The sequence below is a fragment of the Hirundo rustica genome, chromosome 24 (genome assembly GCF_015227805.2).
Source record: "Hirundo rustica isolate bHirRus1 chromosome 24, bHirRus1.pri.v3, whole genome shotgun sequence".
In the NCBI taxonomy this organism is placed as follows: Eukaryota; Metazoa; Chordata; class Aves; order Passeriformes; family Hirundinidae; genus Hirundo; species Hirundo rustica.
This window is the reverse complement of record NC_053473.1, coordinates 1,636,064-1,842,256: the sequence shown is the minus strand read 5'-3', so window position 1 is coordinate 1,842,256 and position 206,193 is coordinate 1,636,064. Positions and strand designations below refer to the sequence as shown.

The following is a 206,193-nucleotide window of genomic DNA, read 5'->3' as shown; positions in this document are numbered from 1 at the left end:
GGACCACCGACCCATTTCAAAGAACAAACTGTGCACGCTTAATAGCTTTTTAGCTAATTACCATACGAAGCAGGGAATGGGATGTACCGGGGTTATGAATACGCATTTGTGTTTTGGGTATTCAATGCTTTTGCAAATAAAAGGGCTCTGTGATCACCTGTAAACTGCAGCGTGTATTCGGGAGCTGGGGCGTTGTAATAAACATACATTTTCTAACTTTAAACTGTCAGAGAGTTTTTGTCCCTCGCTTGTAATAAACATACACTTTCTAACTTTAAACTGTCAGAGAGTTTTTGTCCCTCGCGGTTGGGTATCGATACCAGATCAGTACCCGTATTTTCTTGAGCTAGTCACTACTGAGAGCAAGGCAAAGTCAGGTTCCTCAGAGCGCCTTTCCTTGGGAAGCACCGGGCACAGTGCCAGGGCTGGTGCAGCTCTGTTGAGGTACCAGGGGCAGGTGAACCCCAGTGTGATAAACGCCAATCACTTGTTTTAAAATTTTTAAAAGTTTAATAGTAAATAAGATGGTTATAAAAATAGAATTAGAGTAAAAAAATTGAACAGTTTTAGAGTTAGGACAATACAAGACAATAAAAACAAAGTTACAGACGTCTGGGTGCCTCTCCCGAGCCACAAGCTCTGAAGAAGGACCCCTGTTAACAAAAAATTATCTCTTAAAAGCAATAGCCTGTTGAATATTCATACGATTTATACATAATGCATAAATTCCATTCTAACTAAGAATTGTCTCTGGTTAGTATCACTTTTTTCCTTTAATCTCTATGGCATCCACCAGGCTGAGAAAAGCAGGAGGAGCTGGTCTCTTCTGATAAGAAAGTAGTAAATTCTTTCTTCTTTGAAAGATTTATATTTTCCTGTGGTTGGTACATAAAAACTACATTTTAACTACAAAACTACATTTACCATACTCTCAAAATATTAATACCACATTAACAATTAGCACAACATAACACATATAGTAAATATCTTGCGTAGAGCCATATAATATGCACTTTTCACACCCAGCAAGGTTTTTCTGATGGGGCACCTTCTGCCTAGGAGCAATCGCTGCGTGTCCTCGGTACTCGGTGGTATTTCAGTTGGTAAGCTCCTGAGTGACAACGGCAATACTTTTCCATGGAAAGGAAATCCTCAGGTAATCCTGAGGATTTCAGGTGCAGATAAGAAGCTGCCTGGTGGAGGCCAAGGGCAGCTTTCTGTCCTGGCACGTTTGGTGTGGAAGCACTCCCTCCATTTGTACAGTTACGGAGTTGGTGTCCGTCTTTGGAAGGTGGTCTCCTGAAAGGGTCAATTTGGCACGTGGTTTCCACTTCTCAGAGGTGGTCTCCTGAAATTCTGGCTGTGTCATTTTTCTGGATAAGGTAAGCAGCTATACTCAGTCTCGGTGTGCAGCTGATGTAGTACCCAGGGCAGGGAATGCCCAGGAGCAGAGTTCTGGCACCTTTGAATGGGGTCAGTTCCTGGATTTTCTATTTGGTAGGAGTGAAGCCTCTTTCTTTTGAGATGGGCTCACAGTTCCTCTCTTTGTGTGGTGCAATTCAACGGCTGCAGTTGAAGTTGTTAGCAGCAACATCTTTCTCAACCGGCACTTTTGTGAGCTGTGTTTTTGCCCAGTGTTTTCAAATTTGAAACCGGTTTCTATGAGAGTTGAAAACATTTACTAGCACAAAGGAACCTTTGTTGCCGTTTGAGTGTGGTGCAAATAAGAGTTTATACCTGGAAGGGGAAGAACAGCAAAATAATTCTGTCCTGACAGAGTTGATTCGGGAGCAGGGACATTTTCAGCCTGGCTCTGCCCTCGGGGGTTTCGAGCCGGGCTGGGCGCGTTTCGCTCTTTCGCGAGTCGGCAGCGGCATCGTGTGGTTTTGCTGAGAGCTGACGGTGCCCAGGGAAAAGCCGAGCGCTTTCCTGGCCCCGTGGGTGTGGGAGCAGTTTGGGAAGAGCTCCGCTGTGGATCCTGGCTCTCGGAGCGAGAATGTGATGGTGCATATAGGTGGGAAGGAAGACAAATGGTTTAATTGTCGGCTGTGCAGTTTATAGGCTGCAAAAGAAAAGTCCCACACGGCCTCTTTCTTTCAGAACCTTTTCTGTGGGACATGCTCAACATGTAGTTCACATCCTTTGAATCACAATCCTGGATACATGCAACTTTCCCCCAAGCTCTGTGTACCATCTGCTCTGTCACTCTTGTAGATCCCAAACCCCTTCAAAACCTCCAGCACCTGCTCTCATACAGAACAGTCCTAGAACAAACCCCAGTGTTTATGTTCATCTTCCCCCTGCAGTCTGCAAACCAGACTGGACACACTAGTGATTCACACCCCCTCAATCATATAGAGCATCACATTCTCTCGAGGTGGCTGAGTCCATCACTAAAGAGAAGCATCTCCAGCTGCAGTTTGGACTGAGAGGTGTGCCAAGACAGCATTCAGTGGCCTTCCCTCTTCCCTGTGATATTCTCAACACAATCACATTCACACACCTTCAGTGCTGCAGCTATATCTTACAGAAAAGTGAGATACAGGACAGAAACTGTTCCTAAATTACCCCCTTCTAGCAGCATTTAAACTGCTCGCAGCGTGCTGGGGCTGTGCAGCTTCCTTCTCACATGTATGTGCCACGGCATTTTTCCACTCTCACAGCTCCCTTTCAAACACCCAGCAGCTGCTGCCATAAAAAAGGCTCTAGAAGAAAAAGGCAGTGCTGGGCTGCACCTTCCCCTTTCTGCATGAAAGCCACATCAAACTCACCGGTGCACTCTGCAGCTTTCCCTGTCCACTACATCTGACCATAATGTTCTCTAGGTCCTGGAGTCCAAAGCTAAATGGAATTGTTTCCACATAGGGCACGGACAGGAAAATGTTCTAGCCCAGGTAGCTTTTGCTGGCTTTTCCCCATTACCACTGATACCTTGGGTTTGGAAGAGAGGCAGTCACGCTCCCCTTGCAGCCTGCACGCTCATCCACAGTGATCTGCAGGTTCATTCTCAGCCCTGTGTAAGGTTTCCCTTTCCCTGAGTGTGATATCAACAGAACACTGTGCCAGCACTAAGGTCTGCAGCTCACAGCTTCTGTCAACACAGCACTTCCCTCCTCAGCTCTAAGCACCACCACATTCTATCAGTCTTGAGTCTGAATCTAACAGCAAAATTTTCCGACTACATCTCACACGGATAACTGTGCCAGGACAAGGAGCTTGCTCGGAGCTTGCCCCTTGTGTGTGGAAACTTGTATTTGCACCACAGTCAAGTGAAGTTCTCCTTCCTTTACAACCCACAGGGCGCCATCAGACCGCTGTGCTCTGCACATTCCTTCTCAGCTGTGAGTGTCATCATGGATTTTACTGCTCACAATGACCAAACATCCGGATATACCTCTCACACAGAAAAATGTGCCAGAACAAAAACATTTTCTTCCCATTGCCCAGATTGTAGTGGCTTCTTGAAGGGCTTCGAGGTTAAAGAACTAATTCAGGAACTGCTTCTCTCCTGGCACATGTGGTTGAAACGCTGCCGAAACAAAGGCACACCTAGCAAGTGCTTCTGTTCTGGCACGTATCTTTGTACAAAAGCACACTGACAAATTTAGAACTGCGTGATCTTAGCTGAAATCGAGCAGAAAATTGCAGAGCAGCAGAGTGAGAACGCAGTTCACACGATGCAGTAGGGAAAGGGATCTCCCCTTGTGCTATGAATGCAACTGTAAGAGGCATGGTCTGAGCAAGCTTCTTGTCTTGGTGCATTTATCCGTGTGAGATGTGCTATAAATGCATGTTACATTATTGGCTTTTTGCAAATATTAAGATGAATACTATATGTATAATGTTAGAATAACTTTGCTGTATAAATATAGCTTTTATTTCTGCTATTAACAAAGTTTAGAAATAGAAGTGAGGTAGCTAACATATAGTTATGCTTGTAATTAAACTATGTGCTTAGTTAAAATAACACCCAATGAACATATGATGAAGACTTTGCTACTACCATATTAATTATTAGCACCTGCTGTCTGTAAAAAATACAGATTAAAACCCAAACTAAAAGTAATAATAATAAAAGACCAAAACCACAGCTAAGAAACACTCATGCTTTAAAAAAGCGGACTCAAAAAAGAGCCATACAAAATAGTTCCTAAAATATATAAATTAGCTTATAAAAAAGTATAAATATGCATAAGTCTATAAATATACAAGCTAATGTAATAAAAAAGTATTTTAAAAGTATCTCCAAAAATAATAAGTGTGCTCTTAGCTACTCTTAGCTAAATGCCAAACACCCAACCGTTTAACCCTTTACTTTATCTCTGTCTCCTGTTATCTTTTTATTAAACCTTTTAAATTTTACCAAGAAAATTAACCTCGTTTTTCACAGATGTAACTGAAAACTTTTCAGTTTAGAGTCGGGCTAACAAGAGAGGCGGAAGGTGATGGTAGAACCGATAAGGAATGTGCACAGCACAGGTGTGCTCCACCCAAGTGTTGCGTTGTGCTCTGTGTTATTTATTTTCATACTGTACTTTATGCTATTTATTTTCATTGTAATAGTTTGTTCTGCACTCCCCTGTTCTCCTAAGGAATGTTATGTTCTAAGGTTTGTCCCTGCCCCTCTTCCCTGTCAATCCTCCCATATTTCTCCCAGTCCCCTCCTACGGGCCCTGCCTGTCATTGCATTGTTCCTCCAGCTTCTAGAGAGTTCGGGTGAGGACATGGAGTGACAGGGCAGGAGCCAAGGAAGTTCCTCCCTTTATGTTCTCACTGGTTTCTTTAAATATCCCTCCAACCTTGTCCCTCACTGGATGTTGGTTTGTCTCCTCCCTTAGTTCCCTCCCCTATATTTAATCCTGGAGCTCGTCACCCCTGCGGCTCAGCTGGAGCAGCTTCTCTGAGGTTTGGATGTCCCCGGGTGGGACTGAATAAACACCTTGGACTTTGCCCTCCAACTGAGCCCAACTCCTTCCTCCACCATCGGTGTGGTCCCTCCCGTGATAAGGGGAAAACCCCCTTAGCTGCTCCTCTGGTTCCCAAACTCCAGAGGCGTGTTCCCCGACTGATCACAGTGTTGAGCTAGCTTGGGTGGAAGGAGCAGCTGCTCTGAGAAGGACACTGTGACACCCAAGCAGTGAGCTGGACACTGTGACACCCAAGCAGTGAGCTGGACACTGTGACACCCAGGCATTGAGCTGGACACTGTGACACCCAAGCAGTGAGCTGGACACTGACACCCAGTGAGCTGGACACTGACACCCAAGCAGTGAGCTGGGCACTGACACCCAAGCAGTGAGCTGGGCACTGACGCCCAGTGAGCTGGGCACTGACACCCAGTGAGCTGGGCACTGACACCCAGTGAGCTGGGCACTGACACCCAATGAGCTGGGCACTGACATCCAAACAGTGAGCTGGGCACTGACACCCAGTGAGCTGGACACTGACACCCAGGCATTGAGCTGGGCACTGTGACACCCAAGCAGTGAGCTGGGCACTGCAACACCCAGGCAGTGAGCTGGACACTGACACCCAGTGAGCTGGGCACTGACACCCAATGAGCTGGGCACTGACACCCAAACAGTGAGCTGGGCACTGACACCCAGTGAGCTGGACACTGACACCCAAGCAGTGAGCTGAACACTGTGTCACCCAAACAGTGAGCTGGGCACTGACACCCAAGCAGTGAGCTGGACACTGACACCCAAACAGTGAGCTGGACACTGTGACACCCAAGCAGTGAGCTGGGCACTGACACCCAGGCATTGAGCTGGACACTGTGACACCCAAGCAGTGAGCTGGACACTGACACCCAGTGAGCTGGACACTGACACCCAAACAGTGAGCTGGGCACTGACACCCAGTGAGCTGGACACTGACACCCAGTGAGCTGGGCACTGACACCCAAGCACTGAGCTGGACACTGATACCCAAGCACTGAGCTGGACACTGACACCCAGGCAGTGAGCTGGACACTGTGACACCCAAGCAGTGAGCTGGACACTGACACCCAAGCAGTGAGCTGGATTGCTGCTGTGCCAGCACATTGTGCTGTGTGGGCACGTGGACACTGGGGACTCTAGGGTGAGAAAAAGGTGATGCTTTGTCAGGCTGAGAAAAGACCTGTGGTGCACCGTGGTTGTGTGCACAGGCTGCAAGAGGAGCGTTGCTGCTGTCTGAGGCTCCCACTCGATCCGTGATCCAAGGAATGAGAGGTTTGTGTGTACAAACAAACTGTGGGTCTGCTGGTGGATGAAGGTAGATAGTGAGCTAGATAAATTCCATAGGAGCTCCAATGACTGACACAAGGAAAAGAAAAAAAAAAGGGGGGGGGGCAGGATACACATTAGAAGGGGGTCTGGATTAGGTGATTTGGGAAGTCTGTACCTCTCAAATATCCAATGGGAAAAGAGATGAATACGCTGCCAGGAAATCAGGATAAAAAGGAGGCTTCGTCCTCTAACAATTTGAGAGACCCCGTGGGAAATGCCCATGAGCTCTCCTTTTTTCTGAATAGAGTAACAGAACTCCTCTGTCCCCTCTTTGGACATAAACCTCTGGTGTTTGTGGATTCATTTTCCTGACAATAACAGGTTCAAACCACAGCAGCAGAGGCAAAGAAGAGAGATGCACTAAAAGCCCACCCTGTATGAGAAATTAGCTCTCCTGTGTGTCTGTCCCTTTTGAATTCTTAGTTGTACGAGGATAAGCAGCTCTCTTATGAATTTTCACTGAAGAAAGCATCGTACTTCCTTCCCCTGAGCAAGGAAGGCTTTGTCCCAAACGTGACACTCCTGAATATGCTGGGAAAGCTTGCTGGCTCTGTGGGGATTGGGAATCTGAAATGTCACAGAGCCTTAAAATTCACAAAATAAACAGAAATGGACAATTCAGATAGCTACAAATCAACAAGTTCCTATAACCACTAATATGATGGAAGTGCTTCTCTAGAAGTTACAAGCAAGAACGCAGATGGACCTGATGCTATGACAAGAATTATGCTCTAAGACCAAAACTGCAATTAGTTTCAGAGACAACAGTAAAAACATCCCAAATGTGTTGTGTAAATAACCCAAATGTAAAGAAAGCTGCAGCTAAGTGATGTGAAAAGAGTAATACTTCCCAGGCAACACTGACTGACATATTTCTCTGAGTTGCCAAAGTGTAAACAATAGAAATATCTACTTGTTTTAGTGGAATTCTTTTCAAGATGATGGGAGCCTTCCCTTGCCACACCAGTGATGTCAGGGAAGTTATGAAAGGAAATAGTCCCCAGACTTGGAATTCCTGAATGATGGTCCTCAGTCAATGGGCCCCGTTTTATTTCAGAAGGAAAGTTTTTACTGTCCAAGGAGCATCAAAATTCCTCCTGTTGAAATGGGATTTATATGCTCCCTGGAAACTGCAGGTTAGTAAAAAGGTAGAAAGAATGAATCAAGATTCTTTTAAAAAAAAAAAAAAAAAATTGCCAGGAAACTCAGCTCAAATAGGTAGATATCCACTGCATTGATGAGGTAAGGATCAGTCCATGAGTCACAGGAGGGAGTCCTTTTGAAATATTATATGGGAAATCATATCTAATTAATGGGATGGACAATTGAAGTGATCAGGTGATGCTAAAGGGAAAGCATGGCAAAAGATTATTTGCATTCTCTTCCTTTCGTTTTATCCTCTTTTCATATGCAGTCAGTGAGCACATTTGTCCCTGGACATGTCCTGGACACAACGTTCCACCTGGAAACTTGTTTTATATTCCCAAGTGGAAAGCTGGACTGCTGAAAGGAAAGTGGAAAGGATCTTGCATTGTAATAATTTTCATAGCTCCATTGATGCCAGTTTCCTGATAAGCTGCTGTAGGATTCAGTGCTTACATGTGCGTTCATTTAAGTGATGGAATCGACTGTTTTTCCAAAACAGAGATCTGTCAGAGAATGATTGTTGGCTGCTGTGGTCCAGGGGCAGAGCTGAGCGTGTGGTTCCATGGGTGCAGCCCCCCTGCCCCGGCTGTGCCACAGCTCTGGCAGCCACCCTGGGGCAGGACAATGCTCCGAGTTCCCATCTGGAGCCGGACAAGCTCCCAGGAACATTTTCACATCAGGGTGTGGACCCTAAGGTGAAATGTGAATTGGTGCCCTTCAGGAGTGAAAAAGGGAGTGGAGAATTTCCTAGGGATTTTCCTTGTTAGATCTCAGGGATTCCCATGACCTTTAACAGCCCATTGGCAGGATTTAAGCACACATTTAAAGTCAAGCACTTGCCAGCTGCCCTCCTGAGGTGTGGCTGGAATCCACCTGTGAGCTCCTGTTCCCTCCACAATGGAGAACACTTTTTTAATTTAGTGATGAAAGCAACTCCTGAGTTACACTGATGCTCAGCACCTGTTTTAACTTCGGGTCCCACCACATCCTTTCCCAGCTGTCACATAACGGCAGGGATACATCAAACCAGCCCCATAAACATATCCTGCACCTTTTTTTCTTTGACCTGGAAGGGCAGTACGTGATCCTGCTGGGCCATCTCTGCTGCTCTGTGTGGGAGCCAAGGTGGTGTCTTCACATTCCAGAATAAGGATTTTGCTATTTTTTTAAGTGACTTTGGAGCCTCCGTAAGGTTGGCTGGAGGAAAACAGCAACCTCTTCTATTTCCTGTGGTGTTTGCTCATTCCTGTGCATCCCATTAAAGTTATATTCTCACAAGTTGGCAAGCAGAATCTATCACTTTAATTTAGGCTTTGGTCTAATAGTCATGAATATCAATACTGAAAGTCTTTCTGAGGTTTGGCTCAGGCCCCTATAGGCATTTTATAAAACTGCCTCTGGCCACTGTTTAAATTTACCTTTTTTCTCCCCTCTGTTTATCTTGAGTGTTGAAACTCTGAAAGAGGCCAACGGATTGTTCTCCCTCAGTTTGCTCCGTCCTTTGTGGGGTGTGGTTAATGTTTGCTCCTTGGCTTTGCGGAGGAGAAATTCCATTAACACACCACCAGATTTGCCCTGCTCATGTTGGACACAAATGAAAAGCTTCCTCCTGCCTGACCTTTGCAGGTGACCAACTGGTTCTCGTAGCGTGGCTTTGTCAAATCACTCTCCAGGACCCAAAGTTACCCAAAGCAGTGAGGTTGGCATGAAGAGCATCCTTCTGTAATATATGTCCTAAAGTTAATTCGTGTTGAACAATATATAATGTAATTGAATATATCTTGTGTCTTAGGGTAACTTTATGATGCTTGTATCTTTAATTGTCTGTTCTGTTTGTGCTGTATATTGAGTCTTGTGCTTTTAAGACTGGTTTTAAGAGTAAGGAGAAGCACGGAGTTTGTTTTGAGAAAACTGCCTGACTCCTCCACATTTTGCTGTGGACAGCGTGTTCGGCGGAGGCTTGGAGAGACTGCAGGACAAAGATCTTGTTTTGCTTTTAGTTAGTTTTAGCTAGCTAGGGCAGAGAAGTTCTTTGGACTGTTTTTTTTCTTTTTTCTTGGAACTGTTTAAACCTGCTCTGGACTGAAAACCCAGGGCAGCACTGAGGGCTGCACCTGTGGCCCACTGGGGCCTGGACCTCGGCATTTTCCAGCAGTGCCGGAGAGACTGGGACTGAGGAGAGACTGAGAGAGAGAGCCGAGCTACACCCACGGCAAGGACTTTCTCAATTTGCCATCTCACTTCAGAAGGAGAGGTTTTATTGTTTCATACTATTCATTCTTTATACTTGTATGCACTTCATTTGTTTAGTAAAATAGTTTTTTCCACTTTTCTCCAAAGAGGGTTTTTTTTTTTTTACCGGACCGGTTGGAGGGAGGGGCCACTTGGGTTTTCTTCCTTAGAAGGATCCTATACAGGAGTTTTCTCCCAAATTTGTCCCAAACCAGGACATCTTGTAACAAGATTTTAGTTGAAATGGAGTTTAAAATCTATAAACCAAAAAGTGTATACCGGGTTAACCGGGACGACAGCTGCACAGGGGAGACACGAGTAAATCGAGTAAATCGCTGCCGGGAACCTTGCAAAGGCCACACAAAAGGACGGAAACGGGAGATGGGTGCTCTGATGATCCCCTGATTGTATCAGATCACTGTCTTATCTGTTCCGGCCAGATGCTCCAAAAACTTCTCCGGACACGGCCATCAGGACATTGTTCTGCCTTCGAGAAACTATTCATCGGACCCCGGACACGGACATGAATGTTTAATGAAGCTACCTCAAGGCATGAGTCTCACGGTCTCAGCCGGTCCCCAGCGAGAGACTGTATAAAAATCCGCGGCTTGGAGACCCAAATTGTGAATTTAGGGGGTGACAGACTGACAGAGTGTGTTACCGTGTTCACCCAGCGCCGAAGCCCCGGGGTTCGACGCTGTCCTTTTAATTGTGGTATCGGAGACTGTTATTTTGTCTCAAGATAAAATTCTAAATTTTGATTTACTGAATTTGGTCTATCGTATTTATTACACTTCCCACCTGGGCTTCTCTGTCCAGCTCTGGGGCCCCCAACACACGGAAAGTTGGAATGATCAAAGGGCTGGAACGTCTCTGCTCTGGAGACAGACTGGGAGAGATGGAGCTGTTCAGCCTGGAGAAGAAAGAGCTCTGGAGACACCTTAGAGGCCCTCCCAGTGTCTAAAGGGGCTTACAAGAAAAAGGACAAAGGCTTGGAGCGACAGGACAAGGGGAGAATGGCTTCACACAGAGAGGGCAGCGTTAGATCAGATATTGGGGAGAAATTTTCCCCATGAGAGTGGTGAGGCCCTGGCACAGATTGCTGTCCCATCCCTGGAAGTGTCACAGGGTGGGTTGGACAGGGCTTGGAGCACCCTGGAACAGTGGATTGTGGTGTTTGTGGCGCCTTCCAACCCACCCCAGCCTGTGACTCTGTGATTTATTGCTGGTGATTCTCTGCTTTTCACTCTGAAGGCTGGAAATGTGGGTTTCAAGTGGGTTGCAGGTTTCACGGTTGAAGGCAAAGCTGCTGCTCTGTGTGTTTGCTTTTCACCTCTTCCCTTATCCTCTCCTGTGCCTTTTCCTGCGTGAGGCTACTTTCGTGGTTCACCTTTTCTGGTGGAATGAGCTGTGACACCAAACTGAGGGAAAGGGAACGGGGCCAAGAGAGGTGTTGCAGTGTTTAGTTTGCAGATTTTATCCATAAGCCCCGTGCAGAAAACACAGCATGTCTGTAGGGCAGCAAGCTCTGCAGATTTTTATCATCTACAGCTGTTTCTATGAATACAGGACTTCACAGAGAAGATTCACGCAGTGCTGTGCTTCTTGTAAATGGAATTGTTTTTTTTTTTTATTCTTGCTAGGTAGCAAGTGCCAGCTGATAGCTTGAGAAGGAAATCAAAAAATCATAGAATCTCCTGAGCTGGAAGTGGCCCACAAGGATGATCGAGTGCAACTCCTGCCCTGCACAGACACCCCAACAATCCCACCTGAGAACAACCTCCAAATGCTCCTTGAGCCCTGGCAGCCTTGGGGCTGGGACCATTCCCTGGGACAATACTGGGGTCCAGATTGGATTGATTATCAGGTTTACGAGACATAAACCTTCTGGTAAAAAAGGAAAACGTTGATTGATTGCATAGGGTGTTGTACTATGTTTAGTAATTTGATGTTGACAAAATATTTTGTGGATGTCTATGAAGTTGCAGGTGCTATCATTCTTGTGGAGGAATGTACCAGCAGAGCTAACCTTTTTCTCTTTAAATAGAGAGAAGAATGATTTAATTTCACTTAAAGTGTGCTCTTTTGCCTATTATAGCTTGGAGGGGTGGATTCTTACCTGTTAAAAAAAAACCCAAACCAAATCTTTGACTGTGATTAAGTGTAGGTGGAGCACCTGAGCTGGTGAAAGTCAGATAATCTCTCACTGATATCCACAATTAGCAGAGCTGTTGCAATCAAGACCTAGAAATACAGAGACATTAATATTAAATACAGACAGCTCGAACCTAGCAGTCAAGATAGAGAACAATTTTCTTCACTAACACTTTTTTTTTTTCCATTTTAAAGTGTGTAATTTAATAAATACAGATGTATTTGAAACTCGAGTCATATCCTTCCTAGTTTATGACAAGCATGTGGCAGATACGACTTTTCTGCTTAAAGAAATGTTGAGCTGGAGTGGAAAAAAAGTTTCATGGAACAAGTGTGATGTCACCGAGACGCACAAAGCAGTCACACGCAGACAAGAGATTTTCGCAGAGGTTCTTCTGATCCAGCTCCCAGCTGAAAGAGCGGAGAGAAGAGAGACCCCTTTGTTTATTTTTTTACTTTTTCTACATTTTGGGGTCTAGCAGAAGATTGGCTTTTTGGGGTTTCCACCCCTCAGCCTCAGTGGCCAGACCAATTGTCAGTTACAATTGTTTTCAGGTTAGAAATATGCAAACAAAGGACAGAGAATGAAAAACAAAGGATTTGTTTATCTTACTTCTGTGGGAAAGGTAGAAAACTGCTCTAATATTCTACAGTAACTAAAAGATCTGACTCCGTTTATGAAAATCAAAAGGCTAATAAAGAAACTCAGAAAAACCAGGGTAACAGTGTGAAAGAATAAAAAGGGATGAAAGGGCTTATATTCTCTTTTGCCTATTTAGTGGTACGAAAATTCTGATGATGACATCCCTCCTGGCTCTGAGGGAGCAGTGAAATATGATCCTTTATTTAGTTTATTTAGGTATTCACGCTCTATAGTAACGACATAGAGAAGAAGCCTTTCTGGAAAGTTCTTCCTCTTGACATGGCTCACCTGTGATGTGTTGGGGTGAGGCAGGGACAGCTGCAGGTGAAGGTGAACATTGGTGGCATTGCAGCATCTCCCCTCACAGCTGCAGAGCTGCAACAGCTTTCCTAAGCAACAGTGCAAGATTCCCAGTTCTTTCCTATTTCTGCATCAGCAGAAAACCATCTGGGCCAAAGAGCTTTTTGGTGAAGCAAAGTGTGGAAGAAAGACGTTTCCTAGAATAGGCAGAATAGGCTGTGTGTATATATATATATATATATATACTTTTTTTTTTTAGGTTTTTTTTGGGGGGGGGGAGTATGTTTGGTTTTTTTGGGGGTAGAAGCTTAATTCTCCACAGAGGTGAAAGTTAGCTGGAACTTGCACCTGCTGGCCTGCTTCTTCTTAGTTATTCCTCTTCTTTGACTGAAGAACTGGAAGGCTGACCAAGCCAGACAACTGGGTGTCTGGCCAGCCCAGTACTAAAACAGCGTGTTGTTCCCAAATAGGTGTAAACTTCAATCAGAGTAAAAGCTGTTGAGAGAGCCGTGAATTGTATCCCATCCTGCAATCAAATTCTTGACTGTTCACTCACTACTGTTGACTGAACTGTAAATTACTTTAAAATAGCACTTATAAAGTATAATTTTCCATACCAGCAAATTCTTGGTACCATAAGAGAAACTTTGTGCTGAGAAGGTGCTATAAACACATGGCGATGTTTGCACATATAGATTTTGTCTTCCTTCAGATGAAATTATCTCTTCATTTCAAAGCTTAGCAGAAGGATTTTTGGGTTTATCGTGATCCTGTATACAACTGTCAGCCCTCTGCTGCAGGTGCAGCATAAGGACTCAAGTTGTTTAAGCATTAAATTAAAGTTTTATTTTCCATTTAGCTGTCATTTTCCCCCTCCATCTTAATTCTTATCTTTAAAATGACAGTTTAAATATTTGCTTGCCTGCGGTAAAACAGTGCCATGCTTATCCCGTTAAGATGAACTACTTATCTGAAAAGCAGAAAGCCGAGATGACCAAGAAAGCTGTTAGGAGAAGGAGGCCTACAGGAGAGCTGGAGAGGGACTCTGGACAAGGACCTGGGCTGACTGGACAAGGGGGAATAGCTTGAAGCTGAAAGATGGTAGATTTAGATTGGATATTAGTAAGAAATTCCTCCCTGTGAGGGTGGGCAGACCCTGGCACAGGGTGCCCAGAGCAGCTGTGGCTGCCCCTGGAAGTGTCCAAGGCCAGGTTGGACCGGGCTTGGAGCAGCCTGGGACAGTGGAAGGTGTCCATGCCCACGACACAAGATGGTCTCCCTGGTCTCTTCCAACACAAACCATTCTGGGGTTTTAGTTTATGTCCTTCAGCTGGCCAAAGCTGAGGGTGGAGAAGAAGAAAGGGAAGCACAAGAGAGCAGGTCCCTAAGGAAGGTTTGTGAGGGTGAGGAAGAGCCTTGCAATGAGGCTCAGAGTGAACCCCCTTGTTTCTAACCTCCTCACAAAGCCTAGATTCAGCTAGGTCTAATCTTAGCCTCAGATTTTGACAATGGTTTATGTTTAACGGAATTATCCAAACAAAGTTTATAATAGTTAATACTGAATGCTACGTGGAATTTTTTTATTAATTCAGCATGCCATCAGTCACTTACTGAGGATCTGTTTCAGTTAAGAAATCTCTCTTCCTTGGGTGTGGAAGGACCTCTTAATTTCAGGTAAGGAATCTGAAACCTAGAGTGGTGCCCCAGTTCGAGGGGAGAGTCACTGGTATGCAGTCCAGCTGCCACCCAGGGACAGCTGAAATTTGGCTTATCCTGATGGTAATATTTGTAGAGTGAAGCAGTTGGCTGCCAGTCAGTAGTTTAGAGAAGATAGATGTCTTTGTTTTGGCTCTGTTATCTTCTTCTGTACTTTAGTTATTTTCCACTTTTGGGCTTTGAAACCACCTTTAAAAATATTTTTCCACGGCACCTTCACTTCCTTGTACACAAGCCAGGAGCTTTCCAGCTCACAGGCCCACCACATGGTGTGAGCATAATCACTTCCCTGTACCTGAGCCAGGAACTTCGCAGCTCGCAGATCCACCACAGGGCGTGGGGTTTGTTGCTCCACAGTTGGCCTGACCCAAAGTACAGCTGAGGGTCAAGTGTATCCATAAGAGGCACCACAGCAATATTTATAAAACTGCCTTGGGGCCGCAGTTGCCATCTCTCTCTCTTTCACTGCTTATGTTCCTATACTTGCAACTTTTTTTCCAATAGACGGGAGAGTTTTCTTCTAATTACAAAATTCAGTGTCAGCACGTGACTGGTTGTTATGAATGGAGATGACAGCTTAGGCAAGTCCTGCCTTTGACTCGCTTTTCTGGCTCTATTTGAGGTGGCCTGCCCCCCAAAAGCCTCTCACTTGCAAGTTCTTAAGCATGGCCAATTAGGTTTATTACGAAATGAATTATTTATTGAGTAGACACAAGATTAACAGCTTTAGGACTTTAAACAGACTGCTTATGCAGGATGAAACAAAACCTACTAGTAGATAAAAAGGTACCTATATTAGCTAGTGAAGAAATAGTATAGACTAGGAGTCAATGTAAGTTGTCAGCAAATTGATGATGGAGTACACACAAAGTCTTTTCACTCAATTCCCAGGAAAATATCTGTGGAATTGGTCCAAGCTCTGGGGAGAAGTCCTACACGTCTCCAAGGCATGTGTAGGAGACTTCTGCATCCATAAAAGTTTGTGCAGCTTTTATAGTTTTTAAAGCAAAGCGTCTGTCAGTCAGAAATGCCAGCTTATATCTCCACATCCTGTTCTCAAGGCCAGTTGTTTATTGCCAGCTGGGAGTTCCACCCCTGGTGCCAGAGAGAGAGATGATAACCCACTAACCAGAGACAACTCACTAGGCAGACAGGCCAGCCTGGGTTATCCCCTCAATTCATGTGATGGGGACAATGCCCACAGCCATGGCACCAGCTGATGGACAGGTCAGATCAGATCTTCTGTGCTGGGGGACGTCCTGCCACACCGGTTTCCAAGCAGTGGCTGGGGTAAATAAGCAGACAGGCAGAAGTGACAGCTCTTAATGGCTTTAGGCAAAGGATTTGGGTTCCCACCTGGCTTTTTGCTCCTTTCTTCAGTTACGTAAGACTCTGGTGCACACATGAGCATATTTTGTTGGATGCCCCATCGGAAATGCCGGATGGGTCTGTTCCAGCTGCTATGTTTGCGTTTGGCAAAGCCCAGTCCTCTCAACTTCTCACAGGTTTATCAGTAGGAGGCCTGAAGCTGGGTGCAGGGAGCTCCTTTTTTGCCCGCTTGCCTCCCTGCACATCTCCTTTTCTTGCCCATCTGGCTGTTTTGGCTTCCCTCTCAGCAGCACCGTGTGACCCATCAGTCGGTGCCGAGGGTACCGGGGCTGTCTTTGCCCTCCATCAACACAATCCCTTTCAGAGCAGGTTACAGTGACTTGCAAGGGGAAGGGGAGCAACAGAGGGCATATCTTCATGGTTCCCTTTCCTTGGAGAACAAATGGGATCTTGTGTCACTGAGACACACAAAGCAGTCACATGCAGACAAGAGATTTCGCAAGGCAGAGGTCCCTCCGAACCAGCTCCCAGCTGAGAGAGCGGAGAGAAGAGACCCCTTTGCCCCTTTGTTTATTTCTTACTTTTTATACATTTGTGGGTCTAGCAGAAGATTGGCTTTTTGGGGTTTCCACCCCTCAGCCTCAGTGGCCAGACCAATTGTCAGTTACAATTGTTTTCCGGTTAGAAATATGCAAACAAAGGACAGAGAATGAAAAACAAAGGATTTGTTTATGTTACATCTGTGGGAAAAGGTAGAAAACTGCTCTTAATATTGTACAATAACTAAAAAGATCTGACTCCATTTAAGAAAATCAAAAGGCTCAGAAAAACCAGGGTAACAATCTTGCATCAACGCAAGGTCTGAGCAAGGTGGTATTGCCCAGGCTGTAAGCCAGAAGGGAAAAAACACTCAGTGCAACTGAGGGTAAGCTGGGAGGAGGAAAAGGAGAAGAAATGAGACGTTAAGGATGTTTTATTGTGGCAGGGAACAAGGTGAATGCAAGGGCACTGTTTGTGCATCCACTCTCTCTGGTAATTATTTTGGCACTATGATCAGACCCAATTTGGTAGAAGTTCGAAGTTCTGGAGGTAAGAAATTTCCCACAATCTGGGATTATAGTGGGAACAACTGGGTAGAGGAAACAAGCTCAATTTAATACTTCTGTCCAGCAAAGACAACAGCAATAAACTTCTATAGATAACAGAGACTGATAGGAAAGGTATGGTTGCTCTAACCAGAAAATCACCTCAGAGTTAGTCACCAAGTCTGTCTTTCACATACAAAGCTGTGAGAAACTGGGCTTCACACATTCCAGGATGCGTGGTTCTATTAGTGTAAGGTGAACAGGCCCCAGCTCATGGTCTCGGGGCAGCCTCCCTTCCTGTGCCAGCCCAGGGAACAAGTGCCTGGCAGCACTGGTGCCACTGAGGCTGAGTCGTAATAACCCCCAGAGTTCAGACGTGTGTAACCCTGCAGCATCCTTCCACTCCAAACCATCCCGTGACTGCACGATGATTCTATGATTCCTGGCCCTCTGCAAGCTTCCTTTGCTTGTTTATATATAACTTACTAGTTAGGTGGTGGGATGAACCATCGAGCCTTAAGGCACTCCAGCACTGCCTTTGCAAACCAAAATGGGGACGCACAGAGACAGTTGCCACGTGGCTGTCACCCTGGGCACCCCAACTGTGAAAGCAGAGCCACCACCACTGTGAGGTCAGAGCAACTCCCTGCACAGCCCTGTGGCACGGGGACAGAACCCAGAGCGGCTGTGTGGCTGTCACACTGGGCAGACATCACCTCCTGCTGCAGCTGAGAAGGTAGAGCTGAGCACAGAGGGGTGGGGAGGAGAAAAGTTCAGCAGACAAACTGTTATGAGTCTTCCAAAGCACTGGCAGAGGGGACTGTGAAGCTCAGCAGCTACCCAGTGAGCTGGTATGGAGTGCGCTGCTCCTGCCCGGGGTGTCAGGTTGGAACAGCAGGATGGATGTGGCGTAACAAGGTCAGTGGGGTTGGAGCAGCACGGGGAAGCTGACAGGTTTCCTGAAGACCAGCCCTGTGATGGGTGAAGTCCCCATTCTGTGGGGATGGGTCCCAGCTGATGAAGAGAAGAGACTCAAGAGACAGGCATAACTTTTCTCTGGTTTCTTTTCCAAGGGATGTTCTTCAGGTGTATTTGGCAACTGGCGGGTGCCTTTGTCTCCCTGGGGAGAAATGTTCTGAGCCCATGCCATCCTCACAGAGTGCACACTACATGTTTCTGCTGTGGACAGAGGGCAGGATGGGAATGTCTGAGGGCCAGTGCAAGCAAAAGGGAGAACAGAGGGTGCTCCCTAACCAGCAGCACAGGACTCTCCCTTGGATGATGATGCTTGAGAACCGCTTGTGCTTTGGCCAATCTCAGGCAGAGCCAAAAGCAAGGCCTCTTGGCAGTGTCACTGGCACAGCAGAGCCAGAGCCTCCAGCTTTGGCTGCAGAAGGACAAACTGCTGCGTAGCCAAGCACTCAGGGGTGAGGCAAGCATCTGCAGGGGAAAGGTTTTCCCCAGCTCTCACAAGAGACTGTGTGGGTGTGGGAGAGCTCTGGAACCAGTGTCAGGCAAAGCTCCTGTGCTTCCTTGCTGTGAAGGGGTTTGCCTAAGGCTTGGGTAACCGACAGCCCCAGGACTCCCTCTCTTTCAGGAAAAAGATGGTCCCGCTGAAGAAGGGCTCTCATATCTTCATCTTTTTGCTCTCAGTGGCCCTTGGTGAGTTTTCATGAGCAGACTGAGAGTGGCAGCCTGGCTGTGCTGGATACCAGCTTTCCTTCAGGGCCATTATGTGTGGAAACTCCTGTGGCCCAAATGCTTCCCGAGGGTGCCTTTGACTGGGCTGGCTTTCGGACCCCCAGTAAGACCCCCAGGTTGTCTCACAGCCGTGCTACTGCTCTGGCCATGGGACTGAATGGCTTGCTGCAAGGTTGAGAGAGAAGGACACGGGTATTTCCAAGGCTGAACTGGGGATGCCCAGAGGGGAGCGGCTGTGCAAGGGATGGGGTGGGGCGGTACCTCTCCTAGCCCAGACAGCCTGCTCTTGGTGCTGACTGAAATGAGGGAAAACAGGGAGTAGAACTGGGGCAACACAACTGCAGACCATGCTGCGATGTCCTCTGAAGCCTGGGCTGATGGCCCTCAGTCAGAGGCACAGAGGGGTGATCCTGTTTCTGCACCCCACATTCACACCCCTCAGCTAACCTGCTGCCTGACCCCCAAGGGCCCCCAGGGTTTGCTGCCAGTCCTGTAACTCTCAGTGATGTGAATTGCAGCTGTTTTCTGCGGGACTGCCCTGTCAGGATGGTCACCCTGGACCAAGGGACTCGTGGAGGTTAGTGACTGTTGTGGGACAGGCACCTCCTGCAGGGGACTGCTGCTGACAGTGCTGGATAAATGTGAGGCTCTTCTGCTTCCACATAGCACGGCCCAAAGAAGAAGCAGATCGTGTGGTCTGTCCTGGGAAGCCATGGTGGCTCTGGCAGTAGATGTTCTAATCGAGAATTTTCTTTTTCAGGAGCTGCCAAGTGTATTTCCAGCAGGACTGAAAACCCTCTGGTAAGAGAGATTTCCTGAAGTGGAACTGTGTCTGTGCACAAGTGTCAGCTGACCTTGTGCTACCTGTGCTCAGTTTCCAAAGAGCAAAGGATCCTGTATTTCTGTCCTGCCTTTGCCTTTTGCTCAGCTTGGGCTGGAAAGAAGCCCTGGCAAAGCACGTGTGTCTCTTCCCTGAGCTCAGGTGCTTCACAGAAGGGATGGGCTGCTTTGACAAGATCTGCATTTCTGTCCCTACAGGAATTCACACACTTTGATTGAAACCCAAAGGTTGCAGAATCTGCTGGAAGAGGTCACTCAGCTGAGGGCAGAGATCAGTAGCTTGAAGGTGACCCTGCCATTTTGGGGAAAGAGGCTCCAGTGGGCAAAAGCCCCAAGAAAGCTCTCCTTGATACTGTTGGTGTCAGAACATTGCAGCCACAGCTGCTGTTCCTCAGTCCTTGTGGATCCCATCAGCAGCACAGAGCTTCTCAGCTCTGTGGGCATGGCTTGCCACGCGTGGCTGACACCGAGCTCTGCCCCTGGGGGTGACAGCAGCGTGCTGAACTGTCCACTGATGCGGTCCTCTCCTGTGTTTGCCCATGGCTTTCCCAGGAATTGGCCCAGATGGCTTTGGAATCCTGTGTCAAGACAGACTGGGCCCTTAAGAGCTCCGGTAAGGACACAAGCAGCCCAGCCTCCTTGCCTTGTGCTTGTCTGTGTCCTGTCCTCAGCCTCCACAACGATGCCTGGGGTTGCCCCCACACATGTTCCTATGTGGGTGGAAGGACTCTTTTTCTTTCCACTGCATCTGGAGAAGGAATGGCTGGCTTGTCCTTTCCTTCCTCCCAGCACTCTTAGCCGTGTGGGAGAGGCAGTCAGCAGGCATGCGGCTGCTGTCATTGCCCTTTGCTGCTGGGCACCCCCCAGGGCAGGGTGATGCAGACAGGACAGGTGGACATTGAGCTGGCCAGTGGCATCAGAAATGGTGTCTGAGCACCAAGCCCTGCCAGTCTGTAGCTGCTTGCAGCCATTTGCCCTCCCTTCCTCACAGGAGCCAGCATTGACACACAAAGAACTTCCCAGACCTACGACTGCAAAGAGGGCAGTCTCTGCAGGATTTTACGCCTCTTCTGGACTGCCAGCCCTCCTGATACTATTCTGCAGGTATTTTAGCAGAAATCATCAGTTTTCTTCCCTCCTGTGAATTTGGAAACTATTCTTGGGGGCTCTCCCCCTCAGCCCAGTGGTACTGATCAAGCCCATGGAGTAGATTGGATTCCTGAAACCAAAGGTGGAACACAGAGCTGGGCTTGCTGAGAAGCACCGGTTCCTCTCCAGAGGGGAGTGGAGCCAAACTGAGCTGTACTGCTGCATTCTGCCCACAGTCCTTGGCCACAGCTGGGTGAAAGGATTTCATTCTACCTGGTGACCCTGTGTCCACTGTCAACCCTAAGCTGAGTGTCTGGGCAGAAGCGCTTCTGCTTGGCCCGGACTAGAATGGTTTCTTAACCAGTATTCTCTCTTCTGCCATCCTGAGCCCACTTTGGCAGGCAGGGAAGTCCTTCTGCTCCTGTCCATTCCCTCACACGCCCCTTATTTTCAAACTGAAATAGAATCCACAGACATGCCAGCCCCACCGCCTCAAGCTCCACGGGCAGCTGTGTTGGCCCACAGGTCATTGCTCTTGTGTTGCAGCCACATGTTTACCCAGGAAACTGCTGGGCTTTCAAGGGGCATCAGGGACAGGTTGTCATCAGGTTGCCAGCACGAGTCTACCTGACTGCCATCACAGTGCAGCACATCACCAAAGAAGTCTCTCCAAGTGGGACCATCAACAGTGCCCCCAAAGACATTGCTGTGTTTGTAAGTCTGCTGGGCACTTCTGCTGAGGCTCTGGCCCCAGGGGGAGGTCAGGGAAAGGTCTTGCTTGCTTTTGTGCATCCTCTGAGCTTTGTGTCCTGCACTGTCCTGAGCACTGCTGTGCTCAGCGTGACACTTCAAGGGCCTGAGAGGTCCATCCTTCTTAAGACTCATTCTGGCCAAGCACCTGAGGGTTCTTGACCAAAACACAAGGCAGAGACTGAGCTCTACCCTAACCAATGCCAGACTACTGCCAGAGCCCTGGGAGAGACTGGGCATCCAAGAGGGCTGATCCAGTCTGTACATTCCCTCTTTGGTGGGATGAGCCCGACTCGCTCTCATTGTGCTTTGCTCCCGAGGGATTGGATGCAGACAGAGAAGAGGAAACTCTCCTGGGGATGTTCAGCTACAATGTGGAAAAAGATCCCATGCAGACTTTTGCTCTGAAGGTATGCTCCACACATGGGGGCCAGATGCCAGGGAGCAAAAGAGGTCTGTGGCAGGGAAGGTGCAAATGTTTCCTCCCTGGAGAGAGGATTGCTGCTGAAAGAGACCTGGTGGGGCCTGGAGGGCTGAGCAGCACGTGGCTGTGGTAGCCAAAGGACAGAGGCAGGCCTGTGGCAACACAGCTCCTGAGAGATCCCTGGCTGCAGCCACTGCCTTCAGAAAAGCCAGATGCACATGCCCAAACACGACCCAAGCAACAAACAGACCTTGTGCCATGGAGAAACAGGGACAAGTGGTGGCAAAAGGCATCAGGCATCACTCTTGTTCCACTCTGTGCCCTGCTGACATCGCCCCAGCACAGCATCCCCCTTCTCTCCTGCTGCTCTCAGTCTGCCAGGAGGAAGGCAGGCAGAGGGGATGGCGGGGGCTCAGTGGGGTGACACAGCAGTGGGGTGACACAGCAGTGGGGTGACACAGCAGCGGGGTGACACAGCAGCGGGGTGACACAGCAGCAGGTGACACAGCAGTGGGGTGACACAGCAGCGGGGTGACACAGCAGCGGCGTGACACAGCAGTGGGGTGACACGGCAGTGGGGTGACACAGCAGTGGGGTGACACAGCAGCGGGGTGACACAGCAGTGGGGTGACACAGCAGCGGGGTGACACAGCAGCGGGGTGACACGGCAGTGGGGTGACACACCAGCACGGGGTGACACAGCAGCGGGGTGACACGGCAGTGGGGTGACACACCAGCAGGGTGACACAGCAGCGGGGTGACACGGCAGTGGGGTGACACACCAGCACGGGGTGACACAGCAGCGGGGTGACACGGCAGTGGGGTGACACACCAGCAGGGTGACACAGCAGTGGGGTGACACGGCAGTGGGGTGACACAGCAGCACGGGGTGACACAGCAGCGGGGTGACACGGCAGTGGGGTGACACAGCAGCGGGGTGACACGGCAGTGGGGTGACACAGCAGCGGGGTGACACAGCAGTGGGGTGACACGGCAGTGGAGTGACACAGCAGTGGGGTGACACAGCAGCGGGGTGACACAGCAGCGGGGTGACACACCAGCCCCGTGCACAGGACCATGTCCCCAGCCCCTCTGTCAGCACAGAGCAGGGGGCAGAGGGACAGGAGGCACAGCCCCAGCTGGGGCAGCATGCAGAGGATGCCATGTGCCTTCCCTTGCCCCCAGCCTCCCCAGCAGCCCTAGTACCAGCAGTGAGCTTTGGATCTCTATTGCTTCTCCCAACTGCTTTTGGGAGCTTGTTCCTGAGCAGAAACAGGGCTGGCAGGGTAAGTCATGTTGATTTCACTGTTGTTTTTAACACCCCCATTTTCCCTCTTCACAGCACATGCTGCTCCCCAGAGCCTTTTCAGTAGTCAAACTTATTGTGAAGAGCAACTGGGGAAACCCACGGTATACCTGCATTTACCGAGTGAAGGTTCATGGAAAGATGGAAAAACCAGAAAGCTTTAATCAAGGGCTGAGATAAATAAAGAAGAAAATGCAAAAGAAGAAGAAAGGGCTGGGGGAAGAAGGGAAATGGGGGGAATGATGTGGCAGCCCAATGCTGATTTTTAGAGGATGCATATTGGACTGTGTCAGGTGAGTTTTAAGTAAGATATTAAGAATTATAATATCATTTAAACCCCTCTGTTGAAAGGGACCCATAAGGATCATCAAGTCCAACTCCTGGCCCTACATAGTTCAGCCCCAACAACCACACCATGTGTCTGACAGCTGGCTCAGTGCTGTGACCAGTTCTCTGGGAAGCCTGTTCTAGTGCCCAACTACCCTGTGAGGGAAGAACCATTTGGGTGAAGAACCTTCTGAGTGAAAACCTTCTGGGTGAATCACAGAATCTGCTGAGTTGGGATGGACCCACAAAGATCATCAAGTCAAAATGCTGCAGCTCCTGGCTCTGCACAGGACCACCCCAACAACCACACCCTGTGTCTGACAGCTGGCTGGGTGCTGCAGCCGATTCGCTGGGGAACCTGTTCCAGTACCTGAACCTGCTCTGGCTTCTGGTTCTTCAACCAGAAGGTTCTTCACTCAGAAGGAGAAGGTTCTTTACCCAAAGGTTCCTCACCTGTTTCTTCTGGACAGTTACAGGCTCTTCAGGAGGGCTAGGCAGGATAGAAGAGATGTAGGGGTCCCTTCTATGTCAGAGGTTCCATGGTTCTATGATTCTATGATTCTGTGATTCTATGACCAATTGTTTCCAACCCATCTCTTCTAAATCCCTGACAAAGTGCTATATTTGTCCTATCCCAGAAACAGAGTGGAAGCCACAAGTCCAGGGTTTAACACAATGGCAGAATGCATGGAAACCTCTACTCCTTGACCGTGGATGTGTAGTGAGAGACTAATTTGTGCCAGAGTCTAGCTCTACTGACTAAAATAAATAAAGCCATAGACCCTGGGAATTGTACTTCTACCCCTGTTTGATCGGTAGAACTGTAAGCAATAAATAAGGAAGTATGGGATGGGGACTCCACCACCTCCCTGGGCAGCCCCTGCCAAGGCCTGAGCACCCTTTCAGTGAAGAAATTCTTCCTGACACCCAACCTGAATGTGCCCTGGCCCAGCCTGAGGCTGTTCCCTCTCCTCCTGTCCCTGTTCCCTGGGAGCACAGCCCGACCCCCCCCGGCTGTCCCCTCCTGTCAGGAGTTGTGCAGAGCCACAAGGTTCCCCCTGAGCCTCCTTTTCTCCAGGCTCAGCCCTTTCCCAGCTCCCTCAGCTGCTCTTCATCAGACTTACGGCATGTGACTTTTAGCTAGGAATTCTCTGCAAACCCCTTTGTAGCAACCCCCTTCTGGTTTATTGCCACTTAAGACAATTTAGGACAGGCATTTAATTTTTTTGTTTGTTTGTTATCAAAAATTCAGTGAAATAAAAAAAACCTCCTGAACACAAATGTAGCATTAAGAAGAAGGCATTCTTTATTCAGCCAGATGCACTGGGGAGGGGGGATAGCTCCTCCCAAAGCTGTGCATGCTGAGTACAGCAAAGTTTCTGTTTCTAGACTGTATTTTTTATACATATTCATTAATTGTCCTGGACTAAAGATATAGATGATAATAATTTCCCTGAAATCATTAACATATTTTCCCTCACCTTTACCCACGTGTTGTTCTGTCCTGGGGTTCTCTCTGGTGGTCCCTGGTGGCCGTAGACCCCAGTGTTGCAGTCAGCCTGGCTGAGCTGGCAGGATGCTGAGGCTGGTGAATTCCCAGTTCTCCTTCTTACACAATGGGCATTGTGCAGTTTCCACAGCCAGTCATTCTGCAGAACGAGCGTAGTGTTAGCTCACCAGGTGTAGGCCGTTTATCATTTGGTAACAATTTTATTTGTGGCACTATCTTCATTCTTCCCCTCAGCCCAGTGTCTCAAATGAAAAAAGGCAGAACTTTTAAGTGAGGTCATAACATTTTTTGTACTCCCATTAAAAAAAAAAAAAAAAAAAAAAAAAATATATATATATATATATATATATATATATATATATATATATCTCTCAAGTCAGAGAAGGAATATTCTTCCACGTGACCAGTATATAGAAGTAGCTCACTTTGCTCAGCTGAGCTTCAAGCCCGAGATCCTGGGAAAATCCCTGGCAGTAAAAGATCTAACAAGCATCACTGTCACTTCCCTTATGAATCAGACAAATAAAGCAATCCCACATGGACCCACCAATGACTAGTGAGGAAGCCAACTTCAAACTATGGCACAGATTGAGCAGCTGAGCAGTGAACCCTGCTGCAACTAAAAGCTATTCAGGTATTAAGTTAACATTTCCTCAAAGAATTCTCACTGTTCCTTCAAATAATGTAGGAAAGCTATTGTTGGAAATGTGAGGCTCTTGTTTTTCATTTCTTAAAAGATTTCAAGTTTAAATCTTATCTGCCAGTTGAAGCTCAAGTCACAAAGTTGTGCAAAACTGTTTAAAAAGACCAACCTTCTATACAGAGTGGGTCTTGGAAACAAATTCTGGACTATGCAAGGGTATGTAAAATAAAAAATACATATTTCACAGCTACTTACAAATTTTGTAATATCTGTCACTCATTTCATAACAATTTACTCAATTCTAAAGCCAAGCACTGATGTTTTACACTAAACAAACTGTCTCCAGACAACACGTTCTAAAAGCGCCTTAGTAAAGGACAGCCCTTTCCCAGAAACTATAAAAACTTGCCTAGAATAAACCACAGTCCTCACTGAAACTGCGGGAAAACCAAAAAATCTCCAACAACATTTTTAGTGTTAGACAATCAGTGCATTACTTCATTCTGGCCAGGATGTGCAACAGAAATAATTTCATCCACAAAGCCCGGGTTGCGCAGAGAAAAATAATTCCATGATACATGAATATTACCAGATTTTTCAGGCCTGGAGTGCTGTAACAGTGCTTTGAAAAGAAACTTTCATTCCTTTCCATTTGGGCAAAGGACAAAACCCCTGACAAAAGTTAAAAATTTCACAAAAAAATTTAAACTTGGTATCATTTCCAACAAGAGGACCCCAATAAACACCTCACTGAGCCAGAGGGTTGTAGAAGCATGGACTCCATCCTTCTCTGCAATTCATGGCAAAGATGAAGCCTTTGCACAATTTCCTGCAACTCAGTTGTGATGTCAGTTGGCATAATAATAAGTAAAGAAGCCAATGAAATGACTTCTCCTGCCAATGTCCTCTATGACTACTAGAGAAGAAAAAAGAAGCTCTTCTATTCAACAGCTCATCCACAACCCCCTCCCAAACTACTCTGCTCACCCTCAATCCTTCCTTCTTCAAAGCTGTATGGAAGCATTGTTAGCATGAAAGGATTAAGAGCTTGCTTTGGAGCTAGAGGAGGAAATAAAGCATAGAGGACCCTTTCAAGGAAACCTGAAAACATGAAGAGGGAATATAATTCCTGCATCCTGAGTTTGTCAGCCAATGTTGTGGTTTAGCCCCAGCCAGCTGCCAAGCCCCACATAGCTGCTCCCTCACTCCGTTTCCAGAAGGATCAGGGAGAGAATCAGAAGGGTTAAAGCTGGAAAATTCGTGGTTTGGGATAATGATGGTTTAATATGGAAAGAAAAGCCACACATGCAAACAAAGCAAAACCAGGAGTTCACTCCCTGTCTCCCATGGGCAGGCAGGTGTTCAGCCATCCCATGGAGAGCAAAACCAGGAGTTCACTCCCTGTCTCCCATGGGCACGCAGGTGTTCAGCCATCCCATGGAGAGCAGGGTTCCATGACACGTAACAGTGACTTGGGAAGACAAACACCATCACTCCAAACATCCCTGCCCCTCCTTCCTTCTGCCCCCACTTTAGATACTGAGTGTGATGTCACATGGTGTGGAACATGACTTTGATCACTTTGGGACATCTGCCCCAGCTGTGTTTCCTCCCAGTTTCCCGTGCAGCCCCAGCCCCCTCGCCAGCCTGGCAGTATGAAAAGCAGAAAAGCCTTGGCTCTGTGTGACCACTGCGCAGCAATAACAAAAACATCTCCATTATCATCCCAACATTCAGCACAAATCCAAAATACAGCCCCGTGCCAGCCACTGGGAAGGAAATTACCTCCGCCACACCCAGCACATTCACCTTTTGCTATTTCTTCATCAGACATGCCAATATGAGGGACTCCTGCTACTCAGATGTGCCATATCTTCTTAGCTTTATGTCTTTGATAACCATTGCCTCTTTTTATCTTTTACCTTTCAAGATTTTTTCTTATCCTTATTTTCTTGAGCTTTTTGATGCATACTGTAGGAGAAAGAAAACTGATGTCAAAGGCAGCCATCTTGAGGTGGTGACCAATCAAGTTAATGTCCAGCGATCTGCCATGGCTTGTGATATACAGTCCAAGTAAACAAAAACATAATAAATTGGATTTTTTTCGATTGTATGTAGTTTATTGTTAAGAAATATTGTACAAGGGGTAGAAGGAAGATGAATTAACAACATAAAGTTGGCTACTCCTTCTTCACCTCCTTCACAGGAGGTTCTATTCAAGGACATTTTTCATGGTCGATTCCTAAGTCATTGTCCTTCCCAGTAAATTCTTTTTATCTCAACCTGGGATTGGAGAGGATGAGGGGAGCAGCTTGTAGTCTTTTTAATGGGAGTATTAAATTGGGGAACATTATTCCTGAACCATAATGGGGGATGCAGCCAAGACAGCTGACCCCCACTGACCACGGCATATCCCAGATCATATGTAATGTCCTGCTCGATGTATAAACCTGAAAGAAGAAGAAGAAAAGAGGGAGATGTTCGGAATGATGATGTTTGTCTTCCCAAACCACTGTTAATGTGGTGGAGCCTGGTTTCCTGGAGGTGGCTGAACACCTTCCCACTGATGGGAAGGAGTGTGTTAGCTCTTTATTTTGCTTTTTCTTGCATGTGTGGCTGTTTCCTTCCCCATTTCCTTCCCAGTCTGTATCTCAACCCACAAGTTTTCTAACTCTTACCTTTCCCATCCCACTAGGGTGGGAGAGATTGACTTATCAGACTGCTGGGGTTAAATCATGACACTGACAAGGGAATACAGCTTTTGATTCATGATATTTGGGATAATATCCAACTGAGGATTGCTGGATTGTCTGTGGAAAACACACACCCCAGCCTTGAAGGACTGGTGAAATAGGTACTGGCAGCTTCCAGGAATTTGTTTTGGAGTTTGGCCCACTTCCTTATTGGCTTGTTACTGTAAAGACCGCCCAGACTTCCCAGATATGCTTGCTTAACCAGCTGATCCTCCTCCTGGGAGCAGGAATAAAAGGCTGGCATTGCCAGGCAGTCCTGGCAGACAGACAGCTCCAGTTGCTTTGGCACATCTTGCTGTGGACTGCAAGATGAGAAAGTCAACGCTCTTCCTTGCTTTTCTTCTTGTTTTCCTTGGCCTGGCTCTGCCAGGCACCCAGGGAAAGAGAATTTCCAGATGTGAGATGGTGAAGATCCTACGTCGGAATGGCTTTGAGGGCTTTGAGGGCACAACTGTTGCTGACTGTGAGTATAATGAGCTGCCATAGCACCTCTCTGTACCACCCTTGTCCCTCTCAACTTCTTTTTGATCTTCAAGCAGTATTATTCTGTCCCTCCATTTCTTTGACTTCATCTTTTCTCTTAATCATCCCTTTCCTTGCTCCCTTCTATAGTTCACACAACAAATACCCATCTAGAGCTTTGTCCTTCTAAGAATTTACCTATCCAATTCTCAAGGTTATGATGTCACCAGCTTAATTACTTCTCCAGCATTTTATTCATCCTGGATACTTTCATATATTTCCTCTCATTTACCTCAGCGTACTTTAACATTCTCCTCTGGGATTTCTCTTCCTCCTGCAGGGATGTGCCTGGTGAAACATGAGAGTGATTACAACACAAAAGCGTATAATAACAACGGTCCAAGCAGGGACTATGGCATCTTTCAGATCAACAGCAAGTACTGGTGCAACGATGGCAGGACCCCTGGATCCAAGAACGCCTGCCGCATCAGCTGCTCAAGTAAGTGGTAGGACAGAACAAAGAACCTTTCTTTGTTCATTCCATGAAAGCACCTGCTGTGTCTATGACACCTGCTGAGCAGGTGCTCTGGGCATTTCTATCTGTCCTTCCATTCATCCATCTTCTCAGTGTCCCACCTACCCTTCCTTCCTGATGGACACCTTTCCTCCTGCCAATTGTCCCTGCTCCTCCTCTGCCCCGCTTTCCTCCACACTGATCTCTCCTCCCTTCTCTACAGAATTGCAAGATGATAATATTGACGACGATATTCGGTGTGCCAAGATGATTGCTCGGGAAGCTCATGGCCTCAGTCCCTGGTAAGGATATTTGTAGTGGACACTGGGAAGAGTGGGCAGGAGAGACAAAAGACAGTCCTGCTATTGACTGAGGAAGGCAGGGGGATCAATGGATGGGAATCTGGATTTGGTGGAGTTTAGCACAGTCCTTTTCTTAAAGCTGACAGTAGAAGATAAGAATCCTGTCTTGCAGCACCTGCTCTAATCCCCTAAATTTCCCTCCTCTCCCAGAGCTCCCTTTTTTGTTCTCTTCCCTTTCCCCCAGCTCGCTTAGATTGAGCTCATAATAATTTTCATTTATTCATGTCTTTCAGAGGTATCTTTAAGAGTCTTCACCCGAGGCTCTCAAAGATTAACCGAGTCTGTTTTCATGAGCAACTCAATCATAATCTTCACTCTTCAAATTACATACACTATTTGTTTCTTTCAGGTACGGCTGGAAGAACAATTGCCGGGGCAAAAACCTGAGTTCCTTTGTCAGGGGTTGCTAAATCGCTCCACAGGTGTTGGTAGTTTCCTCAGGATCACCAGAGATGAAGAATGACAGCGTTTGGAGAGGAGGCCAGGGAAATGGATGGGTGTGGGGAATTAAAAGCAGTATATTATTAAGGTAGAGTGGATACTGGCTAGTGCTAACTCTGGAGGCCTTCACACTGCTGCAATGCCAACAGAGAACTTACAGCTCATAGCTTAATAAAAACAAGGCTTAGCAACAGGCCACTACAGGTGGAGTTTCAGCCTTGATTTACTTGCATAATCCTGATTAAAGATTTTGTTGCCCTAACAGGGCTTAGCAACATTTAGGGTTTCTCTCTCTTTTTGCGTCTTTCTCTGTTCTCCTTCACCTCTCCCTTCCTCCTCTCCTCCATCCCCTTTATTTTTTTGCCCATTCTTATTGGAGTGTCTGTAGTGAGAAAATACAAAAATTAATAAACACTGTGTAAGACGTGCAGAATTACGTTGCCTTTTGACTAGGACAGTCACTGATGGAGGTGGGGAGTACAGACCGCTGACAGAGAGAGAAAACTATGCTGAAATGTGACCCTGCTCCTTAAATTTGTCTGAGTGTCTGCTCCTGGCTGGTATGAGGGACTGGGCACTGAAACATGGGCATCTGGCCTGAGTGGACACAGCATTTCTCATCATTCTTTGAGGAACCCAATCAAACAGCCTAGAATGCTGGCAGCATCTCTGCGAGGAAACTAAGGGTTGGAAAGGTTATTAGGAAAGGTAAATGTTTTGCTGTTTAGTTTACAAGTCCTTTTTTTCCAAATGAAAGCTGAATTCAGAAACAGTGCACGAATAATGCTGTGATAACAATGAAAAAAACATGTTTGCTTCTTCATGTGCTTTCTGCTGCTGATAGGGGGGCAATGACTTCTTTGGTGCTTATGCAATAAAGGGATGCTCAGACTTGGTCTTGTGTGAATGTATAAACCGACCATTAAAGGCATGATTTTTCAGATGGCTGCATCTTAAAAAGAAAAAAAAGCTCAAAGGAAGCCTTGCCAAAAGTCCCTTTTCCTGTCTTCTCCAGTGTTGGATGTTAGGATTTTTCCTTTTTATTTTCCCTCTTATGGAATTTTTCCCCCATTTGCTGCCCAAGAGATAGGAACGTGGATTTTCCTGGGGTAACTCAAACAGGGACATAGATGAGAGACAGAAGATGTGGACAAAGTGGCCAATGTGGACAAAGGGGAAGGGGTGCAATTTGTTACAGTCTCATATCTGGGGGATTTCTCTTGGGAAGGGCAGGGATCCTGTGAGATTTTGGCCAGGGGATCAGGGGTGAAGCTCAGCTCTCACACGCTCTCTCTCGGGATCAGAGTGGAGACAGGCGGGGTTTTGGTGCTGGACTGTTGCTGCCCAGAGGATTTGCTGCCACTGTGGAGTTTTTGTCCTGCACTGCTTCTCCTTATCGTGGGTGAGACTCCTCGCAAGGCCTGGCACATTTCCAACACCCAGCCCCACGTCCCTTCCCAGAGGGAGCATCTCCCGGCTTGGTGCGGCAGCTGCTTGCGGAAGCCTGTCTGTCTGCCGCTGCCCAGCCCCGCTGTCCTCTGCCGCTGCTACGGGATTTTCCGCTACACTTTAATCCAGCACCCGGTGTCCACCTGACCCCCGCAGCTTCTCGCACAGCCTCGGAGTTTCTGTTTCATTTTGTTTGCCACCCCGGGTGTGCCCGCCTCTGCCCTTCCATCCGCTGCTCCAAGGTTCCTGCCACAGCCCCTCTCTCCATCCGGAGGGGCACCGCTGCCCCAGGCTCTGTAAAGGAATCCCCTTCCGCCGCCATCCCCTTCTGCCGCCATCCATCCCCGCCGCCATCGCCGCCTGAGGGAGACGCGGCCACAGCGCCCCCTGCCGGCGCGGGAAACCATCGCACCCGCCCGGCCCGGCCGGGAGCCACCAGCGCCCCTGGCGGCCGTGACCGGAACTGCAGCGAGCGGGAAAGGGCGGCCGGGAGAGGCCGAAAGGAGACCGGGGGGGCCGGGACCGAGATGGATAATGGTACCGGGATAACGGGATCGGGATAACGGGACCGGGATAACGGGATCGGGATAACGGGACCGGGATAACGGGATCGGGATAACGGGATCGGGATAACGGTACCGGGATAACGGGATCGGGATAACGGGATCGGGATAACAGGATCAGGATAACGGTACCGGGATAACGGGACCGAGATAACGGGATCGGGATAACGGGATCGGGATAACGGGATCGGGATAGCGGGACCGGGATAACGGGACCGGGATAACGGTACCGGGATAACGGGATCGGGATAACGGGATCGGGATAGCGGGACCGGGATAACGGGACCGGGATAGCGGGATCGGGATAACGGTATCGGGATAACGGGATCGGGATAACGGTACCGGGATAGTGGTACCGGGATAGCGGGATCGGGATAACGGGATCGGGATAATGGTACCGGGATAACGGGATCGGGATAACGGGATCGGGATAATGGTACCGGGATAGCGGGACCGGGATAACGGGATCGGGATAACGGGATCGGGATAGCGGGACCGGGATAACGGGATCGGGATAACGGGATCGGGATAGCGGGACCGGGATAACGGGATCAGGATAACGGGACCGGGGTAACGGTATCGGGATAGCGGTACCGGGATAACGGGATCGGGATAACGGTACCGGGATAACGGTACCGGGATAACGGGATCGGGATAACGGTACCGGGATAACGGGATCAGGATAACGGGATCGGGATAACGGTACCGGGATAACGGGATCGGGATAACGGGATCGGGATAACGGTACCGGGATAACGGTACCGGGATAACGGGATCGGGATAACGGGATCGAGATAGCGGGACCGGGATAATGGTACCGGGATAATGGTACTGGGATAACGGGATCGGGATAATGGTAGTGGGATAACGGTACCGGGATAACGGTACTGGGATAATGGTACCGGGATAGCGGTACTGGGATAACGGGATCGGGATAACGGGATCGGGATAACGGGATCGGATAATGGTACTGGGATAACGGGACCGAGATAGCGGTACCGGGATAGTGGTACCGGGATAACACTACCGGGATAGCGGTACCGGGATAACGGGATCGGGATAACGGGATTGGGATAATGGTACCGGGATAATGGTACTGGGATAACGGGACCGAGATAACGGTACCGGGATAACAGGATCGGGATAACGGGATCGGGATAGCGGTACTGGGATAACGGGATCGGGATAATGGTACTGGGATAACGGGACCGAGATAGCGGTACCGGGGTAACGGTACCGGGATAACGGGATCGGGATAACGGGATCGGGATAATGGGATCGGGATAGCGGTACCAGGATAACGGTACCGGGATAGTGGTACCGGGATAATGGCACCAGGATAGAGGTACCGGGATAATGGTACTGGGATAACGGGACCGGGATAACGGTACCGGGATAATGGGACCGGGATAATGGGACTGGGACTGTGGTACCAGGATAATGGTACTGGGATAACGGTACCGGGATAACGGTACTGGGATAATGGTACCCGGATAGTGGTACCGGGGTAACGGTACCGGGATAGCGGTACTGGGACTTCAGTACCGGGATAGTGGTACCAGGGCTGTGGTACCGGATCACTGTATCTGTGGTACCGGGTCACCAGGGCTGTGATACTGGGCCTGTGGTACCGGGTCAGTGGTTGTGGGTCACTGGATCGGTGGTTCTGTGTCACTGGGTCTGTGGTTCTGGGTCACTGGATCGGTGGTTCTGTGTCACTGGGTCTGTGGTTCTGGGTCACTGGGTCTGTGGTTCTGGCTGTCGCTGGGTCTGTGGTTCTGTTTGTTGTTTCTGCTGGCATTTAGCCAGCATCAATCCATCACGGGGTTGAACCGGAAGGGGGAATTACCTCATCACCCGTGCTCCTAATTCTAGTCAATTATGCTAATTTTCTAAACCTGTAAAACTGTGTTCACTCCGTGGGGGCTGGGCTTTTGTGGAGGTTTTTTAGTATCTGCTCCTGAAGCCTCCAGTAAACACCAGCTTTTATATTGCCTCCCATACTAATATTATCTTGAAAATGTGTTTTGTTTCATTTATAGGTTCTTAAAGCATCACCTTTTCTGTACCAGTTGGGTGCTAAAGTGTCCCTGACTCTACCTGGAGCATGGTAAATTTGGGAATGATTCTGACTGTAGCAGGAGTTTTCTGTGACCAACCAAGGTGGAGAACAAAGGATAACAGTTATCACTGATAGTCTCGGTAAATCATTCACCTGAGTTCTAACTCGACCAGAATGGTACCATTGTTCCCAACCTGGATTATGGCCAGGATGGAAACTTGGGATTGATAGGAAAGATGTGATAGGAAAGAGAATTTAGGCATTACTTTATTCTGGCCAAGATGTGCAACAGAAATTATTTGATCCACACATGCCCAGGGTTGTGCAGTGAAATTCATTCCATCACACATGCCTCTTTACCAGATAATTTAATATGTTTATACATACAAAACCCCAGAGAAATTCTTGTTCATCAGTTTTAAATGACACCATTCTTAGTATTTCTATCTCCTATTGGTTATTGATCCCTTTGCCTTCAATGCTAATCTGATCCTCATTCTTGTGCAACCCCCACCTGTTGAGAATCGCTAAGGGATGTGACATATTTCACTGAACCTGGGGGGATTTTTGGCAGATTCCTCTGCACAGATCAGTACAGATGTACCTGTCTCTGAGTGTGTGTGAATTGATGATGCTATGAATGATTTTATCATGAGTCTGTTATTAAGTCACTGTTAAAATGTAGCAAATGCTGTTGAATGTTTAATTGTTTAATCGGTCCATGACTGAGTGCTGCTAAACCCTTTTGCACCATTATCTTTTTGCACCCTGACCCTTTTGCATCCTCGGATTCCAATCTGTTTTTCCTACATATATTCAGCCACGTAGTCAGTAACAGGGTGAACACTGTAATTGAACTCCCTTAAGTCGCACTTTCACAGATTTGTATTCAAATCTGCTTTTTGCCAGTACCTTTGAGTGCCCAAACCATTGACTGGTGACACCAGTGGGCACACAGGACTATGTACACGTGCGTGCACGTACAGACACATGGACAAACCCATATGTGTGTCTGGCCACAGGGATGAAGACGCAGCCCCCACAGGAACACCAGCAGCACCAAAGCCTCATCCTGCTCCCCTCTGGCGAATCAGCCCCTCAGTCCTTGAGTGGAAAAATACATACACACACATCTCCACGCGCACACGGGTCCATGTACACACACACACGTGCAGATCCATGCGCACACGCGGTGTGCAGAAGCCAGCTCCGCACCTCTCCCAGCATCTCTCCAGCTGCGGGCACCCCCAAGCGCCAGCACTCGCTGTCCCCCCGTCCCCTCCCACCCAAAGGCGGCCCGAGGTCCTGCTCCGCTCCCGGGAGCGAGTCGTGGCCGTGCGAGGACGGAACCGCCCGGCACCGCAGCAGCCCCGGCACCGGCGGCGGGGCGGAGGTGTGTGCCGGCAGCGGCGGCGTCGGGAGGCACAACGGGCCGGAGAGCGGCGTACGGCAGATTTTGGCTCGGTTCGGCACGCTTTGGGACGGCTCAGCACGGCTCGGCTCGGCTCGGCGGCAGGAGATGCACCCGCAGGAGTCAGACCGCCCATCACAGCCCATCTCCCTTTGGGACCCTCCCCGTGGTGCGGTGATGGAGCGGGAGAGGGACGTGCAGACTCAGGAAGAGTGCGAGGAAGAGGAGGATGGCTGTGAAGAGCTTTCGCGAGCAAGGAGTCTCTCGCTGCCGAGCAGGTAGGGAGCGGCTCCGTCGGGCAGAGCGCTGTTCGGGCGTGCTGCAGCCGGGCCGGGTCGGGTTTGGTGCCCTGTGCGAGCAGCTCCCGGCCGGGAGGGTGTGCGATCGCCTCCACAGCCCCGGCCGCCCTCCGGCTCGAGTTCCCGGGGCTCCCCGGGCAGGTGCTCGTCCCGGAGATCCCCGCTAGATGGGTCCCGCGGCCTTGCGGTCCCTGGGCAGGCTGTTCTGCCCCGGCAGCAGTGGGAATCTGGCTCCTGGCTCGCACTTAAGGTTTAGGGGGAAAATGACCGCTGAATGAGAGGAGGGATCTACCTCACATGGAAACGGGGCTGGACCCCGCAGCAGGAATGATTTGACTCTGATTTTCACAACGGAGTGGTGTAGAAGGGGGCAGATTGCTAATTTAACCCTGGTGGGAGGTGCCCTTGGCTACGGCAGGGGGGTTGGGATGAGATTATCTATAAAATCCTTTCCAGCCCAAACCATTCCGCGGTTCTATGAACCCCTTTACAGCCGAGGGATCCTCCTCCAAAGTGCATCAAAATTGGAGCAGCGGCAGGAGTTGCTCTCTCTTCCGTGGGCTCTCCGATCACGCCTTTCTGGCCCCCAGCACAGCTGGCTGCACAGCTGGCAAGCATTTCCCTCCCGGTAGAAAGACCCCACAAAGCCAAGGAGAGGAAGCTGTGAGCAAGGCACCAACAGCACCGTGGGTGGAGCAGCGCCCTGGGATGCCCGAGGTGGAGTGGGGCACAGCTGGGCAGTCACACCAGCTGTGACATCTGTAGAACAGGGATACCGTGTGCTGTGGGACATCATTGCAAGGAATTAGATTGCTGCAGTTATTTTGCGGTCTAGAAATCCCCAGGAAAACCCCCATGAATAATACTTCTGATGTTTCAGTCCCCTGTTGTGGCAGGTGCTGATAACCCGCCTCTCTCCTTACCTCAGCTCAGGGGTTACCATACCATTCATCCTGTCAGGCTTTCCCGAGCCCAGCGGGGCTTGGCAGGACACAATCCAGCCTAGGCTTGTTGGGTTCCTGCACCCCCAGACATCCTCCGTACCCTGCATGCAGGACTCACCTCCGCAAGCCTGAGCAAGCGCTTGTTCAAGTGACCGGTGCCAGCCAAGGGTTTCCTCTGCGCCTCCAGAAAGGCAAGCCTGAGCGCTTTCCGGGCTCACTGTGCTTCCCTGGAGCTCTGAGACCGGGGTCTCCAGCCAGTGAAATGGATGCAGCCTCGAAGACCCTATATCACATGGTGAGCAGTGTGCAGCAGCTGCAGGTGAAATCCTGCAGAGGATGGGACGAAGGGGGAAACTGTCCTTGGGAACTGGCCAGAGCTGGCTTCTCCATCTCACCCTGCATGATGTGATTCAGCCAATGCACGTTTCCCCGGGCAGCCCGGCTGCTTCCCAGTGCAGGTGGGGAAGGTGGGGACAGAGCTGACCTGGGACACAGACAGTGGGAGCCAGTGCCCAGCCCAGGCAGCCTGTCCCACCCCCAGCCCAGCCAGTGGCACGCCAAGCACTCGCCCAACTCCCCATGTGCTGGGTAAAGAGGGAACAGCTGCAGGGGCCCTTCTGCTGCCTCAGGAGCTGGGACAGCACCCAGAGTCAGGCCGGGATCTAAATTTAAACTCATGCTTTGTATGTTTGTACATGCGAGTGCAGGCTCCAGCCCCCACTCCCCCACCACCTCCCCTGCTGCACGGAGGAGACAGAGACCCAGAGGAGCTCCAGCTGGCTGGGACCTGGGGAAGGGGGGCTCCACAGCAGGGCAGGAGGGGAAGAGACAGCTAGGGGAGCAACACCATGGAGCCCGCTTCTCCCCAGGGTGACGTGAAGAAGAGGCAACAGAAGGAGAAGTCCAAGAAGCCGGTACCACCAATAGCTCCTCGTCCACCCAGGGCTCTGTTCTGCTTAACCCTGGAAAACCCTCTGCGGAAGGCGTGCATCAGCATCGTGGAGTGGAAGTATCCTCTGGCTGCAGGGGCTGGGGAGCAGCGTGTGTGTGCCTGTGAGCATGGAGGGGTGCTGGGGGCACGAGAGCTGTCAGCCTGTTCCAGGCTGCTGCTGTCTCATCAGGCCTGTGAAAGGCAGTGAGGCACCCAGGGCTCAGGATGCTTTGGCAAAGGCAGTGGCTGTGCTAGCTGAGGAGCGAATAGGCTGGTGGGGAAAGCTGGGGCTGAGGAGGCAATGGCTGTGGGTCTGGCCATGGGCCCGTTGGTGGGGTGGGGCAGGGACAGGCAGGGACAGCCTGGGGACTTGTGGAGTGAATGTGATGTGTGTGTTGTGTGCTGGGGAGAAATGGGGAGCAGACTGTTGAGAGGGGAGGGGGATTGGTGTGTCAGGAGGGGGCACAGTGCCATCCTGGGGAGGGGATGGGGTCAGCCTGGGGACAATGTGATGTTCTGGAGAGAGAGGTTTGGGGGTGGGTACAAGGCCATGGTGGGTTGCTTGGGATGGCTCTTTGTGTGTATCACCATGTGCCTGATCCCACCGCTGGGCTCTGCCCTGGCGGGGCCTCCCCCAAATCCTTGCTGACACCATTGTCCTCTCAGCTCCCTTTCCCATCCCTCCCTGGTAGTGCTGTCACAGGTGAAGGCTTTTTGTGGGTGATATGTTCAGAGGGATAGTCTTTCTTTGTGCCTTTGGCTTAGGGTTGTAGTTTGGGTGTTGCTTTTTGGACCTTCTCACTGGGACATTGTAGAAATATCAAAATGTCGTATTTCTGCCATGCATCCAGGAACTATGTTCCCTTATATTTTATGTAAAGGAAGAGAGTGAGAGATGAAATATTTCACTTTGATTTCAGCAAAACGTTTGGGCTGTAGCAAAAACAATAGACCAGGGAACAGAATCAAGCTCTTCCACAACTTTTCTCATTTCAGTTGCTGAACCTTATCTGTCTGTTCTTTGTCTTGGCAAGATGATCCCACCCCTGGCCAGGCTTTATGCTAGGGGGTGGCTTGGTCACCTTAGGCTGGCTGTGTTGCCGTGGGAATACCAGAACCATGCCCAGAGATGCTGCTTTGTCCAAAGCCCAGGGAGCCTGTTGGCAGGCACGAGGGCATGCTCACAGCTCTGCTGGTGCCGGAGTTTGAGACCTCATTCCTTCACTGCAAGGGGACTCTCTGTCCTCCAGGGAGTGGGAGGAGAGCCAAAATTGGGGAGTTCTCATTTTCTGTGTCTCTGGCAAGAGAAACAATGGTTTTGTGGGCACACAGAAGGGAACTGTGCCCATGTCTTAAATGGGCACCGGAGGAAGAAACTTGTGTGTATGCCCGAGTGGCAGGGGAAGGGCTGGAAATAGGATTTGCATCTTGCAGCATGCTCAAACACATTCTTCCAGCTGGGCCAGCACATGCCAGAGCAAGTGCATAGCACGGGGAGGGTCTTCCCTCCATCAGTGCTCTGGAGGGGGACAAGTGGGTGCCCCACCAGAAAGGTGCCATGTGCAGGTGGTTCTGACCTGTGCAGGACAAATGATCCAGGGAATCAGGTTTCTCCAGTGCCTGGCTGTATTTATACCCAGATGCACCTGGCTGCCCTCACTCAGGGATCAGGGTATGTGACAGGGTCGGGTCGTTCCAGTTCCTGTGGTTATTATGGTCTGCGGGGACATGCAGGCTGCCAAGGGGAGATTAGCTGTGACCCTCTTCTGTGGGGGTACCTGGGCTGGAGGGTATGTGTACATATTCCTGTTCCTTGGCCCATCACTGCTGTACAGCTGCTGCTGCAGAGCACAGAGCTGAGCCCCAGGAGCGGGCCAGGGTCTTTTTCAAGCAGTTGAAAGGTGGGGACCATCACTCCACACAACCCAGGGTGAGGCAGAGGGTGTTTTTTGCTGAAATTTGCTCACATCTCAAAAAGTATGTTCATTAGAACAAGAAAATCTGAATGTTCTGCACTTTACTGGGTGTGTAATTCAGTTAGTCCAACAGCCTGATAGCTGTTGGGACATGTCTCACTATCTGACACCACCCTGGTATTTCAGGTCATTTTGTTGCCAGGAGAACTTCAGGGCAGATGGGTGAGGATCCTGGGGACCCTGGAGGACCACAGAGCTGCAAGACACAGCGGCCTAATTCCTGCAAGGCAGGTGTGGGCACCCTTGGGTGCTGTGTGGTGGGAGCATGCTGGACAGAAAGAAGTTAGATTGTGAGGCAAGGAGATGGGGAGGATGCTGGGGCTGTGTCAGCAGCAGGAGGCAGAGACACTCTACCCAGTTACCTACATGTCTGGTTTTTGGTTCAAGCTCTCCCCCTGCATTTCTACCTCATAACTGTGCCAGACTCGCAGAATCACGGGCAGCAAGTGGATTCCAGCTCCAGTTCCAGGAGCTCCAGTCGAGGTCACCCTTCAAGGAGGGCTTGTCTTACCCTGTCCAGGCAGGCAGGGAGGCTCCAGCCCCTGGGCTCTGCCTCATTACCTGGACACAAAGGGGAGCAGCTTTTCCAGATGACTTCAGTTCTTCAAATGTCATCAGGTTGATGGATAGAAAGGTCCAGGAAAGGGAAAAAAGCCTGTGAGGAGCCCAGGACACACCTGCCAGCACTCAGGATGGTGTGGATAGCCTGCTCCCCAGGTGCCCCTTGCTCTCTAATACTGGACTGGACACTGGTGTGGCCACCAGAGCCCAAGGCAGCCCTCAAGGGGGAATGCTGCAGGAAACAGAGTGGGGATCTCTGGAGGGAGAACCTGGCTGCAAATGAGGCCCTGGAGACAGAGTTTGAGCTCTTTGGAGGTTTCAGGAAGGTGAGAGCTGAAGCTTGTCTGAGAGGTTTCAATGCCCAAGCAAAGCAGTGACACAGCAGGAGCCTGGGAGTGACCAAGTGCCTGTCCCAGCGTCTTGATGGGGAAATAGTAAAGTCACCCCTTTAATTCTGAGATGTCACAGGGCCCAAACAGCACAGTTTCTACCTTGAAGGGGGTGGAGGAGTCCTCGGGCCGAGCACTGCGTTCACTCCCAGCCCCTGGCAGTCCCGGGGACAGTCACAGGAGCACTGCCTGTACTGGGCCACCAAGGCTGTAAGGACACCTGGGATGTTCTGCCAGAGGAGCCCCTGGATGAGCTGCCTTGCCCCTAGATACCTTCACAGGGGCCATCCAGCCACGGGAGACCCGAGCAGCAGGAGTCTCCCTCGTGGGTGCTCAGTGCAGAGGGAGCCAGGGCCTGCCTGCTCTGGAGGGGGATGCTTAGGTTCAGTGCCTACGTCCTGCAAAAGGGTCCTGACCCTTCAGGGTGGTTCACTGAAGGATGAGGAGGGGGAAGCTGCCAGCTCTGCCATCCCTTTGTCCTGTGTCCAAGCTGACCCTCTGCAGTGGCCGTGTTCTGAGTGTCCTGGCCCTGCAGCACCCGGGCAGTGCCTGAGGATGTGCCAAGGTCTGGCTGCTCTCTCGTGGGGGGACGGTTCTCCACACCCACCCAGGCAGGACAGGACAGGGCAGGGCAGGGGTGGGCTTATTCCTGCTTTTTTTTTCCTGTCTGCACTCCTTAACACTCCCTCTTAGACCCTTCGAGATCATCATCCTCCTCACCATCTTTGCCAACTGCGTTGCTCTGGCCATCTACCTGCCCATGCCCGAGGATGACACCAACATCGCCAACTCCAGCCTGGTAAGGGGCAGCTGGAGCCCTTCCCGCAGCTCCATGGGCTCTGTGGAGCTGGTGGCTCGGTGTGACACGGCTGCAAGGTGAAAAGAGCTGTGCTGGGGCCATCTGCTGCCCCAGGGGTGGAGGCAGGTGGTGCTGGTCCAGCCAAAGCTGCTGCAGACAGTGGGAGGCAGGGCTGGGAAGGAGTGACTGCAAAATGGGTTTTCAGAGGGGCTGAAAGCACCTCTGGGTTGAGATCAAAGGCGGCAGATCGTGTGTGGAGTACACGTGGAGGAAGGATTGATGCCTATAAAAGAAAAAAACTTTTGTCTGTTTTTTTTTTTTTAAATCACACTTTCAAAAGGAAACATCCTGTTCCAGAAAGGCTCAAATGGTTTGTTCCAGCATTTTGGAATGAATTTTTTCTGACCTTTCCTTTCAAAACTGCATTTTAATTTTGTTACTTTTTTATTTAAGAGGGGAAAAAAACCCTGTTTCTGTTAGGCAGAAAGGTTACTCCTTTCCAATCATTATTCCATATTCTTCCACCGTTGCTCCAGTTTTCCTGGAATATGATGTTTTGATGTGACCCAGATCAAGAGTTTGCACTATTTTTAGTTTACCACTCCTTTCTACTCTTCAGATTCCCCACTGTGGTTCAATCCACATTGATTTCCATTGAGAGACTGAGTGTGATGACTGAATCAGAACATCTAAATCCCCCTTTTAATGAAATGTTCTCTCCTGCTGGTTTTGGGACTCCTCAGGGTAAATGCCCATGGAGGATTAGTTCCTGGGGTGTTCCTTCAGCCTCCTGGCTGATCTGACCAACCTCCCCATCCCCTCGGGCTGGTTTTGGTTTCTGCCCTGGCCACGGGGGCACAGCAGGCTTTGGTAGGTGCAGTTATCTCAGGGCTGAAGAGGCAAAGCAAAGCTGGGGCAGGCTGACCATGGGAAGCAGGGGGTGGGGACAGTGGGGATGGGGGCTTCCCTCTGGGAGGGGGCTTGGGATGAGACCTGTGAGGGCAGAGCTGGGGGAAGCCCAGGTGTGTGTGGGGATAAGGGGATGAAGAGGCACTGGCCCCACAGTGGGGCTGCTGCTGGCCCAGGGCCTTCTCCATGAGCACATGGGCAAGGACCAAGTGATGTAAATTCATTGCATAAATGAAATTCCGGTTATTTTTATTTATTGTATATTAGATTACTTATGCTATACCCTCCTGGGGCATATTCCAGCCTGTTGCCACAGCAGTAGGTATCAAGAGCCAGGCACTCCCAGGCTGCTGTTGAGCCATTCCTGCTTTCTGAACCTCTGTCACCATGTTCTGGTGGCTTTGCAGGAGCAAACCCCGCTGAGAATTTAGCCAGGCACTGTCGGGGGCTCCTTTTTAGGAGCTTAAATTCCCCGGCATTCAGGTGGTTTTAGAGTTCTGGCCCTCTGCAAAGCTCTGTGCCAAACGCAGGAAAAGACGGAGTCTTCAAGGTTACATGCTTCGTTTATTAGTTCTTATCTTACAATTTTCTCAGTGTCCAAAAGATGTTTGCCGCGGCTCGGACATCTGGTGACTCCTCCTGTCTCTGGGCTGTCCTTATCTTTTATACTAATTGCTACGTATTCTTTATTTACTATTTATTACTAATGTCTATCACTATTACTAAAAAGGTCATCTTTACTCTGACCCAATCCTCACTGACTGCTTTGTGCCAACGTCACTGCAGAAATGGAGTGAGGGAACAAGAAGGAAGAAGAAAGAGACAACGCCCCAAATTCTCCATTTTGCCCCATTCACTTCAATGCCAGGAGTCCCAAACCCACAGTTTTTTCACCTTGTGATATACTAAACTACTATTTTTACACTCTTGTGGCCTGCAATGCTTCCTGCAGTGCAAGAAGTCTCTCCCATGGACTGAAATCAAATCCAGTGTCTCTCTGAGCTCTGGGCTCTGGGCTGGGGTCCCAGACCCCCCTGCCCAGGTCCCTGACCCTCCAGGGCAGCCAAAGGAATGCCCTGGACTCCAACAAGGCACCCATCACCTGGGGCATCTGGCTGTGCTTAGGCCTGCAGGTAGTGAAGAAAGGCTCGTTGAGGCATTTTCCTGCAGCAGAGAGGTGCTGGGATGTGTTTAATCTCTCCCTGTCCCTTTCCTGGCCCTTCATTGCGGAATCTTCTCTGGAGAAGAATGAGTTTATAAAAGGCATTGAAATTATTGAGAAGGTGAAATGTAGGAGGTGAAACAGAGTCAGGGCAGGGAGGACATTGCCCCACGTTGTTTTGGAGGCAGGACTGAGGTTCCCTCTCATCAGAGCTCACTGCTGAGGGCTGTCTCAGCCCCAGGTCCCTTCAGGTCCCTCCTGCAGCCCAGGCTCTCAGAGCAGTGACAGTGACTCAGCTTTAAAGCTGAGAGGCTCCAGCAAGGGATGCCTTGATAAACTACCTAAAAACAGAGGCTAGAAAAATTAAGGGAATCAAAAGTGTATTTATTGAAGGGCCTTCAGGTGCATTTAGGGCAGATAAAGACCCCCAGGGGCTGCACCCAAAAATGGACAACGGGTCATGGGTTCTCACACTTTTATAAGTTTGCTCCATTTGCATATTGGGGGTTAATCTTCCAATTACAGCTTCAGGTAGTGAAGTAATTTACCCCAAGTTTGCTCTCCCCCAACTCACTTCTGTTGACATTTCTCAGGGCCTGGGGCAGTGAGGTGTCCTTGATTCCCAGGCCCGGAGAGGAATTGTTGTGTCTGAGCAAAATGGGGAAGCAGCAGCTCCCACTGTGTGGAGTTTAGAGTTATACACTCAAGAACTGCAGGACTAAAAATACATGAAAAATAGAAAAGCTGAAATCCTAATGCATCACGAGGAGAATCTCAGGAAGAGAGGATTCCTAGGAGACCTCTGCTGCCGCTGCCTTCCTGCAAGATTGGAAAACCTGCAGAGCAGCCACACTCTGTGTTTCCAGGACCAGCCAGGGAACGGTTGCAGCCAGAGTTTATGCTAGGTTTAGAATTAGTCTCATGAATTAGTCTCTCTTGGTTAATCAGAACTCATTTTGGGGGGGTTAAAAAATGAAATACCATAAAAATGAAAATAACGAAATGAAATAACCATAATCATAAATTTTCTAAGAATCCGTTTTGCTTCGTTCTGGAAGAAGCACGGTTGTTTAATTTCAACACATTTCATTATTATTCTTTCTATATTAGATTTCTTTTGATCCAGAAGGGTTTTTTTTTTAAAATCTTGTTTGTATCTGATTTTGTCTTTTTCTAATGGAATCAAAATATTTTCTTCAACCCTGATGAAATGATTTTGACTTTTCGACTTGTTCAATAATTCACAGCATTTATTTTCCCTTTTACTTGTGTTTCCCGCTGTTTTTCACTGGAAACCTTACTCCAGGAACAAGCAGCTTCAGAGTGTGTTTGGCAAGGCAGGTTATTCACAGGGATTCACCCAAGAAAATACAGGTGGCTGTATGTGACCTGGCTGCCTGACCTCTTTATGAGCAGTGAAGATATAAAGTCAAATTTAGAGTACAGTTCATCTCCCAGGGCAGCTGAGCAGCTCTAGTGGGTGGTGTTTGACACGCTGCACACACTGAAATACCTGCTTTTCATGGAGCCATAGAATTGTAGTATGGTTTGGGTCAGGAGGTTTGTTCTACCCCCTGCTATGTGCTGGGACACCTCCCACTGTCCCAGCTTGCTCCAAGCTCTGCCCAACCTGGCCTTGGGCACTGCCAGGGATGGGGCAGCCACAGCTGCTCTGGGCACCCCGTGCCAGGACCACCCACCCTCACAGGGAAGAGTTTTTTCCTAATATTTAAATGTATTATCTTTTTTTCCCTAATATTTAAATGTACTGTCTGTCAATTTAAAGCCAACTCTCTTCTCAGTTTAAAGTTTTTCCCCATCAGTGGGGCTCAAGGGTGACTGCTTGGAGGGAGGCCACCCTTTGAGACCACCAAAAAGCAGCTGAGTCCTGAGGGCTTTGTAGGAGTGTCAGGGAGTGGAGGGACAGAGCTGGAGCTCAAGCTGTCAAGGAGACAATTTAAATAGCGCAGCCTCTGTGCAGGCACGCTGCTGGGGTCACAGATAATGGCTTTAAGTATCTTAGGTAGCACGAATGTTTGATGTCAAGGGGTGTGCTTCTGAAAATCCCACAGTTTTGGGTTGTATCTATGGGTTCGGGAATTCCTGTGTTTCTAAAGCCTGAACAAAGCCTCAGGTACAAATCAGTGACAGGAATAGGGGTGTCTGATGCAGTTGCAGCAGTCCCAGCTTTTCACCTGCTCTGGGGAGCTGTAATTACTTGTGAGTCCTGCATAACATCTGTGAGCGCAGGGCTGTGTCATGAGCATCTCAGGAACGCTGGAACAGTTGCTTTTGGGCAGCTGACTCGTGTCCCCCAGTCCCTGAGCAGAGTTTGCTGTCCGTAGCTGGTTTTGAAGAGCTGTGGGGCCCTGTGCCTGGAGGTTGGGACGGGTTTCTTGCTGCAGGAGACTGGTGATTGCATGTGGCTTTCCTAGAGCTTGGGGTCACCCTGGATCTCCTGGAGCCTTCCAACAGCTGTGACAATTGGCAACACTCCTGCATGTCTGCATGCACAGACTCAGTAAAACTCTGCAGAAAGTGCTGCTGCTCTGGTGGTGGCCCCTGGAGGGGTGCACATGCAGCTGTGTGAGCTGCCCCTGCCTCTCTCCCTCCCCTCGCTCTGGCCTGGGGCCACTGGTGATGGCTGGCACCCTGCCCAGCTTGTGGCTCGGCCACCTCTGTGGTCACCCTGGGGTTTTGGGTAGGCAGATGAGCCAGACCCCTCTCTCCCCCTCCAGCTGGGCCAGCAGAGCTCATCCTGAGTGCCACCAATAGCCTCCTTACCCTGCTCCATCACACAGCGTGGTCCTCATGCCCTCTGCTCCCCAGCTCCATGGAAAGGCTTCCTTGGAAGGGGCCTTGCTGCCCCTCTGCCCCCAGCCCTGGAGAAGGCTGGGCTGGCTGCAGCTTCTTGGGATTTCTGTTCTCCCAGCTGGGCTCTCCATACCCCAGGTCTGACAGGCATCACCGAGCCCTTGTTCCTGCTGCTGTCAAATCCTTCTGGTTTTGGTGACTGAGCTGGTAGCACCCACAAGAGCCTTTTCAAACCAAGCAGACCTAAGACATCTAGTCCAGGGAGAAGCCTCAGGAATGCCACCAAGGTGTCTCACAGACGTTGGAACAGGTGTGGGACAGCTGGTGTGACCTGAAGCAGTGAGGAGCTCTGGATAGCCAGCGAGGGAGATGCCATGGAGAGCAGCCTGTAGGACCTGGCCACTCTGTGCTCTCATGGCTGCTCTAGGGGGGTTATGGCTTTTCTGGTTCCTGTATCTGCAGTCCTGTGGTGTCTCTTTGTGGGAAAGGAGGAGCTGTGGCTGGAGAATGTGGCAGGGAAATCACAGCATTGCAGAGCAGCTAGGGGTGGAGTGACCTCTGGAGATGATCTACTCCAACCATCTTTAAAAAATCCACAAAACAATTCAAAAACTCTCCTGAATTCTTTCCTGCATGTCTTCCCATCCCAAGTACTTGCTGTGCTATCACAGAAGCCATTGTGGAGAGCAGAAGGGTTTCTCTTGATGTCTCTTGCTGGCTGTGGTCTGCAGCCGTCCCAAACTCTGCCTGCTTCCCACTGTGCCCTTCCCAAGCCAGGTGCCAGCTTCCCACCACTCAGGGGAAACTTCCTTGGCTCCAGCCCTCATTTTCATCTTGTTTCCCAAAGGAAGGGGATCCTATGAGATTGCTGTAAATGTATTTCCATACATTATCTCTCATCCCCTTCTCTGCCTCAGCTGTAGGATTTAATTCACCTCCGTTCAGGGCAGTAGGAGAAGGGCACTGAGCTGCTCTGTTCTGCAGAGGATGATTGCTGCAAGCCCCTGGGGAACACCTTTATGGATGTTTTGTGTTTACGAAGGGCTTAGAAAGATTTCAGCAGCACAGGTCCCTGTCCTGGTGCTGGCAGTCTGTGTGTCCTGGTCAATCCATTGTGCACCTACAAGAAATGTTTTTATTAGCGTGGGCTGGAGCTGCAGGGGAAAAGGGGAGCAGAGCCCACCTGGGACTGGGAGGCTCAGGAGGAGGTGCAAGGCTGATGGTACAGGAGCAAAAGGCATGGAGAAGGGCAGAAGGGAGAGTTTGGAGGAGTCAGGGGCAGTGTGAGGGCTGTGAGGTCTGGTTGCAGGTGAATGCTGCAGGGGTAGCTCTCCATGTGTGTTGTGGCCATGCTGTGCCCTCACCACCTATCCCCCACTTTTCCTGACGGGCAGACTTCATTCAAACCCTGCTTGGCCTCCTCCCTGGGAGGGCACCAGGGACATAAAGGTGGGGCTCATTCCAGAGTCCCGTGTGGCTGCTGGGACTCGAGCTGAGGATGCTGAGCAGGCTGGGGCTGTGTCACGTTACATCACATCACCCTGCTGCCCCAGGGCTCATCCCGCACCGCGGGTGGGGTTCCTGTGCGCCCAGACATGGCTGGAGCATGTGTGGAGCCCCGTGTGTTACACAGACCTTTTCCTAGTGGCTTTTTGGCTCTTTGTGCCCCTCCATACCAGTGGTGCCAGACGGCCCTGTGCCCTTCCCTGAGCATCCCACAGTGGGGAGGCAGCTCAGAATTCTGGGGTGAGGAGGGGACAGTGGGTGGCTGTGGCACAGAGTGGGTCCCCTAGAAGCTGGCCAGGTCCTCAGTGAAGCTGGCAGAGCTGTGTGTGCCCATGGAGTGTGCCACGAGTGCAGGGTCTGCAGTGTGGCCCTCATGGCATGGGCACGGGGTGGTGACTGGGCTGTAAGTGCCATCCCTGTGCTGACCAGGGCTGGAGGAAGCACGTGGCTGATTCCTTCTCAAATCAGCTGGGCACAGGAAGTGGGGTCTGCAGGGTGGGACATGTGGTCCTTGAGCTGGTATAAAGTCTGCCAGCATGAGATACCCTTCAGCTGCTTCCTGCTGGTCTAAGGAGGCTGCAGCTTGCCCTGGCTCAGGCCAGTGCATTGTAGCCACAAAAGTTTAACTGCCAGTACTGTGCTCGATCCCAGCCCAAAAAGGCCCCCACGTCCTGGGCTCACCCCCACAGCAGGTACGGGCAGCTGGAAGTGCTGGGGATTCTGCCCCTCTGCTCAGGTGAGACCCCACCTGCAGAGCTGCCTCCCACCCTGGGGTCCCAGCACAGGACAGACACAAACGTGTTGGAGCAGGACCAGAGAAGCCACAACGATGTTCCAGGGGCTGGAGCCAGGCTGGGGGAGCTGGAGGTGTTCACCTGGAGAAGAGGAGGGTCCAAGATCTCATCACAGCCATCTAGTACTTGAAGAGAGCTTATAAGAAAAATTGAAACAAACTCCATACCAGGGTCTGTTGCAGTAGGACAGAGTTTTAAACTGAAGGAGGGTAGATTTAGTTCAGGTTAGTTATAAGAAACAATTTTTATACGTTGATGGTGTTGAGGCCCTGGCACAGGTTGCCCAGAGGTGGGAATTTGCTGTTATGTCCCTCCCAGGCTGGGGCAGGATGGCTGAGGGCTGCCTGCTGCCTCTTCCTTGGCCCAGGTGTGAACCTTGCTGCTCACTGGCTGGACCTGGTGGGCAAACGCCCTTGAAGCTGTCCAAAGCACCGTTCATCTGCTCAATGGGACCCCTGAGGAATAGCAAGTCACCTTTTGATTCTGGGCAAGGGGTTTTCAGAGGAAAATCCCTTCTAGTGAGAGACCCTGGAGCCTGAGCCTGTTCTGCTGGAAAATCTGGGCGTGGAATTGACTTTTGCAGTGCTGGATCCTGACATCAGCCTCAGCAGCTGCATCCCGCTCCAGGCTGGATCCTGACACTCACCAGCAGCTGCAGGGCTGCTGTAGCTTGCAGTGAGCTTTCCTGTTTTTCCTCTGCAGCTGGGGAGACACCCCACCACAGCAGTGGCTGCAGCTGTATTTGCATGGGATTGCAAGGACAGGCTCTGGGGGACAGTCCAGGGGGCCTTTGTCCCCTTAGGGTGGGAGGTGAGCAGTGTTGAGTCTCTGTAGCCAAAACCTTGAGGCCAGAGGCAATGCCAGGATCTCTGCTCTCAGCCTAGCTGCCCTCAGATCCAAGGAGAAATGGCATTGTGTGGGTGACAGTCACATGGGGACACAGCACAGTCACTGCTTTTGGACACGTTAATTGAGCCAGCAATGCTTCTCTCTTGAGCTCTGCCTTCCTAAAAGGAGAGGATTTCCCATTTGGCAGGGCACGGGGACCCCGGGAGGTGTGCTCACAGCACTGCAGCATTCCCCAGTGAAGATCCACTCCCACTTTGGTCTCAGAGAGAGGTTTCTGCCTTTCTGAGGGCAATTCCCTGGAGATCCTGACAGTGATGCTCCTTGTCCTTCAGGGAATTTAGGCTGAGGAGAGGGACCAGAGAACACCAGGAATATAAATAGCCCCATCCACCTGGCTGCGTCAGAAGGCTTTTAATGCCAGTCTGGAAGGGACACTGGCAGCAAGGGCAGTGATGGCAGTGACAGGCAGAGCCAGCTGGGCACAGGCAGCTCCTGGCTGCGCTCCAGGGACAGAGGAGCTACCCTGGCCCAGCAGCTGCAGGGCTTTGCCATGTCCTGCCTGGGAGGGGGTGCAGCACCTCTGCCCAGTGAGTCCCAGGCCCGTTTCTGGCTGGTCACTTTGCCAGGTGAATGTCTGGCATCAAGCAGGGGGTCTTGAGCCCAAGGCCTCCATTCCCTGGGAGCTTCCTTATCATTCCAGGCAAAAGGGAAGCCATGGTACAGCTGGCTTGTCCCACAACGACTGTGTGGGGGCTCCAGGACTGACCCAGCAGGCCGTCAGCTGGAGAGGATGAGAAGGTGTCAGTGCTGTCTGTAGGAGGAAGGCTGTGGGGGGAACGAGAGCGTGAGCAGCACGGAGGAGAGCCAGAGAGGAGCAGTGCCCTGGGCTAGGCACATTTAGGTGGCTTTGCTGGAGCAGTTTGTAGGAACCATAGCCTCAGGCTCCTGGCAGGGGCCAGTACAGGGCTGTGGGGTCATGCTGCAGGCCAGAGAGTGGCGTGTGGTGGCTCAGCCCTCGTCCCCAGGGTGCTGCTTGGGGTGTGCAGCAGGTACCGATGGGGTGGCAGCAGGGGCTGACCCAGAGTCCCCGGTGAGGATACCAGGGGAGGTGACAGTCTGTTCTAATGAAGCATTCTCTCCTGCTCGCCTCTGCAATCCCCAGGAGAAGATCGAATATGCCTTCCTCATCTTCTTTGCCATTGAGGCCATGCTCAAGATAATTGCCTACGGCTTTCTTTTCCACACGGACGCCTATCTCCGAAACGGCTGGAACGTTCTCGACTTTTCCATTGTGACTCTAGGGTAAGGAAAAGTGGGAAGGCTGCTGCTGTTAGCTTGTGCCAGGCCTCTTCCACAGCCAGTCAGGGATTAGTTTTTCTGGTGATTGCGGTGTCTTTGGGGACAACTCCTCAACTAAGATCATGGCCTTCTCCCGTGGGCCCCCTGTTCCTGCTCTGGCATCCACTGGATCCTCTCTGACTTATTTCTTCCTGTCTTGGCTCCTTCATGCCTCGTAGGCCTCCTTGCCCTGGAGAAAGGGGGTGGCTGGGGTCCTCCAGTGTTTGCACATGGGGTGGGAGGTCGCTGGCTGTCAGCAGTGGAGCTGTGCCTGGGAGCTGGACTTGCCAAGAGCTGTCCCCGGGTGAGGCTGAGCATGGCTGGCACTCCTGACCTGGCTTTTCTGCCTGCAGAGCTCTGAATCCTTAGCTCAGATTTCTTGGTTTCCATTCTCACGCCCTTTTCTTTTTCCTTGTCCTTCCTTCTGCTTCTCCTTCCTTCCTTCCTTCCTTCCCTGTGCCCTGGCTCTTTCAGGCTCATCACCATGACCCTGGAGCAGGTCAATGTGAAGCAGGCAGGGCCTTCGGGGGGAAAAGGCGGCTTTGACGTGAAGGCTCTGCGAGCGTTCCGTGTGCTGAGACCGCTGCGCCTGGTGTCCGGAGTGCCGAGTGCGTGCTGGGTGCCCTGCTGTCACCAAGGGCTGGTGGCTGCACGGAGCCTCTGGGCCTGGCCAGGGTGGGGAGCCATGGGACAGGTTTCTTGTTGTGGCTGGATCAAGCCCAGCCAGGGAGTAGGGGTAGAGGAGGCACGGGTTCGGGCTTGTTCCTCCAGCTGGTGGTTGTCAGCCCTGGGCACCTGCAGGTTGGCACACACCCGGCTGCCTGCGTGCCTCAGTGGCAGTGCCTTTGGGTGGCCAGTGTGAACGGGGGCCAGGATCTCGCTCTGGTTCCTCAGAGCAGGGGTCTTTTTCCATAACTCGTGTGAATACACCAGGGTGAGAGCACCAGAACAAAGGGAGGGGCATGAAGCAGCATTCAGCACTGCCTGGCTCTGTTGTGCTCTTCCACGTGCTTTCATGGTGGGTAGAAGAAAGGAGAAAGGATTTCCTGCTTCAGAGATTTCAGTCCCATCCCACCCGTGCCCCTCTTCTCTTGGCAAGGGGAATTTCAAAGGCTGCTTGTTGATGGGCTGGCAGGGATACAAGGTGCACCCAAAGCTGTCTAGGCAGTGGTTGACCTCCTCTCCCTCCATCTTTGTGCAGGCCTTCAGGTCGTCCTGAACTCCATCATCAAGGCCATGGTGCCCCTGCTGCACATCGCCCTGCTGGTCCTCTTCATGATCATCATCTACGCCATCGTCGGGCAGGAGCTCTTCAAGGGAAGGATGCACAAGACCTGCTACTACCTTGGGACAGGTGGAGCTGTGGTGGGAGGGATGTTTGAAACAGCAGGCAGCTGGGCGTGAGGGGTGGTGAAAGGGGCCCCATTTGGAGGGGGAGGAACCGTTTGGCCTGACCTGCTGCTCACACCACGGCTTTGCTCCTCAGATGTGATTGCCACAGTGGGCTCAGAGAAGCCAGCCCCGTGCACCAGCTCCGGCCACGGGCGGCACTGCAGCATCAACGGCACCGAGTGCCGCAGCGGCTGGCCAGGGCCCAACAACGGCATCACACACTTCGACAACTTCGGCTTCGCCATGCTCACTGTCTACCAGTGCATCACCATGGAGGGCTGGACTGAAGTCCTCTACTGGGTATGATGCCTTGTGGGGCTACCTAGAAACAGAGGGCAGGCAAAATTAAGGGGATAAAAAGCAGTTCTATTTATTGAAGGGCCTTCAGGCACATTTTGGGCAGATGAAGACCCCCAGGGGCTGCACCCAAAATGGATGACAGGTCACAGGTTTTCACACTTTTATAAGTTTGCTCCATTTGCATATTGGGGGTTAATCTTCCAATTACAGCTTCAGGTAGTGAAGTAATTTACCCCAAGTTTGCTCTCCCCCAACTCACTTCTGTTTACATTTCTCAGGGCCTGGGGCAGTGAGGTGTCCTTGATTCCCAGGCCCGGAGAGGAATTGTTGTGTCTGAGCAAAATGGGGAAGCAGCAGCTCCCACCGTGTGTGGAGTTTAGAGTTATACACTCAAGAACTGCATGACTAAAAATACATGAAAAATAGAAAAGCTGAAATCCTAAGGCATGGGGCAGGCTGCAGGACTTTGTGCCCAGCTTGGCACAGGTGATGCTCAGGGCAGGGAATGCCCTCCTAGAGAGAGGATTCCATGGTGGGGCTCAGTCTTTGCCAGTGAAAGAAATCCTGCTCCCACCGACCTCCTTACTGTGATGCACATCCCATAGCACACCCGTCGTGTAAGCACTGCTGAAGCTCTCCGGGTGGACAGGAGATTGCTCCAGCTCCCACCTGCATGGAGGGGTTTGGCCCAGGCACACAGTGAGTGATGGATGGATGCTCCTCCAGCAAAGCCCATGGTTTGCAGTCCTTGGGAGACAGTCGTGCTGAAGCCTAGGCTTGGGGCTGATGTTTAAACCTGCTTCCAAAATGTTTGGGTGCGGATGTAAACCAGGCACAGAGTCCCAGGCAGCCAGGGCTTGGAGCCAGGTTTGTGTGCCACCATCCCAAGCAGTCCTTTTGCAGGGGGCAAAGATCCCAGAGGCTGTTGAGGGGCTCTGAGGGGAAACAGATGGAGGACAGTGCCTTCAGCATATTTCACCTGCATCTCTCCCTGCCAGGTAAATGATGCCATGGGGAATGAATGGCCCTGGATCTACTTTGTCAGCCTTATCTTACTTGGCTCCTTCTTCGTGCTCAACCTGGTGCTGGGGGTGCTCAGTGGGTAAGTGCCACCCTGTCCTTTCTGCCAGCAGAGGAGTTTTAACTGGTTTGAACTATACCAAAAAAAAAAAAAAAAAAAAAAAAAAAAAAAAAAAAAAAAAAAAAGCCTGGAAAAGTTCTGTTCTTCTCCCTCTCATTCCCCACCCTTTATTTATTTTGCACGCTTAGAAATACTGATCTGTGGGTTACTTCTTGTGTTTAGTGTCCATGGCTTTCTGAGGTTTGAGCTCAACTCTCAACACAGAAATCTTTCCCCTGTGGCACAAGCAGTCCCAGCCCGGGAGCACGTGGGGTGTGGTGTGTTCTGCCAGCACTCGCAGCAGCTGGAGCCGAGCAGGGAGCAGTGGTTCCTGTGGGTCTGGACGCTCCTCCCTGGTACCCTAGGTGCCCTCCTGCTGCGAGCACACACAGTTTTCTCAGCCTAAGGAGAACATTTTTGATGAGGGCAAGGGATCAAAGGGAAGGATTGTCAGTCTAATTACTGCTTCAGCAGTCTCGCCCAAGTACACCAATGAGCTGTCATCAGTCTGTTACCACAATCCAGGCCAAATTCAATTAGTGTTAATTCTCCCAGCAGTGCAGTTAAGACCTGAGATGCTGCACTCAATCTACCATGCTCTGCTGTGGGACTGCTGCCGTCACGATTCTGTTACTGGGAAATATGTGTTGTCCTGGGACGTGAGGGGGACTTTTCTCCTCAGGTTTGTGTAGGGTGAGGGTCTTTTTTATGTGTTTCAATGACACTCATCACCTCTATTAGTTCACTCGGTTAGTTACACCCTAACAACTTGGTTTGGTTAGGCCTCTCTTATGACAAGAACCATGCCATTGCAACATTAAAACAAACTGGGTGTTACTATAACTAAAACACCTTTAAAAGCACAAGATAAACCACAGGAACTTGATGCTTGTGTAGAGTTGACTGTAACTGCAGGACAGGCTGGACTACAGTCATCTGATTCTGGAGTAAGTTACTGGCATGGTAAAGGTTCTGAAATATTTTTGCAAATACAGCCAAATTATGTTTGAGATCAGGAAAATTATTGTTAGAGTGTCTGAGACCTATTACTAACACATGGCAACACCAGCATGGCTGGGCAGCAGGTCTGCACCCCTGCCAGACGCCAGAGGAGAAAAGAAATGAATGAAAGAGAGCAGGCAGAGTGGGCAAGGACATCGGCAGACCTGTCCTTTCCAAGTTACCATGGAAAGCGTCCTGTTTACCTGCCAGGTGATGAGCTCACCTTCTCCATATGGAGAGCTTGGGGCAGCGTTTGCCCCCCAGGTGGGTGAGCCCCACTCTGAGGCTTAGCAGGACGGGGAGCTGCCCTGGCCAGGAGCCTATCCAGCTGTAGCACCCTGCAGAGAGAAGCTCCCGAAGAGCAGCAGCGGTGGGGAAGGAGCTCTGCCTGCCATCAGGCATCAGGGGAAGGGCCCCTGTGACCTTTCAGAGTGGGCCAAGAGAGAGGAAAGCCACTGGAGTGGTGTAGTGCCCGTGCTGGTGGCAGGGTGGCTCAGGACTGTCCTACAAAGCCTGGCCTGGCACAGAGCTGTGGTTCCTGAGCTCCACGCCATCCCCTGATGCCGGAACCCTGGAGGCTGAGAATTTCAGGCCTTCTCTTCTAAAAGGTACTGACTCTCAAGCCGGCACTACATTTGACTTGAGGCCGTGGAACAGGCTCCCAAAATTGGGTGATGGCGTTGGGGTTGTGGGTGTGTAGTTTGAGCAGTTTTGTGCGATCTCACAATGAAAAACTTAGAATTTAAGATTTTAGTGTATAGTAATATATATGGGGCAAAATGGAGGATTTAAGGCATTGTCTAAGTCCTTCTTCTTCACCTTCTTCTTCATGGTTTTGGGTGGTTTTTCCAAATTGGGTGAAAAAGGCCCACATTGCAGACCTTGGATGGTCAATTAGTGAGTCAAAAGCATAAATAATATAGGTGCCATCTTGCTATTGGGTGATTAGTGCTTAAATAACCTTGGAAAGAGTTAGAGACACCTCCATTTTCTACCTTGCTAGTTAGAGCTCACGGCTCGTGAGACTGCGCTATAGATAAAAAATAATAAACACTGAGTCCGAACGCGAAGCTGCGACTCCTGTGTGTTAATCCCAGCTCTAACACAAAGAAAAGAAAATAAGAACTCAACAGCCTGAGCCTCTGCTGCTTGCCTTGTCCCAGGGAGTTCACCAAGGAGCGCGAGAAGGCCAAGTCGCGGGGCACGTTCCAGAAGCTGCGGGAGAAGCAGCAGCTGGAGGAGGACCTGAAGGGCTACATGGACTGGATCACCCACGCAGAGGTCATGGACAGTGATCGGGCCAGGGGAGAAGGTACCAGCTCTGCTTGGCCACGGGCCCTTAGCTTGAGGGTTGGGTTCCTAACGCTGAGCACCTGGAGAGGCAAGGTGGGAATCTGAAGAAGTCACAAAGACTCATTTTGCCTGAAAACCCATGCAACAAAATGCTTTGACTTCTGCAGGACAGTTTCCTTCCTCTTTTTTTTTTTTGGCATTTCCTGAATGTAATTTGGTCGAATCTGACCCAAACTAGCAATAATCTATCCCTGATGCTAAATTTCCACTTCAACTGCAGTGTTTAATATTTGCAGACCACAAGCAAGGCCTGTGTGTCCTTTGGCAAGAGTCACTTAAAATGACCATGAGGAGCGTGTGTCCTTGGTGCGCAGGGGCACAGTGCAGGGCCACAGCCTCCCTCGCTAGCAGATGCATTAATTTCTTGCCATCACTTGACAATTTCAAGGGATTAGAAGTGGCTCAGGGAAGGAGGTGGATATACAGGCACCTAGCCAAAAGCTCAGCCAAGCCTGGGGAGCTCTACCCCAGAGCCACAGTGTTTGCTGTGCCACCCTGCCTGGTGAAGGCACTTTTGATGCCACAAGCTAAGTGATGCATGTGTGCAAAGAGCCTTGGGAAACAGTGGGACAGATAAAATGCCTCTTCCAGAGCTGTGGCTGATCTGTTCAGCCTCTGCTCAGATCTCAGCTGGCAACAGTTTTCTCCGTGCTGGGGTATCTGCTGCTCTCTCTCTCTGGGCTGCTGCTGCTCTTCCTGCTCATGCCTCATGCTTGGTTTACAACCCCCCCTCAAAGCCTCTGCCCAAAATTTGGTTGCTGACTCCCTGGGATGGCATTATTTGGTGGGGATGATTCCCTTCTGATGGGGAAGCTCTTCCTGGTGTACTTCTGGCAGAGGTTCCCTCCCACATGTTCTTCCCAAGGGCTCCAAGAAAAGCCAGTAATGTCATTCCCTCTAGGTATGATGCCATCGGATGAAGGAGGGTCAGAGACAGAGAGCTTGTATGAAATTGAGGGCATGAACAAGTGGATTCTCTTCTTGTAAGTATGCTCTGACTGAACCATGGGGGCTTCCACTGTCTCTCGCTTGCTGGCCCAGCTGGGACAGGCTTTCCTGGTCAGCGCCCAGTTTCTGGCAGAGGGACAGGGACTGGTGCTTGGGGGAAGATGCAGACATCGGGGCAGCAAACAGGGAATTTGGCTGGCAAAAAGCTCTTCAAGGTGAACAGTGTCCTTGCTCCAGCATCCTGGACCAGGCTCCAAGCATCCTCCCATGGCCTGTGCAGCAAGGAGTGTAATTTAGGAGCTGTGCCTGCAAATCCCCGATGAGAGGTGCTGAAGGCCAAACTTAGGCCAGGAGAGTGAATGAACTGCAGTGCCTGAATGGATGCTTGGAGTTCCAGGGGCAGGTTATGGTCCTCATCCATTTCAGGGAGGGAGCAGGGGTGGCTTTGCCCTGCAGGCACAGCCCAAGGACCTGGGTCTGGCGCACTGGCCAGCTCTGCTGATCCTCTGCCATCTCTCCAGCCGTCAGTGGAGGCGTTGGAACCGAATGTTTCGTAGGAAGTGCAGGGATGTGGTGAAGTCCAAGTTCTTCTACTGGCTTGTCATCCTGATGGTGGCACTGAACACCCTCTCCATCGCCTCTGAGCACCACTTCCAGCCAGAATGGCTGACACGGGTGCAAGGTGAGCAAAGAGCCCAAGAGAGCAGGGCCCAGGACCTCTGCTGCCCCAGAGAGATGTGTGAACTCCTCCTGAGAGTGCACAGCCACACTGCCACGGCACAGAGGCTCTTAGGCACACACAGAGCCTGCACTCAGTGTGTGTGCATGATCCTCGTCACACAGCTCACACTGACAGGCACAGCCTCTGTACCCTGAGGGACACAACCTTGCACGGGGAGCACGCACAGAGTGCGTCCATTGGCACCTCTGCACACGTGGAGCACACTCAAACTGTGCAGACACATGCATTTGTGCGTGCAGCCCCACTGAGTGCACTTACACACCACACACACACACACACACACATCCAGAGGCACAGGGAGCACAGATGCACACACGCACACCCCCAGAGGCACACGGAGCACAGGTGTGCACACACACACACACCCAGAGGCACAGGGAGCACAGATGTGCACACACACACACCCCCAGAGGCACAGGGAGCACAGGTTTGCACACAGAGCTCACACCCAGAGGCACAGGGAGCACAGGTGTGCACACACACACACACCCAGAGGCACAGGGAGCACAGGTTTGCACACAGAGCTCACACCCAGAGGCACAGGGAGCACAGGTTTGCACACACACACACCCCCAGAGGCACACGGAGCACAGGTGTGCACACACACACCCCCAGAGGCACAGGGAGCACAGATGTGCACACACACACACACCCAGAGGCAGAGGGAGCACAGGTGTGCACACAGAGCTCACACCCAGAGGCACAGGGAGCACAGGTGTGCACACACACACACACCCAGAGGCACAGGGAGCACAGGTTTGCACACAGAGCTCACACCCAGAGGCACAGGGAGCACAGGTTTGCACACACACACACCCCCAGAGGCAGAGGGAGCACAGGTGTGCACACAGAGCTCACACCCAGAGGCACAGGGAGCATAGATGTGCACACACACACACACACCCAGAGGCACAGGGAGCACAGGTGTGCACACACACACACCCCCAGAGGCACAGGGAGCACAGGTGTGCACACACACACACCCCCAGAGGCACAGGGAGCACAGGTTTGCACACAGAGCTCACACCCAGAGGCACAGGGAGCACAGGTGTGCACACACACACCCCCCCAGAGGCACAGGGAGCACAGATGTGCACACAGAACTCACACCCAGAGGCACAGGGAGCACAGGTGTGCACACAGAGCTCACACCCAGAGGCAGAGGGAGCACAGGTGTGCACACAGAGCTCACACCCAGAGGCACAGGGAGCACAGGTGTGCACACACACACACACCCAGAGGCACAGGGAGCACAGATGCACACACACACACCCCCAGAGGCACAGGGAGCACAGGTGTGCACACACACACACAGTGCTCAGCCCCACCTACCCATGCACAGCCCACGTGCCCACCCTGCAGGGACTCGTGTGCGCTGTACAGATGTGTGCCCACGCACACAAGCATGCACCTGCACATCACCCTCTCATCTTCCTCCCCTGTGTGGTCCCCAGAAAACAGCAGCTCAGGGCTTGGTGGGCCAGAGGAGGGTGAGCAGCACTGCCCTCCTTCCCTGCCTGCCCAGCCACGCCGGGATTGAGGTCCCTGCTCTGACAGGCTGCGTCTCCCACCCCAGACAACGCCAACCGGCTGCTGCTGGCCCTCTTTGTGGCCGAGATGCTGCTGAAGATGTACGCGCTGGGGCTGCGCCAGTACTTCATGTCGCTCTTCAATCGCTTCGACTGCTTCGTGGTGTGTTCGGGGATCCTGGAGACCATCCTCGTGGAGCTGGGCACCTTGTCCCCTCTGGGCATCTCCGTGCTGCGCTGCATCCGGCTCCTCCGCATCTTCAAGATCACCAGGTTGGGCAGGGAGCTGTGTGGGTGCTGGCAGCTCGTGGTGCCCGGGCGCCGCTCACAGCTCTGGGACAGCCCTGGCCCTGTCCCCTCTCTGCCTGCAGTGTGAACAGAGCTGGGAGCTGCTGGGCAGGGGAACAAGGCCAAGCTGGGGGTTTGTCTCCAGGACGTGGTTTGACTGGGAGTGGAGAGTGGGACAGAGCTGAGACAGGCCCCACTCTAGCTCTGGGTTCTAGGATGTTGTGAATGGGGTGCTGTGGGTCAGAGCTCTTAGCTCTTCTTTGTGGCCCCAGCCCAGTGTGTGTTCACCCCTCTTCCCCACCCTGCTGCTGCTCTGTGCAGACAGCAGTGTTATCTTGCTTGTCACCATGTCTGCAGCTTCTTTTCATCCTCCTGGAGCCTGCCTGGAGCAGTCCCAGAGCCCAGCCTGGGTCCAGAGTCCCCATTTTTGGGCTGCTGGCACATCACCTTGGTCTGTTTGGTTAGGTGCCCCATGGATCTGGTCCTGCCCAAAGCCTTCCCCACTCTTTCACCTCCCACATGCCTCTGTCTCTTTTTCCCAGGTACTGGACATCTTTGAGCAACCTGGTGGCCTCTCTGCTCAACTCAGTCCGCTCCATTGCCTCTCTGCTCCTCCTCCTCTTCCTCTTCATCATAGTTTTTGCCCTGCTGGGCATGCAGCTCTTTGGGGGCAAGTTTGATTTCGAGGACATGCAAGTGCGGCGCAGCACATTTGACAACTTCCCCCAGGCCCTCATCAGTGTCTTCCAGGTTTGGGGCTGTGGGAAGGGCAGTGGGGGGCTGGAGGGAGGGGGTCTCACCCGGGCTGTGGGTCTCCAGGCAGGAGTTGTGTCTCAAAGGGATGTGGGTTTGGCGGGGTGATGTGTCTTTGAGAGGGGAACAGGGAAATGCAACTGGAGTCATGAGCTCAGGTTCAGGGCTGAGCAGAAAGGAGGATTTAACCATGGGGCTGGAGCCAGAAGGGTAGGAGCAGTCTGTGGGGTTCTGTCATGCTCTGCTGTGGATGCTCTGAAGTCTTTATTACTGCTCTGCTCCCAGATCCTGACTGGAGAGGACTGGAATTCAATCATGTATGATGGGATCATGGCTTACGGGGGCCCGTCCTTTCCTGGCATGCTGGTCTGCATCTACTTCATCATCCTCTTTGTTTGTGGGAACTGTATCCTCTGCCTGCAAAGCCAGGCCCAGGCCCCCTGGGCATCAAGTGCCCAGGACTGGGGAGGGAGGAAACAGGGGCTTCCCTCAGTGTTTCAGTGCTTGCTTTAAGCTTTTCAGTTCTGAAGAGCAGTGGAATAAACCACAGGCTTCAGGGCTTGCACTGGTGGTGGCTGAAGGCCGGGGGCTGGAGGGAAGCACATCTGGAGCAGGTCTGGATGTCTGGCAGGCAGAGATTCAGCCAGAGAGGGCAGGCAGCTCGGAGCTCAGCGCTCCCGAGGGATGGATGCAGGTTCGGGATCAGCAGCCAGGGTTATCACAAGGGCTAAGCTCCAGGAAGGTTTCTAAGGGCACCCTGGAGACCACGGATGGCTCTGGGCACATCCTCCAGACAGGAACCAAGTCCATGTCCTTAGCACTGTTCTTCAGACATCCTCCTGAATGTTTTCCTGGCCATCGCGGTCGATAACCTGGCTGAGGCCGAGAGCCTGACCTTAGCCCAGAAGGCCAAAGCAGAGGAGCGCAAACGGCGGAAGATGTCCAGGTGAGCGCTGCCATCCTGCCCCTGGGAGCTCCCAAACGAGGTGTTTGGCTGTGAGGGGACAGAATGACCTTTCCCACGGCCCCTGCCCAGACTTCAGTTCCTGCTCTGCCCTCCTCTCTGCTTAGAGGTTACCCAGAGAAGTCTGAAGAAGACAAGCAGATTCTGGCAAAGAAACTGGAGCAGAAAGCAAAGGGAGAAGGGATTCCCACAACAGCCAAGGTCAGTTCTGGTGGAGGTGAGCCTTGGAGAGCTCCTGGGGGGACCCTGGCTCCTCCTCCCACCAGCCAGGATAGACAAAGGCTTGGAGCCAGCCTGGGTCTGGCCTCTTGACCAGAACCACTCCTGGCTGCAGCATCCACTGGTGATGGGTGCTCTCAGTGATGGGAGCCCTCTGGGGCCAGGCTGGACACGTTGCCTGGTGAAACAGCTCCACTGCTGGGGATCCTTTTTCTCCAGTTCATTTCCTTGGCCACAGCCAGTTGTCAGTGGCTGAGGTGTCTGGTGCACACCAGCGTGGAGCAGAGCAAAGCAAGTCAGCAGCATCCCAGATGTCCCTGTTGTCCACACCCCACGTGCAAACCGCTCTGTTCAGCTGTGCTGACTGTGCTGAGCTGCCCCTGGGAAGCATCTGGCCAGCAGCTGCTTTGCTATCTGCTCTCCAGAGATGCCCTTAGAAACTCACCCAGGACTTGCTCCCTATCTTATTCCCCCCTGGCATATTTGCATGGCTCGGGGCTCTCGCCCAGCACACATTCCTATTTCCCATCCTCTTTGCTGTGATTGCAGCATCCCCTCACCAGGTTCCAGCCTGGGCCAGCACTCCATGTGCTTGGTTCTGTGTGGGCCAAATGCAGAGATGCTTCTTGTCCCACGTGGCTTCCACGATGAGAGGGTCTGGCCAGCTGGCACGTGCAGCTGCACATCCTCCTCTCTGTCTCTCCCTTGTTTCAGTTGAAAGTGGACGAATTTGAATCCAATGTCAATGAGATCAAAGACCCCTACCCTTCTGCAGACTTCCCAGGTAGGGTTTGTCCCTGGCAGGGCAGCAGGAGGGCTGAGGAGGCCCTGCAGAGGGAGGGTGTGAGGAGCAAAGGTTGCAGTGAACTTTCACCACCCCTGGGGTACTGAGGTCCTTCTGGCTTGCATCCCAAGTCAGGATCATGGGATTGGAAGATTGTCCATACAGTCATATTCCCTCTTTGGATGATTCTTTTCCCTTCTCATGGTCTCCCTGCAGGTGATGATGAGGAGGATGAGCCTGAAATCCCCCTGAGTCCTCGGCCACGTCCCCTTGCAGAGCTACAGCTGAAGGAGAAGGCTGTGCCCATGCCTGAAGCCAGCTCATTCTTCATCTTCAGCCCAACCAACAAGTAGGCACTGCCCCTTCTCCGTGCCCCGTAGGGCCAGGCATGGCCCGGGTGCCTCTGGCACCAGCTGTTCACAGCAGGGTCCTGTTTGTGCATGACAGCCAGTTCTGAAGGGAGCCAGCTCGTGGGGAAAAGCCTTCTGTGTGGAAGGGCTGGCACAGACATCCTTCCATGCCTGGGCCCTTCCCTGGGGACATCAGGGTTCAGCCACAGCCCTCTGCCAGGCTGCCACGACCCTGTCTGCTGCCCCTCTGGCCCCTTGCAGCATCCCATGTAATTTCTGTCCCTGGCAGGTTTCGGGTCCTGTGCCACAGGACTGTTAATGCCACCTGGTTCACCAACTTCATCCTGCTCTTCATCCTGCTCAGCAGCATTTCCCTGGCAGCTGAGGATCCCATCCGAGCCGAGTCCTTCCGCAACAAGGTGCCTGCAGAGATGTGGAGCTTTGGGATGGGTGGGGGAGACCTCATGGAGACTCCCAGCTGCCCAGTAAGCAGGGATTTACCTGCCAGATGCTCTTCCTAGGCTGGGATCCCAACCCCGCCTCTGGGAGGGCAGCGCACTCTGGCACGAGAGGCTGGGTGTGCTTTCCATTCAGGGTGCAGCTGGGACAAGGTTTTACTGCTCCACGTCTCAGTTTACGTCTGGGTGAAAAGATCCACCTGGCAGGGTGTGCAAGATTATTTTGGTTTGAAATTGTGGTGGCTTGCTGGGGAAAGAGTCATCCTGTGAGGCAGCAAACTGGACCTCTGGTGTGTGCAGTGCCCTCGAATGCTGCTGGCATGCAGCCGTGGGAGCCACAGCTCCTGTCCTTCAAGGTACCAGTGGATCTGGCAGGGACTGGGGGAACCTCACATGAGACAGCTTCCCAGGGCACTTGGGGTTTTGGGGGATCAGATGCTTTCAGGTGGATCAGGTGGAACTCACCTGGAAAGGGAGAGCTTTGTCCCAGCTGCAGATGGGATCATTCACTGGAGAAAGTTCAGGAGTCCTCTTGATACTGGGTTTAGAGACTGTTGAGCTAGATGGGCTCCCCAGTGCACAGAGTGGACAGCTCCAGGATGTTTGAACACACTGAAGCATTTCCCGTGTCACCCAAGTCTCATCCAGCACTGGTGTCTCTGTCCCCAGATTCTTGGATACTTTGACATTGGTTTCACCTCTGTCTTCACAGTTGAAATCGTCCTAAAGGTGAGTCCATGGTCCTGCCATGAGCATGGCCTAGACTGTTGTGGCCATAGACACTCACACTCTTTAGGCATTCATGCTCCTGAAGGTCTCAGTGAGGAGAAACTTCCAGCTGATCCTCCTGGAGAGTCCATTCACGCAGTCTGGGTGCTGTGTGACCTGTCCTGGGGGCCATGTGTCCTCTCCAGTGAGGTCAGGCAGCTGAGTGAGCTGTGCTGTGACACGGGGACACATCAGCCATGGCACCAGCATTTTTATTCTGACATGCCATTAAGACAAAGGGAGAAAGCAGTGACAATCTGTGGACAGAAGTCACAAGCCAAGCTGCTGCCACATGTTGCTCCACTCCAAGAGTCTTTTCTATTCTCCTCTTTAATTTGCTGACTGACTGGGAGAGTTTTGTCTCCAGCCAGTGTTGCACAGAGGATTTCCACCTGAAATCAGCTTCCTGCCTGGCTGCAGAGGTCTGGGCAGGACAGGGTCCCCAGGCCATGGAGCCCCTGAGCCCTGCCCGGCCTCTTTCCTAACTCCTTCTGCTCCCCAGATGACAACCTACGGTGCTTTCCTGCACAAAGGCTCCTTCTGCAGGAACTCCTTCAATATCCTTGACTTACTGGTGGTCGCTGTCTCCCTCATCTCCATGGGAATTGAGTAAGCACCTCCACGTGCCACAGAGTGGGCACGAGGCTGTTCGGGCTGTGGGGCAGCTGGGAGGGTGGGTGGGGGAGGAGAAGCCCGTGGCTGCCCGTGTATCTGTTATGTTTAGGGGACACGGATAACTGGGAGGCAGGCCCTCAAACTGGTCAAGGGGGTCAAAGGACACTCCTTGAGTGTCAAACGTCTGCGGGGAGAAATTCAGTTTGGATCTGCTTTCTCCAGCTGCCAGTGTCACTTGGCCTTATGTGGGGTGATGGCTGGTGACATCTGGTGTCTCTGCCATCCCTTGTCCCTCGCTGCTGGCCCCAGCCTGCCCTCCTTGGCTGCTCGGTGGGGTTGTGCCAGCCTAGCCTGGGCAGGGAAGTGGCCCCACCTCAGCTATGCCTTCCTCCCCAGGTCCAGTGCCATCTCTGTGGTGAAGATCCTGCGGGTGCTGAGGGTGCTGAGGCCTCTGCGAGCCATTAACAGGGCGAAGGGGCTGAAGGTAAACAAGAGGCTGGCACGAGGGCACCTCCTCCCCTGGCAGTCCTGCCAGGAGGTTGTGTGGCAGGCATCGTTCCCAATTCCCACTCCCCATCTGTGGAAGGGGTCTGCCCAATCCCTCTGCTCTCAGCAGGCTCCCCCTCCTCCTGGAGTGGGAGGGTGTGGGACACAGAGCAGGGGTCACGTCTGCACTGTCCTTCACCCCTGCAGCACGTGGTCCAGTGCGTGTTCGTGGCCATCAAGACTATTGGTAACATCGTGGTGGTCACGACATTGCTGCAGTTCATGTTTGCCTGCATCGGAGTTCAGCTCTTCAAGGTGAGCGGGGCCTCAGGAGGGCAGGAGGGACCTTCTGCTCGAGCACATCCTGGCCAGGCTCTCCTGGACATCACCTTGGGGATGGTGCTGGGATGGGCACAGGCTGAGAGGACCTGTGCTCTGAGAGGACCCACGAAGAGCCTGCAGTGAGAGCAGGGCAGGAAGCACCAAAGCTGTCAGGTCCAGACAGCACCTGTAAAGGAGCCGACTGCCTCACCTCCCTTCATGCCTCAGTTTCCTCTTTCTGTGGCAGCAGGCACTTCTGACTGGTTCCCTCTGTGCTTTGATTGTGAAGGGTTTCCTTTCTCACAGTGCCGCTCTGCTCTCTGGGCCGTGGCTGCTCTAAGGCAGAGCTGGCCCTGGCTGAGCTCGCTTCTGTTCCAATAACTGAGCTTAAATTCAGAGCTGATGTGGGAAGAGCTTTCAGGACACGCAGCAGACTGAGCAGACCTGTCAGCATAACTTAGCTTTTGGTTAATTCTCTGGTTACTGCTTTCTTCCCTGTTTTCCAAATGGTTGACTCCCAGATAGGGTGAGCTCAGTAAGCCTCAGCTCAGCGCTGTGGAAGGTTTGTTCTCATCCCAACACCAGGCAGTGATCCTTGGTCTCAGCCTGGGACTGACCCAAGGTCTGCCATGACTCTGGAAGTGCTTTGTGGACTGGGTTGTGTTATCAGGCACAGTGGGGAGGCCAGTGGTGGTGGGAACCGGGGCCAGGGTCTGCATGGAGCTGGTGAGATGGGCTCTGAGGGCTGGGGAAAAGTCAAAACCCCCCCCAGAGCAACGCCATGGCCACTTCTGGTCTCTGTTGAATGCAGGGCAAGTTCTACAGGTGCACAGACCCATCCAAGCTGACAGAGAAGGAGTGCAGGTGAGAGCTCTCTGCAGCTCCCAGGAGGGCATGGCCAGGGATGGGAGCTGGTGGGGACGCGGTGGGGAATGCTCGTGTTCCTGCGTGGGAATGTTGCATCCAGAAAGTGGATCTGGGGTGCCGTCCTGTTCTCCCTCTCCCTGGGGTCAACCAGGAGCAAGCACAGGGCTGTCCTCCCCTCCCAGGGACCGAGGGGGCCAGGCCAGTGCTGCAGCCCCGCCAGTGAGCTCTGTGTCTGCAGGGGTCAGTTCATCAACTACGTGGACGCGGACCCCACGCAGATCGAGGTCCAGGAGCGGGTCTGGCTGCACAGCGACTTCCACTTCAACAACGTCTTCTCAGCCATGATGTCGCTTTTCACGGTCTCCACCTTTGAGGGCTGGCCAGAGTGAGTGTCTGCTGAGGGAAGGTCTGTGCTGGGAGCAGGGCGCTGCCGTGGGCCTTGGCCAGGGTAAAGAAAGAAGAGCTATCCGTGTTGAGAAGCAGGACCAGTCACCCTGGCAGTGGCTGTGGAGTTGGCAAGGTCACCCAAGCAGCCCTGTCCCACCGTTGTTGGATGTCCCCAAAGCTCTCTGTAACCTTCAAGAGGAGACATGGTCTTCCCCACCCATATTAGGATTTCTGTTGCCTCGATTTCCCTCCTGTAGGCTGCTGTACATGGCCATTGACACCAACGCTGAGGATGCAGGCCCTATCTACAACTACCGGGTGGAGATTGCGATGTTCTTCATCATCTACATCATCCTCATTGCCTTCTTCATGATGAACATCTTCGTGGGCTTTGTCATCGTCACCTTCCAGGAGCAGGGGGAGAACGAGTACAAGAACTGTGAGCTGGACAAGAATCAGGTAATGGCACTGCTGGAACAGGACAAGGAGCCCTGGAGCTGGCACTGCTGGGGCTGGCTGATTCGGATCAGCCCTTTGTGGTGACACCGCTGACACAGATGAGTTGAACCTGCCCTGGGTCTGTTTGCTGCTGGGGCAGGGCCAGCTGCACCCGTGCCTAGCACAAAACAAGCCTGAGGGCAGGGCAGAGGCGGCCAGAAACAGGGAGTGGGGCTCCCTGGGCATGTAGGGTGCCCAGAGTGAGCTGGAGCAGAGGGTTGTGCCCAGTTCTGGGCTCCCCAGTACGAAAGCAACATGGATGTACTGGAGCGAGTCCAGCAAAGGGCCGCTGAGATGATGGAGGGTCTGGAGCATCTAAGGAGGGTCTGGGAGTCAAGTCTGGTGCTGAGGAGGAAAGGCTCATGGGAATCTGACCTGTGGGTATAAACACTGGTGGGAAGACACAGAGGAGACTGAGCCAGGCTCTTTTCAGTTGCGCCCAGTGACAAGAAAAAAATTCAATGGACACAAACTGAAGAAAACAAGAAATTCCATTTAAACATTAAAAAGGCCCTTTTTTAATAATGGTGGTGGTCAAGCACTGGAACAGGCTGCCCAGAGAGGCTGTGAAGCCTCCATCTTTGGAGCTATTCAAAAGCCAGCTGTCCTGGGCAGCATGCTCCAGTTGGCCCTGCTTTGGGCAGGAAACTGTGGCTAGACCATCTCCAGAGGTACTTTCTGCTGCCAGCCCTCCTGTGATGCTGCCATGCTGTCGTTCTGGCTGGGGACAGCAAGGCTGGAAGAGGCAGAGGCATTGGCAGAGGATGTGGGACACCCTGGGGAAGACATTGGACAGGGGAAACTGCAGGGTCATGCTCCTGCACTGAGGCAGCACGGGCAGCCTGAGCTGGGGGTGCCAGGGTGATGTGAACCACAGAAACCCAGCAGAGATGGCCCTGGGCTGCTGGGGAGGGACAGGCCTGTGCAGCCATCTCAGTGCCCCCTTCACCCTGGCTCTGTGGTGTCTTCAGGGTGCTCTAAGCTGGTCCTGAGAGACCCTGGGGAAATGCTGGGAGAAGCAGGCAGGCTCTGGGCTGGAGGGCTCAGGCCAAGGGCAGCATGGCCATCTTTCCAAAGAAAGCAGCCATGTGGGTGCTCTGGGGTGTTTCTGCAGGAAGCACAGCGGTTTCCTGACCCACTGCTGCACCTGGCCTGTGTGCTTGGGCTGGGAGAGCAGGGCGCTCCAGGGTGGCTCCGTGGGGATGTGCAGGTGGTGCTGGGTGTGTGCCCTGCAGTGGGATCACAGCTCCCCTCGCTCCCTCCCTCCCTCCCTCCCCAGCGCCAGTGCGTGCAGTACGCGCTGAAGGCTCGCCCGCTGCGCCGCTACATCCCCAAGAACCCCTACCAGTACCAGATCTGGTACGTGGTCACCTCCTCCTACTTCGAGTACCTCATGTTCTTCCTGATCCTGCTCAACACCATCTGCCTGGGCATGCAGGTAAGGGCACGGGCGTGGTGGAGGGGTGTCTGTGGGAGGGCACAGGCGGGCTCAGCCCTGTGATCCCCAGGAGAGCCTCTGGAGAGGGGATATCTGCTTATGGGATCATGGGGCAAAGCAGGAGGGAAATTTCCTTTTTGCTGAGCTGTGGGAGGGGGCTCTGCATCCAGCACACATCTCTGAGCTCACAAGGGAGGCTGGATCTGCTGTCAGCTAATGGCTCCTTCCTGCCTTATCCTCAGCATTACAACCAGTCTGCAGAAATGAACCACATCTCAGACATCCTCAACGTGGCCTTCACCATCCTCTTCACCCTGGAGATGGTCCTCAAGCTCATGGCCTTTAAAGCCAAGGTGAGACAAGAGCATTTCTGCTGCATTTGGCATCTCTTGAGTACAAGCACCCCTCGCTCTGCAGCTCCAGAGAACTTCTCCTTGCAAGACCCTCAGGGAGCCCCACGTGCAGGACCTTGGAGTTTCTGGAGGGACTTGTCAGGGCTGCCCTTGCTAGCCAAATCCCACCCAGTCCAGTTGGCCATTATCCCCATCTTCAGTGTCGTATCCAGACTGGGGGCAGCTCCAGCCATCCTGACCCACCCTCCTCCTTTCACTGCACTGCAAGACAGGACCGAATAACCCAGCAGAGGGTGCAAGCTCTCACCACCATCCCTTCTTCTGAGGGTCAGAGTCACTGAAGAACCTTCTGGTACCCCTTCCTCTGGGCTCCATCCTCTGTCTCCTCCCTGACTTACACCCTTGCACGTTCACTCTTCTTTGGCTCCTCCCTGACAGGGCTACTTCGGAGACCCCTGGAATGTCTTTGACTTCCTCATAGTGATTGGCAGCATCATCGATGTCATCCTCAGCGAGATCGACGTAAGTGTCCGGGGGCTTGGCGCTGTCCCCACCCTGGGTGGACAACCCTGGGACCAGGCAGGAGTGCAGGGATGGTGTCCTCTCCTCTCTCCCTGCTCTGCTTGGCTCTGAGGAGGGACAAACCAGGATCAGCACATGGCATGAGGGTGTGGAGAACACAGCTGTGGCCCTTGGAGTATTAAATCACGATTTAAACAACCCCAAGTGCCCAGCGTGGCACATTGCCCCCTCCCCTCTGGCCTCCTGAATCTGTAGGCACCAGGGTCCTGTGGAGAACACTCAGGACTAGCCCCAAAGCAGCAGGCTGTGTGCCAGCCCCTGTCCCTCTCCCCCTGTGCGTTTCTGGACAGGCATCCGCACATCCAGCCTCAGACCAGTGCAGGTGGGACTAAAAGGGTTCCCACAGCTCCCTGTCCCCACAGGACTCTGCTGGCCCAGGGGAACGATCAGACACATCAGATTTCAAGACATTTGCACTGTGTGTGTCCCTTGACACAGCAGCCCGTGCACGTACACACCCTGGTGGTGTGTGAACTGCAGACATCGCTGCAGGAGCTCTGCACGGTGGAAGCTGTGGGGCTGGGACCCCAGGAACGAGCCTGGGCTGAGCAGGGGGCACAGGGGCTGGACCACCCCACCAAGGGTCGGGGGCTGACGTTGAGTCCCTGTGCCCCAGAGCGTCCCAGGCTCTCTGCAGACAGCAGGATTGTCTTTGGCTGGCTTTGAGGAGCCCCAGGGAGTTTCCCCCCTGCCCACCCCTGGGGCTGCCAGTCTTGGTGCTCGTTCCAAGCAAACCTGCCCCGGTTTTGCCTTGGTGTGCGATCTGCCGTGCTGGGAGCAGCCCAGCTTGCTGCAGAGCAGTCGTGTGTTGGCTGAGGAGCTCAGCTGGCTTCCAGATCCCTGGGCCTGGCCAAGGAGGGCAGCAGCTCACTGAGGTTAGATTCAGCTTTCCTGGGCACAGCCCTGCCCCTGTGAGGGTGCCACAGCAGGGCGCAGAGGTGGGCGAGTCCCTCATGGTCTGGGTGGTTCCTTGCTCACCCAGATGCTGCCTCTGCCTATGGACAGTCCCATCACCCTGTCCCTGAGCCCAAGGGATGGGGGGGCTCTGCCTGCCCTTCCCTGTGCCCCTCCTCTTCTCCCCAGTTTCCATCTTCCTCTTTCTTCTGTGTCTGTGTTATCTTCTTGTGTCACCACTCCTCCCTCCCTCCCTCCCTCCCTGTTGTTCCTGCCCCACTTCTGCTGATTCTCTTGCTCTCTTCACAGACCATTCTCGCCCCCAGTGGTGGATTGTACTGCCTGGGTGGAGGCTGTGATGGCACTGTAAATATCAGCTGCGTGTTCCTGCCGTGCCCCCCTCGCTGCCTGGCCAGGCTTTGCATGTGCCCTGCATGTCGCTGCGGCACTCCACACCCAGCCCATCTCTCTGCGTGGGATTTGGGGTGACACAGCACACACACAGACACCCCTTCCCACGCTGAGAGGTGCAAGGCTCTTCCCCAGCCCTCCTGGGCCCATCTGAAAGCTCAGCCCTGCCCTTCCCCATCCCATCCCCTGGACCTGCCCTGTCAGAGGGCCAGGAGAGCTGGCCTTGGTCCTTCTGCCCATCGCCCTGGCTGCCTAAGGCCTGAAGGGATGCAGCCTCTGCCAGCCAGAGAACTGGTGAGAGGGGTGATCCCTGCCCTGTGCCTTCCCCCAGAGCTGGCTCTGTCCCCTGGGTGCAGCACAATGTCCTGGGGGGCTGAGTGGGCCAAGCCCTGCCCTGGTGGCCAGTGCCCACCAAGGGGGTGCAGTGGCAGTGGGGTGTCCTGGGTTGGTCTGAGAGTGTGGAGGGAGCTGACAGCCCCTTCCCAGAGCCCTGGGGCTGGGAACTGCAGAGTGCAAGCTGCTCTCCACAGGACAGAGAGCTGCTCTCCACAGGACAGAGAGCTGCTCTCCACAGGACAGAGAGCTGCTCCCCACAGGACAGAGAGCTGCTCTCCACAGGACAGAGAGCTGCTCCCCACGGACACTGCCCAGACCCCCGTGCTGGGGTTGGGGTACATTGGGGCTGAAGGGATTTTCCTGACCGCTGCATTCACTGCATGTGCATGAGGGACCAGGAGAGCAAAGGGTGAAAGGAAGAGGTGGGAGAGGAGATGGAGTTTTTCAGTGCAGCCCTGGGAACTCAGAAGTGTGATACTGAGGAAAGTGGAGCTGCTGGCAGGGGTATTTACAGCTGGATTTTGTTGCCCTGGAATAGCTGGGAGTGAGTGGCCTGGGTGATGGGAGTGAGGGGGATGAGGGGCAGCAGTAAAGCTCTGGCAGGCTAAGGGGGCAGTGGGAAAAGCATCCCAAGCAGTGCTAGAGCCCAGGTAGGCAGTGCCAGGAGGGTCTGTTCATGGCTTCTGGTGGCAGAGAAGTGCCTGAGGCTGTGCCATGCTGGGGCTGTCAAGGGCACAGGTGACCAAACCTCCAGCATCTCCAACCACCACTGTTGGGTGCTTCCAGACAAAACCTGGTCCTTTCAGGCCAGGAGCTGTGCCTCTTGCCTCACCTCCTGCCTGCCCACTCTGCCCTGAACCCCTGGCTGTACCCCCCTTCAGGGGGGATACCCACAGAGAGCAGGCATCACTGCATGGCCAGGTGGCACTTGGCAGCACCCTGCAGAGACACCTCTCCTCAGTCCCTCCTTTGGTTAAAGTCCTGCTGTAACATTCTCAAAACAGCCCTTCTCTGCTTAAACAGCTGTCATTAGCCCTTCTTGTGCCTGGTGCCCACCCTACGCCTCACCCTACAGATACAGGATGTGCTGGCAGGACCCTGGTGGGACTAACGCTGTCTGTGCTGGCCCTGTGACCCTCAGAGCTCTCCTGGCCCATGTGGCAGCATGCCTTCCTTCCTGCATTATCCCAGTGCCAGAAGTGGGAGCATGGGGGCCTGGGGAGAGGAGATCCCTGGGAAGATGGGGGGAGAAGTGCCAGGGGGAGAAGTGCCAGGGGGAGAAGTGCCAGCCCATCTGTGCAGTCTGATCCTGCGGGATCTCGTTACCCTTCCTCACCCCAGGACCTGGACCCCCCTGCCTTGAAAGCCGAGAGGCTCCAGCACTCTGTGTCCTCCAGCTGTTGTGCTCTGCCTGCAGGACCCTGATGACAACTCCCGCGTCTCCATCACTTTTTTCCGGCTCTTCCGGGTGATGCGTCTGGTGAAGCTGCTGAGCAGGGGTGAAGGTGTCAGGACCCTCCTGTGGACCTTCATCAAGTCCTTTCAGGTCTGTCAGGAGCAGTGCTCCCCTCCCAAACACACACATGGCCAGGGCTGGCAGCATGAGCAGGAGCAGGAGAAGGCTCCAGTGCTGGCAGGCTGCTGAGCTCAGGTTGGGCCGGGAGTTTGTGGTGTGAAGGACACTGCCCACGTGGGTGGGAAGGTGTGTGGCACTCCCTGGCTGCCAGCCCTGAGGGTCAGAGCTGGGCCAGGTGCTGGCAGTACCTGCCTGGCCCCGTTTGTCCTGAGGTGGTGTGCCTCAGGGCGTGCTGCAGCATCAGCTCCCAGCCCTGACCTGGGCAGTTCCCTGAGCCCTGGGCTGTGCTGAGCCTCTGTCCCAGCCACAGAGAGCAGTGCTCCCGTGGGGGCTGGCACCAGCTTCCCACGAGTGAGAACCACAGGGAAGGGGCCAGCAGGAGGGTGGTGAGAGGAGAGGTGAGCTGTCCCGTCCCCACGCAGGGAGCACACACCAGGGTCCCCACGCAGCACCTCCAGAGCCGACAGCCTGTCCCTGGGTCGTGTCTCACACCAGCCGTGGTCCTTCTGTCGTAGGCTCTGCCGTACGTGGCCCTGCTGATTGTGATGCTTTTCTTCATCTATGCCGTGATTGGGATGCAGGTGAGGGGCACAGGGGCAGGGGGTGGGAGCTGGTCTTTGTCAGATGCCCTGAGCCTGATGGCACCTGGGGACGTGGGACAGGGAGGGACTGGATCCCCTGTTAGGCCCTCTCTGGGGCTTTGCACGTGATGGGACGTGGCCACTATGGTCTGCAAGGATGTTTGCCACCAATGCAGCCTCCCATCCCTGGGCTTCAGCCAGGGCAGCTGAGGCACGAGGCAAAGAGCATTTTGGGGGTCAGTGGCACAGCCTAGACACACAGGCACCAGTGCAGTTCAGGACACCTTTCTCCTTGGCCCAGATGAAGCGCAGTTGTAGTCAGGGGTGTTTTCAGCACTGGCAGGAATGTCCAAGTAGCTTCTAAGCCCCAGAGCACCCACACCCCAATCTTAATCTCTGTTGGGGATGCCCAAAGCCAAATAAACAAGAAGAAGTGGACCAGAGGTGCTCTGGAGGGTGGTTGGTGCCAAAGGGAGGATGGCACACTGGAGACCTCCCTCTGTGATTTACAGATGTTTGGGAAGATCGCCATGGTGGACGGGACCCAGATCAACCGAAACAACAACTTCCAGACCTTTCCACAGGCTGTGCTGCTGCTCTTCAGGTCAGTCTTGTCCTGTCATGTCAGCAGAATGGAGCTGGGCTCTGAGCCTGTGGGAGTGCCCAGCTTGGAGTGAGGGAGCACCAACATTTCAGTAGCTGATTTCTTTTTTGTCCCACAGAAGGATCTCCTGCAGCAGTGGGAGCATTTCAGGAGAGGCTGTGGGTTTGCTAGGTGTGGCTGGGCTGCCAGAGAGAGGGGCTTTTTGGGGTTGCTGTTCTGAATATTTCCTTCCCAGACTGGATTTCAATTTGTGAATTGTGAGGAAGCTCATGGGAAGCAGGAGCTCGGGCCAAGGCTTTCCTTGACTCCAGACAATTTCTGAAGCTTTCAGTGGCCCTAGGGCAGCAAGCCCAGGATCCTGACTGCTCCTTTCCCAGCAGCTTCCCATTCCCCTGTGGGCTGGGCTGGCCTCAGCCCCGCTGCATGCCCAGCTCCTGTCCCCTCTTGCCAGGTGTGCGACGGGCGAGGCGTGGCAGGAGATCCTGCTGGACTGCAGCTACGGCCGGCGCTGTGACCCCGAGTCCGACTATGGCGAGGGAGAGGAGTACACCTGTGGCACCGGCTTTGCCTACTTCTATTTCATCAGCTTCTACATGCTCTGTGCCTTTCTGGTATGCTGCCTCCCACGGAGCCCCTTTGGCCCCTCTGCCCTGCCTGGGCAGCCACGGTGGTGATAGCGGTGTGTCTCACGGGGTCTCCTCCTGGGGACAGCTCCCCCAGCCCACCTACCCAGCCACGCTCTAAACTGACCCTGCACTCCTGGGGGACCCAGGATCCCCTTTTAGGTTCTTCCCACAGTCCCTGTGTGCTGCCTTCCAGATGTGTTTGTGCTGGCCTTGGCAAGGGTGGAGAGATGCTGATGTGCTTGTCCTTTCACGTGACCTGCTCGAGCAGGAGGTTCCTCTCTGCGTGGGAAGACCTTCACTCGGCATCCTCTGATTCCAGGAGATCCCAAGCCTCTTCTGCTCCAGAACCCATGTTTTTGTGGTGCTGATGTCTCTCCCCTAACTGGGTCCTTCCCTTCCATTCCTCTGCCCTCAGATCATTAACCTCTTCGTGGCTGTCATCATGGACAACTTTGACTACCTGACACGGGACTGGTCCATCCTGGGGCCCCATCACCTGGACGAGTTCAAGCGGATCTGGGCTGAGTACGACCCCGAGGCCAAGTGAGTATGGGAGGGTGGGTGGCACAGAGAGGGAGACGGGCACGGCAGGGTGAGCTGTGGCACTGCCCACGAGTCAGGTGGTGACTCTCAGAGGTGGATGTGTGTAGGAACGGGGTAAAAAGCTGGCCTGCCATTTCTCCCAAGAGAACAAGCAATTTGCACATCCCCATATGAAGCTGTTTCGAGAATGAGAAGTTCCTTTAACACAACGATCTGTTCTGAGGGTGGAAAATAAGTGCACCTGTAATAACAAAGGATTTGTCCCATGAGAGTAAGTAAAGAAAACATGTAAATAATTCAAGAGTTCATAGATTTGATAGACAAGTAAGGTACCTTTTACTAACCAATAAAATAATTAACAAGAGAACTATTAATTAGAAGTTGCCAATTAGAAGTTGCCCTCAAAGTTTGATGTAATAATGCCAATTAGAAGTTGTCCTCAAAGTTTGAAGTATTTCAAGCATAGATAGATAGATAATAGATAATTACCAAGAGAACTATTAATTAGAAGTTGCCAATTAGAAGTTGCCCAAAAAGTCTGATGTAAATAATTCAAGAATAGATAGATTTGATAGACAAGTAAGATACCTTTTACTAACCAATAAAATAATTAACAAGAGAACTATTAACCGAATAGAAGTTGCCCTCAAAGTCTGATGTGAACAATTCAAGAATAGATAGATTTAATAGACAAGTAAGATACCTTTTACTAAGAAATAAAATAATTAACAAGAGAACTATTAACCGAATAGAAGTTGCCCTCAAAGTCTGATGTGAACAATTCAAGAATAGATAGATTTGGTAGACAAGTAAAATACCTTTTACTAACCAATAAAATAATTAGCAGGAAAACAATCAACCAATTAGAAGTTGCCCTCAAAGTTTGTAAAAACTGTATAAAAGCATGCAGCCATAATAAAGAGCCTTCTGAAGAGATTCTATCGTGTCACTCTGGATGTCATGCCCACCTTAACAACGACAGATGCGCACTTGCCAGAGTTGATCCAGGTCTGATAAAAGCCGTCAGGATATTTGGGAATTTAAGCCTTTCAGTTCCCTCCTCATCCCTTTACCTGCTCCCCAGTGCCACAGGGAGCAGCTGCTTTCCCCAGGAGGAGCGGAGGGAAGAGCGGGGATTTGCCCGGCACAGACCCCGGGGATCAGCGCCCCGAGCACCTCCCCAGCCCGCTGCCAGGCAGCTGTGCTGCCCCACTGCTGAGCTGTGTGCTTCCTCTGCAGGGGGAGAATCAAACACTTGGATGTGGTGACTCTGCTGAGGCGTATCAACCCTCCCCTGGGCTTTGGGAAGTTCTGCCCTCACCGTGTAGCTTGTAAGGTAAGAGCCGAGGGCGTGACGAGGTGTGTGAGCGCAGGGACACCTTCCCCAAGGTGTCACCGTGTCCTCCAGGCAGGCCGAGAGTGACAGTCCGGCCAGCTTCCAGTGCCCTGCCTTAGATGCTGGAAAAACTCTTTCTCTGACCCACAGACGGGGCTCCTGAGAGGTGTTTTAAAGATTTTTATTCTATTTTCAGTCTCATGAGAAGGGTGAGATGGTGCAGATGTTACAATTCACGCCAGCAAAATCAGAAGACGAACTATTTCCTAATCACAATACATTATAAGCGTTTTTTTGGCCTATCAGCTTATGCCACACAATGCTGCTAATGCTTCTATCATTTTTTAAAATGCAAGACCCATGTGGGTCTTGCTGCAATACATTTTTCATAGTTCTATTTCTCCAAAATATCTAGTCTATATGCAAGGTTATAATTTGAAACTTGGTTCTAGTTCAATTTCTCTCTCAACATTTTCCTATTTCATGGGACAGGCATTGCTGAGAGAGAAATTGGGGTTTTGAGAGTGGGTTTTGAGAACTCTCTACAAATCCATTTCCCACACTTTTACTCTGCTCTGACCTCTCTTTTTTAATGAAGTGGCGCATTCAGGGGGCAAGGAGAGGTTCTGCTGCCCTGCACTGAGCTGATGTGGTTCGGGCTCCTGGAGATCTGGACTTAGCTGTGCTCACCCCCTGCTTCAAAGGTGTGGCACTGATGGGCTGGCACTGCCCAGAGCCCTCATTGCAGGGGACTGCAGCTGGTGCAGGAGGGCAGGGCAGGGCCCGAGCTTGTGGCCACATCAGCTGGGCTGTACAAGTTGTTTCCAAGAGCTGGTAGTGCTTAGGGAGAAGGAAACCCCAACTTTCTTAGCAGAAATACACTTTCCCTGGCTTAGCTCACTCTGAACAAATGCAGGGCACGTGTGAGGCTCGTGTGTCACATGCATGGGCGGGAGCTCAGGCACTGGTGTAATCCCTCCTGGGTTTTGGGCAAACGCATCAGGAGATTTGACCCCCAGATTCCTCGCAGCAGCCCGGAACAGGTTTTGGAGTGGGGAGTGCAATGCAAAATGACTCCCATCTCTCTGAGAGCAGCTGGGGGGATTCAGCCTGGAGAAGAGGAGGCTCAGAGGGGACCCTCGTGCTCTCTACAGCTCCCTGACAGGAGGTTGAAGCCTGGTGGGAGTGGGTCTCGTCTCTCAAGTCACAAGTGACAGTACAAGAGGAAACAGTCTCAAGCTGCACCATGAGAGGTTTAGGATGGATATTAGGGAATTTTTTTTCACAGAAAGATTGGTTAGGCCCTGGGCCAGGCTGTCCAGGGCAGCTGTGGGTTACCACCCTGGAGGGATTTAAAAGGCACGTGGATGTGGTGCTTGTGTATGTGGTTTTCCTGGTGGCTTTGGCAGTGCTGGGGGAACAATTAGACCTGATGATCTTACAGATCTTTTCTGACCCAAACAATTCTGTGATCCCATGGTTTTCTCCCACGGCACCCATGCCCCTGTAGGTTATTTCCCCTAGCTCTGCCTGCGGTGTCTCTCTCTCTCTCTCTCTCTCTCGGAGCCCCCCAGCTCCGTTTTTACCTCAGCTAGCTTGAGAGACAAACCACAGTTGGAAGGATTTTTTCCTCAGGGGCCTAAAGATCCCAGAGCGGCCGTGAACCTTTTCCTTTAGGGAGAGCAGGCATCCACCAATGGCAAAAGGAAAGAGTTGCAACTTGATTCGGGGGGAACTAAGGCTTTATTCAGTCCTTATTCTGTGGTCCTGCCCCCACAGGGTCCGGAGCCCTCATCCCTGTCCCCGAGCCAAGAGACCAGCTCCCCGTGCTTGCCTGGCCTTTATCCAAGGAGAAGGGGCTAGAGGCAGGGACAAGCCACTCCCCAATCAGGGACAAGGTGGGAGTGGAACAGAGTTGGATTACATTCCAGTGCAGGAGAATGGGCAGGGAAAAGGAGCAGGGACAAAATTCTGGATGATACAGAAGAAACCATTACAGAACCCAATATAAAAATGAAATACAATATAAACCCAAATAACGCACAGCAACATCTGCCCATCGCTTGCTCTGGTTCAGCTGGCTGGGGCCAGCGGTGTCACTGCCCCTGGCAATTGTGGTGATGCAGAGCCCCTGGGCAGGGCAGGGCAGGGCAGGGCAGGGAGGGCTCCGTGCCCTGAGCACAGCCAGGACAGGCACTGAGCCTGGGGGCTGCCAGCCTGCTCGGGGGTCACAGGTGCTGCTTTGCTGTGCAGCGCCTGGTGTGCATGAACATGCCCCTGAACAGCGACGGCACCGTCACCTTCAACGCCACCCTCTTTGCGCTGGTGAGGACGGCCCTCAAGATCAAGACAGAAGGTAAGCAGGGATCTTGTCTGCCCCTACAGCCTGACAGGGGACCTTCCTTGTGGTGCTGGCTGTGGGTTACACACCATTCCCACACTGGCCGGGGATCTCAGGGCACTCGTCTGTGGGAGCAGAGCCTGTGGACAAACGCTCAGTTTGTTCTCTGTTCTTATTTCCCATCTCTGTGGAGCAGAGCCCCTGGGTGCTTGTGTGGCACCGCTCAGCCGGGGCCTGGAGGATGTCATTAGCTGATGGCCCATGTGTGGCAGCCCTGAGGAGTGAACCAGTGCCACCAGTGCCACCCTGAACAGCTCAGGAGTGGGGCTGGTCCAGCTCCCATCCTCTGAATTTAGCTGTGCTGGGGAGGAGCTGCTTTCACCCCTTCCTTGCCAGCAGCGTAGTTTGCTGAGCTCTGCGGTGGGAAGGTGTCCCACCAGCCTGTTTCTGTGCCTGTGCTGAGAGCAGCTCTGGGCTGGGAACCCAGCTGTGGCAGGAGCTGAGGCCAGGCACTGGTGGGCTGCTGGGATCAGTGTCTTCCAGCAGTGTGGCATGGTGCTTCCCTCTGGCTGGGGTGGGAACGTGGCAGCCTGGGAGAAGCGCATGAGATCCTGGAGACAGACCGGGATTTCAGGAAAGGTGAACCCTGTGGCAGCACCAAAGGAGAGAGTCAAAAATCTGTAAAGCATTCAGGCTAAAATCAAAGCCTCGTTGTTACTAAGCTCATTTTTGTTGGGTGAGGAGAAAGAGAGGAGCTGTCACACCCTCCAGGAGATTGGCCAGGTGCTCACATGCTTTGTCTTCACTCCTGTTCACATCCCTGCCATAAACTGCTCTGTCCTGCTCGCTTTCCTCACAGGTAATTTTGAACAGGCCAATGAGGAGCTGAGAGCTATTATCAAAAAAATCTGGAAGCGAACGAGTATGAAGCTTTTGGACCAGGTCATCCCACCAATTGGAGGTATGGCACCAGGTGGCACTGCCCTGAGGGACAGAACAACTCCTGGGCAGGGTCTCACTGCTCCAGCCCCCCGGGACCTTGTGACAGGCAGAATCACCCTGTTGGTTTCCTCCCTCCAGATGATGAGGTGACAGTGGGCAAATTCTATGCCACTTTCCTGATCCAAGAACATTTCAGGAAGTTCATGAAGCGGCAGGAGGAATATTACGGGTACCGGCCCAAGAAAAACCCTGTGGAGATCCAGGTTGGTGTGTGGGTGCTGCTGGAGGGGAGATCCTGGAGGCAGTGGGGAGCTCTGCAGGGAAGAGGCTTCTCCCAGCCTGGGGAAGTCCAGGGTGACTCAGAGAGCTGCAGGGACGCCTGTGGCCCAGGCCTCTGGAAGTGATGTGCCCCAGGTAAACCAGCACTGAACTGGCCATGAGTCCCCAGGCCTGAGTGTGACCTTGGTGTCCGGGGTGCAGGTGACTCCGAAAGCAAAGGGGGGGTTTGACTCTGCTCCACTGACTCCACTTGTAGAGAGGGCTTGGCAGGATCTGGTGCCTCTGGAAACTCCCATCACAGACCACTGTCTGTGCCAAATGCTGCTCATCCGAGCCCTTACCCACCTGCTCTGCTCCAGTCCCAGGGCTTTCTCCCTCTTCTCCCCTTGGCAGTGTCTGGATAGCTCCACGTGCCTGGTGTTCCCTGTGTTCTCTCAGCCTTATGGAGCATGACGTGGAGAGGGAATTGTCTTGGTTTGGAAAGACAGATGTCTGCCTGGGAGAGCTGGAGCCTCCCTTGGAATGGAGGATGTAAACCCCCTCCCTCTGAATTATCATCATTCTGAAATTAAGGGGCTTTCAGGCAAAGATATGGGAATAGGAATAACAGTTCTTTACTAGGAATATTAAAAATAAAAATGTTGTCATACCAAAAAAACCAAACAAACAAAAAAGCAAATCCTGACAGAGTCAGAACACAGCCTGACACCCTGCTGCTCAGGGTGTTGGGAGCAGTCCAGCCAAGTCCTCCTGCAGTGACAGATGTGGTTCTGAAAGCAATGATCCTGGAGAAGGGTGTAGATTTCCTCTGAAGGTCCAGTGGTGGTGAGATGGGTCTGATCTTCCTCTGGCAATCCCGTGCACACAGGCTGTGCTGGTGTTCTGAGTCCCAGGTTTTATCCAGGTGGGAATGCTGGGCTCCTCCCCTGGGTGGAGCATCTCCCAATGGATGATGGAATTGTCTCAGCCATGCAGCGAGCCTGGATGGCCCATGAACAGCAGATATCCCCTGGAGGGAGGATGGGTCCTGGAAGAGATAAAGAAAAACCCCTCCCCAAGCGTTTTTAACAGCTGGCAATAGAATACACACTGCTGGTTACATCCTGCATTGCAACACAGGACAGGGATCAGCGTGGCTGACTTTGAGTGGGGCCGCTGCAGTCAGAGGAGCCTGCACAGCGGGCACGAGGGGTGCTGGCAGAGGATTTCTGTGCCTGGCCACAAGGCTAGGCTGTCCCTAGCTTCCCCTGACTTTGTAGGGAGGAAATCACCTGTAGAGAGGAAAGACCAGGCCCCAAAGGTGCAAAGCAAGGAAAAGAGGCAGGTCCCGTACCAGGGACAGAGGCCCAGCCTGCCCTTGGCTGTCACCAGCCCAACCCTCCACCAGGCTGCCCCTGGCATTCCCTTTTGTGGGACAGCATGAGCCCAGAAGCTGTGGGACAGCTGTGGGACAGCAGGAGCTCAGGAGCAGTGTCACCAAGCACAGAGCCTGCAGGGTGTGACCCATGGGCTGTCCTTGGCAGGACGCCTGGCACGGTGAGCGTGCCTCGTCGCGTTTCCCTCTCCAAAGACCGGGGTGAGGGGTGTGGGACACGGCCACATCAGCCCTGCCTTCCTGTCCCCTGCAGGCTGGGCTGAGGAGCATTGAAGAAGAAGCTGCTCCCGAAATCCACCGGGCCATTTCTGGGGACTTGACTGCAGAGGAGGAGCTGGAAAGAGCCATGGTGGAGGCTGCCATGGAGGAAGGGATATACAGGGTGAGTTCAGCCCCCAGGGCACAGCACGCTTTGGTGCTCTCACCCAGCCCTGATTTCAGGTTGGTGCTGGTGGTAGGTCAGCTTGGCTGCTAGCCCTGGGGTCTGCCGGGTGTGGGCCACAAGGATATCAGCACTTCTTTCCTTTCTGTGAGCATCAGGACATCCTGGTTGTGTCATCTTGGGCGAGCTGCTCCCTGCCTCAGTTCTCCCTCTGTGAAAGGACCCAGCCTGTGTGCCTGGCAAGGTTGTGCTGGATATTTACCTGCTCTTTGGAGGTTCCCACTCACACCTTCTGCCAGACTAAGGCAGGACAGCTCTGGTGTCACAGGAACTGATTCACCTCCCACTCCCTGGGAGTCTCAGAGACAGCCTGGGCAGCTGTGGGGTTGCAGAGCTGCACCTCCTTCCACCGTCCCAGGGCTGTCCCGCAGAGGTGACAGCATTTGTCGTGGGCTGGCTTATCCCTGCTGCACGGCCATCAACCCTCAGTGCCTCAGTCTCCCCACCCAGGCAGTGAGGCTTTTGGGAGACACGTGGTCTGCAAGGCCTGGGCAGAGCAATCACTGTTTCGACATAGGGTGGCCCCAGAGCAGCCTGGAGCTCCAGGCCTCCCCTGATGCCCTCCCTGTTGGTTGCAGAGAACAGGTGGCTTGTTTGGCCAGGTGGACAGCTTCATGGAGCCCAGCAGCCCGCTGCAGCCCCAGGTGGCCAGCCAGAGGCCCCTGCAGTTCACTGAGGTGGGCAGCGAGGACCTCGACTCCCCCGTGTTCCTCGATGACTTCCCCCAGGAAGGCAACACCAACATCAACAACGCCAACAGCAGCAGCTGGCTGGAGGGGTAAGGGCTGCCAGCCTCGGTGTGCAGGCAAGGAGGGCAGGGCTGGCTGTGCCCTGGGCTGTTCTGGCAGCTGGCTGCACCCTGGCATAGCCAGGGCTCCCATCCCATCCCATCCCATCCCATCCCATCCCATCCCATCCCATCCCATCCCATCCCATCCCATCCCATCCCATCCCATCCCATCCCTCCATCTCAGTGCCGTGAGGATGGAGGGGGGCAGCAGGGCTCCAGGGCTTGCAGGAACCTTCCTTCCCCATCACCTGCCAGTCTCTGAGGGCCAAGGCCCAGGCTGGGGCCACCAGCACGTGCCTGGGCGCAGGTAGAAGTGACAAAAATTACCAGTGTAAGAGGATGTACTCAGTCCTGCTTCTTGGGATCTCCACCCTGTTCATCCATTCCAGTTGTCCCTGCAGGTGTCCCGCGGGCTGGGGAAGGTGGGGAGGGCTGCACCCCCGGGTGGGGCTGGGCTCAGGGTGTGGTCCCCAGTCAGGCTGACCCAGCTGCCTGCCCTTGCCAGGGTGCAGTATGAGGATGAGGTGCTGAGGAGGACGGTACCAGCAGCACGCAGGCGCCCAGCGTGGGGTGAGTCTGCGCTTTGTTGTTCTTCGGGGGGACTGGGACCAGCCCGGGGGCCAGGGCAGGGGGAAGGGTTTGGTGTTGGGGGGTGGAAGGCGGAGGTGCAGGCCCCAATAAGTTGAAGGTTTGCTGAGAGCACTGAGCACAGCAGGATCTCTCTGGAGACCTTTCTCCCTCCTTCTGCCCTTTGAGGTGGTGAAACATGGAGACAGTGCCTCAGGTGGGGGAGCACCGGCCATCCCAGGGCAGCAGGGCCACAGGACCGTGTTCATTTCCTGAAACAGGCACTTTGGGTGCAGCTGAACTCCTAAATCCTTTGTTTCTCCCAGTCTAGCGAGCCCATACCCGTTTGGCAGTGCTGTCCTCGCTTTTACACCCATCTGACGTCCCTACCCTTCCCTCCCACAGAGCACAACCGCCCCATACCCATGGAGAGGCTGAGCAGGAGGCCAGGGGCCACCTCTGGGGGTCCCTCATCACCGGGGCCACTCCTCCCCCAGCAGGTAAAAGGGGCAATGCATGTCCAGAGGGGACATGAAATGTGGGGGACACGGGTGAACCTCCCTCCCACCCTGGGAAAGGCTGGCACAGCTGTGCTGGGAAGGAGCCACTCTCCAGGGCTCTGTGTGATTCCAGCCTTGCTGGAGCTTTTCTCTTGGATCAGCCTGGAGATGGAGCTGGGCTCTCACCCTGCTGCTGCAGCAGTCATGGGGAGCTCCTGGAGGTTGGGACAGCTGGAAGCACATTCCTCTGGCTCCCCATCTGCCTCCAGGGCCAGGGCAGGCAGAAGAGGGGCATCAGATTTGCCCCCATGCTCCCTTTGCTGGGCACAGTGCCAGGGCAGGGGGCCAGGGCTGTTCCCAGCTCTCTGTTCACATGGCCCTGCTGGTCCCATCTTGGGGGTGCCCTGGGCCCAGGAGCCCCAGCAGGATGGCATTGCCTGCCCAGGCACTGGGGACAGAACCTGCAGCCCCACACTAACATGGGAGAGGTCTTCCCCGGGCACTGTCCCAGCACATGTTGCAGCTCTGCGCTACTCTCACCCAGCTGCCCACAGAGGATGGCACTGTGACAGGGACAGCATCCAGCTCAAGGTTCCAGCAGAGGGAAGCTGGTGAGCCAGGAACATCCTCCACCCCAGCCATCACCTTCCTCATCCAGGAGGTAAGGCAAGGGCACAGCCTGGCAGAGGGAACAGCAGGGATGGCAGGAAATTCCAGGGATACCATGCTTATGCCATGATGGGAGATTGAGGGGGCAAAGCTTAGCTGCAAGAGGGGGCAGCAGGTGTGTGCCAGCACAGAGGGCAGACGGGAGGAGAGGAGGGTGGGTGGGTGCCTGCAGCCAGGGCAGCTCCCCAGGCTGAGCACCCAGGCTGTGCTCTCATCTCCTGCACAGGCTCTGATCTCCGGGGGCCTCGGCGCTCTGGCCCGTGACTCTTCGTTCCTAGCAGTGACCAGGGACGAGATGGCAGCCAGCAGCCAGCTGGAGGTGGATGAAGTGGAGAAAGCAGCCGTGGAGTTGCTAAAGGGAAGAGAAACGCTGCAGGGCACAAAAAGTGGCTCTGCCCCACTGGACACCTCAGCTGTGCCACCGGGAAGATCGCCAGGGCTCGGTGCAGCTCCCTCCCAAAAGACCATCACTGCCACTCGCCTGTGAGCTGCCCGCTGCAGTAGCCCAGGGTCTTGTCACAGGGGTGCTGGAGCAGAGCAGAGCCACGCTGTTCCTGCCTCTGCCTGTGGTCCTGGGGTACTCTGGGGTACTCTGGGGTACTCTGGTGTTACTTTTGGGACAGGTCTCTGGGATGCTGGTGCAGAACAGGACGATGCTGTTCCAGCGGGGTCTTGCAAGAGCTGGATGGGTCATTAAAGTGTTCCTGCTGTGTGACTCTGGATGCCCCTCCCCTCCTTCCTCTGCTGCCCTGCCTGCACAGCCAGTGGAGGGGTTTCGAGTGTGAGACCACGTGTAGCCAGAGCTGGCAGTGATTCACCTGGCAGCCTCCAGTCCAGTCATTTTGAGGTTGCCAAGCTCTGGGGATCTCCTGATATCCCAGCAGCTGGACCCTGCATCCTCGTGTCTCTGCTGGAGCCTGCAGCCTCCTGCCTGCAGCCAGGTCTGGCCTGTGAGGAGGAGATGTGCCAGGGGCTGGGCAGAAAAATGGGGTCTGGGGCCTTCTTGGTTCCCCGTTCCCAGCTGTGTGAAAATGGGGACGGGGCAGAGGTGTGAAAGCATGTTCAGGCCGGGGCAGCAGCCATGGGGCTGGCCCAGAGGAGTTGGGCACTGTGATGCCATTTCTGCCCCTTCCACTATGTCCACACTATGCTCTTGGGGTCAGACATCCATGCCAGTGTCTGGGAAGGTCTCGTTCAGCCCATGGCATCCATCCCACAGCTCAGTGGGGCACGGGCCAGGAGAGTGTGGAGCTGTTCCTGCAGCGCTCCCAGCACTGCCTGCACTGGTGCTGAGCAGCAGCCGAGGTTGTTCCTCCCAGGGCTGCCCAGAGCCTCCCATGGGATCTGGGTGCTGAGCACTGGGGCAGCTCCCTCTCCCAGCCCAGCTCTTTGGTGGGATTTGGCTCCCAAGGTGCCCCAGCCCAGCCTAACTGGGAACTGGGGGGCTCTTGATCACCTAATATATATTAAAATATAGAGAGTGGATGGGTCCCAGGGGAGGAGCAGATCAATGAGCCAGCCTGCTCCCCAGTATGGCTTTTATTAACACAGTCAAGGGAACTGCCTGAATTCCAGCTGCAGCCTGAGCACCAGAGCCAGTCCCCCACAGCGTGCAGCCAGCAGAGATGGATGGTGTGGGAGAAACTGCTGCATCCCTTCCTCTTGCTTCTTTGCCCTGGGGCAGGACCTACACACTCACACCCTCCCTCACACCCTCACACTCCTGATGGAGGTGCACGGGGGCTGCAGTTCGGATCTGCCAGGGGATGTCCAGGACGTGTTATGGGGTGAGTGGTCGTGGTCTCCCGGTGGGTTTAGGGAGATGCAGGACTGCATGTATCACTCTGGAGACTCTGTATCACAGTGGAGACTCTAAACACGAAGGGTGACACTATGGTGGGGACAATGCCACTGTGGTGGGGGCTCTGCACCCTCTCCTGTGCTCTGGGGCTGCACAGGGGATGATTTGCTCCATCCGAGGTGTGTGTGGTGTGTCTTTCTCAAGCTGATTCTAGCTGAACTGGGGGACAGATGTGACTCGTGGTATAGCTGGCATGTGGGTGGGAGTAGGAAGAGAGCAACATCACGGCACAGTCACTGCCCCTCTGCCTGGAGCTTCAGTGGGGAAGAGTCCAGCCTCAGGAGAACCAGCAGCTCAGGGTGGGAACTGCACCGTGCACCAGGTGTCCTTGCCAACACAAAGAAAGAGGAGTACCAGCTCCTGACATCCTTGCAGGAAGACAGACAGGCCATGTCCTGCTCATCCCCGTGATTTTGTACCAGCATACGGTGTCCTGGGACTCACCCATCCCAGCAGAGCTGAGGAGCTCCCGCAGGATGCAGAGTCCTGTGCGTGCACGGCCCATGGTCCTGGCACCTTGGGAGGAGCAAACACGAGCAGATGGGGTGAGGGGACAGGTGAAGGTACCCAGACTGCAGAGCAGGGCAGGGGCTGGACTCTGTGCTGGGCACAGCACTGCCTCACTCGCTATCAGCCACCAGTGCTGGTGTGTCCTGGCTGTCCCTCTCCCAGGATACAGCCTGGACTCCTCAAAAGAAACCGCTGAGTGCCTCAGTTTCCCCTCATGCTCCATTGCTATTTGCCCTGATATTGACACTGAGCTGCAGAGCTGGGAGTCTCCTGTAGGTCCCACACCTGCTGGAAGATTCTTTCTTCTGCAGAGCCAGGGCCTGTCTGTGTCCCGCTGCCATCAGCCCCAACATCGTGAATACAACTCAGGAAAGCCACAGCTGGGATTCCTTCAGCTCCCCAGTGCTTGTCTGTCCCCAGTCCTGCTCTCTGATGGTCTCTGGATGTGTCCCTCACCAGCCTCCCAAGACCAGCTCCCAGGATGGAGCTCTGTGGGCACGGCTCTGTGGGCACTGCCCTCTGCTGCGCGGGTGCCCAGCGTGTTGTGCAGACCCCGGCCCTGCAGTACGGACTGTGCATGCTGCAGAGCTGTACCGGCACCTGGACACCTTCCTGCCATGCCATGGCCTCTTGGGATAGACTCACCACAGCCTTGGACAGCCCAAAGGCTTTCCAGACCCCAGACCCAGCGGCTCTGTCAGGAGCGCTGAGCTCACCCCGGCCCTGCTTTTATCCTGCTGCTCACCCCCAACACCACAGAGGGGACGGGATCCAGCGGAGCCAGGGAGGTGTCGGGGTGATGCCAACCCCACGAAACACGCCATGCGGTACAGTCTGGGACAGCCCTCGGGACAGCCCGGAGAAGCGCTGGCACGGCCCCGGTAAATCCCGGAGCAGCGCGGAGCAGCGCAGGCGGTACCGGGGCCGCGGACCCGGCAGAGGGCAGCAGGGGCTGGGAGTGTGAGTGTGAACGGGCGTGAGTGCGAGCTGTGCCTGTGTATCCGTGTCTGTGTGTCCCTGTCCGTGTGTCCGTGGCCGTGTATCTGTGCCCGTGTGTCCCTGTCCGTGTGTCCATGTCTGTATGTCCACGTGTCCGTGTGTCTGTGTGTCCGTGAACCCGTGTGTCCCTGTCCGTGTCTATATGTCCACGTGTCCGTGTGTCTGTGTGCCCGTCTGTCTCTGTCCCTGTGTGTCCGTGTGCCCATGTGTTTCTGTATCCGTGTGTCTGCCTGTCCGCGTCCGTGTGTCCATGTACCTCTGAGGTCTGTGTCTGCAGATCTGTATCCATATGTCCGTGTGCCCGTGTGTCCCTGTCCCGGTCTGTGTGTCCATGTACCCACGTGTCTATGTCCATGTGTCTGTATTCATGTCCGTGTCCGTACCCATGTCCGTGTACCCATGTGTCCGTGTGCCATGTGTCAGTGTGTCCATGTGTCAGTCCGTCCGTGTGCCATGTGTCCGTGTACCCGTGTGTCCGTGTACCCGTGTGTCCGTGTACCCATGTGTCCGTGTGCCGTGTCCGTGTACCCGTGTGTCCGTGTGCCTGTGTCCGTGTGCCTATGTGTCCGTGTACCCATGTCCATATACCCGTGTCCGTGTGCCATGTGTCAGTGTATCTGTCTGTCAGTCCGTACGTGTGCCATGTGTCCGTGTACCCATGTGTCCGTGTGTCCGTGTGCCGTGTGTCCGTGTACCCGTGTGTCCGTCTGTCGGTCCGTACGTGTGTCCATGTGTCCGTGTGCCCGTGTACCCATGTGTCCGTGTGTCCGTGTACCCATGTGCCCGTGTGCCGTGTGTCCGTGTACCCATATGCCCGTCTGTCGGTCCGTACGTGCGCGCGCCTCCCGGCTCCGAGCGCGTTCCCGCGCCCTCCGCCGCGTGCCGGCGGTCCGGCGCTGGGGGCGTGTCCCGCCCCGGCCCCGCCCCGCACCTGGCCCGGCCCCGCCCCGGCCGCGGCCCCGCCCCTCCGGCCCCGCGGATGCTCCGGGGCAGCGGCGGCCGCGGAGCCGCGCGGGGCCATGGCGGCCCCGGACAGCTGCGTGAAGGTGGCCGTGAGGTGAGCGCGGGGATCGCTGCTGCCCGCGGGGGAGGGCTGCGCCGTGCCGGGGGCCGCACGGAGCTCGCTGCGCCCGGGAGCGATGCCGAAAGGCGGGGCGGGCGCTGCAGCCGCGGGTGCGAGGCGGGGGTTGGTGGGTGCCCGCTCGGCTCTGATCCCCCCCGGCGCAGTGGGACCCCTGCTCTCTGCCTCGCTCCCCAAGCCCCCGCCGCTCTCCTCTCTACCCCCCGCTCCCCACGGTTTCGGGATGTCTCCCCCCGCTCCTCGCCGCCCCGCAGCCCGGCGTTGCCTTCCCTCCGCCCGCCCCCGCCGCCCGCCATCCCCCGTGGCCGGCGGAGGGCGAGGCCGGGACCCCCGGCTCCTCCACCTGCAGAGCGGGCGGACGCCCAGCCCGGGCAGCTCCCGGCTGCTGCGCGGGTGGGTTCGGCCGTCCGAAGTGTCACCGGGATGCCGGGGATTGTGAGAGCTCCCTGCCCGCCCCCCCCCGCGCTGGGTGGTGGGAAACGATGCGGTATCTCGGTGTCCTTTGTGCTGGGAACAATGCGCCTGCACACCCGCACCTCGCAGCGGAGCTGCCGGCGGCCTCGGAGCCCGCCGGGGCTCGGGGGGCTGCGGGAGCTCGGGGGGCGTGGGCCGGGCAAGGCCGAGCCCCGCGGGAGCGGGTGACACCCCCCTGTGTCACCGTCGTCTTTGTGAGCGCCGGGCTCTGCCGCTCCCTGCCCCTCGAGGGGAAGGGGTCCCCGCGGAAAGAGGGGATCCGAATCCCACGGAGCGGCACGGCGGGACCCTGCCCGGCCCGGGGCCGTGTCGCGGCCGGAGCCGCCGTCCCGCGGGGGAAGGACCGGCCGGAGCCGCTCGCCCCGTGCCTGTGCCGGGGCAGTCGCATCTGCCGGGCCCGTGGCGTGGGAGCGGATCGCAGCCCGCGGGAGCCCGGCCCCGGCCGGACACGCCGTGCCTCCCCCCGTGCCCCCTTGGCGGCTGCGGGAGGCTCGGGGGGCACTGCCCGCGCCCTGCCCGGTCGGAGCGGGAGCACAAAAGATGCTGCTGGTGCAGCGGCGGTGATGGAGGGAGAGCGGGTGGGTGTGGGGCTGTGTGTGCGTGTGCACGCGGATGTGCAGGGCTGTGTGTGCGTGTGCACGCGTGTGTGTGCACCGCGACACCTCCCCGCTCCCCCGGCCCCTCCATCCTGCTCGCCCCGGCAGCAGCCGGAGGGGATTTTTCTGCCATTCTCCTCTCGAGAGGCCGAGGGTCGAGGCCAGCCTTTGGCTGCGAAGGATGGCGGAGCTGCAGGAGTGACGGCAGCCCCTGCTGCGGTTGCTGCTGGGGTGGCTGCACAGGGGCAGGGAGGGCTGTGCCAAGACAGAGCGTCTGTGCCAGGACACTGACCCGGGAACCGAGTTAATGCCGGCCGTGGGGGTGGAGATTTCCTCCTGGCCAGACTCTTCCCGTCTCCATCCTGCATTTCTCATCTCTGCCCTTTAACATCATCCTGGAGATGGGGTGGGTGCCCCGTGGCGTGGCGGCCGTGGAGCCGTTTCTGCCGGGCTCTGCTGATCGCCCGGGTCCCTTCCAGCAGCGGGGTCCCGGGCTGGCCGGTGCTTGGCTAGGGAACTGCAGCGGGGAGTGACACAGCATTGCAGTGGGGCTGGAGCGGTCACGGTGAGGAACCAGGGATGGGGGGAGAGAGGTCCGACCCTCCCGCACCCCTTCCTTGAGGGAGTGAGCCCGCATCCCACTCAGTGCAGCTGGTGAGAGCCGGGCAGATGGGGGGATGTGGTGCTGGAGGTGAGTCGGGAGGACAAAGGAGCAGGGCTGGGAGCAAGGAGGCTGCGAAACAAAGCCTTCAGGTCGCGGCGCCGTGCAGGAAGGTGGCTCTGATGCTGAGCTGAGTGTGCAAGGGCTGAACTGCTCTCCCTGCAGACCACCCACCTTTTCTGCCACAGCAGCCCTGGGGGGCTGGGGCTGGGTCCCCTCCTGTCCTGGACTTGGAGCAGAGCGAGGTTTTCCTTTGTCAGTGCTGGTGACACCCTGCTGGCGGAGCAGCCGGGCTGCAGGATTCTCTAAGATCCTTGAAGTAAACCTGCCCCAGACCTCAGCCATCAGAGCACAGAGGGGATTGAATGTTTCTGGGGTGCAGCAGGACACGGATCAAAGCTCCCCTTTTGTCCCTTGATAATAACGTGAATGGGCCAGCTGTGCTCTCTCTTTGGGGTCTCTGTGTCTCTCTTTGGGGTCTCTGTGCCTGTGCTGCTGGTGGGAGGCAGGTGGCACCTGGGGAAGGGCCAAGGACACTGGGAAGTGATGGTGGTGTTGGTGGAACGCACTGCTGTCTGCTGGGGTCCGGCAGCTGGGGATGATCCTGCTGATGTCAAGAGGTGCCACAGCCGTCAGAACCCGTCTGTGTGGTCCCACAGAGCCCTTGGGGTGAGAGGAGTAGGGAGAGTTGAACAGAGATGCTGGATCTGTGCATCCCAGTCCCTGCTGATTGTCTTGGTCTGGCAGGAGAAGGCGAGAGAGATGCTGTGGTGTTTCACTGTCAGATTCTTCTCCTCGAGACCCTCATCTGCCCCATTTGCACTGGGCTCCAAAGAACCCGGGTGCTGAGCCACCAGTCATGGTGTGGGGATGTTCTTTAGGCTTTCCACGTGCTGGCAGGGAAATGGCTGGTACCTGCGGCAGCGCCGCTGTCAGCAGAAGGAAATGCAGGCCCAGCAGCTCCTCCTGCCCAGGGGCTGACTTGTTCCTGTACCTTGTACCTGCGGCTCAGACCTGCAGTGTCTGCAAGGGCAGGGCTGGATCCTGCCCCGGCCCTCGCCCTCCCTGCCAGCGGGGTCTGCCTTTGCTCTCCCGTTAGCCTCGAGTGTGACACTTGTGTCTCCTGGGGCAGGGAGGAACTGCAGGGCCGAGTCAGGCCGTGTCTGGGGAGCTGTCTCAGCAGGAAGCTGCCTCCTGCCACGATGGTGCTGAGGGGGCCAATCCTCCTCAGACAGCAGCCGCTGCTTCCTTCTTGTAGGTGACCTTCAGATGGGTGGCTGCAATGCAGCCAGTGCAGCAGCTCCCCACTCCTGCCCTCTGTTTAGGAGCACGGCTTTGATTTGAGGCTTGGGACAGAAATTTGAGGCTCAGCAGCCCCTCTCCCCACAGCCTCCTCCAAGGTCTCAGGTGCTGCCAGCTCCTGCAGCACAGGAGCCTGGGAGTGGGACTCGCTGTGCTGGGGGCAGGAAGCAGAGCTCAGCCCGGTGGTTCTGCAGTGTCAGGAAGGGCTGATGGCACGTATTGACCCCCGAAGCCATTAAACTCCTTGGCTGGAGGCCTGAGTGGCCTGGCTGGCTGCAGAGCTGCTCCCTGAGGGCACCTCCAAAGTGGCTGAGAGAGAGTGGCATCCCCTGTGCCAGAGCTGCCCATGGCACTGAGCATGCCTGGCCCGCTGAGGAGATGCAGGAAACGGAGCTTGTGAAATTGGGGAAGGAAGTTGAGTCGTATTTCAAGTTTATTTAAACTCTGCAACCTCCAGTGCTCTGCTGCTCCCGCGGACGCTCCTGCTGCGATGCTCTGTGCTCCACACCAGCAGCCCCTCGCTGGCTGGTGCCTCGGGGAGTGACCCCCACCTCCCCCTGCCCTCGGCACCCCTGGGGGCTCTGGCCAAGTGGCTGAGCTGGCAAAGGCCTGGTGCTGGGATCAGCTGGGCTGCAGCCCTGCCAGGCCCTGGCATCTCTGCTGCCACGTGGGGCTCTGTGCCTGCTGGGGTGGTGAATCCAAAGTGTCTGGAACCAGCTGGGGTCAGTAACCGGGGAGGTGAAGCTGTAGCCCTTCCACACCAGCTGGGAAGGTGGCATGGACCCAATTTGTGCCGGTGTCCGTGCTGCCCGAGGGCTCCAGTGGGGAGAGGGAGGGTACAGCCCTGGTACCATCCTGCCGTGGCTTGGAGACCCTTTGCTGTGCTCCTGGGGGGCACTGTCGCCTGCCAGCTTTGGCTGGTATTGGCCTGGCTTTGCTCCGCTGTTGCAGGGCCAGGCAGGGAGCGATAAGGCAATCAATTCCACCCCAAGGCAGGGGATGTGACTGTCTCCTGGAGGGGGAGGGGAGCGGGGGAGGGGAGCAGCCCCTCCTGGGGTGCTCTATCTCCCATCTGCAGGGCCAGGGGCCGGCCCTGATCCCCGCAAGGAAAGATCTCAGCAGGCTCTGTGTCCCCAGGGTGCTGGGCTGCCAAACCTCCGCTGTGGGCACCGCAGCCCTTTTCTCTCCACCCTTTGCACCTACTGAGGGCAGCTGAGCCGCGGCAGAGAGCCCCTGCCCATCCTGTGCCTGCTTTTCTGCTGGGCTGAACCCACGCACACACGCCGCTGCTCTGCTTTCGCTTTGGGGCTTCGCAGCCTGCGGTGGCTCGGGGCTGTGCGCTCCAGAGAGCGGCGAGACAGCCCGGAGGGAGGTGCTGGGCTCCGGGGTAGAGTCAGGCACTCGCTCCATCGGCTTTTACAGCGGAAATGTTGGCGGGGGATGCGGGCGGCGGAGGGGGAGCAGCTGCAGGAGGGGTTCGGTGCCTGCACACTGCACCCGTGGGCAGGGGGTTCCGCTGAACCCCAGGAGCCCCTGGAGCTGGGGAGGCCGGGGCCTGGCGAGGATCGGAGGACGGAGCCAGCTGCTGCCTCGGCGGTGAAATCGGAGGCTGGAGAAAATTGCAGATGAAGCCCCAAACAAAGGTGTCGGAAACACGGCTCCTGGTCCCAGGGGAGGGAAGGTGATACCCTCTGTGAGCCCCGTGTGAATCACAGAGCCAGGCCTGGCTGCTGTCCCTGCTGGCCCCGGGGGTCCCACAGGGCTCCTTCCTGCTGGAGCCTGTCAAAACACTCCATGCCACCGCTTAAACAGCCGGCACGTTCGGGATGTGGTGGATTGCGAGGGCAGCTGCCGCTGGGATCTGCTGCAGGAGATCGGTCTGCGGGCGCTGCCTCTGCGCCCTGCGCAGTTGCTGCTGGCTTTTACCTTGGCTGGCTGCAAGGGACAGTGACTGGCACCTCCCTGCCATCCCTTCCCTCTCCGGGCAGAGCAGGAGCCAGTCCAGAGCTGCCCTGGCATGTGCTTGTGTGCCCCTGGCCCTGCAGTGCTGTGGGGGCTCAGGCTGCCTCATCCTGCTCGCGGCGTGCCCCTCTGCCCTCTCCCTATGGATGCCACACATCATTTCCCCCATCGCCAGGGGAGTTCAGAGCCCGAGGATTTGGGGACTCCAGGGCAATTCCTTTCCCTGCTCTGCAGCTCCTTGGAGCCTGACATGGGTGGGAAAGATTTCTTGTCACAGCTCACTGTGGTGGAGCCTGGTGCCAAGCTCCAGTGTCCTGTGGGGTTGTGTATGAGGCTGTGTCTGTGGGGCTCTGTGGGGCTGTCTGTGGGGCTCTGTGGGGTTGTGGACACCTCCCTGCCCGCTGCCTGTGGCAGTGAGATGTTTCCATCCCTGCTGTGCTCTGGGATGCTGGCTGGTGCCGGCAGGGAGCTGAACTCCTGCTCCTCCTCTTCCCCTAAACCTTCCAGCACTGCTCTCCCTGGCCCGGCCCCTGCAGGTGGGGGAGATGGAGGGTCTCTCTGTCCATGGCCTCTGCTCATCCATTATTTTGGGCTGCACCTGCCTGAGGGAGACATTAGGTCAAAACCTTCCCTGTTCCTTGCCCAGGTGAGGGCCTGGCTTTGCTCCTGGCCATTTCACAGCATCCCCCGTCCTGCTGGCCAAGGGCTTGGCATTTATTTGTATTTTGAGGAGAGGCACCTCTTTTGTGCCACCTGCCCCCATGTCTCGTGGGCAGGTTTGCTCAGGTGGGCTCTGGGGCTGCAGGATCTCCTGCCAAGGTCAGGTTGTTGTTTCCCCAGCGGCAATTGGGGTGCACTGGGGGGCTGCCAGCACGCTGCCTCTAGGGAATCCTCATCTCCAGTGTGGGCACTCCGTAGTGGGGGTGGAAGTGGGACGTGGGGGCCTTGCAAGGGCACCTGGGGAAGGGAGAGATCCTGGGTGTCATTCACTGAGCTGGGGGGAAATGGGAGCCTCTGGGTGCAGAGTTGGGTGGGGAGGTGTGTGCATCTGTCTCCAGCAGACCTGTGGGAGTCCCGTGCTTCACAGGATCAGGCTGATGGCCTGTCGGACCCGGGGTCTATTGGTGAAGGATGGTTTCATTTAACTATTAACTGCCAATACCGCTGCTGAGCCGGGGTTTTGGGGCTGTTCCTGCGTGGCTGGAGGGGAGCTGGGGCCCTGCTGGCGGGAGCACACTGTGTGTGCTGTCACACGTGTGTTCCCTGCCTGGGGCTGTGACACTGCACCCCTGACAGGTGGCTGTCCTGGCTGTTGTTTGCAGACATCCTCGTGGTGTTCCCCTTGGGCTGATCCCAGGGCAAGGCCATCGCTTAGAGGGGTGAAGGTGGAGTCCAGGGAGATCCCGACCTGTGTTGGCTGCTGCTCCGCTCTCAGCTGGGGAGAGCAGGGTCCCCTGCATGCCCTGCGCCCTGCTGGTCTCCGCTGCTGCCATGGGCTGGGTGTCCCTGGTGCAGGCAGCATGTCCCTCATCCGTGGTCCCAGCACGGAGCAGATGGTGCAGCTCACAGCCTCGTGCTCCTGCCAGAGCTAATGAGCAGCACATGGTGCCTGCCACGGCCTGATTTAGAGGTTTCCCTAAGCCTGGGAAAGTCTGGAGTGCTGGGATTAGGAGGAGCCCAGGGGGCTGTGGGGTGCAAGGCAGCGGGGCTTGCCCTGCAGGGGAGCAGGCTGGGTGGTATTGGGGTGGGTTTCCTTGGGGCACGGATGTAGAGGCACATCCCTGCTTTGGGCTGTGCCCAGTGGGCCTCTGGGTGCAGCCCAGCTCTGTGGGGTGTCCCCAGGCTGCCCAGGAGCTCTGTGATGCCCCAGTGCTGATCCCGTGGTGCCGGCTGTGGCTGTGGCAGCTGCCTTGGCAGGGTTTGACGGTGGCACAGTGGCATGGGGGGCTCAGTGCTGTGCTTGCTTCTGCTGGGAGGTGCCTGGATATATCTCTTAATTGGACTGACCAGACCTGGCAGTCTCCGGGGAGCCTGATTCAATTGTCTCTGATTGCTGAGCCACTTCCCTGCCGTGGTAATTAAATGCTGAACTTTGTCTTGGTTTGTGTCCAATATAACCTGTGTGCAGAGAGGCAGCCCTTGGCAGGCAGCCCTCTCCCAGGTCCCCACGCTCGGGGAGAATGGGGCTGGGAGATCCTTTCCCAGGCAAAGGGGCAGATTCTCCTATGGGATCTGAGCCCTGGGGAGGGCAGGCAGCACCGTCCATGCTGGAAGTGTTGGCCTGGAGATGTGGGAAAACCTGGAGTGCTTTGTTCTGATCCTGCCCTTGGGAGCTGCTTGGCCAAGCTGAGCTCCCCACTCACACCTCACCTGCTGGGTCTGTGGTGCCCTGACCCGTGAGATGTCCTGGGAGAGCACTGGAGACGTGAGAGCTGCTCCTCCTGGCTGGCCTGGCTGCTCGGTGGGATTACAGGGTGGCAGCAAGGCATGGAGACAGCAGGCTTGAGGCAGAGGAGGGTGAAGCTGGTGGGAGCAGGGAGGACAGCGAGGCTGGCAGGGGGCTGGTGACACGGGGGACAGAGATGGGGCCGTGGGAGGAGTGGGGATGGGAGCAGGGCAAGCACAGGGGATACCCACAGGGGGTGGGTGCAGGGCCATGTGGGGAGGGGAAATTGGGTGAATGCAGATGATGTGGGGAGCGGGGTGAGCACAGGCGATGTGGGAACAGAGACAGGAGCAGAGCAGTGCGGGCAATGTGGGGAGAAGCGCCAGGCGCTGTCTGGGCTTGCCCAGCCCACCTGTCCTAACAGGCTCACCGAGCTGGGCTGTGCCCCTGGGGGGCTCTGCCAGCCCCAGCTCTGCCACCCTGCAGTGGCTGATGCCTGTGGGGGGCGAGGGGCAGTGCCTCAGCAGCATGGCAGCGGGCAGCCTTGCCCCTCTGCCCGTCTCTCCCCCCTCTGGGGCCTGGGACAGAGAGGGGAGATCCCACGGAGCTCTTCCACCCATCACTCTCCAGCTCTCTGGCTCTGCTCCCTGGACAAGCAGCCCTTCCTGGCTGGGCAGCCTCCTCGGGAGGGAAGAGGAGCTGCTCTTTGTAGGGTCTGCAGGCAGCTTGCAGAGAGGTCTTGGAGGGACAGGAGCTCTTCTGATCCTCCCCAATCTGCAAGCAGCTGCCCTACAGCCCCCTGACAGCGCTGGGAAATGTTGGAATGTTGGAGGGTGTGTGTGCTCAGGCTCCCGGGGAGGTGGAACAGCCCCTGCGTGACCTGGGTGATCCTGGGTGCTGGATGTGGGTGCCTCTGCCCCTGCAGCAGGGCAGCTGTGTGCAGCAGGGTGGTGTGTGCCCACAGGCAGTCTGTGGCTCTGGCTCCGTGCCCTCCAGCTGTGGGAGCGCGCTGCCATGGCTTTGGCGAAGTGCTGGGGGCCAAAGGATGCTCTGAGCCTTGGGTTTGCCGTGGTGCTGGGCTGGGAGACAGGAAGCTGAGACAGTTGGGTGAGGAGGATGTGAACCCAGCAGCGCACGTCAGCCAAGCTGTGCCTTCCTGTGCAGGGCAACAGCCTCCCTTCGGAGCACAGGGGCGGGTGGTGCCAGTGCTGTGTGCAGCCCTGACCGGCTGTGCCCAGCCCACCCCATCCCCTTGCCTGCTGTGGGGTCTGAGATGCTGGGATGGGGAGATCCCTGCCGGGATCGGGGACCCCTGGCCTGACCCTGCCTGTGGAGCTGCCTCACAACGCCCACCTGGCACTTGGCTCCCAGCCCCTCCTCCGCTCCCCCGAGCCTGGCATAGGGCAGCAGTGCAGAACAGCTCGCCCTTTGTGCCTGCCCAAGCTCCTGTGCCTCAGCTCCTGCCCCTCGGCTTGCAGGACCCGCTCCCCGCCCTCTTCCCAGATGCCCGGTGTCCCTGGCAGCTCAGCCATGGAGACAGTGCTTTCAGAGCCTGCCAGCCCGGCAGGGATGGGAAGGGGAGCCGTGGAGGCGCTCCAGCCGAGCTCCCCTTTGTGCGTGTCCCTGCGTGGCTGCGGCTCTCTGGCACGCCCGGCTCGTGCCCGGCTCGGGATGCTGATGCTGGATCGGGCTCCTGCTGTGACGCCCGTCACTGCCCCAGCGGGAGCTGCCGCCTGGGGAGGGATGTTCTGCACCCCTGCCCGCTCCTCTGTGTTCATCCTTCCACCTCCTGCCTGGTGTCCTGGCTGCCTGGGGAGGTTTTCTTGGCCGGAGCGTTTGGCTGGGACCGTGCAGCTCTGTCCTGGCTCTCCGTTCCGTGTCCCTTTGCAGGGAGCTGAGGGGTGATGGTCGGTGTGGTCCTGCTGCCTTTCTCCTTGCTGGGGTGCTGCCTGTGCTGGGGCTGGTGTATTCTGTGGAGGGAGGGAGATGGGCACTGAGCGAGCTGCTGGCCTCAGGACAGGCTGTGTCCTCCCCTGGCCAGCTCTGGGTCACCAGTGCCAGTGTGGGGCTGGCCGGGGCCTGGGTCGCTCCTGAGCTGGAGGGTGGAAGGCAGCACCCTGCTGGTGAGCTGCTGGGTCATTTTGGCTGCCACGTAGCAGTAGGTTGTTGGCTATTCCATAGCTGCAGGAGCCTGTGTCATGGGCTCTCTGTGTCATGTCCTGCAGGCCAGGGCACCCCAATGTGTTTGGCTCTGCTGTGGGTCCCATTGGGTGGCACAAGGTGTCCTCAGGAGTGGTGGCTCATGACCAGGCGTGGATCAGGTTGGCTGGTAGGTGAGAGAGCACCTCCATCATCCACAGGTTTGACCCTGGCAGCATCACACCCAGTTCTTCTGGATCTATGGCAGAGCTGGGGGAATGGTTGGACTTGATATTAGAGGGTGTTTTCAACCTAAACAATTCCGTGATTCTATGTTTGGAGGAGGTGTCATGGTGCCTGGACCTGGAACAACATGTGAACACCTCCCTAACCCATCTGGGGTCTCCTGTTGCCCAGTTCCCAGCCTGGTGGGATTCCTGAGGCTGGAAGAGAGAGCTGGGGCAGTTGCACACTGGGGAGCAGGAGGAGCAGCTGCACTGGCCTGGAGAAACCCTCTGAGACGTCTCCTGGTGGCTACATAAGACCCTAATGACGCTTTGTGATGTCTGTGTGCTTTCCCGTGTGAGTTTTGGCAGCTGGTGCCCCTCCTTGCCCTCCTGCTCCACTCATCCCACTCTCACAGTGGACTCTGTAATATCCGTTCCCCAGCTGGCAGCAGCTCCCAGGGACATCCCTGGGTGATGCTTGGCCAACTGCCTGAAGAGCAGGACCTTCCTGGGGGGTTCCTGTGTCTCTCTTGCACAGGGGAGATGGGACAGGATGGCATGGGGACCACGCTGGGGACTGGCACGTGGGTCCTCCCCAGCCCCACAGGTGCCCTGGCTGGGAGAGCCAGGGTGAGGGATGAGTCTCTTGGGTGCTTGGAGCTGGCTGGGCAGCGAGCTGTGGGGAGTGGGGCAGATGTTGGTGTTGGTGTATGGACACTGGAACATCCCAGAATGGCCAGGCTCAGAGTGGCTTCCTAAATGCCCTGTGGAAAATTCATGTGTGCACACCTCTCTAGTGCTGCTGCTCACGCTGTTGCAAACCCCCCTTGCAGGTGTTTAATCCCCTGGGAGGAGTGGAGAGACAAAGGAATATTTTGCTGAAAACCTGCTCTCGTTTTTCCTGAGTGGGAAAAAAAAAATATATTCCCAAATGTATTGTGGCTCCAGTTTATTCCTCTGCCCATTCCCTGGGGCTGCAGTTGCTCTTCATGTCTAGGGTGGGGACGGGGGAAGAACATCATCTTGCTCCAAAAGTAATTAAAGTCAGGGATAATTTTTCTGGAGGAGGGCGGAACCCTGGGAAGGCGACAGGAACGAGTCTGGGACTGAGCACATCAGAAGCTGCTTTTTATTGTGGCTGCTGAGCTAAATATATCCACAGCGGCACAGAGCGGTTCCCATGCGTCTGCTGAGGGGCTGAGGGGTGCAGGGGTGCCTGTGCCCTGCCTGCCCTGCCAGGGACACCCAACACAGCCCAGGGCTTTGGCCCTGCTGGGATTTGCTCCTGAGTGAGGAGCATGGAGCTGTGCCAGGGGAGGGTCAGCCTGGAGATCAGGAAAGGTTCTTCCCGCAGAGATGCTGGGCACTGCCCAGGCTCCCCAGGGAATGGGCACGGCCCCGAGGCTGCCAGAGCTCCAGGAGCCTTTGGACACCACTCTCAGGGATGCCCAGGGTGGGATTGTTGGGGTGTCTGTGCAGGGCAGGGGTTGCACTGGATGATCCTGGTGGATCCCTCCCAGCTCGGGAGGTTCCGTGATCCCGAGTCCCTCTCCACACAGCGGCTGCTCAGGTCTGGACGTGGCTTGCCAGGGATGCGGTTTGAAGGAATTAATAGCTGTGTTTATGGAGCACCCGGGGACGGGAGCTGTGCAGTCATTAGCACTAATGAGAGCTATTTGCATGGCGCTTGGCTCCAAACTCCTTTCTCCATGAGTCCCTTGGGAGCCCCCAGCTTCCTGCAGCCGGTGCATCCCCCGCAGCCGGAGCTGTGCAGCCCTGCAGAGGAGCAGTGCAGCTCCAGCAGCTCTGCTCCCACACTTCTCAGGCAGGGGTTGAGTGCAGTGGGTGGGGTGTGATGGGTGGGGTGTGATGGGTGGGTCACGCTCTCTGCCCAAGCCAGGAGCCAGCACAGCCTCGCCTGTCCCGGTGCCATCGTCGGGTCCCAGGCTGGGGACAGCTCTCGGGCTGGGCGGTGGTTTGGTTCAAGCGGTGAGGACTGTCTTGTGGTGGTTTTGCGTTTTGCATTTCCAGCCTTTGTAGCCGCGGTTTGATGTGTCTGCGTCGGGAGCGGGGCTGTGCTGTGGCCTGACCCTGCCCCAGTCCCCCCGGGGCTGCTCGGGTGCCGTGGCCCTGTCTGTGCCCAGCCCTGCCCGGGCATCGGGGTGAGGCAGCCAGCGCAGGCGGGAGGGCTGCCTGGCCTGGCCTGCTGCTCCAGGGCAGTTCTAGGGGCAGGCTCTGCCCAGCCCTGCCTGGCACCTCATTCCTGGAGGGGTCTGGTGGTATTTCTGGGCTGTGTCTGTTGGGATGTCTGTTCCCAGCTCCCAGCAGGTCAGGGTTATGGCTGGCTGCAGGAGCTGAAGCATCCCCTGCCCTGTATGCTCCGTGCCACAGGCAGAGGTGCTGCCCATTTCCAGCAGGGGTTGTAGGATGTCCTGAGCCGGATGGGACCCGCAATGTTCACTGACTCCATCTCCTGGTCCTGTGCAGGACACCCCAGCAATCCCACTGGGTGCCTGGGAGCGGTGTTCAAACACTCCCAGAGCTCTGGCAGCCTCGGGGCCGTGCCCATTCCCTGGGGAGCCTGGGCAGTGCCCAGCACCTCTGGGGGAAGAACCTTTCCTGATCTCCAGGCTGACCCTGCCCTGGCACAGCTCCAGCTGTTACACTGGGTCCTGTCACTGTCACAGAGAGCAGAGATCAGAGCTGCTCCTTGTGGGGAAGCTGCAGACCTCCATAAGCTCTGACCTCATGCTGCTTTTGTCCAGTCTGAACAAGCCAAGCGACCTCAAGGTCACTTCTCATACGGTTCCTCAAGGCCCTTCAGCATTCTTGTCTCCCTTTTTGGACACCCCCTGACACCTTTATGTCCTTCTTACACTGTGGTGCCCAAAACTGCACACAGCACTCCGGGTGAGGCTGCAGCAGTGCAGAGCAGTCAGGAGCAGGTTTTTCCCCTCTGGCTGTGCTGGACTGGACACACTCTAGGACATGGGTCACAGGGTGGGCTGTGCTCACATCCTCAGGACCAGACTGGTGTCCCCCAAGACTGGGCTGCGCTCAGCCTGCTTCTCTCCCCTTAGGATCCGCCCGCAGCTGCCCAAAGAGAAGATAGAGGGATGTCACATCTGTACCTCGGTGACGCCTGGCGAGCCCCAGGTGCTGCTGGGGAAGGACAAAGCCTTCACCTATGACTTTGTCTTTGACCTGGACACGTGGCAGGAGAGGATCTACACAACATGCATGGGGAAGCTCATCGAGGGCTGCTTCGAGGGCTACAATGCCACCGTGCTGGCCTACGGGCAGGTACGGGCTGTGCCTCCAGCAGCTCTGGGGACACTGGGAGGGCACCTGCAAGGTTCAGGAGTGTGGAGGGTGTGTGAGATCCTGGGTGTGGAGAGAGCGGGGACAGGGGTGGCCTTGGGTGGGAAGAGGGGCTGGGAGTGTGGGAGCTGATTGCGTTGCTGGGGGTCCCAGTGGCTCAGCAAGGGTGTTTGGGGATCCTGAAGTAGCAGGGGGGAAATGTGGGGCGCGCTGGGCGGAGCTGAGCCCGGGAGGGCCCAGCCAGCCCCCCAGCCCTGTCTCTGCGCAGACTGGAGCAGGGAAGACCTACACCATGGGCACCGGCTTCGACATGAGCATCTCGGAGGAGGAGCAGGGCATCATCCCGCGGGCCATCAGCCACCTCTTCAGCGGCATCGAGGAGCGCAAGCGCGCGGCCCGGAGCCAGGGAGTGGCAGCACCCGAGTTCAAAGTCAGCGCCCAGTTCCTGGAGGTGGGTGCTGGGAGCTCTGGGGGGCACCATGGCCCTGCCCTGTCCTTGCTCCCCTCCCGTGCCTTGGGCTCCTCGAGATCTCCGTGTCCTGACTGGTTCCTGACAGAGCTGGGCCCTGTGACAAGGATGGCACTGGGGATGTGTGCTGGTGCAGAGGGGACTCGAAGCACCTGCGTCTTGTTGACCTCAGGATGGCTACAAACTGGGTGGAGGGAGCTCCCACCGTGGGGAAGGGTCTTACGGCTGGGGATCTGGGGATCCAGGGGCTCTGGGCTGTCTTGCCCCTGTTTGAGGTCAGGGATAGCCTGCTGCCTTGGACCAGAGTTCCCAGTGAAACAGGAGGAGAAGAAAGGGGCACTCTTGGGGTGAGGTTGAGGAAAGACTGTGCTATTGTCCATGTCCTTTGTTCATCTCTGACCTGGAGAATGCATCCTCTCCTGCCTCTGTCCTGGCTTCTCCTATTCAAAAGCTTCTTCCATTAACTGCTTCATTCCCTGGAGGAGTTTGTTTTGGGAAGCCCATGGACCTCGTGTGTTGGCAGCATTTTTCCTGGGGTCTGCTCCTAGGCTGAAAGAGCAAAGAGGTGCAAGTGGGAACTGTTTTAATGCCCAGTGAGAAAGCACAGGGTGGTGTCGAGCAAAGCTGAGCTCCCAGGCAAGCTTCATCAGGTTGAGGTTGTGATCTGGAATGCACCCAGAGGAGATGGGCAGGGAGGGGCCCTGTGCTGTGATCTTGCCTCGGGGTAGCTTTGTTGGCCATCTCATCTGGGCATCTCCAGATGCTGATGGCTTGGAGAGGGCCCAAAGTCACCTCCTTGCTGGAGAAATCCTTCCCACTTTTGTCTCCATCTGCAGAGCCCCTGTGAGCTCCTGCAGTGCTGTTGTGTCCTCCCACTCCCATCGCTTGGCCTGCCCAAGCTCCTGGCTGCCTGCCCAGTTGTGCCCCGTTCGTGGGGATTCCCTTTAGGGATCCTTTGTGCTGGGGTGGAAGTGGGGACAATTTCCTGCCTGTCCTGAAGTCCTGCTTGGCTGAAGGAGCACATGGCCACATCAGGCACTGGACACCAACCCTGCAGTCCTGGCAGGGGCACAGCGCTTGTTCTGGCTGATCCCTGTCTTGTGACTTTGCTCCTGGGAGCAGGTTTAAACCTTTGAGGAGCCTGGTGGCACCGGGGGCAGCCAGGGATGGATTAACCTGATCCCTTCTGCTGGCCAGGAACCTGCAATCCTTGGGTGACCCAGCGCTCTGCACTGGATGTGGGTGCAAGAGGTGACACTGAATGGTGGTAGCAGGGGGACAGATGGGCAGGGGTGTCCCCCCACTCCAGGCTGAGAGGGGACACTGCAGAGTGAAGATGAAGTCAGCTCTGGGGCAGCAGGGTTCTCCTGCTTGTCCAGCACTCCCTGGTCCCCCTTATCCCCTTTCCACCTGACAGAGATGACCTTGAGCTGTGTTGAGAGTGGGGTTTCACTGGCTCGTGTGGCCAGGTGAGCCAAGGTCAGGGGGATGTGTGGCTCCTGGGTGTCTGCTCAGTGGAGCTGCTTGTGTGCACCAGGAACTGGACAGGTTTGGGCAGCAGAAACCAACCCAGACTGCAGCTCAGGGCTTTGCATGGCAGGTTCTGGAGCACCAGTCTGGGGAGGAGTGGCTGAGGGAATTGGGGGAGCTCAGCTTGGAGAAGAGGAGGCTCAGGGGGATCCTTCTTTCTCTACAACTTCCTGACAGGAGGGTGGGGCCAGGTGGGGGTCAAGCTCTGCTCCCAGGGAACAAGGAACAGGACAAGAGGAAACAGCCTCAAGTTGTGCCAGTTGAGGTTTAGATTGGATATCAGGAAAAAATTTCTTCCCTGAAGCTGTGGTCTGGCATTGGAGCAGGCTGCCCAGGCAGCAGTGGAGTCACCATCCCTGGAAGTGGTCAGAGGATGTGTGGGGGTGGCATTTGGGGACATGCCAGGTGAGCACGGCACTGCTGGGGTAAACAGTTGGACTTGATTACCTTAGAGGATTCCGTGGTTCTGTGCATCATCACCTCTGCACGCCCACGCCTGTGCGTCCTCTCCTGCACACGCACACGCCCCAGCTCCCCTGCTCAGCCTTGCAGGCGTGTGTGAGCACACGCAGCTACGGGGGAGAGGCAGCAGCGTGCCAGAGGGCAGCTCCTGCCAGTCCTGCAGTGCCAGGCTTGAGCAGCCTCGTGCTTCCTCTGCTCACCCCGCTCAGCTTTACAACGAGGAGATCCTGGACCTCTTCGACAGCACCCGCGATCCCGACGCGCGCCACCGCAAATCCAACATCAAAATCCACGAGGATGCCAGCGGGAGCATCTACACCACGGGGGTCACCTCACGCCTCATCAGCTCCCAGGATGAGGTGGGTGCAGGATGGGGCACACACAGAGCAGGGGCGGCAGCTGGGTGCTGCTGGCCAGGGATGGGGGGCAGCTCGGTGTGGGATCAGATCCTGATCACCCCCAGGATGGGAGCGCAGTCCTGGGGGTGCTCTGGAAAAGGTCAGTGTGTCCAGTGGGCTGCACGGGGCCTGTCCTGACTCCCTAGAAGGGTGCTTTAAGGTTTCCTTCCCTGCCTGGTGTCGTTGTAGCTGATCCAGTGCCTAAAACAAGGAGCTCTTTCCCGCACCACGGCCAGCACCCAGATGAACGTGCAGAGCTCCCGGTCCCATGCCATCTTCACCATTCACCTGTGCCAGACCAGAGTGTGTGCCCGCCCAGAGCTGGTGAGATGTGGTGCTGCCTCATGGCCAGGCTGTTGCTGGGTTCCATACCCAGGTGATGCATGAAGTTCCCTTGGGGAGGGCAGAGGGTTTGAAGTCTGGCAAAGAGGAGCAGGGATTTTTCTGTCTCTTTCCAGTCATAGCCAGCATTGGGATTTAATGGGAGCTGAGGGTGAGCTGATCCGAGGCAGGATGGCTCAGAGCAAGCTGCTCTTGGGACGCTGTCCCCATCTCTGAGGGGCTGGGCGTGGAGGATGAACGCTCAGGCTCTCACCGACGTCCGAGTGAAGGCAAGGGAGCCTCTGCCTGCTCCAGCCTGGGGTGGTGACCACTCCTGTGTCCTGCAGGTGAATGAGGAGGTGAGCAGCCTTCTGGATGGATCCCAACCCGCTGCTGAGTACGAGACCTTGACAGCCAAGTTTCACTTTGTGGACCTGGCTGGCTCGGAGCGGCTGAAGCGGACGGGTGCCACTGGCGAGAGAGCCAAGGAAGGGATCTCCATCAACTGTGGGCTGGTACAGCAATGGGCTGCCTGGGGGGCAGGGGGGGCAGCGAGGCCAGGCCTGCCAGGGGAAGCCTGTGACACTCCTGGGTCTTGCTTGGAGCTGCCCTGGGCTCTGTTTGGGTACTGCTGTCTTGGCTGGGGTTTGTGCTGCCCGTGCCTGGTGGCAAGAACAGGCACGGTGCCAGTGGTGAGGGCACGACTCCTCCAGAGGAGACTTGTGCCGTGGGGAGGGGTGCAGCTGGGCACGGTGGTGCAGGTCCCAGAAGGGTGAGATCTGCTAATGAGGGCTTAAAAAACCCCCTTTGGGGCTTGATGCTTCTGCTCAGTGCAGCATGGGAGAGAGGCACAGCCCAGGCTAAGGGAAGCCCCACGCCTGCCCCTTGTGCAACCCAAAGCTGTGCTCCAGTGCGTGCCCCAGGCCTGACGTGCTGGCTGCATGGCAGCTGCATCCTCAGCCAGGGCTGAATCTGGGGGGGCTTCCCTTTGTGTTGTAGCTGGCCTTGGGGAATGTCATCAGTGCCCTTGGGGACCAGAGCAAGAAGGTCGTGCACGTGCCCTACCGTGACTCCAAGCTCACCCGCCTGCTGCAGGATTCCCTCGGGGGCAACAGGTACGGGGGTGCCAGGTGGGGGCTGAGCTTGGGGTGAGGGCTGCCAGGGCTGTCCCCCTGCAGATGGGGCTGAGGGGGCTCTGGAGCTTTGTAGGAGCTATCTCAGCTGCTTGGTGAGGAAGAGATGCCTTCCTCCAGGCACGGCATGTCTTTGCAGTTGTAAAGACCGTGGCTCCTCATCAGCCTCAGGTGCAATTAGCAGCTTTGGCAGAGTCAGCTGGTGCAAAACTTTCCCGAGTCCTCACAGGTCTGGGACTTGGCAAGGGATGGTGCCCAGCTTGGGATTGAATTCCCTGCCTCTTCTCCAAAGAGGGAGGCATTGAGGAGGGGCTGCCTTTGCTCGGTGCTGTGTGATGTGCTTGAGGGGTCTTGTGGGTGCTCTGGCTGCTCTGGCTCTCAGTTCATACCTTGTTTTCAAACCCAGAAGGGCCCAGGATGGGCTTCCATCCAGGATGGGTGTCTGGGGGCACGTGGTCTGTGCTGAGTCCCGGGTTGCTGGCTTGCTGAGCTGTGCAGGGACTGTCTCTCACCCTGCCCCTTGCATCCCCAAGCCAAACCATCATGATTGCCTGTGTGAGCCCCTCTGACCGGGATTTCATGGAGACCCTGAACACGCTCAAGTACGCCAACCGGGCTCGCAACATCAAGAACAAGGTGGTGGTGAACCAGGACAAGACGAGCCAGCAGATCAGCGCCCTGCGGGCTGAGATCGCCCGTCTGCAGATGGAGCTGATGGAGTACAAGGCAGTGAGTGTCCCACGGCCTGCTGTGACCTGGCCAGCAAGGGAACCACGTGCAGCCAGCTGTTCACTGCTCCCCAGTGGGAGGGGGGAGAGGATTGGAAGAGTAACAGTTAGAAAACTCCTCGGTTTAGGTAGAGTTCAAGAAGTAAAGCCAGCCAAGGAAGTCACTCCCCGTGTCCCATCAAAGGGAGGCGTTCAGCCATCCCCAGCAGGGCTCCATCAAGTGTCACAGTCACTTGGGACAACACTCCAGGCATCCCATTTCTTCTTCCTTCCCCCAGCTTTATATGCTGAGTGTGACATCACATATTTTAGGGTATCCCTTTGGTCAGTGAGGGACACCTGTCCTGGATGTGTCCCCCCAGCTCCTTGTGCACCAACGCTGGTGGGTCAGGGTGTGGGGCAGAACAGCTCCTGACTCAGCAGGAGCTAAATCATCCCTATGGATGTGTCCCACACACAGCACTACACAAGGCTGCTGCGAGGAAAACGAACTTCACCAAAGGCAAACCCAGCTGATGGAGTGACCCTGGCGAGGAGGCTGATGCAGAGAGCCCCCTCCTTGTGTTTGAGCTGGGGCAGGGTTAATGGCACATCCCCTGTCCTGTGGATAGGGGTAACTGCTAGCAGGAGTCAGAGGCTTAAGGAACAGGGTCTGAGCTCCTGCCTGTCCTGCAGGGCCTTGGCTGGGTTTTGGGGGTGGTAAAGCAGGGAGAAGCCCTGAAGCATCTCTGCACGTTCAGCTCAGACTTTCCCGTTCCTTCGGTTTGTCCCTGCTCCCATGTCTGGGGTTGCCCGGGGGTGCAGTGGTGGCTCTCCGTGTCCCAGCTTGCCCTGCACTCAGGGGTTCCCTCCTGTGCCCCCAGGGCAAGCGGGTGATCGGGGAGGATGGCACGGAGGGCTACAGCGACCTGTTCCGTGAGAACGCCATGCTGCAGAAGGAGAACAGCGCCCTGCGCATGAGGGTGAAGGCCATGCAGGAGGCCATCGATGCCATCAACAGCAGGGTCACCTACCTCATGAGCCAGGAGGCCAACCTGATGCTGGCCAAAGCAGGTGAGGGCGGGCTGGTAGGTGGCACGGGGGGGCAGCCCGGGCAGCGGCTGGGACGGGGGCTGCGATGCAGCCGGCGTCTGCCTCTCTCCAGCCGTGCCTCTGCCGCTGCAGGTGACGGAAACGAAGCCATCGGCACCCTCATCCAGAACTACATCCGGGAGATCGAGGAGCTGAGGTGAGTGGGCACGCAGCTCACACAGCTCAGCGCCTCCAGCGTGGCTGGGGTGAGCTGTAAGCCTTGTGGAACAGCAGCTGGGGGCACTGCTGCTGCACAGGGTTGAAGGAGGTTTGGTTTTGTTGTCCTTGGTGAGGGCATTGATGGAGGGGGAGACCCTGTTTGAAGTGCCTGGGGTCTTGCAGAGACTGCTGCCTCCCACAGGTGGGTCCATCCCAGTCTCTTGCTCGATCCTGGTACCCTGTCTGGCAGCATTGTGGCTTTCTGACCCACCGTTAGTGGGAATGGCTTAGTAGTGATTCTGTCCCTGGCTCACACCATCCGAGCACATCATGTTCAGTCTGCAGAAGACTCTGGGGGGACCTTAGAGCCCCTTCCACTGCCTAAAGGAGGTTTGTAAGAAAGAGAGAGAGTGATGGATTTTATTTTAAACATGGGCAGATAGTGATAGAACAAAGGAAAGCAGTTTTAAACTAAAAGTGGAGAGATGTAGATTAGAAGTCAGGAAGAAATTCTTCCCTGTGAAGGTGGTGAGGCAGTGGCACAGTTTGCCCAGAGCAGCTGTGTTGATCCCATATCTGCAAGTGTATGGAGCTGGTAGCAACCTGGTCTAGTGGAAGGTGTCCCTGCCCATGGCAGAAATGTGGAACGAGATGAGCTTTAAGCTCCCTTCCAGCCCAAACCATTCTGTGATCCTAAACCCAGGCAAGATCCCTTGCTGCAGGGCCGGTGGGACGGCCCCTCTTGGACCGTGCCCTGTTTCCACTCCCTAGGACCAAGCTCCTGGAGAGCGAGTCCATGAACGAGTCCCTGCGCCGCAGCCTCTCGCGTGCCTCTGCCCGGCCCCCGTTCCCGCTGGGCTCCTCGCCGGGTGCCGGCCTGGCCGGGCTCTGCAGCCCCGCCGCCCCGCTGGACACCGAGGCCTCCGACGTCCTGCGGAGGGCCAAGCAGGACCTGGAGCGCCTGAAAAAGAAGGAGCGGCGGCAGCAGAGGAAGAGGTGCAGGGAGCTGCCGTTGGGAGGGGAGCTGTGTGCCGGTCTGTCCCCGTGGGGTTGGGTGTCCTGCCTCCCCGGGCTGTGCTGCAGCCGGAGCCCGCACGCCTGGGTTCCCCTCCCAGCCCTACCCTTGGTATCCTTTTCACCCATCACCCAGCCCCAGAGGGTGTTTTCCCCTAAGAGTCCAAAAGCAGGAGGGAGGGTGGGTGCAGCAGAAGCTGTGTCTGGCTTTCCTCATGCCGGGACTCACCGGCCCCGCTCTGTTCCCCCCAGCCCGGAGAAGGAGGCGTTTAAGAAGCGGCAGAAACTGCAGCAGGACAACGGGGAGGAGACGGATGAGAACGAGGTGGAAGAGGTGAGTGGGCGTTATGCTCACGCTGCAGGGGTGTCTGGGTGTGCAGCACTGTAATTGCCACCCGGGGGACAGGCACCAAGCTCAGCCTGGCTCTAGGCAGGCTGGAAGGGTCGTTATCCTGAGGAATCCATGCTGGAGCAGGGGGGAAGCTGGATACTCCCCAGTCAGCCTGGCTCTAGAATGAGGAGTCCACATTTTTGGGGGGCTTGTTTACAATCAGATAAATAGGGTGAGGCTGCTGAACTGGGAAGGGATGGATGCAAGAATGGATGGGTCAAATTGCTGTTCCTCTCCACAGTATGCGCTGGGGGTCCAGAAATGGTGCTGCAGCCCCTGGGCATCCTGTGTGGGAGGCTGGGTCCCACCTGGGGGGCTGTGGCCTATTGCTGTAGGGTGAGCTCAGGTTTGGAGGAGGGAGAAGCTGTAGGGAGAAGGACAGACCATCCTGCTGGCTGAGATTAGGCACTCATCTCTTAGGAGGAGGAAGAGCAGGATGAGAGTGGCTGTGAGGAAGAGGATGGGCGCGAGGATGAAGATGAGGACTCGGGCAGCGAAGAGAGCCTGGTGGACTCGGACTCGGATGCAGAGGAGAAGGGTAAAGTGCAGATCTGTGTGCAGCCATGGCTATGGAGGGGCACTTGCTGGTATCTCCGGCAGTGAGCTGTGCTCTTGGGGAGGCAGAGTTCACCAGAACGCCCCAACCATGTCTGCTCTGTGGGACCTGGAAGAGCCCCAGGGTTGCTGCAGTGCATTTTGGGGTGCTGCTGCTCCCCAGCAGTGTGGGTTCCCGTCAGCTCCTCTGCCCTCTCCATGTGACTCCGTGGGGCCGTGGAAGTGACGCTCCCCGTGCTCCCAGCCTGACTTTCTCCTCTGCCTCCAGCTGTGAATTTCCAGGCCGACCTGGCGGATCTGACCTGTGAGATTGAGATCAAGCAGAAGCTGATTGATGAGCTGGAGAACAGCCAGCGGCGTTTGCAGACCCTCAAGCACCAGTATGAGGAGAAGCTGATCCTACTGCAGAACAAGATTCGGGACACGCAGCTGGAGCGGGACCGGGTCCTGCAAAACCTCAGTGAGAACTGCCTCACCCATGGGACCCCATTGTGATAGCCTCAGACCCCGGTTCCAGCTCAGTCTAAGTCAAAGCATCCACCCCTTGCTCTGGTAGAGCTTTGGCATCCCCCTGCCTCTCCCTGAATCCCTGGCAGCCCCAAGACTCTGCTTGTCTTGCCACGGGAGCAGCATCAGTCAGCTGCAGAGCTCTGAACCTGCTGGTGCTGGAGAAGGATGGCGGGGCAAAGCCTCTTCCAGCCTTGAGCACCACTTCATGAGCTGCGGGGGCTCCTGGGGAAACTGAGGGGCAAAAGACCCAGTGGTGTGGCTGATCTCTAGGCTTAAATAGGGCAGGGTCACCCATCTGTGTGGCGGTGGGTCTCAGTCCGCAGCTCACTCTGTGCTGAGCTCTTCCAGCAGGTTTTCCCAGACCCCAGTTCACGATGGGGTGAGGGGGGCTCTGATGGGACGGGGAGGGACGCAGTGCTTGGCACCTCCAGGCAGGGCGTGAGGGTACAGGAGGATCTGGGGTGCGAGCCCTCTCCCCACCCACCAGGCACCATGGAGTGCTACACAGAGGAGAAAGCCAACAAGATCAAAGCAGACTATGAGAAGCGGCTGAAGGAGATGAACCGGGACCTGCAGAAGCTCCAGGCGGCCCAGAAGGAGCACGCTCGCCTGCTCAAGAACCAGTCCCGCTACGAGCGGGAGCTGCGGAAGCTGCAGGCAGAAGTGGCCGAGATGAAGAAGGCAAAGGTAGCTGGATGTGCCAGGGCAGGGAGGGGTCCCCTGGACGAGCCTGGCTCCCGCTCAGAGCAGTGTTTTGCACTGTGGTGGCGGGTGCAGAGCAGCTCAGGGCTGGGTACCCACGCTGGGCCCCTCCTTGCAGGTGGCGCTGATGAAGCAGATGCGGGAGGAGCAGCAGCGGCGGCGGCTGGCGGAGACCAAGAGGAACCGGGAGATCGCGCAGCTCAAGAAGGAGCAGCGCCGGCAGGAGGTGAGAGCCCGGCTTGCCACATGCTGCCGGTGGCCCCGTGCAGGGGCTGGTCTGGCTGGGGAGCTGGTGTTTGCCCTGCCCTGGCGCTCCAGGCGCTCGTGCTGCCTCGAGTCGGTGAGGCTGAGTGAAGCCTGACCGGAGCCCGCGCAGCCCTGGCAGAGCACAGCTGGATGAACGGCTCCCGAAGGCTTCCCACAGCTCCTCTTGTGGTTGTGGGGGTGCTGTGGGAGGGGGGAAGGTGCAACCAGAGCCAGCTCAAGGCTGGAAGCCTGCTTGTTGTTAGAATTGGGAGTGAGACTGCCAAAGGGCTGCCATCACCACTGGGCTGTCTGGGCTGGACCTCAGGGGCGTCTTTTTCTTTCTCACTCCTGCAGTTCCAGATCAGGGCTCTGGAATCTCAGAAGCGACAGCAGGAAATAGTGCTGCGGAGGAAAACCCAGGAGGTGAGGAAAGGGGGTTTCCTGCTCATAGTCCCCAGCTCCCATGGAGGTCTGGGCCCCAGTGCTTGGCTTGGAGAAATCCCATCCTTCAGACAGGGCTGGCTTTGGGAATGGGGTTCCCAAAAATGAAGGGAGGGCAGGAACTGGGTGGGAAATGGCTGTAGGCAGCAGCAGAGTTCCCCATCCTGAGCAGCAGAACCAGAGTCGCCACAAACTGATGCCTTGGGAAGGCTGACCTGGAACGGAGACTGGACAGAGCTGGAGAATAAAGCAGGGATTTGTTGAAAGGCCTTTAGGATACACCTTGGGCAGGACAGGGCCTGGCCAGGGCTGCACCCAAGGTAGACTTAGAATGGTCACAAAATCGATGACTGGTCAGGAGGTCTCACACTTTCGTAAGTTTTGGTCCGTTTGCATTTTGGGGTTTAATTGTCCAATTACAGCTTTAAGTTGTGAGGTCCCATCCTTCTTGTTCCTCCCTCCAGCCACCGTTATTTGTGCTTTTGGGCCTGAAAGTTGTCCTTGATCTTCATCAGGAAAATATTTGTTTTGTCTACCTACTCTGTGAAAAGAGCTTACTGGCACTTAATGTGAGGCTCAGAACTGCACCCCTGAGCAGCACAGAATGTGAAAAACATGGAAGCTAAAATTTAAGGCATCAGCAGGAGTGGGCTGTGAGGGAGGAGAGGGGACTCCCTGGGCTTTGGGTCTGAGGAGCTGCTGCTCCCAGACCTGTGGGGACCTGGGGGTGATGCCAATGGGTTTAGGCCGGGTGGGGCTGCCCAGCTGAGCCTGTCCTCTGTCCTTCCTCCGGGCAGGTGTCAGCGCTGCGCCGCCTGGCCAAGCCCATGTCGGACCGGGTGGCGGGCAGGATGAGCCAGAAGCCGGCCATGCTGGACTCGGGCGCAGAGGTCTCGGCCAGCACCACCTCCTCCGAGCCCGAGTCTGGCGCTCGCTCCGTCTCCAGCATCGTGCGCCAGTGGAACAGGAAAATCAACAACTTCCTGGGAGAGCCCTCGTCCTCCATTAACGGGGCTCGGCCTGCCAGGTCAGGTCAGGGGCTGGCTGGTAGGGGGTGGGACAGCCCAGGGACCCCACTGGGGTTGTGGCTGGTGGTGGAGGTTGAAGGGCGGCTTCTTGACCCACATGAGGTCAGTGAGCCTGTGAAAAGCTGTGCTGGCAGAGTGTGACTGTCAGCTGCACCTGAGCCCAAAGCTGACCTTCCATGGGGATTAAATGGCGTGGCACAAACCCTGCTGGACTCATCTCTTGTCCCGCTTTGCTAGGAGGAAATGGAAGAGTTGGGCAATGTGGACACCACACAGATGCATCCTGTGTTTCTGGCCAGCCAGATCCCAGACATCTTCCTGGGGCAAGCCTAGCTCTCCAGCACGGTGTGGCCATCTGCCCATATGCCTCTCCTTCCCTTTGGCTGTAGGAAGAAGTTCCCCAAGAAGGGGACGAGCCAGACCTTCAGCAAAGCTGCCCGCCTCAAGTGGCAGTCCCTGGAGCGGCGCATCTTTGACATCGTCATGCAGAGGATGACCATCGTCAACCTAGAGGCAGACATGGAGAGGCTCATCAAGGTGGCTGTGGCGCTGGGGACAGAGAGGGCTGGGTGGTGGGTGCAGGACGGGGAGGTGGCCGTGTGGACACTGCTGATCCCCCTTCCCTTTTCCCCCAGAAACGCGAGGAGCTCTCACTGCTGCAGGAGGCGTTGCTGGGCAAGCGGGCAAAGCTGCAGGCAGAGAGCCCCATGGAGCAGAAGGGTCTGCAAGAGCTGAACGAGGAGATTGAGGTGCTGGGGGCCAACATTGACTACATCAACGACAGCATCTCAGACTGCCAGGCCACCATCATGCAGATTGAGGAGACCAAGGTGGGCGGTAGGACTGGGTCTGGCTGGCAGGGAGAAGGTGGGAGCATTCCTCTGTGGAAAGAGCGTCCTTGGGCACAGCCAGCTGGGGCTGGGCTCTGGTCAGAGGACCCGGAGTCCTCTGAGCTGTCACTCTTGGTGGGGCTTCACCCACACAGTCACTTCTCATTAGGTGATTAATTACAGGGAGGAGTTCTGGAGGTCCTTGCAAGTCCACGGACAGGCTGCTGGTGTCCTGCTGTCCTGGAATTGTTGGGAAGCTGTGTCCTCCATTTGCCCACGGGGCTGGTGGTCACCTGTCCCCCATGATTGCTTCTTGCCCTGGAAACATCCCAGGAGGAGTGGCTTTTTCCCAGCAGAAGCCATCTAGGTTTTGTGTCCAGCTGTGATACTGGGAATGCCACTGGGCAGCTCCCAGCTCCCCTCAATGCCTGCAGCCTGAAGTGGAGGCTGTGTGCTGGCCCTGGCCTGTCCCCAGCTGTCACCTCGATTAGCAGGGAAGAAGGGCTGCTGTTAATTCACACTGGGCTTTGGGTTGTGGATTTGGGTGAGCCTGGTGTCTGTCCAGTGTGTAGTTTTGTGGTGGAACCAGAGTTCCTGTAGCAGTGCATGAGCCCTTCACGTTGGACAGTCCCGTGGCCGATGTCCCCAGGAGCCACTGGGCAGAGTGGGGAGGGCGAGGGCTGGACTGGGCAGGGTGCTGGGAGTGCTGTGCTTGCCATGGAGACCCTTCCACCCGTCCCACATCCAGCAGCAAAGCTTCCCTGCTGCATCCAGCACTTGTCTCCCCACGTTTCAGGAGGAGCTGGACTCCACGGACACCTCGGTGGTGATCAGCTCCTGCTCCCTGGCCGAAGCCCGGCTGCTGCTGGACAACTTCCTGAAAGCCTCCATCGACAAGGTGTGGGGCTGGGTAGGGGTGTGGATGTTCCTCTCTGGGTGGTGCCAGGGTGGGGACCTGGTGGAAGGGACCTGTGGCACCTGCCTGAGCGCCAGCCTTGCTCCCCAGGGGCTGCAGGTGGCCCAGAAGGAGGCCCAGATCCGCCTGCTGGAGGGGCGGCTGCGGCAGACGGACGTGGCCAGCTCCTCGCAGAACCACGCCCTGCTGGACGCCCTGAGGGAGAAGGCTGAGTCCCACCCGGAGTTGCAGGCACTGATCCACAACGTCCAGCAAGGTGGGGCTGAGGCAGGTGCATCCTCAGGCCGGGGCTGCTGCCTGTGGGGTGGGTGTCGTACCCGAAAGCACCCGGAGGTGCTGTGGCTGGGACCCTGCCCCAGGGGCCGTGCTGGGTGGGAGCCCTGGCTGTGGGGAACGGGGACGAGGACTGGGTCACCCCCCACACCCTCCTGGGCTGCCCCCTCGGCTGCAGGGCTCGGATGGGGCCAGTGGCAGTGGGGTCCCCTCTGCTGATGCACTTTCTCCTCTCGCAGAGAACGGCTACACCAGCACGGACGAGGAAGTTTCAGAGTTCAGCCTGGCCTCGGATGGGAGGTGAGCAGCCAGCCTGAGGTGGTGGTGGCTGGGCACAATGCCTGATGCCGTTCATGGGACCTCGCAGAGGGGCTTGGAGGAACAAAGCCCCACCTGAGCTTCTCTGTGGTGCCCAGCCCTGGGTGGGGGGAGCAGGATGTCTCCTGGACGTGAGCAGGGAGTGGAGGCTTGCTCGTTCCTTGGAGAAAGGGTGCTGGGGAGCAGAGGGTGACCCAAGGAGTCTGGTGGACAAGTGGCACCGGCTTTCTGAAGAGAGTTGGGCACTGAAGGTCCAGCTTTGCTCCTTTCTCCTTGCAGCATCTCCCAGTCTTTCACCATGAAGGGCTCAGCAAGCCAGGATGACTTCAAGTTCAAGGTCAGTTGGTCTTTTTGTGTGGCCTGGTCACAGAGACTGGGAGGAGGGATGGGGGGATGTTCAGTGATGCCTCAGGCCTCTGCTCTGCAGTCTGGACCTTGGGGAGCTATGGCTGCTCTCTGGATGAGCAGAACCAAGGTCTCCTGTCCTGAAGCACCAGAGACCTGGCAAACACCCACCCCACCAGTCAGTCCCTCCCAAATCTGGCACTGAGGATGTCCTGGGCAGGGCAGAGGTGGAGGGAAGCGCTTTGTTCTGTACAGGCCGTCGTGTTTTTGTGGAGAGCTGGCTGTGATGGGCGTCCCAGTGGGACGTGGGGGAGCCAGTTTGTGGCCAGAGAGCACAAACTCATCCAGCCCACAGTGCTGGCCGCTCCCACTGCCCCCCGTGCCCGCCCCTGAGCCCTCTGCCCTGCTCTAGGGAGAGCCCAAGCTCTCGGGGCAGATGAAGGCGGTGTCGGCTGAGTGTCTGGGCCCCACGCTGGACGTCTCCACCAAGAACATCACCAAGTCCTTGGCATCCCTGATGGAGATCAAAGAGGACAGGATTGGCTTCTCCATCCGAGACCCCTATTACAAGGAGAAGGTGTCACGCACCATCAGCCTGCCCACGCGAGGAAGCACCTTGTGAGCTCGGGGCACTGGGAGGCTCAGGGAGCCGCGGGCCTGGGGGAAGCTGTGCCTGGCCTGTGGAGGTGCAGAGGGGTGGAGGGGAGCCCAATCCTGCATCTGTCCGTGCTTGGCTACAGCATGCAGCGGTGAATTTCCTCAGCGGGGCTTGGAGAGTGTGTGGGAGTATGTTGGTATCCTTTGCAGATGGAGAGGAGGATACTTCAGGAGCAGGGAAAGAAGGGGGTGCAGGGTCCCCAAATTCCTGGGTTATCAGCCTTTTTGAAGGTGTCTTGGGTTTCCAAAAGCCTCTGCGCTCGTGGGCTGCCTCGAGATTATGCCTGCAGCCCAACCTCCTGTTTGCTCTTCTGGGGGAGGACACAGGTGTTCATTGCGGAGGGATCCCAGTGCAGGGGCAGGCACCCACTGCTTTGTTCACTCGCTTCAGTCCCAGGCAGTCCCGGGGCTCGGACACTTCTCCTCTGACAAGGCGGAAATCCTATGACCGTGGGCAACCTGCCAGGTGAGCTTGGGAGCAACGGTGACACGGGCAGGGGAGGCTGTGTGGCCCAGAGCAGTTGGAAGGATCCTTTCTGGGCCCTGCTGTGCCAGGTGAGCCGTTCCCAAGTCACGTGTCCCTCTGATCCTTTTGGCTCAGGCCTGCAGACATCGGCTTCACGCCGCCCTCCTCCCCGCCCACCCGGCCGCGCAACGACCGCAACGTCTTCTCCCGTCTCAGCAGCACCCAGAGCCAGGGATCTGCCTTGGACAAGTGAGTCCTGGAGGGGGGAGAGTGTCTGAGTGAGGGGGACCCAGACCGTGGGAGCCCATGGCACGTACCCAGTCCTGTGGGGGCACGTAGGAACACCAGGGCTTGGATTGGCTCCGGCCAGTGTCCTGTCACCACTTCACCTTGCTGCTTCTCCCTGTCACGGAGCAGCTGCCGTGCCAATGCTGTGCTCCTGCCCACTGTGCCCGCTCTGGGTCCCTGGAAAGGCAAAGGAGCAGGATGGGGTGAGGAGATGAGGGCTCAAAGGAAGCTGATGGACTGGCATCCACCCACAAATGCTGCTCCAGCCTCTCCTGGCAGCAGGTCAGGTGCTGCTCTGGGCTCAGATGTTGCTAGCAGCGCTGGGGTTCCCTGATGGAGATCTGCTGTCTGACCCTCACATGCCCTCCTGCTCTTCTGCTCTCCCCTGGTTCTCCGTGTGTGCTTCTCCTTCTCCCTCCACTCCTTCTCTCTGTCCTACACTGGCTTGGATGCAATAACAATCTTCCACCTCTGACTCCACTGCTGCCTCCTCTTGTCTGGGTTTTCTCTCCCATAATCCTGCTAATTTTCTGCCCCTAGGTCTGATGACAGCGATTCCTCTGTCTCGGAGGTGCTGAGGTATAGACAACTTTCTATTTATTATCCCTTTCTCCTCTCCTCCTTCTCTCTGTCAGCTGCCTGCTCTCCCTGTCCCCACACGGCCTGCCTGCAGCTTGCTGCTCTGCTCCCTCCCAGCTTGTGTGTCTGTTCCCTCCTGGCATGCCACCTCTGGTGCCTGATGCCGTCCCTCAGCTGCAAGTTCAAACTGTTCCTGCTTGGATTAGCCCTCGGTGCGTGCTGCTGGCTGGTTTGGGTTGGCAGCATGCTCTCCTCCATCTCTGATGGGTTCTCGCCAGCATGAGGCCACCACGTCCCACCCCTTCCCCAGCTCTCCAGCAGGATGGTGAGATGATGGGGAAGGGTGCTTGCAGTGCATCCTCTGTGCAAGCTTCTTCCAGGCAGTTATCTCAGGTTCACCTCGTGCCTGGTTGTGCTTCCCTGGTGCTGAGTTGGAAAAGGTCCAGTCTCTTCCCTAAAGGGATCAAGTCAGGTTGTGGTGCAGAGCTCAGCCTTGCAGTTAAAGTGCTGCTGGACTTCTCCCCCTGACTACAGAGGCTTCCCAAAACAAGGGCCACAGTTCCCCCATCCTTTAGGAACATTGCAGCTTTCCAGTGCCTAAAGGGGCTCGTAACAAAGAGGGAGAGCAATGTTTTACATGGGCAAATAGTGACAGGGGGAACAGTTAAAACTGCAAGAGGAGAGATTGGGACTAGATGTTAGGAATGAATTATTCTCCGTGAGGATGGTGAGGCCCTGGCTCAGGTTTTCCAGAGAAGCTGTGGCTGCCCCATCCCTGGCAGTGTCCCAGGCCAGGTTGGACAGGGTTTGGAGCATCCTGGGATAGTGGAAAGTGTCCCTGCCCATGGCATGGGCATGGAATGAGATGGTGTCTACAGTCCCTTCCAACCCAAACCATTCCATGGTTCTGTGATCAGGTGTCCCCTGACTCTGCCTGGGCCCTGAGCTCCTGCAGGCCCCCTGTCACTGGGGAAGCGACACCAGACCAGGCTGAGCTGGGTCACCCTGGGCAGTTTGTAGTCAGGCAGCCACTCAAAGTCCATGGAAGGTGCCTCACCCTGCAGTGCAGGGATTTCCCCTTGGATTCTGTGTTGCTTTGAGACTGCTGGAAGCACTGGGGGTGAGGGGAAGGCTGTTGGCTTGGCACTGGTGAGGGCAGAGCTGAGGAACATCAGTGCATGCGATTTCCAAACCCAAATTAATGAGCCTGTGCTTGTCCTCACAACTAATGCAGACCTTGCCCTGCTCCAGCCCCATGCATCAGCTTCCCTGCCTGTAAGAAGAAGCCAGCACAACTCGGGGTCTTGTGGCTGTGCTTGATGACCAGGCACACTGGGGCCTGCCAGGGGTCACACACAGGGTCAGGCTGGTGGAGCTCAGCACCCTGAGCACGTCTGAAGTGGTGGGGATTGGCAGATGATGTCCCCCAGGACAGACAGAGGTGTCCCTTGGAAGCAGGTTTGGGAGGAGTGGGTGCTCTCCTGCCCAGAGCCAGCACTGGGTGCAGGAGCAGCCATTGCAGCAGGGACGTGGGGGGCAGATGCTGGTGCTGCCCTTTGTCACCCTCGTGATCTGTGTACAGGAGCAGAGCTCTGTCTGCAGATGTCACCAGCCAAAGGGTGACCGCCTCCAAGGGACAGGGGTGCTGATGCTGATACTCCGAAACATTACCCCAGCAGTGAGCTTCAGCTTCAGGCTGCAGCGCGCAGTTTGCCCCAAAATGGACCTCAGCCAATGAGCTGAGTCCGCTGAGCTGTCCTGGGTCTGTGCTGCTGAGGCACGAGAGCTCTGGGGGAGAGCAGAGGTCACTGGGCAGCCTCCCCCTTTCCCTGTCCTATTGCTGGGGCAGGGGCTGCCCTGGGGACATTGCTGGGCCTCCACAGGGACCTCGGTCACACGTGCCACGTTCAGGTGGAGGAGCCTGTCCCAGTGCTGGGCAGTGCAAGGTGCTTGGTGTGAGACAGCCTGTGTTCTTCCATGCCCTGGGGCTGTGGGCACAGTCACCTCCACCCCTGCACTGTACCTGTTCTCTCTCTCCTGTGAAGGGGCATCATTAACCCAGTGGGTGGCACCAAGAATGCCCGGACAGCCCCGCTGCAGTGTGTCTCGGTGGCAGAGGGTCACACCAAGCCTGTGCTCTGCCTGGATGCCACCGATGAGCTGCTCTTCACTGGCTCCAAAGGTGGGTGACGGGCAGAGGGGCAGGGAGGATGCAGTTGCTGTGGGAGCAGGTTGGCATTGGGAACGTGGGAAGTGTTGGGCATTACAGGGGTAGGCCCTGTCTTCAGAGCTGAGCCCTGCCCTGCCCTGTCCTGCCCCTGTGCTGGGGCTGGCCAGCTCCTTTCCTCTGGCTCTGTGGGTGGAGGGAGATGCTCAGAAGGCACATTGTCCCCAGGCCACCGTGCCCTTGGAGGAGACACCCCCAACACTCTTGGCCGTGTTCTTCCTCCCGCAGACCGGAGCTGCAAAATGTGGAACCTGGTGACAGGCCAGGAAATCGCTTCTCTCAAGGGTCACCCGAACAACGTGGTTTCCATCAAGTACTGCAGCCACACGGGGCTGGTGTTCACCGTGTCCACGTCGTACATCAAGGTGTGGGACATCCGCGACTCGGCCCGCTGCATCCGCACCCTCACGTACGTGAGCTCTGGGGACCCGGGACACTCCGGGCGTCTCTGGCTTTGCAGAAGCCATTTCCAGACCCTACAGGGACTGGGGACACGGCCAGATGCCAGCTCTTTTAGTTTGCAGTGCTGCTTCCTTAGGGAACAGAGAGGTTGGGAGAGCTTGGGGTGAGGGAACTCATGGGGGACCTCCTGCAGCAACGACTCAGGGTGGATAAATAAAATCATAAAATCATAAAATAGTCATAAAATCATAGAATATGCTGAGTTGGAAGGGACCCATCAGGATCATCCAGTCCACCTCCTGGCCTTGCATAGGACACACCAACAATCCCGCCCTGTGCCTGGGAGCGTTGTTCAAACACTCCTTGAGCTCAGACAGGCTCAGAGCTGTGACCATTTCCTGGGGAGCCTGTTCAGTGCCCCAGCACCCTCTGGGGGAAGAACCTTCTCCTGATATCCAACCTAAATGTCTCCCAGCTCAGCTCCAGCCATTCCCACGAGTGCTGTCACTTCTCATGAGAGGGAATAGATCAGTACCTGTCCCTCTGCTGTCCCTCATGAGGCTGATGAAGACCCCAGTGAGGTCTCCCCTCCATCTCCTCTAGGCTGAATAAACCAGGTGATCTCAGCTGCCCCTCATGAGGTTTCCCCTCCAGACCCTTCACCATCTCCCTAGGATGCTCTCCAGTGGCTTAATGTCTTTTTGATATTGTGGTGCCCAAAACTGCACCAAGGACTTGGGGTGAGGTTTCCCCAGTGCAGAGCAGGGTGGGACAATCCCCTCCTCTGACCAGCTGGCAATGCTGTGCCTGGTGTGTCCCAGGACAGGGATGTCCCTCCTGGCTGCCAGGGCACTGCTGACTCATATTCAGCTTTCCACTGACCAGGATCCCCGGTCCCTTCCCAGAGCTGCTCTCCAGCCTCTGTTCCCTGCTGTATGCACACAGCCAGGGTTGCTGTGGCCCAGGTGCAGAATCCAGCTCTTGCCTTTGTTAAGGGTCAGGAGCTTTGCAGAGATTTTGCAGCTGTTCTGGGGATGGCCAGAGAGCTGGCAGCTCCAGCAGAGGGGCACAGCCCCAAACAGCATAGTGGCTGGGTAAATCACAGGCTCCTCAGTGGGAAACTTGGGTCTCTGTGAGGAGTTTGAGGACCAGAAAGGAGCAGACTGTAGCAGCAGTGGGACAGAGGGTAGCTGTGGCTGCCAGGCTGGAGTAGGGCTCAAAGGTTAGGACAGTATGGTAGGTCAGAGTTACCCACTTGCTCTGGCACAGATCTCCTTTCTCCATCCAGCTCAGCTCATCTGCCTTGGCCTGAAGGAGCTTCTCTCTTGTACAGAGGCCAAGACCTCTCCTTCCCTGTGCTGGATGCCAGCGCTCACCAGCTCTTCCTGTGGGGAGCAGAGGGGCCCTCAGCTGGAAACCAGGGCAGGATGCTCTGAGCCATGTGCAGACCCCGCATCCTTGTCTGCCGTTGCAGGGCAGGCCCTGGCCTGTGGGACAAAGCTCTTGTTGGTCCCACTGCGGCCAGAAAGAGCGGGATACATCCAGGGCCTTTCCTCAGCGTGGAAAGCTGTGCCAGCCCGGAGCCAGCAGCCTCCCGTGCTTCCTCAGTGGCTCTGGTCTCACCCTCCCCTTTGAACTCTGCTTCCTTTAGGTCTTCTGGGCAGGTGATCTCCGGGGATGCGTGCGCTGGCACCAGCACCCGCACTGTCACCAGCGTGCAGGGCGAGCACCAGATCAACCAGATCGCGCTGAACCCCACGGGCACCGCGCTCTACGCCGCCGCCGGCAACTCCGTGCGCGTCTGGGAGCTGAGCAGGTCAGGGGGCTGCTGGTCCTGCGGGTGCCACCCGGGCACTGGCTGCTCAGATAGGTCTGAAATGATCCCCCTGGGGAAAATGAAAGGCTTTCTCACAATGGAAGTTGCCCGGAATAAGGATTTTCAGGACCCTTTCCTATGGGACCCGAGGGGTGATGAGCAGCACTGGAGCTGTGTGGGATGAGGGGTTTGTCTGTGCATGGGGCAGAGCTTAGCAGAAGGGAGAAGGCAAGTGGGATGAGCAGCAGGGCCCTGATTTCCCTTGTCCTCCTACCCACTGGGCACTGGGCTGTGAACCCTGTGCTGCAGCCTGGGCTCTGCAGCCAGGTGTTTGCACACTCAGGTTGTGCAGCCAGGTGTTGGCACTCAGGCTGTACAGCCAGGTGTTTGCACACTCAGGCTGTGCAGCCAGGTGTTGGCACACTCAGGCTGTGCAGCCAGGTGTTTGCACACTTGGGTTGTACAGCCAGATGTTTGCACACTCAGGTTGTGCAGCCAGGTGTTGGCACACTCAGGCTCTGCAGCCAGGTGTTTGCACACTCAGGTTGTACAGCCAGGTGTTGGCACACAGGCTCTGTAGCCAGATGTTTGCACACTCAGGTTGTGCAGCCAGGTGTTTGCACACTCAGGTTGTGCAGCCAGGTGTTGGCACACAGGCTCTGCAGCCAGGTGTTTGCACGCTCCCAGGCTGCCCTCCTCCCCTGGAGTCACAGGGAATGGGCTCTCCCTGCCCACTCTCCCCCAAAGAGAACGATCCCTGCCGGGGCACCCCAGGGCTGGGGGAGGCTCTGCGTGGGAGGGCCCTTTGGGTGAGCTCCAGCTCTCTGACCTGTGCCCTCGCACCCAGGCTGCAGCCCGTGGGAAAGCTGAGTGGCCACATCGGGCCCGTGATGTGTCTCACAGTGAACCAGACGGCGAGCAACCACGACCTGGTGGTCACAGGCTCCAAGGATCACTATGTCAAGGTACTCTTCTCCCTGGGGAGCAGCACCCCGAGTCCTGTAGGGAAGCCCAGATGTTGGCAACCCCTCACTCTTCTGAAAACTGAGCCCAGATTCTGTTTTCACCTCTGTATGTGAGGTTTTCACTTGTTTTCCCTTCCCAAATCTTGCCTTTTGCTTGGTCCACAATGCACCTTTGGAGGAGTTGTATTTCTCTCATGCATCAGACTCTGGCTGGGATTTGCTGTGAGGGCTGACCCAGATGAGCAGCTCACCCTGTTCTGTTCAGTAATCCCCCCTGATAAAGATGCCTTGTGCCTGCTCGGTCACAGCTCCAGCACAGCAGGAGCCTGTCCCTTCCTCTCAGGTTTTAGCAGGCTGAATTAGAGATGTCACCAGGGATGTGAGGAGGGGTGGTGAGATGGTGAGTGGGACAGGATCCCACCCAGCTGTCAGCTGGCTCCTGAGGAGTGTGAAGGCTCACCATGAGTACAATGCAGCAGTGGGGCTGTCCCTGGTGGTAGATCTCCTCTGCTTGTGGCAGGACCCTCCAGAAGCCCCCAACAGCCAGTGCTCAGTCCCATTTCCAGCATCACTCTAGGTGCCCTGAGCCTAGAACACAGAGGGTGGTGGCCAGACGCCCCAGGAGAGGGCCAGCTGCGTCCCCAGTGCCATCTGTGCTCCGTTACCCGCTGCTTTTCCCAGGTGTTTGAGATCACGGAGGGCATGGCTGGCAATATTGGCCCCACTCACAACTTCGAGCCCCCTCACTACGACGGCATTGAGTGCCTGGCCATCCAGGGAGATGTCCTCTTCAGCGGCTCCAGGGACAACGGCATAAAGAAGTGGGATCTGGAGCAGCAGGAACTCATCCAGGTCTGGAGGGGAGCAGAGCACAGGTCCTGTGGTTCCACAGGGCAGAGGGGGGATGCTGCTGGGGGGTTGTCCAGGAGCTTAGTGCCAGTGTCTGCATGGAGCTCAGCAGGGAGGGCACTCCCAGCCCTGGGCCCTGTGTGGGTGAGGGTGTGCTGTACACCCATAATTTGTCCAGCAGGGTGCTTGGGGTTGCCAGCTCTCCTTCAGACAGGCTGTGGCATCAGTTGCAGTGTGGGGGCTCGTGTTCCACCCTGAATTCTGGGTTGTTGTCTCCTGCCCAAGGGAGAAACCAAACCGTGACTTTTGAGCCCGTACCCTTCCCTTGGCTCCTAACTGGGTGTCACCAGTCCCACGGTGCCAGTCTGTCCCAGGGTGTCACTGGGAACCCAGGATGGGTGCACGAGGCTGCTGCAGACGAGGTTGGTCATGACCTCTGCTCTGTGCCTGTGCCTACAGCAAATCCCCAATGCCCACAAAGACTGGGTCTGTGCCCTGGCCTTCATCCCCGGCCGCCCCATGGTGCTGAGCGCCTGCCGAGGGGGCGTCATCAAGGTCTGGAACGTGGACACCTTCACCCCAGTCGGGGAGATCAAGGGGCACGACAGCCCCATCAACGCCATCTGCACCAACTCCAAGCACATCTTCACCGCCTCCAGGTGAGCCTTGGACGTTCTGCCCCCACGGCCCCTGGGAAGGGGGAGACCCTGGGTTGGAGCCGTCCCCCCCGGGCCTGGGTGGGTGTGGGTGAACAGGGAGCGGGGAGGGAATGGCAGCTTTTTAGTCCCTCTCCTCCTTCATCTCCTTTTGCCCTCTGTAGCCTGCCCACGGCAGGGCCTGCCCACCACGGTGCCAAGAGCTGTCCCTGGCCATTCCCTGCCCACTGGTGATGCCCTGGGTTACTCCCCACGCAGGGACCCCTCTCCCTCGGGGCTGGGCATTGTCTGCTGCTCTCGGGGAGCTCTTCAGCAGCAAGACTCTGATATCCTCTTTTCGACCCTGTCCCTTTTCTCCCTTCCTTTTTCTCTGTCTCTCTCTGCCTCTCCTTCTCCCCACCACCCATCTGTGCCACAGCGACTGCCGGGTAAAGTTATGGAATTACGTGCCTGGGCTCACCCCTTGCCTTCCACGACGCGTCCTTGCCATAAAGGGCCGTGCTACTAGTCTGCCTTGACCCTCCTGCTCTTTGACTCTCTTGCTCATTCGCTCTTCTTCCGTCTCTCCTTCCCTCTTCTCTCCATCTCTCCCTCCCTCTGTCCCTCTCACTGTTGCTTTTGCTCCTCTCTCTCTTCCCCCCCCCCCCCCCCAACCCCCTTTTTCTCTGGTCTGAGCTGCTTCTTCACGGTATGAAACTATTCTGCGTTTTTCCCCACTTGATAAGTCTTTGTTAGAATGGACTCCCCCCTTTGTCCCAGTCATACCCCTGCCTTGGTTTCACTTGCTTTTTGGTTTTTTTCCTCGCCGAGTGCCCACATTTACTTTGGCAACTCTGTGGGAAGCCACGTCCTGGCCGTGCCTTTGCATGGATAGTGGGTTGGGAGTCAGCAGCCACCCCCAAATCAGCCCCAGGAGCAAAGCAAAGCAAAGCAAAGCAAAGCAAAGCAGCTCCCTGGGTGTCACTGCTGGGACCGAGCTGGAGCTCGTTCAAGGCGGGTAGGAGTCCTGGTGTGGGGTCAGCCCTGGAGGTCACCATTTCCCTTTGTCCCCAGCTGCTGCCAGGGGGGTGAGTTGGAGGCTGAGCCCCATCGGGTTTGCCTTCTCCCCAAAGTGCACCAGACAACCTCCTGCCAAGGGAGAAGGGCCTGGGGGGCTGGGGGGCTGCATGCTGGCAGGGGACGGGGAGCGGGCACCTGGAGGTGCCCCTGGGGCGGGGTCTGTGGGGCTCCTGCCCCGACCCCCGGGTCATGCTGTCCCTCTCACCTTTGTTCCTCAGCGACTTGACAGTGAAGCTCTGGAGTGGGAGGAGGTTGCCTGCGGGGTCAAACTAGGAACTGCAGAAAGACTGGAAGGCGTGGGGGCAGGGTGAAGGGCAGGGTGCCTCCCCCTGCTAGCAGGACTCGGTCACCTACAGGAGCTCAGCCCAGGACAGGGATTTCTTTGTGCCTCACCCAACAATGCTGCATCTGGTGCTTTGAGCGCTGTCAGCTCCTGTGAGGAAGCAGCTCTGTGGGGCACCAGCAGCTCCACCTGCCCTCCTGCTGAGGCTTCTCCATGGTTCTCCAGTGAACAGGAAATGTTTCATCTCTCCTCTCACCCATCCTGCTGTAAGGACTTCATGGGGGTCAGAGATCCCTGACTCCTTCCCTCCTGCCTGTGTGGGCTCCTGTGGCCTCTGCCGTGCTGTGCTGCTCCCGGGCTGGTTCCTGCAGGAGTCTTTCTCCACTCCACGAGGACATCTGGTGTCTGCTGGCCAGGACCACAACACAGAGGGTGCTTCTCTGGAGCCATTCCTTGTGCTACACCTCTGCTGTGGGTCTGCAGGATTTCCTGGTACTCCTAGCCTTCCCTACCCTCTCTGGACTGTCCCCAGTGCTTAGAGGGGTGCACCTCCAGGCTCCTTTGCCATGTCCCGCCTCGTGAGGCACAGCAAGCCTGGGAAGATCTCCGTCAGGCAACTTCCAGACAGACCTGCTGGAAGAACACCTGCTCCCTTTGACATCCTCCAAACCCCGGTTGTAAACTCAACTGCCCCATGGCTCTGGGCTCTTCCCCACGTGCCCAGCCTGCTCTGCAGTGGGAAGGGGCCGCTCTGGACATGGTGACCCCCATCAAGGGTTTGTGATGGGTTCCTGCAGCGAGTCAACCCCCTTGAGACGGAGAAATGAAGCGAGAATGGAGGTTACAGTGCAAAAAAGCCAAGGCTGGATTTGTCACTCCACTGCTGTGGCTCTGTCTGTCCTCCCCTTAGGTTCTGCCCTCAGACCCCTGCCTGGACTGGAGCTTGCTTAGGCCGGGCGTGCTGGCCCGAGGATCCAGGGGTGGAGAGGAGCCAGCAGGGCACGGAGCAGCCAGAGTCCTCTGTGGGAGGAGCAGAGGGGAGCGGGTTGCACACACGGATCTTGCACAAGGCTCCTGATTCCCCCTGCGCCCCAAGGACAATCCTGCAGTGGATCACCTTGCACAACCTCATCTCCTGGAGGGTCTGGGGGCTCCACCCAGGAGTGTTTCCCCAAGGACACACGTTCTGCAGGCTCTTTCCTCTGTCTCTCCTGTTCAAGGGGGGCTGGTGAAGGCCCTGGTCTCACACTGGAGCTTCCCTCCATCTCTCCCATGGCCCATTGGACCATCCCCTGCCCTGTCCTGCCCTGGGCCACCCAGGGCTCTTGTGGGATGGCCGAGGAGACCCCAGGATGGGTGTTCTTGCCTCACACGCTCTCCTTTCCCCTTTGTCACAGAAGAAGCAGCACTTGAACTCAAATTTAAGGATTTCTCCGTGTGATCCCACCAGCACTGAACTGGGATCTTGGAGGCCAGGGGCTCCAGGACCTGCCCCATAAAGCACAGACCATTTCCCCTCTGCTCTCTCCAACCACGGTGAGACCTTGACCAGCCCCAGGTCCTGTGCCAGCAGCCCTTGTTCTGAGCATTCTGGCTGGACTGAGGGGATTCCTCTGCATCATGAAAGACAGGAGTATCTCTATTGATTTGGTGGGGGAGGGGGGCTGCCTTTTTTGGGGGGGTAGATTCCATCCTGCTGGCTTGCCTTGTTGGAGGGTAAATGGTACGTGTGTGTGTGTGTGTGTGTGTGTGTGTATGGGGGTCTGGGGGAGGTCTCTGCCCCCCAGGCCTGTCTGGGAGAGGGTTTCTGCACCCATTCCTCAGCTGGTTTATCCTTTGCTTGGCTGGAGGGGCTGTGTGTGTGTGTGAGGTGTCTCTGGCAGAGTGTTTGGCTGTGGCCTGGTGTCATGTGTGAATCTCTGTCTGCTCTGAGGTCTCCAGTGCCTGCCCTGGAGCCTTCACTGCTCCCTGCTGCCGTGAGCAGAGGTGGCTCTGGGGCACTAGGGTCAGACCTGCCTTGCCTTTTGCCACCAGTACCTTCCTGTGTGCAGGCTAGAAGTGCCTGCTTAGTGTTCCAGGGCTGAGTGACCAGTCCTGGAGGATGCTGAGCCTCTCTTGCTGCTGTGTCCAGCAGCCTGGTGAGGGGCTTCAAGGCTCTCACAGCCTGTGGAGGGAGGGAGGGAGGGAGCTGATGTTGGGGCATTGGTGTCCTGAGGCAAGGGGGGTTGAAGTGAGGTCTGTCCTGATTTAGGGATAGTGCTAATAGTTCCAATTTAGTGCTCCCACTGAAGCTGTGCACCACTCACACCCCCATCCCCAGCAGGGTGGAGAGGGGAATTGGAGGCACAAAAGATGAAGATCACAGATTGAGATGAGAGCAATGTACTGGAAACAGCAGTGAGATAAAAAACAAACTGGAAACAGCAACAATATTAATAACAAAAGTATAAAAAGAGAGAATGATCCACATGCAGAATGCTCACCCTGGAGCCCATGACCTGACCACAGCCATGTTTTACTGACCAGAGTAGATCACAGCAGAAGAGAAGAAATGGATTCTGCCCGTGTATCTCAGTGGCATCAGGGTACATTGTGTGTAAAGCCTTATGCTCTGGAGGATCTGCTGTGCCAGCCTTGGCTCCACACAGTCCAGCAGAGCCCATTGCTGCTCTCCCCACCTGGCTGGAGGCAGGGCCCCTCTAGTTCTTGTCGTGGTACTCACTGCTCACTTCTTGCACCGGAAACTGGAGTGGCATCTGTCCTTGAAGAATTCCCTGCAGCTGTTGCTTCTCCTCTCAGCTCACACCCATGCTGCCAGGGCAGAGGTGGGTTTTCCATCCCACTCCCTCTTGTCCTCTCTGTGGTGATGCAGGTAAAACCATAGGTTGCCTTGTGGTGTGTCCCCTCTCTCTCTCGAGGGGGGCAGTTGCTCCCAGCAGCGGACTCGGGTCTGTACTGGTGTGACATGGGACATCTCCTCAGTCCACAGAGCGTGGGCTGGGCCACAGGCTTTAGACAGTCTTTTTACACAGTTGAGACACAGGTTGGTAGGAAGGAAAAAAGATGATCTTCATCATCAGCGTCGGGGAGCCACCTTTAACGCTGTTTGTTCTCCTGTTGGCATCAGTGCCAGTGGGCCAGTGCGCTCTGTACAACCTCCTGCCACGTGCACTGTGTACACCGGACCTCACCTGCACCTACAGGGGGCTGCTGGTTATCTGAACCCCCAGGGGCTCCCTCTGACACAGCGAATTCCCTCAGGTACTGGCTCCCTTCTCCGTGGGCGTCCAGCTGCTTGGCTGCGCTACTCCATCATCCTTGAGGGACTGCCTTTCCCTCACACTTGACGGGAATTGCCTCCAGAGGCTGCGAGGTGCTGTCCTCTTCCCGGTCCCCTTGTCAATGCCCACATCCCAGCTCCACTTCCATCCAGTTCCACAGCGTGGGCTGCACTGTCCCAGCCCTGGAGCAGTCGGGTCACCAGGGGCTCCACCCAGCTGGCAGCTGAAATCTCTTCACATCCCAGCTCTGGGTGATCATCTCCAGCCCTGCCTCTTCCTCCTGTTCTTCTTTATCCCTCTCTATGCAAACTGATTTGGTCTTGGATCTCATCTTCTGTATAGGGGCGGCTGTAGCCAGCACAGGCTGTTCCTGTGGCTCAGCTGCACTTTGAGTGGCCACGGCGCCTGTTCTGCTTTCCTCCTCCTCCCCCTGAGGATGCTGTCCAGTGAAAAGCAGTGTCTGGGAAATGCTAACCAGGCCCCAGCACGCTGCAATGAGTCTGTCCTCACTGGAGCTGCCACAGCGTTCTCCTTGCAAATGCTCTGTCACTTTTACAGCGTCTTGTACTTGTTCAGGGGGATGCTTCCAAACCAGTGGAGGAGAGAATTTCTTCCAAAAGTGGCCCATTTTCTCCCGTGTTCCATGCCAGTCATGACTATTCCCCATCAGGGTCGATCTCTGAATAACCTCCCTAGAACTCCCTTTCCTGACTCCAGAGATTATATGGAGTGCACTAAGGCCACCTGGCAAAAATATGATTTCCTTAACGTCCAAAGGGAATTCAGAACTTCAAAAGCTCTTTTAACAGGCCTCAAGGGGGAAAAGTGGGTGAAAGACTGGGGAAAATCCTCCTCCCCTGTTCCCCCCTTGGGCTGGTCATGATTGTCATGAATGGAGTCCCAAAGGTAGTGCCCGAGGTAAGGGTACAAGAGCAAGACATATCCCAAATGCCCCTCACTGCCCTTAATGTTATCATGTCACAAACTGATGTCCCACAGAACATCACCAGAGCAGTGCTGATCCCTCTCCCTGCTCTGAGAAAGAGCACTGTGATGGGAACATACAGAAATATCTACAGGGTTAGGTACCCACGTGAGCACGCCAAGCAACATTTTGACCAGTGGCTCAGTACCTAATACAGAAAATGTTTGGATCAGATTTGTTTCCAACCCACTCTGGGCAGATCTGTTGTCATCTCAACCGTACAAGCCCTACCCTGGGATGCCCAAAAAAAAAAGGCTGTTGTGGTTTAGGAATGGTATTACCCAATTTAGTGTTCCCATTATAACTGTGCACTGCCACAGCCCCCACCTCCTTCCTTCCCCACGGTGGAAGGGAGAGGAGAATTGAAGGCACAAAAGGTAAAAAAATCTCAGGTTGAGACAGGAACAACTGACTGGAAACAGCAATGAGATAAGAAAAATCAACAGCAACAACATTAATAACAAAAGTGTACAAAAGAGAGCAAATCACATGCAAAATGCTCACCGCAGTGCACACTACCCTGACTGGAAGAGATCCCCTCTCCCTGGAAGAGACTCCCTTCCTCCTGCCCCAGCAATGATGTGAGGTGGCATTGAAGAACCTCTGGGTTCTGGCCACATCCCCTCCTGGCTACTGCAAAAATTAACTCTGTCCTGGCTGGAACCAGGACAGGGCTGACTGTGATCCCATAGTTCTGTGTGTGTGTGTGTGTGTGTGTGTGTGTGTAGGTCTTAGTACCTGTGTGGGTTGATGTTTCTCGTGCAGAAGAGCATTTCTTGGGTGCTGATCTGGTTTAGCTACCTCACGGTGCAAGCTGGGCGCTGTCGTCACTGGGTTTCGTATTGGGGACGGGGTGGGGAGTTTGTGGTGTAAGACTTTTCTTTTTTGTTCTCTTAATTATTGTTATTGTTACGGTTTGGACACTTGAATTCGTCCTGGGGAACAGGTGGCCTCGCTCCCACCTTGCTGCACGTCTGAGCCAGCCCCTGCATTCCCCTCCCTGCCTCCTCCTGCAGGGCAGCAGGGCTGGAGCTCCCTGCGCTGCCAGCTCCCACCTTCGCAGTGGGATCCCCCAGCGCGGCGGCAGCACCGAGATTTTGCTCCCATTTCTAGCAGGATCCTTGGTCTGAGGATCTGTGGGGTTGCATTGGTTATTCTGTGGATCGGCAGCCCGGATGTGGCTCCCACCTCGTCCCGTGGAAGGGTGGAAAGGGAACTCTGAAAGGCTCAGCTCAGCCCGTATTTCTTCCTCTGCTCTCACAGATATCCTCTGTGGATGCGATGAAGGTCTCGGCTGGGAAATGCCTGTGCAAAGCACATTGCTGGAATGGGCTGGTTCAGCCCCCGCTTCCCAGAGCCTGCTGCAGCTGCAGGGCAGCAGGGACTTGGTGCTGTAAGAGCCTCTGCTCAAGCTGGGGCTGGTCTGTGAGAAGCTGATTCTGCTGTGTGATGTTTGATTTTTCACTCCCAAACCCCGTAGCTGTGTCTAGATTCAGTCGCAGGCACTGAACACAAACAAGGGGGGCCCCGGAGCCCCCAGCTTTCTCTGCTTGGGGCTGGGAGCTGCCCTGGCACCGGGAAGGTGGGGAGCTCTGAGCCACACGGTCACTCTGGGCTGCAGGTCCTCCCGAACAGTAAAGCACAAGGTCCCACGTGCAGGTGGCTCCAGGAGGGGTGGCCCCTTGGCCCTTCAGAGCTGAGACAGCCGAGGAGGAGGTGGACTGGCACGAGGGCTCTTTGCCTGCCGTGCTGCATCCCTTTGCACTGTGCTGGCTGCTCCCTGGAGCTCAGGCTGCACAACTCCAGTCCCCTCTGGTGGTCTCAGAGCCCCTCTGAGAGCCCCTCCAGGGCAGGGACACTTTGCAGCTGCCTTTGTACCAAGCACCTCATTTTTCTTCGCCCTTGGGCGCCTTGATTTGTTACAAGGGTGTCACAAATCCTGCCTATGTCCTTCCTCAAGCTGCTGGGTTATGCTTTTTTCCCCAGGGCCTAACTCTACTCTCCTCACCCCCAGCACACAGGGGCCAGCTCCAGCCTCTGCAGAGGGCACAGGGCTGCCCCAGAGCTGAGCTTTGCACAATGGGGTGGACAAGAGCCGGGAGCCTAAAAGCACTGGATCCCCAAACCACTGTGAGCCCTCCTGAGCAGTGTCCCCTCCCTGTCACCTACAGCTCTGGGGACACAGGATGGGCTGGCCAGCTGCGAAGAATGGGAGCTCTGGGGTCCCGTCCTGTCCCCTCCAGGTGTGTTGTTCCTCCCCACCACCTCTGAGCGCAGCTGCTTTGGGGTCTCAGTTGCTGCCTCCTGCCTTGGTGCTGCAAAACCAGTGCCTGCTTCCCACGGTGCTCTCCCAGTGCCCCACACCAGTCCTTCCCCTGCCCCACGCTGAAGAGAGTCCAGGTACGACCCCTGCCAAGCCCAGGGTTCCAGCTCGCTTTCCACAGGTTCCCTGGAGCTTCACTGTCTCCCGCAGGCTGCTTGTCCTGAGCCCCCCTCACCCTTCTGGGAAGGGACGAGGACCCCCAGCCCCTCCAGGTGCTGCACGGTGCTCCAGCCGTAACTGGGACAGGCCAGCACAGACCCAACTCCCAGAAAAGTCCAACCCTGCACCTTCCTCCTGCCCCAGGGCTTGTCCCCTCATCCCCCACAGCTCTGCCCTGCTTCCTACCAATTGCTCCTCCTGGCCTGGGACCCCCAGGTCCGGCCCCACAGCAGGCTGGGGCAGCTGCAGCACTGTGTCACCTGCTCCGTCACTCCTCTCCGCACAAGGAGCACAATAGCAGATGCCTTTTCACACTCGGAGCTTTTTCCAGAGGCCGGCTGCTCTGAAGGCTGCTGTTGTCTCTGTGGGGGTTGTGCAGCCCGGCCCTGCTGTGGGTTGCTCAGAGCACGAGGTGTGTGCGTGTGTTTTATACCTTGGTGTGTTCCTGTAAATAGTGTAAGTTATTGTGGTCTCCTGCTGTACGTTTTTCAATGGCCGTGTTCGTTTCTTGCCTCTTTTGTCTTTGCAAATAAAACGTTCTTGACATGAAGGGATGGAGCTCAGAGGTGGCTTTGAGGAGGGGAAGGGCACAGCCAGGAGCCTCCCATCCCCTCCTGTTCCCATGTGCCTGGCCCAGGGGCTGGGATGGATGGGGGACTGTGGCTGCAGCACTCCTGGCCCTGCCCGATGGAGTGGGAAGTGTCCCTCCCCATGACAGGGATTATTAGACGTGGTGGCCTTTGAAGGTGTCTTCCACCCCAAACCATTCTGTGATTCTGGAATCCTGTTGGTTGGGACAAGAGGAAACACCCTCAAGTTGTTCCAGGGGAGGTTCAGGTTGGATATTGGGGAAAATTTCTGCACCAAAAGGGTCGTCAGGCCTTGGCACAGACTGTCCAGGGCAGTGTCACCATCCCTGGGAATGTTCAAAAGATGTGTGGATGTGGCACTTGGGGACGTGGTTTAGTGGTGAACGTGGCAGTGCTGGGGAGGGGTTGGACTCGATGATCTTACAGGGCTTTCCCAAACGAACATTTCCATGATTCTAAGTGACCTGGACCCCTGTGGGCAGCAGGTCCTCAGGCAGAACTGATCTTAGTGGAGAAGATTCAGGGGCTGAGGTGGTCGAAGCCTGGCCTCAGCCTGGCTGGGCTGCCCCTCTGCTGAGGAGGAGGAGGAGGAGGAGGAGGAGGAGGAGGAGGAAGAAGAGGGTTCCCACCAGGCAATGCCAAAACCTGCGGGGGTCGGAGCATCCCTGAGCCTGAACATCCAAAACCTGCGGGGGTCGGAGCATCCCTGAGCCTGAACATCCAAAACCTGCGGGGGTCGGAGCATCCCTGAGCCTGAACATCCAAAACCTGCGGGGGTCGGAGCATCCCTGAGCCTGAACATCCAAAACCTGCGGGGGTCGGAGCATCCCTGAGCCTGAACATCCAAAACCTGCGGGGGTCGGAGCATCCCTGAGCCTGAACATCCAAAACCTGCGGGGGTCGGAGCATCCCTGAGCCTGAACATCCAAAACCTGCGGGGGTCGGAGCATCCCTGAGCCTGAACATCCAAAACCTGCAGGGGTCAGAGCATCCCTGAGCCTGAACATCCAAAACCTGCGGGGGTCGGAGCATCCCTGAGCCTGAACATCCAAAACCTGCGGGGGTCGGAGCATCCCTGAGCCTGAACATCCAAAACCTGCGGGGGTCGGAGCATCCCTGAGCCTGAACATCCAAAACCTGCGGGGGTCGGAGCATCCCTGAGCCTGAACATCCAAAACCTGCGGGGGTCGGAGCATCCCTGAGCCTGAACATCCAAAACCTGCGGGGGTCGGAGCATCCCTGAGCCTGAACATTCCTGGACATTCCAAACCTGCGGGGGTCGGAGCATCCCTGAGCCTGAACATCCAAAACCTGCGGGGGTCGGAGCATCCCTGAGCCTGAACATCCAAAACCTGCGGGGGTCGGAGCATCCCTGAGCCTGAACATCCAAAACCTGCGGGGGTCGGAGCATCCCTGAGCCTGAACATCCAAAACCTGCGGGGGTCGGAGCATCCCTGAGCCTGAACATCGCATCAATTCCCCCCGCGAGCGGGCAGAACGGGGGAGGTGCAGTGGCGCGAGGCCGCCGGCAGGGGGCAGCGCTGGCTGCGCGATCGCGGCGCCCGGAGAGCGGAGAGGGGACCTGGGGCGGGGGTCCCGGGGACGGGGGTGCGGGGTCCTGCCGGGGTGAAGGCGGTGTTTGGGGGTGCGGGATCCTGCCGGGGTGAAGGGAGGTGTTTGGGGGTGCGGGGTCCTGCCGGGGTGAAGGGAGGTGTTTGGGGGTGCGGGGTCCTGCCGGGGTGAAGGGAGGTGTTTGGGGGTGCGGGGTCCTGCCGGGGTGAAGGGAGGCGTTTGGGGGTGCGGGGTCCTGCCGGGGTGAAGGGAGGTGTTTGGGGGGTGCGGGGTCCTGCCGGGGTGAAGGGAGGTGTTTGGGGGGTGCGGGGTCCTGCCGGGGTGAAGGGGGTGTTTGGGGGGTGGGGGGTCCTGCCGGGGTGAAGGGAGGTGCTTTGGTGCAGTGCATGGTCCTGCCGGATGGGGGGATTGTTGGGGGGGATGTTGGGGGGGATGCTGGGGGGATGTTGGGGGGATTTTGCGGGTATGTTGGGGGGATGCTGGGGGGATGGAGTGCAGGGTCCTGCCAGTGGGAGATTTTGGGAGAGATGCTGGGAGGTGGGGCCGGCAGGGCCCTTGCTGGTGCGGGCTGTGGCGGTGGGGGATGTGTGACACGATGTCAGGGTGCGGTGCCTGCTGAGCCCCCCGAGGTGAGCGATGTGGAACACACAGATGCCGGGCAGCCAGCCTCCTCCAGGGTGGGGAGGGGGACAGCGACTGGGACCTGCAACCCCTCCGGGCCGGGCTCAGCTCCTGCAGGTTCCATTTTCTCTTTTCCAGCCAGCCAGCGCTGGTAGAACTGGTGAGACAGAGCAGCCTCGGGCTGTGCCACACCGACCACCGGACACCGACCCTGCGCCCTGCCCGGGCCAGCTCTGAGGTGTCTCTGGGGGCTGGCAGTGCCCAGAGGTGTCCCAGCCTGTGACATGGCTGTCACCTTGGCGTGAGCCTCTGTACCGACAGCCACCATGGTGCTGCCAGGGCAAGTGGCAACCTTGGGTTACAAACGTGGGGGTCTCATGGGCCCAACCCCCCTCGCAGGGCAGGTGACACCACAGCATCTGTTCCCAGCCATTCGTGGCACCACAGACACTTTTTCTTGCCAGTCACCATGTCATGCCACACTCACAGCCACCTTTTTCTTGCTGCAGCAAGATGCCAGCCTGGGCTGGCACAGCCTATGCCATGCACCCCGCATGCCCAAAGGTGCACTGGGCACAGCAGGGACACAGCCCTGGGAGCTGCCAGCTCTGGTGACAACATGCTGGCAGCCCTGTGCCACTCATCCTCAGGGAATTGCTCTGAGCCCATCAGGGCTGTGGCTGCTTCTGGGCACCGTTCTGCACCTTGCTGTGCCCCACGGTTTCAGGGAGGCCATGGGGACACCTGAGGAGAGGCTTACACCCTCCCAAGCTCCCAGCACAGTGTTTCAACATCTCCAGGGAGCGTTGCCCACGCTGATCTCCCCAGAGCCCATCAGAGGGCTCAGGTTGTGGCACATCAGTGGACAAAGGGGCAGGAAGGGCATTCCTGCAGGCAGGAAAGCTGGAGGGCACCTGCAGGGCCCTGGGGAGGACAGCTCAGATCCACTGGCCTCCTGATACCCAAACCCAGGGGAAGGAAGGGGCAGGCTGAGTCAGAGGAGGACCTGCAGGAGGCTGAGGGTGTCACCCACTGGGAGCCCCTCTCCCACGGTGGCATTGCCTGGGTGCAGGGAGCGGCCGTGGTGCCTCCCTGAGGTCAGTCTGCAGGGAAGGGACACCTGGAAAGGGGTGCTCGGGGTGCTCAGTGCCACACAGCCCCGCCAGGCGGCCACCAGATTCCCTGCCATGGGAAGAGCTGCGGGTGGGCTGCGCGTGGCACGGGCAGGAGACTCCCAAATGCCACACGGCCGCCTCACCGCCCCTTGGCCGGTGGCCCAGGGGATGGCGCAATGTTGGCATGTCCCACCCTGCTCCAGGGACACCTGCAGTGTAGTGATGGGTGGAAAAACCTTCCCCAGGGGCAGCTTTCCAACCACACGCCCAGTGGGCAGCCAGGTCCCCAGGCCTGGGCTCCATCCCTGGCTGGATGCGTGGCCAGGCTCTGTGTCTGCTTTCCTTGGTGGCCCTGGCTTGCCGTGTGGCACTGACGGCCGGGGCTGCTCCCTGGCATGGGGATGTCCCTGTGGGATGCTGTGTCCAGGAAACAGAAGGGCCTGGCAGCACCCAGCACCCGTGACTGTGCTGCGGAGGAATGAAGCTGGGGTAGGTGACCACCTGGTGGGACCCGGTGCCTCCTGGCTGCCACCCTGGGCCTGGGGGATGTGACGCGGGGGACGGGACACGAGCCACCAGGTCCTTGCTGGTCCGTGTGCCAAGCTGGAGTATCCATGTTTGCAACAGTCTGTCACCACAGCGTCCCAGGAGGTGGTGTGCTGTCAGGTTTGAGGTGATGAGGACCCCGAAGTGACAAGAAGACAGCTGGGTGATGGCAGGGTCTGCTCTGCTCCCAGGTGCCCAGGATTGCCTCAGACTGCGTGTGACAGTGATGTGGTTGACTCAGCAAAGAACCAGAACAAAAGGGGTGCCCCAGCTTTGGCTAGGGCTCCTTTACCAGCACAGGGCTAAACCCAGCAGGAATATACCCCAAAAGGGCCCCAGGTACCCCTGTGCACAGCCAGAGGGGCAAGAGCCACCAAAGGTACTTCCCCAAATGCATCCCACAACCCTGCCTTGTCCCTTGGCACATGCCCCTGTGAGGGTGCATGCCTGCCGGTGCCAGGTGTGTGTGACATGGCAGGGCACGGGCTGTCACAGCTCTGCAGCCTGTACCAGACCTCCCCCAGGCTAAAATCGACCCTTTCTGACAGACAGACCAGCAATTCTCAGGCACTTGCCCGGTCTCTGCTCTAACCCCACAAAGATCACCTGTCCCCACCTGAGCCCTGTCCCCAGCATTTGTCCTGCTTGGTCACTCAGACCCTCTCCCTGCTCTGGGAAACCCGTTCCTGTGCCATCCTAGCCTGTGCCCCAGGCATGGCCGGGGCACCCACACGCCCACCAGGGCTGGCTGCCCACCTGGCCAGGTGTGTGCCTGGGGCAATGTCCTGGCCCCACTGCCAGGCAAACCCCCAGGCTGGGATCCACAGCCCCCGGGGCCCGCCCCGACCCCATGGGTGTTTTTGGCCGCGGGAGCTGAGCGAACCTGCTGCTGTGAGCGAACAAACACGAGCCTGGCAAAGGGAAGAGCCCGTGAAGGCGGTGTGGGTGAAACTCTGGGCACCGGTGGGGCACGGGCTCTGACAATGATTAAACTGGCCAACCCAGATTTCCCGGCAAGGCAGCGCAGGGCTGGGACCCGGTGGTTCATATTATGCAAATCACCTGGATCTGGGAGCATGAACGTTTGGGGCTGGAATTCCCCTCGGGCTGCCAGATTGTTACGCCGCCCAGGCTATAAAAGCAGAGACACGGGCAGGGCTTGCCCATCGGCACCAGCCTCCCGGGGCCCATGAGCAGTGCCTAGTGGCCAGGGCTCCTTCTCCCCGTGCTCCTCTCTGGATTACCCGCCGCTCCTGGAGTTGCCACCACAGAAGGTACCAAAGCTTTTTTTTGCCGAGGCCTGTTGAAGTCCCCGAGCCCAGGACGGCTTTGCTCTCCTCCCCGTGCGCCTTGGCTCTCAGCGGGGGATGCGCTTGGGCCTCTCCTCGCTCCTCGGTCGCTCTCCCTCAGCAGCTGCCGGCCCTTTGGGGACAGCAGCTCCCCTGCGGCCCCAGGGTTCGTAAAGGGACAGCTCCGTTGGGCCGGGGCTCGGTCCCCTCTGGCTGCAGTGACCGGGATGTGCTTTCTGCGACTGGCTGAGAGGACCGGGGCCGCTGGCCCGGCAGCGGGGCTGTGCCGTGGGGCTCAGGAGCGCCCGGACCCCCACCCACGGAGGGGCTGTGTCGCCGTTCCCTGCCGGCCACCTTCTCGCTGTCACCTCTCCTGGCTGGCAGCAGGGTGAGGCCAGGCTGCTGGGGACAGGGCTCTTCAGGAGCAGAGGGACGCCACGTCCCCAGTTCGCTCCGGCTCAGCCTCCCTCTCTGCCGGCCCCTGAGGAGGCGGTGAGTCAGGCCCCAGCCCCAGCCAGCAGGTGCTGGGTGCATATTTCTGCACAAGTGACCTGAGAGGTGACGATGGGTGGAGGGAGGGACAGCCCGACCTCACCCAGCCTGACTCTGGGGTGCTGCAGGCCCGGGTCCCTCTGCCTGCCCGGCCCGGGGCTCACTGGCATCTCTCGGCACAGAGCTCCATGGCAGGATCTTGTGAGATCAGCAACATCTTCTCGAACTACATCAGCGCCATGTACCAGCCGGACGAGGGGCAGCCAGCCTTGGACATGCTGGGACAACTTGGGGATGACAGCAGCCTGGGGCTTAGTCTGCCCTCCAGCCAGCCCCCGGCACAGAGCACAGGTAGGACCAGCGGAGTGGCAGCGGTGGCACTGGGGCGCCGGGCATGGGGCAGACGTGAGGCAGTGCCACTGTCTGGGAAGAGCGCTCACTGCAAGGTCCTTGTCCCACTGGGACAGGTCAGCAGCTTCCACCGTGCCTCAGTTTCCCCAGGGGAAGGACAAAAGGCTGTGGGGGGACACGAGGTATGGCTGCTGGGAGCACAGTTGATTTATACAGGAGATGGGGGAATCGTTGTCCTCCTCCCACAGGGCAGCACAGGGGACAGGTTGCCAGGGCTCACCAGGAGCAGTTTGGAAGTACAGTTCTGGTGATGGGGGACCATCATGTGATGGTGCTCAGGGAGGCATGAGAGACCCACCAGAGGAGCAGGGTGGATGGCAGCACTAACAGGACAAAGGGCACCGAAACCAGTGCTGAGGGCAGTGTGGGGTCATTGCTGTGTGCAGGGCAGGGCACTAAGGACACTTTAGTCCCATAGCTCTTCGAGTGCTGTGTCCGATAGGATCACCACTGGACCAGACCAGGTGTCCAGCGGCCACCAGCAGCTCGCACGAGGCACGAGGTGCTGGCACAGCCACCCTGCTCTGAGCCCTGCTCTCCATCCCTTGCAGACAAGCCAGAGTGGTTCAGTGAGCTCCCCTACTTCTGGACCAAGGTGCAGGTGCTGGAGTGGATCAGCTACCACGTGGAGAAGAACAAGTACGACGCCAGCTCCATCGACTTCTCCTGCTGCAACATGGACGGGCACACGCTGTGCCACTGCAGCAGGGACCAGATGCGCCTCATCTTCGGGCCCTTGGGGGATGAGCTCTACGACCGCCTGCACGAGATCAGTGAGTGTAGCAAGGTCTCCTTCATCTGCAGGCCTGGCAACTTGAAGAATGAGTTTGAGAGCCCCTCCACTAGCCCAGGATGCCCTGCAGAGGCTGCGTGGGAGGGTATGGGGGGCACAGAACAGGGTCCAAGCACGGCTGGGCTCAGCTCCCAATATGCTTTATTCCCCTTCATATGGAACGGGCATTGCTAATCCCAGTCCTTCACCTCTGTAGCCTCTGATGAGCTGAACTGGATCATTGATCTGCTGGAAAAAGAGGATGTGACTTCCCAGACCCTCCTGAACACCAGCCACCTGGGTAAGAGAGGGGCCCTGGCCAAGCCTTTTCCCTAGGGATCACATACTGATGGCAGAAAAGCTAACCCCTTCTTCCCTTCTCTGCCCCTTCCAGAGCTGGGAAATCCCTGTGCCAAGGACTCCCTGGAAGACTTAAAGCCCACAAACCCTTTCACAGACTTCACCTGCTTGCCGGGTGCCATGTCCCCAGGCAGCTCTGATGTCTCAGGTCAGTGTTTTGACAAGGGTGGGTTTGGGTCTTGCAGCAGTCTGGTGGTAGGGGAAGTGGTGGGAACGAGGGGGAAAAGCCTCCAGAGGCTCAGCAGTCTGAGCCCTGATCCTTTGCCTCTCAGGGCCTGTGATGTCCCACAGCCCCAACTCTCAGGACTCCGGTGGAAGTGACCTCGACCTCGACCCTGCAGAATCAAAGCTCTTCCCTGATGGTGAGTTGTTTGCTTCCAGGCAGGAGCTGGGAGGGGAGGGCTGGCTCCCAGGCAGTTCTACACTTCCTACCTGGCAGTGATGTAGGGACAACACCTGAACACCCATCCTCACACTGAGAAGGAGGGAAAGGTCTGTTTCCCTGGGTGCTCTGCTTCTGTTTCTCTCCACTGAGCAGGGTGATGGGCAGGGCTGGGATAGCTGGGCAGTGGTGATCCCGGTGGGAAGGAGTGGGTGGTGGCAGATGGGTGAAGACTGCAGCCGGGGATCCTGGGCACAGGAATCAGTGTTTGGTATTGATCCCAGCTGGTGATGATACTGGGAACACCAGGATTGCAAGGAAGCAGTAGGATCTAGGGAAGGAGCAGCATGCTGCCCTAAGCATAGTGTGGGGGATGAGGGTGGAATGGGGTGACCTTGCTCTCAGGGGTTCTTTCCCTGGTACCTGGGCCTGAAAAGGCTTCTGGTCCCCAGGAGGACAGGGAGGGAGCTGCAGCCCAGCATGTGCTGCCCAGCCTGACGTGTGCCCCTTTCTGTGCGCACAGACCACTTTTCAGGCAGCAAAAAAGGGGACAGCAAACACGGCAAGCGGAAACGGGGACGGCCCCGAAAACTCAGCAAGGAGAGCAGAGACTGCCTGGAGAACCGGAAGAGCAAGCACTGTACGTGAACCCCCCAGCCCGGCAGCCTGGACTGCCTCCTTTTCTTGGCTTCACGGGGAATGATGGGAGGAAGGGCCTTGGCAGGGGGGATCAGGGTGATCCAAAGGCCCAAGGACCTGCGGGAGCTTCCCTCCTTTACAGCTCCATCTCCTCTTTCAGCCCCAAGAGGTACCCACCTGTGGGAGTTCATCCGGGACATCCTGATCCACCCCGAGCTGAACGAGGGGCTAATGAAGTGGGAGGACCGGCGGGAGGGAGTCTTCAAGTTCCTGCGCTCGGAAGCGGTGGCTCAGCTCTGGGGCCAGAAGAAGAAAAACAGCAGCATGACCTACGAGAAGCTGAGCAGAGCCATGCGGTAAGAGCCCTACCCTGTCCGGGGGGGACCTCCCCCACACAGCTGGGTCAGCCCCACTGGGCTCAGCCTAAGCCCTCTGGCTGTGGGGCTCCATCCAGAGCCTGATCCCACCTCGGTCTCCCACAGATATTACTACAAACGAGAGATCCTGGAGAGAGTCGATGGACGGCGGCTGGTGTACAAGTTTGGGAAGAACTCCAGCGGCTGGAAGGAAGAGGAGGTGCTCAACAGGAACAAGGAGCTGTAGGAGTCCTGGATGGGCCGTGGTCTGCTAAGCCCCTCAGGGCCAGCCCTGAGCCGGGCTCCTTGACAGGAAACTTTGCCTGCAGCTGTATCTGGAAGCTGCTGCCCCACGCGGCGCGTGGAACTCCGACCCTCGCACGGGCGCGCTCGCGTGTGCGGGTGATTTCCAGCACTGAGGTGTTCAGAGCCGATATTTTGGCTCCAATAGGTTCTTGCAAACTGTGACTTCCTTTGCTGGATTCGTACCTCCAGTTGGAGCCGCGGGGACTGTGGCTGTTTCGAAGCCTGAACGGATGCAAAGGGGAAGAGAAGTTCAAGCCCCACTGTGAGAGCCCGGCAGGTCTCCTGCTGTCACCCACCTCCTGCCTGGGCAGAGGAGCAGCACATCTGTGTCACCTGTGACTGGACAGAGCTTGTCCCAGCTGGGGGCTCTTCCCTCTCACTGCTTGCACCGTGCCGAAGGTGCCCCCTGCCCTGTTCGCTGCGTGTGGGTTGGGTGAGACCCCCTTTGTGTAGCAGCTTCTCAGTGTGGCACCTGCTGAGAGAAGATGGGAACACTGTGGAGCTTCACCCGGCCCCAGAAACCCCCCAGTGAGAAGAGGACGTGGGACAGCAGGGCCATGCTGCATTTCCAGCCTGGGCTCTGTCTAGAGACAGGCCTTTTTCCCGAAAAGTAGCTTCTAATTTATGTAAGACCCGAAAAAAAGCACAGAGTGAATGTACAGATATATTTTTTCATGAGTAAGATGTTCCTGTGTGAGAATGTGTGCTGTGGGGCACACAGGTGTGTGGTGGCAGGTGGTGATGCTCAGCTGGACTGAAGTGATGTCACAGGGCACAGACTGGTGCTGTGCCAGCCACAGAAGGGGACGCCAACCCAGCCCAGCACCCACCAGGTGCATGTGGTTTCCTCCTTTTCAAGTGGGAATGTAAGATGAATAAATTGTTGGTTTGTTGGGTTTTTGTACCTACCTGTAATTTTTCTTGTTTTTCTTAAACACATGGTGAGGACCAGGCTTACTTGGGATGTCCTGTGGCATGAACCTCGTCTGCCACCGTGTCCTGCCTGGTCCTCCTGGCACAGCGTCACAGGGTGCTCCTCAGGGTGCGGTGGGCTTCAAGCCACCCATGAAGGGGCACCCTACACCCACTCCCAAACCCTGGCCCTTCTAAAAAGCCCCTGGAATTCTAGCCCTGGCACTCTCCTTTCCTGGAGAACTGGCTCCAAGCCGGAGTTCACCAGGTGCAGGCTGAGGGGAAGCAAAGTCCTGGGTGGTCTGGGGAGGGGTATCCCCCCAACACCCTCCACCCTGAACCGGTCACAGCCTGGGGGAGGACCTTCAGCCTCTTTCTGGGAGAGAGAAGCTAGACATGAAGCACAGACACTGCAGTATGATTAATGGTTGCTCAGCCTGTTTTCTGGCCTCTTCCAAGAGCTGGCTGGCACAAGGGCCACATCTCAGGAGGGGTGACTGCAATGACCTGGCAGTGTGAGCAGCACAAACACGTCATGTTCCCCTTCTTGCCCAATGCCATCTTGTCTTCTCCATCCAGCCCAGCTGTGAGCAGGCCCGGAGGTTGTCTCAGGGGTGCTGAGATGATCCCTCCAACCCACAGGAGCTGTCCTGGGGTGGCAGGAAGGAATTCAGGGTGTTGGAGGCCAAGCAGGCTCTCTGATATGTTTCTACCATGAACGTGGCAAGCAGCAAGGGCTCCAGGCTGGCACACACTGCATTTCACAGTGAGACTCTGAACACTGCTGGGCACCAGAGGATCTTGGTGCCACCCTGACCTTCTGCTGGTGCCCAGGACCTGCTGAATTGGGGGCACATAGGGCACTGCTCATTTCCTGCTCACACCCAAAGAGAAAAGCCCTGGGCCCTCTCCTCTGAGCTTGGAGCTGGACCGGGTCTGGGATGCCCGGGCAAAAGCTCTTCCACATCCTTCCCCATGGTTTCAGCCACTGCCTGAAGAGACTAAGGAAAGAAGCCAGAGAACCAGCAGGAGAGTGAGGGGAGGTTTTGCTGCCTAGACAGTAAAGGTGCTTTGCAAAGCCTGAGATGCATTTTTGGCAGGGGGATCCAGCCGTTTATTGTGGAATCACAGAATCCCAGAACAGTTTGGGTTGGATAAAGCTCATCTCATTCCACACCCCTGCCATGGGCAGGGACACTTTCCACTATCCCAGGTTGCTGCCCAGCCTGTCCTCGAACACTTCCAGGGATGGGACAGCCACAGCTTCTCTGGGCAGCCTGTGCCAGGGCTTCACCACACCCATAGGGAAGAAATTTTTCCTAATATCTAATCTAAATCTCGCCTCTATTAATTTAAAACCATTCTCTCTGTCCTATCTGCCCACGTTCCCCTACTGCCTTTCATTACTGCCAGAGACACGGCAGTTCAACATCCCCCATCCATCACTTGCAGGAGTGGGACACATTGCAGAGGGGAGCAGTAAACCCTTCAAAGCAGGGTCTCAAACCGACCCTCTGGGCTGTCCCCCTGAGCTGTGCTGCCTGAAGCAGCTGGAGTTGCTCCCAGTCTGCCTGGCCTCAGCTCGAGTGTGAGGTTGGTGGCTTGAGCATCCTCCTAGAGATGGGGCAGCAACATCAAGGACACGACCCACCTGCTTTGCAGAGGCAGAAGGTGCCCATGGGCCAGACCCATCTTCCTTTTTGTGGGTTCGACTGCTGTTTACATATGGAGCTGCCTTGCTGCTCCACCTGGGCTGCCTGGTCTCACATGGAAAACCTCTTTTCCTTGCCCTACAGTGAGCCGCGCTGAAGTTGTATTGCTCCCAGATACACTCTGGGATGAGGAGATCAGGGCTGCCCTGTGGTGCTACAAGAGGTCCCAGTCCCTGGGTGTGAACCTGGAGCCAGTCCATGGTCTGGGCTGCAGCCAGACCTCCGTCAGGTTCCTTGCATAACCCTCCTCAGGGAACAGGTTTTCCTGGCTGGTGTCTGCTGGCTTCAGTGAGTGGAGGGTGCTCCAGGTCCATCCCCAGCCTCCTGGAGCTCCCCAGAAGCAGGCTGGAAGGGTGGCAGGAGGGACAGCGCACCGTGGGAGGGGGCCAGGCCAGGGCACGGTGGCCACCAGCGTGTTTGTGAGCAGACAGCGGAGCGGGGCAAGCCCAGCTCCGGGCCGGGGCTCACAGGGGCTGGCTGAGCTCCTGGCTGCTGTCCCTCGAGTTTGGGGTTGTGGGCGAGGTGTTTATTCTCCGTAAATAGATAACCCCAGCAGGCTGGCAGTGAGAGGGGAGCACTTTGTCACGCAGGCTGGTGCCCTGCCAAGTGCGCCTTGTTTGCTCAAGCAGTTTCATTTCTTTCCCGCTGCAGTTTGTGTTACCTAACTGGCCTGGGACAATGTTTAACCAGCTCCAACAGCAGCAGGGAACCTGTCTGCCTCGCCTCCTGTGCCCTCGGTGTCCCCAGTGGCCATCGCTGCCACCCCACTGCCATCGCTGGGAGCGTGGCACACCGGGCAGGAGGCTTGGGGCAGAGGCAGGGGCTGTGGATCATGAACTCTGAAAATGGTTTGGAAGGGAATTTATAGACCATGATCCACTCCCTCTGCCGTGGGCAGGGACACTCTCCACTACCCCAGGTTGCTCCAAGCCCTGTCCAGCCTGGCCCTGAACATTTCCAGGGATGGGGCAGCCTGTGCTGCCCTGCTTGCTCTGGGCAACCTGTGCCAGGGCCTCACTTCCCTCAGAGGGAAGAATGCCCTCCTAAAATATAACCTGACCCTACCCTCTCCCAGTGTGAAGCCATTTCCCCTTGTCCCTTGAGGTCTGTGTGGGAACCTTGTGAGAGGGGAGGAGGCAGGGGTGTGTGGGCACAGATGGGGGGAGCAGATCCTTCAGCCTCTCATGAAATCTGTCTGGGTGAGTGGGATGGAGAGCCAGGAAAGACTGGAGACAGAGCACAGTGAGAGAAATGCACACACATCCACCAGCATAGGTGCTCAACCAGCACACACCTGGGGTAACCCCTACAGCGACCTCCAAGCCCACACTGAGCCACCCTAGCAGAGCCTCCCAGCACACTGGCAGGAAAAACAGATGATTTGTTTATTTTTTTTATTCTCTTTGGAGGTGCCTGGATTTTATGGCTGTGGCAAGCCATGACAAGAATGGAAGAAAAAGAGGATTTTCTTCCAAGACAGCCTCTTTTCACGTTTTTATCCTGGAGTCTGTTGGGAGACTTTTCCCATCAGGTGGTCCCAGGCTGAACGTGCTTGTGGCACACAGTTCTCCTGGAAATATCCTGGGCATCCTTCAAGTCATTAACAGAGTGTTTTGTCTTCCTCAAGACTTCCCAAAGGGACACATGGGCCATTGCTCAGCCCTGGTACCAGTTAGGGAAGAGAGCAGTTTGCCCTGGCCACTGCTTCCCTGCGAGTTGTGGCTGAAATGTGCTGAGTGGGAGCAGAGAGATGGGGTGAGGGGAGAGGTTTCATCTGGACCAGCAAGAAGGTGTCCAATATCCCACATGCCAGACCATGAACTGCCCCTGAGCACAACAGCATGACCTGATTTTCCAGCCAAGCCAGCCTGTGGCCATCCTTGAGCAGATCAGAGCAGATGGGAATGCAGTGGGGATGGGGACGGCCGGTGGGAGGCAGGGACCATCCTCCTGGTTCCCACTGCTCCCACTGCCTTCAAGCTCCCTGAAGTCCCTGCTGACTTTCACCCTTCCTCACCCCTCTGCCTTTGCAGCCGAGGGCAGAGCTCAGGGGTGGCACAGCAGGGCAGCCACGATGGGAACTCTGCATGCTTTGGGGGCCGTGGAGGGGAACTGCTGCACGGCATGGGAGAAAAGGGTGTGGAGCAGGTGGAACCACTGCTGAGGGGGCTCGTGGATGGAGTGTTAGGGGCTCTCCTGGGGGCAGGTGAGTGTTTGGGGGGCCATGCTGTGAGGACGGGGCTGTTACACACCTGCACTTCCAAAAGTGGAATCGCAGAGGGGAGGGCTGTTGCTCAGATCAGATGTGGAGGGCAGAGCTGCTGCCCAGGGGACCCACATCACACAGGAGCTTGGGCAGGACAGCACTGCCAGGGGTTTGCAGCAGGGTGCTGCCACGGCAGGCTGCAACCCAGCCTGCTTTCAGGGCTGGGCTGGCATTCCCAGGGCTGGGCAGGCACCCTGGGCTGCCCCCCTGCTCCCCGGGGTACCAGCAGTTACCTGGGGCGTTACCTGGGCTCCCGGAGCACCCTTCCCCTGCCCCACAGCCTGACGGTTTCTCTGACAATCACTTCCAGCAGCAGCTGCCAGGGGTGCCTGCTTGGCCAGGGCAGTGCGTGCTGACAGGAGCTCGTCTGGCAACCCTGGGCTGTTTGGCTGTTTAACAAGAGCATGGCTGTTCCCACTGGAGGAATGGGGAAGCTGGTGCAGCTGCCTGCAGCCAGAGGCAGCAGGTAGCCAGTGACATCGGGAAGCACCCCCAGAGCACGAGGGTACCACCCTGGGACACGCTACACGCCTCTGCCTGCTCGTGCCCATCTTCCCCTCTCCCTGCTCAGCACTGCATTTCAAACTGTGCATCCCACCCAGCCCTTGCTTCCATCCAGAGCTCCCGGGGCTGTACCAGGCCATCCTCTGCTTGGACATGCAGGATGGGACCGGAGGGTCCAGGCTCCCAAATGTTCGGCTCCTGGTTTCCCACTTGGTGATTCAGCACCAGGCATTTTCCCTGCAGCCTGAGAGTAAAGCAGAAGCTGCCCCATCACCATGGGGAGGGATGGTCTCAGCCTCATGGCCCCACGCTGTGCTTGATGCTCCTCTGGGACCAGAGCCCTGCTGGCACTACAGCTCCTGCCCACCGCTCCAGCTGGTCCCTGCTCCTCAGGGACAGACTTCATGGACAGTTTGCCCAAAAATGTTGTGGCTGCCCCATCCCTGGAAGTGTCCAAGGCCAGGCTGGATGGGGCTCGAAGCAACCTGGTCTAGTGGAAGGTGTCCCTGGCCATGGCAGGGGGGTGGAACTGGGTGGTCTCTTTAAGTTCCTTTCCAACACAAACCATCCTAGGACTCTGATTACATGACCTGATTCCGGCCCAAACTCAATAAACTGTGCTTATTCTCACACAAGTTTGACAAAGCTGCATCTCTGCATTCTCCCCAGCCCCTGTTCCCTCTCAGATGCTTCCCCTCCTACAGAAAATACCAAATCTCAGACTGCCCAGGCTGGGATACATGTTCAGCCCTTGGCTTCTGCATCCTGGAAAGGGTCTTCTTGGGTCTTCAGCTTCCTTCATTCCTCTCTCTCCCTCATTGCCACCAAGAATCTCAGGCCTGTTTCACTGTGGAAAAAAAAAGAAATGTTCATTGCATTCTTGTTTCCTGGCCAGCCCTGCCCTTTGTTATCCACCAAACGTGATATGGAGCCTGGCACTCCACCAGCTTGAAATGGAGTCACTGGGCAGAGCACGAGCTGGGGACTCCAGGAATGGGAAGGCACAAACTGGAGGGCCCAGCCGAGCTCGTGGCATCCCTGGTGGGCTGGCAGATGCCACAGAGGCTGTCAAGGGCTGCTGCAGCTTCCATCACACAGACATTTCACTTCACCTGACCAATGCCTCCTGAGAGCTCCTACCTTCCCACAGGCAATCAGCACCACTAGCTCTTCCCTCTGTTTTCTCCTGAGCAGCCACATGCAAACAAGCCCAGAAGTCCTTTGCTGAGCCGTCATGACGTGTGGTCCTCAAAGCCCTGTGTTGGGACTGGAGCCTGGGGTTTGGTGATGAGAGCCCCTGGGGATGGGGGCAGCTGCAGATGCTGTGGCTGTGTGATGAGGACTCTGAACTCACAGGCTGCAGCTCCCAGCTGGTATTTTCTTTCCTCCAGTGTGTGCAGATCCATTTCAGACTGAGGTCACCAGGAGCCCCAATCTCCTCCACTCGCTGCTCACCTTCCCACCCAGTGGTGGCAACAAGCTCATCTGTAAGTTTTCAATGAGAACATCCACAGAAAATCAAGGTGTTTGAGCCCACCGAACCCTTTGGGGTACATTCTGGCCCCAGTTCAGCAAGGCACTGAGTAGCAAGAGTTACTCTTCAAAAGGCAGAATGTTGAGGGCCAGTGTGGCCAGGGCCCTGCTCCAGGTGTGTGAGCGAGGCTGTCCTAGCACAGGAGCAGCCAGAGAGGCAGGAGAGTGGAATGCTGTGGTGGGGGGAGAAGGAAGATGAGGAGCAGGGGTGTCTGAAATGCCTGAAAGGAGATGCAAGGGAGCGGTGAGAACTGGAATACAGGAGCTAGCACCCTGCTGCTTTGCAGCAACGCCTAATGAAGCCAGAGACGTGGGGAACCCCTCACTGAGCATTTCATTGTGTCCATTGAGCCTGAACAGAAGGGGAAATGTCTCTCTCTGCGTGCCTCACAAGGGATTTTGGGGGTTCCTGACCGCAGCACTGTGTATGTCACGAAGGCTGCCGATGGCCAGAGACGTTACAAGGGCACACAGGGAGGAAATGGGAACAACCACAAAGTCAGGGTGTCACCCACCCACCCAGCACCAGGGAGCTCAGCACCACCATGGCCATGCACAGGAGCATCACAACCCCCCTGAGTGTCTGCCAGGACTCCAAGGGTCAGTGAGATAGGCGACATCTATAACAAGATCCCCGGCCTGCTGTGCCAGGCACTGTGTTGTGCTGTTTGCTGTATTCCCCTGCCTGCCTGCCCCAGAATCGCAGAACCACTGGGCTGGGAGGGAACTTAGAGGCCATCTTGTTCCAGCCCCTGCCATGGGTGGGGACACCTTTCACTATCCCAGGTGGCTCAAAGATCCATCCAACCTGGCATTGAACACTTCCAGGGATGAGGCAGCCACAGCTGCTCTGGGCCCCCTGTGCCAGGGCCTCAGCACCCTCACAGCCAAGAATTTCTTCCCAATATCCCATCTAACCCTGCCCTCTGCCAGTGGGAAGCCAATTCCCCTTGTACTGGCACTTCAGCCCCCGCCCAGTCCCTCTCCAGCTCTCCTGGAGCCCCTTCAGGCACTGGAAGGGGCTCTGAGGTCTGCCCAGAGCCTTCTCGTCTCCAGGCTGAACAATTCCATATCCCTTAGCCTTTCCTGTCACCATCCACAAACAGAGGTTTCCATCTGCCCCGTGTGCCCGTTGGGCAGGACAGGGCTGCGGCACACCCGCTGAGCACAAGACAGGTTTGCGTGTCTCTTGCGTCAGCCCCGCTCCCTGCCAGAGCCCCGGGGCAAAGGTCTGCCTGGGGCTGAGGTGTCAGAGCCCCCTCCATCTCTGAAGGACACGTGAGCCAGGGAGATGGAGAGCTGAGGATCTAGTCCTGGCCATCCCAACACAAAACCTTGGAAGAGATCACTTCACACTGATGTGGCTGGGGGCACATCCCCCTGCCTGGGCGTTCCTCATCCAGGGAACTCACCTCCGGCGTGGTGGGGTCTCTGCTGCTAAGACACACCCCAGGGCAAAGTGCCTGTGGCCACAGTGGCCAGGCCACGGATGCCAGCCTCAGCTGGGGCACATCCAGCTGGCCGAGGGGCTGCCATTGTGTGGCTGCCAGGTGTGATCCATTGTGTGGCAGCTCGGTGTGATCCTCAGGCTCCCTGGAGAGCTGGCGCTCCTCCAGCCTTTGCCTTCAGGACTGCAGGTGAGCAAGTCCAGGCCTGAGCCTGCTCTTGGGCAAAGGGTGGGTCTGACAAGATCTCATCGCTCCAGGCCTTTCTGAAAGGAGCTTTCAGAGCACTCTGTGGGAGCCACAAACACCAGTGCCATTACATAAGGCGTGTTTGGGGGAGCGCAGCAGGGTGAACTGAGAAGCTGCCCAGTTCCTGGGCCACGGTGGTGGTGCAAAACCCAGGGACTTTGGGGGCAGGTCCTGAGGGATGAGACAGTTGTGTTTTCCCCATGGGATCTGCATTATTCCAGCCTTGGCTCGTTCTGACACAGTGGGCACAGTGCGGCTCGTGCCATTGGGAGGTCTGCACGGGCTCCCGGCTGTGGAGGTGCCTATCCCAGTTTTCCTCCTTGCACATTCCCAGTGTACCCAGCTGAGTAGGACCTGGCTCTGTCTGACACTGGGCTCCAGCTGGTGGCATCTGAGGTGCTGGCCCTGTCAGAGTGAGGCCAGAGCAGGCAGCAGATCCACCAGGATGCACAGAAAGTGTCTGGCCCCGGGTCTGCTTCTGGCAGTAGCCAGGATGTCCTGTGTAGGATCCAGAGGGGCAGATGGACACTGAGGCCCCCGGGGTTTACCCGAGGAGAAGCCCTTCACCTCCTCCACCCCAACAGACTGGTGGAATCCGTGTGCAGGAAACCCTTCCCCAACAACAGGACTAAGAGAGAGGGTGCCCTGGCAGTGCCTCAAGGGTTCTTTGAGCACAGCAGGAGAGGAGAGGCGCACATGGAGGAGCCCATTGTCTGTCCCCTCTCCCTGGGCACATGCAAGGAAGCCCAGAGGCTGCCTCTGGTACTGGGAGCCCTTCCCAAGCCATCCCAGGGAGCGTGTCCCAAGGGTCACTTTACCTGTGGGCAGCTCCTCAGCCTTTGTGCAGACCCATCCCTCCTGCATCCTCCCTTCCCAGAAGTGACGGTGGCAGGCGGTGGCAGGTGGCCAGCTCCACCTGTCTGACAGGTAGAGCAAGGGTGGGGGCAGTGGCTGGCACCCGCTGCCTGTCCCAGCCTGCCGGGGTCCTGCCAGGAATCACCTGCTGCAGGAGCAGGAGCAGTGGTGCCCCCAGCGCCACCGTGCAGGGACAGCTCTGCCCCACCACGGAGGGAAAGCAGGAGGTGATGCACTGCTAGGTGAGGATATCCGGAGAAAGGAGGTGGGGGTTGTTCGTCCTGGAAAAGTGAAAGCTCCAGGGAGACCTCAGAGCCCCTTCCAGTGCCTGAAAGAGGCTTATAAAAAAGAGGGTGAGCAATTTTTACACAGGAAGATAGTGACAGGACAAGGGGGAAGAGTTTTAAACTGAAAAAGGAGAGACTTAGATCAGCTATCAGGAAGAAATTCTTGCCTGTGAGGTTGCTGATGCCCTGGCACAGGGTGCCCAGAGAAGCTGTGGCTGCCCCTGGATCCCTGGAAGTGTCCAAGTCCAGGCGGGATAGGGCTTGGAACAACCTGGGATAGTGGAAGGTGTCCCTGCTCATGGCAGGAGTGGGACAGGATGACCTCAGGGCCCCTTCCAACCCAGGCCTCCCCACGATCCTGTGCCTGTGTGACTCTGTGATCCTGCACCATGTCCTGTTCCACACACACACTCAGCAGTGACCGCACACACAGGGAGGGTCAGACACTGCAGTCACACGGGTACGGGCACATCCAGCGTGTGTGACACTGGAAACGCTCCCAGACACAGAGACACAACGGGGTTGAGGTTACAGGGAGTTACAGACACAGCCACACACGGACACCACGCACACAGGTGCACGCAGAGCGCGTGAGCTGCAGGTGTGCACACAGACACTCACACAGATGCACACTGCAATGCTCAGGGTTACACACAGCGTTACTCACACAGGGGCTCACACAACTCCTCACCCATGGGCATACACCCTCCCTCAGGCAGGCTGCACCCAACACGGTGGTGGCCCAAGCCACACACATGTCCCGTCTCCATCACCCACAGGAGATGCCCAGGTGTCCCCTTGCCCTCAGCCATACACACCCCAGCCTGTCTCTGCTCCCAGCCCCCTGGATTGAGAAGGGCTTTGGGGTGGGCAGAAATCCCTGAGGGGTGCTGATGGGACCAAGCAATCATGGTGGTGTGATCACATGCCCTGCTCCAGCCCAGCTGGAGACAACAGGGAAGGACAGTTGATGATATAGGGTAAGTGCTCCCTGTTTTGTGGCAGCAGAACCCCAAGTGTCAGGAGCTGACCCCCAGCCTTGCCTGGGGAAGGTGCAAGCAGACCATGGGTGGGCTCTTGCCCATCCCTGTAATTTTATCAGGAGATGGTGAAGACAGGCTTGTACCTGCCAGCCAGCACCCTGCCTGCTCTGACACCCACCCAACCAAGTGTGTCCTCAGCAGGGGCTGCGAGGGCCCCTTTGGGGCATGGCTGGGCAGTGTCCAAGGGCTGTGGGACCCCACACTGTATATTTTCCTACTTTCAATCCCCACAGATTGATGGCCTCAGAGCTGCAGGGACAGGCTCACCTGGGGTCAGAGACCTCCAGCATTCCCAGCACCTCGGCATTAACTGAGAGTCACAAACACCCTCCTGGATCTGGCTGGGCCACTCCAGCCTGGAGTGACAACCGGCAGCGTCTTGCCCAGCCACTTCCAAACAAGCCAAACAGCTTGAGGTCTTGCAAAGGCGCTGCAGACATCTCAACCCCCTCACACACCAAGCTGAGGTCTGGGCTGTGCCTCTCTCCTCCAGGCAGGGGTGAGAGTGCCATGCAGCTGCCCAGATGCAGAGGTAGGTGGGCCCTGGCAAATCAACCACGGTGGGTCACGCACACCTGCCCAGCTGACTGGTATCTATCTCAGTTTGCCCAGGAAAAAGCCACCAAGTGTCCCTGGGGCCGTGGGGCATGGATGACTCGAGTCCCAGAACACAGGGGTAGGGTGATGGAGCTCACTGGGATGAAAGCAGCAATCAGGTTTCCATGAGGCAGACACGCTGGCCAGGGTTCAAAGCAAACTTCTGCCAACTGAGGGAGCTGAGGAGGGCTGAGGGTGCAGCACAGCAAGGGGTGACATGGCACTGTGCAGAGCTCCCACTGCACAGGGTTCTGTGGGGATCAGTTCTTCCTCTTGGGCCCTACAACAGCACGTTGGGAATCTCAGTGCAGAGCCTACAGCAGTCTTTAGCTTAGTTCCCCCTCCTTGTCCCCAAACAGTGAGCAATTCCCATTTAACCCCAGGAAACAGGCACCTAACGTGGGGTGTGCCACAGGGAAAGCTGGATGGGGAAGGGGCCATGGGCTGCAGCTCCGATGACCCTGTGAGTGTCCCACAGTGCCCCCGGGGCGGCGATGAGCTCATTCCGCTGTGGTTACCCTCCGCACTGCATGCCAGGTGCTTTGTCATGAGGCAAGAGGAGGAGGGGGAACAGGTTATTCAAGGTCTGCAGGGCCCAGGGCACGAACAGGGTGAGGGCAGGGGTTGGGGTAGGAGAGCTGGGCCGGCACAGGCAGGGTGCAGCCCCCTCCCCTCTCCACAGGAGCTCCAGGAAAGGGGGGCTCAGGAGGGAGCCAGCGCCAGGCACCGCGGTACAGCCACAGGGCACGAGTGGAGGGAGCAGCAGACTTTGCCCCTGCCTACAAGGTGTGGCAGAGACTGAACAGTCTGCAGGGCATAATTATCATCAAAGCCGGAACAGGTGGGTTGGGATCAGGAGGGGTCATATTTGGGTCAGGTCAGGTGATCTGACCTGCATGGGATCAACAGAACGCCCCTGTGATGGGTTTTCCAGCATGACAGCCTCCTTCCATGCCTGGGGCTCCTCAACAGTCAGTGTGTCCCTCGCTGTCACATTCCCAGCCTGAGAACCAGCAGCTTCAATGTGCCCAGACGGACTAGAACAATTCCACAGCCCCAGAGCACCCTCCTGCCCTTCCCAGGCTCTTCTTTGCCACCTGTCCACCAAACTGGGCAAGCTCCCTCTGGAGAGGCCACGACCCTGCGAGGCACAGGGACCGGGCAGAGCAGCCCCTGCCATCCCAGGGCACTGCACCCTCTGGGCACCTTGGACACCTGGTGATGCTTCACAGATCACTCTTCCTGCTCTTCTGCTCCAACCACTGCTTTTTCTGCTGGCAGATGCCACAGCCAGAGCCCCTGAGCCCCCAGTGCTCACACCCCCTGCCTTTGGGGGGGGCGGAGTGCTGTGCCCCCTTCTCCTGCACCGTATCCCACACACACACAGACCCTCCTCTCATGCACACCCCAACCCTGCACACACACACACACTCACCATCCTTGCCCCCGTCTTTCCCCCACCCATGTCCCTCCCTGCCCTTCCCCTTGGGCGGAAGGTTGGGGTCTTGGAGGGAGTCATGGTTGCTGACACAGAGGGCTGTCTTGGAGAGCTCAGGGCTGGAAACTTGGTGCCACATGTGGTCTGTACGTAGATTTGCTGCCAAGGTCTCCAGAAAACAGAGGAGGGGCTGGGGAAGCACTGTGAGTAGTGAGGATGCTCCCACACCTGGCCAAGACCTTGCTGTCCCAGAGCCATCCCTGTCACCAGCACACAGCTGGACACTGGCAAGGGACTGGTGGGGCTCCACTCCTATCCCAGGGCAAGAGCCAGCAGAGACCTCTGCTCCCAAGGGCTAGGGGACTACAAGAGTCCTCGTTCTTGTGGACAGCATTGCCCCAACAGTGAATCTCCTCCTTGCTCCAGACACTGGCCTGCAAAACAGTTGCAGCTCCTCCCTGCCCTGACGATGGTTGGAATTTTTCTCTTTTCATGCTGAAGTATGACAAGTGACACTGTTGTCCAGTCACTTCTCTCTCTCTGTGACCTTTGTGCGTGGCCAGAAGAGCTGTCCCCCACTCCGGATGGCTTGTTGGAGGCCATAGGCTGGGCTGCACTCACACCCCAAGATCTGGGGATGGAGGGAAGAGCAGAGCTGAGGACAGCTGCGCTGTTGGAGGCAGAAGGACGCTCTGCAGAGGGATGACCCCATACAGGGAGCTCCCAGGCACCAGCCCAGCGCAGGGGGCACCTCAGAGAGGGTTTGGGAGATCTGGGGCACGGCCAGGCACGGTGAGCTGCACGATGCCTGGTGCACCCAGCGCCACAGCGGGTCCCTGGGTCCCTCCCTGAGTTGCTGGGTGGGGGGAGCTCCTTGCAGCCCCCCCGGTGTGGCGTGTCCGGGGGTGTTTGCGTTGTGGGAGTGTGTGTGCGCACGCATGTGTACATGTGGGCAGGGCCCCCGCGCATGGAGCTCCCTGAGTGCCACGGCAGACGGGGTGCGGCACCACGCTGACATTGACTCTGCAAACACTCCTGGGGTCATCAGCAACATAAAGGGCAGGTGCAGGCGGTGCCAGCGCCCATGCTGAACCGTGCCGCCTCATCTGGGTCACCCCGGGAGAGCGGAGGTGCAGCGGGGCTCAGGGAATGGATGGAAGGACACAAGGGAGCTCTTCGCCCTGGCACAAATAAAGCAGAGCACCAACTCATGCAAAACCAAGATGAGGGACTGAGGATTCCCCCGGCCAAGTGCCTGGTGGGTCTGTAACAGCTGGAGCTGCATTCCTGCGCTCCTCCCCCAGCACTGGGCACAAGGATCTGGGTTTGTGACCAGCTGGCTGCACTCCCGGTGGAGATGTGGGAAGCCAGGGAGGTTCCTGGCACCCATCCAGACCTCCAGAGCAGCTGGGGATCTTGCAATCCTGCTGGGTCTCCCAGGGCTGCTGAGGGTAGCCAAGCTTTTAGCTCACTTTAGCCATGGTGATTCCAACACCATTTACCTGTTCCTTGGTGCAGAGGCCAAAGCCAGGGCGGGATGTTCTGGTTCTCCTGCCCCTGCTCTGACTGCAGTCCTGCGGTGGCTGGGGATCCCACTGTCTGCTATTCCACCTTCCATCCCGGACACCCTGCAGGCAGGGACATCAGGGCACAGCCCGGGGAGACCCAAGGACCCCTCAGCAGCCTGAACTGCTGGTGTCCCAGAAGAGGGATGTGGAAGCCTTGACACAGCTCTGCTTCTCCAGCACCTCGGGTGGTTCTCTCAGCTGCAGATGGCATTTAGGGTGCAGGGGGTGGCTCTGTGCCCCACGGGTGGGACCCTGTGGGTCTGCAGACTCTGGGGAGCTCTGTCTCTTTTCAGACATGCGCTGGTCCTGAAACTAATTTGGCTTGAAACCTGTTGCTCACTGAAATAAAACACAACACTGAAAGTGCCAGTGGAGACCCCAAAGTAAGGCCCATTTTGAAAGGCCTGTCGCCCAGCCTGCAGTCCTGCTCGCACAGGTGTCAGAACACAAAGCTGTGTGCCCCTGGACAGCAGAGCAGGGCCTCAGCACGTGTGGCAGAGCTTTTAATGCAGGACTGGCTGAGATACAGGGATAAAGGCAGCACCTTGCCCCCATTTCCCGGAGAAAGGAAGAGCTGCCGGGGAGGGGAAGGGCTGTAGGACCCTCTGAACTTTGCTCCTGTCTGCCCGGTACCAGGGCAGCTCACATGGGGCATTGCCTGGTGCTGCCCCAGGGCACTGCCGCCCGCCCTCGGGCTGGCACCGCGGCTCCCGTGTCACTGGATTTTCCGAGGGCTGGGCCGGGCTCAGCTGCCGTGGAAATTCCCCACCTCTCTCCCAGCGCTGGAGCGGCTCCTCCCCAGCACCCCGAGGGCTGTGCCCAGGCCGGGCTGTGCCCGGAGAGCCGCCCGTGTGTGAGCCGGCCCTGGAGGCAGAGCTGCCGGCGCACAGGGGCCTCTTTGTCGTGGCCGGGAGCAGGCGGGTGCCATGCTCCTGGGACGGATTTATTTGTTTATGGACGTGAATGCCTCCAGCTTGTTTGAAAGGAAAACACGGCAGCTCGCGGTGCCTCCCCACGGCCAAGCCCCGGGCACCCAGAGGTGTCCTGGAGGGTGGGAAAGGCCCGGAGCACCCGGGTACCGCTCTGTGCCAGGGCAGAGCCCACCCCAGCCCTGCGGCAGGCCTTTTGGGAAAGGGGACACTGAGGCAGGAAGGAAAGGACAGCAAAAGGCAGAACTTGTCCAGGAGCCTTCCAGCGCTGTCCTGTGACTAGGACTTGAGGCAAACACCACATCCAGCCCTTGAGGGGCTTCACCACATTGAGCCCTTCAGCCCTCCAGGGCAAACACCACATCCAGCCCTTCAGGGCTTGTCTGGATCTGCTCCAGCCCTGACACAAGCTCATCCCACACCTGGAGCAGCACATGGAGTGCTGCACCCACAGCGGGCAGCTCCTCCCTGCCTTTGGCTCACAGCCACAGTGAAGATGCCACCAGGCTGCTGCAGAATGGCTGCTGTGACACCTGATGCCATGTCCCCCAGAACCCCTCTGCTCCTGGCACTGGGAGCAGGGAAGATCAGGGCCCAAACTTAGTGAGGTTGCAGTTAGGAAAAGGAATGGTCTTGATTAATTTTGGGCTGTCCTGTGAGCAGAGGAGCTTCATGTCTACCCAAGCTGCAGGTCTTGGCTGCCATGAGAGTTCACTTGCACAGCCTGGCAGCAGCAGAGCTCTGTGGCAGGAACTCAGCTGGCCAAACCCCTCCCAAGGGGCAGCTCACCTGCCTGCACAGAGAAGTGTCTGTGTGTTTTGGGGGCCAGGCCAGGTGAGAAGCTGGTAGGTGTGCTGGAGGGAGCTCTGTAGCCTTGGGCTGTGCTGAAATGTTCATATTTATCCTCCATCAGTGTTATCTCACTAACCACAGTGCCACCTTGGCCACCCTATGCCTGGTACGCCTGCGTATGTTCTTCCCTATCAGCGGAGGTGGCACAGTGGTCCTGCCTCTCCTCCATCAAGGAGCATCATCAGATCCTTGGGGCAGTTCCTGCTGGAGTCTCTTCCCCTTGGCCCCATGGTGATCCCGGCCACAGGGATGACTCCATCCAGAGGTATGGTAATTCTGGGTCAGGACCTCAGGGAGCCTGAGGTGTTCCAGCAGCATGTGCTCATTCTTCAGTGCTGGTGACCTGCAGAGAGGAATGGGCGCTTCTGGGGGCACCCAACTCTCCAGCCTTTGGTGTCCTGTGGGATGATGGCCAACAGTGATGGTGTGAGTGCCTGGGTCATGCCCATCATTCCTGCTGCAGCTTGGCTGGTGGTCTCCCAGGAGCAGTCCATCATGGCCCTCATGTCTAGCGAGGCTGGGGCAGGTTCAGTGGGAGCAGGTGGCATTTAAGCTCATCACCAGGAGAAGCTGATGGCTAACACAGCTTCAGGAGGAGGTCCAGCAAATCTGGGGGTGAGCAGAGAGGTAGGAGCATTGTGACCTGTTGCAGCTGCTTCTCTGAGCACAGCTGATGCTGGTGATGGGGTGGCCAGACCAGCCTGGACCATCTCCAGTCGTCTCCACACACACAGAGCTGGACTTGGCTGGCCTGGGAATGGCCACAGGAGGGCAATGACCACACAGGACACCTGGACAGTGCTTGTAACAAACTCTATTAATTGAGACCTGTCCTACATGGAGCTGGTGAGCCCACGTAACACTGTGGGCCAGTCTCCAAGCACAGAGCTGGGCTGTTTATTCTTTTGCTTGTATAGCACGGGCTTTCTTCCAGTTTGGCTTCAGAGCTCACAAGGGGCAGAAATGAGCACATCAACTGTTCCATTTCTGCTGAAAAAACACCTGCACCAACCAGTGTATAACTTTCCTGCTTTGAATTCATCGCAGACTGAGTCTGGAGAGGTTTTGCTCTGTCAGCAGACTGGTCTGTAGATGTCTCCGTGTTCTCCTTCTGAACGAGGAGAAATCAGTTCAAACCAGCCCATCTGATTTATCAGTGCAGTTTCCCAGTGGCCACTTGCCTGGGAGAAGCCTGACAAGTCACCGGGGTGCTTGAGCTCTCCCCACTCATTAGCTGTGGACAGCCATGAGTCTGCAGCCACCAAACAGGAGATAACAAACCCTAAGAGCAAAAAGCAGAGTTCAGTGCCCTGTCATGGCTGAGACCATGGGACAATGATGGCACAGAGAAGGGTGCAGGTTCAGGTGTCATGGCTACACTTGCTCAGACCCGGGGTACACCCTTGCTCCCAGCACCCACCCAGTCAGGGCAAGTCGCCTTTCCCACGTAGAAATTCATCCCCACGACCATCATATGGGGATGACAGCATCTGCAGGATACCTCATGCCCCTTCACCCCTGAAAGCAAGCTGGTGAATCCCTCCTGTAGCCTGCAACAACCCTTCAGCTCTGGCAGTTGTGGTTCCAGTATTCCCCACCCTCAGCTCCCCAGCTCAAACTGGATCTGTGTTTTTATTGCAAAGCCTGCTGTGGGGGGAGCAGGGGAGGCAGGCCTGGGGACACAGCCAGGGCTGTCCCTCCCTGCCAGCTGCTGGCTGTCCCCATGTGCTGTTTGCTCAGCACTGGCTACCGTGTGAAGGCAAACACGGCTGTGCCGGGAGGAGCAGAAACGAGGGCAAACAGAGGCTGGCCCAGTGCTGCAGCACCGGGCATGCTGAGGGGTGTTTGGGGGTTTCCAGGGCACAGCCAAAACCGATGGCACCCCAGGGCCCCAACAGCCTCTGTCAGTGGCGTGGGACACCCTGCCCAGGGGCTCTGGCTGCCACAGCCCCAGCAGTGTCCCCCTGCCCCCCAAACTGCTTTCACAGATTTAAACTGAGCCACGTGAACCAGGTGGGCCAAACTCCCCAGAACAGAGAGCTTGGTGGCTCCTGAGGGCACAGAGACAGTGCCCAGCAGGAGGGGGCTTAATGCCGTCACACTAAATTTGCCATCCTGAGAAGCAGAGCCTGGACTGGTCGGTGACCCTGTGCACCATCAGCAGCGTCCCCCACCCCACATGCAGTGTCTGTCCCTCCTCTCTAACCCCCAGGCATGTCCTCTGCTGCTGTCACCCCTGCAGCCTCATCCCTCTCCACTCTCAGCTCCCTTCAGCTACCCCGGGGAGGGGAGGGGAGGGAGGAGGTGAAGCATCCTCCCAGTGCTGCTGGGGAAGGACAAGCCAAGTTCAAACCAGCAACACCTGGGACAGACAAGGGGCTCATCCGACCCAAAAAGTGACGTGGTGGGACCTTGCACATCTGGCTCCTTGGGAGCCCTGCAGCCCATGGCCAGAGCTGACCCCGTGCCAGGCCAGGACCTGGCTGACCCTTGGCCACAGCAGACTCTGAACAATGTGTCACCTCCTCCTCCTCTAATTAGCACAGCCATTTGCTGTGCTAATTTTCTCATATGACATCTGAGGTCAGGGACAGGCCTAGTTTTCCTCCCAGCACCTGCTGAGCCTGCCCTGCTGAGAACAGAGCCCGCTCATCGCACAGGTGCTGCACCAGGCTTTGCTCTCTGCTGGGCCTGCACTTTGGGTGCCCCTGCACTTTGGGTGCCATTTCCACACCTCTGAAAAGGGTATCCAAAATAACTTCTCACCTCCCCCCATCCACCCCACCCGTATTGGCAGTGTCCCTGCTGTGCCATGACCCACCCTGACCCGGGCCAAAGCGATGTGGCCAGGGCTGCACAAAAAAAATGCCCTGGCACTTCCAGGACCACCTCTGCTAGTTCAAAGCAGAGAGAGAAATCCAGCGTTCACAAGCTGATCGTTGTGTGCTTGAGGTGTGTCTGCAGATACATTATCTGTCCCACGGTGGGGTCTGAAGTCCAGGAGATAAGAGGCTGGGGAAAGCATTCTGCAGAGCTGCTGTGGGAGAGATTCCAGGGTCTGGCAGAGGGTGTGGATCGGGTTCCCACTGCACAGTGCTGGTGCTGCCAGGTTGTGCTGGGAAAGGTCAGGTCCCCAGTGGCACGGGTCCAGTGCAGGGCTGGCTGACTCCTGTGTGCCCAGCTGTGCAGAGGGGCAGGGGGACATCACTGGGATGGGTTGGAGCAGCAGAAACTGCCCAGCCACGGTGGTGAGAGGTGGGAGAGGGCGAGAGGCATGGCTGGGGCTCACAGCAGGCCGAGGGGAGCAAATGCTGCTCTGCCAAAGCTCCCTGCACCCACCCATCCGCACACAAGAATCCTTTGTTCCTGCCATGTCCCTGTCCCTGCTGCTGCTCCACCAGCGAGGAACGAGCCCCACGGCCCTGGTGACTCTGGCAGGCAAAATGAGAATAATTAGAAGGAGGTGCCTTTATTACAGGTGTTTGTGAGGGCCTGCAGAGTCTGACCCGGAGGGCCCTTTGATCTCAGCTTTTGAAACTCTATAGCTTTGCTGACAGAGCTTCTCTGTATTTCCAGGTCACCAGGATGATCATTTCCATCTGGGAACAATGAAGTCTTTATGCTGCCCTGTGTGCTGGTCTGTCCCTGTGTGGGATGAGCTGGTGTGCAGGAGGATGTGCTGCTGCACAAGCCCTGTCAGCCTCGACTCCTTCTCTGGGTGGGTGAGGGACAGCAGCAGGAGAGCCCACCCAGCTCAGCATCCTCATTACCAATGGGAAATGGGAGGCTCTCAGTGCCAGGAGGTTAAATTTACCCAATGCACAGCCCTGTGAGAGGGCCTTAATTCCCCAGGATGCACCCCAAACCTTCCTGCTCCCCTGGGGAAAAGTCCTGCACAGCCCCAGTGGCAAACCCAAAGTCCAGCCTCTGGGATGGGTGACACAGGGAATTTGCACATGGGGGAATTGCTGTGCCTCCCAGTGCACTGGACCCAGCACCACAGGGCAGGGAGCAGGAAAGAGCTCCTGAGCAGTCCCCGAGCCAGGGCACTGCAGGGTGGGCACCTCCCCTGTGTGCTGTACGGAGGGCTCCTGGCATAGCCCCCAAAACAGCAGGTGCCCAGGCTGTCCTGGGAGTCCTCAGGCCCCATGCTCATGCCCCTGTGCCCTGCTGGTGCCCAGGCAGTAGCAGAAAGCCCTAAGCCTGTAGTTCTCAGGGCAACATGGACTTTGCTGGGGAGAGCCTGGAAGCTGGTCAGGTCACCTGGGACAAGGCAAGGACAGAGAAGCACTTGGAGAGGAGAAGCCCCTCAACACCCCTTGTCCCACTTTCGGATTTTGTTTGAACTGGAAAAGCAGCATCTGACAAAACCCAGCATTTTCCTGGTTGATGTGGTCTGCCTGGACCTTTTCCAGCTCCACAGCCTGTTTCAGCCTGGGAATCTGCAGTGACACTTTCCTCTCCCTTTCCTCTCCTGTCAGGCTCCCTGGGAGTCTGTACCCATCTCCTTCTGGTCCCAGCTTGGTTGGGGCTGCTGGAGGCTGTGGTTTGCTTTTCCTTTGTCAAAGCAATGCATTGTTTGGCAGCAGCTGCAGGCATGGGGACCGGTCCTGCCAGTTCCCTTGGTTGGGACAGTTTTTACTGGGGTACAAGGTAAAATTTTGTCTGGATAAGCTCCAAGGTCTGGTCCCTGGGGAACAGGGTGTCCCCACAGATGCTCTGGGAACATGCACTGGAGGCACCCACTGGATTCAGTCTGACCCCCCTGGGCTGTGCTTGGGTGATGATTTCATCCCTCCACACCTCTTGGAGCATGGCTGTTCCCAGCCTGAGGAATGAAATGAGTTGTCCGTGTGGAGGCCAGCAGTGTGAGCCACCGTCTGCCATGTTCCAACAGCAACTGGCTCCAGTGCCAGAGACCAGCCCACCCCTCTCCTGTACCCATGGAGGCTTGGTGGGCACTGTGGGATGGGCTCTGAAGCCAGAGCGCAGATCCTGGGCAGCAGCTGGTGTGGAGGTCTGTGGTGGTGACAGTAAGAGCCTGGCTGATCGATTCACGGATCACAGCCAGCAGTGTGCAGTTTCTCTGGGTGCTTACTGCCCTCTCCGTGCACTGCATGTCACCTCCTGGTTTTGCAAGGCAAATCCTGGCTGTGCAGGGGCAATGGAGTGGGGACATCTGCTTTTCTGACAGGTAAATTCCCCAGGGACCAGAGCTGGAGCCAGCAGTCAGCCATGGTCAGTGGGGTGTGGGATGTGGGGGCACAGTCCCCCCATCATGCTCCTTCTCCCCACCATGCTTGAGCAGAGCTGTCTCCAAGCAACCCAGCCAGGGCAAGGAGAGTCTCTCCCCTGCCGAGGTGTGCTGGTGCCACACATACCTCACATACCTGGATGCAGGCATCACCAGGCACCAGCGTTGCTAACCCTTTCCTATTCTCCAGGTGGCAATGTCAGCTGAGTGCTGCTCTCCCAAGGGTGCCACTGACCTCCAAACCCAGTTCCAGTACCCTGAGGATCCAGCATGGTGTAGGCAGTGCTGGCACCCACCTAGACAAGAAGCCAAGAGCCTCCATGGTGCCAAAACTTGGCTTTGCCGCCTCTGCATGTGTCCTTCCAGCCATGAGCAAACTAAAGCACAGCTCACCCTCCTTGACCCCTGTCACCTGTATTCTGCTCCCACCCCTCTGGAACTGTGACTGCATCTCCCTCCATCATCCTCTCAGACAAGGATGCTCCCAGCTGCCTTAGAGAAACAGAATGGTTTGGGTTGGAAGGGATCTTACAAATCATCTCATTCCACCCTCCCTGCCACTTTCCGCTATCCCTGCTAGCTCCAAGCCCTGTCCAACCTGGCCTTGGACACTCCCTGGGATGGGGCAGCCACAGCTGCTCTGGTCCCCCTGTGCCAGGTTCTCACCATGCTCACAGGGAAGGATTTCTTCCTAATCTCTAATGTAACCCTGCCCTCAGGGTTTCACCCATTCCTCCTTCTCCTGTGTCCTAAGTCACAATGCAAGTCATGATGTGTACAGTCCACTGCAGGTGGGGGCTTCCCAGAAACTCTTTGTCTGCCCTAAACCATGTTCAGGGGGATCAGACTGGATCCCTGCTTATCTCCAGGATGCTGAAACATACACCACATTCCCTGCAGCATCTCCCACTCCCAGGTGCAGCCTGGCCAGCTCACAGCAAGCACTCACCCCATGCTCAGGCCATGGTGATCTGACACATCCTGCACCCCAACCTGGAACATGCAGGAAGGGAGCCTGGGGAAAAATCAACATGAATCCAAACTGTGCGGCTCTTCTGGTTCACTGCAAACCTCCCAGCCCCGCATTTCACATCCTTGGAGAAGGAAGGTGCTGGAATCTGAGATTCAGCCGAGCCCATGTCAGAGCAGACTGGAAGCTCTTTCTGCATGTCTGGCGGTGCAAGTGCTGTGTTTCCATTTTGACATGCATGTGGATGTGTGTGCCTTTGTTGTAGGTGCCTCAGCAGGTGAGAGTCCGCATGCAGCTGGGTCCCCAGGCTGTTTTCAGGTGTTTGTGTGTTCTCCTGGTTCTGGGTGCTCTCTGCAAGGCTGGTGCATGGACAAGAGAGCCACATTATGCCCGTCCAGAGGCTGCAAATCCTACTCTTGCACCATCAGTTCTCATTGCAAGAACTCCATAAGATCACCCCACTCATCCCTCTGCCAGGGGGTCTTGCTTAACCCACTGTCTTGGACTGATTTATGATGATAGTCCATTCCATGATCCTCTGCTTTATGCCCAAAAACTGTTGCTGTATCTTTCAGGCTCAGGGCTGGATGTGTGCAGGGCTGGGGAAGAGGGGAAGCTTTGGGTTTTTTGGTGGCATTTTTGAAGCCTCACTGCCCAGGCACACTTCTGTGGTGCTGTGTGGTTTGGTTTTGCTTGACTTGCTTGGGGTTTTTTGGCCCAGGCAAAAAGCTTTTCCCTTCCCTGGCTTGGAGAAGCTGCAGCAGCTTCCTCAGCTGCCTTGCGGTGAACTGAACAGCTGCTGGTTGGGGGCTGGAGAAGTGGGATTGGTGGAAGTGGGGCACCCTGTTCCAGTCCCAAGCCCTGGGGAGCTGAGCTGGGCAGAGAAAGCACACCAGAGAATCCAGCCCAGCTGCTTTGTCTGCCCTGGAGAGGAGACTGACACCAGAGAGCCACCAGGGTTTTGCCTCCTGCTGGAATTCCTCTGTGGAAGCTCCACTTCCCTTGGCATGAAAGCCAGAGCCATTTCATACCACGTGTTGGGAAGGGGTATTTATTTCTTCAGTGTTTTCCCCATTCTCCAGGCATTTTAGGGTCTTTGTTCCTGTTGGGGGGTGAGGGGGAGGAAGGCGTGAGTTCTGATAGTTCAGTGTTTAGCAGTTGTTTCCTTTTCTTCCTTGCCTTGTGGGCACTGTTGTTAATAAACTGTTGGTTTTTTTGGTTTTTTTTTTTTTTTTCACTTTCCTCTATTAGCATTCATTTTTCCGTGGAGGGGGATTGTTGACACCCTTTAGAGGAGACAACTCATTGCAGAGTGTCTCCTCTTAAATTTGTCTCAAAACTGAGACACCCACACTACAAGCTTCTCCTGCATCCTGCAGCCTGCTGTCTGCCTGGCTTCGGGCAGCCCATGCTGCAGAGTCTGACACCCTGGGACTGCCTGAAGTGATTCTTGCCCCTGAGCCAGCCTGCCTGTCCTGACAGCACCCAGAGGCTCATGCCATCCAGGTCCGTGCTCCAAGAGCCCTCTAGCCAAAGGCCTAACATCACAGCAGTGTGGGGGTGGTCTGGACACCCTCAGTCTCTCTGCTGCAGCTCCAGCTCCTCACAAACCTGCAGAGACTGCAGTGGAGCAGGAGATCTACAGGATGGGGCAAAACCACGGGTGGGATGTGCCTGAGAACAGAAAAGCTTGTGTTTAGAAGGCAGAACCTGAGCACCAGGATAGGCATGGCTCTGTGGTGTCACACCCACAGCACGAGCAGCATTACTATTATTTTGAAGCCCTTGCAAGTGGCGTAAAGAAGGAAAGGAGCAGACCAACCATGAAGCATCACATGAAATCATGCAGGTGCCTCTGGAGGATGCTGAAGGTAAGCTACACACAGGCAGCACCCAGCACACACCGTGCTCCAGGTCCTTTGCTAGCTAGAAGGGCGGGATGGAGTCTGAGCTGCCCAGGGGTGCCAGGAGAGTTTTGTTTGTTCCCCAGAGAGGTGGATCCCAGGAGACTGGTGGGATTGCTAGCCCAGACTCTCCTCGGCTGTGAGTTCTGCCCACTGGCCCTGTGGCCAGAGGCGCTGCCAGGTGGTGGCTGGTCCAGGCTGTGCCAGCCTGAGCACAGCTGTCACCACCAGCACGCTCTGGCCGGCGGGTATTCCGCAGGTGCCAGCGGGTATTCCGCAGGTGCCTAATGGCAAGCACCCAGGTGACTGGTCCCCCAGGGCAAGCTGAGTTGACCTGAGCTGGGGATGCAGGTCTGAGTGACAGCTCTGCTACAGTGCTGAATGCTGGGGACATGGCATGGAGGTGAGCAGGGAAAGCCTGGCAAGGAGCTCAGAGCACTTGGAGCAGACAGGTCTGGCACATATACTGTATTTCCATCTCCTCAGGTGTTACAGCTGTTCAGTATTGCCAGCTCTGGAGTGAAAGGAGTTTAGGGAAACCCCAGCTTGGTGATGAGACAGATTTAGATCTTGTGGCTAAGGAAGGAAGCCTGCTCCAGGGCATCTTCCAGCACCAGCAGCCAGTCTGGAGGTTTCCAAGCTGATGGGCACTCTCTTCAGTCCTAGGCGGTATGGCTCATGCTCAGCAAGGCTGCTCACAGCCACAGGGCAGCCCCACGCTGGAGGAAGCAGTGGGTGGAAGTGCCCAGGGTGATACACAGCAGCATGTGCAGAGCCAAAGGATGGGGAGATCCCTATGGTATGCAAACCAGAAAAGCAGAGGAGCACGTGACTGTGGGGTTCACCTGCCTGAGACAGAAATGCCCGGCAGCCCCAGGAGCTGAGCTGAGCCTGCCCACCACTTCCACCTCTCCAAGCTGGTGGGCTGTGCCTGGACCAGCTCCAGGCACACGGGAATGAGCCAGTGACTCACACCAGCCTGCTCCCCTAACATGGCACAAATCCCCCTGGTCCTGCCAGGTGCTGGGGTGAGCCAAGAGTTGAGACCCGACATGACCTTAGAGGATTGCTCACGCCTTCCCCATGAAGCTGGCAAGGACAGTCTGCACTGTGCAGCACCTGGGCTGATGGCTCATGGGCAGGGCTGAGCCCCAGCACAGGCTCTGCAGCCACCAGCCCAGTGCAGGCCAGTCTGGACCCCCCAGCCTATGCCTCTCCTTTCACCCATGGGTGCTGGGAGCAGAGCCACAGCCGGGCTCCTGGAGCAGCCCGGCTGGAAGTTTTGGGGAACTCCCAGCCCAGTGCCCTGTGCCACAAGTTCTTGGGTCACCCTGCACCAGGTGGGTGCCATGCTGCCATAAGGACTAATTTCTGCGCCAGGGAACTGCATTAGTTCAAAACAAGTGGAAAAGAGTTGATGTCCTCCCACATGGAACCTTGGCACAGTTGGCTCTTCTCAGGGGTCCTGAAAGGTGTAGAGATCCCCTTGAGAGTTTCCCAGCACCAGTCCTGACTGGGCCCCAGTGATGAAGGAGTGGGGGACAAGCTGAGTACTGCTGCCAGAGAAAAGGTTCCTGCTGGCTCAGAGAGGCATGGTCAAATTCTCCATGCAAGCAGAGTGCCTGGAATTTTTTTCCAAGCTGCATTTGCAATGTGCTTGGGCAAGAGTAATTTCCCTCTCCCAGCAGCAGTGGCTGGCCCTGGTGTCACATCCTGATGGAACTTGGAAGGGGTGCACTGCCAAGCCTTTGCAGGATGCAGAAATTGCTCCCGGCTCCAAGACTCCTCTTGGAAAGCTGAGGGGTCCTGGTCGTGCTGTCCTCCCCACACGGGGGTAGAACATGATGTGCTCAGCCCTATGGAGGAAGGGTCTGATGGGTCAGGCCTCTTGCTGGTAAACTGAGTCAGCAGCCTCCTACCTGGGAGCCTTTCTGCCACAGGTGGTGAAACTGAAGCAGGCAGAAGTTGTGACTTACTCCCATTTGCAGGCATGCTGAGGAGGATCTGGGCCCCAGCCCCTCGCAGGAGAGGGGACCCGCACTGGTGGCACTGTGGAGTGGAGAGCAGAGGGCAGGACGGTGGCAGGAGGAGCAGCCCGGAGTGGGGATGACTCAGCTGTGATGTGTGGGGGGTGAGGCTCAGCCCAGCCTTTCGTAATGTGTTTACCAGCACCTGGGTGGCTGCTGCCTTCCAGGACATGCAGCCCATCCTCCTCAGCCCTGAACCTGCTCGCCAGGCTCAGCACAGCTGGGGAGTGACCTGTTCCCACCCCAGTCTGGCTGGCTCACGGTGGGGAGCTGGGCAGGGAGCCTCTGGTCAGCCCTCTGCTCCAGCACTGCTGCTGGCATGCTGCCCCTGCCCAGGGGACAGCAGTGACCCAAACTGAGGTCATGGAGTGTCCTCCCAGGGCAGCCAAAAACTGCTGGGTGCACCAAAACACAGTCCCAAACCATGGGAAGGTGGTGGCACATCACAGCAGTTACATCCACATGATGTCAGCCCAGGGAGAGGGACAGAAATTCCCCTGCATTCCTTACGCTGTTTGCCAACTGCCACCCCAGCCACCTGGCCACCTTCTGCCAGCTGCCAGGATACGTGTCCTGTGTGGGCAGCACAGAGAGTCAGGGGAAAGTCCCTTTACATGGATAGTTTTAGAGCTAAACATGCTGTTATGAGAAACTTCCCTTGAGGAAAGCCAAGGGTAACAGATGCAAAAAATGCTTTATTTCAATTTAGCTTCTTGTGGAGCTTGAGATGGGAAATACTGGTCAGAAGCAGAAACACCAACATTTCCTTCCACAGGGGGCTGGGAAGGAGGGTGTCAGCCCATGTCCCTGCTTTCTGCTCTAGGTTTATTTGTTTTTGCAGTCACAGCACTGCCAGGGAGGGACACTCAGCATGATGGTCATCAGTGCTCCTGCTGCAACTGGAAATAGCTGCTGTGTCGTGGGCAGGAGCGCCTGGCACATGAAGACTCCAGACAGGAGGTTCCAGAGCCTTCAGTGGAGAACTCAGGTGCTTCCAGCAGGCCCGTGTTGGTTCCTGCCACACTGCACACGGGGCACAGCAGAGCGATGCCACTGCCTGCTGCATCCTGCTGGCACCTGGCCAGCCCGGACCCTTCGTCATGCTGAGCAGGTGACCTGTGTGCAGCAGTTAACCTCAAAACACCGTTCCCAGTTAACCTAGTTTGGCTCTGGGCAAGGCTGGGCCCTCTAGAGAAAACCACGTGTGGGCTTGTCTCCTGCTGGCCTCTTTATTGGCCCCTTTCCATCGCATGATTCACGTCAGTTCCCAGTGCCAACGGCTGAGAAGGAGCCTGTGTCATTGCATTGTCCCTGGGATATTTACTGCCTGGTTACTGATCAAGGTTCAGGCTGGCAGGGCCTGGCACCGCAGGCAAAAACTGGTGTCCCCAGCCTGGCAGGAGCTGTGGCTGGGTCAAGGTGGGCAGCTGAGCAGCATTGCACCTTGCAGCATTGCCATGCTGTGGTGGGGTGGATGGTGAGAGGCAGCTGTGCAGTGCCATGGTTTGGCATGGCAGCTCCCTGGCTGCCTGGGGAGGGCTCAGCCATCTCACTGCCCTCCAGGCTCCTGCCAGGCACTTGCTCCACCCTGACAGTGCCCCAGCATTCACCCTGACTGCTTTGGTGCCCCAGCCCCACAGCAGGAACATCAGAGAGGGCAGGGCCCACACATGAAAGAGAAATGTCTTCACCCACCCCATGCCAGGAATATCTGCCTGCAGGCCATGTGCACTCATGGGCATGGCACGTTTTGCCTCAGCTCATTCTCTAATGGGTCCCCAAACGTGTATTCAGCCCAGCCCCTTCCTCTCTGGGTCTGACCTGCAGCTCCCATGCTGCAGCAGTGCCCGGCAGATATCAGACTCCTGTCCCCATTCCCGGGTTCAGAGGGTATCCAGGGAGGTGGGGAAGGTGCTGCACAGCACACTCAGGAGCCACCCATGCAGTAAATCAGTAACAAAGCGACAGCTCCTCAGGTGACTGCAGTCTGCAGCCTCTCCCCTTGGCTGGCGGGCAGGAACAGGCACTGGTGTGGCTGTCCAGTGGTGTGGCTGTCCAGTGATGTGGCTGTCCAGTGGTGTGGCTGTCCAGTGGTGTGGATGTCCAGTGGTGTGGCTGTCCAGTGGCGTGGATGCCCACTGGTGTGGCTGACCAGTGGCGTGGATGCCCACTGGTGTGGATGTCCAGTGGTGTGGATGTCCAGTGGTGTGGATGTCCAGTGGCGTGGATGCCCACTGGTGTGGCTGTCCAGTGGCGTGGATGCCCACTGGTGTGGATGTCCAGTGGTGTGGATGTCCAGTGGTGTGGATGTCCAGTGGCGTGGATGCCCACTGGTGTGGATGTCCAGTGGTGTGGATGTCCAGTGGTGTGGCTGTCCAGTGGCGTGGATGCCCACTGGTGTGGCTGACCAGTGGTGTGGCTGTCCAGTGGCGTGGATGCCCACTGGTGTGGCTGACCAGTGGTGTGGATGGCCAGTGGTGTGGATGCCCAGTGGTGTGGCCATCCACTGCCACACACGCTGGCCCCACCACCCTGCATCACCGGTGCTGGGACATGCACGGGGTGTGCTGCAGCAGGGCAGGGCACAGCTCCTCTGCCCCAGAGGTTGTGCTCTCCCCATGCTCCTGGCGCTGTGAGGCAGGCAGCCAGGGCTGGGGCCCCAGACCTGGGACACACACCTGAGCCTCTTCTTCTCCTTGTCCTTGTTTAGCCATGCCCCTCATTTAGGACCAGCTCTTCCCTGACCACCTCTCATCACCTGTGCAGATGTGATGGGAACTTATGTAGCCCCTTGGTGGTCTCTGGCAGATGACACTCCTGGGATACACCCATCCCTCCAGCAATCTCCAGGGTCTGAAATAAAGTTTCGTTCCAATTATGGTATCTTTACAACTGTGAGAGAGAGAGGGGGGCACCAAAAAAACCCTGGTTTCTACAGCAACCAGGAATAACCTCCCTGGAGACAGTGCTGTCTCTGCCAATTTCCACCCCAAACCCTGGTGGTACATCAGTTCATGGATACAGGGGCCAGCATGGCCTCTTGAAGAGCCCCATGACAACTAAAGCAAGGTCCACCAGCTGCAGAGGGACCACCCAAAGGGTGGCTGCAGAGTCCACCCTTTCCTGCTTTATCTACCTGCTGTCTTTGCTATCCTGTCCTGCTCTGCCAAAGAACAAAGCCAAGAGGGATTTTGCAGTTTCACAGCAGAAAATCCCACCTGGGGTGAGAGCAGGACATGGACATGCCCAGCCTGCACCTCAGCAGCTCTTTGCTGCAGGTAAGGGCTTCTAACTGGCAGTCCCACTCTGCCCTGGGAGAGCCTCTGCCCCACCCCGTGCTTCTCCAAGCTATGATGGTGGGTGATGGCATCCTGTTCACCCCGTCACCCATGACAGGGGAATTCCTGTGTGGAGCCCATGACTTCTGGGAGAAGGCAGCCAGTGCTGCTCTGCCTCACGCCTCCACGGGGCAACTCAGCGCGGGGGTGCACAGGGGCTTATCACACATCCCTGCTCCAAGGTAGCTCACGGCATTGCATGGCACAGAGCCCTCCATGCCCACAGCTGGAGGGAACCGTGGAAGAGGCCACCCAGGGAAGCTGTGGAGGCACCACCTGGACAAGGTCCCGGACTAGATGATCTTTAGAGGTTCCTCCAGCCTCAGCCTCTGGCAGGCGTCTCCCTGCCCCTCGTGTCCAGGGCCACAGAGCCGCGGAGGAGCCCCGCTGCCGCTCCCGGCCCCGGGTGCGCCTCAGGCGCGGCCCCTCGCCCTCAGCAACGGTGACGTCATGGCTCGTGTGGGGTTTATGATCCCGAGTAACCCCGCAGCGCCGCCGCTTCTGATTGGCTGCGGCGCAGAACCAGGTGGCTCACAGAGCCAATCTAGAGCCCTTCTGTCAACTGCCACACTTGAGGGAGCGGCAGGTGTGCTCTGATTGGCTACCGAGCCTCTCCTGAGGGTTTTTTGTGTGGATTGCTGGCGCTGATTGGCTGCGTGAGTCAGTGCTGGAAGCTCATTGGTTCCTTGCTGGGCGCCACAATGGCGGCTGGATCAGCCTCTGGTGCTCCGCGGTGTGAGGGGGGAGGGCGGCCCCTGCCCTGGCCCCCGCCTCGGCCCCCGCCTCTGTCCCTGTCCCTGTCCCTGCCGTGTTTCCTCTGAGGGTGTTCTGTGGGACGGAGCCTTCCCTAGGCTCCTCCCAGCAGTGTGCGCTCTGTTGGAGCCCAGCCCTGGCACTCACATCCCACCTTTAGGATGCAGAGCCTGCCCCCGCGGCCTTCCTTGTGGTCATCATCTGCTGGCAGTGGCCACCAGTGGCCGTCAAGGGCCTGGGCTGGGTTTTAAGCGTCAGTTCTCAGTCTTTCTTGCTCCAGTCTGTGGTCTCGGAACAAGCCCCAGAGCCTGAGAAAGCAAAACATCACAGGTGCAAAATGATTCCTGGCTGCAGTCTGAGAGCTCTGAACAATATCTGGGATTCCTTAGAAGAACAGTGCAAGGGAGGGACTCCATCCATGCAGCAGATCATGGAACAGGCCTGTGGGCAGGCAGAGCACCGGGCAGAGTCAGGGGAGATGGGTGTGAGGCACCACTCATGTTCCTTGTGCCTGAATCTCCCCTGGTGGCACCAGAACGGTCCTGTCCTGCTCCATCACACACACGGGGCGTCCTGAGGAGCTCTGTCTGAGGCACCAACCTAACTGCTGATCCTGTGTCACCATACGGGCTTCTGGGGCTTTTAATGCCACCAGCAGCACCAGCTCCAGAAAGGATTCCCGAGACACCCAGCTGGTGACCTGCAGTCTTTGGGGAGCACTTCACTGCCAAAACCACTCTGACTCTTAACCACAACTTACTGCTAGGCCACATGGCATGGATCCCCTGCTAGGCAGCAGCCCCACCTGCGAGTTCCCAAACCTCTGCGTGAAGACATTTCTCCATGTGAAGATCCTGACATTTTTCTCTCTGTTCATGTAAACTAATGTGCTCTGAAATGTTCCTCTCCTGGCATCCTCATATGAGTGAACTTCTTCACTGTGCAGGAAGAGCACAGCCTGGGAAGCCCCTGAGTGCCTCAGCAGGGACAGCAATGTGAGGGATTCATCTCACTTCTCCTTACAGCTCATTTTCGTGAGTGGTCCTGTTGTACTCCATTGTTTGTTGGCTTCAACCTCTTTGGCAGGCAACCACCTTTTGTCTACTCACAAAAACACTTGGAACTTATGCTATTTTGGCTTGCCTGACCATGGTTTCACATTTCACTTGCCCAGGTTTACCCTCCTTGGTGTTTGGAAATGGTTATGGCTTATTCAAAGATATCACTTTACTTCCAAGCAGCTCCCACACTCGCTTTTCACAAACATTTGCTATCACACTGCTAAAGCCTCTATGAACAGACACACACATTTGCTTTCTGCCTCCAGTATCATATTTACACAACATCCAGCATGATATAAAGACAAGAGTTAAAGCTGTTAGGGAATAGCCAAAGGAGAGCCATGAGGGTGGTGAGAGGTCTGGGGGGGCCACACGAGGAGTGGCTGAGGGCACTTGGTCTGTTCACCCTGGAGCCTGAGGTCAGACCCCACTGGAGGCTGCAGCTCTGATCTCTGCTCTCTGTGACAGCGACAGAAGGGCTGGAGCTGTGCCAGGGGAGGGTTAGATTGGATATCAGGGAAAGGTTCTTCCCCCAGAGGGTGATTGGGCACTGCCCAGGCTTCTCAGGTCATGGCCCCAAGGCTGCCAGAGCTCCAGGAGGATTTGTACAACACTCTCAGGGACAGGATGGGATTTTTGGGGTGTCCTCTGCAGGGCCAGCGGTTGGGCTCCAAAGCTGCTTCCAGCTCAGGAACTCTTCTGGCTGCTAACTTAAATTTCTTAATTTCCTTCTTTAATTTATTTTTAGTTTCTAATTTTAATAGTGTCCCTCTTTTTGCACATGACTATTGCTGCTGGTTTTCTGCTGCTGGTTTTCCTGTCCTAGAGATCTTCTGTGATCTTCAGGAGAACATTTTTCACAGGGTTTTCAGGTAAAGTCACATTAACATGTACACTGAGACTGGGATGAGGGAAGTGTCTGTGTGACTGGCTGAGTTTGAAAGTACCAGAAGGAACCCCAAAGAGGAAAATTATGAGCATGGCTTGCACGGCCACAGTCAAGGCCAGGAAGATGCTGAGCAATCTGTTGTTTTCATCAGCCCAGATGGCTGGACTTTGATTAGGGCTGGGGTGTAGGTAATGCCAGCAGAAGACCTGTGCTTTGAGAGTGGATGGCAACAAGATGCAAACATCTTCCTCACATCATCCTCCTCCCCTGACACCGTGATAGCACCTGTAAAGGCACCACAGCAAAGAAACACAGACACAGGCAATAATCCAGGAGATCAGGGGCTCCATGAAAATAGTCAATTCCTGAAGGGTGTGAAAGAGCTGTTGGCACTGTTTGCCAGTAAAGATGAACCCATGAGGCACAGTAAGGACCCACCTACCACCACCCCTGCTCCCAGTGCTGCCCTGCTCGCCTGGCCAGATCCCGTGCAGGTGAGTGAGGATGGGTGAAACTGGGAGATACACCGTGTGAGTGACTTAGGCAGCTTATTTTAATAAATATCCCCTTCTCCAAGGAATTTACATCATATAATGTGCTTGGCCCAGAGGAAGTACAAGCCCCAGCATGCACCCGATTGATACATTGGTTCTGGGCGCTGAGGTGCCGGTGCTGCCTGTGCATTCAGCCCAGTGCAGTTGTCTGTGGGCTGAGGAGTGGCCAATGTGCTGGCCAGGCTGGGATGCTGCTTCCAGCAGCTGCTGGGAACACATTCCTGGAGAGTAAGGTTGGATTCCAGAAAGGCAGAGCCCCTGTGAAATCCTAGAGAGCTGCAAAGAGCTGCCAGAGCAGCTGCGAGCTGGGGATGGCGTACAGAGAGCGATGGTTGGTGCTGTGCACTCCTCAATCCTGCCCAGACACATGGAGGTCCATGGAGATGGGGTCTCCTGAAGGCAGCCAGAAGCACGGTTCTCTGCTGTGGTTCCTCTCTGGTGGGCAGCATTGCTTCTGTGCCCTAGAGCTGAGGAGGGCTCTACTTACTGTGACTCCAACACTGCAGGAGGAGAATAACGCTTGAGAGAGGCTCTGTGCTGGTGATCACCCTGGCCCTGCTGAAACCCTGCAGATCCATGGCTGGACAGGCTTCACCCAGGAGAAGATCCCTGTGGTGTCACCGCAGTGCAGGGAACTGTGGCTGCCCAGGGGACACCAGTACCCCAGCAGATGTGGGGCGTGTGCTCACAGCAAGGTGCAGGTGTGGGTATGAGGGCTTGTGGCCATGTCACCTGCAGGGAAAGACATCACCCACAGACTGGGAGATCCCCTGCACCATGGGTCGTGTTGTTGTCCTTTTGTTGTCCTTCCCTGCCACCCCATCCCGACTGCATTCCTGTAACCTGACTCAGGGTTTGCAGATACTGCCTACGCCTGCCCAGCCACCCGGGAGGGCTCAGCCCCTCCTCCTGGCACAGCAGGTTGGCAGAACTCAGTCAGTCAAGGTCAGAAAGGTGTTTGGAATCAGGGAAAGGGGCAGGGAGAAGTGTGGGTACCATCATGGGAGATTTGGAGCTACAGTAGATGCATCTTGCAGGACTCCTTGCTCCTGTGGGAGGAGACCTCAGCAGTGACCCAGCAGCATGATTCTGTCGGCATATCCCAGGCTCAGCACCCCTCCAAAGGGAGGAAGGAAGGACTCCAAGGAAATCACAGGAACACTGAGTGTCTGGCACCCAGCAGTTAATGTTCCTTGTCACTTCTCAATCACTGAGTGGGAGAAGACCAGTGGGGTTAGAAAGGTCTTTCCATCTTCCAGGCTGAGGTTAGAAAACTTCAGCATCTGCAAATCCTGGACAAGAAGAAAAGTGAGAAAATGGTAGGGAAAAGAGAAAAGTAACTTCAGCAAATTAGTTCATTTCAACAAAGCTCAGAGGAGGAGATGCCCGAAGATGGGTCCCCAACTTGAACATGGATGAGGGACCAGAGGTGTCTCTGCCAGTGGCGTGAGAGATGAGATGGGAAGAGAAAAACACTGTAGGCTAAAGGCCATGTTGGACAGCAGAAATTACAGACCTTTCTACAAATCCCAGGGAATGTTTGTGTCTGAAATACCACCTGAAAGCAGGTATTGTCCCCAGTGAACTGGTGACCTCCTAACTGGGGCTGTGGCGCTGATCAAATTAAGCTGGTGAAGATCTGAGCAGAAGTGCTGGAGGAGCAATGACTTCCTTCCAAGCACGTACCAAAACTCAGGGCCAGACCTTGATGTCAGGGGATTTCTATTTTAAGTGGAACTGACTCAGTCTCTCACACTTCTTGCTGGTCTCTGTCATCCTTACGGCCGCCCCCACCCTGAGGTGTTTGCACAAGGCTGGGCCTTCAGGCTGAGACACAGGGGACAGGGCTGCCACGTCAGGTCTCCTCTGCATGGGATTCTCTCAACTGGCAGTGACAAAACAGTTTTGGGGAAGGTTTTGGATGCATCAGCAATTGTTATTGCAGGATCTTTTACCTCTAAACCTTGCTGTCTTCACCTTCCAGAAGACTCGGGCAGAGCAACTGCTTTTTAGCCGTTCATTCTTTTGGGTGTTTCTTCTGACTGCTATCTGTCAAAGTGTTGGGAAAGGAGGAAGATGTGAGGTATCCACTGGCATCACCTCCTGCTACAACAGTGGGCTGGCACTCTGGGCTGGCAGCAGCGTCCTTGCACTGCCTGGCAGCATTGCCATCTGCCTGGCAGCCTGTCCTTCCCCTGCTCCTGGAGCCTGACATGGCACTAACTGAAATTCCTGCCCATGGTATCTCATCTGCCGGCCTGCTGCACACTGGGAGTGGGGAGATGGCCCAGATATTCCATTTCATGGGTTTCCTACATCCATGAGCTCACCAGAGCACAGGCACGTAGGGCAGGAGCACCCTGGCTGTGCCCCACTGGCTCTGCTCAGCATTGGCCCTCTGCTCTCCTGTCCCTTCTTTGGGGCTCACTCAGCACTCCACAGAAAAAGGGATGTCAGGTCCTGAGGTGCTGGAAATCCTCCAGAGCTTTGTCACATGATGCTCACCGAGTATCACCACTTGGATCCTCCTCTCCTGCTGCCCCTCTGACCTTGCTCCCTGCTGGCAGCCCCAGGGTTGCTCCTGTACAGGGAGAGCAGAGAAATTTTTCAGTATTCTGAGTATCCCAGACAGGAGAGAGAGAGACCTGCCAGGCTGGGCAGGACACGGTCACCTGCATGACCACCATTAGGACAGCCTGGTAGAACCAAGGGACCATCTGCCCCAAATACAAATAGTCCCCAGGAACATGCTGGGATTGCAGCCAGCCCTGGAACCCTGCTCCATTACAGAATCAGAGAATCATGGAATCTCCTGTGTTGGAAGGGACCTACAAGGATCACTGAGTCCAACTCCTGGCCCTGTCCCTGCACCCCAACAATCCCACCCTGTGCATCCCTGGCAGTGCTGTCCAAACACTCCTGGAGCTCTGGCAGCCTCGGGGCCGTGCCCATTCCCTGGGGAGCCTGGGCAGTGCCCAGCACATCTGTGGGAAGAACCTTTCCCTGATCTCCAGGCTGACCCTCCCCTGGCACAGCTCCATGCCATTCCCTCAGGCCCTGTCACAGAAGAGGATTGTGGTGCCTGGGGCTGGCTTTGTTTCCAGGTGGTGCATCTGGCTCTGTGGAATGGGCAGGAAAGGCCCCAGTGCGATGGTCAGGATTTGCAGGCAGCAGACCATGGCTACGCTGTTGGGGACAGGGACAGAGGGGTGAGGAGACTTCCTTGGAGCTCAGAAGCTTCTCCTGGGGAAGAAGAGCCCAAATCCTGGCAGACATTGGACATCTGCCGGCCGAGTGATGTGTCCCACCAGCTCCTCAGCAACTGCCCAAAGCTGTGAATAGCAGAGAGACACCCCCCACCTACAGTCAGGAGTGCTATCAGCACCAAGCTGCAGTTGCTGCTGCATTGCCTCACATCACCCATGGTGCAGCCACACCTGAGGCATACCAGCAGGATATCGTCACCTGGTGACTCAAGGCCACTGGCTTTGGCACTAAGCTGGAGCCTCTGACCTGAACCTAGGGGCGAGTATCTTGCAAGCTGCTGGCCCCTGCCTCAGTGTGGCACTGAGGAGCTCCAGGCCTCTGTGGGTTGCTGGCTGAAGGCCGTGTGGGTCAGAGAGTCAATGCTGAGCAATTCACTGCATGGGCCTGAGTCACTGGAGAGAGGGGAAAACTGCTCACAGAGCCTGGGGATTTGTCCATCCTCTCCCTCTGGCTCTTCTGCTGCCACAGCCATAGCCAACAGCTCTGTCCTTCAGGTGGCAGGGCTTGGAGCCTGGCATGGATGGTGCTAACAGCCTCAGGAATCCCTCTTGCACCTCTGTGCCTTGCTGACACTGCGGATGTTGTGGTAGAGCAGCTCCAACATTGGTGGGGCACATTTTGCCCACCTGTGGACATGTGCTCATGGCTGCCAAGTGGGTGTCCATCCCACAGTCCAGAGAATCTGCAAGGTCATCAGCTTAGTAGGGAGGTTCTTCTCTTCCTGCATCATCATTCAAGCATCCTAGGCAGTAACCTGGCAAATTTTTTAGGACTTTTTAGGTGAAAATTTAGAATATTCCCTCCCTGTCCTCTGCCCTTCCCTGAGCCTGGTCTGTAGATATCCTCAGAGCATACGGTGCTGATGGTGTGCAGCTCTGGGACCTCAGGGGGCTCCTGTCCCCCAGTCCATGCAGCATCAGCATAGTGCCAGCACTGCAGTGCCCTGCAGTGGGCACAGGTACCAAACTTACGCAGAGGGAGCCTGTCTCCTCCCACAGCCTCCTACCTCCAAGGACCCTGGCATAACTTTTTTCCCCATTTGTGCACAGCAGTGAAGATGTGACCTGCTCCATGGGACACTCCTGGTCCCTGAGGGCTTGGTATGGCCCTGGCTGGATGTGGCTTCAGCAAGGCTCCTCTGGCTCCAGAGCAAGGGCCCGATGGAATGGGGGTCTGTATGGCAGGGCACGGGCACAGCCCAGCTCAGGTGCACAGACAGCGAGAGCTGCCCTGGGGACACAGCCGTGCCCTGTGACATCTCCAGGGTGAAGGACAGATTTTGGGGAGCCAATATGTGTGATGGTGACCTTAGTGGGGGCAGTATGGAAACCCCCAGCCTGGCTGGGGCTTGGAGAAGGGAGTGCGGTGGCAGGGGCATGGGCACGGCATCCCCAGCCCTCATTTGCATGTGTGCAAAGCAGGGAATTTTCCATCAGCAAGCAGACGAAAATTCTGCACGGTGACCTTTGTCCCCACGCAGGCTCGGAGCCCACGGCAGCTGACAAATGTCACTGTGGTGCCCTGCTCCCCCTGCAGCTGTGGGCAGCCAGGGCAGTGCGTCCTGCCCCCACACCCTGGCACTGCCAGCTCGGTGCAGAACAAGCAGGACCCCCCAGATCTCCCCCAGGGAGGGCAGGGACTCCCGGCTCCCAGCCACGTCTGGGTATCAGCGTCCCCAGTCCCCGCTGCCCACCCTGCTGCCAGCCCTCGGTGCTGCCCCGGCCCCACAGGAAGGGCAGAGCTGTGCCCAGGCTCTGTGAGTCTCCTGGCCGATGATGGACGGACATTTCTGGGGTTACTCAGCACACCACAGCCTCAGGCCTGGCCACTGTGGTCAGGTGCTGCCCCTGGGTGCAGGATGGGCAGTATCTGGTCCGGATGGAGAGGGTGAACTGTCTGCTGGAGGGCAAGGAGTGAGGCAACAGGAAGAGGCCACTCAGGAGATGAAGAATATGGGTTGGAGGTCTCTGAATAGAACCCCTGCAGCTGGGACACCTGTGGTCACCACCCCCAAGGGGCTGACAGCCACTGCAGGCGGGGCTGCCGGTGCTCACGGGGCCCCAGGGTGCACCTCAGCCTCTCCAAAGCTCCCGGCCCACCTGGCTCGGTGCTGGGCACAGACCCCTCCGGAGGGCTGTGACACTGACCCACCTGCTGCCAGCCGTGGAGCCCCGCAGCTTTGGGAGGTGTCCCTTGCCCTGAGAGGCACACAAAGCACGGATGCGCACCCATCACCTCTGCCCTCGCAGCGTTCCGAGGAAACGCAAACGACAGTATTCCTGGGAAGCGCAAATCACCTTGGCTTTTGCTCAAGCCCTGGAGTGTCTGGGGCAGAGTGTGGCTGAGCACCAGCGCCGTGCCTGGCTCAGGGCTCCGTGGCTCTGTGAGCTGGTTGTTTTCCACAGGCGCTGCCCCAGCACCGATGCCTTGGCCGGCAGGTGGGGTGCAGCCACAGGTCACCCGATCTGCTCACACCGGCTGAACGCCAGCCCCACACAAGCCACCCAGCCCAGCCTGTGCTCTCAGCGCTCCCCCGGAGCCTCCCCGTGTTTCTCTGGGGCCTCAGGGTGCCCCATGGCCAGAAGGGCTTGGACTCCCATGGCTGCAGGAGCTGCTGGGGTTCACTGGGGGCAGCCAGGGAAGCTAAAGCACCCTGAGAGTGGTGCTAGAAACAGGGAGAACGAGTGCATCACCTTCACTGGGATGGCTCCAGGGCTCAGGGGAGCTGCTGCAGCACCCCCAGAGCAGCTGTCACCCAAACCCAAGCTGCACACAGCCCCTGGGCACAGTGTGTGATGGCCAGAGCGGGGGACACAGCAGCAAGGGAACGGGAGGTTTACCCACAGCAGGGAAAAAATGAAAGATTTCTTGCTACAGCCAGAGGGATTGAGTTGACACAAATGGAGAAACCAAATACTCATCCCAAAAGTAAGGTAGTGGCCTTGAGGATGGTTTATTTTCTACACTTAACTTAGGAGTGTTTTTGCTCCAAGTCACATTTTTGAATTTGTGGCTTTTCCCTGACATTTACAGGGAACTTAGAGGTAAATCACCAAGGCGGGGGGGGGGGGGGGGGGGGGGGGGGGGGGCGGGGTCCAGCAAAAAGCTCATGACCTCCTCCAATGGCCTTTTGCTGCTTGCAGACCATTGCTAGTTTAATTCCACGTGAAAATGCTGCCTCTGCCTTAAACTGACCTAGGGTTCAGCTGTGGGTTCTCAGTTCCTCTCGGAAAACAATGTGACTGCCCCGATGCAGACAGCAGTGCAGCCCCTGCTCACGGAGCTGAGGACACTTCCTGCACACCCATGACACCAGCCCACGGAGTGCCTGGATGTCCCTGGGCTGTTCCCTGCCAGGCGGCCCTGGGAACTCACCTCCTGCTGTGGCTCAAGGAAAATCCCACCATCATTTTGGTTTTACCGCTGTAAAATGGGTTTGAGTGCTCCTGTGCTTTTACACCAGGGAAACCCGCTCGTGGGAGCAGAGCTGGGATCCCCCAGGAGGCCGTGGAGGCCATGGCTGTGAGTTCACTCCAGCAGCACTGGCAGCAGTGAGCTCAGTGCAGTGTGGCACGGTCAGATGGGAGCAGCTTTTCATGATCTCCAGGGAGCAGGGGAGGAGAAACTGCAGATCCAGAGCCTGTCCTGGCCCCTGGTTGGCACCGTGGCGTGCAGGTCGAACACTGAGGGTGCTTCGCTCCCCAAGCCCCCAACTTCCATTGCACACCTTCCCCACAGTGAGCAGTGACCAGAGACTGGGACTGGAGTGGATGAGTTTCTGTCCCTCCTTGCCTCTGCAGGAAGCCCCTGTATTCTCTCTCAGGTTCCATCATCACCCTCGTGGAGGAGCGTGGCAGGGTGTGAGATCAGTGCCATGGAGACCCTGATGGGAGCCCCCAGTGTGAGCGGGGCAGGCTCAGCTCTGTGCCGGGTGACACAGGGGCTGGCACAGACATTGGGCTGGCTTCAGGCCCTGCTGGGAGGGCTAGAGAATCACAGGGGAGTACAGCCCCTGAGGGCAAAGGGGGACAGCAACCCTGGGGGCCTCCAGCAGCAGCCTGAGCTCTGGCTTAGCTGCACCAGCCGTCTGTGTTTACTGTGTCCCCTCCCTGCCCTCTCCCCCCTTTCCTGGGCAAACAGGCGTGTACCAGCCTGGTTATTGCTTTGCTCCCGCAGCCGGACTGTTTGGTGGAAACAAAAGGGAACGTTTTCCTCCTCCCACTGGATATTTGTGCCTCACGTGCCCTCTCTCCAGCAGGAGAGGTGCCATGGGATGAGGGGCTCACGCAGTGGCAGGAGCTGGGGGGTGTCTAGAGCAGTGTCCCCTGCCACCTCTGCAAGGACAGGTCTGCTGCTGCTGTGTGCTGTCACAGAAAGCTCCTGGCAGCCCTGGCAGCTCACCAAAGCTCTCCAGAAGGCCAGCTGAAGCCTCATGGGGTTCTGATATTGATTCTGATTTAAGAAAAAAATATGTTTTTATTAACTGAGCAGAGGTGAAAGAGTCTGAGCCCTACAGGGCCCTGGGAGGGCTGAGCTGCTCTGGGTCTGCTTTCATTGTCAGGGTCTGATAAGGGACATTTCTGCCGAGGGCAGAGGAGCTGAACGGCTCTGGCATCCCCCAGAGCTCGGTGTGAGGATGCTCTGTAATGTGATGGCCACACGAGGAGGAACCTGAGGTCATGGAACAGAGCCTCAGGGACAAGGTGACAGGGTGCTGCACGCCATGGGGGACAGGGCAGCTTGTCCCTGCTGCCCTCCCAGCCTGAGGCAAACAGCTCAGCATCACTGGCACTCACCTCCTGGCAAAGATGCTCCTCAACCTGCACACAGGCAGCCCCACGTGGCCTTGGGTGACCCATCCCTTCTGCCCACCCCCACAGCCCATCCCGCTGTCCATCTCAAGCATCACACTTGCAGGCACCGCTTCCTAGTTGCTGCCGAGACTTTCAAGCTTTCTCCGTCTCAGCCATTTTTTCTGGGCTTGGATTGGAACAAATGGCATGGAGAAATTCTCCGTTCCCCCAGAAATTCCCAAGTCAATGAGCAGTGGCAGAGGAACCATGCACAGCTCACCCCACTGGGCTCCTCCACGAGGGAGATGCTGGAGCAGGAGAACACAGGGACGTCCTGCAGAGGCAAGGACGGACTCTGAGGAGCTCATCAGAGAGACCAGGGATCCCAGCTGTGCCCACCCACTCACCCTGGTGTTTTGGTGTTGGTACCCTCATTATCCTCCCCACCAATGGAATCAGATCTGTGTCCCTATTCCACCCCTCCCAGCACCTGGGGAGCCATGGGGGTACGTGGACATGAGGTGAAACAGATTCCCAGGGGCTTTTCCATCTGCCCTTGGCTACAGCAGAGCTGTCCTGTCCCACAGGAGCAGCTTTAAAGAGCCTCAGGACGGGGCAGGCCGTTGGTGTAGTGCAGTGCAGGCTCAGGAACGCTCCTGACCTGTGTCCCTCTTCCATCAGAGCACTTGGAATGTGGTACTGGGGGGGTGTTCCTGTGGCCACGGGGTGGGGGGATGTCGGTAGTGTATGAATTTTATGCAGACTTGTCCAAAACACAGAGGGTTTGAGTGGAATGTCTGAAAGGGGGGATGTAGGAAAAAACCTCTCCTGGGTCACAGTGGAATATTTGGACTCTGGTGAGGCACCTCCCAGGAGACATCTGCAAAGCACACACTCATCTCCCAGGAAACAGTCTCACCCCTCTGTGAATTCAGGCTGGAGAAGATAAATGTGCCATGCCCAAATAGTGCCCAGGGCTGTCTGGCCCCCACTTTGGTGACAGCCAGGGACTCTCACTGGCTGGGAGCTTCAGGAAAGAGGGAGGGAAGGAAGAGGAGAATCTCAACGAGGCAGCTTGGACAGTGACCCCGTGGGTTACTGAGCCAGCCCGAGGTCACTCCTGTGCCACTGAAGTGTCACCTTGCCCCAGTGAACTCTGCTGTTGTCTTCAGGCATCTCTGTGACAACGCCTGGCCCTTGTGCAACGGCCATGAAATGAAACTAAAAATAGCTCCAGCTCTTTACAGAACACCTGGCTGCCAGCACCTGCCAGGAGCTGCGCTCCAAGGGCTCCCTCCTCCGAGCTGATGTGGGCACTGAGGGAACACCTCAGCCTGCTCCTCTCCTGCCCCAAGCCATGCCTGGCCTCTGCTCACCCCCTGCTCGGCAATCTGGGGCACGTTGGAAGAGTCCTGGAGGATGCTGTGGGATGCTGGGGTGTGTTAGGTGGATGCTGGGGGATGTTGGGGTGGTGCTGGAGATTTTGGGGGGAAGTTGGGGGATGTTGGAGGATGTTCAGGGGATGTTGGGGGCTGCCCAGCCTGGCCCCTGGTACTGTGTGTTTTTTGCCCAAGCCTCACCACGGGGCAGTGTCATCACTCCCTGAGCCTCGTGTGGGGACTGGTGCCACCATCTCCCCTGCCTGACCTTTGCAGAGGGAGCTGGGGTCAGCACTGGGGGTTCACTGAGGAGCAAGTTCAAGTTATTCATCCTCCAGCTGACCCAGCTTCGTGCTTGGCTCTCCAGGCTGCCCATGCCCTGACTCTGCTGGCACCCCCTCACCTGGGCACAGTGCTGTGCCCCGTTCAGACTGGACACAGTTCAGCTCTTTTGGGCTTTCTTTCTCCACCAAGGAAGATACTTAGCTCATTTTAGGTATGGGGCAGTGCACCAAGGCCAGAGCAGTCATGAACCCTTGAGGATGTCACGTGAACTTTCACAGATTCCCTGGAGTCCCTGCAGCCAGAGCACCTGAAGCACACAGGAGTCCTGGGAGATCCTTGAGCTGTCAGTGAGCTCAGGCTGAGCTGTTCTTCCTCAGCTGCAGTCAGGCTCTTCCAGCTTCAGGCAGCAGTGTCTCCCTCACGCAGGCCAGACCTTGAGCATTGCCACCATCTGCTCCTGTAGAACCCAGCAAGGGCCAAAATCCTCCTTTTCTCATGGAGAATTTCCAAATGCTGCTCAAAACTCAGAGCGTTTCTGAGAGCCAGAGAGCAGCACCTGGCTGCAGAAACCGTGTGAGATGGGAGAGACCCCGGGCACAGCTGGGCACAGCTGGGCACAGCTGGGCAGTGCCCCCGAGCTCTGTGGCCGTGGCTGACCCTCACTGTCACACACCCTGAGGAACAGCTCCAGTGCAGGGGTGATGAAGGGTTTGTGCTTCACTGAGCCCATTGATTTGGGAGCCCCACTCCTTCTGCCTCGCCCCCAACCCAGAGTTCCTGCCAGCCCAGCTGTGGTGGCCAAGCACCAAATGCCAGCTGAGCACTGTGGAGGCCCAGGGCCCTGCCACCAGGAGAGATCCCCTTTTAGGTTAGGGCGAGGAAAACCTTCCTCCCATGGGCCTTTGCAGACACATGTTAATATTTCTTAGGTTTCGTTGCTCTATTGGTTTGTTAAGTTTATGTCACCCTGTTCAGCCCCCGTTCACCATATGTGCACCCCTCCTGGAATGTTCTTCCTTCCCTTGGACCCCACTGGGTTCTTTTTGCTGCAGTGTTCCACCCCTGTGACCCCATTAGTCCCCCCAGTTTCTATTTACCCCTCTGCACCATTTTTCCCTATTCCTATTGGACCCTGACCCTCAGCACCACCCATTTGTCTGCTATATAACCCTGGATCCTTGGCCCATATTTGGCTCTCGTTCCTGGAGCACGTTGGAGGCTGTACCCACGATGCAAACAATAAACAGCGCTGGGATTTCCAAACAGGACCCCATCTCCTCCCCTTTACCATCAGCTCTGTATTAGCAGAGTGCTCCGGGCCCTGGGTCACTCTCAGGGACACGCAGCTGCACGATGTGACAGAGCACAGTGTGATTTGAGTAGAGCAGGGACCATCCCACCACCAAAACAGCTGTCAGCGATGTCCCACATCCCACCATAAACCCCATGGCAGCAACACACTGCATTCCACCACCACTGGAACCCCTGTCAGCACTTCCTGCCCATCTGGGGCCACACTCCCAAGGCAGGAGCATCCTCGGATCCCAGGACTCAGATTCCCTGCTCTGGCTTGGGTGGCATTGTCGGTGGCTGCCAGGGTTGAGGTGTCCTGGCCTGGGCAGGATGGGGACACACTCCTGGAGTTCCCCTGGTGTGGGGCAGCTCTGCAGCTGCAAGCCTGGCAGACATGCAGCCCCACAGGCTGCCTGCATGACACAGGGCATGTCCCCAAAGAGAGCCCCATGGCCTCCAGTGCCACAGGCAGGGACGGTGACAGTGCAGGGAGGGATAACAGGTAGGGGAGCAGGAGTCTGGGACAGAGGAGAGGAGGTGGATTTGGGGATGAGAGGGGGAAACAGGGAAAGATGATGGATGTGGGTCTGGGGAGTCACAGGTACAGAGATCAGGCACCCCAGTTCTGTTGAAACCACTGTCCCGAGGAGAAGCCAGGAGGAAAAGCAGCAGCGAACTTTGGGAGAACTGGGCCAGCAGATGTGACCCCACATTGTCCCAAGGAGCCTCACCTGGAGTCACCAGCCCCTCCTGCCGAGGGCAGCCCTGTCAGCTCCCCGTTCCCAGGGAGGTGGTTTGGCCATTTGAGGGTGTCCTGAGTCCAGGCTGTGTGCAGGGGATGTGCCACACCGTGCCCAATGCCAGACGTGCCACATGAGGCCCAGGGCTGCACCTCAGGCCTCCTGAGTGCCACCTGCTCCAGGGAGAGTGGAATATCTGCCGTGGGAAAAGCAGAGCTTGGCAGTGCCAAGCTGTGGGCATCCCTCTCCTGGCTTGTTCTCAGGGGATCTTGGGGCTGTTGTGGGATATTGGATAGTCTTGGGGGATATTGGGCATGCTGAGGGAAGCTGGGGGTGTTGGGGGATACTGGGTGACGCTGGGGGATGTTGAAGGATGGGGTATTCTGGGGGGGATGCTGAAGGGATATTTGGGGATGTTGGAGAATGTTTCTGGGATGCTGGGGGATATTGGGGAATGTTTGGGCATCCTGGGGGATTTGTGGGGATGCTGGGGAGAGGTTTGAGGGCGTTTGGGGGATGCTGCGGGATGTTGAGGGGATGTTTGGGGACGTTGGGGCGAATGCTGGGAGGTGTTGGGGGGTGTGGACCTGCCCAGTCTGGCCGCTGTCCCATCTTCGGGCGGTGGGTGACCAGCAGAGGGCTCGGCTCCCCTCCTGCCACCGCTTTATCCTGCCCAGCGCTCCCCCGGCTCCCAGAGCCGCGGCCGGAGCCGGATCGAGCGGCTGCGCCCGGACACAGCTCCCGTGCAGCCCCGGGGGCTGCGCCGCCTCCATCACACTCCCGGAGGGTGCGGGGACCGTCGGGAGGACACGATGCCTTCGCCACCACTTCTCTTGCTGCTGCTGCTGCTGCTGCTGGCCCCGGGGGCCGCGGGGACCGGCAGGACTCGCCGAGGCCAGGGTGAGGACAGCGGCGGGACCCTGCCCACGGCTGCCCGGGACATCGCGGAGGTGCGGGAGATGAGGGAGAGGCTGCGCCGGGGCACGGAGGAGGACTCCAAGTCGGTGCAGCAGTACGTGCCGGGGGTGCGGGTGGAGTTCCCTCGGCCCCTCAACTCCGCCAGCCTGCACCCGACCAGGGCCCTGCTGCCGTCCAGCACGGACCCGTCGGAACAGCAACCGGGGGTCCCCACGGACAGGGACAGGGCAGAGCCCCGAGCCAATCTCACCACTGTGTCCGACAAGCGGCTGCAGATCCACAACCCCCTGTACCCGGTGACGGAGAGCTCCTACAGCGCCTACGCTGTCATGTTCCTGTCCCTCATCGTCTTCACGGTGGGTATCATCGGCAACCTCTCCGTGATGTGCATCGTGTGGCACAACTACTACATGAAGAGCGCCTGGAACTCCATCCTGGCCAGCCTGGCTTTCTGGGACTTCCTCATCCTCTTCTTCTGCCTGCCTGTGGTCATCTTCAACGAGATCACCAAGAAGCGGCTGCTGGGGGACATGTCCTGTCGCATCGTGCCCTTCATGGAGGTAAGGGGCTGCACAGGTCCCCGGAGGGATCGAGGGCTCTCCTCCTCTCTGCCCTCTTGCTCCGGGGCAGTCCTTGGTGCCGGTGGCCTGGCACAAGGGCTGTGTGCCAGCGACCCCGCTGTGGGGCACAGCAAGGAGCTGAGGGACAGTGACCCATGGTGACCTTCCCTCTGTCCCGGGCCATTCCTCAGGCTCTGCAGCCAGCACCAATGCTGCCAGGGCTGGGAAAAGCCCCTTAGACCCTCCTCCAGCCAGCACAGGGACTTGTGTCAGCAGGGTCCCTCCATTTGTCTGTTCTGTCCCAGCTCAACACCCCAAAGCCTGGGGGCTCAACCCTGCAGTTTGCTGGCTCAGAAAGTGGCCGCTGTGGGCTGCTGAGGATGGCCCAGCAGGTGGACAGTGCTGGTCAGCACTGGAATGGGACAGCCCAGGAATTAGGTCTGGGAGCCTGGGATCTGTGTTTGTCCTCAAACCTCATGTGTGACAGGTTGGTCACACTCAGGGAGAGCCAGACACCCTGTGAGAAGGCCAGAGGGACTGTGGTGACAGGGGATGGCAGAATGAACAAAATTGCCCCAGAGGGCAGGATTTGGGCTGATGTTGCCATTGTGCTGGAAACCAGCCCTCAGTGTGCTCATCTGCCATCCTCAAGGGAACCTTGGGGTCCTGCTGTGCCCCTCCGTGCCCTGGTGGGACACACAGACCACCTGCCTGTTCTCTGTGGTCAATGCCCCATTTATTGAAGGGTGCAAACACCTGGAAGAGCTTAGAGACAGTGTCAGATCACTGGCGACTCTCTCAGGCTTGGTCAGATCAGACAGGGTTCAGAACCTGCCCCTCCCAGTGAGCATCCATCCCGGTGTTCCGGGTTCCAGAACTGGCTGGTGCCAGAACCTGGCACACAGTCACTTGTGACATTGTCACCTGTGACACTGTCACCTGTCCGTGCCTTGGTGCCCCTGTGCAGGGTGTGCCCTTGTGCAGGGGTCCCTGGCTGTGCAGAGCCCTGTAAGCCCCAGCAGAGCACTGGATCCTCTGGGTGCAGCGTGGTGGAGCGGGGTGTCCCGCTGAGCACAGCCCCAAAGCTGCACAGCACAGCACAGCACAGCACAGCACAGCACAGCACAGCACAGCACAGCACAGGGATGTGGTGTTTGCTGGGGGAGCCCTGCAGCCCCCCTGCTCCCCAGCAGGAAGGAGCTGCTCCTTTCCAGAGGGGTTCCACCCCATCCTCTCACTAACTGGAGTGTTTGCCCCATCCCTACCCACCTCAGGCTCCCAACACTGCACCTGGGGGGACTCAGAGAGGGGCAGGAATTTCCCCAAGCTGGCTCAGTGCTCCAGGGAAGGATGGGAAGGGAAGGGAAGGGTGACGTCCCCAAAACAGACCCTGTCTCAAGGAGGATCTGAGGAAGATGTGCTGCTCATGGGCTCCCTGTCCCCGTGAGAGAACCCTGGGGGTGACACCACCAGCTACAGGGGTTCAGCAGCACCAGGACAGCTTGGTCCCAGAGGAGACAGGAAGGGACAGGAATGGTGGGATGTTGGTGCTGCAGAAGGACCAGCGTGTCACAGGCTGGGAAGCATGGTCCTGGTGTGGGGGCTACTCTTGCTCTGCCCCCCAGCACCGGCCCTGCACTGCCCCCCTGCCCCTCAAAGCATGGGCAGAAAGGAGCTCCAGGGCTTCAGCTGGGACCCAGCTGCAGGGAGCCTCAGTGGGAGCCACAGCCAGGCCAGAGCCAAAGCCCCAGCAAAGGGTCAGCTGTGAGAGGGGAACCTCTCTGGAGGCCAGGGGTTCGTGTCTGGTGGGGTTGTGGCTCAGGCCACTGGATGGTCGCTGTGGGAAGCAGATCAATCCTCTGTAGCTGCTCAATGCTGTGGCACAGAGCCAGGTTTTGGGAGCAAAGCTAGTTACAGGGGCTTCTGGGGACAGGCCCTGTGCAGGGATGTGCTGCACTGACTGGTGCCACCAGCTACATCCCTGCCAGGGCACTGGAGATGGGTGCTCCACAGGACCAAGGGCACCAGGAGAGATTGAAGAGCGTGTGGAAGTGTGTAGGGGGAGGAGGCAGCAGTGCAGCAGTGCTGAGGGCTGCAGGTGCCAGCCAGGGAACAGGTGCAGTGTGCTGGGTGCTGGCTGTGGGGCAGAGCAGGCTGCTGAGTGCCCTGGCTTTGGGCAGAGGAGCTGGGACATGCTGGGAGGTGGTGCTGGGTGCAGGATGCTGGGCTGCTGTCCTGATTCGGTGTCTGGGGAGATGCTGCTGTGCATAACCGATGGTGCTGCTGAGTGCTGGCATCACCCTGGTCATCAGCTGCTGCAGTGACCAGCCCAGGGCCAAGGAAAAGGCTGGGGGGGGGTCAGGGGGGGTTGTTCCGGGCTGTTCCCCACAGACCACGTGGAGCCCTGGGAGGTTTCCTGAGTGCTGGGAAGGTCTTTCAGCACAGGGTGATGTTTGATGGCTTCGTGAGGCCAGGAATGGCCACAGCACTGGGACACCAGCATGTGACTCTGCCATCATCTTGGCCAAGGGCTGTGGGACTTGGCTCCCAGCTCTGGGGCTGGGACTGGGAATGCTGGTCAGTGCCTGGCCAGCCCTCCCAGAGCCACAGTGGCTCTCCCTCCCTTGGCCTCCTCCTCTGGCAAAAGGGGATGTTTTTCTTGCTATCCTCAATGCAGCGGAAATTGCCCCAAGCTGATTTGGGACAAGAGCGCCTTCAACTCACTTGGCCTTGGGAACCCTGGGAAGGTGCCGGTGGGTGTGATGGTCCCTGCTTCTCCTCTGCAAGAGCCATCCAGAATAGAGGAAGAGCCTGAAGGACAATCCTGCTGTTCCCATCTTGGCTGGATGGACAGACAGACATCCAGCTAAACTTCTGCCTTCTGCAGAAAAGGGAGCTGGGCAGGGACTACAGGGTCAGGGGACATTTTTATCCTTTCAGGAGTCACAGAAAAGTGGCTCTAAACCCTGGGATGCAGCTCCAGGCTGTGACCTCCCTATAGCCTTTGAAGGAGGGGTTGTGGCCTTAGGTAGCCAGGGGTAGAACCAAGCCCCCTGCGACGTCCCCGCAGCAGGGCCCACCTGTTGTGCCTCCTCCCTCACCAGGTATCGTCACTGGGAGTTACCACCTTCAGCCTCTGCGCGCTGGGCATCGACAGGTTCCACGCAGCCACCAGCCCCCAGGCCAGCACCCGGCCCATCGAGCAGTGCCAGTCCATCATTGCCAAGCTGGCCGTCATCTGGGTGGGCTCCATGACGCTGTCGGTGCCGGAGCTCCTGCTCTGGCAGCTGGCGCAGGACACGTCGCCCGTGTCCGGCGTGGTGACCGAGTACTGCGCCATGAAGCCCTCGTCCAACCTGCCCGAATCCATCTACTCCCTGGTGCTCACCTACCAGAACGCTCGCATGTGGTGGTACTTCGGCTGCTACTTCTGCCTGCCCATCCTGTTCACCGTCAGCTGCCAGCTGGTGACCCGGCGCATCCGCGGCACCGAGAAGAAGAGCGACTGCCGGGGCACCAAGCACGGCCAGTGCGAGGGTCACCTCAACTGCACCATCATCGCTCTGACCATCATCTACGGGCTCTGCACCACCCCCGAGAACGTCTGCAACATCGTGGTGGCCTACATGTCCCCCGACATGTCGAAGCAGACCTTGGATCTGCTCAACCTCATCAACCAGTTCTTCCTGTTCTTCAAGTGCTCGGTGACGCCCGTCCTGCTCCTGTGTCTCTGTCGTCCCCTGGGCCAGGCCTTCATGGACTGCTGCTGCTGCTGCTGTGAGGGCTGCGGCCCCGACACCACCTCCAGCGAGAGCAGCGCCGACAGCAAGCTCAAAACAGAGATGTCCTCCTCCATCTTCTTCGACAAGCCCCGGGAGACTCCCCCACCCCTCCTGGCCCTTGGCACTCCGTGCTAAGCGCCACTGGGGAGCTGTAGCGATCATTTCACCACCTCCTCCCAAGACCAAACGTTGTTTTGCCATTAGTACTCATGTCTGGACGTGGAACAAGCAGAAAGAGACGGCTCAGGGGGCTGCGCCGTGGGCTTCAAACCCAGCGTTGGGTAGATGGGGCTTGAAATCCCAGTCCCCGTGGCTACACTGGTGACCCTCTTGCCTCTGCCCAAAGGTCAGTGAGGACAGCAGCACCCTCCCGTGCCAGCTGCCTGGCTGGGCTCCATGGGGCTGCTGCTCTGGAGATGGCGTTGTGCTGGAATGGTCTCACCTGAAACCACAGAGGCTGGCCATGACGGCTCACAGAGGACACAGCAAACACAAACTGCCCTCTTCCTGTCCCCTCCCCTCCTGCCAGCCCCTCCACAAGAGGAGAAGGTCCAACTGGCCGTATCCCACGGATTCAAGCCATGCCCCGTATGAGCTCAATAAACCAGTAACCTAGAGCACGTCGTGCGTGCAGCCGCTGGCACTGCTGGGCTGAGCCCTGGGAGCCCCTTGGAAAGGCTGGGGGGCTCTGGGGTGGGCAGGGGCAGCCGGGGGCAGGAGGGCAGGGAGGCTGCTGTGCCAGAGCGGGCAGCAGCGAGGGGAGATGGGGAAAGGCCCCCAGCCCCCTTTGCTCCCTCCCTCTGGGGTGAGGCTGAGCGGTGCCTGTCAGAGGCTGCCCTCTGAAGTGTTGGGTTTGGGGTGATTTGTAGGACTTGAACTGGTCTCAGTGAAGCCCAGCCAGTCCAGCACAGGGCTGAGGTTCCCCCCAGCCTGCTGCGTCCCTGTGCACAACCAAGGTGCCCCCGCTGCACAGTGCTGGGGGAAGATGTGGGACCACCACCCCCAGCACCCCTTGGGGAGCCTTGGGGTGAAAGCACCTCACCCAAACTGCCCCACAGGGCTCCTGGCCCTCATCCCCGTGCACAGAATTGTCCCAGGAGGACGCGTTCAAGGCATCAGGGTTTCCAAGCCCACATCCACCCCCCTGCCCACGGCCCCTGCAGGGGCAGGGGGCTCGGGGAGCAGGGGGGTCAAGGAGCAGGCAGGACGGATCTGCCTGAGGGCAGCCTGGCCACGGCGGCCCATCCACGGGAGCTGTTAGAGCTCCTTGTCCCAGTGCTGGCAGCCGCCCCAGCGCCCGGGATGCCGGGCCGAGGGAGCCGGTTGCCAGGGGCGCTGAAAGCGAGGGGCTCAGTGCGGGCTTTGTGCGCAACACCCACCGGGCTCCGAGCGCGCTTCGCTTTCGCAGAGCCGTTTCCAGGGAAACAAAAGCCCCAGTTTTCTTTTGAGAGCACAAAACTGGGTTTTTCCTTTCATCCTCCTCCCCGCAGCCCCGTGTCTGGGCCCCGCGGTTTGGGAGGAGGGGGTCTCATCCTGGCACGGGGGGCGGTTCGGAGCCCAGGCCGTGCCGTCAGGCCCCGGTGTGCCCACGGGGGGAGCGGGGTCCCCGTGAGGGGTCGGTGGCTGTGGGGTGGCGGGGGAGGGCATCTCTCCTGCGCCTGGTCCGCATCGCTCCGTCCTGAGCCCGGGCCAAGGGCGAACAAAGCCCGGCTTGTGCTGCGGCCGCGGGGGCTGCGCGCCTGGGGAGGGGCAGGGGGTGCAGGCAGCGCAGGGCCCCGCAGCACGGACAGCACCCACGGGCCGCGCTGAGCCCTGCTCTCACCCGGGCAAGGGCGGGGCACGGGGCACCCCCGGGACACGGGGCACCCCCGGGACACGGTGGCACCCCGGCAGCAATGGCCAGAAGCTCCCGGGGACGCGGGGAAGGAGGTCACCTCCTGGGGACACAGGGCAGGAGCACTGCAGCCCGCACAAACCCGGCGGGGTTCTGCAGCGCCTGTGGGACACGACGGGGGCACGGGAAGGTCCAGCAGCAATGATGGCCACGGATGGAGTGTCCGAGCTGCTCTGGGTACCCAGGACAAGGAAATCTGGAGGCATCTGGAACCATCAGAGGTGCCTCCAGCACCTCTTGGGTGGGCATGGCCACACAGGTGCCCAGTGCTGCCCAGGGGACAGGGATCTCCTCCCAGGCCCCGAAGGTGGGTGGCAGAGGTGGAGAGGAAGTAACGTGACTGCAACCACACACCCGCAACGCAAAATTGTTAATTTATTATTAGGAGGCAAAAAAATTGTACAGTTACAAGAATCATTTCCCAACAGAGGTCAAGTCTGAGTCAAAATATCTCTTACAAAAAAAAAAAAAAAAGGGGCGGGGTGGGGGGGGGCGACAACACTTTACAAGTCATTAAATTAAAAAAAAAAAAAAAAAACCAAAAACCAAACCCAAACAAACAAAAAAAAAACCAAAAAAACCACCAACAAAAAGAAACCTCTCTTTGTGCAATTCTGCAAAAACAAGAACAGAAGGTACATCTCTGGCCTGACACCCTGGAGCAGAGTGGGAAGGGGCAGAGAGGGGCCCTGCAGCCCCCCAGCCATCCCCAGCCCTGCGCTGGGACCCGGAGCTGCCTCCCCCTGCACACCCACCCTCCAGTGCCAGCCCAGTCCCCCCAAACCGGCCCCAAACAACCTGGCCAGGCCCCCAGGCTGCACCTCAGAGCCCCACCAACGGCACAGACGGGCACAGACAGGCACAGCCCTTCTCACCCCACAGGACTTCCACAGCCCTCTGCAGACACACACCTGACCACTGTCCCCACAAGCCCTGCTGCCCCCATGGCTCCTGTGCCCCCCAGCCAGGGCAGCAGTGCAGGGGGGGCACGGGGAGCAGGGCATGGAGCAGGGCATGGAGCAGGGAATGCGGAGCTGGGCATGGAGCCGGGCATGGAGCAGGGCATGGAGCAGGGAATGGAGCAGGGCATGGAGCAGGGCATGGAGTAGGGAATGGAGCAGGGCATGGAGCAGGGAATGCGGAGCTGGGCATGGAGAAGGGCATGGAGCAGGGAATGGAGCAGGGAATGCAGCATGGCATGGAGCAGGGCATGGAGCAGGGAATGGAGCAGGGCATGGAGCAGGGAATGCGGAGCTGGACATGGAGCAGGGCATGGAGCAGGGAATGGAGCAGGGAATGGAGCAGGGCATGCGGAGCTGGGCATGGAGCAGGGCACGGGGAGTAGGGAATGGGGAGCAGGGCATGGGAGCAGGGATTGGGGAGCAGGGAATAGGGAGCAGGGAGTGGGGAGTAGGGTGTGGGGAGCAGGGCATGGAGTAGGGAATGGAGAGCAAGGAATAGGGAGCAGGGCACGGGGAGCAGGGAATGCAGCATGGCGAGGGAAGCAGGCACAGGGAGCAGAGCACGGGGAGTAGGAATGCGCTGCAAGCATGGGGAGCAAGGAATGGGGAGCAGGGCATGAGGAGCAGGGCACAGGGAACAGGACATGGGGAACAAGCACAGGGGACACCCCCTGGGTCTGGTGAGCAGCACTGAGGGTGCACAGGTGTCTCCAGGTGCCTCCCAGTGTCCCTCCCTGTCTGGCATCCCAAGGGGTGTCCCTGGCCAGGGCAGAGCCAGCAGCCCCAGCTGGGCACAGGCGATGCCCCTGGGCATGTGGGGAGCCAGCACAGCTGTCCTGAGAGGTGACGTGGGGCTGAGCCAGCCCCAGGACAGGTGGGAGGCAGGTGCCAGCCCCCTGCTCACCCAGGGGCTGCTGGCATTGCTGCGCCCCCAGCACTGGTACCGGTGCCTCAGATCATCCTCCGAGCAGCCAGGCTGGGCAGTGGGCAGGATTCGGCCCAGGCACAAGAGCAGGGGACACGTGGGACAGGGGGACAAGTGGCCTTGGGCCCCACAGAGGGGCTGGGGAGGGGGAGGCAGTACGGGGAGGCTGATGACAGTGGCTTGTGGCTGATGCCTGTCCCCCGGAGGGGTGAGGAGCCTGGAGGTGGCACTGACACGCCCTCCCCACGCCAAGCCCGAGGCAGGCAGGGCAAGGTGGGCACCCCCCAACACCCCCAGGGTGGTCTCTGCCTGGAGACAGCAGCAGGACACCCAGAGCAGGGAAGAGGGAGCCCCAGGGGACCTGCCTGCAGCTGGCACAGCCCCATCCCCAAGGACTGCCTTCTGCTACCACCCTCCTCCTCCTCCCAACGCTGACCCTTGGCTGCCCTTGGGGAGCCCCAGCTTTCCTACCACTCACAGGGCCCAATTTAATAACAGCGCTATCCCTTAAATTAAAAAATTAAAATATATATACATATATATATACTGTATACACAGACAACAACAGAACAGTGCCAAAATGGAGGAGGAGAGGGGGCAGGAGAAGAGAGGAGGAGAGGAGGGCAGTCGGACATCTTCTTTACAATAAAAACAAGGACTCTGCCCCAATGTGAGCAGAGTCTGGGGTCCCCTAAAAATACCCATCTAGAGAGAGAGCTGGAGGGACAGAGCAGGAGAGAGGGGCGTGGGCTTGTACAATGGCATCTTCCCAATCCTCGCCAGGCCCGCGGGACCTCAGCTTCGCCTGGACTTCGAGTGCTGGATAAGCCACTGTAGGGTGATGTCTGCAGAGGCAAGGGGACACTCAGAGCTTCTGTCCCTGGCTGTCACCTCCCCCCATACCTGGGCAAACAGGTGGGCACGGGCTGCCCCCCACGCCCATCGTGACCCCATGGCACTCACCAATGTTGTCCTTTTCTTTGCAGGAGATGGAATAGCAACAGATCTCTCGGTCCTGGATGGCAGAGAGGTTCCTGAGGGAAGGGAGCAAGTGCTGGCTGCAGACTCTGAGCTGTGTGGGGTGGCCACGGGAGACATCCCCGGGCAGCCCCTGCAGGGTCTCTGGACTGTCTCTGAGACAGAGCACTGAAGGGGCAGCAGCTCCACAGGCTCTGCAGGAGCTGCGTGTGGGTCAGGCAAGGGCACCATTGCTCCATGCCTGAGGGGCAGGGGTGGTCTGGGGGGCAGCTGTGTGACAGGGCAGGAGGGATCTGATCCCACAGAGACCCTGGCCATCAAATTCCATGGGTCCAGCCCTGCAGCCAGATGGGGCAGGGAGGTTTTGGGAGCAGCACAGGGCTGGCAGCATGAAAGCTGCCCAGGTGCCCATGGTCCAGAGGCTCCCTGTGGAGAAGCCCAGCCCCACTGTCCAGGGCAGCATCTGGGGACACCAGCTCCACCAGCTGTGCCAGGCCCCCACGCCACCATGTGGCACGTGGGACCCAGCCCTGGCACTCGAGGTTCCAGCTCCTCTCTGTCTCCACGAGGCACCTCGGACATCCTCAGCCACTCGTCTCTGCCAGCCCACCCCAGGCACCACAGTGCCACCCCAGATGGGCGATCGTGCTGGTGGGGACACGGCACAGTGGGGAGGGGTCACACTGTGTCACCCCCCGTGTGCCCGGGGCACTGGCACACTTACATCTTCTCAATGAGCTCCTTCTCATCCAAGGCACCGGGCAGGTCCCGCTTGTTCCCCAGGACGAGGACCTGCAGGGCAGGACACGGGACACCTGAAGCACCTGGCCACAGAGCAGGCAGGAACCTTCTTCTGCCACTCAGCAGAGCCTGCTTGTGACACCAGACTGCCCTGGCTACTCCACTGGGATGTCCCAAACAGAGAAACCCCCTTCAGCAGCACTCAGGAGGCAGAGCACTTCAATTAACTGCCTTAATCAGCCTGTACACAGCATCTCCTGTGCACTCCCTGCTCCCAGTGCAGAGAGAGCTCCACAGCACATCCTCTCTGGAGGGCACCAATATCTGCTGGGCCATCTAGGACATTCTCCCAGGAGCCTCTCACCGTCCCTGAGCAAAAAGTTAAGCGAAATGGCTAACGCTGACATTATCCAGCACCAGCAAGCTGTGGATGCTGGGCAGAACCCACTCTGCAGGCAGCCAGCCCAAACCAGGATCAGCTGTTTGTGCTGTCACTAATCTCTCCTTCAAGGCTCTTGACAACCACAAAAGCTGCCCTCAAATTCTCAGACTGTGTAAGGAAAATAACCACGCAGCAGGACCGGTTTGTCCCTCCGGAGCAGCCATGTGACTGTCACCTGACAGGGACGGTGCCGAGGCGGTGGCTGCCCCGACTGCCCGGGCTCTGCAGCAGCACAGGATGAGCTGTTTCAATCAGGAGGTTTGTTCTCAGCACAGAGCCTTCAGAGGCCTGCAGCGTGGTATGTCAATACCACGAGCTTAATTTAGCTGGCAGCGGACATTTGGGATCCGTGGCAAGATCCTCAGTTAGCTGCTTTCAAAGATGCTGATTTGGGACGGCTGGTGCACAGCCCACCTGCCACGTACAGTGTGCCTGGCACTGTGCCATGTCCCACCTCCTGCACTTGTCACAGCCCAGCAGCTCCTCTCACGGGAGACAGGCCTGTCACACCATAAATCAGGTGCAAATCCATGCCAGAGGACAGATGCACCCAGGGGACCTGGTCTGTGCTCCCTGCCCTAAAGGTCCCGCTCTGTTCCTTGGCCCAGTTCTGACCTAGAAAGTGTCACTGTCCCAGCCCGCTCCCTCAGGAGTGCAGCAGGGAAGTGACACCTCCAAGGAAGGGGAGCCCCTCCCTGAATCTGCTCTGCTGCCCTGGCAGTGCCCAGCCCCAGGAGTGGCTGGGGGCACGGGCTGAGGCGCCAGCTCACCGGGATGCCCTGCAGCTGCGGCTTGTCAAGCAGGTTGTGCAGTTCGTTCTTCGAGGCCTCTATCTTCTCCTGGTCAGCAGCATCCACCATGTACCTGCAAGGGAAGGGACAACCCTGAGCGCAGGTGCCCAGGTCTCCGTGCCCTCGTGCTGTGCCGAGCTCCGTGCCACCCCCAAACCTCCTCTCATGGCAGCTCACTGCCCCCACTGGAAACTGGGCCAGCATGTGGAGGTGGTTGAGAACAGGATCCTTCCACCAGGATGGATGCCTCTTCCCAAAACCAGCTGTGAGCCCCTCATGTCTCTGAGGAGAGTGGGAGACCACCCCATCCTTGTCTCTGCAGGTGCCAACCTGCTGACAGCAGGGACAGGCTGGTGGGGGAAGCCCAGGCAGGAGAAGCTGCAGGACACAGGTTGTCTCCAACAACACGTGCACACGGCAGCTCCCATGTAAACACCCAGGACAGAGGACAAGCAGAGAAGGCAAGAGAAGCTGAGGATGGAAGGGTGACCCAAGAAGGAGAAGGACCTCCCCATCCCATCAATGGGGTAACCTTGGGAGGGGCCATGGAGCACGTGGAGGTGAAGCCAGTGGCCACCAACGCTCCTCTGAGCAGAAGGGGAGATTTGGGAAAGGATTTTGTTCCTGCAGGCCAACTTTTATCCAGCAAAGGAAGTCACTGAAACCGTAACTTGGGTGAGGAATCGATCAAAGCAGCCTTGATTTCAAAGATCAAGAAGCTGGGAGAGAAGGAGTGAGAAACACCAGCTCATCAGGCTTTGGGGAGTTATTTGAAAATAGGAAAAGAGCTACTAAAGTGCTTAACACAGGAAAATGGGAACGCTGTGCTGAGAGGGAAAAACACCCCCAGGGGCTGCCCCAGCCCTTGCCATGCTGGGCACAGGTGGGAAAAGCTGAGAGCAGAGGGAAAGGGACCTGACACAGCTCAATGCGTGAGGGCAGACTGGAGCGTGACCTGGATGCTGACACTCCTTTTGTTTCCTGACAACCACATGGGCCAAAATGATGACATTATAAAAGGAGGCAGCAAAAGGAGTGAAAAGACAGAGATTTTGTCATTTCTAGCAAAGCTCATTGTAATAACAAGTGTAGTAAAAACCCTCCTACAGGTCCAAGGCCATGTCCCACCACGGTGACAGTCTGCAAGGGCAGCAGCAGACACCACTGTCCCAACACGCAGAACAAGCAGTACCACACTCCTCCTCACCTGCCAAGGCTTAGAGCTGGGAAGGGCTGGAAAGCAGCCCCCCAAATCTCAGGGTATGGTCACTTGGGAAAGATCCCATCAATCTCATTTTCTGACTGGGTTTAAGCAACCCCAGCATGGTGTCCCAAGATCAGTATCTGTCCTTTGGAACAGGCAGCGTGCTTCCCATGAGTGTCCTGCCACGCTCACCCAGAGCCTGGCCTCCCTGGGATTGCATCTACTGCGCTGTTTGCAATGGGGACACCCAGGGACACTCAGATTTGCTGACTCAGTAGCAGGTGAGACTCCTGCTCTCAGCACAGGATTTATCTGGCAGCACATAAACAGGCTGACCTGGAAACCAGCCTCTAGGAAGGGCTGAGCCCCACCACCGGGTTTGCTCAGCCAGCACAGAGGATGCATGGGAGCCTGGAAGGGTAAGATCTGAGGAACAGAGCAGGACTGAGTGATGCTGGAAGGGAAGAGAAGGGTCTGGCTCAGCTGGAGGGACCTGGCTGTCCTCTGCTCAAAGCCCATGCAGACATCAGTCCCATGCAGACATCAGTCCCCAGGGGAAGTACCTAGATTAAAGGAGGCTCAGGGGAGACCTTCCTGGTCTCTCCAATTCCCCGACAGGAGGGTGGAGCCGGGGGGGGGGGTCGGGATCTCCTCCCCATAAACAAGTGACAGGACCAGAAGAAATGGCCTCAAGTTGGACCAGAGGAGGTTCAGGTTGGATGTTAGAGAAAATTTCTTCCCTAAAAGGGTGGCAAGGCCCTGACACAGGCTGCTCAGGGCAGAGGTACAGCCACCATCCCTGTTGGTATTCAAAAACCATCTGGGGACATAGTCTAGTGATGAACATGGTGGTGTTGGCTTAATGGTTGGACTCAATGACCTCAGAGGCCTTTTCCAACCTTCGTGATTCCGCGACAGTTCGGTGATTCCTGACGCAGGTGCCCAGCCCGGGCAGCAAAGGCCCCGCAGCTGCGCTGGCAGCCCAGCACCCCGGGCCGGGTGATGCAGCCCTGGCAAGGCCGAGCAGCAGCCCGGGGGTGCCAGCAGGGCTCGGGGATACTCACACGATGGCACTCACTCCGCGGCAGTATCGCTCCCACATGCTGCGGAACCGTGGCTGCCCACCGATGTCCCAGAGCTGTGACAGGGAGATGGCAGCGTTACCCCGGCGCCCCACACTCCTGCACAACACTCTTCCTCCCCCGTGTGCCCGCCTGAGGCATTTCAGCCGTGCACCAAACCCACCCCCAGCCTCTCCTCTTCTGCTCAAACCTCAGGAGGAGGCTCCTGACTCGATAAAGAAGGGAGACACCTCAGGAAGGGGTGCTGGAGGATGCTGAATCCCGCTGCGGTGTGCCTCTGCTGGCATGGAGGGATCCCCTGGCCCAAGCCCTCCTCCCCATGCCCATCACACCTCCTGGCATTTCCCTGAGGCATTTCCCATTTAAGAACACACTCTCAAAAGCGTTCCTGCAGCAGCCAGAGATCCACCAGCCAGCTTTTCAAGCCTGTCCAGCAGCTATTTCCCAGTACAACCCCAGGCCCTTGAGAAATCCACAACAGGTAGAACCCTCCTCTTCCTTTGCTCCCAAGGCAGAGATCACCACTGCAAGCCATGACCTGTTTTTTTCCCAGCACTACCACCCTCAGCAAGGTGACCACATCCATAAGTCCCCGCCAGCAAGCCAGAGATACAAGGAAACCTCCAGCTTTGCAGCCCAAACTGACTCTTACTGCACAAGTCTGGATCTCCTACAGCCCGTCCCACCACCTCCTCTGGTGGACACCTGCGGGACCCTAAGAGGGCAAATCTTTCACTTCTGGATGGTGGAATCACAATCCCTGGAAATGTTAATAAAACACGTGGATGTGGCTCTTGGGAGACATGGTTTAGTGGTGAACATGGCACTCCTGGGAGAATGGTTAGACTTGATCTTAAAGGGACTTTCCACCCTTAATGCTGCTATACTTCTATTCTGTGAATGCAGCTGGGATCCCTGCAATTCTTCCCCTCTATCAGAAGAGCCACCAACCTCCCTCACCTTCACCTTTCATCCCAAGAGCCCTCACCAGCAGTACCAACTGCACCTTACCTTTATGGTGACATTCCCTTTGGTGATCTTCCTCATGTTGAAACCCACTGTGGGGATCATGTCTTCATTGAACTGCCCTGACTGCAAGGAACAAGGTGAAACAGCGTTAGGAGGTAGAGGAATGGGGCCAGCCTGCCCTGTCTGGGCAGCAAGGCTGACAGCCTGGGATAACCCCAGAGGCTCTGCCAGCCGTGCCCTGGGCACGGTGCAGCCATCCTGCAGGTCCACGCCAGGAGCACAGAGCCCAGGAGACACGGTGCCACCAGGACTATGGGAATGCTGCTCTTTTCCAGCTGGGAGGAAGCCTGGTGGGGGAAGGGAAGCCATTGTTTCATTGTACGGGGCTTGGTGAGCATTTTGCATGTAAATCACACTCCCTCTGTACACTTTGGTTACTAGTAGTGTTGCTCTTACTGTCTTCTGTTTCTAGCAAATTGTTCTTATCTCAAGCCGTGATCTTTGCCTTTTGTGCTTCCAGTTGGAGAGGGAAGGGGAAGCAAGAGGCAGGAACACCTGACACCATCGGGAGCACCGAATTGGGGGATACCATTCCTAAACCATGACGCTGTGGCTGCTGCAACGGGCACAGGTGCCCTGGGTGCCCCAGTGCAGCCCCCAACCCTGCAGCGAGCTGCCAGCATCAGCCCTGGACACACCGTTGTCCCATTGGGATGGGGGCTTGCCCATCCCAACTCTTTCAAGGTGGGATTCCCAAGGCCTTTGTGGAAGGAGGCTGAGACCTTCATCCTCCGCAGTGAGCTCTGGTGAGGCAGCCCTGCAAGGACCCGGGGTTTCGGGCTGGGCTTCCCACCCAGGGAGCCACGTCCTGCTCCAGCTCCTTTCCAGCTGTAACTCCTGGGGGCACCAGCGTGTTGGATGCTTTGGAGCATTTACAGCCCTGCTCAAACCCGACTGACTTCTGCTTTCAGGCGAGTGCTGTCTGTGCCGGGCCCCCAGCTCTGCCTGTGCTGGGTCACTTGGGGGTCACAAAAGGTCCCTCCCCGCCCCAGGAGCTGCTCCCAGTGCAGCTCCAGTGCCTGTTGAGTTTATGCATCTGATGCATGAGATCCCTGCGTGGCTGCAGCATCCCAGCACCGCTGTGGCATGGGTCAGGCTCATCAGAGGAGGAACCATCCCTCAGCTGGTGCTGGCTCACCACCCACGTGCCCAGCACCACAGCAAAGGGTCTGGCAAAGCCCACCCATGTTCCAGTTTGCTGCTGAAATCCAGTTTAAAAAAAGACTGAATGTGGCACTCAATCTAGTTGAGATGTTAGGGCATGGGTTGGACTCGATGATCTTGAAGGTCTCTTCCAACCTAGACATTCTGTGATTCCGTGAAATCCCAAGGTTGCAGGATGGATCCAGGAGCACAGAGGGACGTTATGGGCAGTCCCAGCAGTGAGGTGGCACCTCTGGGGCAGGAGACAGGAGCTGGCACAGCCCTCTACCCGCTGCCTCCAGCAGCTTCCCCGGGACTCAAAGCAGGCTCTTGGCCTGTAAATGCATCCTGGGGGAGACCATGCTGCAGAACGCTGAGGAGCCAGCAGGGCAGAATGTCTGACAACCAGGATAGTGCAGCCTTGGGGATTTCAGCCAGCAGTGCCAGAAACCTGCAGGAACTACCAACCATGGCCAAACTCATCCTAGCAGGTTTTACTACCTTAAAACATCAGTTTCTTGAGGGCTTTTCTCTTAGTTAACACAAACTTCAAAACAGGAAGTCTTTTTTTCTCATAAGCAGATTTTCGTGCCTCGTTGAGCCTGTGGCTCCTCCAGATGCACCACATCAGCAAGTCCCCAGGGTTCTCCTGGCCTCTTCCAAATGCTCTGCAATACACACTGCTTCTCTTTTTCATATCCCTTTTGCATTCAGCAGCAAAACCTGGCAGCCAAGGGGTGTTGAGGCCATGCTGCACCCAGAAAGCACTGTGAGGAAGGGCGTGGGGAGAGGAGGGGAAGCACGCAGGGTTCCACAGGGGATGTCTCCTATGGATTGAGGTTCAACACACAACTGAGCTTTATGAAAGAAAGAAATTCTCAGGCTTTGATCGGAGAGCAATTGCTGAAGAGCTCTTGGAAGCTGCAGGCACCTCCCTCAGGGATCCCAGACCACGTCATGGGATCTGCTGGCTGTGCAAAAGCCACACAAGATAAGGTTCCCATGTGGCAGAAGCTTCTTGCAGGAAGGGCTGTAAATGCAGGAGCCAGGAGTTACCTCTTCTTCCCTCCATGGGCAGGACAGAGCATGTCTGTGTGAGTGACCACAGCCTTGCTTCCTGCCCCAAACTCCTGCCCCACTGCAGCACCTGCCTCCAGGCTGTCCACGGCCAAGGAGCCAAAACAAAACTTGAGCTGTCCCAAACAGGCTGAGCTGGGAATGCAAGGAAGGCACTGTGGTCCAGGATGGCTCACACGTGCTCCCTGCTCTACCAGCACCCACAGAAGCATCTCGCATGTGCTCCTCCTCCACCAGCCCCTCTCTGCATCAGCTGCTCTCTGAAAGCAACTCTCAGCGGTGGAAACAGAGTTTCCTCTTCCCTCTCCAACTACCCCTGACGCTGGTGCCTTCAATATATTTTCAACTCCCTCCAGCCATCCACAGCTCCACTGCCAGGAAAGCAGCGAGCACCCAGATGGAGACAAGCAAGAGCTTCACTGGACACATTCTTCCCCCAAATTTTGGTTATGTAATGGACACAGCATCCATGCTGACCCTGAAGACGATGCCAAGCTACACCAAGTGTTTAAGAACGGGATTCCACTGGGAAGCACAAAAATCGTTGCAGGCGAGATGGATTTTGTGGCCACAAATGGCAGATCAGGTCTTTACAGACTCCAGTTCCTTGCTGGTTTTGCCAGGGTCACCCACTGCTCTGCCCAAACCACTCTGCCTTGGTGCCCTGGAAGGCAAAGAGACCTTTCTGCCCAGCCCCAACACTTTCCAGTTGGGTCACGGGGAGAGGTGACCAGAATTCACCTTTTGCCAGGGCAAGCGGTGCCCCCAGCTCATGCTGAGCCCCATCCTGACACATGCACATGGACACTGCATCTCCTGCCACTTCAGCCATCACCGCCTGCTCAGACAGGGCCCGGGACCTTGGCTCACTGGCACATGCAGAGAAGCCCCCTCGGCCTCCACCCGCTCTGGTGAGCAGCATGCAGGGCTGAGGTGGCCAGGGCCCGCTCCTCACCGTGGCCAGGTGACTGTCACCCTGTCCCAGCACAGCTTGACACTGAACTGATGTCATCTGCTCTAGATAAATCCCTGCTCTGCAGCCCTGCTCCCCAGAGGACAGAGATGGCAGTGCTGGAAGCCTGGGTTTGTGCAGCCCTGGGTCTGTGCAGTTGTGTCTCCACCACAGCATGGCCCTCTCTGGGACACAGGTAAAAAGCACCTCGGGTTGGGCATCTCCCACCACTGCCTGGACCATCCCCAAAACTGCCCAGCCTGGCACTCCCGCAGGCATCTCCTGCCATGTGGCACGTGAGTCCCTCCAAACCCTGTCCAAGCTCTAACATGGAGGGAAATTTACATATAAAGATATAAAACCCACATTTTTTATGATGTGACACGTGAGGTTCTGGTACAGGTTACCCAGAGAAGCTGTGGCTGCCCCATTCCTGGAAATGTTCAAGGTCAGGCTGGACGGGGCTAGGAGCAAACCAGCCTAGTGGAAGGTGTCTCTGTATGTGCCTGCCAGTGTTAGGGGTGTTGAACAAGTTGATCTTTAAAGGTCCTTTCAAATCCAAATCACTCTGTGATCCTATCTCAGGAAAGCCACACTGTCCATTTTTCTTGGCTCAGGTGGACAGAGCTTGCAGCAGCAAGACGAGACCCTGCCCCAGCCAGATTCTCCTCCTCTTCCAGGAATATGGAGAAACCCCCCAGAAAACCTGCTGCTTTCTGCGTTATGAAGCCAAGGTGCAAAGATACACCTGTGGAGGGCCCAGGTGCTGCATCTGGAGGCAGAATGACCATGAGGCAGCATGAGAACCCATGGCCACCTCCCACCCTGCCAGACCCCACTCAGGAGGCACACCCGGAGTTCCTGGGAGAGCTGAGTGTCAAGACAGACCAGCACAAATGCATCAGAACAACATCTCCCTGCTGCTTCCTCAGCACCTGTCTCTATCTCCACAGCAAACCCTGGGGACCTTGCAGACCTGGAGCTGCACCTTCCCTCCCAGGCTCAGCTGCCAGAGCTCATCCTGCCAGGATGGCTGAGCTGGCTGGTGAGGGGGTCAGCGTCTCTCTGAGGATGGGTGGGAGCAGTGCTGAGCTCTGCAGTCCTGTGAGACACCACCAGGCCATGCC

The 206,193-nt window shown here is 56.5% G+C and overlaps 8 protein-coding genes across 11 annotated transcripts in view; 7 read left to right on the top strand and 1 right to left on the bottom strand.

The window, feature by feature from the left end:
• The first annotated feature begins 19,982 nt into the window (after positions 1-19,982).
• On the top strand, positions 19,983-23,167 carry LOC120762963 (SUN domain-containing protein 5-like). Its single transcript, XM_040085935.1, has 5 exons — positions 19,983-20,031; positions 20,410-20,522; positions 21,054-21,221; positions 21,578-21,667; positions 23,024-23,167. Exons 1-5 carry the CDS (start codon positions 19,983-19,985, stop codon positions 23,165-23,167), a joined length of 564 nt encoding a protein of 187 aa, XP_039941869.1.
• A 5,317-nt stretch (positions 23,168-28,484) lies between these two features.
• Positions 28,485-30,197, top strand: LYZ (lysozyme). Its single transcript, XM_040085555.1, has 4 exons — positions 28,485-28,683; positions 29,023-29,181; positions 29,420-29,498; positions 29,908-30,197. The coding sequence occupies exons 1-4, from the start codon at positions 28,530-28,532 to the stop codon at positions 29,966-29,968; spliced, it is 453 nt and encodes a 150-aa protein (XP_039941489.1). The 5' UTR covers positions 28,485-28,529; the 3' UTR covers positions 29,969-30,197.
• Positions 30,198-35,226: 5,029 nt separating this feature from the next.
• LOC120762962 (uncharacterized) lies at positions 35,227-37,319 on the top strand. Its single transcript, XM_040085934.2, has 3 exons — positions 35,227-35,762; positions 36,839-37,022; positions 37,269-37,319. Exons 1-3 carry the CDS (start codon positions 35,227-35,229, stop codon positions 37,317-37,319), a joined length of 771 nt encoding a protein of 256 aa, XP_039941868.2.
• A 121-nt stretch (positions 37,320-37,440) lies between these two features.
• Positions 37,441-84,799, top strand: CACNA1S (calcium voltage-gated channel subunit alpha1 S). Its single transcript, XM_040085425.2, has 44 exons — positions 37,441-37,736; positions 41,278-41,383; positions 50,580-50,719; positions 51,230-51,363; positions 51,957-52,109; positions 52,242-52,447; positions 53,446-53,549; positions 55,733-55,881; positions 56,824-56,905; positions 57,392-57,552; positions 59,189-59,414; positions 59,972-60,179; positions 60,468-60,588; positions 61,014-61,128; positions 61,254-61,347; positions 62,080-62,149; positions 62,366-62,498; positions 62,789-62,918; positions 63,627-63,686; positions 64,228-64,334; positions 64,737-64,824; positions 65,034-65,141; positions 65,959-66,011; positions 66,253-66,399; positions 66,659-66,860; positions 68,179-68,337; positions 68,580-68,690; positions 69,129-69,212; positions 70,476-70,532; positions 72,331-72,459; positions 73,005-73,070; positions 73,583-73,674; positions 74,126-74,285; positions 74,716-74,843; positions 76,083-76,179; positions 78,433-78,535; positions 79,380-79,481; positions 79,601-79,725; positions 81,370-81,498; positions 82,137-82,336; positions 82,854-82,918; positions 83,321-83,415; positions 83,960-84,076; positions 84,311-84,799. Exons 1-44 carry the CDS (start codon positions 37,576-37,578, stop codon positions 84,569-84,571), a joined length of 5,538 nt encoding a protein of 1,845 aa, XP_039941359.1. The 5' UTR covers positions 37,441-37,575; the 3' UTR covers positions 84,572-84,799.
• A 3,653-nt stretch (positions 84,800-88,452) lies between these two features.
• Positions 88,453-133,527, top strand: KIF21B (kinesin family member 21B). Of its 4 annotated transcripts, XR_005703967.1 has the most exons (36): positions 88,453-88,511; positions 101,363-101,585; positions 101,872-102,054; positions 104,274-104,423; positions 104,652-104,786; positions 105,131-105,298; positions 105,783-105,898; positions 106,450-106,645; positions 107,508-107,697; positions 107,809-107,872; positions 108,646-108,870; positions 109,141-109,222; positions 109,700-109,817; positions 110,103-110,294; positions 110,832-111,031; positions 111,165-111,272; positions 111,647-111,715; positions 112,531-112,760; positions 113,151-113,298; positions 113,397-113,591; positions 114,388-114,489; positions 114,598-114,763; positions 115,020-115,080; positions 115,378-115,435; positions 115,856-116,061; positions 116,492-116,566; positions 116,702-116,815; positions 117,395-117,433; positions 119,479-119,615; positions 119,889-120,069; positions 121,714-121,878; positions 122,726-122,843; positions 123,525-123,695; positions 124,152-124,351; positions 124,767-125,036; positions 125,626-133,527. XR_005703967.1 is itself a non-coding variant. In XM_040085528.1 (35 exons), exons 1-35 carry the CDS (start codon positions 88,474-88,476, stop codon positions 125,678-125,680), a joined length of 4,878 nt encoding a protein of 1,625 aa, XP_039941462.1. In that variant the 5' UTR covers positions 88,453-88,473; the 3' UTR covers positions 125,681-133,527. The 4 variants fall into 4 exon arrangements, 2 of the variants coding, with proteins under 2 accessions (XP_039941462.1, XP_039941463.1); XR_005703968.1 differs by lacking the exon at positions 117,395-117,433; XM_040085528.1 differs by lacking the exon at positions 124,767-125,036.
• Positions 133,528-137,947: 4,420 nt separating this feature from the next.
• ELF3 (E74 like ETS transcription factor 3) lies at positions 137,948-142,910 on the top strand. Its single transcript, XM_040085563.2, has 9 exons — positions 137,948-138,156; positions 138,846-139,014; positions 139,626-139,847; positions 140,064-140,147; positions 140,241-140,354; positions 140,479-140,568; positions 141,112-141,228; positions 141,388-141,583; positions 141,710-142,910. The coding sequence occupies exons 2-9, from the start codon at positions 138,852-138,854 to the stop codon at positions 141,828-141,830; spliced, it is 1,107 nt and encodes a 368-aa protein (XP_039941497.1). The 5' UTR covers positions 137,948-138,156; positions 138,846-138,851; the 3' UTR covers positions 141,831-142,910.
• Positions 142,911-187,266: 44,356 nt separating this feature from the next.
• On the top strand, positions 187,267-192,466 carry GPR37L1 (G protein-coupled receptor 37 like 1). Its single transcript, XM_040085531.2, has 2 exons — positions 187,267-188,064; positions 191,169-192,466. Exons 1-2 carry the CDS (start codon positions 187,399-187,401, stop codon positions 191,979-191,981), a joined length of 1,479 nt encoding a protein of 492 aa, XP_039941465.1. The 5' UTR covers positions 187,267-187,398; the 3' UTR covers positions 191,982-192,466.
• A 3,866-nt stretch (positions 192,467-196,332) lies between these two features.
• The window catches only part of ARL8A (ADP ribosylation factor like GTPase 8A), a 13,777-nt gene continuing 3,916 nt past the window's right edge, over positions 196,333-206,193 (bottom strand). Inside the window, exons 2-7 of the mRNA XM_040085792.2 lie at positions 201,877-201,957; positions 200,848-200,921; positions 198,559-198,652; positions 197,330-197,397; positions 196,591-196,661; positions 196,333-196,472 (exon numbers count right to left, since the gene is read on the bottom strand). Of these exons, the coding sequence (XP_039941726.1) occupies positions 196,423-196,472; positions 196,591-196,661; positions 197,330-197,397; positions 198,559-198,652; positions 200,848-200,921; positions 201,877-201,957 (438 nt within the window). The 3' untranslated portion in view covers positions 196,333-196,422. The remainder of the gene's footprint in view (positions 196,473-196,590; positions 196,662-197,329; positions 197,398-198,558; positions 198,653-200,847; positions 200,922-201,876; positions 201,958-206,193) is intronic.

Coding starts and splice junctions, on each gene's coding strand:
- KIF21B (XM_040085528.1), top strand. CDS start 88,474: ATGGCGGCCCCGGACAGCTGCGTGAAGGTGGCCGTGAG. Junction 110,295..110,831: donor CCGGGTCCTGCAAAACCTCA/GTGAGAACTGCC, acceptor CCCACCCACCAG/GCACCATGGAGTGCTACACA. Junction 120,070..121,713: donor CGCTGCATCCGCACCCTCAC/GTACGTGAGCTC, acceptor TGCTTCCTTTAG/GTCTTCTGGGCAGGTGATCT.
- LOC120762963 (XM_040085935.1), top strand. CDS start 19,983: ATGGCTTTGGAATCCTGTGTCAAGACAGACTGGGCCCTTAAGAGCTCC. Junction 20,032..20,409: donor CTGGGCCCTTAAGAGCTCCG/GTAAGGACACAA, acceptor CCTTCCTCACAG/GAGCCAGCATTGACACACAA. Junction 21,668..23,023: donor TGCAGACTTTTGCTCTGAAG/GTATGCTCCACA, acceptor CCCTCTTCACAG/CACATGCTGCTCCCCAGAGC.
- CACNA1S (XM_040085425.2), top strand. CDS start 37,576: ATGGAGCCCGCTTCTCCCCAGGGTGACGTGAAGAAGAGGCAACAGAAG. Junction 60,180..60,467: donor CCCTCATCAGTGTCTTCCAG/GTTTGGGGCTGT, acceptor CTCTGCTCCCAG/ATCCTGACTGGAGAGGACTG. Junction 62,499..62,788: donor ATCTTCAGCCCAACCAACAA/GTAGGCACTGCC, acceptor TGTCCCTGGCAG/GTTTCGGGTCCTGTGCCACA.
- ELF3 (XM_040085563.2), top strand. CDS start 138,852: ATGGCAGGATCTTGTGAGATCAGCAACATCTTCTCGAACTACATCAGC. Junction 140,148..140,240: donor CCTGAACACCAGCCACCTGG/GTAAGAGAGGGG, acceptor TGCCCCTTCCAG/AGCTGGGAAATCCCTGTGCC. Junction 141,584..141,709: donor AAGCTGAGCAGAGCCATGCG/GTAAGAGCCCTA, acceptor GGTCTCCCACAG/ATATTACTACAAACGAGAGA.
- LOC120762962 (XM_040085934.2), top strand. CDS start 35,227: ATGTACACACACACACGTGCAGATCCATGCGCACACGCGGTGTGCAGA. Junction 35,763..36,838: donor AGTCTCTCGCTGCCGAGCAG/GTAGGGAGCGGC, acceptor CCCTGCATGCAG/GACTCACCTCCGCAAGCCTG. Junction 37,023..37,268: donor CGAAGACCCTATATCACATG/GTGAGCAGTGTG, acceptor TCCCACCCCCAG/CCCAGCCAGTGGCACGCCAA.
- GPR37L1 (XM_040085531.2), top strand. CDS start 187,399: ATGCCTTCGCCACCACTTCTCTTGCTGCTGCTGCTGCTGCTGCTGGCC. Junction 188,065..191,168: donor GCATCGTGCCCTTCATGGAG/GTAAGGGGCTGC, acceptor CTCCCTCACCAG/GTATCGTCACTGGGAGTTAC.
- LYZ (XM_040085555.1), top strand. CDS start 28,530: ATGAGAAAGTCAACGCTCTTCCTTGCTTTTCTTCTTGTTTTCCTTGGC. Junction 28,684..29,022: donor GGGCACAACTGTTGCTGACT/GTGAGTATAATG, acceptor TTCCTCCTGCAG/GGATGTGCCTGGTGAAACAT. Junction 29,499..29,907: donor GCTCATGGCCTCAGTCCCTG/GTAAGGATATTT, acceptor TGTTTCTTTCAG/GTACGGCTGGAAGAACAATT.